Raw genomic sequence first — 266,893 nt, forward strand, 5'->3', positions numbered from 1 at the left:
TTCTCACTAACTCAGTTATTACTTTTTTATTATTTCATTTTATTTTATTTTATTTTATCTTATCTTATTTTTATTTTTATTTTTTTTTTCAACGTTTATTTATTTTTGGGACAGAGAGAGACAGAGCATGAACGGGGGAGGGACAGAGAGAGAGGGAGACACAGAATCGGAAACAGGCTCCAGGCTCTGAGCCATCAGCCCAGAGCCTGACGCGGGGCTCGAACTCACGGACCGCGAGATCGTGACCTGGCTGAAGTCGGACACTTAACCGACTGCGCCACCCAGGCGCCCCTATTTTATCTTATTTTTAGAGAGAGAGAGGAATAGAGCACGAGTGGGAGGGAGAGAGAAAGAATCTCAAGCAGGCTCCATGTTCAGCACAGAGCCCAACACAGGGCTCGATCCCATAACTCTGGGATCATGACCTGAGCCAAAATGAAGAGTCGGATGCTCAACCCACTGAGCCACCCAGGTGCCTCTAGTTATTCCTTTAAAACTAAAAGTATAATAACTGCAAATCCTTCCCTGTGAAGATCAAGATATGTGATTTCTGATCCTGAAATTGCCACCAAATTAAACGTCCTTGGCTAACTCATCAGTTCTCTGATGAGTCGTGCACATTCTTCCTCAGGAAGCACGTCCACAAACTAACCTATAAACTTATATACGCCCAAGGCTGCACGTAAAAAATAAACCAGCTCAGGGCACCAAACAAATACTGTGCATTGTTATAATTATTATCATTAAAATTCCAAGGAACTGCCTCAGGGATGTGGTTGCTGTGGACCCTCAGCATTATTGGCCAAAGCTGGCCATTGTAAATCTCCTGTGCTCCCTTAACTCTGTCAAGTGGGCAAACATTATTCAATAGTTACCAGGAAAAAAAAATAGAATTAAACACAACAAAGCTGAGCTGGAAGAACTATTAGAGACCAATCTGGATAAGGATAGAAAATGAGAGTAAAAGATGTTAAATAGCTTGACCAACACTATAAATTTTTTCAGGTAAATTTATCAGTAAGATAATAGTGATAGTAATAAGAATATCTTATTCAGAAAGGCTTTGCAGTTTTCATAGCACTTTTAGACATATTGTATTTGATCCTCATGGCAACTTGATGAGGCAGGAAAAAAGTAAGTATTATTATCTACATTTTATAGGTAAGGAAACAGGTTAAGAGTGGTTACATGATTTAACCAAAGTAACCTGGCATATACAGAGCACAGCAGAGATCAAAAGTCAGTTTACCTGGATTCCTGTCTCCTGCTTTTATCTATTGTCTTAGACTATAATAGCAAGTCACCAAAAACAACAACAACAACAACAACAACAACAACAACAACAAAAGCTATGTGCTATTATGGTCTGAATGTGTACCCTCAACATTCACATGGCAAAATCCTAACTCCCAAAGATCATTAGGAGGAGGAAATTTTGGGAGATGCTTAGGTCATACAAATGGAGCCCTCATGAATGGGATTGGTGCCTTATAAATGAGGCTCCAGAGAGATCCCTAGCCCCTCCCACCACATGAGGACACAGCAAGAGGGCACTAGCTATGAACCAGGAGGAGGACCTCCAGCAGAACATGATCCTGTTGGTGACATGTTCTTAGACTTCCCAGAACAGTGAGAAATAAATGTGTATTGTTTACAAGCTGCCTGGTCTGTAGTGTTTTGTTACAGCAGCCTGTAAGATTAAGACATTATGTTTCAAGTGTGTGGCTTTACTATTTGCTTTGTGGTAGGAAGAATGCAGAATCTTTCTTATGCATTTTCCTAGTATTGTAGAGACAGAGGGATCTCTGAGACTTTATCTGTTTTATCCTCCTGTATCAAAGCAGGATTTCACATAGGTCATATCTGGCAGACCAGGCATCTATTTGAAGATAGAGTGTTTTCAAAATCCTCAAGGAATGTAATTTCAACCAACTTCATCCACAATATATTTTTTTACAAAATAATTTGACCAAATTGCTAAGTCTTTTATACTTTGCCTAATATTTTATGGAATTTGTAGAAAACGAAGATTTCTTTTGTATTCTCATTCAGAACAATCCAAATATTCTAAAAGTGATAAGTATGTTTAAGCATCAATATATATTTTGTTTTAAAATACCAAAACTAATGGTGGTTTACATACTTATAAAGGGCCCAGATTAACCTATTCCTATTAGCAAGTGACTTGAGCCAATAAATGCCCTTAACTTTTTAGTCATTCTGACACTAAGTGCCTGGTTTAAATGCAGCATATGCAGTGTGTGTGTGTGTGTGTGTGTGTGTGTGTGTGTGTGTGTGTGTGCATGTAGCAGGCAGCAGATGTTGGCCCTTTCATGAGGCAGAGATAATAGAGAGAGGGAGGAGGTCTTTCTCTGGCCACACAGACCACAGACATGTGGCATTACTGTGGCCAGCCTAGCAAGAGATAGTCAATGATACACTGGCAGGATCCAAGGGGATTGGGAATGCATCCCACTGCTCTAAGGAGTCCTCTTCTTCACTTGCCCAGTGGTCCAGTCACATAAAAGACTCAGAAAACCCAAGCCTTGAAATTAAGGCTCCTAGGAGCTAGTGGATCAGGCCACCATGACCTAGAGATAGAAAAACCTATGCCAGTCAGTCATAGCCCTATTGATGCCTAAGGATACCCTGTGCCTTCAGATTGAGCAGCTGTTCCTTTACTGTGATATCCACCATTATTGACAGATTACATTTCAGAGAAGTGCCACCCACCCTAATAGAAAGCTGCCAGCTCCAGCCCCTGTCACACATTAGTCCTTAGCCACCAGAAGGGGAAGTATGGTGCTCAAAGTGTCTGGCTGACTGGTCCTGTGTTAGAGATGAACAGTCACAGTCTGAGGGGCTAATGGCAGGTACAAAGACCAGATTCTAGGCCATTTTGTCAACTTACTGCCTTGTCCTAACCCCTGGCTCCTTTCTTGGGATATCAATAATCTAAGAGACCACTGCCATTAAACTGGGCACGGCCAGAAACTGGTGCTTTCCATTACCTGATGTCTATATTTTCCTTTGTTTCCAGGCTTTTATCAGCCAGAGTCTGATAAAAAAAAAGTCTGCAAACCCAGGATTTCTCTTGATCTCAACTATCTGCCACCATCATTGTCTACCTGTCTTGCTGAGTACTGAATTCCCCTTGCTCTAATATCAACCATTACAAATTCTTAGGTAAGTTCATTTAGCAATAAACCTGAGGAGTTGACCCCATGTTGCAAATATGATTACACATAATGCAGAATTTACATTTTATGTCCTCATCTCTCTCCAAACTCAAGAACAAGATGTTCTACAAGTGTATGGACACCAACTCAGAGAAGGAGGCCATCAAGCTTTTCATTCCCCCTATAGGGGTCCCAGATCTTTCTAAAAAATGGGTACTCTCCTTCTGCCAGGAAACCCCAGTGATCCATGTGAATATTACCTAAGAACATTATCAGTGCCCAATGATCCAGAGGCTCCAAAAAGACAGTCTTTACAAAATGAGATGTCTAGGACACCTACAACCCTATCGATATCTGATGATAAGTAAAAGGTGACCTTTCAACTTTACCACAACCCAGCTTTCACTGAAAAACATCTTAAACATCTTAACCTCCTGAAACTAAGGAGACATGACCTGATGATATGCCAACATGCTCGGTCTAGCTGACATTTCATGATCCAGAGACTTTATCAACTACCCAATGCTACCACCTCCAGGTCAATTCTAAGATATGTGTATTTGAAAACACTGAGGTGGTGTTCTGGAATAAAATCTGTCCACCAGAAGGTTCCCAGAAGGGAGTTCTGCCCCAGAGGTCATTAGGGCAACCAAGACACCGAGCCACTCCAGGTTACACGGGTCTCTGTCTTTGGCCACTTATTCTCTACTGTTTTTGTATATTTTTCTCTAGTAATTTTGTTTTCTGGTGTGGCCCAAAGGCCACTGCTGCATCCCAGGAAAGGAAGACCTTATTTTTCTTTACTCCAAACATCATGCACTCTCCAATATGGCGAGTAGGTCTAGAGAGGTTTAGTACCAGGAGCCTCTATTTCCACTTGAGTTGGTATTCTTCTGGACGTCTGACTCCTGAAAATCTCATATTGCCTCTTAGCTTATCCCATTACAGGCTATTAGACTATAGCAGGTGACATTGTTCTGGAATCCTGGGGTAGGGGGGGATGTCATCATTTTTCAAGCACTTTTCCTTTTCCATTTCACAAGTATCAGGTACGTCAAAATAGTAGATAAAAGCCCTACATTAGAAACAAGAATATGAGAGATTTCATCTCCACCAACCTGTTACTGCCACCCCTGCTTACTGAAGAGATTTCCTGCTTCTGTGGACTGTTGTGCTACAGAAAATTCAACTGCAGCTCCTGGAAGGTCTTGAAACTCATAAGAGAACTGTTTAATATTGTCCAAGTTTTGATTTACCCATCCTAAGGCTAACAATCAATTATTATAAATTGGATCCTTGAAGAATAACTGCCCAGTTCCCACTGCCCAGTTCCCACACATAGCAAACCCAGCCACATCCTTGGCTTATGTAACTCACCACACTCTTCAACCCACAGCACTCCTTTTAACAGCAACTAGAGCTTCCAGCCATATGAACCCTCCCTTTCCTCATATTACATTCAGTAGGAAACAACGTGTCCTTAGAATGACTCTTAGGAAATCCATGGGTAAGCCGAGGAGTGGGATCATCATTTAACAGAAGTTCCTGGATACGCTGTTTCATGGGAGGCAGTCTGGCTTTTCTCTAAACCCATACATACCACTAAGCCCCAGAAAGAAGCTGGGGAGGGATATATGTGGTTTTTCACTAATGCTTTTGGTCTTCCAAGTACAATTTCTTTTTTCCCTGAACATCCTCTTCATATTCTGCTTACCATACTCTACTTAACAAAGGGAGTACTCAGGAAGGAAGCACCAGTGTCTCAGTCCATTCAAGCTGCCGGCACAAAGCTCTATAGACTGGGTGGCTTATAAATGATAGAAATTTCTGTCTCACGGTTCTGGAGGCTGGAAGTCTGAGATCCTGGTGCCAGCATGGTCCAGTTCTAGTGAGAGCCCTCTTCTGGGTCTCAGATGGTATCTTCACACAGCAGACAGCAGAAGGAAGCAAGATTCAGTAATTGTTATAAGGGCACTAATTCCAATCGGGGAGGCTCCACCCTCAAGATTTCATCTAATCCCAATTACCACCCAAAGGCCCCACCTCCAAACACCATCACATAGTGTGTGTGTGTGTGGGGGGGTTGCTCAACATATAAATTTGGGGGGACACAAATATTTAGTCTATAACACCAAGATCCACCGTACACTGAGATGTGTTGGCCAGCTTGAAAACTCGATCATTTGAAAAGTGCACAGCCCAGACTGCTAGACATAGGAGTTTAACTCTACCGTCACATCATTCCTCATCAGGTCTTAACTCTGAGTGTATCAGGAAAACCCCAGCCCATTTATACCTTCAAGCTAGTTCAGTACTCTCAACAACTATAATATTTTACCCCCTATTTGTCCTAAACTTGTCTTATCTTATTTCTGTAACATAGAGAAGATAGTTTCACCTGTTTTCAATGTGTTCCCTAACACTGAAAATGTAGTCTCAATCTCATTTTTAAGATTAATTAACTAGGGTTATGTATTTCATAACTGATAGTATCTAGTTTAAAAGGTAGCTTTCTCTCTATAGAGGACATTTTCTTGATTTGGGTCTTCAATCGGGCTACCCATTATCAGTTCATAAGATCCATGACTATTTTTCCTGAAAGTTTAAGTAGACTCTTAGAGGAGCAGAATGAATATCAGATATTGACACATTAATGATTTAAGGCACTGGCAATGAGAGGTATATAAATCATTGTATTAATATGTGAAAAACAACTTTGAGTGAATCATAAATTCTTTCTATCCTGAAGCCCAGAACAGTCTGGCACTAGGGGGAAAAAATCAGAGATTCCTCTTTCTCTTCTTCCCATAATTTTCTTGCAAATAGCGTATTCACTGAAACGTATTCCAGCATTTCTGGAGAGCTCAGTTACTAAGATTGAATCTTAGAAGGAGAAGTAAGCTATATGATTAAAATATTAATTGATAGTTACCGTAATATTCCTTCCAAGAAATAATCTCTTTCTCATGTTCAAAAATAAAACTAGAAAAGCTTATTATTTCAGCTAACCAAATTCAAATCGTTTCTGGACAGTTAAATATGGCATTTTGTAGGCCATAAAAAGAAGCAACATACTGTTTCTGATCTTAAAAGAACACAAATCTGGTCAGAAAAACAGTAAAAGTATACATATGCTAAAATACAGCAAATTTTTTAAAATACAGGATCACATTCTTTTGAGACCAACAAAAAGGATTTTAAGCTTCATGGCGATGGAAACTTCAAATCAGGTCTTGAGAAATTAGGTAAGATTTCCAGAAGTTGCTCTCTGGAAAGGATTTAAGTAAATCAGGGGGAAATAAGTAAATTCTGTGATTAATTATGTGTCAACAGCTGAACTTAGAGGTTCCAAAATGAGAGAACAATAGATTGTTGCATATAATAAATAAATAAATAAACAAATAAATAAATAAATAGTATATGCACAAGTAATAAGTAATTTTTTTACACAAGTAAAAGTGAAACTTTTTGGCTGTTTCATTCTGGAAGGCTGTTGCCCTCCACAAGAACACTTGATGTTACCCTCTGGCAAGATACAGCTGGAACTCTGAAGTTGAGTGTCAGTGGTTTAAATTAAGAAACAGCTTGTGATATTAAAATTAAGACACTTTTGAATAAGGCAACAAGACATATCACAAACTTCACAGAGATATAGAGCCTTTCATATGGTTCAGCAAATACAGGAACAGGATTCTCTTTATTTATTAATTTGATATGCATTCATTAGGTACCAACTGTCTACCCCATATTGCACTAATTACCAGGAAGATGTAAAAGAAAGCATGGAAATAGTCCTTTCCCAACAGGTTGCCTAATATCTAAGAGGTGAAATAAAATGTGTAAAAATAAAGTGGAAAGAAATTTCTGGACAAAATATGAGGAATTGAGAAATGCAAATGCTACCTACAGTTTTTCTCTCTCCCAGGGGGCTCACAGCACATCATAATTACCTGGCAGAAAGTATCATTCTCATAAGCATTTCGCAATGTGATTGGCAAGGGATGCAGAGAATCTAAGCGATCTGCATAAAAACCTCGTGAGCTGAGTGGGAGAACTAGAAATTAGTTTTCTATATAGTACATTGCAAGGAATACTGGTAGGTCCAGAGTCAGAAGTCCTCAAGGTTATTTTTCCCTGTACTTTTGAGGCATCAGGTGATTCCAGGAAAGTTATTTCACTTCTCTGAAATAAGGTTTCTCCATCTGGGGGTAGATATCCTGGGATATCTACCTTGCCTATCTCACAGGGCTTCTATGTGAATGGAGTGAGTTGGGGGGGGTGGGGGGAGGTGAGAATTTTAAAGAGCTGTGCAATGCACAAAACATTTTTTAAGTATATTGTAGGATATCTTTATGATTGATCGATTGATTGTGAGCCTATGTGCAGTGTCTGTGAAAGGCGTGTTCTCAAAAAACTGATGGTACGGAGGAGAAATCTGCTATTCCAGTTGCTAAACGTTCCAATAGGCACAGTGTTACACTTTGGGTGGCAGAAGAAGTGAGAAGAAGAGCTGAAAAGTAGATTAAAAAAAAAGGCCTCAGGTGCCCAGGCACAAATGCTAGAGGATAATAGAGACAGCTGTGGAAGTGTCTAGATTACAGAGGATCCGGGCAGCCCCGCTACATCTCTCTCAGCTACAAAAAAAGCACTGAAGTCTTTCCAATCCCCCAAGATGGGCTCATAAATTAACTGAAAAAGAGAGAAAGCCAGCTGGCCCAAACATGACTCCCTGGTTGTCACAGAGAAGTACCACAAGAGAAAGCAGCAAAGACCATAACGTCGGGGACAGTATAGAAACACGGGAATCTGGCTGCTTGATGAACACCAGCAAGGGGCGGTGATCATGCCCCAAGACCTGCCCCAGCACAGACAGACACCGCTGAATGGCCCATGAACTTTCAGACAATGCCATACAACTAAGTAATTCCCTAGAAATTTTGATGCCAGGAGAAGTGAGGTGAAAAGTAAAGAAGGGCAAATCACGACCAACTGAGTTTTGATGTGAAATGACTAAGAAAAACACAAAGTGACTGGGGTCATCTAGAACTAACTAGAAGCATTTTCCACCATCAGGAGTATAGAAAACCTGACATGGAAGTTATGGTCTGTATACAAAAACAAAGTTGTATCTTTGGGGACCACTCCATATTGGAGACTGAAAACATCATATCTGCTATAGGATTTTGTTCTGCAGATAATGAAACATTTTAAGGTATAGAAACATTTTAAGCAGAAGAGTGACATAATCAGATCAATCTATCATAAAGAAAGGTGTGGGAGAATGCTGACAGAAAGGAACCGAATGGCGGAAGCAAACTATACAGCCGCCCCTGGTAGTCTAGCTCAGTGATCCTTACATTTTAACGTGCACACAAATCACCTAGGGGGCATGTTAAAATGCAAATTTGGATTTTTCCCGGTGCTGAGGGAGTCACTGCATTCTCAGTTTCTTTTTAAAAATTTTTTTAATGTTTATTTATTTTTGAGAGAGAGAGAGATAGAGTGTGAGCCGGGGAGGGGCAGAGAGAGAGGGAGACACAGAATCCGAAGCAGGCTCCAGGCTCTGAGCTGTCAGCACAGAGCTTGACGTGGGGCTTGAACTCACAAACTGCAAGATCATGACCTGAGCTGAAGTCGGACGCTTAACCGACTGAGCCACCCAGGTGCCCGTGCATTCTCAGTTTCTGACAAAAGCCCAGGTGAGGCTGATGCTCCTGTCCATGGAGCATGTTTTTGGTGGCAAGGTGACCGATGCCTGAACCAGGTAGTGACAGTGGAAAAGCAGAAGAAAAGACATGGCTGAGAAGTGGTCAGGAAGTAAAAATGACAAGACTCAGTGACTGATTAGGGAAAGAGGAAACATTCATGATGACTCCAAGATTTTCAGGCCTGGACAATAGGGTGGATCATAGTGCCATTAACTGAGCCTTTGGTAAATAAAGGTTTATGCAGAAACACCGCAAGACCTTTGTGCATATGTCTTTTATAAATATTTATTTTTACCAAGTTACTGAGAAATACCCCTACTGTGTGAGATTGCTTTTTGAGTAGTTTCAGATTGGGATCCATCTGTCTTTACTTCGTGGGTTTGGGCTGCTTTGTTTTCATTGCACATTGTTAATGGTTTGCCCCAAATAAACTGAAAATATACCATTAGGGAGATCAGCAGACACGGAGCCTAAAAGCACCCTAGTGCAGCATGGTCAGGAGTCATTAGAGGTGCAGCAGAAAGTCTAGAGTGGTCCATGTGGTTGCCAAAAAGCATCCATGGAGATGAACTATTGGAAATGGCCGTGCAATTTTAGCTCTCCTTTCAGATTCTTAGTGAGGCGAGGCCAGATTAGATTCAAGCCCTAGTCTGTGCTCTAGGTGCATGTTTGGAAGGAGGGGGGCACGAAGGAGAGGGGAGAAGTGGGGCGGGAAGGGTAGTATTGTGCTTCTGTGAACTGGTTTCCTTAATGCAAGGAGGTAGCACTTACAGCAGCAGTTCATGGCTTCCCCAGGAAACCATTCTAAGTGGGCCACGTGCCCAATGGTTTCTATCCCAGTTAAGTAAATAAATGAAATATGCTAATTAGCACCCTATTAGCTCACAGCAGGGAGTAATCCATGGCATTTTGATTGGAAAGAATTCTGTCATCCAAAAGACTGGTCTGTAACAGAACGCAAACCGGCCCAATTTCCTCCCTCCCTTCCTGCTTCCTCGTGGCAGTTGTCCAAATGTCTGAGAAGCAGACCTCACAACTGTGTGCAATTCCAAGGGTGTCGCCGCGCTCCGGGAAAGCACCTCCTGGCCTCCACGGAATCTGGCACTGTGCCGGGCTCTGAGAACAGATTTATACGATCCAGAAATGTGGACCAGAGCTCAGAAACATCATGTAGGTTTGGGGGGGTCTTTAGGGGGCAGCTCTTATTTCTTTCATTATGAGAGTAACCCCATTTTTATTCTCTGGCCCTCCCCGACTCCAATCCAGAATGCATTTCCTTAACTCAGGTACACAGGCACGCTGCCACGGAGTGGTTCAGCTGAAGGAGGCCTTCTGATTAAAATGGTAGAGCTGTGGGGTCTTAGTTGGGGAAAGGCAAGCTCAGGTAGGGTCACCTCTTTATATTGTTATTGTTTCAGCTGCAGGGGAATTCCATCTAGCTTCCGTTTTCCTATTCCTATTTAAATGCCTAGATTTACATCTTGCCTATCTCCTACCGCTTTGCCGAAGGAGGGATTTAGGGGCAGGATGGACACTGAAGGAAAAAGCTCAGTGCAAAAAACAGCATGTTTTCCAATTTGCTCTTTTAAAACGTCCACTTTTCCAAGGGCTCTGCGTGTTTAAAGGGATTAGATATTATGACACATCTGTCAGGTTGTCTCAGAATTTATCAGAAATCCCCATCAGAGTGGGATTTAGGCAATGAAGCTTACTTATATCATGGCCAGGCTTCTAATACTTTTCTGTTCTTGATACCAAAAGTTACAGGGATAACCTTGTGTTCACTGATGGCTGCTTAATAAAACGGGTGGGGTGGGGAGATAGGATTTTTAATCATCTGAATGTTACAGAAGTAAGTTGCCAGTGTTTTTTTTTTTTTTTTTTCCCTCAAGTTCGGTCCTTTGTATGATGACCTACAAAAGCCAAATAGAAATTGTATGCCTATGACAAGCCTCAGGAAAACACTCCTCTCTGCCTGCTCTTATGTTTCCTTCCTGGTAAGAAAGTGATTATACTGACTTAAAGTTTAAAATTTTTAATGGAATGTATGTGTTGGCTTCAAGTACATCACTCTTTTTTCTTTCCCCCATACTAGTTTTTCTTGTACCTAGGAAGAGAATCTATTTATCTTGGTAAGATATAAATTCAAATTGAATGCTGAATACCAGCTGTTGTATCAGCCACATTTTGAAATTCAACTTTAAATGAAATCTTGAAGAAAGCAAGTCCAAGAAAAACCTCACAGTAAAATATGTGTCTCAGTCACTACATTACCGCATTGATCGCCATACCTGAAGAAATCGTTAGGCATCATACGACACTAATGTCTATTTAGAATGTTTTTTTTTTTTAATCCTGTATTGGAAAATAAAGCACATTACCTAAATGATTCAAATGGAAAAAAAAAATCATTCTTAAAAGCCATCTGTGAATTAGCATATGGGCTTCTGGAACCCAACATCTTGGTTCTATATGTGAGTCAGAAGAAAAAAAAAAAAAAAAAGAAGAAGAAGAAAGGAAAGAATGAAAGGAAGAAAATGGGATCCTGTCTTTAAATATGAAACATGGAATGATTTTCTCCAATCAAGGGGGCTTCAAAGAGGGAAGGTATTTATGACAATGAAGCAGTCAGCTGGACCTCACAGCAGCTTGCCCCAAGACTGATCCCAAGATCAGTCACAAAACTTTGCATGAGCCAAGACCAGACTCTGCTAATGGAAAAATGTGTTCCTGAACCGGTGCTCTGTAAATCTAAGCAGTTCTGTATGCAACATAGGCTCTGTTGCTTTGGCAGATCTTGAACTGAAAAGCTGTTTAAACAGTGAGGAAGAGAGAACGGATTGGAGTTAAAAACAAAAAGCCTAGCAGTGGTAGCAGCCACTGATAACTAGTAGGAAGTGTCAGCGAGCATTAAAAGACCCCCATCCAAACGGCGCCCTGCCCCGGCGCCCTGCCCCCATCACAGTTGTCAAAATGTAACTTTTCTGCTTGGTAAAGACTGAATGTCCTTTTCTGCATTTATCAGATACTGTGTATCTGGCTTGACTATGTAAGTTGATATAACCTAGCCAAGTCATGCAGATAGAGGGATGAGCCTAAATGCTTTTACATATTTCGGTTTCTGGGGAAAATTTTTCCTTGAAATTCACATGTTCCAAATATCTGTCTTACTTTGAGCCTGAATTCTAAAGGGAGAACTCAGAACCTGGAAGTGAGAACAAAAGACAGAAATAAACTCTCTATTGACACTTTAAATTAGACATGGTTGCAAGGCCTCTCAAGATGACAACTACCCCTTACTGCAGACCCTATTGACAGATAAAAGCAAACACGCCTGCTACCTGGTAATTCTACCTGCTAATTACTTGGAAAGATTCAGATATTCAACAACTGACCTGAATGTTTTTGTGAGTTTGAGGACCAATTAGGGAGGGGTAGGGGGATCACTTTAAAAAGCCACACAGTGAAGTTGACAGTCAGTCAGGAGCTGTTGAAATTTTATCAAAAATATTCTTGCAGTATAATGAAGCTGTGCAGGCAGTCAATCTCCCCAGACTTTTGCCTTTGCCAACAGTTACAACAATAAGGAAAACTTTATTGGTGGTGTGGCAAGTTTGTGTGTGTGCTGACTATAAAAACACCCACTTGAGCTCTTTGCAGGCTCTGCCAAAGGGGCAAGTGCACCGTGAATTTCAGATAAGAGAAGACTTTGGATTCCAGAACTTAAAGTCATACTTGGAAGGTGCATGTGTGTTTCTGCATGGAAGAAAGCAGATGGGTGTGCGTGTGTGCATGTGTGTGTGTGTGTGTGTGTGTGTGTGTTAGGGAAGCAAGAAAGATGAAAAGCAGATGAAGAAATGCTGAGACAAGCTGACACTCCTCCTTTGACTTGTTTTCCTCCTGCTTCTTCTCAGTCATCCAGTGGACAGCATCCAGTGAAGTTCTGGGGCCTCTCCCTGGAGAATGGCAAACGTTAGTGCCATGGCCAGATCTGGCTGTGAAGAGAACTGGCCCCTGAAGGGATTCCTGTTATTGGAGCACTAGTTGGGGCAGAGCTAAGAAATCCAGATGGCGAATGACTTGGCAAAGGTCACACAAGTCACCATTCTAGGTAAGAGTAATTAATTAACTCACTCATGCAATTGTCATTTTCTGAGTGCCCATTCTGTGCTAGGTGGTAGAGATACATGGCCCCTATCTGTAATTGAAGCACAATCATAGCCACTACAGAACTCATTCACTAAAAGGAGGAAAAAAGCACAGTTCCCTGCCTCTAGGTAGCTCATAGGTCTAGAAATAACTATCTTTATATTTTTACTTTGTACTGTGACAAAGCTACTTTATTGTATCTTCGCTATACCCCTTATAAAGTAAGGGTTATTATCCCATAAATTTATCATTGAGAAAAATGAGCCTTGACCTTATTCGAGGTCACACACCTCAGCTAGTAAGCAGCAGCACCAACACTTGAACTCAGGTGTCTTGATTCCTAGGTATCTGGGGCCACCATCCCTGCTGTCTGGACCTTGGCACATTTGTGAGCTTTGATGTAGTATAACTCAACTGAAATTAATACCTGAAATCTCCAGGATCCCACTAGAAGCTGTCCACACTCAGACCACATGCCACACTACTACTACAAAGATTCAAGAGAGACACAAAAAAAGACAAGAAGGATCTCAAATCAACAACCTAACTTTACAACTTAAGGAATTAGAAGAAGAACAAATTAAACACAAAGCTAGTGGAAGGAAGGAAATTATAAAGATTAGCACAGAGATAAATAGAGAATAGAAAACTAATAGAGAAAATCAATAAAACCAAAAGTGGATTCCTCAAAAACATCAATAAAATTGACAAAACTTTAGCTAGATGAACTAAGAGAAAAACGAGAATATTCAAATTATTAAAATCAAAAATGAAAGCGCAGACATTTCTGATTTTACAGAAATGAAAAGGATTATAAGAGAGTACTATAAGCAATTAAATACCAATAAACTGAATAACCTAGATGAAATGGAAAAGTTCCTGGAAACACAAAACCTACCGAGAGTAAACCACAAAAACAAACAAACAAACAAACACACAAGAACAAAACTTAATAGACTTATAGCTAGGAGAGGTTTAATCAGTACTCAAAAATCTCCCAACAGTAACAACAAAACTCCCTGGAGCTGATGACTTCACTGGTGAATTCTACCAACAGTTTTAAAAAGGGCGCCTGGGTGGCTCGGTGGGTTAAGTGTCTGGCTTTTGATTTCAGCCCAGGTCATAATCTCACAGTTCGTGGGTTCGAGCCCCATGAAAAAGCTCTGCATCCAGCCTGCACCAAGCCTGTGTCAAGCCCTGCATCGGACGCCCCACTGTCAGCACAGAGCATGCTTGGGATTCTCTCTCTCCCTCTCTCGGCTCCTGCTCATGCTTTCTCTCTCTCTCTAAAAATAAATAAATAAAACTTCAAAAAAAGCAAAGAACACCAGGTCTTCTCAAATTTTTTTTAAAAATTTGAAGAGGAAGGGCCACTCTGTCATTCATTTTATGAGGCCACCATTACCCTAATACCAAAACCAGACAAAAATACTTCAAGAAAAACAAAAACCAAAGAACTATATAGATCAATATCCCTTATGAACACTGGTACAAATGCTCACCAAAATGTCAGCAAACCAAATTCAGCAGAATATTAAAAAGATTATACACCAAAAGCAAGTGGAATTTATTCCTGTAATACAAGGATTGTTCAGCATAGGAAAATCAATCAATATAATACATCACACTAACAGAATGGAGGAAAAAAAAAAACAACCACACATGGTCATCTCAATTGATACAGAAATTTAACACCCTTTCATTATAAAAGCAATCAAAAAACCAGAAATAGAAGGAAACTACCTCTTGATAATAAGTTGTATATTAGAAAAAAAAACCTAGCAAATATACCTAATGGTATAAGACTAGAAGCTCTTCCTCTAAGATCAGGAACAAAGCAAGATGTCTGCTTTCACCACTTCCATTCAACATAGTACTGGAAGTCCTAGACAGAGCAATTAGGCAAGAAAAAGAAATAAAAAGCATCTAAATTAGAAAAGAACAAATAAATGATTCTCTTCACAGATGATTAATCTCATATATAATTAAAGATTCCACAAAAAATACCCTTTTAGAACTAATTAAATTCAGCAAAGGAGCAGGATACATAGTTGACACAACAATCAGTTGCATTTTTATACACTAACAATTAATCTAGAGAATGAAATTAAGGAAACAATTTTATTTACAATAGCATCAAAAATAATAATACTTAGGAATTAACCAGTAAGGTAAAATACTGTACAATGACAGCAATAAAACATTTCTGAAAGAAATTAAAGAAGACAATTAAATGGAAAGATATCCCATGTTCATGGATTAAGAGACTTAACATTAAGATGTTGATGCTACCCAAAGCAACCTCCAGAAATAATGTAATCCTTATCAAAAATCCCAATGATTTTTTTATAGAAATAGAAAAATTCATCCTAAAATTAATATATTTCATAATCCTAGGGGAAAAAAAGCCGAGAACTCACACTTCCTGATTTCAAAACTTACTGTAAAGCTACAGTAGTCAAAATAGGATGGTACTGGCACAGAGACACACAAGTAGACTAAAGGAATAGAACAGTCCAGAAATGCACCTTCACACATATGGTCAAATGATGTTCAACAAGGGTGCCATAAGCATTCAATGGTGAAAAGATAATCTTTTCAACAAATGGAGCTGGTAAAACTGGCTATCCACATGCAAAAGAATGAAGTTGGAACCTTACATTACACAATATACAAAAATCAACTCAAAATTGGCTGTGACCTAAATGTAAAACCTGAAACTTACAAAATTCTTAGGAGAAAATACAGGGCAAAGGCTTCACGAAACTGGACTTGGTAAATGATTTTTTGGATATGATCAAAGGCACAAGCAACAAAAGAAAAAAATGAACAAATTGGACTTTATGAAAATTAAAAACTTTTACGCATAAAAAGACACTAATAAAAAGTAAAACTACAAATCACACAGTGGTGCATGAGGTCATAGTCAAGCTGTCACCTAACACTGCAGTCATCTGAAAGCTTGCCTGGACTCAAGGATCTGCTTACAAGAAGGATCAATCACATGGCTGATGGTGGGAGGCCTCACTTCCCGGTTGTCTATTGTCAGAAATGTCAATCCCTCACCAAGTGGGCCTCTCCATAGGGCTCCCTGGGTGCCCTTTCAAAATGGCAGCTATCTTCCTCTAGAGGAAAGTATGGTTCAAGAGCAAGAAGGAAGCCACATACTTCCTATGACTGAGGCTTGGAAACCCCACGTTATCACTGCTACCACATTCTGTTTGTTAGAATCAAGGCACTAAGTCCAGCCCTCACTTAAGGGGAGGAATTAGCTTGTATTTTTTGAAAGGAGGAGTATCAAAGAATTTATGGATATATTTTTAAATCACCACAGTAATCATATTATGATTATCAGAGTATTGGTAATTTTTTCTTTATTAATTAATTTTCTGTATTGTATTTATTATATTTTTCAATAAAAAAACTTGAAAAGATAAATTTGCATTTAATTATAAACATTATCTCTATATTTCAATGCATTCAGCAAATCTTTTTTTTTTTTATATTTTTGTTTTTGTTTTTGTTTTTCCAGCAAATTTTTTTTTAAAGGTACGTCTAAAGGTCAAATTCAACTCTGTCAATTACTTCCTGGTCTTTATCACACACTCTGAAAATAATAGCTACAGGACAAACAGTTCATCCTCAAATGACCACCATACTCAGAGAGGAAGGAAGATTTTGGGGAGCAAGCCTAACACACAAGCCTCACATCTACTTCCTGAGGCATTCTTGTGTCTCTCCATCAGTCCAGGTAGACCTCCACAGCAATCTAGCTGCCCTCAGAATTGTCTTAAGTTGCAAAAAAGCCCTGTGCCTTTAGCTTTTCTCGGTTCTTACAAGAAATAGCCATATGAAATCTGTTAGTATAAACTTTGTAAATCTGTTTTCAAGGACACTAAATATTACGCCTCTCAGTGCTGTTTATAGAAGATTTCATATAAGAGATATCTTTTAGAAGGTACTGCCGTGAAAAAATTGCTTCCTTGAAGAATAAGTATGCCTTGTCATCTCTGAGTTATAAAGCTTGACATTTTCTTTCTTTGTTCTGGCTACAAGGAAACTCACAGTACTGTACTGTCTTTTACAATTAAAATAGGTCTTTTCTTTTACATGATGTTGATCTTATAATAATGTAACCCTATTTTAAATCAACCCTTTATTCAAAGCCATGAAAAGTATTTTTTTAGAAAAAAAATCAGGTAGGAACAACAGCTACTGTTTTAGCGCTTATATGTTAATTACTAGCAAGCTTTTTTTTATATGTAGTGAGGTCTCCAGTAAAGGAGGAATTTTTATTTTCTTTTAAGCAACAGAAGTACAATTTGGGAATGGTTTAAAGTTTGCACTTTCTCCAGACAGAGACCTTTGGAACATCCTTTTGGGGGTAGGAGGTTGAAATTAGTATCAGGAAAATGTACTATTACTAATGCAAAGCAAGTTCCTATCAACTTTTTGGGAGAAAAAAACTGGATGTTGCCATAATTTTAATGATGATGAAACTAAGATAGTGAGTGTCCTGTTTATTTCTACAATATAAACTAGATTGAGCTTTAGCTATGCTATATCTTGGCAAATGTCAAAATATGTGTTTCCAAAATATAGATTTAGACTGGATTTTAGAGCTCACGCATAACATTGCTTAAGTTGGAAAAAGCCTACTTTTTGAGCAACATACTCTCAACTTTTGTGATTGTCTTGTCAGGACAATGGAGTTCAGACCATACCTCTGGGGTGGGGTTAGGAGATTCCCTGAAGGAAATGGAAGTTTCCACTGTCAAATAGGAAACAATATGGCTTTAGACAGAGGGAGGGGAGGCTCCCCACTAATCTCATGCTGAGGATGGAGACGGGGTGGGGGTGGGATCTGAAGAGAGAAGCTCCATGAGTGCTCTGGACATTCTCATGGTAAGAGGGGTCTCTCCTTCATGGAAGCCAGTGGAAAGAAAAGCAAAGACCTTCCAACGGGAGTCAGAGCCTATAAACCCTTAAAGTAATTACAATTGACAGTGGTATATATTCTCATTTTTATGTCTTCATTGAACATTTATTGAGGACTTTCTCTTAATTAAATAGTGTGATTTTTATATATGCTTCTAATCCCTTAATGTTACTGGCCACAATAGTGACTCGTATTTGTCGGTCTCTAAAATAATCCCCTCAAAATAAAAAAAATTAGAACATAAGCATTTAATTGGCCATCCAAGATAGTCCACATACTGCCATGTGGATAATACACGAGAGCTGGGGGTGCCAAGGAACGAGGGGGTTGGATGCTGCAGACACTCTCAGAGTGGAGCGCGATCTGTCCTCTTCACTCCTCTGTTGCTTCTCTTCCTGCCATGAATTTTTGGCAAATAGTTTTGACAAATAATAGTGGACAAACGTAAGCAAATAAGGGTTTTAATTTGCCACAAAGAATGAGAACTATACTCAACTGTTCAAATGCAAGTTTTCTGTCCGTCAAGGATACAGTAAGCAAACCAAGAGTACTGGTAGGTCTTTTGACAGTAAGAAGGCCCTCATAAATATCCCTGAAGAATGGAAGGATATGCCAACATTCTTATAAATGGTACCTACATGAAATTAATGGCCAGAGGCCTGTCAGCCTGCCTGCTCCTATATCCCTTAGAATGTTAATTTCTTAACAAGGTTGTTATTTTGCAGATTGGGAAACCAGAAGCCCAGAAAGTTTTGGAAAAAGCTGCCAAATGTTTCCAGCTAAGAATTACTACACAGCCAGTGTTTGGACACAAGCAATCTGATTCTAGAACCCATTTAACTGGATCATCTTAACTGCCTTCAGCTCTCTGTAGCATTATTTTCTTATTCTTCTCTGTATTCAATTAGACTTCATCAAATAAGACAGTGGTTCTGAGCTGAGAGATGGAATAATGGTAATGGAGTGACTGGGTCCATGTTTAGAACAAACTAGAACCGGTAACAAGAAAAGCCTTTTGAGAAATTACGGTTGCCTACCTCCAACATTCATTTTCCCCTCCCCTTAGTAATAGAATCACCATATAAACCATGTGCCCAACTAAAAAGACAACATTTCTCAGTTTCCTTTTCAGACATGTGTGTCATAGGATTAATTTTTGGTCAATAAAATTTATGCAAAATATCCTTATGTATACAGGGTCATGCCCACTCCATTCCCTCCTCCTTCCTGCTACTTAGAACTTGAATAAAATAGTGTGAGTTCCACAGCTATCTTGGACCATTAGATGACCTTGACAATGGAAGCCTCATACTGAGGATGGTGGAACAGAAAAACAGGAACCTAGTGCTCTCATGACACTATGAAAGTGGTCAAATCAGTCCTAGGAGGCCTACTTCATGTACATGAGCAGGACTGTTATTTTATTTAAGCCAGTATTGCTTTGGGATTTCCTGTTACATGTAGCAAGGGATTACCCTGTTTGTCATGGTTGTATTGTTTTTTCATTGTCCAAAAGTATCTGGCTGAATAAGAGGGATGGGGCCTGAAATCCAGCCTGGACCTGCTCAACAAACCATGAATCCTGAGATGGAGCTGAGTCCATTTGGATAGGGAGGACACCATTTTTCTCATTCATCCAAAGGCCTAGTCTTCTCATGGAGTCCATGGCCCTATCTCAAGGGGACATCTTTTGCTGATGCATACAAAAGCCCTATATGGGCTAGCTATGGCTACATTCTAAGTGATTCAGGCACAGAGATGTGAGTTACACAGCGGCATGGGGTTACAGCAGATACCTGAAGCAGAAATCCTTCAGAGAAATAATTTGATTTCTCTGGAAATCAGGATTGATTTGCAGGACTTGTAAGTATTTTCTCCGGTATTCCCAGAAATGACTTGAAGAAAGGGGATCCAGTGGAAAACTGGACCTCCTATAACCACTAAGATAAGGGCTTAGGGTTATTTTATGAAAGGGAATGTGACTTTACTTTTTAATCATGAACGGCTGTGCATTCATCACCTCATTTAATCCTCAAAATTACTTTATAATTGCCACTGTCCCAGTTTTACAGAAGAGAAAACAAACCGAGAGCAAACAAATTGTTCAAGAACACAGCTAATAAAAGGCAAAGCCGGGGTTCTGACCTAGATCTGTCTGGCTCCCAAACCTGTGCTCTTAACCACTACCCCATATTTCAGCCTCGCTCCGCCCAAGTCATCACATGCCCGAACGAGTGAAGTCCTAAATTTGGTCGAGCTCATGGAAACTTAAAAAACATTTATAATGGGCACAGCTGATATGTTAGAATCCCTTCGTTTAGAAAAAGAGGTTGCCTCACTTCTTCACTTATTTCTGTGTGAAGCACAGATGTGTGAAGCAGCCAGGATTCCCACTCAGCATGACACAGCGTGCCCAGCTTCAAGAAGCCAGACCCAGAACTCTCCACAGAAAGGGCAAGTCCTCTTTAATGAAATGTCTCCTCTGGAGGTACAGCTTCTTTCCCTCTGGTTCTCAACTCGAGTTCATCTTGGGATCACCCTACCCTAAGTTATTTTAAGGCAGTATTAATGTTTTATGACTCATTTCCTAGTTTCCTGCTGGGAAAAAAAAAAATCACAGCCTAGGCATTTGGTCTCAGACAGTGCAAAGAGCTGACGTGTAATTTGGAAAAGTGTATTTTATTGTGAATGGGAGGATATGCAAGAACTAGGAAATTATTTCTGTTGGAGTAATATCTGTTCCCTGTCCTCCCTTTATCCTGGTCCCTGCAGCCATGCACACATATACACCTGGGCTCCTGTAGACCTTTGCACTAACATTTCCTTTATGACTGTAAAATTTCCCCTGGAGAGCCAAGTTTTCTTATTGAGCAATTTTTGCCTTGAAAAGTTGATTCAAGATCATTTCAGGGATATGTCCTTGGATTATCTTACATTTTTTAGTCTCTCTGGATCTTCTTCAGCCTCAGGTGTGTGTGTGTGTGTGTGTGTGTGTGTGTGTGTGTGTGTGTGTGTGTGTTTAGCCATTTGAAATAATATATATTTCTTCCTCCAAATAAAAGCTTATAGTAAATAAAAGGAATACTAATGAAATTGCCCTAGTACCTAGGCGAGGTCAGTAATGCGTGCTTTTACATGTGGTTTAAGAGAAGGACATGAACTCTTAGCATCACTCTCTGAGTGACACAAAAGGCCCTGGGCTGAATCCATTCCCAGTGAGCCCTCTCATCTGACCCCGTGCACAGGCAAACCAGCCATCGCTTAGGCCTGCTCCTGGAACTACTTCTCTTACACTATTCAGGAGGGAGAAAAAGGTTTTCTGTGAGCAATTGGTACAAACTGTGCTAAAAATAAAAACAAAATCAAAACCAAAACAAATAAGGGGGAAAAAAAATCAGTGAGAATTGATTAAATTCCCAAATTCTGAAGAGTCACTCGTATCACCCAAAGGTTGAGACCTGAAGGTGCTATGGTCATGGAGGTGACCATAGTCAAAGCTGTAAGTACAAGCATACATTAGAGTCAAAAGGCATTTTATAGAGCAGAAATCTGCCACCATTTTAAATTTGCCTATTGGCAAATCTGTATGAATCTCTACAGATTGTAGAGATTTTAAATATACCCTAAAGAAAGTATTTCTTTGTCTCATGTTAGAGAAGAACATTTTATGGGGAGGGATAAGAACTGACTTTCTTAATCCTCAAATACTTAGTCCCCCTTCGTTTTTAATGTCAACAGTTGTTGAGTGATGACTTTATGTTAATCACAGTATATATTATTTCATTTACTCATGACATAGTATGTAGCTATGATGTTGGTATTGTTTTTCTCCCCATTTAAGGGATAAGGAAGTTGAGGTATAGAAACTAAGTAACCTATTCAAGGTCATATACATTTGAGACAGACTTGTCGCACTCTAGCACTCAAGTTTCAGAACCCAAACTTAGGTTCCCAGATGCTTTGTCTAGATTTGTTTAGCAGGAGATAGGAGGAAGTATGAGGGCAGAGTGTCCAGGCATGTTAGGGAAAGGACTAAGATTGTAAAAGGACTTTATGTGACACGACATTCTTTGTACATCAATAAATGAGAGTGTAATTTTCATGATGCACTATCTTAGTACAGTCGTTTGAAGACTGCACATTTTCCTTGTAATAATCTTACAACAATCTGTTGCAAATTTTTCCACGACAAAAGTGATAAAATTATAAGCTCATAAATGATCACCAACAACTTGTAGATTTCTACTGAGCAAGGCGTCCTAATGCTCAAGAAATTGAAACTATTACATTGTTATTGTGTTTGTTCTTATTGTGGAAACTAGTATCTCCATGTCTTTAGAGCAAAAGCATTTCCACAGCTCTTCTCTCACCAAACCACAGAACACACCAGGGCTAATCCTAAATTAATCTATCTCTTCATTCAATCACCAGTCTTCGAGGCTCTGGAGATACTACTATAGTGAAGGTAATAAAATCCCTCTATATTCTAGAGATCCTACATTCTAGAGGGAAAGACATGTTTTAAACAAACAACAAACGTGTTTTTATGTACAGAAGAGTTAAGCCAATTAAGGGACAGAAAGTAGTAGTGCTAATTAGCTGGCCCTAATATAGACAGAGTAGTCAGGGAAGCCCTCCCTGAAGAAGTGATATTTGGGAAGAGACTGGAATACTGTGGCTATATAGGGGGATGGGTATCCAGGCATAGGGAGCAACAAATGGGAAAGTCCTGATGTGGGACCTTGACTTCTATGAGGTGGGGAAATAGCAAAGAGGCCCATGGGGTTGGGACACAGTGATGAAGGGAGAAAATGAGGAGATGAGATTGCAGAGTAAACAGAGCCTGGTACCTAAGGTGCATCTAGGCCATGAGATGTAAGGCCCTGACTTTGATTCTAGTAAGATGGGAAGCCCCTGGATGGCACTGAGCAGACCAGTATTTATTATCTGACAAATTTAAAGGAAGCACTCCACTCTGGCTGCTGTTTCAAAAACAGACCACAATAACTTATCGGGAGCATAGCATAATGTATAGACTTGTCCAATCACTACGTTGTACACCTGAAACTAATGTAACACTTTGGGCCAAGTAAACTTCAATGAAAAATAATAGATAGATAGATAGATAGATAGACCATAATATCTCATCCTACTAATGATTGGTGACAGCCACTCAGTGGATTGGAGGTAACTGGGGTACTGAATGTCAGCTGCACTGATTGCTAGTATCTCCACCCTCAGCACACACAGAAACTGAGCCAACACAATTCAAACCTGCCCCTAAGGGAAAATGTTACAGTGGGGCTATATGAATTGAGCAGGAATGTGAACTTAAAATATAAATGTAAACTTAAAAAGTACACATGTTTCTATTGAAACCATTATGGTATAAAGTAACAGACTTCTGTCCTGGCAGAAGGCGACCTAGGGCACCTCCAAGAATCCCAAACTCTCATCCCGCCCCCATGAGATGGACAAGGAGACACTGACGGAGAAATGGTCCTGACCACAGGAATAGTCCAACTGTGGAGTACGTTAGTGATCATTTGCCTCAGGTTAGGGACAGGAGAGAAGAACAGGGAAGGATAGGCATGAAACAAGAAAGCCAAGGTGATGGGAAGCAAAGTAGGCCTACAGGAAATTAGGAGAGAATTAACGCTACAGGCCTACTAGGGCCAGGCACTGTACAGATGTGACCTTGGTTTAACTGGAACTACAACCCTGTGAGGAAAATGAGGCTCGGATATGTTCAACAACCAGCCCCATGCAATTGGTGAGTGACAGAGCAGAGATTTAAGCTCAGGCATTTTTTTCTTTTTCCTCAAAGTTTGTACTCTTTTATGCAACATCTAGTTACACTGATGGCATTGTCACAGTGACAGTGAGAAGATTGTCCCAAATAAATGTAAAAATAAATCTTGGGCTATTCACTACCCAAGATTTATAAACAAGCCATCAGCCCTGTGGCAGGACTGTGCCGCACAGAGAAATCTCAGAGCACACATAAGGAAGCATCGTTTAGTTTACGGGGCCCTCACCTGCTGGATGGGAGGGGTGGGGTCTGGAGGAGGAAACATCCCCAAAACTCTTTTGCCTGGAGCTGAAAAAACAAAAAGGGAAACAAAATTCCAGCTAAAGAAAGAAGATCTCTCGTATCGAGCTCTCCCTTTCATTCAGGAAACATTTATTGTTAGTTTCAACCAGTTCTTATTAAATCTCTATTTGCTTTGCAATTCTAAGAAGAACCTAAATTGCAAAAATGTTTTTAAAACATAGTCAGCAGCCTGAGTCCACCTCCATGAATATCATCACCACTGGTTAACACATTCTTTTATGCCTTCATTCAACGAATGGATATTGAGCAACAATTTTGTGCCAGGCACTGGGGCAATTTGGCAAAGGAATGTCTAAATCCTGCTGGTGTTCATTCTGAAGCAACCAGGTCCTCCTGACACATCACTGATTCTTAACAACTACCAAACAAAAAAGATCTCCAGTTAAATTGTATATAAAATCCACTGCCTTTGGAATTTGGAAATTTACACTATATGAGAAAATACGACACACAGTTTATTGCCCTTTATTTTTCAGTAGTCTTGCATCTTGTTCTCATTCTCTTAAGTCTGGTTATTACTAAGTCAAGAGGATTCTCAGCACACCACGGCATATTAATTTCCTTTGGCAAAATGTCAACTGGAATGACTGATTTTTATGTGTGGTTGGCATGTGTGCGTACGGAGGTTGCTCACGTTTCCTCATGAGTTCTGAAACTTAGACAGGCCTGAGTGTGGGGAGATGAGAATCGCTTCGTGGACCAGTGTTGCCCATCTGGCTCGTCACCTTCTGGCTCCACCAATGTCTCCAGAATTAATATTTGGAGCCCCTCCAAGGAAATGTTCTCTGTGGCCAGTACCCAATTGAACCTCGAGTCACGCTGCTGGAATTATTCATGCCAGAAGAGAGTATGGATTTATCTCGAAGGCCATCACTGCGCTATTAGACCTGGGTGTGCTCCCTTCCTGGAGTTCTGTGTGTCAGAGACACTAATCCTCCTGCCTGAGGAGAATTGAATCAGGCCAAGGTGACCAAACTGCCAAATTAGGCAGCACCACGTCAGTCAGAGACCTCCCTGGGATGGCTAGATACAGAGAACTGAGAACTTTGAAACAAAGACCACCACAGAGCTGGTGATGAGCTATAATACATGAAAAAATGGAATCAGAGGGTTGAATTTGAGGGCTGAAAGAGAGCTACAGCAACCTCTCATTTTACAGATGAGGGAAGAGCCATCCAGAGAAAGTAGGTGCTTTCTCTAAAAACATTCCACTTTAAATTGCAAAGCCAGGACTGGCCTCCATCGCCGTAGAACCCCCACCCCAGCTGTGTGCTCAGAGCCATCACGAGCAAATCCCTGAGTTCTGTTCTCAGTGGACTATTCAAGAAGTCCTAGGTTAGCTAATAACATGTTTAGGCACTTCCCTTCCCCAACTTTTTATAAAAATAAACTCAAACTTGTAGAAAAGTTGTGCATATAGTACAAAGAGCCATTTTCCCTAAAGCATTTGAGGATAAATTACTAACATGACAGTCTGGATCCTTATGTCCTTTAGTTTATGTGTCCTATAAACACAGGTAAAGTCTCTTACATTATTTTTAAAAATGACAATGTGTTTCTCTTACAGTGTCAAATACAAACATCAACATCAGGGAACCAACACTAATACATGACCACCATCTAATCCACAGATCCCCCTCAGTTTCCTAAAAACATCCTCTCCAGGACAAGAGTCCGGTCAGAATCAACGAAATACACTTAGTTGTCATTGTCTAATTCAACATGGAATGGTTCCTCAGTATTTTCTTGATTTCTGTGACCTCAATACTTTCAACAATTCCAGGACAGTTTTACAGAATGGATCTCACTTTATCTTTGTCTGGTAAAAGTCACGTTTGTATACCTTTGGCCAAAATATCAGAAAAACGATGCTGTGTGTGTCTCATTGTGTATCATCAGGCTGCATATGACTTTGGGTCTTCCTACTCCTGATGGTATTGGCATTAATTATTTAATTAAAGTAGTTTCTGCCAGGCTTCTCCACTGAAAAGTGCTTTTTTCTTTCTTTTTGTAATTAATTAGCATTTTGTGAGGCATTATCCAGCCTATGTTCCTCATCAAGTTCATCAAGCTTTTAATGTATTTATTCAGTTATGTATACCAGCATGAGTACATAGATTCCTAGTTTATTCAAAAGGTTGTATAGAATCTGTGACCAGTGTTATTCATTTTGATGCTTATATTGTCCCAGGACTGGCCAGCGGGAGCCCTACCAGGCTGGATCCTATGCCCAAAGAATGTTCTCATCATTCTTCGAACTCATTGCTTCCAGAGCAACAACATTTTGGGACTCATCTTGTTCTTCCATTGCCCCCGCTACTGAATCAGCCAAAGATCTGAGTGTTTGGTGTATTCATTGCTATTGGCATGTGACCCTTGGTGTACAAGACTGGGAAATATGTATATACACATACCAAAAACAAACAAAAAACCCAACAATACACACTCTCATATTTGTTCCTGTATCTCTCCACATATTGAAAATCATGAGTTCACACTGAAACCCCCAATTCTAAAACAACACTACAGTGTTCAACCTCATTTTCGCATTTTCATATGTAGAATTCCCGTCTCAGCAGTGGAAAAATCTGCCTCACGTTATACTGAATATATTTACTTATCTGATCCATCTCTACAGCAGCCACCACAAGCTCCTCATGCAGACACCTTCCTCCCGTGCTTGAGCCCTGACTCCACATGGAGACACTTCCTGTGGGCAGCCCTGCTTGCCTCGCTTTGGCTCCAACATCCCAAACTGGGCTGCGACCAGCTGCGTGGATACCTTCCTCCTCCTGGTTGGAAGGACCACAGAGGCTTCCTCTTACCTCCTGAACACAACTGGTAGGCTCGGTCCTCCCTAAAGGCTTTGTGGAGAATTGTTCAGGAGGGAATGCAAAGGGGGGAAATGAAGAAAAAGAAGAAACCCTCTGCCCCCTTTTTTCCCTACATGATCAACTTCCATACTCAGCTCCAGCCTCACACTACTCCTTGGCCTCCAGAATCCCCCATCACTCCTTTCTTATGCATAAAATGGCATGAATCCTGTTGTATGATAACCATTGGTACACATATCTGCCTTTCTCACTGACTCTGACCTACTTGACGTGGGAACTATAGACTACGCATTTTTTATATCCATGATCCGGCATAATCCTTGACATAGAGTAGGGTCACAACATATACTTGTTGAATAAATAAATATTACATAAAAGAATGATGACACTTAAGTTATAACTACCCCTTTACTCTTTAGAAGCATTTTCCTTTTAACTAATGTCTCTTAAAGATTAAATGTTTTCTAGAGCCAAATGAATAAAATAGTGTAGTTTAGTAGGAGTAGATAAGTAGTAAGCATCTGAGTCCATCAGTCCATTTGGGCTGCTATAACAAAAATATCATAAGCTACGTGACTCCTAAACAACAGAAACTTATTTCTCACAATTCTGGAGGTTTGGATATTCAAGACCAAGGTGCTAGCCGAGTGAGTGTCTGCTGAGAATTCTCTTCCCGGTTCACAGACGACTATCATCTCGCTGTGTCTTCACATGGCAGAATGGGCAAAGTTGCTCTCTGGGGTCTCTTTTATAAGGACACTAATTTCACTCGTGAAGGTTCTATCCTCATGATGTAATCTCATCGCAAAGGCCCAACTTTCTAACCATCACAACGGGAGTTAGGATGTCCACATATGAACATGGGGTGAACACAGATGAATATGGATGAATATAGACAGAATACTGTCTACAGCAGTAGGAATATTTTTATACAGGATTGAGGTATTTTGGCTCTTTCAAATCAACTATTTAGCAGGGGCTCTCTCTCTGCTTTGCCATCTTAAGGAGCTAGCCATCTAATGTAACTATTGTGTTTATAGTGCTTGAGGCAGTTAGCAAAAAGGTGCTCTACTTGGTGCTTTACATTTGTTCTTTTCACCTGTCCCCAGTTACTTGACCTTCCAGGCCTAGGTCGCTCTTCATGGCACCCATCCATGAATCTTTTCTCAATGACTGTAATCCATATGAAGTGTTGTCTGCATTTCTATTGTACTTATAGTAGTACCACAAAGCCAGCATTACATTTTTATTAAATTCTCTCTCAAAATAGGCTATAAATCCCTTGGAAGCAGGGGCCCTCCTTTTACTTCCTTGTTATTTCCTATAGTGTCTAAAAAATATTAAATGCCCAATATTTGATTGATTGGTTGGTTGATTGGTTGACATCTGGTAAGTGGCAACAGTGGTTTTAGTAGTCAATATGCTTTCACCTATTGCTTTAATACATACTACTGCTTTGAATAATTTCAGCTGGCCCTAGGACACAGGGGCTGTCCCTGGTTGTCTGGTACTTGGCCCAGAGTGTGAGAGCCTAATAAGTGAGATGACTGGGGATGTGGATTTAATCAGCTGCTCAATAAGGGGAACAGAATGGTCTCTGGCCACAGCCTCAAAACTGGGTCAAGACAGTGTATTTTAGAAATGTATTATGTTAAAACTTATCGTCCTAAAAAGAAATGTGCTATCAAGCCATGAAAAGATATGGAGGAATCTTAAATGCATATTGCTAAATGAAAGAAGCCAATCTAAAAAGTCTACATACTGTATAATTTTATTCTGGAAAAGGCAAAACGATGGAGACAGTGAAAGAATGGATCAGTGGTTGCCAGGGGTGAAGGAGGAGGGAGGCATGACCAGGCAGAGTGCAGAGGAGTTTTAGGACACAGAAACTATTTTGTATGATGTTTTAATGGTGGTTATATGTCCTTATACATTTGTCCAAATTACACAGAATAAATAACATCAAGAGTGAACCCTAATGTAAACTGTGGACTTTGGGTGATAATGGTGGTCAGTGTAGATTCATCGGCTCTAACAAATATACCACTCTGGTGTGGGATGTTGATAGTGGAGAGGTTGTGCATGTCAGGAGTATATGGGAACTCTCTGTACTTTCCATGAAATTTTTCTGTGACCCTAAAACCTTTCTAAGAAATAAAAGCTATTAATTTAAAAAAGAGAGGGAACATATGAAAGTCATCTAGAAACAAAAAAACTAAAGGAGCGTTTTCCTCTAAAAGTCAAGAAAGAATGGTGACAATTAGGACACCATCATGCAATGAAGAGAGTACAAAGTTAGGTGACAAAACCCTGTTATTCAAAGACAATCTAGAAAACAAAACTAGATTCTTAGAATATTTATTGAAGGCATGCTACATGCCAACCACCACAAGAAGCATTCAAATGATGAGCCATTATCTCATGTAATCTCATTTAATCCTTAACTAGAGCTCATGAAAATGTGGTATTAACCCATTTTAAGGTGAGGAAACTGGGGATCAAAGTTGGTAGGTGGCTTGCTCAATTTGATTATTTCAAGAAAACAGGGTTGTCTCCAGTGGACCAAGCAGTGTGCTAAACTGAGAAGATCCCACAGTAAGTAAGAACCATCTTCTGTAGAACTGGCAATTTCAAGAAAAAGTAGCCATCTAACCCACTAACTATATAGCATTCAGGGCATAGGAAATGGAGAAATGCATGGAACAACTGACTTCACTTGGAAGGCATAAGAAGGCTCCATGGGGCGCCTGGGTGGCTCAGTCAGTTAAGCATCTGACTTCAGCTCAGGTTGTGATCTCACGGCTCAGGAGTTCGAGCCCCACATTGGGCTCTGTGCTGACAGGTCGGAGCCTGGAGCCTGCTTCCAGTTCTGTGTCCCTCTCTCACTCTGCTCCTCCTCTGCTCATGCTCTGTCTCCTCTCCCTGCACCTCCCCTGCTCATGCTCTGTCTCTCTCTCTAAGAATAAATAAACACTTTTTAAAATTAAAAAAAAAGTCTCCATAAACAAGACACCATTACAGCTGGGACTTGAAAGATGAATACAATTTCTAATAAGCATGAAATGTGGGGAGAAGTATTTCTGATGGGAATAATGGCATAGATAAAGAGGTATAAAGAGCAGGAGGCCCAGAGTGGATGAAGTGTGGGCCCCAAGGGAGATAGTCACTGGACGCTTTGAGGAGAAAGGTTACACAATTCAATCTATAGTTGTGGAATATTATTTGTGGCAAATATCAAATATCATTTGGAATATCGCTGTGGCAGTGTGGAACTGCCAATTGTAAAGACTCAAGGCTGGGGTTGAGGAGACCAGAAGGAGGCAAGGGTATCACAATAACACCCAAGTCAGACAAGGCAGATCAGGGTCCATGGAAGGGTAAAGCAACAAAGTCAGAAGTACGGAGGTTTTGCTCAGTTAGAAAAAGTATAGTACACTCTTCAAATTGCTTCTGAGTAACTTTTATCTCAAATGTTTGCCTAAATGTCATTTTCTCCATGAGGTCACTTCTAACTCACCCTATTTTTTTTGGACTTTTTTTAAAATTTAAATTCACGTTAGTTAACATTCAGTGTTGTCATGGCTTCAGGAGTAGAACCCAGTGATTAATCTCTTACATATATGACACCCGGTGCTTATCCCAAAAAGTGCCCTTATTAATGTCCATTGCACATTGAACACACACTATTTAAAACTGCAACTTCACCTCAGACTCCCGATCCCTTAATCTGCCTTATGCTTTCTTTTTTTCATAAAACGTATCAGTATAACTGCGAACATTCTATATGATTTACATTTTTGATTGTTTATTTTTTGTAATCTGTCTTCCCTCGTTGAAATATAAGTTGTGAAAAGAAAAACATGTTTAGGGGTGCCTGGGTGGCTCAATGGGTTAAGTGTCTGACTCTTGCTTTTGGCTCTGGTCATGATCTCATGGTTTGTGAATTTGAGCCCCACATCAGGCTCTGCACTGACAGCACAGAGTCTGCTTGGAATTCTCTCTCTCTCTCTCTCTCTCTCTCTCTCTCACTCTCTCAAAATAAATAAACATTTTAAAAAAAAGGAACAACATGTTTATTTGGTTTATTAATTATTCCAAACACCTAGAGCACAGCCTAAGACATAGTAGATATACAACAAATATTGCTGAATGAGTGAATGAATATATGTGTGAATTGGCTCACACCCAGCAGTGCTTTAAGGTAAGCAACTGAGATAGCATAACCTACAGACAATTTCAAGACTGCGAAGAGATAAAATATTCTCTATTAAAACATTTATACATGTACCTGAGGAGAAGTAACTTGAAAACAGATCCAAGGTTAGTAGACAGCATATAATACCAGTCAAGGAGACCACATTTTTTTTCTGTCTTGTTATTTTGTCTTTTTGTTTAGTTATTTTTTAATTTTATTTTTTAAAATTTACACCAAATTAGTTAGCATATAGTGCAACAATGATTTCAGGAGTAGATTCCTTAATTCCCCTTATCCATTTAGCCCATCCCCCCTCCCACAAGCCCTCCAGTAACCCTCTGTTTGTTCTCCATATTTTAAGAGTCTCTTATGTTTTGTCCCCCTCCCTGTTTTCATATTATTTTATATCCCTTCCCTTATGTTCATCTGTTTTGTTTCTTAAAGTCCTCATATGAGTGAAGTTGTATGATATTTGTCTTTCTCTGACTAATTTTGCTTAGCATAATACCCTCCAGTTCCATCCACGTAGTTGCAAATAGCAAGATTTCATTCTTTTTGATGGCCGAGTAATACTCCATTGTATGTATATACATTTTCTTTATCCATTCATCCATCATGGAAATTTGGACTCTTTCCATACTTTGGCTATTGTTGACAGCGCTGCTATAAACATTGGGGTGCATACGTCCTTGCAAAATGGCACACCTGTATCCCTTGGATAAATACCTACTAGTGCAATTGCTGGGTCATAAGGCAGTTCTATTTTTAATTTTTTGAGGAACCTCCACACTGTTTTCCAGAGTGACTGCACAAGCTTGTATTCCCATCAACAATGCAAAAGAGATCCTCTTTCTCTGCATCCTCACCAACATCTGGTGTTGCCTGAGTTGTTCATGTTAGCCATTCTGACAGGTGTAAGGTGATATGTCAGTGTGGTTTTGATTTGTATTTCCCTGATGATGAGTGATATTGAGCATTTTTTCATGTGTCCATTGGCCATCTGGATGTCTTCTTGGAGAAGTGTCTATTCATGTCTTTTGCCCATTTCTTCACTGGATTATTTGTTTTTTGGGTGTTGAGTTTGATAAGTTCTTTCTAGATTTTGGATACTAACCCTTTATCTGATATGTCGTTTGCAAATATCTTCTCCCATTCTGTCGGTTGCCTTTTAGTTTTGCTGATTGTTTTCTTTGCTGGGCAGAAGTTTTTTATTTTGATGAGGTCCCAGTAGTTCATTTTTACTTTTGTTTCCCTTGCCTACGGAGACATGTTGAATAAGAAGTTGCTGCGGCCAAGATCAAAGAGGTTTTTTTTTTTTTTTTTTAATTTTTTTTTTTTCAACGTTTATTTATTTTTGGGACAGAGAGAGACAGAGCATGAACGGGGGAGGGGCAGAGAGAGAGGGAGACACAGAATCGGAAACAGGCTCCAGGCTCTGAGCCACCAGCCCAGAGCCCGCAGCGGGGCTCGAACTCACGGACCGCGAGATCGTGACCTGGCTGAAGTTGGACGCTTAACCGACTGCGCCACCCAGGCGCCCCGATCAAAGAGGTTTTTGCCTGCTTTCTCCTCGAGGATTTTGATGGTTTCCTGTCTTGTCTTTCATCCATTTTGAGTTTATTTTTGTGTATGGTGTAAGAAAGTGGTCCAGGTTCATTCTTCTGCATGTCATTTTTCCCAGCACCACTTGCTGAAGAGACTGTCTTTATTCCATTGGATATTCTTTCCTGCTTTGTCAAAGATTAGTTGGCCATACATTTGTGGGCCCATTTCTGGGTTCTCTATTGTGTTCCATTGATCTGAGTGTCTGTTCTTGTGCCAGTACCATACTGTCTTGATGATTACAGCTTTGCAGTATAGCTTGAAGTCTGGGATTGTATGCCTCCTGCTTTGGTTTTCTTTTTCAAGATTGCTTTGGCTATTCTGGGTCTTTTCTGGTTCCACACAAATTTTAGGATTGTTTGTTCTAGCTCTGTGAATAATGCTGGTGTTATTTTGATAGGGATTGCATTGAATATGTAGATTGCTTTGAGTAGTATGGATATTTTAACAATATTTGTTCTTCCTATCCAGAAGCATGGAATCTTTTTCCATTTTTTTGTGTCTTTTTCAATTTCTTTCATAAGCTTTCTATAGTTTTCAGTGTATAGATTTTTCACCTCTTTGGTTAGATTTATTCCTAGCTTTTTTATGGCTTTTTGGTGCAATTGTAAATGGGATCGATTCCTTGATTTCTCTTTCTGTTGCTTCATTGTTGGTGAATAGGAATGCAACCAATTTCTGTGCATTGATTTTATATCCTACAACTTTGCTGAATTCATGAATCAGTTCTAGCAGTTTTTTTGGTGGAATCTTTTGGGTTTTCCATATAGAGTATCATGTCATCTGCAAAGAATGAAAGTTTGACCTCCTCCTGCCTTTTATCTCTTTGTGTTGTCTGATTGCAGAGGCTAAGACTTTCAATACTATGTTGAATAACAGTGGCAAGAGTGGACATCCCTGTCTTGTTCCTGACCTTAGGGGGAAAGCTCTCAGTTTTTCCCCATTGAGGATGATACTACATTGGGTCTTTCATATATGCCTTTCATGATCTCGAGGTATGATCCTTCTATCCTTATTTTCTTGAGGGTTTTTATCAAGGATAAAAGGATGCTGTATTTTTTCAAATGCTTTCTCTGCATCTATTGAGAGGATCATACGGCTCTTGTCCTTTCTTTTATTGATGTAATGAATCACGTTATTGTTTTGTAGATATTGAACCAGCCCTGCATCCCAGGTATAAATCCCACTTGGTCATGGTGGATAATTTTTTTAATGTACTGTTGGATCCGGTTGGCTAGTATCTTGTTGAGGATTTTTGCATCCATGTTCATCAGGGAAATTGGTCTATAGTTCTCCTTTTTAGTGGGGTCTCTATCTGGTTTTGGAATCAAGATAATGCTGGCCTCATAGGAAGAGTTTGGAAGTTTTCCTTCCATTTCTATTTTTTGGAACAGTTTCAAGAGAATACCTGTTAACTCTTCCTTAAATGTTTGGTAGAATTCCCCTGGAAAGCTGTCAGGCCCTGGACTCTTGTTTTTTGGGAGATTTTTGATTGCTAGTTCAATTTATTTACTGGTTCTGGGGGACTGTTCAAATTTTCTATTTCTTGCTGTTTCAGTTTTGGTAGTGTATATGTTTCTAGGAATTTTTCCATTTCTTCCAGATTGCCCATTTTATTGTCATTTAATTGTTCATAGTATTCTCTTATTATTGTTTTTATTTCTGCTGTGCTGGTTGTGATCTCAAGGAGACCACATTTTTTACATGGACTAAAACCTTCTTTGGTACTAATATTCTTGTAGATTATGGCAATTGATTATAAGGAGGGAAGTTTTAGGTGTGGGGATTGAGTCATGGCAGAAATCCATGACAAGATTTGATAAGCCATATTTATCACTTTGGCCTGCCAGGCATCAGATTTATTTTTTTACATATTTTATCTCAGGCTTTGTAATAGTATGTTATCACACTAAGGTACTGTTATTTCTGTTTAACAGATGAGGAAACTGAGACTCAAACAGGCAAGTGGCTTGCCCAGTGTCATAGTTCAAACAAGTCCATCTGGTTTCAATGTGTGTGTGCTTATCACCATGCCAAGAAAATTGTAACAATAACTAGGAAAAAAGAAAAAAGATTTTATTAAACATTTATTCTGGACCAGACACTGTGCTACTCGCATTACAATAACCCTATAAAATGGTTATCACTAGTTTACCATTTTACTTATGGAAAGCCTAGCACAGAGAGTTGGAAGTAAATTGTTCATGATCGCATGTCTAGAAGGTTCTAGAACTAGGACTCAAACACAGGCCTCATGGACTCTAATGCCTATGCTCATAACCCACTACACTATATTGCCAAGTGGAAAATGATTTTATTGCCAGATGGAACAGACTGAAGTTTTGCTGATTTAGGGGAAAGGGAACCAGTAAAAGATCGGTTTCCACAAGGCAAGTGCAAAGAGATAAACATTTAGCAAATTAATGCAGTAATTTGAAGGGTAGTTTGAGCAGATGCCATGTGGAAGTTACCACAGAAAACATCAGTTCTTTAAGCCAAATGGTATTTTGAGAGTATGAAAAGAATGTAATTATAAGATTTTTTACCATAAAAACAAATCCATATACATAAACACTTAGCTAGAAGGAGAACAGGGCATATTGCTGAGAATATTACATTAAACAAGTCCTTTACTAATTAATAAGATACTGGTCATCATGAAATTACAAGTGCTCAAATGTGGTGATATTGGCATTTGATGTACAATTACTGATGTTAATGTTTGTACAGAAATATGAATCTTCCCACTCACTTCTCCCAGCGGAGGGTCCTGTGAGGCCATGACAGAAGCTGAGAATGTCTCATCCGTGACAGTTCAGGGCCCGCCAACTCAGAGAATGGAGCCAGGAGCTGTGCAAGAAAAAGAAGTCTGAAGGGAGCTGAAATCAGTCCCCCAAAACAAGGATGCCATGGCAGAGACCAGCAACTGCCTACAACAGATGCTGTGCCTTTCACGTGAGCCATCTTGTTTTTATCTGCACATTGGGATGTATGAGATCTAAAGGGCCAGGTGGTAAAGGGAAAGAACTTAAGAGTTTACAAAGAACTCTGACATATATGAATTATCTCACTACACCATGAATAATTCAAAGGCCATAAGTAAAACTAATCCATCTTTGTTACCCCAGCTCCCAGCGTGGGCCTAACAAGTTGCTCAGCAAAAGTCTGTTGACTAAGGAACGACTGGTCTCATTGATCAGCAGATCTGTGATGATTCTTTTACTTGAGGGTGCAGCTTGGACATGCCAAGGGGTAAAAACCAACTATTTACATAATAAAACATCCCTAACTGTCTCTATATATAGATCAGTTCCTTCCTGCTACATTAGGAGACTGTTATAAGAAGCAAAATTCACTAGTCTGACATGAAGATTGGCCTAAGTGAGTAGGGTTTCAGCGTCTAGCGTCAGGTAGTTAGCAGGTATTAAGTGTAGGTTTGCACATGACAATGTGGAAAGAATACGACACATTTGCGCAGACCATTATGGAGGCGAGAAGCACACACAAAGAGAGGAAAACTCTCTAATGAAGAGCCATCTTTGCGTTAAACATTGAGAAACACCCAAGTCTCTTCCCACACAGCCCAGCCTGTTTACTATGCGGAACAGAAAAAAACAACTGCTTTTCTCATTCTATTGTATTTATTTCACCAGCAGTCAACATCTCTGCCATTGCCCTCCTGAAAGCCATGCTCACATGGAAGTCTCTGCCATTTTTGTACTGTGTAAACAAAATGTTTTAAGATACAAGTGGAAATAAGTGACAAACAACGATGGGGCCAAAACAAAATAGCCGAGAAATACTTGACACAGCGGAATCCAACAAACTGATTTGGCAGCTTGTATTTTGCTAGTCATTTGCAAGTCGATCTTAGGAAAGTTAGAAGCCAAAAATACCGTAAACTACCACGTGCATGATGCGTAATTGGTACTCGGTGACTATTTGTTGAATGACTTAATTTCTCCTAGCTTTAGCAGGACGGTGCCAGATGTGATGATTCAACATCATTGTTAAAACATCATCAGCTCTGCTCACCTGGCTTCTGTCACCCCACGCTTTGCTGATTCTCATTTTTCTTCTCACCTGGTCTCCTTCATTGGCATTCTCTTTCTCTGTCTGCTCAAAGAGGCTGTATCCCCCAGAGGACTGAGCTTGCCTTCGTGTTCTCCCTACTGCACACACTCCATGTGTGTGCTTAATGTGGCCTGAACCATGGCCTACATGGTAATGATTCCCAGGTCTCCCTCTCCAGCCTGGACTCTCCCGTGAGCTTCCTGTGTGTGCCGTTCCCTCTGTCCTCCTCCACTGTCCTTCCCCACGTTCTCATCAGCTCTCTTGTGGACTATTAAAGTGTCACTTGTCCCCTCCAGTCTTGCCATCTCAAATCCATCCCACCCAAGCTGCTAAACGCAAACTAAACCATACCAGTCACTCACGTCATTACTTTGAATACCCCACTCCCTCCTACTACCACCGATGATGGCTTGCTTCACCTCTCTAACACGGCAAGGATGTTTCTCTGCTTCCTTTTCTACCCTCATCTCCACTGTTCATCTCACTCTCTAATCACTAGCAATTCAAGCTGCTTGTGGCTCCATGCTGTTTCATGCCTCCCAGCCTTTGTCTTCATCATTTCCCTAAACCCTACACCTTTTCAAAGATTTGGTTCCAGCAGCCCTTCCTCCAGTAAGGCCTTCCTGACCTCCCCCTCCAGCCCCCTGGAGACCGGGGCAGGCACCCCTGATCCCTAGTTACCCTGTATCATACACCGTGCTGTCACTGAGTTTGCCACACTGCATTAAAATAATCTGTGACCTATTCTTGCTCCAACAGAATCCACACTGAGAGAGGAATAAGACCGGATTTTATTCAGCGTTGGGTATTCAGCCCATAATGTTGGTATCTGGTACAGAGGATAAAAACCTCAATAAGTATTTGTTGAATAAAATTGAACTGATGGTTGCAGATGTGTGTATTAATTAGCATCTCAACAATCTCTGAGTGCATAACTACTTAGCGCACAATCAATTATTCCACTTTCTAAACTCTCCTGAGGAAGGAGCTTGCCCCACTCAATGCCATTCAGAGGCACAAATGCTTAACTGATATTGCCAAACTGGGCCTCAAGTAATGAGGAAAGTTCCATTTTCCTCAGCTGTGAAGGCTCTGAGATACACAAAATGATGCTAGCATCCTAGTCACTTGGCCTGCCACTTCTATGATCACAGCTTCTATTGTTATGAGGTGACGCCTAATTAAGCATACTTTGAGTAATAGTGTCACAGGCCAGGAGAACAATTCTGCCACAGGTAGGTTTCCCGTTACCCTTGCTGGAATCCCCATTTCTCTGTCTTTACACTGTGTGCAGAAATAAATTGCCGATTTCGTTGATGCAAGCACATCCTCAAACAACTTGAAACTACTCCAAATACCAACAGCCACGTGAGAGGGGAAAAAGATGAAATGTAGTTTGTGGGGAGTAAATTCTTGATTATGTTGGAATTAAAGGGTATATGCTTTGCTGCACTCTCAAGAGTTACAGATAAGAAGCACAGCAGTGTTTTACTCCTATGTCAAACACAGAGCTGGCAATTTACTGTGCAAAATAAACAGATGGAGAAAAATAGAAAGGTAGTATCTCTGCCTTTTAACTATGTTCCTCAAGGGTCATCACGAAGAGAGAAGTAATAATTATAGCAACAGAGCGGGTGTTCTCTTGCCTCTTAGAAAGCTTTATAGGCCAGTTGTTTACTGCTAACTTTTGGTGAAAGACTAGTTTAAGTATATCAAAGCTTTATAGCCTGAGTGGGAGCCATTACATATGGAAGCTGACCTGACTGTTACTTACAAGGGGGCCACAGACTGATATTCAAAAAATAATAATGTTCCTATTGCAAAGAGAGACGAACATTGTCCTAGGAGATCGTTTTGAGTAATCAAGGCACTAGTTTTCTGCCACCTTGATGTACAGGGACAATATATGCTTTGACCCACTGGAAGAAAGAGAAAAAGGAAAGAACTTCTACCCTGAGAATTGGTGAGTGGGCATATGTTTATAGAGTTTGAAACAAGTCACAGCTAGCATACAGGGCTCACTTTAAGTAGATATGAAATAAAACTCAAAACAGCTGGATCTATACTTAAAAAGTGGCTAGCATTTAGCTATTTGCTAAGCTGTTATGGATATACTAATGGTGGCAAATACTGTGAGGTCCAAGTTTTCTTTTCCTTTTTTTTTTTTTTCAAAGCTTATTTACTTATTTTTGAGAGAGAGAGAGAGAGAGAGAGCGAGCGCAGGGGAAGGACAGAGAGACAGGAAGAGAGAGAATCCCAAGCAGGCTCCACACTGTCCATGCAGAGCCCAACACATGGTTCGAACTCACAAACTGTGAGATCATAACCTGAGCCAAAATCAAGAGTTGGGCACTCAACCAACTGAGCCACCTAGGCTCCCCACGGTCCAAGTTTTCTTAATCCCTTTTGGTCCTTCATTTCTTTTCCCACAGTCAAGAACTTCATCTAAGGCATTATCATTTCAGACCTGTTTAACAAGACTCCCACCTAAAGACTTTTCCAGTTTCTTCATTACAACCTTACCTTGGTTTTCTTTCTAAATACTATTTGGTTGGTGCAAACATCCCTCTGCTTCCATTCTTTTAGGGAACTGTTGGTTCCCGATTCAACCATGTGTTTCAGGCTGAGGGAAAGGTACTGCTAATCATAAATATCCTCTCCTAAACACAGGGGTAAGCACTTCACCTGGGAAGGGCTAATTATGGCACTCCATTCCCTTTGCCACAGCCAAGCTACATGCTCAAAATTTTTACTGGTTAATTATCAGCAAAAGTTGAGACTTCTGCACAGGTACATCTACTATGAAGCTCAAGAGGTTGAATCCTTAGGGCCCATTACTAGACAGTTCCTGAGAGTCTTGGACATGCTGGGAGTTATAGAGTGTCCTGGTGGAGAGGGAGTAAAGGTTGCATTCATGAGCATTTCTATGTATGCATTGCTGGTAACTCACCTAAAAAAAATCTTAGAGAATGGAGATCTGAATCTTCAAGGATCCAATAATTTGGTGAGTTTATTTTTCTCATTCTGAATAATTTCTAATTTATATATGTAAGTTTACATCCACAATTTTCTATTCTTTTTTTTTAAAGAAAGCCCCTCAAATTATATAAACAGTGGGCTACTATTCCAAAGCAGAGATCTATGTGGATCACTCTTGAAATCTCTTCTAAGATATGTCCCCTTCCCAGTCACCATGCTCACAACCCTCCTGAGGATGGATCCTGGGTTCCTTCCTCCCCAGCAACTCATCTCTCCTCCAGGGTCCTGAACTTTCCAGCCTGGAAGTCTACACTCACCCTTTCCACCTGGGAATGCCCTACTAGATCAGTCAAAGACCCATCCTTCAAGCCCTGCTAAAACCCTACCTCTTCCATGAGGTCATCCCAAATTTTACTTTTACAACCAGAGTTTACTTTTAGTGTCCTTCCATGCTCCTTGTAAGAAATGAATAAATATTTGCTCAACAAAATTGGGTTAGATTAGGATACTCTTCGCAATATGCCTTGTGTTAATTACCTGCATATCAAGTGTTTCTTCTTTATGAATTTCCACAGGTCAGGACTCTATTTGCTTCAAGTTTACATCTCTACAGCCCCTACCACTGCTTTGCACCTAATGACAGCCCAACTAATAACTGAACTGAACTGAACAGATGAACTCATTAAATGGTTGCTGATTGACTACAGGGTGAGGATTGCTACTTTGGCATGTATTTCCTGAGTTCAGAGACCACAGAGGCAACTATTTCCAGTTTTCAGATTTTCCTCCTTTAGCACAAGGAAGCACACAGTGGGAAAACAGCCATGGCAGTCTCGTACTATCTGGAGAGAAAATACAAGTCCTGTGTAAAGGATTTCCCTTCCCTTCATGGTCCCAGCCAAAAATTATAACTCATTATGCTCCTCCATGTCCCTGTCTAGGATGGATTATTGGTTTGTAGTATCCCCTTGGCAATCAATATCTTACCTACTTACAACCTTCACTAAACAAATCTTGCTGGAAGGTATTTGCAGAAAGGCATAGCCAGGGAACCTGAGGAGTACACAGGCAAAGCAAAACCACTTTTCCAAAACCTCTGTTTAGGGAATAAAAACCTTTTATATAAATAAATAGCAAAGAACAACCATGTTTCATAGTGGTTAATCTACTTCAACTCTTAGTATGTGAGGTGAAAACAATACAGATTGTAAATTGCACATGGATCTGGATTGCTCGGCTCAGATTTAAGACAGAGCACTTGGGGTTATCTGGGGGTGATTGGTTAACCATCTTCTTAGTTTTTGCTCAAAGAAAAACTGTTCTTCACACCATTTTTAGGTCTAGATCCTTATGTCAGGGCCTTTCCCGGATTGTATGGACTTGTTCCAAGGATGCTGTTTGCACCAGAATGTTTCCTTTCTAAGGTTGGAATTTGAAGCTTGTTCCTTTTGCAAGCTCAGGCTGCCAAGGTGAGGAAGGCATCCTTCTTTCCTACGAGGCTCACTTAGGATGCAGAGAGAGTAGCTCAGACAGTCAGGGGAGTAGCTAGAATCCACAGGCAGAAAGAAAAAAAGGATTCCATTTTGGGCTCGACCTCTGCCTGGTCCAAGAAGATTGAGTTTGCTATCAGTGTCTGAACAAGCTCCCAGGGGTTAGTGAGCTCTCCCATTTGAGACTCCCCTTTGTCACAGGGTAAAGAATTTATTAATGAAAAATTTCAATTTCAGACCTTAAAATTGTCTTGCTTGGCCTCAAGTTCTGTCCATACCATGTATTTATAATACACCTCCTATCACTGTTTGAACATCTTTTTTCACCCTATAATCCTTGCCGTGTTTGTTTATAAAGGGATTTTGTTTTAAAACAGAGGAATTATTGCTTGATTTGAGCGGTTTTATCCAGTGTCCCAAAGGATTCTCGACAGGCTTGCGGTAGTTGTTAATGGACTTAGTGGGGGAAGGATAGCTGCACGTGGGCAGTGCCCACGTGCTGGTCAGTGAGTGGAGCTGCGAGTGCAGTGCGACTGCAGTCCCTCGTGGACAGGGCATATGTGGATCACTACATTCATTTGCTAGGAGTGCCACATAAAAAAGCCACAGACTGGGTGACTTAAAACAAAGAAACTTATCGTCTCACAGTTCTGGAGGCTGGACAACTGAGACCAATGTGTCGGCAGAGTGCCCTCTGACAGTGGTAAGGATGCAGAGATCTGTCCCAGGCCTCTCCTCTCTGTCTTCATCTTCACATGGCATTCTTCCTGTGTGAGTGCCTCTGTGTCCAAATCTCTCCCTTTAATAGTGATGCCAGTTATATTGGATTAAAGCCCACACTAATGGCCTCATCTTAACTAATTACATCTGTAATGGAGCTATTTCCAAGTAAGGCCGCATTCTGAGGTACTCTGGGTTAGGACTTCCCAACATATGGGAAGGAGGGAGGGAGACACAATTCAACCCATAACAATCACAAAGGAGACACCAGGAGGCCCTTGGAAAAATCCCATCCCATGGGTCAAGACTTTATGTCATTTATCAGTGACAATCCTGAGCCAATCAGAAGAGACTAGGATATGCTCTGGTAACAAATTAACTCATGGGTTAACATACTGACGGTTCATTCCTCACTCATGTCAAAGTCTGATGTGGGTCCGGTAGCTATTTTAGGGATACACAGAGAAAATTGTCCTTTAACAGTGACTCAGGGATCCTCCAGACTGCTTTTACCTTGCATCTCCAACATCTCAAACGTCTTCCTTTCCAGCTCTGCAAATGGCCAAGAAAGAGCATGGAGAACTCACCCTCACTCTCAACTGCTTTAGATTCACTTCTAATATGTAGAAGTGCTATGTATCACTTCTAATCCAAGTGAATAGATTAGATTTAGTCACATGACTGCAACTCAACTGCAAATCCAGCTGGAAAATATAGAGAAGCATATGGGTGTTTGGGGAGCACAAATTACCCTTGCTCTATCTTCCTTCACTTAGAACATGAGAACTTTGGGGCGCCTGGGTGGCGCAGTCGGTTAAGCGTCCGACTTCAGCCAGGTCACGATCTCGCGGTCCGGGAGTTCGAGCCCCACGTCAGGCTCTGGGCTGATGGCTCAGAGCCTGGAGCCTGTTTCCGATTCTGTGTCTCCCTCTCTCTCTGCCCCTCCCCCGTTCATGCTCTGTCTCTCTCTGTCCCAAAAATAAATAAACGTTGAAAAAAAAAATTTTTTTTTAAAAAAATAAAAAAAAAAAAAAGAACATGAGAACTTTGATAAGCAATTCTAGGGGGTAGAATAGAAAAGCACCAGTTTAAAATCTGGGCTTTGAAGTGAGACTGGGTTTGAGTGACAGCTACTTAGTAGGGATCCACCACCAAGTGTATTGCCCAATTTACTTCAACACTTCGTCCCTCAATCTCCTCCCTATAAAATGGGGATAAAATACTTCATATCTAGTAACATTGTTCTGAGGACTAAATGTGCTATGAATTTTTAATATCAGTGTTTCTAGCACATGATACCACAAGAATTGAACCGTTTCACTTGCAAAAGATAATTTACAGATCTATAAACAAAAAAGGGGGTGTAGAGAGTCACATATGAAGCATTTTGAAAATTTTATCGATCTCAATCCTGAGTAATTATGTGCCTTGGTGCTTAGTAAAAATTCTATTAAAGAACAGAAGGAATTGGCTCCTTGGTGGCCCAAATGAGAAAGAAAAGTCATAATTGATGTCATTACTATCAATCATTTCACTTACAGGTGTGAGTTAGGTCACTTTGCTCCTATAAAGCTGGGAGCAATTATTCTATAGGACACTATTCACCCCTTACACAGATGAGAGAGCCTCCAAATTTGTGGCAAAATTCCACCAGAAAACTTATGAGAAAGAATGCAAGTCCTAATCTGAATTTTTATTTTTTTTTAATGTTTATTTATTTTTGAGAGAGAGAGATAGGGAGAGCACGCGCCCGCGCGCACGCGAGTGGGGGAGGGACAGAGAGAAGGAGACAGAATCCAAAGCAGGCTCCAGTTGCTGAGCTGCCAGCACAGAGCCCGATGCGGGGTTCAAACTCACACAAGCCACGAGATCATGACCTGAGCCGAAGTCAGACACGTAACCGACTGAGCCACCCAGGCACCCCCTAATCTGATTTTTAATACCATCCTTAGTAGAGAAAAAAAGTGGGACTTCATCGAAAAAGCTTTTTTTATTTTTGTAAATTTTTAAATTGAGGTAAAATTCACATAACATAGAACTGATCATTTTAAGGGGCGCCTGAGTGGTTCAGTCCATTGAGAATCCGTCTCTTGATTTTGGCTCAGCTCATGATCCCAGGGTCATGAAATCGAATCCTGCCTCAGGCTCCATACTGAACGTGGGGCTTAGTTGGGATTCTCTCTCTCTTTTTCTCTCTCTCTTTCCCTTTGCCCCTTCTCCATTCGTGCTTTCTCTCTTTCAACAAAAGTTTAAGAATTAATCATTTTAATATGTACAATTCAGTGGTGTTTGATATATTAAAAATGTTGTGCAACCTACTTCCAAAACGTTTTCACAGTCCTAAAGGAAATTTCATAACTATTAAGCAGTCACTCCCCATCCCCTACTACTCCTGAGCCCTTGAAAATCAACCCCCTATCTTCTGTTCCTCTGGATTAATACATTCTGGATATTTCATATTTAAAAAATCATGTCATATGTGACCTCGGTGCCTGGCTTCTTTTGCTTGATATAATGTTTTCAAGGTTCATCTATGGATCCTTTAAAGAGTAAATAATACTCCATTGTATGGATTTACCACATTTTGTATATCCATTCATTAGTAAATTGACTTTTTTGTTATTTAAATTTTAGTTAGTCAACATACTGTGCAATATCAGTTTCAGAAGTAGAAACCAATTATTCATCACTTACATACAACACCCAGAGCTCATCACAAGTGCCCTCCTTAATACCCATCACCCATCTAGCCCATCTCCCACCCACCTCCCTCCATCAATCCCCAGTTTGTCCTCCATCGTTGAGTCTATAGTAAATGGACTTTTGAATTGTTTCCATCTTATGGCTATTGTGAATGATGCTGTCATGAACATTTATGTATAAGGTTTTTTTTATATCTTTTTTCAATTCACTAAGGTATATATCTAGGAGTGGAATTTCTAGGTCTTACGGTAATTCTATATTTAACTTTTTGAGGACTGCCAAACTGTTTTCCACAATGACTGCCCCATTTTATAATCCCAATAGGAATATGCCACTGTTCAATTTCTCCATATCTTCATCAACACATTATTTTCTGTATTTTTTTTTAATTGTAGCCATCCTAGTGGGTATGAAGAAGTAACACATTATGGTTTTGATTTACATTTCTCTAGTGTTAATGATGTTGGGTGTCTTTTCATGTGCTTGTTGGACATTTGTATATCGTCTTTGGAGAAACATCTATTCAAGTCCTATGCCCATTTTTAATTGGGTTTATGTCTTTTTGTTGTGGGGTTGTAAGAGGTCTTTATGTATTCTGGATACTAAGCCCTTATTATATATGATTTGCAAATATTTTCTTCCATTCTGCAGGTTGTATTTTCACTTTTTGATAGTGTCCTTTGATGAACAGAAATTTTAATTTTGCTAAAATCCAATTTATCTACTTTTTCTTTTTGCATGTGCTTTTGGTCTGTCTGAAAAAGCCTCTTGAAAGATTTTTTTTTTTAAAGTTTGACTTACAAACTAATTGGAAAGAAAAACTAATTTATTAATCAAACCTAGAAAGAGTAAAGCAGTCTTCTGTGATCCTCATCACTTATCTTTGATCAAAAATGTACTAAAATTAGTTTTCAATTTGTAATATATGTCCCCAAAATATGTATGTGTCATTAGTATGTCTTTGTAGTTAAATGTAGAATCAGACAGGTATGAGAGATATGCAGAATACAGTTAGATGTGATTAAAATATCTGTAAGTGCTATGGCCCAAAAAGGCAAGGAGACAGTGAAATGATCCAGAATTTAATCAGGAAATTTAGAAAATAAAGAGCAGTTCGTTATATCCTGGTTGGGGGCGGGGACTGGCACTGAACCAAATTATCTGAGGCAATTTGATAAAAACAGATCCTGAACCCAAAAGATAGGAGCTACTAGACAAACCTCATGTAAAGGGTGTAACTTGAAGTCTTTGTTTTCCTAGCAACTACTAAAAAGGGCTCCAGGTGTCCATATTTAAGATAAAAAGAATAACCCTGAACATACAAAGCCTCAGATTCCATATCTGAGCTGAATAAACTCTTCCCTTCATGAGTGTCTTTCCAAATCCAGGATGGGTTAGTATTAATTATACAGATGATGAAGTATTAATACTTTTGTGTCAAGTTCAGGAATAGGTTTTTAATCATTGGGACAATCTGTCTATATTCAGTATTTAAAGTGTTTGTAATGATTTAGAACTGGCATAATAGAGATTCTGACAGATTAGCCTTGTGATTCCAATTTAAAATATGTAATTGACTTGTGGTTTAAGTTGAAGATGTAAGATTTTTGACGAAGTTTGTAAACAGAATAAGAGTATTTAAGAGAACTAGATTTATAATGTTTATAAGTTTAGTAATTTATTAGACTGAAATGACTTATTTAAATTCTCAAGACAGTTCTGCTCATTAAAGACATAAACTTGTTTGGTCAAGCACCTAAAGTGCTTAAAAAGAAAATGGAATATATTACATTTATAGCTGTAGTTTAAAATGCCCACATTTGCAAATGATACTGATTATTTACAACAGAAATTAGTTTATTAGCTTGACCAAACATATATATCAATTGCTTAAAGTTATGGTTCTTAATTATTTTAAAAAAAATGTACCCTTTTAGCAATAACATTGTTTATAAATTGAACTTGAAAATTTAGGAGAAACTATAGGGTCTTAATTTTAAGAATTCAATACTAACTTAAACTGTAAGTAACCCTGATTATACAATATACTGGATTTTGAAATTCTCCAATTGTGTAAATAATGAGGGTGGTTTCCAGTATATAGAATCTCTAATAATAGACTAATGGATATTATAAAACAGCTTCTCACTGGTCTATTTTTGTTTGGATTGCAGTATTTAGAGGGAACCAGAACCTTCTGGCTAGCAAACTGTAGATATGATAAGCTGAAGATAGTTGTAGCCCTAAGTTACATTTGGTATGAATCATAGGACTTGAGTGCTTTTTGGTCACAGAAAAATCAAACAAAAAATGAAAGAGAAATGGTCACAATCTTTAGATAGGCTTTATATTTGAAGCACCCCCATCCACAACTCATCCTCTAACAGACTGGACTTAATGTGAGGTGTTCTTAGTCATCATGTCCATTCAAATTGTTTAATCACAGACTAGTCCTTCTGGGATAAGAGGAATGAAATTAATGAGCAAAGGTCAATATGAGACAGACTGGGTGTAGGCACTTCCACATAAATTAGGGAAAGGCTTAACTTTTTTTAAGGTCTTCTTCCAAGGCATTAAAAAAAGAAAAAAAAAAAACACCTTTAGAATAAGGTGTTGTTCTCCAAATTCTGCTAATGGAGAAATATAATTGCTGCAACTAATACGTGTCTCTGAAACACTGATGACCAGACTAAATCTCCCAGGAAAAGACAAGGTCTTGACATTCAGGATGGCTGAGCTCAACATCCTTTTAAACTGCTTACATACGACTTTGTAGCTTTAAAATGGAAAACCTTTAAAGACCTGAAGGAGTGAATAACTGATATATCTCTCTAGTGGAAAATGAAGTGACATCAGATGGCTTAAAAGTATGACTTTGGAGTTAGATACCTTGGGTTCAAATCTTAGCTCAGCCACTTATTAAATGAATGACCTTGGACAAATCACTAATCCTGTGGAAGTTCAGTTATTTAATACAGCCATAAGTAGAGAAGGTAATAACTATCTCTTAGGGTCATAAAATATTGTAAAGAGCTTAGCACCATGATCAACACATAAGAACCACTCAATAATTTATACTGCTGCTTTCACTTGCGTTGTTAAATGTAGGAAATTTCTGTAAAAGGACACGAATCCCCCATTTACATGGTTGCAATTTTTTTCTGTCTTCAGCCTCTGGCCAAAAAATATACATTAATGTTTTACATTAAGTTCGTGCTTTTCATACTGCTTAAAGCAGGTTGTCTCTTTAAGAATCAAGAGTGATACACTGTCATCTGTTAAACATTTGAAGAAAGGACATAAAATGCTGAAGGCTTTTATTAAAATGTCTCTAGATATGAAATAACATTATTCTCTTTGAATGGTCATAAATTGAGAAATATGAGGAAAGCCAGTTTGCACAGCTGTGAACATCTACGTTATTGTAAACCAAAAGTTGACTTTTAAAAACTTTATCCGCACACGAAACTACAAAATTATTAAGATTTGTGATAGTTTAGGAATGTTAGACATGATTTTGTTGTTCTCTCTCTTTTTTAATGTTTATTCATTTTTGAGAGAGAGAGAGAGAGAGAGAGAGAGAGAGCAGGGGAGGGGCAGAGAGAGAGGGAACCAGTACCTGAAGCAGGCTCCAGGGTCTGAGCTGTCAGCACAGAGCCTGTCACAGGGCTCAAACCCACGAACCATGAGATCATGACCTGAGCTGAAGTTGGACACTTAACTGACTGAGCCACCCAGGCACCCCTTTATTGTTCTCTTAATTGCTATTTCAATACTTCACTGTTATTTAAATTAATCCTCACACATCAGGATTAGCCAGTTAAAAGCATTAATAAAATGACCAGGGTCACACCCTGTATGTTATTAGGTAAATTTGGGACCCTGTAGGAAACAGTGTCATTTAAGGTCTCTGAGGACCTTCTGGAAAATAAGCCTTCTGAAAAGTACCACATGGTTCACATCCAATTACCTAAGTTTCCAAAAAGACAGTCTTCTTGTAAGAAAACTGCTCAGCTCAATAAATATTTATTACAATGAGACTTGAAACTTTGTTTAGTGGCAAATGACATTTTTCGAAACAGTGTGTTCCCTATGGTTTCAATAAGTAGGAATTTTTACTAAACTTACAAGAAACTGGGGTTTCATTTTTTAATTAATTAAGGAATATCTCAAATAAAGAAACCAGGATTTCATTTTTTAATCATTTTTTATCATGAATAAAGGAATTTTATACAGATATGGACCAGCTGTCCTTTATCTTCCCCAAAAAGGGGAAAATTAAATTAGGAAAGGAAGTCCTCGAATGCACAGGACATTTCAATGATGAGAAAAACTGAAGAAGGTTTTGGAACCTCCACGCTTGGAGGTCTTCCAAAGGACAATCCACAGCCTACCCTGGGTGACTAGGTCCTCCTGGGCCAGATGCCATTGCAAAGCCCCAATTAATCTAAATATTACATTTTTGACAGATATACTCTTGGGGTTTCTATGACAGGAAACTGAAATTTATAGTTAAGGAGTGCATCTATGATTGTTAAGCGCTGAAATTTCTGCCCAAATTAGCCTGACCCGGGATGTGGACTTTGATCTCAAAATGGATGAATCCTGAAGATACTGTCATTGTCTTTAAAAGCCCCAAGAATTGCAGACAGCTTTTTAAGTAGCATAATTAGTGTAGAAGCAAAACCATCCATGGACCTGAGAGACGTCTTCATCTCACCCAGCAACTGGGATGGTCTTTCCTAAGACTGCCATATACCAAATTAAAAAAAAAAAAAAAATCTTAAAATGAACTAAGGCACACTTAAGGGCTCAAAAACTGGAGCACTTAAGAGGATTTATTTAAATCTCCCAAATAACAGCTTGAAAACAAATCCTGTTAAATGCTCCATTTCCCTATATCTGTCAAAATTTTTGCTTGGCCCTTTCCCTTTTATTAAATTCTGTAACTATTCATTATATTACAACATAACGTATATGGTTGTTAGCAATCACCTGTAGCTATTGGCGTTTCTGAAAGCAAAGCCTTTAGATTTGCCAGCATGGTAATGCTGGATTATAAAGATAATGATTTGCTAGAGAAGATAAATGAAGAGAATTTTTTTCGAATGCTATGAACACATCCACTCTTCTTCAGAACTTTTCCCCCATTAGCATCACTGCAAGAATTGTTTGCTCTCTGAGGAGTTGCCAAAATCAGGTTTTAAACTGAATATATACTATCGCAAAATCCAATGGGCTTTGTTTGTCCCAGAGGCTGGTAAGGAAGGTCAGCCAGGTCCTTTTGCAAGAAGACTCAAAGAGTCTGGAAAGCCTTAGAAATACTGAGACTGACACATGACGGCCAGGGCTAAGATCCCTGCACTCTCTAGGAATGAGGTGTCCCACAGGCCACAAGCAGTGCACCTGGATAGACACTGTGAAGGGATAAAGATGATGCTGATGGTCTGATGGGGGAAAGAAGCCATCCTAAAAAGAGAAAGCAGAAGTCCAACACTTAGCCAAAGGACATGATTGAGGCAGGGCGGTGGGTGGTCACAGGAAATAAATGACTTTGAACATCTCTCAGTTTGCTGACACTCATTATCTTCAAAGAAAAATGTTTATAATAAATATTGAATCACATGGAAGAGTCAAGCCATCAGAGATGAGAAAGAAACAAAACAAGAGACAGAAGAGGGTGTTCTCCTGCTTCCACATGGAGACAGCTGGAGCAAGACCAAATAACAACTGGAACTAAGTCACTTAAAAATAGCAAAAGAGAATACCACAGATACCTGGGAGCATCACGGCCATTGCTCAACATCAGAGCAGAAATAACTAGGTGAGACAGGTAGATGTGGGTTGTATCAAAAGACTTGATAAGAGACCACAGGATATTTCTTTCATTGATAGGAAGGATTTGGGGGAACTAGGGTTCCAATGATTTCATAGGGTGGGTGCTAAGCCAGAGATTATCGTTTTCTACCATTATTGTGATCCGGTTGGGGTTGCAGATAAGAATCCCATGGAAAGCAAGTGTAAGTGATATACTGAAAAATCTGAACACTAAAGGGCTCAGTCCTGCTACATACTTTCTTGTAAGGGAGACACTTTCTGTCTTTTTTTTTTTTTTTTGAGTTTACTTACTTATTTTTGGAAGAGAGAGTGTGCATGCATGCACGCACATTCACAAACAGGGGAGGGGCAGAGGGAGAGGGAGAGAGAGAAATCCAAGCAGGCTCCACGCTGTCAGCACAGAGACAGACATGGGGCTTGATCCTGAACCATGAGATCATGACCTGAGCTGAAATCAAGAGTCAGTCCTCAACCAATTAAGCCACCCAGGTGCCCAAGGGAGATACTTCCTGACATGATTTCTTCCAACCTCCTCTCTACCTGAGCCTCCTTGCTGCTGGTGTCCCTTCATCTGGCACTTGATCAGCATCCTGGCCAGATGGTACAAGGCTAGCTAGCTCCTACAAAGGCCTAAAGGTCCAAAAGAAACCCACAGACCCCTACTAGAACAAACAGTAGTGTGACTGTAAGCAGTATCTCTATTCCCTTTCTTCCTGATAATATTTCACTGCCATTTCTCACCAGCTACTTTTCCCTTTATTCAAATCAGCAAATGCACTTTACACGCAGATGTCCACCTGTAGAAAAGAAGCCAGTATCCCCTTTTTTTTAAAGTACCCCTTACAAATTTAAGAGATTCTCTTAGATCTCCCCTCACTCAATCTGGTGTGTGGCAGAGGTAGGTGCTCCAAGAATGTACCACCCACTAAGCTGACAAATTCTCTAATTATTCTACTTGGCTCCTAATTTGTAAAGTGAAGATGATGATAGCACAGGTAGTTTGGCCATTTTGTAAGTAGGTTCTGCAAGGATTTGGGGGAGCCTGTTTCTAGAATGGAAGGCCTACTGCTCTCATTTTTGGGGAGTTAGCTGCATATCCAAGGCACAGAAACAGTTCAATGTGACATCCTGTTATGTCCAGTAGATACCTCAGTAGAGAGATGTCATATGGAACAGCAGAAACACTGCTACTCAAAGGAGCAGTCTCAAAGTCTTTCTTAAGATAATGTCACTGTCATTCTATTGGTACAAAATATGACAGCATGCTTATTTTTTAACCCCATTCTATGGGCAATGAAAGTGGAATTCAAAGGTTAAGAAGCTTGCCCATTTTCACACAACTAATAAGTCAGGGGTGAAGACAAGACTCTCAGTTCTGTTTTGAACTGAACTTTACTATTCGACTTCTTATTTGACATACTGTCACTAGTATCACATACTTTGTCCTCTTTATAGTGAATCTCTTATCTGATTAAATTGGTATCCACAGGCTGACATGCTGAATTATTTGTTACTAGAAACATAGCATCTCAAGTAGATATTATTTGGACATTAGCCTAAACATGTAGCTAGATCCTCTCTATCTAAGGGACCAATCATTTGTAAGTTGATTCTTCATGTTCTAGCTCTAATTGTTTAGAGAAAATGAAGAATTTATTCTCTAGTCATGTGAGGAGGGCCCAGATTCAGTAAGTATGATAGTTACAATAAATATGTAAATATTCTCAACTTGAGACTATCTCATACTGTACATCTTCTAATAAACAGTAGGTCAATTACAGGACAATTAGGTAATGGGGAAAGGCCATTAGTGAAACTAGATCTAGCATATCTGGCTTTCCAGGCAAATACCTCTGCAAAAGACAAAAAAATTAATCTGACCCAGCTTGACCCTAAAGAGACTGCAGTTATATTTAAATTCATTGCATCATGGCCAATACAGCATATCATTCTAAATACTGGTGAATTTAAACATTCTGTCTAGAAATATCCCTAAATAATGACACAGATTTGATAAACTTTGTATAGGGTAGCAAACGTTTCTCTTTTTTTTTTTCAGATTTTTAAAGACATAGGTTTGGTTTTTTTTTTTAAGAGAAGTTTTATGTTCACAAAAAAATTGACAGGAAGGTACAGAAATTTCCCATATACCTCCTACCCCCATATACATAGCCTCCTGCATTATCAACATCACACATCAAAGTGGTACATTTATTACAACTGACAAACCTACACATCATAATCGCCCAAACTTCATAGTTTACATTAGGGTTCACTCTTGGTGTTCTACATCCTGTGGGTTTGGACAAATGTATAATGGCATGTATCCATCATTATAGTATCACACAGAGTAGTTTCAGTGCCCTACAAATCCTCTGTGCTCCACATATTCATCTCTCTCCCCAACACTGGCAAACCACTGAGCTTTTTATTGTCTCCATGGTTTTGTCTTTTCCAGAATGTCACACAGTTGGAATAATACAGTATATAGCCTTTCAGATTGACTTCTTTTTCTCAAGTTTTTATTTAAATTCCAGTTAGTTAACATACAGTGTAATATTAGTTGCAGGGGTAGAATTTAATGATTCATCACTTACATACAACACCCAGTGCTCACTTGGTAATATGCAATTAAGTTTCCTCCATGTTTTTTCATGGCTTCATATCTCATTTCTTTTTAGCCCTGAATAGTATTCCATTATCTGCACGCACCAAAGTTTACTTATCCGTTCACCTATTGGAGGACATCTTGGTTGCTACCAAGTTGGGGCAGTTATTCATAAAGGTGCTATAAATATCTATGTACAGGTTTTTGTGTGGACATAAGTTTTCAAGTCCTCTGGGTGAATACCAAGGAAAGCAATTGTTGGATCATATGGTATGTTTGGTTTTGTAATTAACTCCAAACTGTTCTAGAATGACTGTCCCATTTTGTATTTTCATCAGCAAGGAATGAGAATTCTTGTTGCTCTACATCCTCGTCAGCATTTGGTATTGTCAGTGCTCCAGATTTGTGCTATTTTAATAAGTGTGTAATGGTATCTAGTTTGAATTTGCATTTCCCTGATGACCTAGGATGTGGAGTATCTTTTCATATACTTATTAAAAATTTGAATATCTTCTTTGGTGAGGTTTCTGTTATGGTCTTTGGCTCATTTTTTAATCCAGTTGCTTGCTTCCTAATTGTTGAATTTCAAGAGACCTTTTTATAGTTTGGATAACAGTCCTTTATCAGATGGGTCTTCTGCAAATATCTTCTTCAAGTCTGTGGAATTTCTGCTCATTTTTTGGACAAACCTTTAGTTTTGTCCTGAGTTTTTCTAACATGACTCAGGAGGCCCAAATCTGCTTACCTATGAGACAAAGACCAACTTAAGTTCTTAAGCCTGCGAGGGTGAGGGTCAGGGTCTGAGCCAAAGTGAATTCACAAAGACAAATGCCACCTTATGAGTTTGGGAATTAAGAGGCTTTACAGATAGCCTTGTCCAACTCCATCGCTACCTGCCTCCTCCCATCAATTATTGGTATCTTATTACATATCATATCTGAAAAATATTGTTTGACCTGGTGGTTTCCAAACTTGGTTTTTTGTTTTTGTTTTTGTTTTAAGTTTATCTATTTATTTTAAAGTGGGAGGGGAAGAGAGAGAGAGAGAGAGAAAGAGAGAGAGAGAGAGAGAGAGAGAGAGAGAGAATCCCAAGCAGGCTTCATGCTGCCAGTGCAGAACCCAATGTGGGGCTCAACCTCACCAACTGTGACTTTTGAAATCAAAACTTATATGCTGTTGACTGACTGAGCCACCCATGTACCCTCAAACTTGGTTTTATATCAAAATAATCAAAGAAGCTTAAAAAACAATACAACTCCTAGACTCCCAGTGCCAGAAGGAATTCTGAGGTGGGCGTAGGTATCTATATACTTACACAACCTCTCTAGGTCACTCTGATACATCCCACTCCACCTTCAGACTATTCTGAATATTAGAAAGATCTTCCTTCTATTGACTCAAAATGTCCTAAAACTGTAGATTTATACCCGTTGATATAAATTTTAACTCTTGAGAGTAATGATTCTTCCCTCTTCTCCCCAACAGCTTTCAGATACATAAAGGCAACTACTTTGTCCTTCTATGTCCTTCTGAGAGGAGAGAGTGTGTGCATGAGTGGGGGAGGGGCACAGGGAGAGAGAGAATCTTAAGCACACTTCACACTCAGCAGAGCCCAATGCTGGGCTTGATCCCTGAGATCAACCCTGGGATCATGACCTGAGCTGAAACCAAGAGTCAGATGCTCAACCGACTGAGCCACTCAGGCAACCCAATCTCCATCTCCACTTTCAAACCATCTCTAAGCCAGTCATTTCCAGCTTTGCTAATCTTTCCCCTGATGCAAAGATTTAAGTCCCTTTTTCTTCCAGGCTGCCTTTCTCTGATGCTCTTCAAGTTGATTCTATTAGTTTTAGATTTTTGATCCATTCAGATTATGTACTTTCAATTGTGCAAACAAAGATCACAGTAGCTTATAGGTGGATATATCACACAGGGTCCACTGATGAAGAACCCCAAATCATTTTTAAAAAATTTTTAATAAGTTTATCCATTTATTTTGAGAGAGAGAAAGAGAGTGAGCAGGGGAGGAGCAGAGAGAGAGGGAGACAGAGAATTTCAAACAGACTCAGAACTGTCAGCACAAAACTTAATGCGGGCTCAAACCCACGAACCGTAAAATCACGACCTGAGCCAAAACCTAGTCAGATGCTCAACAGACTGAGCCACCAAGGTGCCCCCAAATCATTTTTTTAAACAGAAGTTGTTGCCAAGATAGTTCCCTACCTCTTTCCCTAACTCTGTATCACTGCAGTTTGTTTAATTTTTATTTAGACTCACAGGGATAAGCTTACAGTTAACTGATAAAAACTTGTCTTTTTAGATTCTGCTTATCCCTTCAGCTTGTCAACATCTTCATCCACACTAGTAATTTTGTCCTCCAAGTCAAAGGGGCTGCAGAATTCTTACACAGGAGAGTCCTTGAGGACAGGAATCTACTTGGAGGTGAGTGCTTAAAGACGTACTTGCTGAATATATTTCACAAAACCAAGAAAACTTCTGATGGAGGCCAATAAAATGTGGAGGACAGGTCTTCCAGTTCATCTCTTGGTGTCTCCATCCATCAAATATTTGATATTCACCTTATCAGAAAATTTGAAAAATCATGCCTTTCCTATTATTAAGCAAACTATTAACAGAATGTTATATAGAACCGGTTCGAAGACAGAATTTTACAAAACTGTTAACAGATTAATATTGATTCACTCATCAGAAATACTTGTATGTAATTGCTCAACTCATTATGAAACTAATTTTATGTCCATACAGTCTTTTTGTCTCCTCAATTTAAATTTATCAGGATACAACTGGAAAAAGTCAAAATAAAATCATACACTTCCACATCTTCCATCAAAACTGTTTTTAAAAAGAAAGAATTGGATTAACATGTTTTGTTTTTAGTAAATCTATCCATCCACGCAATGGCTATTCTAGAATTTTGCCTGGAATTGACATTAATTTCTAGAGTTTATCTTTAAATTTAATATATTGAAAGCTCATGAGAACGGGGCCCATAACTGCCTTGTATCCTGAGAGCCATGCACAGTGCCTAGCATCCAGTAGGCACTCAATAAAAGTTGGTTGGTTGGTTGGTTGGTTGGTGGGTGGGTTGGTTGGCTAAATGAATGAGTCTATGTTTTGGTGAATTTACTCTTTTTCCAGTTTTGAAAAATCAAAATGGCATTTATCTGTTTCTAATTTTCTGATTCCTACATAAATGTCCAAGAAGTTCTCCATTCCAGATGAGCCAGAAATAACCTCCAGTTATAGACAGGATCAGCCTTGAATGAACCCTGAGGTGATAATAGCAAAGTCCTATCCCTCCCAACCAATTAATTGTGTGTGTACAAAATTGTGTCTGTGTGATCCTATAATAAATTTTGTGCCCTGATAGAGGTCTGACCTCCAGCCCTTTATTTAACACTGACCTCATGTATTGGACTATGTGCTAGTATATACCTGACTACTCTTGAATCCAATTTTTACCTGGAACTGAGTTCTATCACTAATTCATAGGCTTAGGGTACTAGACTTTTCTCTTTATTGCCAGCCAGAGACTGGGTTCTGCTTCTGATATTCCTTTTACTGACTTTATACAGCAATATGACTTACCAATTACATATTGTTACCACACCCTATCACCTTAAAAGGCCTCTTAGCATCACCAGAGTCCTGGCTAGAATTAGAATTTGCTAACTTTTCTTATATTTAAAGGCCTTTGATGACGTTCTGGCTTCACCATGGATAAGAATAGCTCTTCTGAAACAAGTGTTGGCAAGGATGCGAATTAAAAGAAACCCTTGTGTACTGTTGATGGAAATACAAACTGGCGTAGCTACTGTGGAAGACAGTATGGAGGCTCTTCAAAAAGTTAAAAATAGAACTACCCTATGATCCAATAATTGTACTACTTGGTATTTACAAAAAAAAAAAAAAAATACAAAGACACTAATCCAAAGGGAAACACGCACCCTTATGTTTATTGTGGTATTATTTACAATAGCCAAGACATGGAAGCAGCCTAAGCATCCATCCATAGATGAATGGATAAAGACATGGTATGTATACACAATGGGATATTATTCAGCCATTAAAAAAAAAGAATGAAATCTTTTTTCATTTGCAACAACATGGATGGAGCTAGAGATTATAAGGCCAAGTGAAATACGTCAGTCAAAAAAGACAAACACCATATGATTTCACTCATATATGGAATTTAAGAAACAAAACAAATGAGCAAAGTAAAGAGAGAGAGAGAGAGAGAAAAAGGGAGGGAGGGAGGAAAGGAGAAATCAAGGAATAGACTCTTCCAAAGCATAAGAGACTCTTAAAAACTGAGAACAAACTGAGGGCTGATGGGGGGTGGGTGATGGGTATTGAAGAGGGCATCTTTTGGGATGAGCAGTGGGTGTTGTATGGAAACCAATTTGACAATAAATTTCATATATTAAAAAAAAAGAAAGAAAGAAATAGACTCTTATCTATAGAGAAGCAGATGGTCACCAGAGGGGAGGTGGGTGGGAGGAACAGATGAAATAGCTGATGGGGATTAAGAATACACTTATGGTGATGAACACTGAGTAATGTATAGAATTGTTGAATCACTATATTGTACACGTGAAACTAATATAACACTGTATGTTAGCTATACTGGAATTAACATAAAAACAATAATTTAAAAAAGAGTAGCTCTTCTATAAGTTCTAATGTATTCTTAGTTTCTTTAACTCCCATTCACCAAATCTCTGGGTTCCTAACATGTTCCAATGTCATGGGAACAATGACATTTAGAGTATAACCTTCTGTGCTAGGAGAATCAACATCATATAGAATATCTTGGTGTTCTTAAAATTTCTTTGTCTCCATGGCTCTAGTTTCTCTATATAATTTCAGCTCTACCACATTTAGTTTCAAGTTTAGTTTCCTTCACAAATAACACAGAAGCAAAAACAATTAAGAGGTTCTGGAGTATTTTTTTTTTCTTTTCTTTCAATATTACACCATCAGTCCTTAACAATTAAATAAATTTTGTGTCAAAAATCAATCAATCAATCAATAAAATTTGTGTTTTAATCTGATTGACACTAATAGTACAAGTCGACTCCATTTTCTTTTAATTGCTGTGATTAAATATCTTTCTTTCAATCATTTATACATGTCCTTTTAATTCACTTATTCCAAAAAATATTCCTGGGAGCCTTATATTTGCCAGATCCTCTTCTTTTTTTTTTTTTTTTTTTTTTTTTTTTTCAACGTTTATTTATTTTTGGGACAGAGAGAGACAGAGCATGAACGGGGGAGGGGCAGAGAGAGAGGGAGACACAGAACCGGAAACAGGCTCCAGGCTCCGAGCCATCAGCCCAGAGCCTGACGCGGGGCTCGAACTCACGGACCGCGAGATCGTGACCTGGCTGAAGTCGGACGCTTAACCGACTGCGCCACCCAGGCGCCCCATGCCAGATCCTCTTCTAAGCTGAATACATTTATGAACAAAACAAGGACAAAGGTCTACTCTTTGGAGCCTCCATTCTAGTCTGAGGAGAAAAAAAAAAAATCAGCAAACAAGTATAAATATAACATCAGGTGGTGACAAGTGCTATAATGAAAAATAAGGCCGTGTAAGAGGGATAATGAATAAGGGTGATGAAGGAAGGCCTCTCCAGGTCACATTTGAGCAGAGTAGAAGTGAGGGAATGAACTGTAAGGATTTATGGGGGTAGAACTTAATAGGCAGAGAAAATAAAAGCAAAGCCTTGAGGTGGGACTGTGTTTGGCTTGTTCACTACAGTGGATAAAGTAGAGTGAGCAAAGTAGGGTGGTGAGTAAAATAAAAGTGGAATGCTGAAAAACAGAAAAGCAATACAGGAAAAACTGAAAAGTAAACAGATGGGACAAATAGAAAACAAATAGCAAGATGGAAGATGTAATCCAACCATATCAATAGTTACATTAACTACATATGGTCTAAACCAATTAAAAATCAGAATTGTCAGTCTGGTTTAAAAAGCAAGACACAACTATATGGTATCTGTAAGAAACAGCTGTGTATAAGAATCTTTAAATATAATGATTCAGTAAGATTGAAAGTAACAGGATGGCAAAAAAAATGTATCACATAATCACTAGCCATAAGAAACCTAGTATGGCTATATTAATATCAAAAAGAGACTTCAGGACAAGAAGCATTATCAGTACAGAGAAGGACATTTCATAATATTAAAAGGGTAAATTCATCAGAAAGACACCACAATCATTTTTTATTGTGATAAAATGTATATAACATAAAATGTACTATTTAACCACTTTAAGGTATACAATTCAGTGGCATTAAGTACATTCACAGTGTTATGCAACCATGACCATCATTCATCTCCAGAACTTTTTCATCTTCCCAAACTAAAACTTTACATTCATTAAACAATAACTTCCAATTTCCCCCCTGCCACTATCTCCTGGCAACCACCATTCTATTTCCTGTCCCTATGATGTTAACTACTCTAGACACCTCATATAAGTGGAATCATACAATATTTTTCCTTTTGTGTCTCACTTATTTCACTTGGGAAAATAACTTCAAATTTCAATCATTTGGTAGCATGTGTCAAAATCTCATTCCTTTTTCAAGTTGAATACCATTCAATTGTATGTATATACTACATCTTGTTTACCTATTTATCTGTCAATAGACATTTGGGTTGTTTCCACTTTTTGGCTATTATAAATAACACTACTATGACCATACGCATACAAATATCTGTTCAATTACCTGCTGTCAAATCTTTTGGGTTTATACCCAGGGGTGGAAATGCTGGATCATGTAGTAATTCTATGTTTAATTCTTTGAGAAATAGCCACACTATTTTCTGCAGTGGCTACACCACTTCACATTTCCACAAGCTATGCACAAGGGTTCCAATTTCTCCTCATCCTCAATAACACTCTTTATTTCTTTTCTAATGTTATTTATTTTTCAGAGAAAGAGCATGAGCACAAGAGGGGAGGGGCAGAGGGAGAGGGAGAGAATCTCAAACAGGTTCTGCACTGTCAGCACAGTACCCAACTTGGGGCTCCATCTCAGGAACCATGAGATCACAACCTGAGCCGAAATCAAGAGTCAGCTGCTTAACCAACTGTGGCACCCAGGTCTCTCTTTTTCCTTTCCTTCCTTCCTTCCTTCTTATCTTCCTTCCTTCCTTCCTCTCTCATTCTCTCTTTCTCTCTCTCTCGTAACAACTGTCCTAATGAAGTAGTATCTCATTGTGGTTTTGATTCACATTTCTCTAAAGCTTAGTGGTGTGGTGTGGTGTTGATCATCTTTTCATATGCTTATTGACTGTCTGTGTCTTCTTTGGAGAAAGGTTTTATTCAGTTCCTCTGCCCGTTTTTTTGGTTGGGTTGTTTGGTTTTTGTTATTGATTTGTAAGTGTTCTTTATATATTCTGTATGTTAATCCCTTATCAGATATATGAATTGGAAACATTTTCTCCCATTCCATTTCAGTCTATTGATCTTGCCCTTCAATACGCATATAACAATCTTACTGAACTTCAAAATACATGAAATGAAATGAAATACATGAAATGTAAACTAACCAAATGAAAGGGATAGACAAATCCATGATAAAAGTTGTTTTTTATTAACATCCTTCTCTTAGGAATTGATGGAATAATTAAACAAAAATATCTGTCAGTATAATCAGGATAATAGAGATTTGAATAACAAAATTGACCTAATTGACATTTACAAAAAATAAAATCAAATAAATAATTAATTAATTAATTAATTAATTAATTAAAAGCTAATAACTGCAGACTAAAATTTTATAGAATATGTTATCTGAGCACAATGGAAGTAAATCAGAAATCAATAACAGAAAAAGATTTACAAAATGCCAAAATATTTCTAAGTAACTCATGAGCCAAAAATAAATCACTGTTTTCATTCAATTGAAATAGATTCTAATCAAATATTTCATTGAATGGCAACAAAAATACAATACATCAAAATGTGTATGATGCAACTAAAGTAGTGCTTATAGGGAAATTTATAAGTTCAAATACATATATTAGAAAGAAAAAGAGTATAACAATAGTGATCTAAGCTTCTACCTTAAGAAGCTAGAAAAGAAAGTGCAAATGAAAACCAAAGCAAACAGAGGGAAGGAAATAATAAACATCAAAGCAGAAATCAATAAAATAGAAAACAAATAATAGAGAACATTAACAAAATCAAAATATGGTTGTTTGAAAAATTAAAATAATTCATAAACTTCTAGTGAACTGAACAAGAAATCAAGACAGAAAAGCAAATCAGTAAGAGGGGCAACTACTCCAGACCCTACAGACATGAAAACCGTATTAGGGCCACTCCACTCCTACTTTATATGTAGAAAGTTGCAAAAGACCAATACTCTAACTTTACCAATCAAGACAAGGCAGATCAGATGAACTACAAAATCACAGTATAAAAAACCAGTTAAAATACTGAAAACAGAAACAACCACAAATGAATTAAAATCCAGAAATTGAGAAGCCATGTTATATAGAAAAGGAAATACACTCAGAAGCTCTCATCCCAGGCAGAAATATGAAGGATAAAGACTCTACCCTATGAAATTAGGATACATAATAACAAATGCAATTATATGTCTATATCTTGGTAGTAAAAAATTGGAAAGAAAGAGTTTTTAGCAGAAGATTGGAAGGTAAGAGTTTACCATTTAAAAAGCACCAAAAATTTATAATGCTTAGCAGTACATTTAACAAACAACAAGTGAGACATTGAAAATTCAAATAATTCTGAGAAATATTAAAGAGATCCTTAACAAATGGATGAATAAACTATGTTTATAGAGTAGAAGACTTATTAATGTCAAGTTGTTAATTGCTTAAATTGATGTGTAAAATCAATGTAATCCCAATCAAAACCCCAGAAGCACTTTATTAAAATTATCTATAAATCTTCACATTTATATTTTAACATAAAGGACTTAAAACAGCCAAACAACATCAAAAAAGAAAGAAAGCAAAATAAAGTTGGATTTCAAGACTTTACTATAAAGTTACTATAAAGTGATATGCATGTGGTATCAGTGTAAAGATAGACCCCAAAAAAATCTATGAAAAAGATATGTTGAGGGTATGTATATTTATGATCAAGAGATTTAAAAAATTGTTTTTCGTGTTTATTTATTTTGAGAGAGAGAGAGAGAGAGAGCACAAGGAGGGGGCACAGGGCTGAGAGAGAGAGAGGGAGAGACAGAGAGAGAATCCCAAGCAGGCTCCATGCTGTCAGCCTGATATGGTTGTCCATCTCACAAACTGTAAGATCATGACCTGAGCTGAAATCAAGAGTCTGATGTTCAACCAACTGAGCGACCCAGGTGCCCCTAGAGATTTTTGACCAAAGTACACAGATGATTCAATAGGGAGAAAAAAAATCTTTTCAACAAATGGTACTGAAACAATAAGACATCTTTATTGAAAAATAAACTTCAGCCTCTATTTCACTCAGTACACAAAAATTAATTTCTGATAGATTATAGACCTAAATGTAAAAGCTAAATCATTGGAGAAGAAAACATAAAAGAACATCTTCATCACCTTGCAGTATGCAAAGGTTTCTTAAATTGAACACAAAAAGCAACACTGACCATAAAAAAAAAATGTTGATAAAATAGAGAGCTTCAATATTAAAGAGTCGTTCTTAAAAATATATACAATTTAATCAGATAAAAAGGCAGGCAATGGACTACAAGAAGTTATTGCAATACAAACATCTAACAAAAGATTGGGAAACAATATCAAAGGAACTACTATAATCAATAATAAAAAGAAAACAACCCCATTTTTAAAAATGGGCTAAAGATTTGAACAATTTACAAAAAGATATGCAAATGGCTACATGAACACATGAAAGGTGCTCATCAGGGAAGCATAAATTTAAACCAAAATGTCCTACCACTTCACACACACTAGAATGGCTAAAATTAACATACTGACATCATCATATGTTGGTGAGAATGTGCAGCAACTGGAACTCTCATACACTTCTGGCATAAAAATACCACATATAAAAATACTACAACCACTTACAAAATTAGCAGTTTCTTACACAGCTAAACAAACATCTACCCAATTACCTAGCAGTTTCTCTCCTAGATGTTTACCCAACAGATATAAAAACATATGTCAACAAAAATATTTGTACAAGAATGTTCATAGTTGCCTTAATTCATAATAGGTAAAAAAATAGAAACCACACAAATATCCATCAACAAAAGGACACAGTAGAAACAAACAAAATGATACAATGATGGTATATCCATACAATGGGTTACTATTGAACAAAAACTAAAAGAATGGATTATTGGTATAAGCAGCAACTGGATGGACCTCAAAAGCATTATGTTGGGCAAAAAACAGCTAAACACACACTTTATTATTCCATTTATACAAAATCCAGAAGCAGGGAGAACAAATCTGGCCATGAAAAATCAGAACACTGACTGACTGCCTAAGCAGTTGGGGATGATTCAGATTTATCTCAATAAGAGACAGAGAGAGTTAGAAAAGGAGAGAGAAGTAGAAAGAGAATAGGAAAAGAGACAGTAGAGATGACAAATAGGGAGAACTCTTTGGGGAGGTTCTGCTCTAAAGAGATTCAGAAAGATGGAGCATGAAGGAAAGGTAGAATCAAGATAAGGCTGTTTTTATAAAGTTGGGTGATATTCTGGAATATTTGTGCCATGTTTTGGAAAAGAGGAAGCATATGAAGATGTAGGGGAAGCGGACACAAATGCAGAAGTGATATGTTTGAGAAGGTGAGAGATGGGAGGATCCAGCGTATGAGCGGAGGCCTTTGAGCAACCATCCTGGTTTCTTTAAACATCCCAAGTTAAGATAGTTCACCTAAAATGTTCACTGTAGTGCACTTAAAATGTTTACTGCGGTTATATTCAGTTGTCAAACAAACATCATTGCTGTTCCTTTTTCTTTCTTTTCTTTTTTTTTTTTGATTACACAGATTACACACCATGGGTGATTTTATAACAACATATCCTTCTCCCAGCATGCAAAGAAAGCAAAGTTTGTTAACTAATGAAAGATGATGGATTTGGGTCAAGGAATTGTGACAAAGGTTTTAGAAACTGATAACTCCAATAGCTTTTCTCAAAAGACAAGCACAGCAATAAGGGGAAATGTAAAAGAACTTCTCGGTCCAAATCAGGTTCAAGAGCAGAATTAAGGTTACAGGAGAACAAGTGCTAATCATCCTTTGCTCATTTTGAACAGATTAAAAGCTCCAACTCTTCCATAAATGCTGAACATATCCTTAACTGCCTGTGATTTCTGCAAGCCTCACTGGTTTAGAATTAATATCAATACTCCATTCTCACCACACACAAAACTCTCTCTCTCTCTCTCTCTCTCTCTCTCTCTCTCTCTCTCTCTCTCTCACACACACACACACACACACACACACACAGCCTGTGCTCAACATTAACAAATACCCACAGCTTGAGATTAATAGTCAGGAATTAGGAGGGCAGGAACCTTCGATAAAAGCCACATGTAAAGGCCAAAGTGGATTTTTAATATTGGGGACAACAAGCATTAACTAATTTTTCCTACTGGAGTGCACTGTCCTTTAGTCTCTATTTTTGCTCCTAATTGTTCCTGCAGGTAGTAGGTTAACACATAACGTACTTAGAGAAGGAAGCAATTGAATATGGCATAGATACTGAAAGAAAGGGCTCAATAAAAGAGCAGCATGTGCTCTAATCTGGCCTTTTACAACATCCACTATCAAAGAGCTTTGGGGGTTTAAGGGGATTAGACACCATAACCCATCTGTCAGGTCATTATGTAAGGAAACACTCCTGCTGTTTTCAAGGGAAGATGCCCTACTGTATATTATTATCATTAAGCATTTAGAGTACTGTAGACTTGCAAAGCTCTTTCAAGGCATTTTTATTTGTTGTTTCTTCCAAAATGCTGTCAACTCTAAGTCTTATTTACAAAGAAGAAACTGAGGTACCAGATGATTATGGCAAACATCTCAGTCACCCAGGGAATAGGAGGAGCAATGAGGGGAGCCTGGATCCTTGAGAAAAGGGAATAACCTACTACATCCTTCCACTAAAAATACGCCAGAGGTTTTTGGGGGTTTGTTTGCTTTTTTTAAGGCCAATATTAATTCTCTCGTGTTTTCCTGCAATGTTATACATTATTCCATAAGAAATACTTATGGGTTATTTTCTGTAGACACAAGACGTATCTTAACAGTTGTACCTCATGATTGACACCGTTCCATATGGGAGGAGAAGCAGGATGCATTCAAGCATAAGCACGTGTAAAGATGGAGTGATATATCGTAGTTATCATTTACAAAACTGGAGATCCCAAATCTAAAGCATAATGAGGCAAAAATGAAATACTACATGTCCATTCATCCATGTTGCTTATAATTTGCTAGAAATAATTTAGCATTCTAGTAAGCCCTAAGCAAGCAACTTAGTATACAGGGGAAAAAATAAAGATGCTTGCTGGAAAATAGCAAACCTATCCAATATGCGCTCCCTGGAGAGCTCTAACACATCACAATAACATGGATGCAGTTACCTGATAACATTTATTTTTCTGAGATTTTCCCTCCTATTTAGAACAGAATTATGGGACTCATTTTTGTGAATTGTAACATGAAAGGATGATAGTTTTCCCCTGAAAGAGAATTAATCCCCACTTATAATAAAGGCATGAATAGCATTGATATATTTAGACCTTAAAGTCAGAAGATATATTCCTCAATTGTGCACAATTATACAAATGTACTGATCAAACTTGAAGACTTCATTAAAAGACTACATTTTACATCTTTTAAAGTTGTTGTACCTCCCCCAGTAACAAGGAAAAAAAAACTCATACCATTCTTTAATCATGAGTTGATAAATACTGATATTTGCTTATTTATTACCTGCTGAGGACCTACTATATGCCAGACATAATTCCTTTCCTAAGGAGTCTACAGCCTAATAGAAGAGATAAGATATATCCATTATAACTTTATTACAAGGTAGAAGGCAATGGTCCCATAAGTAAATTATAGGTAAATTATTCTGGAGTTTGAGGAAAAGTCCAGCGCTGGACAGGATTACCATCTCATCCACTGGGGGAGGCAGGCCAGGGTCATGTGAGGAAGGAGAGATACGGGAAAGCTTTACATGACCGATTTCAGTTGAGGTGGTACTCCAAGGATGTGTAAGGAATTGGACAAGTGGAAAAGGAGGAGACAGATCATTCCAGGAGAAGGTAGTGGCACATGTATAGGGGCAAAAAAGATACTTGTAGGAGAGTACTAATGGTAGTTGGCTGTAATTCATACTTACTACTACAGCCTAAATGATTATGCTGGATCATAGCTACATGTAAAAGAAAACAGAAGAGGAGGCAAAGCCAGACCAATTAGTGCTATGGTTCCAAAGTTTGGTTTAATCACCCACAGGCCATTTGGAAACTCAGCCAATAGCTAGGTGAAGCCTTGGCTGCTTTCGATTGCATCATTCAATTGTCTCCTTAATTCCTACCCACTCCCACAGTCCTACTTCAGACCCTGGTTACCTGTCACCTGGAGTATAATAGCATGCTGTCTCACTCCTCATTATTGCTAGAATCATGTTTTTAAAACGTATGTATGCTCCTCACCAGCCTACTTCAAAACTATGTAGGGCTCCACACTGCCTTTTAAAAATTTTTTTAATGTCTATTTATTTTTGAGACAGAGAGAGACAGAGCACAAGTTGGGGAGGGGAAGAGAAAGAGGGAGACACAGAATCCGAAGCAAACTCCAGGCTCTGAGCTGTCAGCGCAGAACCTGACGCGGGGCTCGAACTCTGTCAACCGCAAGATCTCAACCTGAGCCGAAGTCAGACGCTCAACCCTCAACCGACTGAGCCACCCAGGCACCCCTCCACACTGCCTTTTAAAGAGGACGTGGCACACTAGGTTAGTCAAAAGCTGGTCCAGCCTACCTTTCCTGCTTTATCTGCTCCCAGCACAAATGTGTGTGCATAACACACACACTCCCAATGTCACTAAAGCTCATTCAGTCTCTGTTGGCATGCTCTGTGCTCCCCTTCCTTTCCAGAAAAAATCCCAACAACATTTAGCATTTTGATTCTGGAATTTATTCTAAAGAAATCATCTAAAATATTAAAATGTCTCTTTTTAGCCTCATCTCTTGTCATTTCCCACCTTGCCCCCACCTCCCGGTGCAGGGAACTACTTGCAGTCCTCATCGACTCTCTGCCTTTGTTAGTGGCCTCCCTCTATTTGGTACCTTCTTGCTGGCTGACTTACCCCCACCCTTGCTTTCACTTCTTCGTATCTTATTCTTTTTTTGTTGTTGTTTATTTATTTTGAGAGAGAGAGAGAACAAACAGGGGAGGGTCAGAGAAAGAGAGAGAGAATCCCAAGCAGGCTCTGCACTGTCAGCGTAGAGCCCGATGCAACGCTCAATCTCACAGACCGTGAGATCATGACCTGAGCTGAAATCAAGAATCAACCTCTTAACTGACTGAGCCACCCAGGTGGGCCTGTATTTTAGTCTTAAAGGACCGATTCAAACGTCCCCCTTGACAAACCATCTCCATCCTAAGCAGCTAGCTATTCACTTCACCAGACTTCATAGCACTTTGACCATATCTCCACAAGCACACTCAATTACACTGCATTAGAATGGCATCCAACCCATCTAAACCCATCTAAATCCATCTAAACCCATCTAAACCACGAGCGCCCAGAAAACAAGAAGCAAGCGTTGTGCAGCTGTGAGCTTTATCACTTGCACTGAGCCCACCAACATTTGTAAATAAATTAATAAATGGCTCAGTGAGAATCATTTTTGCAGGGAGATGTGTTTGGAGGGCTGTTGCCGAGATAGATTTGTAGTTAGTCCTCCCGTATCCATGGAGGATACATGAAACGACAGATAGTACCAATATATATACTGTGTTTTCTCCTACATATACATATCTATGATAAAGTTAAACTGACAAATTATGCACAGTAAGAGATTAACAGCAAAAACAAATAATAAAATAGAACAATTATAACAATATACTGTAATAAAAGTTATGTGAATGTGGTCTCTGTCTCTCAAAACATTGTATTACACGTACTCACCCTTCTTGTGATGATGTGAGAAGATAAAATGCTTATGTGATGAGAAGTGAGGTGAACGACATAAGCATTACAGTGACGTAGTGGTCGGGTACTATTGACCTTCAGGTGATTCTTCAGAAAGAGGATCATCTGCTTCAAAACCTTGGGTAACTGAAACCAGAAAACACAAAACCACAGGTAAGGGAGGGCTACCAGGTAGGTTGGTTGCCTGTTAAACATAAGTGGTAAAGCAAAGAGCAGCGTCAAAGGCGAAGTCAAGCTTAGGTGATGGTGAAGATGATCTTGTCAAAGCAAATCAGAAAACATGGGATGAGAAAGAGGTTAAAAGGAAAATGTTGACAAATGCAGCCTGGGACTTGAGGAGGAGGAGAAAGAGAGTTCTGGGTTCCAGGCCCAGACGCACAGACACACGGACCAGCTCATCCATCCGTCTCCATAGGCTGGGAAATTAGAACCTTTCCATGCTCTGCCTATGATTCTCTGTCTTTTAGCTCTCGTGCTATTGAGATGCAGTGTGGGTTGCTATTAGTCACTGTAGAACTACATAAGAATCAATAGATGTGTAACCAGTTTATTGAAAAGGGCTGAACGTAATGAGTACAAACAGGAAGCAGCTGTATTTTCCTCCTACCACTGCCTTTCAATATGTCAGATTCCCCTTTCCCATACCTTAATGACATCGCAGGCAGTTCCAGAGCTTTTTGGTCATTTTCAGCAACAACAACAAAAATTGGCCTCGTGACGGTAATTATGACTCATTTCAAGGTAGTAGAAGGCTCTGTTAAATTTAAGACTTTAATCTCACATCTCATTCAAAGCTGCTCCCCTCCGCCAACAGACTCAGGCCCAACCTGACGCCAGGCTCCTGTAAAGGAGAAGCTGGGCACGGTCTCTTTTCGTCTCCGTCACCTACCTATTTGTAGCTTTGCTAGAGTTGGAGCAAAACAAGGAATGTCTAGAGAAAGGGACAAAACATTTTCACCTAGGTGGTGCTGATTATAGCTCTGTGTTGACTATTCCTGACTATTTATATACCATCTGGATGTTCACATTATCTTTCTTTCAGAGTCCATTTGTGGCTACTACAAGCCCCTTCCGCACTAATGTGGGCCCTCTTCCCCTAACTTTTTACCACACACACACACACACACACACACACACACACACACACACAAGTCTCCTCAAAGCAGCCAGAGCCTGGTACTCTGTGCCTTGCACTACAGAAAATACATATTTGTATGACACCAGATGAATGGGAGCAGAGGCTTCCCTGAATGCTGTCCCCTCTCCCTGCACAGGTGGCTGCATAAGCCCCACAAAATCCTGGTGAACCCATCACTCAATAATGAATAGCCTTCTTTGTCTCTGGGAGATCAGCCTCGTTGTAACAGGAATGAAAAGAGAAAAGAAGCAGTTGATGCTCAGTTTTTAAATTTTAAAGTACATTTGTGAAACCGACGGCAGAGACAAAAGTGTGAAGGCTAAAGTTTTTCCTTGCAAGAACCAGGCTATTTTGCAAAAAAGGAACTATATACTTTTTTTTTTAACTCAGAAAGCATGGTTTGGGGAATTGGGCAAGGAATAAAAAGGCAAAGCACTGAAGAAGCTCAGGACATAAAGTTATGCCATAAACACTAATTAGAAAGACCAAAAGAGAGCCTGGTTACGGCACTCCAGAGGAGATAAGGATTCAGAGGGCCGGAAGAGGAGAATGTGACCAGCAGGAGACACCAATGAGGCCCAGGATGGGGGCCTGAGCCTGGAGGAAAAACACAGTGCACCCAGAAACTGCCCAGCCTTTTCCAGATCTAAAGCCATATTTTACCAGCATCAGAGAGGCATAGAGAAGCGTGTTATTGCCTATGTCTATTCTAAGAGCATCCAATGGACCACTGCACATCACTTATGCTGAGAAATTCCATCAGCAGGTCTTTCCATTACCATCTGGGAACTTACTATGCACTGCAGTCTATTTATCACCTGGTGATCTTGCCTATATGTTCAGCCCCACACTGAATCATCCTTTGTGCCTAATCCACCCCCTCCCCCTGACCCTTCAGCAGCTCAGGACGCTTGAAAGTCCCAACACAGTGTCCCAGAGTCTTCAAGTGATAGTATCCCAGTAAAAGGAGATGCCACCAGCCCTCAACTTCTTCATATGGATTATGTTGAGCGGTTACTTTCACCCAATGCCCCTAGCAGCATCCCATGCCAAAACTCCAAAGCTGTATATTGTTTCTCTTAGGATTAGGTCTAAACACACCTTAAAACAATAAATCACAGTTTACCTAGCAGAAAAGCATAACAACAACAAAAATAAAACCTGCCAATTTGGAAAAAGCAGAATAAGGCAAGATACTCACGTACTACAAGTTATTCACATCAGCTATTACAACCCCTTTCACCAGCTGAACAAGTGGGCAAATGGGCTTTCCTGGGGAGCCAGGCTTCAAGCCAATTTCTCCCTTGGTTTCATATATTAAGAACAGTGTAACAAGAATACTTCAATTCTTTTCTAGAAGCTATGTCAAATATGTTTCTTGCCTTATCAAAAGAAAACCAAGAAGAAGGAAAATATGTAGAAGTGGTATGGCTACGAGGAATTCTGAAGTCAAGCCCACACAGGTATTTAGACACACTATATACTGAATTTGGTAATACTCCATGTTCAAAATTAAATACCTAAAATGTATCAGGTCCTAGAAAACACTGATAGCGCATTCCACATTTCTCTGGATATTCACAAGCATGTATGACATTCAGTCTCAGAGAAATTTTCCATAAGGTCTTTTGAAATGAATTTGTACTGACCATTTCAGAACCTATCAATGCTGACCTCAACAATTCCAAGTCAGAACCCCTATATTCCAATGCCTTCCATATTAACAGGCTGAAGCATAGGTGGAAAACCTTCAACATTCAGTTAATTTCTTATAGTCCCTGGAGAAGTCACTACAGTTTATACAATCTATTCATGCCTGTAGTTGCAAGGTGCTTTGTAGGCTATAAGATAAGATGGTACTCAATTACATTGCTTTCTGTTTTTTCAACAATTTAACAAACATTTACAAAACCCTGTTTTGGTGTGCTAGAAGCTGAGAACACAAAGATAAATGGGAAACAAGCCTTGCCTTTAGGAAGTTCATAATCTCTTTTATTTGGTGTATTTATATGGCGTTCTCTTCTTTTTTCTATGCAATTTATCCAAATAAAGAGAGCATGCATGTGAAACTTTGCATTCATACTTACATCGTTTTGTTTGAGGAGAAATCTTATTCTCCCTCTCTTTGTCTCTTCCATATGATGTCTGAGGCCTATTTCTTTTTCTGATTCTCTCCCTCTCCACCTCAGACTTCTTCGTATTTATTCTCTCTTCCTGAATGAGTTAAGTGAAGGTGCATCTTATTTTTTAGACTTGTTACATTTTTGTGATCTTAAATTTCAATTTTTATACTTAATTTTTCTTTATTATTTATGTAGCCTTTATATGATTTTCACCCTGTACATGTCAGTAGAACTTGACAGAAAAATACACTCCCTATCTTCTGAACTTACAGATTTGAGGTTTTTGTGTGTGTATGTGTGTATATGTGTGTGTGTATGTATATATGCATATGCTTAAATTTTATCCCCAACTGGCCCGTATGAAATACAATGATAATAATAAAAACCCATAAATAATAGAGGGATGATTACATTCATTTCTCATTTCTACTTATTGTCTGATAGGAAAAGTCCTAGTCTATGAGTTTCATTAGGCTTGACCCGATTTCTTTTATCTTCATAATATGTGAGCCAGGATAAAGCGATTCAATTTGAGAGCAATAAGAAATACCCTTAAAAAGAAATCAGGAAATGGATGGATTACGAACAAAAAGAAAAATTCTGTAATACCTGGAAAATAGCATATGAACAAACCTGGCTCAATCACCGTTTTATCTACTTCATGCCCCTGTATAATTAACTCTCCGGTACAAAATGAAATCAAGTTTTACAAGTATATTTGTCACACCCTAGTTTATGAAACCCCAACATTCTAAAATCGGGTTATTCACTTCATTCATTCTTATTTTGGGACTCTTTTTTCTTCTATTTTTTTAAATGTTTGTATTTATTTTTGAGAGAGAGAGAGAGAGAGAGAGAGAAAGAGAGCGCTCGTGAGCGCGGATGGGCGCGCTCGCGCTTGCGCCTGAGAGGGGGAGGGGCAGAGAGAGGGAGACAGAGAATCCAAAGCAGGTTCTGCTCTGTGAACACAAAGCCTTGAGGGGGGGAGGGGGGAGGCTTGATCGCACAAATGCTGAGATCTTGACCTTGACCTTTGACCTGAACCGAAGTCCAAAGTTCAAATGACTGAGTCACCCAGGCGCCCCTGGGTACTCTTTATTATTAAGTCTTAGCTTTAGCTCAAACCACTGAGTGGATATACCATAACTCGTTTCTCCTGGAAATTTTACCTCCAATCTGCTCGTGAACTCCGGCTGTGGATTGAGGCAGCTCTCCGTTTCTCTGAGGCCGCACACAAGTCTGAATTCGCTCTGTGGGGACCTTCCATCCTTTGTTCTGAGAGCTGCCTTCTCTCTGGATCGTGTGATGAGAAGTTTTAAGGCTCTTTTGTCCCCTGTCTGCGTTTGGAGTTAAAACTGAAAGTGGATTTGTGCGCTTGCACGGCTACCTCCAGCCCTGTGAGCTCCCTTCGCTGCTCTCTCCTTCTCCCCACCCTGGGCGGCGCTGACTTCCGGCTGAACTCACACAGCCTGAGGAGTACATACTCAGTGCACACAATCTGATGGGTGTTTAGAGATACAAAATGCAAAGAGAGGAACCTCGTTTTAGTTAATGAGCACACAATTTAATAGAAGGAAAAGTATGTGAATAATCGCAAAAAAAAAATTTTTTTTCATGCAACTTTAGAAAGACCTATCAGCCATAACATAAAGGACTGAGGCAGTTATTCAGGAGGGTGTTAGAGGCAGGTAGATATCTCAACAGGTTTCAGGTAAAGGGAATAAGCATTTTACAAAAGGAAAAGCAAGGAAGTAAACAACAGCTTCTTCCAAGAATTGCATGAAACAAACGTTATGGATTAAAAAAAGAGGCTCAGAGAGGTTATGTAAAAGGCTTAAGATGGCAGAGAACTAATACCCAGGTCTGTCTGGCTCCAGAGTCCATGCTCTCCATACTATTGCCTTAGAACGGAATGTAATTCGCTGTCCACATTACACACCTATGGCAACATGAGATGCCTTCTCAAGGCTGTGCCTGTGCCTGTGTTTCCCAGAGTATGTTCCACCTAATTTCAACAGGCTCCCTTCCCCATCGCTCAGTTGAAACTGTTCTTGTGATGGTCACAAACAGCCCCATGTTTGTTGACCATTCCACTTCTCTCCTCACCTTCCTCCACATCGATGGAGCTTTCTCATCTCCTTGCAATAATCCCTCCTCTGGGTTCCTGTGACCCATTATATTCCTGGTTTTCCTCAGACTCCAGTGGCTGCTCTTTTTCAGTCTCCCTTCTTATCTCCTTGGCCACCTCATATGGAAGAGTACACAGGCACGGTGGTCTGTCTTTCTACTCTCCTAACTTCTTTTCCCAAGTGAGCCCATTCCAACACCAGCGTTTTAAATCTCTCCAACCCAGTGTGCCAAAATGACAGAGGAGTGACTAAAAGTGTAGACTCTGGGTCAGCCAGGCTTCCTGGGTTCTGATCCCAGCTCCACTGACTAAAAACTAAGCTGGCGACCTTGAGCTAACTGCTTAACCTTCCTATACCTCACTTCTCCCTGAAAACGGAGATGGTAATAGTAGCTGTTTTTATATTCAACCATCTTATCCATACTTCCACTTTGCGTATCACATTTAACACGTCCCAGACTGAATTCTATATTCCCTAGCCCTCACAGAACTGTTCCTCCTCATGTCAATAAATGGCACCATCATACACTCAGATGTTCAAATTAAAAAAAAAAAAAAAAAAATCTAAAAACATCCAGGGGCATCTAGATGGCTCCGTTGGTTAAGCGTCCGATTTCAGCTCAGGTCATGATTTCAGTTAGTGAGTTCAAGCCCCGCATCAGGCTGTGTGCTGACAGCTCCGAGCCTGGATCCTGCTTCAGATTGTGTGTCTCCCTCTCTCTCTCTGCCCGTCCCCCAGTTGTGCTCTCTCTCTCTCCTCTCTCAAAAATAAATAAACTTAAAAAAAGTTTTTTAAATCTTAAAACATCCTGTTTCTTTGCCTTTACTAACTCCCAACATGAGCGGGTTTCCTCTGCTCTATGTTCCAAATATATTCCAAAATGTTCCAGTTTTCTTCACCTCTTTCCCACCCTAATCAAAACTACCATCACTTCTTAGTTCATCAACGTTAGTAGCCTTTCAACTGACCTTCTTCTATTCACTCTTGTCACACTACAATCTACTTTCCATATAGGAGTGTGAATTATCGTTCCTTTTTTTTTTTTAACGTTTATTTAGTTTTGAGACAGAGAGAGACACAGCATGAACGGGGGAGGGGCAGAGAGAGAGGGAGGCACAGAATCAGAAGCAGGCTCCAGGCTCTGAGCCATCAGCCCAGAGCCCGACGCAGGGCTCGAACTCACGGACCGCGAGATTGTGACCTGAGCTGAAGATGGCCGCTTAACCGACTGAGCCACCCAGGTGCCCCTGAATTATCTTTCTTAAAAGGCATAGCAGCATATCACTCCTCTGCTTAAAACTTCCAATGGCTTCCCACTGAACTTAAAATCAGAGTCCACACCATGGCCTAGATGGCCCTGTGTGAATAGCCCCTTCCTCTCCATCTTCATCTGTACCACCCTCCTTGACTCATTACAGGCCAGCCACTGGCCTTTCTCTGTTCCTTCAACACACTGTCTTGTACCATTCCAGGACCTTTCAATGGAATGTTCTTTCATTGGCAGAGATATTTTACCACTGGGATGTCTCGTTCTTACAAGACCGCCGGGAACATAGTATGTGATCAGTATATACCTGTTTGATGGCTTGATTGATTGAGCCTTTTTTCAAGTCTGTAAGTCAAGATTTCATTCATCTAATCTATTAGATGAATTGTTCTTTAGATGAAATCTATCATTAAATTCTTTAGGGGAGCATTCTGTGTAAAGGAACTGTGAAGTGAAATTTTTTTGAAGTGAATTTTTTTTAATGTCTAGAACAATTCCTAAATTATAATTATAAAATTACGACTTTGTCAGTTACAGTTATTGTGGTTATCAAATATATATGTATATTGATATATACATGTATTCACTGACTATATATATTTGATATATCAGGATGCTTTAATCTAGGGATCTAGGGATCTTGAAAAGGATCCAGGGATGCTTTAAAAAAAAGTAGGTGGCTCATTGAATACATAAAATTCATTATATTCTGAGGTAACTATGTCAAGTATAGAATTAGACCCAGGGTCTTAGATATAATTACTGTTTTTTCAAAACTAAATATTGAAAGGACAAGAGCAGCATCAGACCTCAAGGGTACAAAGACACAAGGCAACGCCTCCTTGTGGCATTAATATTCCTAACTTATGCCCGTCAATATTCCTGAGAGCAAGCTACAGAAACCAGGCAAATATTTACATGGAATTTTTTAAATCCACAAGCTTCTTCCTATAAAGACTTCTAAAAATAAACCTCTTAAAAATAAATGCCTCAGATGTATTTTAATTTTTAAAAATTTTCTGAATTTAAAATCACATGAAAATAACTTTCTGAAAAGCACAGAATTAATACATTTATTTGTAGCCATGACCTTGTTTTTTTTTTCTTTTTCTGCCCTCACCCTGGTAAATGACCCCCCAGAGGTTGACAAGTATCTAAAGATCCATAAAACATGAATGTAATAAGTATAATAAATCATTTGTCACTGGCATTTTTAAGATTTGGCCTTATCGAGTTTTAACTGATATGTTTTGCAGGTACTCCTGCTGTTATATGGAAGCAATATAAGTTAGATATTTAGTTATTGCAATCTTTTTTTTTTTTTTTTTTTTTTTTAAATTTTTTTTTTTTTTTTCAACGTTTATTTATTTTTGGGACAGAGAGAGACAGAGCATGAACGGGGGAGGGGCAGAGAGAGAGGAAGACACAGAATCGGAAACAGGCTCCAGGCTCTGAGCCATCAGCCCAGAGCCCGACGCGGGGCTCGAACTCACGGACCGCGAGATCGTGACCTGGCTGAAGTCGGACGCTTAACCGACTGCGCCACCCAGGCGCCCCTAGTTATTGCAATCTAAAGACACTGTGTTTTACTGAAGTATGAAAACCTTGAGAGGAAACAGTGTCCTTAAAATACTTAAGGTAAAACTTTAAGGCGCAGAATCTAGCAAAAATTTTAAAGTTAATCACAATTAATGATTTGAAAGTACACACTTTATTGGTGAAATCTTCACACTTTCATTTTTTTTATTCAGAGTTGCAAGTACACTTAATAGTACTAACATTTTCCTAAAGAAAATCTCCAGACATACCAGTTCTCTTAAAGTTAGATATGATGCAGCTTGATCATGTTGAAACAATATAAAAATTAAAAATCCACCACTTACACAATCTAAAACTCTTCCAGTTTTACTTAACTTCATTATACCCGTTGGAGAGAATAGATCCTGTCGAAAACCACTTCTGACAGGAAAAACAATGCCGATATTCAGAAACTCATAAACATGGATAAGTGAAATCATAAAGAAGAAACATGTTGTGCATAGAAAATACCTGGAGATAAAAATATGATCCTTTACAGAATGCATCATCAACTGCCATACTCCTAACTAATCACTGCACTTGGTCTGTCAAGTGCAGAGGCAGGTAAAGTAATAGGTTCCTAAATAAAGCATGGACACGATGCCACCACTTATGGCCGTGGAAATGTATTTTTGTAAAGTGTGCTTATGTTGCTCTCTCTTGGTGAAAAAGTAGTACTGTTCAAATTGAGTGTCACCGATTTTTTAAACTTTCTTAAAGGTTTTCTTGTTAAGGGGAACAGTCTTGTTTTGATGCAGCATTTTCAGTGCCATTTGCACAAATTAAAGTGCTAATTGCTAACCTTAGAACAGTTAGAACCGCTTTAAATAATTCTGAGTTTCTAAATTGACATGAATTAAAAGCCAGTTAGAGCACACACTCAAACGTTTTCATTTATGGACTCACAGGAAATTTCATTTCATAATAAACAAAAGTAGCAAAGGGAATGGATAGGAGGATACTAACTATGAAAGAAACTCAGCACTGAAACCTAATTGACTGGAAGAAGGTAAATATAATTGCAGTCTTGTAAGTGCTCTACCGATTTAACATGTTTGCAGTAACAAACCATAATCCATTTGAAAAGAAAATTTAGTGGAGAGACATAAGTAGTAGCAGAAGGTACAAATGTTTAAAAAACAGAAAAGAAAAAAAACTTGGGTGATCACCAATTTTCAAATCAGAACCAGTGATTTAGTGGAGCCGATTGGTACCAGCTTGCAAGAGCTAACTGTGTTCACAACTTCCGAATTGCATGTTTAGTGACATGGCTTTGATAGTTGAAATCTGTCATGGCGGGAGTGTTTACACTGCAGAAATTGGCAAACACTATAAAATAGGGTTTTGTTTCTGTGTGTGTGTGTGTGTGTGTGTGTGTGTGTGTGTTTGGGGGAGCTTGTAATCAAACAGTTACCAGCATACTACTAGAAATGCCAAAATGTGAAAGAGCATGCCAAAAAAAAAAAAAAACCTTTCCCTTTGATCAATGATAATTGATACATAATTAGCAACTTTTCTGCATTGCAATGAATGAGAAGACTCGAAAAGGATCTCTCAGAAGAAATCATTACATGTTAACCATTGTATAAGTGAAGATACTACCAAATTTAGTGTAGTATCTGAAACAAAAGGGCATCTTTCCCCCTCTCTTTAAACCACTTATAAATCCAACGATTTATGGCATTTTGTTGTCAGAATAGAAACTATTCACCGTGACTATTTCTTCATGTTCTCTCCTCCAAAACAAGATTCTTTTCAGAGACGCACTTCCATCATATGTTTTTTCAAGTTTATTTATTTTGAGAGAGAGAGAGAGAGAGAGAGAGAGAGAACACAAGAGCAGGGGAGGGGCAGAGAGAGAGGGAGAGAGAGTATCCCACTCTGTGGAAGCCAAGCCCCAGGTGGGCGGGCCTCTATCCCATGAACTGTGAGATCTTGACCAGCCTAAATCAAGAGTCAGATGCTTAAAAGACTGAGCCACCTAAGTGCCCCACCAATCATATTTTTAACCAGTTCCCTACAGCAGTCAAATAGAGCTGGGTAAACTTTGGGAATTTTTAATTTCTCAAAATACCACACTCAACCAATATGAGAGAGTGTTCTGCACACTTTTGTTATTTTTAATATGAGACTGAATAAAGAGGATGTTCAATGGCATAAATTAAGGCATATACAATGTAAGACAAAGTTTGTTTGACAAAGACTTGAAAATGATGTTCCATAAGCCAAGCCCTTTTTGTGTGCTCCTTGGGGTACACTCACCTTTGGGAGGCAAGACTCAAGATTCCTCAGTCTTCCTTTCCCTTAAAGACTTACTCGTACATTTAAAGAAATAAACTCAGGAAACCACTGTTGTGCTGTTTAAACCTCAGAGCAGAGCATCCTTTGTACAAGACAAGAAAACGCAGCTTCTAAAGTATCACAGTGTTCTGCAGCTCACGTACGTCAAAGGCACTGAAATGAACTCTTCATGCACAGTCCAACAGCTCGTGTTTGCATTAGGTCCAGTTCACTGTGTGGGGAGGATTCTCAAGGGAAGGTTTATTAGGCCAGTTTTTCCTTCCCCTTGGACCCACTTGAAGATGTTATACCTCAAGGTGACTATTTTATTGAAAAGAATATAATATTAATTAATTAATGATTACATATAAATAATGGCAAGAGACTAATTGAGGGATGGTTCAGTTAAATGGTTCCAACAATGTCACTAACAGTGACAGCACAGCTGAGCAATTGATAAATAGTACCAGACATCGAGGGCAGATATGGTGCCTTTTAAATTAATCTTTCCATGTATTTCTTCATGATGAAAACCAGTAACAAAAGTGTATTTTAGAGACAAAAAAGATGTTAGAGAAAATATAATCGTTAAAGCAGCAAGACTTGTCTCTTTATCATTAAACCCTCGGAATGGAAATATATCTAGTGATGTAAGATTGTTTCTAATATTATTGACAGAAGGACAGGAAGATCATCGTGTCAGTAACATAGAAAGAAAGAGCTATCACTGCGGAGAACAATCAATGGGAGTGCAATTTTCAATGTTACAAATCATTAAGTTGAAGATATATGAGAATCGGTTTTAAATACAACATATAATCAGAATCTATTGTGAAACCATACAATAAAGATAATTTTTAAAAAACTGCACCAAATCACTAAGGTATTTATTTAATAAAATAAAAACCTGACTTCTGGTATAGTTATTCTGAAGGTTCCCTATCATAAAAAATGAACATAAGACTTCATCTCACTGATGTCTTCAGAAATGCACAAATCAATCTTCATAACCACCCTATTTCTACTATCATTATTATCCCCATTTTACAGATTAGGAAAATGAGAAAGAGGGTATTAAGGAACTTACTAAAGAGCAGACTGGTAGGAAGTGACGGGGCTGAGATTCAAATGCTGGCAGTTCACTTCCTGAATCCTGCCTCTTAGCTACCACGGTGCATACTTCTCATCATTTGGATTAAAGATAAAATTGTAGAGTGTCCAGAGTCCTTTCTGAAGAGAAAGTTTATCTTGAGCTGCTTTCGCCTCCTGAGAGTCTACAACATTAAACATCAATTCTGCTTTCTGCATTACTCATTACCCCTGCTGCTGTAAGGGCCATTCCATGTGGGAACCAGAGCTAGGTCCTCACGTTACCTAGAGGTGTTCCGTGCTAACAGCAATAGAACATTTTAGGCAATTCCTTACAAATAATTACCTTTTGTTGTAATTATTTGTTTAGGTGACTTTTTCCTGTACTAGAATTTGAGCTCATGGAAAGTGAGGGCGTTTATCTTATTAATAATAATTTGTTTCTCTGGTATTTAGCATGGTCCCTGACACAGAGCTGATACTCAATACGTGTTTGTCAAAATGAAATTACATGCCATAGCCAAGGTAAGCAGCCTTGAAGGAAACAACCTTTAGCCTGCATATTAAACACACAATCATTTTTTAGACCAAATAAGATTTTTTTTCACAACAACGAAAACATGTTTAGACAATTCCTTGATTGTTCTCCTTCATTCCTCACACAAAATAAATCAAAAAATCTGAGGCATTATTCCTCAGAAACCTCTCTTAAATCTGGATCATCTCCACCCCACTGAAGTTTAAGCCCCTGTCCTAACCTATGTGCCCTGCAGTCACAGTGTCCTACTCTCCTGCCTCCAAGGCCTGTGTTCCTCCCTCGCCGCAAGGCCAACATAGGCAACACCATAACATGCAGATGCCATCTCCTCATTACTTGATATAAAAAATGTCCATTGATTCCATTGTATAAAGGGTAAAACCCAAACTCTGAAGAGTGGCATCTAAGGCTTTCGTGACTTGGCCCCAACCTACCTCTCTTCTTCCATCAACACCCCAACATCACACTAAGCTTCTCTGTTGCCTCAGTCAGTCAGGCCGTCTCACCTCTGACATCCCCTGTGTCTGGAGTCCTTTTTTTTTTTTTTTTTTGGCTCTGTATGTTGAAATCCTGCTCACATATCAAGGCCAACCCAACTCAACCCAACTCAATTGCTCCCTTGTGACACTGACACCAGTTCTCCCACAAAGCATACTCATTACTTCTGCTGTACTCCCACATACCCTCTCGTATCTCCATTGTACTACGTGTCTTCATTAGTATTATATAATAGTGATTATGTATCTCCCCACCAAGAATATGAGTTCTTTTTATCTCAGAGCACAGTTCAGTGGTGTTTGGCAGATAGGAGGCCTAGTTTTGTTTGTGGTGCTCATCAGGCCCTGTTGAACAAAACCAGGAATAGCCAATAAAAATCTTTCATTTATTGATTTTTCTCTACACCTTCTTGTTTCAGAAGAGGCATGTGTGTGATAATTCTATAATGTTTATAACTACCATTTCCTAAGAACAAATATGACTAATTCTTTACCGATTGGTCAATTCGCCCTTCAATTCAGTATTTACTCAGAGATCTCAATGGTTAGAGAAACCTTTTGGGAAATGAACAAGTACCCTGCCCCTTGTCTGAAACTGGCGTACTATAAAAGAAAGAACAAAGCAGAGAGCAAGGCTGGAAAATGTGCAGTGGGAGACCCTGAAGGATGCCCCAGATGCCAGATTGGCTTTAGGAGCCCCCAGTCCTAAAATATATCAACTGAATTGTGTTTCATGTGGAAATAAAAATAACAACAAACATTTATTGGGAGGTCCGTGCCAGGCTAAGAACTCTACATAGAACATTCCAATAATTCCCCACAAAACTGCAGAGAAAGCCCTGCTCTACCATGAAGAAACTGAGGCCCAGAATCATTGAAACCCAGGTCGTCTGGCGTCTGAGGTCACTCTTTTACTCAGCATCTTACTTAATTGGGAATAACAAAATCTAAGGGTTTTGGTTTTGTTTTGTCTAAAATTCTTCGCTGTGTAAATACCTTACTTTGTGATTTTGAAAGTGAATTTAGTGGGTCCGCAAAAGGTTTTTATTGAATGAAGAGGATTACCACCCAGTAACAAGTTTCCTTAGTCCCATTCTTGGAGAACCTGAAGCCCAATGATAGCCCTCCGGATTTAGAATCATAGAGTCTTCAGATCATCAGTGAGACATTTTTTTATATACAATGAGGAATTTACAGTAGTTTGCTACCGACACTAGTGCTTCCTATTTTCCTCACAAGACTCTCATGTAGACAAAGTTGCTATTATTTTTAGGAAATGAACTCTCTCCCACCCAGGAAGTTCACAGCAAAACCAGGGTTGAAACTTATGTCATCTGCTTCCTATTCAGTGTGTTTTCTATTATGTAGGAAAAGTGAATTTAAAATGTAGATGAGAAATAATAAACTACGGAAGACAGTAAAGACTCCAGTCTTTGTAAGGTGCTTAATTTCATTTTCCCAAAGCCCTGGGATTACTTGGCAAGGTGTTATGGTGCTATGGAGTCTTTCAGAAATCTGTAACCCCCATTTAATAATTACGCACCTAGGTCAGATCTGCAAACTGCTGTGGAAATTTTTAGCAAATGCAGGGCGAAGCAAGGTCTAGAAGTGGCCTCTCATGGTTTTTCCAGGGCATATAGTCTCAAGAGGTTCCTAGAAGCCACAGAACTTTACAGAGAAGTTGTGACCATTTATCTGCTATCCAGAGAAATAGGACACTAGGACTGTAAGCCAAGTTGCTAAAAAAAAATATTAATCCAAAGTACAAATAATAATGCAGAAGTGGGATCTGCCTTTACTCTTCCCACACATGTATGATAAGAATTCAATGTTTTAGTTAAAACAACCAAAGTAGGCAAAGATTACCATTCTTCAAGGGAGGGCACCATGGCAATGCATCACATGGGAAACGTGGAACGGAATGAGATGAAATGGAGAAACGTAGACATGGTCAGAAAAAACAAATTCCAAAGCAAATTATAAGTAATCTTTGGCTGAGAAACCTGAGGCTAAAATATAAAATCAAGCTAATTTCTGAGGAATCTACTTATCCTTTATTTGTACTAAATGTTTTATGACAAGTCTATTGCTTCAGTTTGGGAAGAATCAAAAAAATGTAGAACATTTACTGAATAAATACCAATTTGAGCTAAAATGATATTAGGTTTTGATGATCTACCTATTTTTAGCCTAAGGACTAAATGATTTTCTGACTTCACATTTTCATCATTTTAATGAAAATGAAGTTATATGCTGAAATGGTATTTTCTTAGATTGTATTAAGGTTTATATATTCTAGATTTTTCACATATGCTGTGCTATACATTTTTCCCGTAAATCAAATATATTACACACATGTAGATATATTTTTACTCCTAACAGAATACTGCAGGCTTGAAAATGAATTTTATTATGTTCCTTGACCTTTTTAAAGTTATTTATTCTAATGCTAGCAACAGTCTATCTATAATATAACAGAGCTTGGCTAAATTTATATCGCTTTGAGTCATCCTTGCAAGTTTTTGTCATAACAGTGTCAATTTAGTACTTAAAAGGTTTATGTCTACTTGCACCTGTTCTTAGGACAAGATTTGGAATTTGCTTTTTCTTACTGTATGTTTTTATTACTATATCAAATACTGAAGATCCGCTTGCTGTAAAGATATGAAAATGGCATCATTTCCTTACAACAGTCAAGACACTACTTTCTAAGTCAAAATTTCAACATTTTTGATAACTACGTAAGACAGTTCAGTTTAGATCAGTCTTAGTACCACTCAATATACAACTCTGTAGAGTCATAGATTTACTACACTTTTAGGAGGGAGATTAATTTGGCAATATTTCACATGGGACCAAACAGAACTGAATGTGATGAAAATTCTTAAGGCTTCCAAAGTGTCTAACATACTGCTTAAAGAAAACCTAGATATGGGGAAAATTTGGTCCAATAAATCTTGCCTCTCATAAATAATCCAACAAACTTTTAATCAATTCCAGCTTTGAGGGAAATTTGTTGTAAACCAAGAAGCCTTTTTTGTTTGCATAAGAAGATGCTTTCAAATGGCAAGTGCTTCTAGATAGACTGTGTGTTACGTACAAAGCTCTTATCTGCTGATGGGTGACAAGAGAATCTCATTAGAGACAAACTTTTATCATGTTAGACCCAAGAAATCATTAATATCTTTTTCTAAAAGCTCAGACCTCATTCTGACTACATTCTTAAGCATTTTATATCACTTTGCATATCACAATTGTGTTGCAAATGTCTAATACAGCTCAGGTTTACCATTAAGGTAATTTACCTGTGACCATCATTCTTGGATCAAGCCATCCCTGTTGAAACCCTGCTTCAAAGATTCCTCCGGAAATGACCAATTCTTTCTCAACTGACAGGTTCAAGTAAATTCCTGCACTAGATTTATCAGTGTTCATAATTATACCACCAGTGCATATTTGATAAATGATTAAGTAAATACCTTGATTACTTTATTAATAAATGAATGGTTTAGTTTTTTGTTTTCCAAAGTTTGGTCAACAGAAGATTAGTCCTGGGAAATGAATTTCAATGAAAGGTACCATAGTAAAATTAGTTTAGAAACTGATGTACGTTCTAATCTCTTGCTGAAAACTCTCAACATATCTTAAGATACTAAGGACTCAGGTCCTGAAAGTAGAGAAACACAACCCATTTTACACCCAATGTTTTACAAACCTACAGGATCATGATGATAGGCATTGTTGTCACCATATTCTATACATACATGAATAATCATGAAGGGATAACTCTCTCCAAATTAATTTAAAGATTATCTTCCTCTCTGCAAAATAGCTGTGTTATTTTAGTTTTACGGCACTGTATGAAGTTTTCTACACTTGAAATTATTTCAGGATTTATTTTATAACTTAAAAAGATGTCTAGTCATTTAATTGAATTTATACATATATCTTACAAATTATTTGATAAAATAAGGAGATACCAAACTACCCACACTAGCCTCATCTTTACCTGTCACTGAAAAAAAAGTCAAAAAATTAACTTTTAAGGCATTCATGGAATACTTTAACATTATAAAAATAATTTAAAATTTTTAAAACCATTTTTAAGTCAATATTTATACCATGTTATCGTCAATTCCAAAAACGAAGGCATTCATGCATTCAAGTTCCTATCTCGTGACAGGATTTTTAACCGAAGTGCTTCCTTTCTTTAAAGGAAAAATATTCTAAACTTCTTTCTGTATAATCACCTTAAAGAACAATGGTATGAATGGCGATGAGACTAGGATATGCTTCTTACTGAGGCTTAGTATGATGTTTTAACGATGACAAAATGATAAAGTCTTAAGAAAAATAAACTTCATAACTAAGATGCTAATATAATTCTATTCAGATTAGTAATACTTTGTTATAAGGAATGATACTAGAGACATATGAAAATATCATTTCTAAATTTTAGAAAGGTTTGCCTTTCAGCTAACTAGGAAAAGAACTGACACCAATTTTGTTTACTCGACCTGACTTTAATAGAAGGTAAAGTTATCCCCATAGTGCTATTGCTGTCTACACAGCAGAAGAAAATTACTGTGAAAATATATTTCATCACCTGAAAGCTTAATTGACCAGTCTCCTCCACTACTAAAAACACGGTGTGTATGTGTAAAACAGAAATAACCATTTGATGACATGTTGTAGCTTTCTTATGTTAAACATTTTTTATTATAGTAATTGAAATAACTTCACCATACAGATATCACATGCTAAAGCATGACAATGCAATAGTAATTGCACATTGTGTTGACATTTCAAGCATATTTTCTGTAACAACATTTGCATTCATACACAGGTAGTAAAGCACATGGGGGATAATTTGAGTCATGATTCATGGTAGCAAAATGTATTGCTTTCAAGCTATTCTTGAAACCCAGAATCTTCAGCAAATCTATTAATATTCGATATTGTAGCGTGTACAGTATTAATTGGATGAACCAACCAGTTCAGGACCAAGAACTGCCATTGTTAGCCTTTGAAACAGAAATAAGAGCATTATCTGATTACTTTTGTAAGGTAAGCCTTCTTACTTATTTAAAAAATATTAGTCTGTTGAATAATGATTTTACCAACAGTTTTCAAGTTAGTAGGGATGGATAAAATAAAAGTTTTATGTAGCCCTTCTTAGATAATACAGCCCAGTTAATACAAAATGTGTTACCCGAATCATTTTCCTTCAATATACCATACACCCACTTATGACATGGCGAAAAATCACCAAAAAAGGGCAACAATCTCAAAGAGTGCACTAAGTTTTAATATACTACTTTTTGGTTGCAAGGTTATTCTTTGTATCCATACATCTTGGTTCAAATGGTCTAGACAATCCATGCTTTCTAGGCGTAGAAACTTGGTTCTTAAAAATAGCAGATGAATAGAACTTGATCTAAACACATTTTATCTAAGTTTTACTGTTGCCGAGGCAAAAATACACCACCATAAAATACAAGGAAAACCGATATTTAAAAGGCAGCAGATATCTTTTCTTGACCTTCTCCACACAAAGGTCAAAACTTCAAAAGGAGCTTAAAGTGAAGAAGATGAGGAGAAGCAAAGAAAAAAGGAAGAAATAAAAAGCAGTGTAAGAAATACAATTTTCATCATGAATATATTTCCACTTTTTTAATTTATTTGTAAGTACTATTAACCCAAAATATTTAGATAACTAATTCAGAACTTGAAAACATAAATTTCTCAATTTAAAGAGCAAAGCCAATTTTCAAAAATTAAGTCACAGCAACACAACTATTTGAAGTTACACTTTTTATGGCTTAGCCCTTAAAACTAGGTAAGCTAAGATCTGAAATGTAAATTAGCATTACAGAAAAGAAAAGGAAGGTATTTTCTGTCACTCTTCTCGAGGTATTTGCTATTATTTTTAAAGAATACCCTTTTAAAAATGAATCAGTGCTTTATAGAAACCTAGAAATAATAGAGTTTATGCAACTATCAATTTTTGTTACACTGAAAAGGTCAAATAATGTGTATGTTTAGATTTAAAAAGAATTTTACACAATGGCTTTGACATGCTAAAGACAAAAGCACTTGGATTAATTTATATTACAATGTGAAATTTCAAGTTAGATAACTTCCAACTTGAAATTCTATAATCATATGCTTTCCAAATTAAAAAGAGAATTAGAATGAAATCCTTGATGTCTACAAGCCACTATCATCTAGTTGTTTGTAAATACTACATGAAAAGAAAATTGAGTGTTTTTTTGTTTGTTTCTGTCTGAGTTTGGCTCATTTTAGTTTTAGGGAGGAGAAATTAGTAGGCGATTTTTGTGTAGTTAGACCTAATTTAGACATATGGAAAAAATATGTATAAGTCTTTGCATCTGGCAGAGGTTATTTCCATATTTGATCCTGTTATAGCTTCATTTTCATACACACAAGGTAAATGAAATGCTAGTAAAATAAAATTTGTTGCTAATAAAAATAAATAAAAATATGAATCACAATAGTTGGATTACATAAAGCAAATGCTAATTAATTACAATGCTTGATAATTAAAGTGAAAACAAATCTGTAATCTCATACCATATTCATAGATGATGACTTAAAATAAAGATTGCTTTTTATATAATTCTGGAAATCATTGCAATCATATACGGTTCTGGAAAGCATTCTGATCTTAGATTAACAGAATGAGTAGAGATATGTTTTCTCTAACAGAATGAAAATACACTTTCAACTTAAGTAACCCAAATTCCCTATTAAAAACTCCTGTGAATATTGAATAACTTCTGGAGTTTTTCAAATAAAGTTATTTTCTCTCCTGGAAAAGAGAGAGAGAGAGAGAATCAGACCCGTACTATCACTTATATTAATATGTTTTAACCCTACGAATAAAAAATTTATAATAAAAACTAAGGAATATTTTATACCTCTAAAACATTTCCGTGGCCTCTAGAGACTTTCATGGTTTACTAGTGTATCTTCTCTTCTTAGTTTCTCATTAGGGAATAAGCACTATAGCAACCATAGTCCACAGCATACCAGGTAGCATATATAAATAATGAGCACATGGCTTTTATTCACAACTTTATCACATCAAACTAGATCAGTATAAATATGCAAATGTGAGCAATAAAATTCTGGTGTTCAAAAAAAGCCAGCTCTAAGTAGCTAGAGAAGTGAAATTTGTTCATTGGGTAATTTCACACATTTTAACGTATTTTTGGTTTTTAAATTGTGTGTGTGTGTGTGTGTGTGTGTGTGTGTGTGTGTGTGTGTATGTGTATGTATGTATGTGTTTTCTAGGGGGAGAGGGTTCATCCCCATGTTAAACATTCTTCTTTTTTGTTTTAAATAAAAATTTTAGTCTTCTATCACTAAGGACAGAAGTTCCAAAGCACCCACTCTAGCATAAGAAATAACCATTTTGATTTAAATTAATGCAAGTGAGTGACCAACAAACTGAGTTGATATCATATCACTTGATATGATACTTGAAATTATGTCTCATTCATGGAGAAATCATGAATTTAAAAGAAAGATGATTTAAAAAAATACTTCATGAAAAGACCCACTTGCTGATCACTCTTAAAATGATTTTGTAATATCCCAATTTTTACATTATTAATTCTAAAAAATCTGCAATGAATTTAGTAATTCACAAAGTGGAGTCACAAATACTCAGAGTTAAAATGTAACTTCCTTTATCCTGACATCCTCATCCTCTTTTTCCACAAAGATAATAACAAATTCTTCTTTGGGATGCATCTAGCAAGGAAAAGTATCTATTGGAATATGGATGTTAGGTAGTCATAAAGAATCAAGTAGCGATAATTTAAGGAAAAACCTATTTTAGCCTATCACAGCCTCAGAATATGGCTCTAAAAGCAAAATGTATCTAACTTACAACTTCAGGTTGCTAATTATCCAATTTGTAAATTAAAACCGGACAGTTTGCCTCTCTTAAGTTCTCCTGCTTTGGGGCCATTTCTTGATTTACTGAAAACAGTTTCTAGGATAGTAAAAGGTAAAACTTTCCTACATTTTGCCAATAATTAGCATCTGTGAGAAAATAAGACTGTTGGGAGAAGTTTAAACAAACTTCTAAAAGATGAATATCACAATTTCTAAGGACTTCCATGTCAATGATACTGCTGTGTTGATATTTTTATGGAAAACTGAATGCTCACCCATCGTTTTTGAAACTGTAAGCAAGAAAAGGAAGTAAACTGCTAAGAAATTCATGCAGAATAAATTTACACATAAAGAAAACTTCATACTCTATTTTGATTTTTGAAAATTCTCAAGGGTACATCCATGACTAATAATATTTAGTAATCCAAATCTTCCATTTGCAATAATTTAGATTATTTTCTATGGTACAATGTGAAACTCTTTATTAGACTTTGCAATGTTAGTTGGTCTCAACATTGAGAGACTTGTAAGTGTGACACATTACCCTATAACTCCAAAATGAGTTTGAAATGTTAACTCTTCTACTTCTGAAGAACAGAAGAAATTGTATTTAACCATATGTACCCATTGGAGATATACTTTCCAAATAAAAGTGAGTGATATGAGATACAAAAATCAGATGGAAAGAGTTTGTTATTACCATCATTTTCTGTTCCTTTATGTGACTCCCAATGAAACATAAAAAATGAAAGCTAGTTTATGTTTTGTTTACTTTAACCCACTGGATTGTCTTCCATTTTAGATCATTATATGATCTTACTAGATCCTTACTGAAAATGTACATCATCACAAGTAGCTAAATATTCATATGGAGAAATAAAAATGTTGGGAATTTCAGGTTGGGATTTTTATAGTAGTTTGCAGTGTGCTGTAGTAATGATAAACCCGTTTTATATTTAATCCTATCATCAAGCAACACCAGGCTTCTAGCTTTGTTTTTCATTTTAAATGGCTACTATATATAAGAGAATTAATAAGGTATTATACTATTAATGCTTTTTCAAGTCAAAAGATGTGTTGTCTAGAAAATAATTTAACACTGAAATGGGATCTTCAAGATCAATTCTGTTTTATATATTCTGCAGCAAAAATAACATTTCTAGTAGGAACGTATTAATTATAAACCTAGCAAATTCTAGACATTCACATATTTGTGTAAACAATTTTAGCATGGTTTATTACATTTCCAGAAAGGTTAAGTCTTATATCCAGTTTTCTGCTAATTCTTCTTTCATATATTATAATAAATATATATGTATTATTTGAGTGCACATGTGTATATATTTTCACACATATATGTCATATATACATAAAACAGCACTTAATGGTCACTTTCTTTGCATGTTTAAATTGGAGGGAAAAAATGAATTGCTATTATGCATAATCCATGGTGATCTTCCTTTCTGTTTCACAAATGGCCATATCGGGACGTAAACAAAACATTGGAGCGAGTCATTCCAGGTGAACTGTATTTCAAGGTGTAGGTTGGTGTTCTCATGAAGAATTGTGTACTTCCTGGTAATAAATACCTATAAATGACAGTTAAAAAGTTATACTTTCACAAACAAGTTAATATGAACATGTCTCACTAAAGTGTTCTTGGTTAATACTTTATATATCCTACATGAAAAACAATACTATAACAATGCATTCAACATAAAAAATGCCCTTTCCCAGACTGAGGTGGGGAGGTGGGAAGGTGCTCATAAAAGCCTTACCTAAAGAGCTGCCTATAGATGCAATATATGACGATCTCAGTGTCCTAAGACATCCCATATAGGGCCATTATACTCACATGCTAGGAAACTATTTGCATGGCTCATGTTAATTTGGAATTCATTGTTAATCTCTATAAATAATGTGTGAAACTAGTCAAATATTTCTTAAAAGTATGTGATATGAGAATTTGGCTAGCCACATTAGTAATAATTGTTTGTTTCAAGGATGTTGGAACCACTAGTTATAATTTAAAAACATTTCATCAATATATTAGGACTAAGGTAATCTAAGAGAAAAATTAAAGATTAAAATTCATAACTATAAAATTTATATTCCTAGACCACATAGTTCTTATGGTAACAGAACACCAAAAACAATCATGATTACAGGTTACATGCAATCCTTGCAGCCAAACGTATTTGAAAATACGTGAATTATCCAGATTTTAGAACAATATAGTGTATATACTATATATGATATAATATCTCCATGGGGGCTTGGGGCAGCATCTTGAAATCAAATCATTAATATTTCTGTATTTAAATGTATGCATACTTACAATAAACAAGATGAAAACAATAAAAAACTTCATGTCAATTCAGGTCAGGTCAGATTTGCCAATAAAAAGGTTACTCTTCCTTTTTAGTTTTCAGAGATTTGAGAATAAGGAATTGTAAACAAGAATGTGCACCTGTATAATTTGTTTCTCTCTGGAAAAACTTTGATTAGCATTAGGCCACTCCAATCTATATATCTAGAGAAAAATGGAAATCCACAAGGAAATCCACATGAGCAAATGCACATAAACATAGCTATTAAAAGTATAAGTCTTGGTAATGATGAGAAGGACATGGTATAAAGTCAGGACAAAGACATCTTTGAGGAATTTCCAAAACTATAGTCAGCAATAGAAGGAGGTTTGAAATTTTTGAAAAAATAAACAATGGTAGAGCATCAACTCATTTATTTTTTTCACTTGACTTTAGAACAGCAACGGTATCACACTTCCAGAGATACACAAAGAAACTGACAGCCAAGAGTACAATTAGCTACCTATTCTACATTAAATAATGTTGATAATTACTATACCTCTATGTCAACAGAAAATTACACTTATAGCTGTATTATATGAATTTTATAGAAGAATATGAATTCATTATGATAAAGTTGCATACAGCATTCAAATTAAAATGGAAGAATTGTCTATAATATTCATAAACACCACTTTATCATGAATTATCTAATAATATCCTCTAAATCTATTACCTAGTACCACAAACTATAAATAATTGCTCAAATCATTAAGTTAATAGAGCAGTAAAATAATACAACAAACCAAATTAAATCAAAATTGCACAATGGGTGATGAATAATGAAACAATTGATTTCTCACATCACAGATTATATAAATTATTTTCTTAATATCATTTGGGTAATTTATATGGATTAATTATTATGTCAAGAGCTAGTGGAATCATGATGATTAATCTGATGTCTTCTGTCATGAAAAGACTCCCTTCCTATCTAAGGCAGAGGTGCAAAAGAAAATAAGGTGTTTGACCAAAACCCACTAGTTTATATTGGTTGAGAGTTATTCTTCTACTGAAAATTACCATTGATAATTTTCAGAGTAAACAATAACTTCTACCAAATTCCTTTTGAAGAATTTCTGAGCAATAGTTACTACTGACATTACAATAACATCCACATATCTGTTTGAGTTAAAGATCTCCATTCCGCAGATGAAAAAAATAAAATAAAATAAGAACACGAAGTCCAGGGGTAGCTATACTATTTTATTTAACCTATGTAACATTTAGTGTTTTCTGTGTGCTCACCACTATTCCAATTGCTTTGCAAATATTAACTCATTTACTTCTCAGAACAATTCTATACAGTAGATATTATTGTACGCTTCATTTTACACATGAATACACTAAAGCATATGGGGGTCAAATGTCTTGCACACAGTTACACAGCCAGTAAATGGCAGAGCTCAGATTCAAATCCATGTGCACCAACTCCAGAATCAGTGCTCCTAGCTACTGTATTATATGGCCATTTCTCTGTGTGAATTTCAATTTTAAAACCAATGGATACAATGATTATACTCAGTTTTTCAAAACTATGAAGTGTAAAATAACCTAGAAAGTAGAAAAAATATACATCCACAAACCTAAACTTTTTAATAGAGGCAGAAAAAGCTAAAATGAAACTTTTTCTGAGGAAAAAAGTTCAGTGTGAACTAAAAAAAGCATATGAAATTACATTGAAAGAAACACTTTGTTTCCCTAAAGCAAGTGCTGTGGGATATTTTAAAGCATAACAGAGGGGGGCCTGGGTGGCGCAGTCGGTTAAGCGTCCGACTTCAGCCAGGTCACGATCTCGCGGTCTGTGAGTTCGAGCCCCGCATCAGGCTCTGGGCTGATGGCTCAGAGCCTGGAGCCTGTTTCCGATTCTGTGTCTCCCTCTCTCTCTGCCCCTCCCCCGTTCATGCTCTGTCTCTCTCTGTCCCAAAAATAAATAAACGTTGAAAAATAAATTAAAAAAAAAAAAAGCATAACAGGGAAACACAATGGATTATATGCCTTAAAATCTCCATTAATATCTCTTGGGAGATTCCACACTAGCTGAACATCAAAGATTATTTTTGAAATGTTCTTTGCAATGATATTAAATAATACAATTTGATCATTTTTAGCAAGAAGAAGATCTCTGGGAAGTACATTTATAGCCTATATATATCTATCTAAAGATTTTGTGTTAAAGCACCAAAAAAATGTGAAAAGTTTAGTTCTACCTATACTCTAGCTTACTCTTGATGTACAAAAATAGCTAATTTGTAGATACCAAGGAAAAATACCTCACACTTATACTCTCACTTCTCATCTCTGAGGCTAGGTGTGTACAACCTCACATATCCATCACATAGACATAAAACATGTATTTGTCTAATTTCTACTTGACGTAGAATTGGTTGGCCTGTCAATGCCAACTTATTGCTGACCACGGAGGATCTCTGGAATGTGAGCATTACAAGACTGGTAGGGAATTAGCCTTGAAAACTTAAGCTACACCCACCTTCCAAGATTGTTCTAGAGTAAGATCAGGGCCCCTCAGACCCCAAAATAAACTCAGCTTCCTAGTTTGGGGAACAAAGGTAAATGAAGCTCATCATAATATTTTTCCTGTGTTTAATTTTTTTTCTATTGTGGTAAAAGATATATAACATGGAACTTACTAGTTTTATCATTTTTAAGTGTACAAATCAGTGCATTAAATACATTCACAATGGTTGTGTAACCATCACCGTGATATAGTTCCAAATGTTTTCATCCCAAACAGAAACTCCTTGCCCTTAAACACGAAATCCCCATTTCCTCCTCCTCCCATTCCCTGGTAACCTCTATTCTACGGTCTATGAATTTGTCTAGATATTTTCTAGATAACTTATATAAGTGAAATCATACTATACTTGTCCTTTTGTGTCTGGCTTATTTAATTAGCATGCTTTCAAGGTTTGTCCATGTTGTAGCATGAGTCACAATTTTATTCTTTTATATAGACTATTTGAATAATATTCCATTGTATGTATATATCACATGGTGTTATCCATTCATCTGTTGGTGGACACCTAAGTTGTTTCCACCTTTTGGCTATTGTGAATAATGTTGCTATAAATATTGCTGCACAAGCATCTGTTTGTGTACTTGTTTTCAATTCTTTTGGGTTTATACTGAGGAGTGAAATTGCTGGGTCATACAGCAATTCTATATTTAACTTTTTGGTCAATTACCAAATTGTTTTCCATAGCAGCCACATCACTTCACATTCTGAGATAACAATGCATGAGGGTTCCAACTTCTAAATATCCTCACCAACACTTATTATTTTGCATTTTGGGGATAACAGCCATCCTAATGAGTGTGGATTGTCCCATTGTTTTAACTTTGATTTGGGGTACGGGGTGGGGGAAGCTCTAGTCCCACTTCTGCCATTGTTAGCAATGTGGATTTAGATAAGCTATTTAACCTCCAAGAGCTTCAGTTTTCAGTTTTCTCTTCTGAAGAGTCCAATAGATTCTGCCATGCCTGTTTAATAGAGTATAGAGCCAAAGAAATAGTGCACAAAGGTGAAATATTATTTATGTGTTATGAAATCAGCCTCACTAGGCAAGACTACCCCTGTTCTGAGATAGATGTTTCAAGCTATCTTGGCCTAGGGCCATAATGGTACCATGTCTTTAACTCAATTGTATAGTACACATTTGAAAATGTATAAAACATAAACATCTAGCTTAATGAATATTATAAAGTGATTACTTGTAAAACTGATACCCAGGTTAAATAACTGAATATTCCTAACAGTCCAGAACCTTATACTATAGCACCCTCCCTCCTTTTCAGTATCTTCCCCAATTTTTTTATAGACTGTTCTGATTTTTCTTAGAAGTTTGTAAGATTTTTCTAAAAATCTTACACAGGTTATGCAGGCTGCAAATACCTTCTTCCATTCAGTGGCTTGTTTTTTAACCCTCTTAGGATATATTCTAATGAACACATATTCTTAATTTTAATGTAGCAAAATTCGTTTTTTCATTTATGATGTGCACTTTTGGTCCTATTTTTTATAATCTTTGCATACCTCAAAGTCATGAAAATATTTTATTATATTATCTGCGTAATCTTCGGTTTTGCCTTTCACATCTGTATAGTCAATTCACTGGAAATGATTTTTGTACATGGTATCAGTAAGTTCAAGTTTCCTTTTTTTATTACTATTTAGAAACCTAATTGCCTCCACACTATTTTTTAAAACAAATTTCTTTTTTCCCATTTGTCATAAACCAAATGTACCTCCCTTTCTCATAAATCAAGTCTCTATATATGCCTGGGTCTACTTATGACTTTCTGAATGCTTCCATCAGTCTATTTATCTATTTGGCAATATTACACTATTAAATTAAATTACTTTAACTTATTAAAAGTCTTAGTACACTACAGTTAATAAACCCTACCATTTTATTTTTCTATTTCAAGAGTGTCCTAACTATTCTTGGCCCTTTGCTTTTCTATATAAATGTTAGAATAAGCTTTGGTCAAATACTGTGCCCCCCCAAAAAAATAATTTGTTGGAATTTATACTATGATTACACTGAATTTAGAGATGTTCAGATCTATGTGAGATGTGACATTTGATGATATTGATTCCAATGATGAACAAGGCATATCTTTCCAGAGTTTACATTTTCCTACCTAAAAGTCTTACACATTTTTGTTACATTTATTCCTAAGTATTAACTATTCTTTGATGCTACTGAAAATAATATCGTATCTAAAATTTCATATTTGAGCTGTTTATAAAGAAAAAATACAATTGATTTTCTTGACCTTGACTTCATTAAAACTATTAAATTTACTTAATAATTTATCTGTAGATTTATTTAGATTTCTATGAAATAATCATATCCACTAGCATTGAGTTTTACTTTAGTGCCTTTTATTTCTTTTGCTTGCCTCATTGAACCAGCTAGGACCTCTAGTACAGTAATAAATAGAAGTGGTAATAACAGGCAATCTTGTCTTGTTCCTAATCTCATAAGGAAATCCTTCAACATTTCATCATTAGGCATGTTGGTTGTAGGTTTTTTGTAGTTATTCTTCATTAAATTAAAGAATTTCCCTTTTGTTTCTAGTTTGCATTTTTAAAAAAACATGTACCCTGAATTCTATCAAGTGATGTATATGTATCTTTTAAAGTGATCTTTTATCCTATAAAAATTACATTGACCACTTTTTACTGTTATTGCACCCTTAAATTGAAGCAATAAACAGAAGTTGGTCATGATACATTATCCGATTTAAAGTTTCTGGGTTCATTTTGCTAATATTTCATTTAAGACTTTTGCATCTACATTGGAATAAGATTGAGCTGTTACTATCCTTTGCCATAATGTCCTGGTTAGGTTTTAGTATCAAATGTATGGCGGCCTCATAAGACAAGTTGGAGAATGTTCCCTCCTTGTCTGTTCTCTAGATGGGCTTAATAGAATTGGATAGTGAAAACCTATGAATCTAGAGTGACCTTTGAGAGGGTTTTTAATTACTGATTCAATTTCTTCAATAGTCAAGACTATTTGATAATTTCTATATAAGACTTCCTAACAAGAAGTTGTGTCACTTTTGGTAATACATATGTCTTTTTCCAGGAATTTGTTAACCTAATCTCAATTACCAAATTTATTGGCATGAAATTGTTTCTGTTTTCTTACAAAATTTTCAATGTTTGTAGGATCTGTAGTAATGTCTCCATTTTTGTTCTTGATGTTAACTATTTCTGGCTCCTGTATTCTTGATCAGTCTCACAAGTTGTTCATCAATTTTACTAGTCTTTTCAAAAACACATTTTGGCCAAGTTAATCTTTATTGTTTGTTTCATTATTGTTAATTTCTGCTCTCCTTTCTCTGTATTCTTTGGGTTTATCTTAATGTCATTTTGTCATTTTTCAAAATGGTTACTGATATCATTAAATTTGTGCCTTCCTCTTGCCTAATGCCAATTTATATAAATTGTCTATAAATATGCCTATAATAATGATTTTTTATATACTGCAATTTTTATTATAGTATTTTTGTTATAAATTCATTCAAAATATTTTCTTATGACCATTAAGATCTTTGATCTTCTTTGATTCATCAATTACTTAGAAGCATAATTTTTTTATCTTTCCAAAGTATGGATATTCCAATTATAATCTTTGCTATTATTTTCTAGTTTAATGGCATGGGGTCTGAAAAAAAAACTCTGTATGAGTTAAGTCTTGTGAAATTTGTTGAAATATGTTTTGTTATTCCACTATATGATTGATTTTTGTAAAAATTCCTGGTGTGCTTAGTATTTTATATTCTGAGATTATTAGATTCACTTCTGTATATTACAGTTAAGTCATATATATGACAGTTAAGTCTGTTATATTGTTAAGATGTTCTATATCTTTAATTTATATATATAGATAGATAGATAGATAGATCTCCATCTATGGTTGTAGATCTATTTTTCCTTGTAATTCTGTTAACTTCTGCTTTGCAAAACATCTGGATGACTGTTACTCCTAGGAATCTAGGGTGTTTACCAATATCCCCATCTTTGGCAGACCTTGAACTGCTACTTTTTTCCCTTAGGCCCATGAGTCTATCAAAAGTACTACTCAGTACTGGGGCACCTGGATGGCTCAACTGGTTAAGTGTCTGACTTTGGCTCAGGTCATGATCTCACAGTTTGTGAGTTTGAGCCCTGCATCAGGCTCTCTGCTCTCAGCTCAGAGCCTGCTTCAGATCCTCCATCCTCCCACCTCTCTGCCCTTCCCTCACTCTCTCTCTCTCTCTCTCAAAAATAAACATTAAAAAAAAAAAAGTACTACTCAATACTAACAAGCACTCATTATGTACCCAATTAACTCTCCAATGTCTTCAAGCAAAGGTATCGGTATTTTGTCTAGCTTTTCTAGTTCGTATTAAAAGGAAGATTTGTCCAAAAACCTAGTGCCCATTACCGAAGGCAGAAGTTTGAACTCAAAATGTTTTGAACTAAAAATGTTTTCAGCCATGAAACACCTTGTGAAATGAGCTTATATGGAAGCTCAGTATATGAAATATAGAAACACATTTTAATTCTAGTATCCTGGAGATAGAGAGAGAGAGAGAGAGAGAGAGAGAGAAAATATATACATATATATATATATGTGTGTGTGTGTATATATATATAAAATAGATATATACATGAAGAAAATAGAGATAACATATATATATATGTTATCTCTATTATGTTATCTCTATTTTCTTCTCTTTTAATTTTATAGATAAATGAACTAAATTTATATCTCCTCATATAGTATTTAAGTATACCCTATACATTATTTATATTAGGTATATATTAAATTATAAATATTAATTTATACTTTACTAGGTAACTTAATAAATGAAATTTATCTATGCATTAATAAATATAAGTGACTTCTACATATAAAGTAAAATGCTATAGGTTCTTAATTCACAAGGGAAAGAAGATACGGCTAGTTGTCACATGTTTTTAAATTAATGTGACACTGACTTGAGTTTTAATAGCTAGATATTAGGAGGACAAGTTCATTTCTCTTCCCTCCTTGTGGTTTCCAAGTAGAAGAATTTCCACCAAATTTCTGGCCTTTTCCCAGAAGTGAGTTATCTGATTTTCAGGTTTAAAGTTTATTTATTTATTTTGAAAGAGAGAGAGAGAGGGAGGGGTTCAGAGAGGGAGAGACAGAGAATCCCAAGCAGGCTCTGCACTGTCAGCACAAAGCTCGATGTGGGGCTCAATCTCACAAATTGTGAGATCATGACCTGAGTTGAAATCAAAAGTTGGACGCCTAATTGGCTGAGCCACCCAGGGGTCCCCGATTTTCAGGTTTAAAAGAAGGAACCAGGTGTGCTTGGCTTGGCCCCCTTCTCTTGTTGGATTAGTCTATCTGCAGAAAGGGTGCATCCTTATTTGTTCTTTAGCCAACACCAACAGAACTAGACTTTATGGGGTAGTGTGGAAGGTTTGGGTTGATCCAGCTCTGCTTATGACTGGATCAGTACATTTAATTCTCAAAGTCAATTTTAGAGAACTCACTTGGATCAAATCTATACCATGCCCTTTAATGTAGCTTTACTCAGTAACGAAGCCACATTCTGATGATCATCTGTCTGATTCCTACATTTCTCTCTCAAATGGTTCTGAACTTGGGCAGAAATAGAGGGTGTGTGTACTAATATCCATCCCCCAAAATGCTTATAATCACCATACTTGGGTTATAGTGAGCATTTATCAGAAGTCCAGAGCTCAAGGTTCCAGAGTCAAGAATATCTCTTCTGACCACCAAAAGGGGGAGAAAATAAAAAGGCCTGAACCAACTGCAAGGTGTAACTTCTTCCTCCAGAATGACCTCATCCTATTTTTGGCTGTCTACAAAACTTATAAGATCCCTCAACAGAAAATGGGTTACAAAATCTGCAATTGCAAGTGTGACATTAAAGATTTTGAAACCATGCTTCCTAGACTGGAACTTAAGATTTTTCTGATCATCCTTCCAGAGTATCACTCTTTAAAATGAAGCCTCTTCATTTATATATTGTAATATTTCAATGATGACCATCATTCTTTCAAACCATATGAAAATACTAATGAAAGTAATATAAGTTGTAGTTCAATAATTTGCTTCAAACCATTAAACTGTAGAATATTGTTTTGATATTTACATATTTCAAATATTAATGGCTAGCTTTATCCTTACCATTGTTCTAATCAAGCAGCTTCTAAAGGTAATGCAACAGTCAGAATCCAATACAAAGATTAAAAATACATCTTTCAATACTTTTTGTTAAATATATTCCAAGCCATTCTGCTGTTGTAAGTCAGTTTATAGAAAGTTAGCTTTATTATACTCTCTGTGATTTTTATAATAAACAGATTAATTTCTAAGTATTTCAAAAAGAAAATCCAAGCTATGGTGGTTCTATTTTCCTCATTGCCTATTCAACTGTTAGTTGAATACTATCATCTTTTGACTATCACTTAGTTTTTCAAAGTCATGGTTTATTCTCTTCTTTTTTTCTTTTTCTTTCTTTCTTTCTTTCTTTCTTTCTTTCTTTCTTTCTTTCTTTTTAATGTTTTATTTATTTTTGAGACAGGGAGAGACAGAGCATGAACAGGGGAGGGTCAGAGAGAGGGAGACACAGAATCTGAAATAGGCTCCAGGCTCTGAGCTGTCAGCACAGAGCCCGATGCGGGGCTCGAACTCACCGACTGCGAGATCATGACCTGAGCCGAAGTTGGCCGCTTAACCGACTGAGCCACCCAGGCACCCCTGGTTTATTCTCTTCTATCTTGAATAGTACTTCAATGTATATATACAAAAAATGAAGTCGCATATCCATTTTTAATTCTAATGGGAACTATGATTGTACAGAAAAATCCTAAAATGTACTTCTTTTTTACTCTGTGTATTTTTGCAGCTTAAAAACAACATTATTTTTTATGATTTGGAAAACTACCTATTTTAACTGGACAATATTTATTAAAATTCAGTTTTTAAATGGAACTTAACAAAATTCACCTCCCATAGATTTGTTTGGTGATGAAAGGAGTAGTGGAGGCATACTGAACAACAAAAATTAAACTAAAGGCATCTTCCCAACTTATCAGGCTGATGGATAAATCTGAAACATCCTTATTGGAGCAAAAAGTTTATTACCATTTTTTGGATGCTTTTACTTGGCTTTTGAAAGCAAAAGTATATAAACCAAATAATCTCATTTCCATGTAGGTTATTTCTGTCACCTTCAGGTTTGTGGCTGTTGTCCTTGTTTGGTCCTTCAAAGGTAAAGACTGTGCAAATTAAAAGTCTTTTGTAGATAATAGCGGGTATGAATTTTTGGTCTTTAGCTTTTTCTCTAGCTATAAAAATGAAAAGAGACTTTCAATTGCAAACTGCATTGTGGCATTACTTTATATTAAACTCACAGGGTGTAGAAATGTAAACAAGTACCTGGAGTTACTCCAATCAGTACCAGGGCCTGACAGTGATCCTCTTGTGTCAGTTGCATACTTGTAAACCACTAGCAGGCACTGTTTACAAAGCTCAACCAGGCGCTGGCAACATTGGAGCTGCAAAGGAGTCACCACCTCCGGGCTTTTACTGAAAATACTCTCCCAAGAGGATCTGTGGGCATGGAAACAGACATGACCTCATGTGGCTGTTAAAAAAGGCAACCAGCCTTATCACTTACCTAGCAACAAACCAATAAGGAAAAGCAGAAGTGGCCTCAGAACATGTGAAGTGACTGCAGGTGGTTGAAAGGTATAAAATAAATATATATTTGAAAATTAATCTTTATATTAAAAAACACAACATAGAATTCATATGCTATTTGTCTCTGAAGACTTTACTGATACCAACTGTGGGTAGCTATCAGCATGGCTTCCCAACACCTCCTAAAAATTTCCATTACTCTATATTAAAGTATATGTAAAATATCGAGCTTATTTCTCAAAAGTTAGGTATTCTAAAACTTTAAGCTTTCTAAAGTCCTTGTTATCTTTACCTTTATATTAATAATAATCCCAAGATCTGAGGAGTTAAGATGGTGGAATAGTAAGGGGACCCTATACTTGTCTCTTCCCTTGAACATAGTTAGACCAACATCAAACCATTCTGAACACCTAGGAAGTAGATCTGAGGATTAACAGAACAATCTGCATAATTTGAGATACAGAGGAAGGCAGAGGAAGTTACTTGGTGCAGACAGGTGAACTGGGGGAGAGAAAAGCTGCGGTGCTGCAGAGCGGAGGGAGCTATTTTCATGGAGAGGAGAAAGACAGAGGTGGCTGCAGCGAGAGAGCAGCACTTGGGTTTGCATAAGAAAACACTCCCCCTGAAAGCAGCTAGAGAGAAAGAGTGAAAACACACACAGGGGACTGCACAAGAAAATGGTTTCCCAAAACCACTGGAGGGGGGAAGGAGAGGGTTTTCAATACTGCCAGTTTTTTTTATAAACAGCTGAGCACAGAGTCTGAAGTTTCAGAGGTCAGACTCTGGTGTTGTCCGGGCCCCAGGAGAAGGCAACTGGCCTGAGGATCCCCTAGGTCCCATAGGGAGAAATGGTTCCTCTGTTTGGAGTACATTTGGTAGAGGTGATACAACCTCTCTGTGGGTAAAAGACAAGGTGGGCACCATCAAGCTGCCACCGATATAGGAAGAAAGATGCCAGTTGAGGCCAGCAAATCCTGGAGCCAGCTGTGTGTTGTGATTTACCATAAACTCTGAGTACTGCCACTGCACGGTGGCATGACCATTTCCTGGGACAAGCCGGCCACAGGGCAGTGAGATCCTCCCCCATAAGATCACTGAGGGTCTGAACTGTAAAGGTCTCTGAAGTGTGGGGTTTTGAAACACAGCTGTGCCTGAGATAAAACTCTGGAGAGAGGCACTGTTTGATAGGTGGACAGCTCAGACACAGACAGGGGTAAGGCAGGGAGCTGATGGAAGCAGTGGACACAGGAAGGGTGGCTGATCATGCATCTGTGAGGGCACAAACTTCCCTCCCTGGAGACTAGAGAGTGGGGTGAAGCCATTTATCATTATTAGCCCACCAACACTGATCCACCCCAATGAGCTAAACAGTGCCTCCAAGTGGAGAATAGAGCCATTACACAAAGGCCCCCTTGTGCCCTCCAGGCACATCTCCATTAGGACAAGTTGGCCTGAGAATCTGAGCAGCAGACCCCTCTCCCAGAAGCCCAGCACAAATCCTTTCCCTGAGTTTAGCCTACCATAGACTACTGCAAAGTTTCAGCTCTAGGGGAAACCTGATCCAGTTTCATTTGGTTTTTTTGTTTGTTAGTTGGCTCATTTTGTTGTTGGTGCCTCTGTTTTTGTTGTGTTTTTCTTCTCTTTTGTTTCTTGGATACAGAATGGACACTTTATTTATTTATTTTTTTTAATTTTTTTTTTTCAACGTTTATTTATTTTTGGGACAGAGAGAGACAGAGCATGAATGGGGGAGGTGCAGAGAGAGAGGGAGACACAGAATCGGAAACAGGCTCCAGGCTCCGAGCCATCAGCCCAGAGCCCGACGCGGGGCTCGAACTCACGGACCGCGAGATCGTGACCTGGCTGAAGTCGGACGCTTAACCGACTGCGCCACCCAGGCGCCCCATATTTTTTTTTTTTAATTTTTAATTTTTTTCTCTCTTCTTTTTTCTTTTCACTTTTTCCTATCAAGCTTCTCTTAACTAGCAGACCAAAATACACCTAGGATCTAGCTTCCTTTATTTGATTTTTAAAAATTTTTAAACTTTTATTCCATTCTATTATTATTGTTGTTGTTGTTTTCTTCCTCCAAAATGACAAGATGGAGAAAGTCACCTCAAAAGAAAGAACAGAAGGAAATGATGGCCAGGGATTTAATCAATGCAGATATAAGTAAGATGTCTGAACTAGAATTTAAAACAATGATTATAAGGATACTAGCTGAGCTTGAAAAAAGCATTGAAGACACCAGAGAATCTCTTTCTGCAGAGACAAAAGAACTAAATTCTAGTCAGGCTGAAATTAAAAATGTTATCACTGAGATGCCAACCCAGTGGAAGACATAAAAACGAGGATGGATAAGGCAGAGAAGCAAATAAGCGATAAAGAAGATAAAAATTATGGAAAATAATGAAGCTGAAAAGAAGAGGGAAACAAAGGCTAGGGATCACAAAGGCAGACTTAGGAAACTCAACAATTTATTAAAACATAATAACATTTGTATCATAGGAGTCCCAGAAGATGAAGAGAAAGAAAAAGGGAAAGAAGGTTTATTTGAGCAAATTATAGCTGAAAAGTTCCCTAATCTGGGAAAGGACACAGACATCAAAATCCAAGAAGCACAGAGAACTCCCATTAAATTGAAAAAAAGTTAGCCATCACCAAGCTATATAGTCAAATTCACAAAATAAACAGACAAGGAAAGAATCCTGAAAGCAGCAAGGGAAAAAAAGTCCTTGACCTACAAGTCCTTAACCTGAAAACAGATCAGGTTAACAGCAGATCTGTCCATAGAAACCTGGCAGGCCAGAAAGAAGTGGCAAGATATATCCAATGTGCCAAATGGAAAAAATATACACTAAAGAATACACTATCCAGCAAGGCTGTCATCCAAAACAGAAGGAGAGATAAAGAGTTTTCTAGACAAACAAAAACTAAAGGAGTTTGTGACCATTAAACCAGCCCTACGAGAAATTTTAAGAGGGACTCTGAGGGGGAGTGAGGGGAAGACCAAAAGCACAGAGATTAGAAAGGACCAGAGAGCGTCACCAGGTAACACAATGGCACTCAATTCATATCTTTCAACTAACACTCTGAATATAAATGAACTAAATGCTCTAATCCAAACACATAAGGTATCAGAATGGATAAAAAATGAGATCCACCTATATGCTGCATACAAGAGCATTTTAGAGCTAAAGACACATGCAGATTGAAAGTGAGGGGATGAAGAACCATCTATCATGCTCCTGGATGTCCAAAGAAAGGCAAAATAGCCATACTTAATCAGACAAGCTCGATTTTAAAACAAAGACTGTAATAAGAAATGAAGAAGGGCATTATATCATAATGGCCCTATCCATCAAGGAGATCTGACAATTGTAAATATTTATGCCCCCGACTTGGAAGAACCAAATATATAAATCAGTTAATGATGAAAATAAGGAAAGTCATTGATAACATACCATAATTATAAGAGACTTTAATACCCCACTTACAACAATGGACAGATCACCTCACCAAAGCAGAAAATCGACAAGGAAACAATGGCTTTGAATGACACAATGGACCAGATGGACTTACCAGATACATTCAGAACATTTCATACTAAAGCAGCAGAATACACATTCTTCTCCAGTGCACATGAAACACTGTCCAGAATAGATCACATAGTGGGTCACAAATCAGCCCTCAACAGATACAAAAAGACGGAGATCATACCATGCATATTTTCAGATCACAATGCTATGAAACTTGAAATCAACCACAAGAAAAAATTTGGAAAGCCCTCAAATACATGGAAGTTAAAGAACATTCTAAAAAGAATGAATGGGTTAACCAGGAAATTAAAGAAGAAATATAAAAATACAAATGAAAATGAAAACATGGCAGTCCAAATCTTTTGGGATACAGCAAAGACAGTCTTAAGAGAAGAGTACACTGTAATTCAGGCCTATCTAAGAAGCAAGAAAGGTCCCAAATACACAACCTAACCTTACACCTAAAGGAGCTAGAAAAAGAACAGCAAATAAAGCCTAAAGCCAGCAGAAGAAGGGATATTTAATAAAGATTAGAGCAGAAATAAATGATATAGAAACAAACAAAAACAGTAGAACAAATCAATGAAACTAAAAGCTAGTTTTTTTAAAGAGTAAACAAAATTGATAAACCCCTAGTCAGACTTATCAAAAACTAAAGAGAGAGGAACCAAATAGATAAAATCATGAATGCAAGAGGAACCAATGCCACAGAAATACAAACAATTGTAAGAGAATATTATGAAAAATTATATGTAAACAAACTGGGCAATCTGGAAGAAATGGACAAATTCCTAGAAACACACTACCAAAACTGAAACAGGAAGAAACAGAAAATTTGAACAGGTCCATAACTGGCAAATAATTTGAATCAGTAAATCAACAAGAGGGGCGCCTGGGTGGCTCTAGTCAGTTGAGTGTCCGACTTTGGCTCAGGCCATGATCTCGCACTCCATGAGTTCAGGCCCCTCATCGGGCTCTGTGCTGACAACTCAGAGCCTGGAGCCTGCTTTGAATTCTGGGTCTCCCTCTCTCTCTACCCCTCCCCCACTCATGCTCTCTCTCTCTCTCTCTCTCTCTCACTCTCTCTCTCTATCAAAAATAAATAAACATTAAAAAGAATTTTTTTTTTTTTTTTTAAATCTCCCAACGAGAGTCCTGGGGGAGGACTGGGGAATTCTACCAGACATTTAATGAAGAGGAAATATATGTTCTTCTCAAACTTTTCCAAAAAATAGAAATGGAAAGAAATCTTCCAAACTCATTCTACAAAGCTAGCATTATCTTGAATGCAAAATCAGACAAAGACCCCACTAAAAAGGGGAATTACCGGCCAATATCCCTGAAGAACATGGATGCAAAAATTCCCAACAAAATATTAGCAAATCAAATTCAATAGTACATTAAAAGAATTATTCACCATGATCAAGGGGGATTTATTCATGGGCTGTATGGCTGGTTCAATATTCACAAATCAATCAATGTGATATACCACATTAATAAAAGAAATGATAAGAACCACACGATCCTGTCAATAGATGCAGAAAAAGCATTTGACAAAATACAGCATCCATTCTTGATAAAAACCCTCAATAAATTAGGGATAGATGGAACATAATTCAACATCATAAAGGCCATATACAAAAGAACCACCGCTAATATCATTGTCAACGGGGAAAAACTGAGAGTCTTTTCCCTATGGTCAGGAACAAGTATGTCCACTCTCATCGTTACTATTTAACACAGTACTGGCATCACACAACAAAAAGAAATAAAAGCAACCAAATAAGCAAGGAAGAAGTCAAACTTTCACTATTTGCAGACAACATGATACTCTATGCAGAAAACCTGAAAGTTCAACTGCAGAAAAAAGTGCTGGAACGAAAACAAGAATTCAGTAAAGTTGCAGGATATAAAATCAACGTGAATAAATCTGTTACATTTTTATACACCAATAACAAAGCAGCAGAAAAAGAAATCAAGGAATTGATCCCATTTGTAATTGCACCAAAAACAATAGATACCTAGGAATATATCTAACTAAAGAGATAAAAGATCTATACTCTGAAAACCACAGAACACACATAAAAGAAATTGAAGAAGACACAAAAAAATGGAAAAGCATTCCATAGTCATGGATTGGAAGAACAAATATTGTTAAAATGTCTATACTACCCAAAGCAATCTACCCATTAAAAAATTTTTTTTTTTTTAGTGTTTATTTGTCATTGGGAGACAGAGAGAGACAGAGCATGAGCATGAAAGGGGCAGAGAGAGGGCGAGACACAGAATCCAAAGCAGGCTCCAGGCTCTGAGCTGTCAGCACAGAGCCCGACATGGAGCTCGAACCCATAAACCCCGAGATCATAACCTGAGCCTAAGTCAGATGCTTAACCGACTGAGCCACCCAGGCACCCATCAATCTACCCATTTAATGCAATCCCTATCAGAATACCACCAGCATTTTTCACTGAGTTGGAACAAACAGTCCTAAAATTTGTATGGAACCAGAAAAGACCCCAAATAACCAAATGTTGAAAACAACCAAAAAACAAAAAACTTGAGGAATCACAATTCTGAATTTCAAGCTATATTACAAAGCTGCAGTCATCAAGACAATATGGTACTGGTACAAAAACAGACACATAGATCAATGGAACAGAACAGAAACTATATGGTCAACTAATCTTTGACAAAGTTGGACAGAATATCCAATGGAAAAAAAGACGGTCTTTTCAACAAATGGTGTCGGGAAAACTGGACGACAACATGCAGAAGAATGAAACTGTACCACTTTCTCACACCATACACAAAAATAAATTCAAAATGGAAGAAAGACCTAAATGTGAGTCAGGAAACCATCAAAGTCCTAGAGGAGAAAACAGGCAACAACCTCTTTGACCTCGGCTGCAGCAACTTCTTACTAGACAGGTTGCTGAAGGCAAGGGAAACAACAACAAACACAAACTACTTGAGTCTTCAAGGTAAAAAGCTTTTGCACAGTGAAAGAAACAATCAACAAAATTAAAAGACAGCCCAAAGAATGGGGGAAGATATTTGCAAACAAAATATCTGATAAAGGGTTAGTATCCAAAATCTATAAAGAACTTATCAAACTCAACACCCAAAAAACAAATAACCCAGTTAAGAAATGGGCAGAAGACATGAATAGACACTTTCTCAAAGAAGACATCCAGATGACTAACAGACACATGAAAAGATACTCAAGATCACTCATCATCAGGGAAACACAAATCAAAACCATGATGATATACCACCTCACATCTGTTAGAATGGCTAAAATTAACAACACAAGAAACTACAGGTGTGGGAAAGGATGCAGAGAAAGGGGAATCCTCTTGCAGTGCTGGTGGGAATGCAAACTTGTGCAGCCACTCTGGAGAGTAGTATGGAGATTCTTCAAGAAACTAAAAATAGAACTACCTTAGGATCCAGCAATTGCACTATTAGGTACTTTCCCAGAGGATACAAAAATACATATTTAAAGGGGTACATGCACTCCAATGTTGATAGCAGCATGATCAACAATAGCCAAACTATGGAGAGTCCAAATGTCCATCAATTGATGAACTGAGGAATGGATAAAGAAGATGTGATATATATATATATATATATACATATATATATATATATATATACACATACATATATGTATATGGAATATTACATATACATACATATATATAATGGAATATTACTCAGATATCAAAATGAAAGAAATCTTGCTATTGGCAATGACATGGATAGAGCTAGAATGTATTATGCTAAGTGAAATAAGTCAATCAGAGAAAGACAAATTTCATTCATATGTGGAATTTAAGAGACAAAACAGATGAACATATGAGAAGGGGAGGTGGGGAAGAGAAGAGAGGGAAACAAACCACAAGAGATTTTTAATGACAGAGAACAAACTATGTGTTGATGGGGGGAAGTGGGTGGGGCATGGGCTAGAAAGGTGATGGGTACTAAGGAGAGCACTTGTGATGAGCACTGGGTGTTGTATGTAAGTGATGAATCACTGAATTCTACTCCTGAAACCAATATTGCACTGTATGCTAACTAAAATTTATTTTTTTTTAAAAAGGGGGAAAAAATAAAAGATGAAAAAATAGAAAAAAATAATGATCCCACAAAAGAATTTAAAATTTGCTGTGATTTCATTTGTGGTCTCTGTGCTAGGAACATGTAAATTAACCCTTTGACTATGACCACTCCTTTCAAAACCCTTTCAGATGTAATTATATATGATAGAAATATCATTATTTCTGAAATATCAATTTCTGAAATATCAATTATATATGATAGAAATATATATTTCTAGAGCACAGTTTCTCTATTCTAGAAGTAATGGTATCTCAATGAATACTGCCTGACTGAAATCTGAAACATAGTGTTCTTCCTCCTTTCATGCACTCAACTTATCCCAAAGCAGGTAGTAGTACACACTTTCTTGGTAAACTTAATGTGTGTGTGTGTGTGTGTGTGTGTGTGTGTGTGTGTGTCTATGCACACGCAGGTACACAAATATATATAAATATACTTACAATTCTAAATTTACCATGATGATCCCAATCAGGAAACACCTCATCACCCACCCCACCACCACAGAGAGAGAGACACACAGAGAGAGAGAAAGAGATTTATTTCCTTAGTGTAAATGAAACTCTTTTTAAGCCTCAAGGGGAAAGTTTTATTTGAGACTTGGTAATGGTTCAGGTCTCGTTTTACATAAACCAACTCGCTTAACCCTCAGAGAAAGAAAACAGTAGATTTTCAGAAAGAAAAAAATATTAAGGAAAATATTTTTCTGAAGAAATTTACTTCCCAGTGGGAAATTCAAAGACTCCATTTTCAATTTTCTGTGGATATTTGATATCTTCGGAATTTTCAAAAATGCTTTAAAAACTCAGAAAGGCATTTTTTTAGCAGAAAGGCTACTTTTTATTTTTTGGGGAGAAATGTGGTCCTAAAAAGATAGCATGTCATCAGTGAATGACAGGTTTTCTTAAAAGGAATGAGATTCAAATGAATAGACTGAAAGGAATAAATTTTCTTCCATATTCTGAGATGTTCAGGACTAAATATAATACTGTTTTTATTATTTTAAGAAAGTTATTGCATTCAAGAAGCAGTAATGTGCTAGCTAAATTAACTTTTAAAATAAGTTTTAATTTATTACTAAATATAAGAAAAACTAGATATAACACATACATGTTTGTATATACCCATATATACCTGTGTGTGTGTGTGTGTGTGTGCAATTGACTTAACCTAATTTGATCAAGAAAAATATTGGAGAATACCAATTAATTAGAGAATGTGTTTATAATTAATATGTCTTAATTTCAAAGTCCTACATGTTTAGGCCCAGATAAATAAAATTTCATATAAATACAAATACATTCAGGAAAACATCCTGTGTTACGACTGTCTGCTTAGGACTTTTCTCTCCACTGAAATTCTGAGTATTGCTACATCCTCTTCTCTTAATTTGGATATATTTTTATTTTGATCCTTTGGAGCCATTTGATTAGATCCACTATCAAGTTACACACATCATGGCAATTTTTCTTTTCCTGATTTGGAGTATAGAGAGGTAAGAAAAGAACAAATAAAATGGAAGCAAGGTAAAAAGAGCTTTTTCTATAACACTCGAATTTGATGGAACAGTCTGAATATTATATAAGTTATAATATCACCAGCTCTGGCTTCTCAATCTCTCATTCTTCCTTAAATATTTAAAATAAATATGTGGATCAAAGTCTTTTACCAATTTTTGTTGTGTATGTTCACCACCACAGGCCAAAGACCACATTCTACTCTATTAATTCATATTTAAGTGTCAGCGCACCAGTGTTCATAAAGAAAAAAAGAAAATGGGTAGGAATTGCTTCATTTGGTACTAGGCTAACTTTCTCTGCACAAAGGAAACCTATCTTTCAAACCGAGTATGTTAGAACTATGTCCCCCACCTTCTATCCACTACACCTGGCATATAGAGGCATATAGAAATAAGAAGGTGAAAGGATGTAAAAATAAGTTATAATACCAGTTCCTTTTTAAAGAACCCAAGGTCTTATCTGCCTTTTTTCTGTATCTAACTTCCGAAAAACAGAAGAGCCAAAATCCATAAATTGAGAAAGAAAAATTAACTGGTTAAAAATTTGTTTGGTACTCCCTAATGCTCAGAGATACATAACAGGAAACAACTTTAAACAACCATTTTTAGTAATATAACAATAAGATACAGAATACTGAATACTTCTGGCAATAAAGGGGAGGTATTAATGAAATCCAGAGACTTGAAAAGCCTCTAATTATCCAGCAATCCAATATTTTTCACCAACTTTCTCATCAAAATATTTAATAAAGTAGTTATCTAAAAAGTAAAACTGATTCATCTTTTTTCTCCTTCTCTAATAGAAGTCGGAATGGATGACTGAGTGGACCAAAGTTAAGTAGCAGAAAGGAGAAAGGAAAATAAAAACAAAACAAAACAAAAACTGGCCTATACCAACGGAATAAACAGCAACAATTGAGCTGAAAAGTACTAACAACAACACATTCAATTGAAAGTGATATGAGAACAGGAAGATTCATGTCATTTTTAGTCTATATGTTATGCATATATTTTTAAGTAGGCATATAATTCAGCCTGAAAGCAGACTGCTTAGAATACTCCTTATCATTTCTTCTTGCCTGAAGATTCTAAGAGAAAAAGCTTTTCCATGAAAAACTTCCACTAGAAAATGCCTTTGGCTAACAGGTCCAAACAGATTCTCTTTCTTTGGGGTATACAGATCATAGTTTTGAGTGGAGAAAAGGCTTTTCCAAACAATACATTTCTTCTCCCATACCTCCCCCTGCCTCCTCTTTTTTGTTTTACCTGGAAAACTATTCTTCCTCTTCCTACAAGTCTCAGCTGAAATGTTACATCCTTTGGCTACCTTTCATGAGCTCTCAGACCTGAGTTTGAGTCCACAGTACCAAGACTTCCTCTATCCCAGCAAAACATGGCAGATAATTTTATTCATGAAAATTCTAAGAGCTATTCCCCTACAGAGAACACATTCAGAATGTGGGGCATCATGTGATAACAAGAGAAGGTTCCATGTAACAACAAGGGTCACTGAGCATGGGCTTTAGCAGCCTGGAAAAGTAAGAAAGAGGGATAAGGGTGTTTTCTATTTGGTGCATCAGTAAAACTTCTGGGCCAACTCTAGGGAAACCTGCCACAAAGGTTCCTACGATATTCTTTGATGTGTCTGGATGTGGACAGGGAGTGGTTTATTTATTTTGCTTTGTTATTGGGGTGTTGATGGGCAGAGGAAAGAATCAAGGTGGCCCAGACTTATTTGAATTATATTTTTCCAAGATTTTACACCTAACTGTGAATGACAGTTGTGCTTTTATTAAAATCATTCTCTTAGAACTGAGTTTAGAGTAGATTTTTGCCTTGACTATTGGGCTGTTAGGCCAAACGTTAAAGGAGTATGCATTGACTAAACATGACTCAAAGGATTACTAACACTACTCTGGGTCTAACCTGTGAATCAAACACAATGCTGTGTGACTTCATGAAATTGAGGAAGCCTAAGAAACCCATTGGTAAGGCTGCAAAATAAAACCCAGTGTTAAACTCACCTCTACAAACCGCCAAAATTTTAAAGAAATGGATGGAGTATGGAGGTCAAATTGGGCTCAAAGCTACTCCTGCTCTATTTGCCCAGATGTGGTGGGGCTGGGGATCTGACTAAGGCTATGGGACTTGCAATCAAGCAAGTCTGGCAACCACTGGGAATGCTGCTTTGAAGGGAATCAGTGAAAAACACAGCTAGGAGCTTGGGCTCTTGTCTCAGACAACCTGGGTTTAAATCCATGCTCACCTAGTTACTATAAGAACCTGGATAAACTACATGCTCTCTCTATGCGTTAATTTCCTCATCTATACAATGAGAATAACAATAATAATTTACTCAAAACACTAAAGTGGCAACTATAAGACTATTTAATATGTAAAACAACGTCAGGCTTTTAGTAAGTCTTCAATAAATGTTGTTAACTCTCATCATCAATACCAATAATAATAGATACCACCAGAGAAATTTAAGGGGAGTATTGTGCAAAACACAAGAGAAAAAGATTCTGAATCAATTAATATTTTACCAAACTAGTTCAGGGAAGAGGAGCCCTAGAGGCAAAGAAGAACCACTTGATGGGCATCTTTAGGGTCTGGAGTTGGAGATTATCTCATGAACTCAAAGCTACCAGCACTAGTTTCAGTAGCAGACTGTCTGACTGTTTTCCCTGGTGAAAAATAGCTGGGATTCATATGTAGCATTCCAACCAATGGATCAACAAACAGAAAAAAAACAAAAACAAAAACATTCCAACTGTGAGTCTAGATTGAGAGAACTTCTACAAAGAGGCAACAACTAACAGGCCATAGAGCATAGTTCAAATATTCCCCTTAACTCTCTGAGGAAATAATTTATAGCCAAGATTACTCTCAGGTTTTACCCAAACCCAGAGCACCTTAGAAAGTCTTCCTGTTGTGAATGGCTACTGAGGAGATAGTAGTGAGAGTAAGTCTGCAAATGATATGAATGAATCAGTACTAGATGACCAGAATATTTAAATGGAGGACATTCAGACATCATTTCAGACTACAATAGGCTGTTATGATTTTACCAAAAAGGAAGTACAGGCTGGGTCTTTACATGGAATTTAAATAATGCAAAGGGAATTGGAGGGATAGGGTTGTGGAAAGCAGCCCGGTCAGACACTTAAGGACACCAAAAGCTCCGATGAAGAAAAGAAAACATTTTAAAGGTATTTGAAAATAACGAGCTTGTTTTTCTGGCACAAGCTTTAAGTGGAAAAGTAATGACAAAGAGGACTAGAGAAATAAGAAAGAATCAGCATATTAGAGAGTGTTGTGTCTCTAGATAAAAACTCTAGACTTTAATGATAAATGAGGGAACTCACTACAGATTTTAGGAAATGACCCCTGACAGTAGGATGGATATGGGAAACAAAAAACTAGAGGCAAAAATGTCTAGAAATCTACTAATCTTACCTAGCGTTTCTATAAATGGCTAGAACACTTTATGTCTCTTTTATAATCATTACTTTTTTATATCTCTTCTTTTGTCTACTAGAGGCAACAAAGCTTATTGGTTAAGACCATAAATTCTTGGGCCAGGTTCCTTGAGGCCAAATCCCAGTTGCACTAGGTCCTTAGCACCTATCTGTGCCTCAGTTTCCTTGTCTATAAAATGGTGATAAATCATAGAACCTGTTATGAGGATTAAATCACTCATTATACATAAAGTGTTTAGAACAATGCCTGGCATACAGTAAGTAGTATAGCTTTAGCTATTATCATTTTTAAGAGTCTTGCGGGGATCTGTGGGGAATTCAACTCTGTATCTCCAAAAGTATTCAACACGGTAATAAGTACTTAACAATAGCTAAGAACAATGAAAAAGAAAGTAGCCCCATGGGAATGTGACAGAAAAACTAACAGGATTTAGTAAACAATGGAAGATGCAGAAGCCCCTAAAATATCAAACCTGCATAACAAAGGGATTAAGGGAAGGCCAGAAAGGTAGCCCTTTCTAATTGAAAAAGAGGTAGGGAATGTTTGATTTTAAATTATCTTAAGGCTAAAGAAACAATGAATCACAATAGCTTTGGCAGGACTGAAATTTTGGAGAGGGACGGTAGCCATATTTTGGAAGTCTGTTGTACGAAGGAAAGAGCAGAAGAACATTAAGAATATTGATTCGTAATTGAGATTTTTCATTAAGACTACTTTCTTTCCATTGAATTCAATTTAGTTAGGTGTTATGTTCATATTCATTATCTCATCTAAATCAGTTCAACTGCTATAAACTACAGCTGAGTACAAAAAAAATTATATGCAGTAAAAAATATCCATATTTTAAGAGATCATTATGGAAATTCAACCATTTTATTGGCCTTCCTCTAACCAAATAATAAAATGTTAAAAGTAACAATAATAAAAGATAATTTAGAACTTACCCTGAATCACAGAAACAGTTCCACAGTCCTTGACCATGACTCCAGAGTAAGCGATTAAAAACCCTATTGAAAATCCGATATAAATTTACTTCCTCGACATCAGGTACCTTCCAGATGCGTGGAAGAATTGTACGGATACTTGTTTTTACTATGTCCAAAACCTAGTGGAAAAACCAAAGTTATTTCAAAATCTAAGTGTGTAAGTGTGTGTCTAAAATTCTAAGATGAATATATGTAATTCAAGCATAAATACACACACACACACACACACACACACACACACACTAATTCATTAAACAACAGCATAGAGTAAAAATCCCATGCATTTATGTAAGTTTGGTGTATGCCACAGGTGGCAAATCAGACCATTGGAGTAAGAAGAGATTAAGTTTGAAGTTAAAATTTAAGTTAAATGCAAATTAAATCAATAAATGGAGATTGAAAAATAGTAAGCTTTACTTAAAAAATAAAGCTGAATCCTCATTCACTCGATTTAAGAAATCAGCTCTAGAGGGATTAGAGTCTTAAGTTTAAAAAATAAACCATTACGAAAGAATTAAATCATGTCATCTGTAGCAACATGGCTGGAACTGGAAGGTATTATACCGAGTGAAATAAGTCAGTCAGAGAAGGACAGATATCATATGTTTTCACTCATTTGTGGATCTTGAGAAACTTAACAGAAGACCATGGGGGAAGGGAAGGGGAAAATATAGTTACAAACAGAGAGGGAGGGAGGCAAACCATAATAAACTCTTAAATACAGAGAACAACCTGAGGGTGGAAGGGGGTGGGAGAGAGGGGGGAAAATGGGTGATGGGCATTGAGGAGGGCACTTTTTGGGATGAGCACTAGGTGTTGTATGTAGGCGATGAACCAGGGAATCTATCCCAAAAAACAAGAGCATATTTTACACACTGTATGTTAGCCAATTTGACAATAAATTATATTAAAAATAAAATAAAATAAAATAAATTTAAAAAATAAAAATAAAATAAAAATAAACCACTAAATATCTTAGTGAAAAGCATTGGTGAATATCTTTTAGTCCTTAGGTTAAAAAAAGATTACTTTAACTCACAAAAAAGTGTGGGTCATAAAAGGATAATAGATTGATTATATTAAAATTAAGAACTTCTGGCCATCAAAAAATACATTCAAGAAAATAAAGGATCAAGTTACAAACTGGGAAAATAGATTTAAAATATATACCTCCAACAAAAGATTAATATCAGAAATACATAATGAATGCCTAACAAATTGTTAACATAAACACCACCAACTTAGAAAAAAATGCACAAAAATACATGGACTGGAATTTCACAAAAGAGGGAATAAATTTGCCCAATAAACATAAGAAACAAAAATTAAAACCATAAGATATCTCTTCATGTCCATTTAACTGACAAAAATTCAAAGTCTGACAATACCAAGTGCTGGAGAAACAGGGACGTGCAGGGTCTCTTAGACACTTTTGGTGGGAGTAGCAATTGGTGCTGTCACTCAAAAATGGCTTGGCATTATCTCCTAAAGTTAAAAATTCATATACCCTATAACCCAGCAACGTTGGTCCTAAGAGAAATCCTCTCAGAGGTTAAAAACAAGAGGCATGTACAAGAATGTTCTAACAGCTGTTCACAATTGCAAACAGCTGGGAACATCCTAATTGTCCTTCAATGGGAGACTGAACAAATAAACTGATACCCTCATTCCAGTGAACTATTATACAATAATCAAAATGAGTGAAATACAACAACACGCAAAACACTGAGCATCCTAGTAATATAATAGTACATTTTTAAAAATGCAAACCTGGGATTATAATATACAGTATGAAACCCCTTTAATAGAAGTAAAAACAACTAATATTAAAAATACTTATGGGGAATAAAGATAGACAAATAAGAATTTATAAAGAAAGAAAGTAAAGAAGTAATAAATCATGAATTCAAGAAAATGGCTCCCTGAGATATGGGGAGGATGTCCAGGGGAATGGAGTAGAGTCATGTGATTGAATAACAGGTCACTGCCAGGAACATAAGTTTTGTTTTAGATGTGGGGGTCACAAACGGGACAGTGACCTTACAAACACTAAATAAAAGCAGGTCATATACAGACCATTAATGAGAGAGTATCATGAAATAGGAACTATGATTAATCTAATTCTGGACAACTGAAATCCTAGAGGTTCTAAAAAAATTTGTAAACCCAAAAATTGACTTTGCCCAGTTCACATCTATTTAATAATTACACAATGAAGTATTTCCAATGAAAAGTCTTAAAAAAAAATAGGAAGCACCAACAAATACAGTTATTCAAACAGTTATTCAAGACTTTTACTTTTTATTTTATTTATCTAATTGAAGGAACTGCCTGGAAGTATGTGAGTGAGTGGTGAGAAGAGAAAGAAGCTTGCAAACATCAAGGCTGAAGGAAGACAGATTTCCCTCAATTGGCACAAATGTAGAGAGAACTGGAGGCAGATAGAGGAAGAATTTAATTTGCCTGTCTTTAAAACAACCATATTTAAAGAAGTGATGCTAGTTCTCTCTGAGAAGGCAAATGTAGAATAAATATCTGTTTAAAATCAATTTAGTAAAAAACTTTCAAAACACTTTAGAGAAGAAGGTCGACTCCAACTTCTCATGATGAATTGTGTGAGCCTCATGCCTTCCCTTCCTGTTCATCATGAAGTGGAAACAGTATTTGCAACTCCCACTGCAGGTTAAGGGTATGTCAAATGAAGGGGCAGCGAATAAGGAGAGAGAATGCAATCTGTAATAAAGTCGCCTGGGGAATAAATTGTCCTGGAAAAGCTCGTTATTACAGATAACAAATGCTTAATAATTAAGAAGTATTTTTTTAAAATTTTAATATGAATTATTCACAATAATACTGATATGTGTGTTGATTAATACCTTTTATTTTTTACAATTTTCATTTAAGCTATTAGTTTCACTCATATGTATATTTTTTAATGTTATTTATTTTTGAGAGAGCAAGCAGGGGAGGAGCAGAAAGAGGAGACAGAGAATCTGAAGTGGACTCCACACTGACAGCAGAGAGACCGTTGTGAGCTCAAACTCACGAACACAAGATCACGACCGGAGCTGAAGTCAGACACTTAACCAACTGAGCCACCCAGGCACCCCAAACTCTATATTTTTTTAATGTAGAAAGCAGTACTCATGACTGATGTGATGGAAGAATCCACACTAGCAGTAAATGATAAATTTCAGTAAATTTTCCTTTCTACTTTCTATGTATTAGTGAGTAATAACAGGCCAAAAGTCATAACACAGGACAAATTTAAAAAGCAGCCATGCTAACGTTAATTTCATATTCTATTAATAAATAGCTATTCAACTTTAAAGCATTTGAGATTATAAGTTATTTGTTTATTTCTTTTTTAATACATTTTATGGTAAAATGCACACAACGCATAGGAACCAAAGAGAAGAGCCTGCCTGCTCTATACTAAGCACTATACTAGGTGCATTATTTAGTGGAGACCCTCTTGGCCACTGCTCTGTACATGTTTTAGTCTTAGTTTAGAGGGAATTTTAAAACCATGATCATCTAATATCCTAGCCCACACATGACTGAAGGCAACTTCAGAAAGCAGCTAGGGAATTAGGGGTGGTGAATGCTTGTGCTCTACTCCTAATGTTTCCTCCAAAATGGAGAGATGAATACATTTGCTAGGCCTCTTGCACCCCATCAAGTATCTCTGCCTGAATGATTTCCCAGAATCATGAGACTAGCATGGTCTAGGCAACCCAGGAACTTGCTCCTTCTTTTCCTGAGCAGCCCACTGGGAACATACATTCTACTGTGCTTCTCTTTGCCCTATTTTTATTTTATTTTATTTTATTTTATTTTATTTTATTTTATTTTATTTTATCTTATTTTATTTTAATGTTTATTTACTTATTTTGGGAGAGAGATAAAGGGCGAGTGGGGGAGGGGCAGAGAGAGAGAGAAACAGAGAATCCCAAACAGGCTCTGCGATGTCAGTGCAGAGCCTGATGCGGGGCTCAAACCCACGACCCGTGGGATCATGACCTGAGCTGAAATCAAGAATCGACTGAGCCACCCAGGTGTCCCTGCCCTCAATTTTAAAGGAGGCAAGCTCTCTGCTCTTGGAGAAAGGAGGGGGTTAGGGAGACTTGTAATTTGGAGGGCACGAGGGCATGTAAACCGAGGGGACAAGTACCTGAATCCCTTCATCTTCCCTCTGAGCCTTCATATGCACTCTTTCCTCAGCTTGGAACAGTCTTCCTTATCTATTCACCTGGCGAACCTACTCAGGGACAACTTTACCTGCCATTAAACTATGATCCCTTAATCCCTGGTTCCTCCTCTATTAATAACTACCTTGCTTTATTTTAATTTCCTGTTCCATTAATACAGACTGTTAATCCATATAAAGGGAGGCATTATGCCCATCTTGGTAAAAAACGTATCATGTCCTCAAGACTGAAGATAGGTCTAGCACTCAATAGGTGTTTATCTTAGTGAAACTGTTCCTTGCATCAAAGTGAAACCTATGCAGACATGGTAAAAATCAGAGCTCACACTTTTTGAGAGCTTCCTATAGACCTCACTGTGAACCAGGGACTGTTCTAAACACTTTTACATAGAACAATTCACTTAATCCTCAGAACAAAAACATAAAGTAGGTACAAATTGATCCACAATCCTTTTCCAAAAAATCACGAGGCTAGATTCCATAATCATAAATATTTCTATTTCTGCAGGAAAATATATGAATATTCAAACCAAGACATGAGACAAAAATAACACATACCTTCCTGTCAAGTCATTGTCATCAAATGAATTCAAGTAGGTTAAGTTTTGCTGCCTAACGGTTATGAAAATTTTTCATTTATTTTTTTGTTTATTTATTTTGAGAGGGGGTGCCAGTGGGGAAGGGGCAGAGAGAGGGAGAAAGAGAATCCCAAGTGGGCTCCTCTCAGTGTGGAGCCGGATGCGGGGTTCAGTCTCAACAATTGCAAGACCATGACCTGAGCCAGTATCAAAAGTTGGAGCCTAACTGACTGAGCCACCCAGGCACCCTGGACATTTTTTTGTTCTGAGAACACTTCTGGATCTCATTTTATGGATGAGAAAACTCTGGCATGGAGCAGGTAAATAACTTCACCAAGATTACACAGCTAGTAAATGGACAGTTCTGTAGCCAGAACTTCTGGGGAAGCACTACCCAACACTGCCTCACAACTAATTTGATCTGCCCAGGTGTGAACAGCAAACTCTACAAGAGAATCAAATTGTTACTTCTTAGATTCAGATTTGCCTCTAATCAAGTGATACTTGGGAAAATGGGTTGGGTTACTGTACATAAAGAAGGCTGCCCAGGCACGCCCTCTATCAGGGCCATGGTGAAGGGTCTAGTCTGCTTAAGAGGCTCACAGATGGCAAGACAGTGACTGCACCTTTAGCAAAACATCCACTGAATAATCTTAGGAAGGCAGAGGGCAGACAGGCAAGAAATCAGACTGGAAAGAAGTAAATTAGTGCCAGTTCTATCTGCAATGCTATTTTGGATATCTGGGTGTTTTGGTGTTAGAACAAAATGGTAGATGAATGATTTGTGAAACACAAAAACAAATGGTCAGCAAGTTGCCCTTTGTGTTTATCTGTGGACTCAAGTGAGGCTAAGTTATAGAATACAGGTATGCATTTCCTGACATTGTGACTTTTAAAAGCACCCCGATCTAACATTAAGCTCTCCAAGGGAAAAAATAAATAGGAGATTCAGTCAATGAAAACATTAATAAAATGAAAAGATTTGTCTTTTCCATATGAAATATAGCACATTGAAGGCATAGAGCACACAAATTCATATTTTGCAAGAACATACAGATGTTGAATGACAAACTGCTCCATATGGCTGAACAGTTGGTTCTAAATTAAAATAATGGCATGAGGTGAGGGAGGTTTAGAAATAACATTAAAATCACTACATGCCGTACTAATGATGCATGCAGCAGCCATGGCTATGGGGGAAAGGCACTTTTGCTGATGCAACACGAACAGCTCCGTGCAGCATCTATGTCGGCTCAAATGAAAAAGAGATGGGAAATAATAACATCAAAATGCACAAAGCAGCAGCTACAGTAGGTATTAAAAAGAAATTGCTATGTAGAGAAGAAATACTTGACAAACAAGGATCTCAGAACCCCCAAATAAATGCAAATATGGTCTAACCTTAATATCACTACTTATTTCTCTTCATCCTCCAATCTTAGGTTTATGCCTAGGTATCACGTCAGAGAATAAGCTTCTCAGCAAATCTGGCATTCTTCACAGCCCGCCAGCACTGCAGTATTTTCATACTTCTCATATATTCCTTACAAATTATAGAAAGCAGCTGCATTCTTGGCAGAAAGCTGTATTATGCAAGTGTGGAGTTACCACAACATGATATTAAATAAGATTAGCTGTTTCCATTTTCACCTGGTGAGGATTCTGTTCAGTATTTAATTCCCTCATTCTTGACCTTTAACGCTTACATCCAATAAGGAAAATTTGAAATAAGGCACGTGAAAGAGTTTGTGTATGAGGATTCTAATCTTACAGTTTTATAACATTTTAATGAGCAACCAGCAAATGCTTTGATCCTGGAACAGAAAAAGTGAGATACACATTTCAACAACGGTCTATAAATAGAATTAAGAGCTTTAAATTATGCATTCCACAGCGAATACAGTGCTTGGGACATGATAGTCCCTCAATTAACATTGTTGAATGCATGTTAGAATGAGCAAGTAACTAAATGAATGAATGAACAACTCTCAAAATCCCCAGTAGTGCCTAGCACAGTAATCGTACAAAATGGCAACCAATAAATGTTTGTCAAATTAAATTGCATGACATGCAGCCTTTGTGGCAGCCATGGAGACGTGCCATTTGGGTCAAGTTGCTTCCAAGAGTGAGTTAGCCTCCCCATTCAGGATCCACTGCATCATTCAAGCTTATGCTCTCCTCTGACTGTCCCCAACCAAATGGTTGGGCATGGCTGGGACACCTGAGAGGCGTCATTTCTGCCTAGCAGGCAGTGCTTGTTCTGCCTCCCCACCAGTGCTACAAGGCTTTCTGAGAACTTCACTAGTCTCAGGTTCTTCCTCCCAACCCTCTTGCCTTCCATTCACAGCTGTCAGACCTATACTGCAGTCTGAAGGCCCGTCCTATCTACTTGAACTTTCTTACCCTTTTATCTTTCTTGTGAGTTTTCTCTTATGAATCTCTTTCACTTCTAACTCTGTCTTATGTCTGCTCCCCAGGAGACTGAAAGGACACAGCCTTCCAATGATCACTATCATCCCAGCCCAAAGAAGCACAGAGCTGATTACTCCACATCTAGATGTAAATTAGTTAAGTGCATGACCTTATGAATAAGTAACGTTTTATAATATCTAATTCTACGTTCAACAGCTGACCCACATTCTAGGTTTCTTTTTGTTTTCTTGGATGCAGTTTTTGGCTTTGAAAAGCAATAGCACAGGTTTCAAACAGATGGTCAAATAAATGGGTAATATATTACAACCCAACAGACAATTTTTTATACCTCATTTCCACATACTCTACATAAAATAATTCTACATCTGAAGAACTGAACTCTTAGTAGTCTCGCTGTATCTGCAGTTCCACCTTCCACAGTTTCAGTTACCCGAGGCCAATCACTGTCCGGAAGCAAATGATACTCCTTCGGACGTAGTCTCAGAAGGTCAATGGTAGCCTAACGTTGCGTCACGATAACTACGGCATTCACCTCACTTTATCTCATCATGTTGGCATTTTATCATCTCACGTCATCACAAGAAGAAGGGTGAGTACAGTATAATATGATATTTTGAGAGAGAGAGAAACCATATTTATACAACTTTTATTATAACATATTGTTATAATTATTCTATTTCATTATTAGTTATTGTTGTTAATCCCCTACTGTGCCTAGTTTATAAATTCAACTTTACCAGTGGTATGTATATATGTATGAGAAACAACAGAATATCTACAGGATACAGTACTATCCCCATTTTCAGGCATCCACTAGGGGACTCGGAATCCCCCGCGAATAAGGGGGAAGCACTGTTAAATAAAACACATTGGAGAAACAGCCTGGTATGACGATCCTTAGTAGGAAAACAAAATCAGCCTGCATTTTATACCTCCTAAGGCAGAACACCCTCTCGCATGATGTCTCATTTCTTCACAAAAACCCTCCAAATCTTAAGGTTAAAAATCTCAGAAATTCTGAAAAGTTACCTGCCCCAAGTAAAGGACAGAGGCAGTATTTAACTCAAATCCACATGACTACAAGTCCAGTACCTCTTTCCACTATCTAATATTGCCCCTTATCAACATATAAAGCTTATTTTTTTTTCAATGTACCTTTCAACTCATTATTATACTGGCTTTCTTGTTGCAAGAAAAAAAATATTTCAGTCATTCTCTTATCTCACTTTACCTCTTGATTTCATTTGAAACAAAACAAGATTGGGAAGAGGTAGAGACAAAGTATTTATATATTATAATATATACATATACATATATACAACTAGAGCAGACAAACATATTTAAGTTTGTCCCAATGATTATTTTATAATATATCTCTGTACTTATCCTATCTGGGCTAAATTTTAAGTACTTCACTTCATTCATTCTAATGCTATTGATTAAATGAACAAAACATAAAAACAACAACAAAAAAAATCCCAATTAAAAACTCTGTATTTATGTCTCTTAGAGCTCAAGACCTCCACCGTTGGCTGGCCTTAAGATTTGCATTCATGGTATGTGTATTTTTTATGCTTATTTTGTGGGCATGGGTGAAAGAACACATACATTTGGCAGGGTACATTTTACAAAAAGGAGAAATTTTACAAAAATTCATTTCCTTATTATCCCAATAATTCCTCATGGGTGACAGCTCCTCAGTGGCCCTGGCAGTGAGGGGGAGAGTGTCATCACATGACAAATGCTGCTGAGAGCTGCCTTCTGTTTCTTTTCCCAGGAGCACTTCACCTTTCATGATGTATCTGAGAAATTAGAGTTTGTTTTGGAAAAACAGTGTGTTAAAAAAAAGGGTTGAGGGAAGAGAAAGAAACGCAGTGATCATGACATTACCACGAAAAATTGTTGCAAACAAGTTGTAGATGTGTAAATTCTGGCCTTTTCCTTTCCATCATAGCCTAGGCCTACTATTCCTGAGCCATCTTTCAGGGCCTCCTTGAAAGCAGGCCACGTGGCAGGATAAACTTGCTCTAGCTAAGATCAGCCCTTTCTGTTCTCTTAGAGTCAATATTCAGCTACAGATTCTTCTGCCAAAAACACAAGTATTAAATTACCTTCTGCAGAACTTCTGTAACTGCTTGGGTAGTGTAAGCTATGGGACTGTAACACGTTGTGCATTGAAGATGGGACGTCTTACTACTTTTTACAAGCATAGAGGACACAGAGTACCTTTGGTTTATGCCAGAATGGAAGAAGCCACCAAAGGGCTCAAAGAAAGGATACCTAGGTATGTTAAGTTGTATTAAAAAATTCTGTCCCCTCACACTGGCGCTTCCACTCCTGTAACATGACAGTGTATGACAAACATGGACATGTGGCTACACATCTGGGAAATGAAGGAAAGGGCTACACAAACACAACTCACTCCAAATATTCTTAGAGGACATCAGTACAGGAGAAGTAGATGTACTGGCAAAAGTACTTGCAAGTAAATTTACAAGCAATTGTTTAATTTTACTCAAAATTTATAAACCAAATTGAACATAACAATCCTAAAACGTGAAATAGTTTTCTTCCAGTTCACAAAAGTCATTACTATTCACACACATCCTCTGATCATCCTCTACAATGTTTATCAGACCTTCTCAAATCACACGTGAAAAAACAGAATGGCGTCCTCATTTGTAGCTGCTGTTCAAATAAACACACATCGGGGCGCCTGGGTGGCTCAGTCGGTTGAGCGTCCGACTTCGGTTCAGGTCATGATCTCGCGGTCCGTGGGTTCAAGCCCCGCGTCGGGCTCTGTGCTGACAGCTCAGAGCCTGGAGCCTGTTTTGGATTCTGTGTCTCCCTCTCTCTCTGACCCTCCCCCATTCATGCTCTGTCTCTCTCTGTCTCAAAAATAAATAAATGTTAAAAAATTTTTCAAATAAACACACATCACTAGTGAAGAAAGGAGGAGGCAGAGAGAAGCGAGCTTGCCATTGACAGAGTTCATAAAAGAACCTAGAATTGAATCAACTTACTAAGTGGTTACAGAAAGCTTCCTACAGGTAACTACAAAGTAAGACAAGCACCTGGCTTTTAGAGAAGTGGGGAAAAATTAATAGAAAAATCTCTCAAGGCAGATCATAAATACAACTGAGTACAAAGTGCCATGAAGATTTAGAATAGGGAAACATAACACGTGATTGTAGGGGAATCCAGACAGGCTTCACAGGAATGCCTGTGTCTCCCTGTCATTCTGCCACTTTTGAAAAGATTATTTTAACTTGAAAAAAGTATAGAAATCTACAAAAAAGGTAAGAATGACAGCAAATGTCACCTCTTTCCTTCCTATGGCTCAATAAGTCTACCCTCTAGAAATATATCCTCTCAACAATTTGGTACCTAGTTTTTAAAAATTTTTTATGCTAGATATATATTTTTAAAATAGTATACACACATAAGTCACTTAAAATGGGACAACACATATTATTGTACGACATGACACGTTTGTTTAATTTACTATCCTGATATCCTTTTGGATGGCATATAGAAGGGAACAAGTTGACAGAGGTGCTCCTTCTTCGAGATGCCCAAGGCGATCACGACCTTACTGGACACTCTTGCAAACCCTTTAATGGAATTTCTCAGCAGGAAGATAACTGAGAAAGTTCTTATCTAAGAACATATTAGAAAGCTACCCTGATCTGTCTAGATCCACCCTGTCAACTACAGTAGCCACTAGACACATTTGGCTATTTAAATTTAAATTTAAATTAAAAGTTTAGTTCCTCAGTCACAATAGCCACATTCTAAATGCTCACTCAATGGCCATACGTGTCTGTGACCACTCCTTTGGATATCACAAATATAGCATATATTACCATCTTTGCAGAAAGTTCTATCGGACAACATTCATAGTAAATCAATCTTTTTATTTCAGCTGACTGGAGAACAGAAGTTAGTCACAAAGACTACATGGGTGACTAATGGAGAAGAAAAATGAAGGCCACCCACATATGGAAGGCTCCCTCCGTACGCAGGTGAACCACACGTACTTGGCACTGATCACTCTGAAGCCAGAATGCCTCTGGACGTGTGAAAAGGGATGCCTGATAGCGGATGGACTCATGGCCTTCGGGTGACACCTTACTGATTGTATCCTTTCACTCATGATTAGTTACCACTGGCTGATTTTACTAATGTATGTTTGTTTCGTATGTTACTAGCCATAATCTGATGCTATCTCTCAGGTTAAGACCTATGATTCCAGAATAGTATTCAATTTAATGAAAATGAATAGTGTGGATGCACTATGTTTAACCATAAACTTATTGATAAGATATTTAGGCTGCTTCAAATGTTTTGCTTTCACACATACCACTGCAATGAATGCTCACACATGTAAATCTTTCATATACACAGACAATTATTTTGTTGGATAGAATGCTGTAATGGTTTTGCTGCATCAAGGTTATGAACATTTGTAATTTTAATAGAGACTGCAAATCACCTGTCTATGGAGTTGTATCAATGTATCCTCCCTCTAATGATATAGCAAAGGCCCTTTATCCATACTATTTCCATCACTGGATATTATCTGTCTGATTAATTTTTGCTAATACGATGGCTTTTACTTGCTTTTCCTTCATCATTAGTGAGGCCAAGGATCTATTTACATGTTAATTGGCTATTTGAAGATTCATAAATTGTCTTTTCATGGCCTTTTTATGTACTTTGCCATTTTATTTATTAATATTTATAGGATAGTTTGTCTTTTGATGGTTGATTTGTAGAAAGTTTTGGTTTATTGGTATTACTTTGTGTTTTATGTGTTACAAATATCTGTCTTCCTCCACACCCCTCCTCCCATGCCCCTCACAGCTTCTGCCTTTTAATTTGGTTTAAATTTTCATGTAATCAAATCTGTCAGTATTTTCCTTAAGATTTCTGGGTCTAAAGTCTTTCTTAAGAAGTGGTTCCCCCATTCTAAGGTTATAAGCATATCCTTTTCCTTAAAACTTTTAATATTTTCCTTTTTTTACATATAAACTGCAGTCTATCTGCAATTTATTTTTGCATATGGTGAGAGATAAGACTCTGACTTAATTTTCTTACAAAGAGGTAGCCAATTGCTTCAGTATCATTTTGGGGGGAAAATGTCATTTCTTCAAGTCTTTAAAATGTCACATTTATCATGTATTATAAGTATATTGTATAAACACTTTATAAGTATTTATAAATAAGTATTTATTTATAGGTATCTTATAAATACTTTAATCTGCTTCTGGCCTATTTCATTTTAATTATCAACTTACCCACAGTTTTCCATCTTCTAGATTACAAAAAGTACATGGACTGTATACCTCTTCTGCTCAAAATTTTCAGTGGCTTCCCCTTACTTGGAATAAAATCCAAAGTCTTTAGACAGCCCATGAAGTTGTGATCTGACCCTTGCCCATATACCCAACTTTAGCGTTCACCACCCCTCACTCACTGTTGACCAACACAAGCCAATGATCCTGTAAATAAGGGAATAAAATGGTCTTTCTATGCTTCAGGGACACCTTAAGCTAACATCCACCTCAGGCCCTCTGTATCTGCTCTTCCCTCTGCCTGATTGATACATTGTAACTGCAGTTATCTGCATAGTAGCATTTCATTAAGGTCTCTGCTCCCATGTTACCTTCTTTCTTTTTTCACTCTGATTTATTTTTCTTCAGGTACTTACCCTACTTCAGGTACTTACCCAGTAGAATTGCCCTTCATTCTATTATATATTGTTTACTATCAAACACCTGAACTAAAATATAAGCTCTATGAGACCATGGGGCTTGTTTTAAATTCACTTTTTTTATCCTCAGAACCTAGAACAGTGCCCGAAACACAGTAGGTGTGCAACAAATATTTGTGGAAGAAATGAGTAAACAAATGAAGATGTATATAGCTTGATTATGGATATGGATGAATGATCTTAATACATAATCCCAAAGGGCAAAACTATTTTTGGAATTACTCACTTTTCGTTGTTTTACAGAGTCCAATTTTATGAGCCAATATGAAGCCACTTTTGTTTTATGATACCTCCAGTTATCAATGATCTGTTTTGGGAGAGAAAGATTAAGAAACTTAATCTAAAATTTTCCTTAAAAGTAACAAAAGAGAAATAAATGGGGTGAAACCAATATTATTAATTTGTGAAATGGAAGCACCGTAATATTACTTGCAACAAAGAATGTTTACTTTCATAAAGACATGCCATCTGAATCCAAAGTTTTTCTCTTTTTTGCTGTTAAAAGCACACAGTCTAAAACTGGTGCAGCCGCTCTGGAAAGCAGTGTGGAGGTTCCTCAGAAAATTAAAAATAGACCTACCCTATGACCCAGCAATAGCACTGCTAGGAATTTATCCAAGGGATACAGGAGTACTGATGCATAGGGGCACTTGTACCCCAATGTTCATAGCAGCACTCTCAACAATAGCCAAATTATGGAAAGAGCCTAAATCTCCATCAACTGATGAATGGATAAAGAAATTGTGGTTTATATACACAATGGAATACTACGTGGCAATGAGAAAAAATGAAATATGGCCTTTTGTAGCAACATGGATGGAACTGAAGAGTGTGATGCTAAGTGAAATAAGCCATACAGAGAAAGACAGATACCATATGTTTTCACTCTTATGTGGATCCTGAGAAACTTAACAGAAACCCATGGGGGAGGGGAAGGAAAAGAAAAAAAAAAAAGAGGTTAGAGTGGGAGAGAGCCAAAGCATAAGAGACTCTTAAAAACTGAGAACAAACTGAGGGTTGATGGGGGGTGGGAGGGAGGAGAGGGTGGGTGATAGGTATTGAGGAGGGCACCTTTTGGGATGAGCACTGGGTGTTGTATGGAAACCAATTTGACAATAAATTTCATAAAAAAAAAAAAAAAGCACACAGTCTCTAATAAATGAAAGTCAAATGTCTTGAGGTACATAAGATTTGGGAAGAAGCCCAAAACACAGATTTTCCATTTTAATTTTAAGAGCTCTATTTACACAGCACCCATAGTAACAGAATATAGAACAACACATTAAAAGATAGCCCATATAATCTATTATCCCTTTGATTTGTTTATTGGGTTTTTATTGGTACAAAGCTTCAAAATTTCTAAATATATATTCCAGTAATATATACTGTAGCAAACAGATTAAAATATTTGCTGCGTATGGTGAACATATAGTAAACAGTCTAATGTCTTATAGAATTATTCGTTACATTTTATTTATACTCTCTATTTTTTGTTTTCTTGGTTTTTTGTTTGTTGTTTTGATAGTGCATGTGCACGGGGGAAGGGCAGAGGGAGAGGGAAAGACAGAATCTTAAGCAGACTCCATTCCCAGCATGGAGCTGGAAGTGGGGCTCGATCGCACAGCTGCAAGATCATGACCTGAGCCAAAATCAAGAGTTGGATGTTTAAACAACTGAGCCACCCAGGTGTCCCTATAAGCCCATATATATTCTTTATAAAATAATCACATCAGCCACAAATATTAGTTCTACTCTCTAATTTTTCTTCTACCTAATTCAAAAGGGTGGTATGTAGCTAATATCTCTAAGTAAAATTTATGTATAAAAACTTTGTTTTTACCCAGAACTTGATTGAATAAGATTAATATGTAAATAAAAACAAATGTACATAAAGCTTTATAGTTAATGTTCATTTTTCCTCCTTTTTCCTCAATGTAACAAATATCTTTGTAAGCAAGATATCATTTTCACTTTTTAAAATATATATATAACAATACAATGAATAATACTTGGGGGGTTTTGCTTATAACTATGTCATGATTACAAAATAGAAATTGCCACTATTAATTTTTTAGCTAAGAAAGCTAAATTTTTATTATTATTTTGTTTGTTTCTAGACAGTTCCTTTAGATAAGTCTAAAGTAATGCTAAAACATGAAAAAGGCCAAGTGCATTGTTGTGGTTCTTATCCTACAACTGGCCACTAGATGGTGTCTTCTTCTCTGGAACAACAACAACAGCAACAACAACAACAAAAAACCCAAAAAACAAAAACCCACCAAAACCAAAACCAAACCAAACAGAACAGGGAAACCAGAAAACAGCCTTCTGTTACTGGGGGACTATCTAAGCATGTCAATTTGAAATAGATGTTTAAATGAAATTAATCTGTGACTGAAGAAATGCTCTTTCACCAGAAATATCTAAAAGTTGGACATTCTTTCTAAAATAGAAGTAAGTAAAAGCCCTTGACTTTAATATGAATTTTAGGACTGTGTCATTTTAGAATGTTCCACTGGGTGGTGCAAATGTGTTTATAACAAGAAAAGCCCCAACATAAGCCATTTCAAAATCTGACCAAAACCAAAACCATTCAAGGAGCCACATTCAAATATTCTTGATATTTTATACTGAGGGCCCTACTTTTTTCATTACAATTCCTTCCATGTTAGATCCTTCTAAATCTTTACAGAAGGAGGCTTAACTTGGTATTTTTTTCATCATTACGAACAGTAATTATTTAACACTAATTATTCTCACTTATGAGGCAATTTCATCATTTTAATATTAAAACAGGACTATACGCTAAAAGATATTCTGCTTTATTGATATGGTGATCTCACTGCTCATAAATCATAAAAATTAAAATAACCCCTGTATTTTCTAAAGCTTGTGGAGGTTGAAAAGAACATTAAGTTTACCATGATATTCAGAATGATGCTATCAGGAAATAAATTTTAATATTTTAAGAAGAACAATAAAAAGGTGCAACCACCTTGGAATTTCATACGTTAAATACTCACATCTTCTATCAGAAGTAATGATTCTGCATCTGATTTTCCTGGAAACCGGATCTTCATGTCCTTGAGGACAAATAAGGTCTGACTTGTTAGATGGTCTTCTTGTTCCTTTGTTCTCGGTTGCCGCAAAGACTCACTCTTAAATTTGAAAGAATACAGATATTTGGAGGGGGTCTTATTTCATTGTGCCACTATAATCTGAAAGATATTTCTAGGTAAAAATGATGCACTTTTAATTTAAAAAAATAACACAAAGAAAAATTTTTTTTTACATTTATTCTTAGGATTAAATGGATATGATTTTCCAAGAATGTCTTTCACACTTCCACACAGTTGTAGTTTATTTAGCACAAAACACTAAAATAAAATGTAAGTGTTTAAAAAAGACTTCCTGGTCAGTTCCATTTGTTCCATATACCTTATGCAATTCTTGATTAGAAAAAATAATTATTGATAGTTACCAAATGAAATTCATCCATTTATACTTTCTAGACTTTTCTCTTTAGGAACATAATCCACATTAAATAAACAAATAAATCCCTGGCCTATGTGTAGGTGCCTCAAGATATCTATTTGAGCACCTACAACTACGCCTGGTTGCAAAATAAGTTCACTGACCTCCTTAACACTGAATCTCTGGGATTCGTGCTAAGGAGGGAACATGCTGTATGTTAACATGAAGAAAACATTATGAACTATGTTATACTTCAGTAGCCTAAGGATAAGTTATCAATGGTTTGTTTTTTTTTTAACCTATTAATCAATCATCCCATTAAGGAAATTTACTATCCAACAAATTCCCCCAAATTTACATATATACTGCACAATACACTGCCAGGTGATACATTTACTCAGATGATTTTCAACAAAATTACCCTAGACCATCAGCAAATGGACATAAAACATTATTCTCAGTGTCCATCCTCAAGTTCTACGATATAGTAGAGTCTGCTTTTGAAGAACTCATACTAAGTTATAGGCTAAGTTGGATGAATAACTCAAATTCCAGAAGACCATGAGTTGAATTATAGAAAGGATCTGAGGTTCAACCTGTCCTCCTCCCCAATGATCCCTTTACCACCTAAATCCTGAGGGTAGTGCTTCCTGTAATCTCGGAGTGAAATAGATGACTTACCATCTGAGAGTTAGTAGAGCTGGCTTCATTAGTGTGAGGCAGATGCCTCATGTAGGAGGAAGCACGGTTTAAGGAATGCGACCGAGACCCTGAAGCCGGCCGGGATGCCGATATCATTTGTTGAGCAGAAAACGGCCGGTTGTCTGCACTGGAAGGTGATTGAGAAGAGATGGACCGAGGGCAACTGACTGAACGCCTAATAGAGCCTATTATGATGGAGAAGAGGGATGATAGTACAGTAGCCAGTTAGAAGTTTCCCACTTCATTGGGTTTATTTAAACTAACAATTAGACCACATGGTAGCAGGATGGCCATAAATGTAAAAAACATAGACATCATCATGAGAATGAGTTTGAAGTTAATTCTTCAATATAAACAGTAAATTTGGTGCAGAACCCCTGTCATGTATGAAGAATGGCAACCATGAGAACAATTCTTAAACAGTTCTGTTCTTGAAATGTGACATAAAAGAACCAGAAGGAAGGAAAACTAACATTTATGGAGCATCTTCTATAAGCCAGGCATCTTGCCTGGTGATACACTTTTATCTTAATCCTCACAGAAACCCTCTGAAGTAGGAATTTCCATCCCCTGGAGGTTCAGAGGAAGAACTTTCTCAAGGCCACATGATGAGAAAATGGCAAAGCTCAGGTTTAAGTCCTAACCTACATAACATCAGTGTCCTCCCTCTTTCTAAAGCATTATGCCATCTACTATCTTTGGATTAGACTGACAATTTATTAGAATAATCTGTGTATAGGTTAAAAATAGAATACTTTATAGCAAGATTCATAGGGAGGGATGCAAAGGAGTCTAGAGAGTGGCCAGGATAAATGGATGTTATATTTCAGAAACCATGAAAAAAATAAATAAATAAAACAGAAGAAAAACATAAAGATTATCCTAATGGAGTTTAAGTATATAATTGGTTATTACAAGAGTGGGACTAGACAGATAGTCTTTTTATTCACAGGACAGAAAAAAAAAATAGGTTTAAATTCCCATAGTAAATATTTAAGTCAAGAAAAAAAATGTCTGGATCTAGAGGATTATCAGAACAAACTAGGGAAAACCATAGAATATCTTCCCCAATGCATATTGAGACCATTTATGAAAGAGAACCAACTGTTCCAGGTAAATTTTGATTCCTTGCACAAGGAAATAGAATATTACTCAATAGTATACATTTATATCCTTTTTAGTTCATATATTCTTTATACCCTCTGTTCTATATTTTCTCTCTGCTTGGGGAATATATCAGTCTTCACTAATTAAATAATTTAATAAAACTCACATGAAGGCAGGTTGAATACCCAAATAATTCTCTTCATTAGCTGTTGAAAAAAATTTAAACCTTTATAAAGGCAATGGACATAAACCTTATATTTAGGGATGTATTTCTAATGGATATTTTGAGTACACGATAAGCATAAAACCATGTGGTTCTGGAAAGTACAAGAAAGTATACTCATTAAAGCTTATTACAAAAGGTGTTTAAAAAAAAAACTTCCATTTTTTCTAACTATTAACTTTCTTCTGAACTTGAAAGTTGTATCTTTTTTTGGAAAGGACTATGCTTCTAGAAAAGGGCTGTGTGGAAAACACACCACTGCTCAACCTTCTACCAAGAAAACACACAAAAGTGTGTGCTACTCCTACGCCTTGGTCCTGCTCTCTTTGAGGGCTTAAGGTGACAGTTTGGACCTGTATAACCTGATCACAGGTGCAGAAGGAAGAATATCCTTTCTCTTGAATCACCACAGATTCCCATTTTTCCCCTGCACACACTGGAAATTCAGACAGAATAATTAAATCACTAGACATGCCTATAAGTAGATAAACAAAAAATGGTTATAACTTGCATACACAAATTATGTGAGAAAACATTTCATATCGTTTTTCATTTATGAACATCTTATATCAACCCAAAATATATCTCTGAAACTATAGCAAGTTTGAATTTCCTAAGTTAACAAATGTTACACATAACCTGGATTTTGTCCTCCGTCATTAGCATTACTTTGGAGAGAAGCCTCAAGGAGCGTTTGTGGCTATTCCCTAGTGTAATATTAAAGACAGAATATAAAACAAATTTAAACCTTTGAGGTAATTCCTAATGACTATAAAAATAAAATATAACTAATAAAGAAAAAGATATGTAACTGAATTAAGCTATGTTTAAAATGTGAATTCAGGGGCGCCTGGGTGGCGCAGTCGGTTAAGCGTCCGACTTCAGCCAGGTCACGATCTCGCGGTCCGGGAGTTCGAGCCCCGCGTCAGGCTCTGGGCTGATGGCTCAGAGCCTGGAGCCTGTTTCCGATTCTGTGTCTCCCTCTCTCTGCCCCTACCCCGTTCATGCTCTGTCTCTCTCTGTCCCAAAAATAAATAAACATTGAAAAAAAAAAAAAAATTAAAAAAAAAAATGTGAATTCACACTTAAAAACATTTTTAATACACTATTTTTCTGATCTCAATTTATTAGCCTGTTGGTCTGAGAACAAAGAACACTCTCAGAGCTATAGAAATCCTAGCAACATATTCTCTACACTATCCTCTGTCGACTCATGCTCTTAGGAATGCACACCTTAAGCAACTGAAGAGGGCTTTAAAAAAAAACTGATGAAATCTAGGCAGGACAATGTCAGCTTCCAAAAGAGAAACAGAGCCCTCCTTACGTATAGACATATTGAAAGTACTTAAGGCGTCTTTAAGAAAAAAAGGAAGTAATTGATAAAATAGCTTGCAAACTCTAGAACAAGTGCTCAATAAACATCTTAAATGAGTAATTAAATAAATGAAATGGAACATAATGCATTATGTTCCCTCCAAACACATAAACTCTCAAAGACAGGACATATATTAGCATGTATATTTATGGAGTAATTCAGTAAAAGGAAAAAGAAAAGAAACACCATTAAAAATCTTCATGGTAATTTGGTAAAAGAATAATTAAACATTTAATTATTTATTATTATTTAATTAAACTTAATAATTAAAACATTAAGCTTAAGGTGTGCATTCCTAAGAGCATGAGTCGACAGAGGATAGCGTAGAGAATATGTTGCTAGGATTTCTATAGCTCTGAGGAATACATGTGCTGTATTCCTTATGTTATGTGCCAAAGTATGGAAGGCCAGGTTTAAAATCCACTCGATACCAGGGAAATAACATATTAAACAAACCATTGCTGGAGATCAACAGAGGCTCACAGTTGTGTTTACTGCATGACTGAACTGGTCCCTTTAGTAGAGCCCTGGGACAACAGAGAACAAGGGAGAGACAGCAGAGATGGGAGTTAAGAAAAGCCCTGCACTGGAGTATCCAATGAGCCTGGGAAAAGAGCAATACCACACTGGACATTTGGGGATGAAAGAAGAATTGTGAACACCTCTGAAATCAAGGAAGGAATGAACGACAGAATGGAGGAGAGAGAAACTGTAAAAAGAAATAAAAGAAGAAAGAGAAAAGAAGAAACCAGAAAGAAGACAACACAGCAGCTGGTCGGCTACTCTCCTGAATACTTGCTGCATCCCAAAAGCCCTCACATAAGTGTTTAGCCCTGATGGAAATGAGGGAACAAATAACTATTTCACAATTCTGTGGGCTCACAGAATTGATGATCAAGTCAAATGCCTAGAGAGATACACATTTTTATAGGTGAGAATTTAAACTAAAATGGGTGACCAGGAGGAAGGGAAAATGGGGAATGGAATGAGAGAACATACTGTCTTAAAAGAGTATGAATTAAAAGAGAATTCTCTCTTAAAAGAGAATGAATTAGCAGATTAGCAGCCATGAGGCACGTTTTATAAAATCCATGCAAAAATCTAGCACTTAACAAAAACTATGAAATATAAGACAATGGACTGTAAGAGATCCTTGACTCAAACCTTTTGTTTTCTATCTACAGAGCCTGAAAGGGATTGTGGGTTGTGCCCAGGTCCGGTTAGGGAAGGAAGCGGGATAGAATCCAGGTCTCCTCACACACGACAAGGGTTCATTTGGCCCAAGGTCTTTTATTGAGTTCAGTAATTTCAGTTCCATAATTCTTCATAGAACAACTAAATTAGAAGAAATTAACTTACTGGATTGTTGAATTAACTTGTAGTGGTTGGACTGTTTCAGGTCATACGTAACTTGTTTTTCTCTTTTCTTATTTTGGTATTCTTCCTTTTCATTGTCATCTGATTCCGAAGAGCTGCTGCTGCTGTCATAACTGCTGTCACTGCTATAGTATTTCTGTCTTCTCATTACCTCAGAGCTCTCAGGCATGGAGGACAGAGGCTAAAATAGAGGGAAATGTGTTATTCTGTTAGAATTCAAAAAATTAACAACTATTAGCATGATTAGCTACTATTTTTAATTTCCTGTTTATGCCTGCTGCTTTTCACAAAAGCCTGATAATCCCCCAAGTATGACTGCTACAGTGCTATTCACTAATTGTTCGTTTCTGCAAAATATTCCTTCTTTAATGATACAGTTCAGTCATAACGAGGAGAATGCTGTTTCTGCATGATTTGAATAAATGACCAGAGTATTCACACAGAATAACAAAATAAAAGAAAATATTTGATATGAAAATATAAAAATCAGAAACATAATCATTCTGCATAACCACTTTTCTTCATTCCATACAAAGAGATTACTTAGTACTCATCAAAACACGAAGATGTACTTTTATTGTACCACTGATGTTCAGAGTCACTCAATAATTGTGTGTGTGTGAATGTATGTTGCTTCTGAGAGAGAGAGAAAGAGAGAAGGAGAGAGGCAAGGGGAAGAGAGGCAAAAAAGGGTAAGAAAGCAGCAGCCAGTTAAACCACTATAAGTAAAGTAACATAAATCACTGTAAGTCGAGTAAGGTCACATCATAAAACAGAGTCTATGAGCCTATCCACTCAGATAACGTGTAACAAGAAGCAAGGTATTCCTCACATGTCTAATTTGCTGTGGATATTTTCACAAATAAAAATTTTTAGTTAATTATCTACTTTCCATATTGGTCATGAACAATTCCTGTCTTTTCTCATTTCTAACTATGACATATAGGTCTGGCCATAATGGAGTAACACTGCTTTTCATTGCCCATGCTACATAAAAAAAAATAATAATAATATAATGTAAAAATCAATATGGCATGCATTTTTGGAGGACAGGTGCCAAGAAGAAGGGAAAATCTGTAATGATTCAAAATGGTATTATGTTCCAAAATCTCCATTAGAATTACTTGTCTCCCAACCTCCCAATCAATATGTCTCCAATGATGCCAGCTGAAGGAATAAAAGGAAAGTGGGACAGCTTCACTTCAGAAAGAATGTGCACAACCAAGAACAAGACATTTTTCTGACTTAGTCATTTTAGGAGGCTATTTATTATACAAACCATATGCCTCTTACTCCTGCTGGGAAAGGTGCCTGTAGTTGTATACTAGATTCTTGTTCTCTGTTAAACAAAAATGCTTTGATGTTAGCATACACCATAATGAAATCCTTGGTTACCGTGGGATTTCACTGAAATATCAAGGTATATCTTCTTGTGCATCAGTGTAGGATGAAAGATAAAGAGAGAAATAGCATTTCATGAAGTGCCTGGAATACACAGTGAGCCAAAGCATGATCCTCTTAAAGTTACTGGCTTTCCACAGGATGAAAAATAACAAAAGCAGGAAAGTAATTTCATACGCTAAGGTACCAACCTGTATTTCAAAGTATGCTTTCCTTTTGATAGTCTAATATTTACTGAGCACTGGCAATGTTCAAAGAGATATATATGCAAACACTGACTAGTACACAATCATCAAACATTCTGACAGTCCTGGGGAATATGGATTCTACAGGAAACATGTTTCTTCAGAAGTCTCACAGAACCAGAAGAAACACTGGCACGACCGGGCTTGCTAGTAATGCCCTCTTTCATGTAGGCAAACAGCTTTAACGTTTCTTAAAGAGCTGACTACGTAATGAGTTATTTGATCCTATAAAGAATCACAAGGGGAAGCAGACAGCTGAACCTTTGTGTCATATGTGCACTTGGGACTTTTTGACCAACACACTGTTCAAGCAATAATTCATAAGAAGTCATAGCAGCATAAAGTTTGAACAGTGCCTTAATTACAAAATGGAATCTGTAAAGTGGCATTGACTTAGGACTCAAACCATACTACTTATTTTTATGTCCAATTTTATTATGAATTGGGCCAGACATAAAAATATATAAATAGCAGAAAGATTAGTAAAACAAATATTTGTGTCCCTACCACTCAGCTGGAAAAAAAAAAAAAAGAACAATGCTAATAGCTAATACTTTATGTGGTATTTATTATTTATATCGTTAATTAATATTTCTTAGTTTCTCAAAGAAGGGAAAATTATTATTTCTCCTAGTACGCATTTCATTTAACCTGCACTATCTTCAATTATTCTTCTACTATAAACACACTGGAAATTAATGTGTAGCATGTGATATCATCCCTTTAAAAAAATTTTTTTTAACGTTTTTTTATTATTGAAAGACAGAGAGAGTCAGAGTGTGAGCAGGGGAGGGGCAGAGGGAGACACAGAATCCGAAGCAGGCTCCAGGCTCTGAGCTGTCAGCACAGAGCCCGACGTGGGGCTCGAACTCACAAACCGCGAGATCATGACCTGAGCCCAAGTTGGAGGCTTAACCGACTGAGCCACCCAGGCGTCCCTGTGATGTCATCCCTCTAAAAAGGAAAGCCTGCTTTGAAGTTTGGCTCAGCCCAGACCCTCAGTGTACATAAAGTTAAAAGTTATAAAAATGCTTTTACTTCAGACCGATTATGCAGCTTTCAACCACTTGGAAATATTACTGACATTAATAACTACAGAAACCAACCAATTCATTTCATTTCAACAAATACAGGTAGTTTCCACCACTTGCCTAGAAATAAGAGGGGTTGAAAAAAATACATCATATGAATTCTGCCCTCCAGGAGCTTATATTTTTATTTGAATGAGAAGCCTTATTTGATGACACAAAGAAAAATATGACAGTAGAAGGCTGTCTCAGGGCCTTTGCATTTGTCGTTCTAACATAAATATTGTGTCCCCGAGTTGTCTCATAACTGGTTTGCTGAATTGCAATAATTAATACATAAAGTTTAAAAACTATTCACTTTTACAGATAGTCTAAAATATATCTGTTCAAAAGGCATTATCAACAACATCTTCCACAATTCTTCAGTATAAAGTACATATTTCAGAAGAATGGTGCCTAAGATCCAAGGTCTCTGCTGTCCACCAGATACATATTTTTTACCAGATTCATCTTGCACTGTTTTACTCCTCAGGAATCTTCCATTTGAGTCATTCCAAATTCTTTCTTTTCTTTCCAATACTCTATGCAATGTCACACCTCCATGTCCTTGCCTTAAATATTTCCTCTACCCTGAACATCCTTCTCCTGCTCTTTTTTTTTTTTAATGTTTATTTTATTTTTGAGAGAGAGAGCGAGAGAGATAGAGATAGCACAAGCAGGGGAGGGGCAGAGAGAGAGAGGGGGACAGAAGATCCAAAGCAGACTCTGTGCTCATAGCACAGAGCCTGACATGGGGCTTGAACTCACGAACCGTGAAATCATGACCAGAGCCAGTCAGATGGTTAACCGACGGAGTGAGCCACCCAGGTGCCCCTCCTTCTCCTGCTTTTAAAAGATTAAAGCATTACTCATTTTTCAAGACCCAGTTTAAATGGCATTTCCTTTACGAGGACATTCATAGTCTACCAATCCTTTTCTTCTCTACGTTAGTGTCGCCCTTTCCTCTCCCTTTATTACACCACTTGCCACAATATACCTGGGTTTGGGTGCACCTATTTTTTCTTCCACCAGCCAATAAGGTTTTGGTGGACACATTCAACAAATTTAACTAATGGTTTTTGACAACCTTCTAAGTGCCAGAAACTGTACTAGGTGCTAGAGGTATAAAAATGACAACACGCTTCCTACCCTCAAAGAACTTACAAATTCATACTAAAGCAAATATGCACACAACTGTTACAGTTGCTCTACGAAGTGTTACTTGTGGCACAGCAGAAGAAGCAGAAGAAGGAAGTCTAACTAGGGGAGTGAGGGAAGATTACACAGAGGCAGCAAGGGGTCAGCTAGATTAGAAGGGGATCTCTAATCAGTCAAGTAATGAATGATTTTTTTTAAATAGGAAGGCATTCCAGAGGCATGAAAAAAGCAGGACAGAGCATGCTGATGTGTGTAAGGACATAGAGATAGCTTTGTATTGCAGAAATATAAACTAAAAACAAACAAACAGAAAACATAGTTTAAAAAAACAATAAAAAATGTTTCCAAGATTTTACAAACTCAATATTTTCCTACTCTACTAGCAAGGACTTTGACATATGAAAAAAAAAAATATCATGTAGCTATCATCACTAAAGAGCAGATGAAGGTAAAGCAACCGCCTGCTCATTTCTGCCTGCATGACAGCTTCCTGTTTATTCCTAGAAACCATACCTATTTTAATGAACACAATTTCAATGTTGCTGGGTCAACGATAAGTGGGGCTTCCCATGAGGGTCTCCAGAGTCATGATTTGCCTTACCTGTAATGCTACACATCTCTGATCATTGTAAGTCTAGGATATGAGAAAAATGTAATACAGAATATAGAATAAAGGTACTAGTTCTAAGTCCTTCTTGGCCCTAACTTATAGGGTTTTCACTAGCATTAGGGAAAGAATAAAAAAAATGAGGGAAACTATTAAAAAAAAATGAGGGGGGGCGCCTGGGTGGCTCAGTCGGTTAAGCAGCCGACTTCAGCTCAGGTCACGATCTCGCGGTCCGTGAGTTCGAGCCCCGCGTGGGGCTCTGGGCTGATGGCTCAGAGCCTGGAGCCTGCTTCCGATTCTGTGTCTCCCTCTCTCTCTGCCCCTCCCCCGTTCATGTTCTGTCTCTCTCTGTCTCAAAAATAAATAAAGGTTAAAAAAAAATAAAAATAAAAATAAATAAATAAATAAAAATGAGGGAAACTAACAAGAATGTAGAGGTACTGTACCTTTGGTCCTCGAGGCTTGACAGTCTTGCCCATCAATTTTTCATCGTCAATTTCACATTGTTCCAGAAGATCTAAAATATCTTCCTCCTTAAAGACAAATTAAAATTGTGGTCACTAATGAACTCTAGAATTTTTCCAAGTTCATTAATCTCCATAAAATAGTGTACAACAAAGAGTCCTAGAACTATTAAGTGAAAATTGCTCAGATCAAAGGAGAAATAAAGGGTCATGGAAAAAATCTCTTGAAGAAAACTTCACTAAAATCTGGCAATATAAAAAATACATACCTGAAATCTATAATGTATTAATATCATAAATAAATGTATCCTTAGGTTCTAGTACACTACTAAAATCTTAGAGTACAATACTTCAATAAATTAGCCTATTGAACATTTTAAAATTTCTAAAAGTACATTCTAGTTTCCAAAGCACAATTTCTTCAATTATTTCTATTTAATTAGTGCAAAATAATATTACAACTTCAGGCAGAAAACTGATGACTGGCCTAATAATTTCATTTAGAACAATCTAATGTTAGTATTTGGTTAATGGGCACAATTTAATGAAAATTCTTTCAAAATTTTAACTATTTTAACTATTTAACTATTTTAACTATTGCTCAAGAGTATCTTTATGAAAGAGTATCTTTATCAAAAGTTTTCATTCTATGGGCTAGTATCTTCTCTTACGCTCTTCTAGAGTCATTTTAAAGTCAAAGGGAAAAGTTATAAAACCATATACTGAAGTAGATGTTAGAGCAAACCAGAGAAATATGATATAATACCTACACTGAAAGAGGTATAATTTATGGTTTCTTTGAGTTATTTATTCAACCTATAAATATATCATATCTTCACTTATGTATTATGACATATTTCAGTGTCCCTTAAAAAAAGGTTTTTGAAAATATAGAAATCTCATGGTACAATGGAAATTTGTAAAATAAGTTACTCTTCATCCCAATCCAATAAAGTTTAGCTATTAAAATACCAAAATACCTTTGTTATAGTGTTTTGATTAAATAATAATACTACAATGAATTCCAATGACAGCAACACAAGATAATGAAAAAGAAACTCAAAGAGTTCTATTTCTGCTTAAGAGAAAAAAGGTCATAATAGGTAATACTTTCATTATAGCAGCTAGAAAAAGACAGATAAATTAAACAATCACATTTTTTTAAAGACATCAGAAAGCTGTGGTTTAAAAGGAATGTAAAAAAAACTGAATACCAGAGGGGGGAAAATTCTTGTAGGTATGCAGACATGAGCAGCCACTTTCTACTTTGGGATCATTTTTATAGTCTGCACACAGAAGGGCAGAGACCATGTCTATAATAGACAGAGAGATTCTAGTGGGATAAAGAGAATCCAACAGTTTTCGATGGTCATGTGGGCTAGTGTAACATCTAGAGGAGCCCCACAGAGCTGGGTCTCTCTGACAGCAATTTTAGTGAATATGTAGTGGAGTAGGAGGATAGAGGTATGTAAAAGTCAGTGCTACTCCTCTGCAACCTTACAGATTTTAGATACTGATAGAGAATGAGGTCTATAACAATCAATAAGTGATGTCTATCCTTGACGCATTTGAAACAAGAAGCTAATAAAACTACTACAACCCAGCCTGGACCTAGTTCAACTTTTATTTTATTTATTTTATTTTACTTTACTTTACTTTACTTTACTTTACTTTACTTTACTTTACTTTACTTCATTTTATAGAAACAAATTTGGCATACAACATTGTGTAAAGACACATTTACATATTTAATATGAGCCTAGAGCCCAATTCACTCTGTGAGCCTAGAGCCCAATTCACTCTGTGTCTCCCTCTCACTGCCCCTCCCCAACTCACGTGCGCACTCTCTCCCTCCCTCTCCACTTCAAAAATAAACACTAAAAAAATATTTTAAAAAATTATAAGACATTAAAAATAACAGGAAAAAGTGACACATGGACACATCAAAGTAAAAATGTTGAGTGAGAAAAAAAAAAAAGCAGCTGGGGAAAAAAGATGTATTACATCCAGAAGGAAAACAAGAATAATGATGGTTGATTTCTGAATAGAAACAATAGAAACCAGAAGACATCTATAAAAGTGCTGAAAGAAAAAAAAGCCTGCCAAGATAGAATTCTATACCCAAACAACCATTTAAGAAAGAAGGCAAAATGAAAGACAATTTCAGACCAAAAAAAAAAGGAGAAAATTAATCACCACCACACTTATGCTACATATGTATCCATGTAGTTTTCTTTATATGAATTCTCCTTGTAATTTTCTCAATTTCCTGAAGCTCTGGATTAATGTATCCTATTGGTTTTGGAGAATTTTCTTCCATTATTTCTTCAGATATTTCTGCTTCATTATTTTGTATTTGTCTTTTTATGGGACTCTAATTACATGTATATTAGATCATTGGACAGCATTCCATCTATCTTTGAAACTCTGTTCTGTTTTTCCTTTTTTAATCTTTTTGTGTGCTTCAGTTTGGATAATTTCCACTGATATATCTTTGCTCTGCCCAGTCTGCCATAAGCCTATCTGGTCGTTTCTTAATTTTTTATTGTATTTTTCAGCTCAGTATTTGATTGTATTTTGAAAAAATATTTTCAATTGTTTTTGAAATTTCATTTCTCTGTTGAAATTCTGCATCTTCCATTCATTTTATTCATTTTTAATCAATTTTATTTATATTTACTTTAATATGTGTGTAGTATTTATTTTAAAATCCTTGTATGTTAATTTTAACATGGCGATCATTTATAGACCTGCTTTTTAAAGTGTTTTTTCCTTTTTATTATGGGTCACTTTTTCCTGTTATTTTTAATGTCTTATAATTTTTTTAAATGTTTTTTTAATGTCTATTTTTGAAGGGGAGAGAGAAAGAGCACGTGCACACCCGCAAGTGGGGGAGGGGCAGTGAGAGAGGGAGACAGAGTCTGAATTGGGCTCTAGGCTCATATTAAATATGTAAATGTGTCTTTACACAATGTTGTATGCCAAATTTTCTTCTATTAAAAAAATAAAATAAAAGGAATATGAAGGAATATGAAGTACTAAAGTAAGTTTCTTCAAACTGAAGACAGATAACCCTTGTTAGAGGCATGGATCTGCATGAAAAAATGAAGAATACAAGAAAGGGTATAAATGTGAATAAATAGGAAAAGCTAGTTAGAAAACTATTAAAGACCACCAATTGCTTAGACAACACTAACAACAACGTATTTTGAGGTTTATAACATATGTAAAAGTAAAATATATGTTAACAGCACAAAGTCAGAGGGAGTCACTAAATGAAATGAAATTGTTATGGTCCTTAATTCAAGGTTGATTATTATAATGAAAGGATGTATGTTGTAATTTCTTTTATAAACATTATGCTAAAAATATAACAAAAAGCCAAAAGAGAAGATAAAATAACATAACAAAAAATAATTGATTTTTCCAAAAGAATAAAGGGAACATCAAAGGAATAATGAACAGATGGGATACAGAACAAAGGTAAGAGAGAAAACAAAGCCAGTAATACCAGTAAATGTGTGAAATGATCAAGACACAGATAGTGTCAGACTGAATTTTAAAGCAAATATGGCCCAACTACATGCTATTTACCAGAGACATCTTAAATATAAGAACACAGATGAGTTGATAAATAGATGGAGAAGATATGTCATTCCAACAGTAACCATAAGAAAGAAACTAGTGCGGCTACATTAGTCACAGAAAGTAAATTTTAAGACACAGAATATGACAAGAGAAAGATGAGCACTTTATAACAAAGAAATTTTAAAAAATGAATTAGAGAAACACCTTCATAACTTCAAAGTATATGAACCAAAAATTGACAAAACGAAATCCATAATCACAGTTGGAAGTTTTAACAATCTCTCAGTAACTGCTAGAACAAGTAGGCCAAAAAAATTAGGAAAGATATAGAATATCTGAACAACGCTAATAGTCAAACTTACTTAAATGACATGTATAAAACTCTATAGCCAATACCTGTAGCAGCACATTATTTTCAAGTACACTTGGAACATTCACTAAAATAAGTAGTCTATGAGTGAAAGCAAGTATCAATTCATTTTATAATATTGAAATCAGAATGTTTTCTTACACTAATGAAATCAACTAGAAATTTTTAACAAAAATAAAACTAGAAATTTTTAATGTATGAAAATTAAGCAACAAACTTCCAAATATATAATATATATTCCAAATATATAAATAATAGATATATAAATAAAGAACCAAATTAAAACCAGAAATTAATTTGAGGTGGCTGTTAATAAAAATACAATATTTAAAAATTACTAGATATAAGGACAACATACAAAAATAATCATATGTTTACATCCTGGAAGCAAATTTAAAAATGAAAAAAATTGAAAACTGTATTATTGACAATAGTGGCAAAAACATCAAATACTTAAGAATAAATTTAATTAGGGGCAACTGGGTGACTCAGTTGGTTAAGTGTCTGACCCTTGATTTCAGCTCGGTCTTGATCTCAAGGTTTGTGACATCAAGCCCCATGTCAGGTTCTGCACTGACAGCATAGAGCCTGCTTTGGATTCTCTCTCTCCCTCTCTCTCTGCCCCTCCCTTGTTCACACACTCTTTCTCTCTCAAACTAAACATTTAAAAAAATATTTAGTTCAGCATATGCGAAAATTATATACCAAAAGTTATAAGCACAGATGAGTAATTAAAGACTCAAGTAAATGGAGAAATATACCATACTAATGGATCAGAAGACTCAGTGATGTTAATTCCCCAGTAATTATTTTACAGATTCCTCATAGTCCCAATTAAAATCCCAGCAACCACTTTGTAATATAAAAATTAATCAAAATCTAGAATCAAGTGGATTCTAAAATTTATATGGAAGCATAAAGGACCTAGAAAAGTCAAAAGCAACAGTACTACAGATAGTATGATATTTGTATAAGAAGAGGTTCACAAATCAATGGAATACGACAGGCAGAGTGGTGACATTTAAACTAGATTTTGGAGAATCCAAAGAATACAGGAATTAAGATTTGAAGCCTATTTATTATGTGCCAAGTACTTTACGCAGACTAATTAACTTCAATTTTATTTTAACAACTAACCTGTCAAGTATAGTTTTAACAATACTATATTAGTGATGAGGAAACTAGTGATCAAATAGTTTAGTCTAAGGTTACAAAATTATTGCATGGGCAACTAGAATTTGAATGTAGGTCTATCTGGCTCCAAAATCCCTAGGCTTTCTAGCAGAAAAAGTGGGGCTGTGGAACAGAGTAATGACAAGATGAAACAGACACTGTGTCCACAGGAGAGACAAATAACAGTGCAGAACAGGTGAAGGAAAATGAACAAAGTCTCCCACGTCTTGATCAAGAAAAGCAAATGGGCCACAGAATATAATTCTAATGGTGGAAACATCTGCGTATGTCAAAAGAAACACTTTTAAAGGAAAAGAACATTGCAGTAGACATTATTCCTTATGCTTCTGTCTTTTAGGTGTAGCCAGATTGAAAGTGGCTTTATATCCTTCTGTCGCAGAATTTGAGTGAAAAGCCCATAGCAAAATCTATCTATAATAAACTTTATCATGACTTTTGAATCACTCAATATAACAGTGTATCCAAGCAATGGAGGTTATCACTGTAATGAAATGACAGTAATATAAAGTACTAACAGTTTTAATAGGTCCACATAAACTTACTTATCCAATGGGACATTCGCAAGCACAATGCAAGCAGTGGCTTGATTAGCACTTGCACACTGGGTTTATCCTCTTGAAATGTTTCCTTTTAGAACTCCAAGCTACCATATTATGGGATCTGGGTACCCTGCTAAGAGGCCATGTAGAGAGAAAGAAACATCCAGCCAGCTCCCCAGATGTTCCACCTATCTTAACTGAGGCAGCAGACATAGGAGTGAAACCCTCCTGCATTTCCAGCCCAGGTAAGCTTCCAGATAAAAGCAACTATATGATTCACTCCAAGTAAGCCAAAACAAAGAGCCACTCAACTGACACTAGCCAAGAGTACAGAATATGAGCAAATAAATGGTTTATTATGCTACAAAAGAAAACCGATAGACATTTTGGTAAACAGATTACTCTGTGTGTATGCGTGTGTGTGTTTTAATTACTTCCCATATGCCAGGTCTATGAAGTATATCAGGGAAAAATACTGTATAATGTTAGTTACAATCCAAATAACAAGAGCATCACAAACCACTAGGTTAATTCAATGGATTTTTTATTCAGTTATATACACACGCCTCTGTGAGAAGGCATGTTGTAATAGATGTGATAATATCAACATTCTCTGCTACATAATTTGTCCTGTTAGACGTCTAATTTATTGAATCACTTGGTTGGTTATGAAATGCTACCAACGGTTAAAATAGAAGGGAAATGCCTCTTAAAACTAAAATGTTTTTATATGTGGGACTAAGGTGGGTTGTTTTTAAAAACATATTGTTTGGCTTCATTCATTTTTCTCTTTATAAACATTCATTCCTTTACCTTCATCCTTTTCAAAGGATTATTCAGCTCTCGCTGCAATGAAGCTGCTCTTCCTGACAGGAAGGTCTGAAAGGCAACAGCCAACAAATTTTCATACTTTTCAAGCAGAGTTTTATCTTCAGGAGGATAAATTCGTCTACAATAAATCAGACAAACCAACGTGTTTAAAAGAAGCTATCGTAGTACAAGAGTTAAGGTCAATTACATAGATACTCTTTGACCACTTACTCTGCCAGTCATTTTACTAGTTGCGAGAAATAACGATGAACGCAGGTATAAGAAATTCACAAATTGTCATTGTTTACCTACGCAAATTAAAGTTTATCTAGAGAACGGTCATTAAACAATGAAGTTCCCGAAGGCATAGCATAAGGGTTTTTGTGGGGAAGTGGTTGGATAAAAATTACAACTGGGCATATTGAAGGAATACAGATCTTCATGAGAGTGAGCAGGTAATGAGCGATAATCTGGAAGTTGTGCATGTATAGTGTGGCTACTGACATACAAGAATGCAGGCATTAATCCTGAGGTTCTCTTTTGGGGTGGTGGAATTTGCCTCTCTGACGGAGAGAACAGAGTAAAAGGTAGAATGAGAGGAATGTGTTGTCATTGTTGCTGTTGAGGATGTTAAGGCAGGAAAGAATGTTTTACTAAGAGTGTGAGAAGCTCTGTGGCCCCAAATCCTCCTAATTCTGTTAATGGTTGGGAGGTGGGGCAGTCTTTCCAGGGACACAAGGAATTTAAAAAGGGGGGGGGGGGATCCTCTTTTATCCTGTCAAAGGATATTCTGGAAGGGTTCCAGTTCAACACAGTCCACACTCCTCTGGATCGTCTCACACCTGCCTCCTTCAAACATTTTCACTATTTGCCTGGTTCCTGACACATCTAAGTTTAACCAAAGTAGAGCAATCACTCTGAACTGACAGAAAGAAAACTAGGAGACCTGAAACCTGACTTTCTCAAAATACTTCATTATAAGCAAATAAGGCCACAGGATAGTATCAGGTTTAAAAGACCTCATATAAACATCCAGGAAGCTAGCTAGCAAGAATGAAACAAACAGTGCTCAAAATAAGTCTAAAAGGTTAAAAAATGTAGAACAGTTGTTTTGACACTTTACTTCTTCCATCTATAAGAAAATGGAAACACAGTTACCTATAATTCCCCATATGTCGATTTTCATGTTCTTCTTTTAAGATCTGTTTTCGTACTTGAGCGAGTCTCTCTTTCTAAAAATGAAGAAATTTTACAAATAAAATCTGACCAATGAATTATGCAATTCAAATTGTGGGTATGTTGTTAAAATTTTCATACCAACTCTTCTTTCCGCCTCTCTAACTGATGTCTCTGCTGTTCCCAGTCTGAGGAACCTGGTAAGAGCCTTTTTATTGAATTTTGGCCATAAAGCCTTCTTTGAGCCTCAGCTTTTTGTTTGGCCAAGTTTCTCCTTTTATCACTGGTCCTAAAATATAAAACATAGGAATTCAAATAAGCCCTGATCTTATTCCTATGAGGAGAATTAGCAAAAGAAGAGACAACGTGGGAATATGAATCAATGTTTATTATATTCAGGGGCACCTGGGTAGCTCAGTCATTTGAGCATCCAACTCTTGATTTTGGCTCAGGTCATAATCCCAGGGTCATGGGATCAAGCCCTGCATCAGGTTCCACGCTGAGCATGGAGCCTGCTTAAGATTCTCTTTCTCTACCCCTCTGTCCCTCTCCCCTGCTTGCATTCTCTGTCTCTCCAAAATTAAATATATATATACACACACACACATATATATATATTCATATACATCATATTCATCTAATCATCCATTGAATAATGGTCTCCCTGTAGTTGAGGTTCTGTACTCCCAGGGTTTGTGATAGAATACTCTGAACAATCTACATTCTTCTGGATTTCCTTGAGATTAAAAGAATAGTCTCACAAAATGAACTTTGGGGTGTATGTGAAGCCATACTGTAAGTAAAACATTGTATTAAGAAGTGCACAGATTTGAAATACAAGTCTAACACATTTACATGTCCATGGAGCACTCCATCTGGATGGAAGAAAAGGCACATGTGCAACGTAAGCTTCAGTAGCACATGCTGTAAATGCTAAGAATTATACTAAATTCTCTTTGTGGAACAAGACAAAGAAAAATAAGGAAAATTAATTCCAACTCTCCTTTATTTTTAAGTCTAGAAATTTCTCACTGTTTGAACTGTATATATCTCACTTTTAAAAAGACCAAAACACCCATAGGTTATGTCCTAAATTGGTAACATCACTGACAATGACATACAAAAAACAAAAACAAAAACCATTAGGCCTACTTATACGATAACAGTAAATGTTAAAACCATGTATGGGCATACTACTTGTGTAAGTTAAATAAACAAAAATTTCACCTTCTACATCTCTTCTATTCATTTCTTTTAGGGTAATTGAAATATCAGTTAAATTTAGGCAAATCATTTTTTATCAAGCAAAAGAAGGGGCCATATGAAAATTTCTAAACAAATTTATGTATCAGTCTCTTCTTTCAATAATGCTTTCCATATAAAGCTACTTCTCGTGCAGGCATCTGCTAACTGCTTGAAAACACTTAAAATAAATAAATTGCTTGGAAGCATCCCACAACTCATTTAGAGTTCTTTAAATGACAGTGGGAATCAACTGAATTCATAAAATCCCTGGGCTCAAATAACCTCAGAGGTCCTTTAATCCAACACCCTAAACACTGTTTGAACACTTATAAAAGCAGACGTGACTCACTACTTCATTAAGCACTTCAACTAAACTTCTAACAAATTTGTTGCATAATGAGCCAAAAGCTTTCCCACAAAATAGCAATTCCAATATTTGAGATCCATGATCATGTACACTGCAACCAGCTAATAATAACACTAATCATAATATTAGTGCAGCAATCCCACTTCTGAGTATATATCCAAAGGAGTTGAAATCAGGATGCAAAGAGATGTCTGCACTCGCACATTCACTGTAGCATGATTCACGATAACCAAGACATGGAAGCAACCTAAATGTTCATCAACAGATGAATGATGAAGATGATGTAGTATACACATACAATGGAATGTTATCCAGCCTTAAAAAATAAATAAATAAATAAATAAACAAACAAACAAACAAATAAATAGGAAATCCTGCCTATGATTTTCAATGGCAAGGTTAACCCTGTCTTAATAACCATCTCATTTCTGTTTACCCAGGCAGCATGATATAGTGGGAAGACTTCTGAACAGAAAGGTAGGAAATCCATGTGTTTGAGGGTTGTTGTTGTTGTTTACTTCTTGAATGCTGAATGACCTCTGCTTTAGTTTCTTCTTGCAAGGTGAGGAAGATAATATAGAGTTTTCCTCAGGTAGTCTCCAATTCAACTTTATACTCTATACTGAATAATTATACCAACACTGTAATTTAACCATATTTACTATAGATTCAGAGCATGATACAGGGAGAAGGAAAAGCAGTATGTAGAGGAGAGGAAATGATATTTAAAAAGAAAACACTAAATGGGTTTGAAGAATGAATCAAGAAATTTAAAACACAAAATATGAAAAAGTTACAAGCCAACCCCATGTACAAGTGATTGTTCCAGGCCAAATGTGCTGGAAACCTTCCAAACAATGAAGGAAAGACTTTACCTGATGTTTAGCAGTTTCAATGCATTTAGCAGCACTCCCCTTTTTACATCATAGTCTATTTTCTGATCCGTTCCAAAGCTTGGAGCTCGATTAATCTGAAATTTACAAAGGAAACAATGAGAATGGCCAAATGTTGGTAGGTTGGTAAATAGTCAATTCCTATTTTTTAAATTAATGCAAGATCTCCAACCAGTAGAAAAACTCTACAATAAATCTCAAAGCTCCACATACTAGATGGCCCAGTTACCACTGTCACACCTCCCTTCTCGCCACCCTAAGTCAAGGAGTTGCGAGGAACTGACTGCTCTCATGGCCCTCTTCCCCCTGCTGCCTTAGCTCAGGATCTTCAGTCAGCCTATGTGCCCTCCCCCTCCTCCCCGCCCTTTTTCAGCCCAACACCCCATGCTCTAGGTTTTAAGTTCAGGGAAGTTAAAAGTGACTCATTCTGACATGAGATTAGAAGACCAGTATTAACAATAATAATGATGATGTAACAAAAAAGATATGCATGCTACCAATATAGCAATACTCATGCATTTATTTAGCATACGGAAACTATCAGTACCCTCTTTTCACTACTTCAGATCTTCTGGATGAATTCGTCTATTGCTGTCTAAAAAATAAACTATTTTTTTTCTACCTGGATCAAACAATAATTTATCATTTTTCATTTCCAAAAACTGCATAACTCAGTTTATGCGTAACTCAGAAGATACCATTAAAGGTAGTTGCAGACTAAACTCTATGAGTTTCTCTAACTATATAAGGATTCTGGGCATAAGTGAGTTATTTGTGAGTGTTCTTTCCAACATCGTTTCCAGGATTTCATTAAGATAAAAAATAAAGAGAGACTGAGGGGTGGCTCAGTCAGTCAAGCGTCCGACTTTGGCTCAGGTCATGATCTCACAGCTCATGAGTTCAAGCTCCGTGTTGGGTTCTTTGCAGACAGCTCAGAACCTGGAGCCTGCTTCTGATTCTTTGTCTCCCTGTCTCTCTCTGCTCCGCTTCTGCTCATGCTCTTTCTCTCTCTCAAAAATAAATAAACATCTAAAAAAAAAAGATGAAAAATAAGAAGTAACAGTAACTATATGTACCCTGAAACCCATGATACAATATGCTACCACCCCAAGAGCTGGAGCTCCTGTCTTTGTCTTTGCTGCTATTGGGTTTGTTGTTGCTGTTGTTATAAAAATGTAACTGGAATAGCAAGTGTTTAAGAAAATTACTTAATTAACTCAGTTGGTTAGAATGCGCGGAGTTCTAAACTATAGCTCAGCTTTCATGACCACCACCTAACACCACAGACGATCTAAAAAAATATGCTACTAGTCCTGAAAGAGGATTGTCTTTTACAAATCCATTCCATTAGAGACAAAAAACTTGATAGTATGCATTTTACAACTCTGGCAATTGTTGGAAGTATAAGTATATAAAGAGAAGCTAAACAAACAACAGAAAAATCACCTGTAATCCCACCACCTAGCATACTGTCATCTATTTGATAGTGTATTGCTCACCATTTGATAAAGTGTAAGTATCTGCCATGCATGCATATTTATAATTTTCACTTTACTTTCTAAATACATGCCTATACTAACAATACTATTTTATAGTCCAAGTTTTTCCCTTATCAATATATCATGAAAATCTTTCATGCCATCATTTTGATGCATGGTATTCCATTTATAGAGATATGCCAAACTACATTATGCTTTTGCTGATTTCTGATTTAGAAGGTGACGGACATATTTCTGCCTATGTGATGTGGTCCCAAGGAGAAAGGAATAGCTTAGTAACTACAAGAACCTCCATTTATTCCAGGCAAATTTAAGAAAGGGAGTCTACCGGGGCACCTGGGTGACTCAGTCGGTCAAGCATCCGACTTCGGCTCAGGTCATGATCTTGCAGTTCGTGGGTTTGTGCCCCATGTCAGGCTCTGTGCTGACAGCTCGGAGCCTGGAGTTTGCTTTGGATTCTAGGTCTCCCGCTCTCTCTGCCCTTCCCCCACTTGCTCTCGGTCTCTCTCTCTCTCTCTCAAAAATAAATAAAATATTTTTAAAAAAATTTTTTTAAAGAAAGGAAGTTTATTAATCCACGACTTCAAAACTCTTTAAGTATTTCCTCTTACAAGTGCAAAGAAAGGGCAATGTATTTTATGTGAAAAAAACAAGTTAACCATTCCATACTGATTCAAATCTCTGGAATTTGTAATACAATTAATGACAGTTCAGCTGCTACCTGTAACAGGATTATAAAATAAACCAGACATTTAGGAAACAATGATTAAGTGGTTCACTGAAATGTAATCTATCTTTATAGAATTCCTTGGGTGTTCCATTCCAAAACTGTCATCTGGAACTCTGCCAGACATACCCCTCCCCCAGGATGGTTGTGACCTCAGGTCCTCTCTTACCTATGTCAGAATCTTCCCTCTAGTACCATAAAAAAGAAATTGGTCTACGGACAAATGTACTCACACAAGATCAAGTAATACATGAAAACGTAGAAAAACTTTTTGCAATTAACATTTTGGATTTCTCAAAAGTTTTATGAGAAAGGTAAAGTAAAAACTAAAGACAGATGAAACTCTGAAAATTAGGGTTTCATTCAGTCAAAATTCTACTCTGTGATGTTGACAGCTTCTTTGGCTCTCATTCCTACCCCAATTCTAGAACAGACAAAACTCTGCAGATGTTAGGGTCTTAACGTTCAGCAGTGTGTAAATGCACACAAAAATGAAAACTATCAGAAAGCAGACTAAATTGATAAATACTATTTATTAACCAACCAAATGATAGTTTTACTATCAAAACAAGCACAATAATTTCATGCACATAACAAAGTATACGTAACAGATTTTGTGCTCACAAATTAATGCTATTCCCTCTGCCCAGTAACTTCTCCTCATCCCACCCCCATCTCTCCCAACTTCCAGTCCCCACCGTACTTTCTACAGCCTTAAATACTCTGCTCAGGAGTTCCTCCTCTGCAAAGATTTTTTTTAACTGTCAAATACGCACTTGTACATAGAGAGATTAATCACTCTATTGTTTGTGCTGGTACCCTGTTCCCTACTTATACCTGTAAATATTACCATAAGACATATATCTGAGTCCCCACTAAACCAGGGCAAGTATTCTGTCTTCTTTTATTTCCACCCCCTGACACAATGACTTGTTGAAATAATTCAAGGGTAATTAAAGTATTAGCAGTATATTCATACGCTGCCCAGTTTTCATACTTTTCCCTAACAATGTTTCTGTGCTTGAAAATTTCTGCAATTTTGTCACTATGAATCATTACCTGCAATTATTCCAGTTAACTAAAAGTTATCATATCCTCAGATGCACCGTCTATCTTATTCCACTTGATGGTGCCAAAAGGTTTTTAACAACATATGTTAGAACCACTACAATTGCAGCTGGGAGAAAACACAAAGAAGCAAGATCTAAATAAGATTACTTTAACTGTTTTAATACAATAAATGTTCATTATCCATAGTGATTGATTACTATAAAGTCTTTGTAATGGTTCTGACTGATCTGGAAATGATGAAGAAATGAATTGAAAATGAAAATAGGCTAATGCAAACAGTGCTAGTTAGCTGTTGAGTATTGTGGAGTTTTTTAATGGTTATTCATCTGGACATGATAAAGGAGAGAACAAAGTATGAAGAAACACTAATGCCAACAATGGTGTTTTGAGCCTTTGAAAAAATATAGAATTCAACCATTCAGTCAATTCTGCTTTACCAAGCTCATACAAAGCACCAGTTAGACAAATGCTTTTAAAAACAGGTAACTAAATCATCTATAGTCATTACTCCCTACTATACTTTGAGTGCCACTTCATGCATGTGCCTTCACTTTTTCTCCACCCCGTCAAGGATAAAAGACAAGTAGCAGGAGCAGGGGGGAAATACAGTTAAGAGCAAGGAAGAATAATTGCAGACAAAGTAAGAAACCTAGGGAAGAAAATGTCAGGCCTAGTAAGGCGCAGAGTCAAATGCTTTCATGTTCAAGTGATGAAGGACACAAAAAGAGAGCAAAATCTTATTTCCAGGACCCAAGCAGGAACAAAATTTGAACATCTGACATCTGTATTTGATTGGAAATATAACATGCTGGAACAGAGCAGATTGAACACACACACACACACACACACACACACACACACACACACACCCATTAGCCCTCTAATTGGAAAAGTGCTCCTTCCTAAAAATATATTTTGAATGTCTTGATTATCTATCACTCATTCAATTTGCTTTTGCATGTTACAGACAGAACTTCCACCTTCGAAATCATTAACAAAAAAAGAGAGATAATCAGCATAAAATGAAAGGTACTTGTTGATTATACCTTCTATAGCAATATGTTCCAAAATGTAACTAATCTAGTAAACACTGCTTAGGTATGTGCTATTTTCCCGATAAAGTTTCCTAAACACAGTGTTCTGTGCCCATGCACTCTATGACTCCAGATCAAGGGCCTGAGAGGAAACTGCTGAATGGGATAGAAAACTTCTAAGTTTTCTTCTGGATGTAGTATAAGTATGACTGGAAGGAAAGGTACACAAATCTTAAGAAGAGACTATTTTTATTTCTCCTTTATATCATTTCATATTTTCCTAATATTAAGTGATCTTTTATAACAAGAGAAAAATAACAACGACTCCGACCATACCAGGGACTGGCAGCAAACCCAAAGGCACACAGTTAACAGACTGGACATGGGGGAAGTCCCAGGCATATAATATGGCCTTCAGGGAGAAGCCATGCCAGCTGGGGTATGAGGTACTGAATACTGATTAATGAACCAATCAGAGTCTCTCTCTTCTTGGAGAGTTTGAATAGGAAACCAATGAAGACAAGGAGGCCATCGTCCTCAAGCCCAGGCACCCACACAGAGGAAAGACAACATCCAGAGGTCATGGAGTAATGAAGTAATGAAGGACGTGAGACTGAGGAAATAGTGGAGAAAGTAGACAAATCAGTAGAAGCAGATCCACACATACATTCAAAATTCCTGGCCCAGAAATGCACTCAAATTAACTTGGGAAAAGTAATATCAAACACATACTGGTCCGTTCTTGGAACTGTTCTATTCTCTGAATTTTTGTTCTCTTCCTCCCACATGTTCCATTCAGGCCTCTTTCTGCTCGGTTAATGAGACAACAGTGCCAACTACTCATTTAAAAAACATTTGTTTTAATGCACAAGAACAGTAGTAACTTCTCTTTCTTCTTATAGAAATGCCTTACCTCCAGAAGCCATGGCTTTAGTTTTCTGTCCAACAAAATATCAAATCCCAGAACTTCAAAACAGACGCTTTCACTTCCTGGAGGCTGACCGGGTCTGCACATTCGATATGCATGCAGGACATGAGGTTCTGCTACAATCAAAGTCTTTACAACCAATTCCTGCAAATAAGAGTGATTAAAAAAAAAATGTGAAAATGCGTTACTTTTTTGCATCTTATTTACATATGTGGAAATAAGGCCTAAACTTACAGAGCAGCACACTGGCCAAGTTCACAAAGCTCTATGACACGCGGCCCCTGCCGCTACTCTGATTCCATTTCATGCAACTCTTGTCCTACTCATTACACTCCAGCCACGCTTGCCTGCTTAGGGTCTCTGGCAGTAACTGTTCCCTCTTTCTGGAACACTCTGCCCAATATTCCCATGTCTGGCTCCTTGATATTCAGAAAGGCCTTCCCTGACCCTGGAGTCAAAAGTAGTCATGGCTATCCTTTACTGTACCATCTTACACAGCATAGAATCAGCTGATATTTTTCTTTTTTAATTACAGCCGTGTCCTTGTGCCTACACTAGTGCCTGCCATTTAGTAGATGCTCAAATATATTTGTGAACAATTAAGTAAAATAAAAGTGGATATGGGGCGCCTGGGTGGCTCAGTTAGTTAAGCATCCAACTCTTGATTTCAGCTCAGGTCATGATCTCATGGTCTTGAGTTGGAGCCCCATATTGGGCTCTGCACCGAGCATGGAGCCTGCTTAAGATTCTCTCCCTCTCTCCCTCTGCTCCTTCCCTACTCATGCTGTCTATCTCTCTCTCAAGAAAAACAAAAACAAAAATCAAGTTGACAAATGTGGTTTCTATCTGGTAAATAAATAAGGGTAGGAGCACATGCTAGACTTCTCAGAAACCATACAGGAGGGTTTAGGAGTGGCAGCGAAGAAAAGTTACAGCGAGGGTCAACTACTTCACAAACAACATTATAGAACCTCCACTGAGACAATGGCTGAAAGGATGGGACAGAATCTAGGAAAGGTGGGCTTCTTTGTGTGGTGATGATTTTGCAGTTCATAAGGTTTACTGGAGACAAGAGGACACACAATACTGCTAGAATGAGTTACTAATGCTAATAAAACAAAAGGTTGGTTTACTGAAGTTTAAGAACAAAGTATGGATTGTGGAAAAGTGGTTTTGCTGTATTTTTGCCTTAGAATATATTGTCTTTTTAAGTCCCTCTCTACAGGCATAGGCAATATAACATGGCAGTTAAGAACTTGGCTCTAACATCAGACTTTCTGGGTTTATTCCTGGCTTTGTTCCTTGCACTAGCAAGCAACTGAGCAAACCTCAGTTATGTTGCTTAAGCTTTCTGAATCTCACTTTCCCAAAGGGAAAGGGGAAATAGTAATAATACCTACTGCAAAAGACTGAAGTAAGTGCAAAATGAGACTCCATGTAAAACTCTTGGCATAGTGCCTAGAACAGAGTAAACCTTCAGTAAGTGTTAACTACTACTATTGTTACAATTATTCTGCCATTCCTCACTCCTCTTCGTATTTCAGGTCAGAAACAAACATTCCATTACCTGGTGGGAGCAATATTCATTATATTGGAGAAAAAATGGGAGACAGATTAATCTTGCTGTTATCCAGAATCCCAACCCAGATCATATTTGGGGTAAGTATCAGAGATGTTATGAGAGGTTACTCTCAGAAAAATTTTACTCAAAGTAAAAAACTGAACACCAAAAACACTGAAGTATATAAAGATAAAAGACAAAAAAAAAAAATCACTTAATATAAATCTTTGGATGTATTAGTGAAGATACTGGAAAATAGGGGAAAAAAAAGTTAAAACCTTGGCTAATAAATGTCTGCATGAAACAACTCAGACGGGGGCCGGGGGGAGGAGATCGAATATTAATTGACCCTGAAGAATTACAAATCTGTGCTTTTTCTGCATAAAACACCACATTTTTTGGAATGCAAAGGTAAGACTACAGGTATATGTGAAAATCAAGAGTGATATAACCGAACACAAATCAAACTCCACTGATGTTTTTTGAGAATTTCCAACATACTGTCATTGCTCTGAAATATGATTTGTAGATCTGTATCTACAGTGTATAAAAAGAATTCAGAGACAACGGGGTTTATGAGTAACTTCCATGGCTTGATTTTCTATTGATTTCTTACTCATTCTTTTTTTTTATATATATTTTTTAATGTTTATTTTTGAGACAGAGAGAGACAAGCATGAACGAGGGAGGGGCAGAGAGAGAGGGAGACACAAAAACCCAAGCAGCTCCAGGCTCTGAGCTGTCAGCACACAGCCCAATGCGGGTTCGAACTCACAGACCACGAGATCATGACCTGAGCCGAAGCTGGAAGCTCAACCAACTGAGCCACCCAGGAGCCCCATTTTCTCACTCATTCTTGACCAGCACAAAAGCACACATCTCCATGCTACACAGGAGGTATTGAACGTCAGTTTTCATATACAGACAGTTACTTTTTAGAGAAATTGCCTCCCAAAAACGAGGTCATTGAAATAAAAAGTCCAAAGTTAAATTCATGAAATTTGTAAACTATGACACAAAGATAAAAACTTACTGATTGACTGCCTTCTCTATCTCCTTTTTTTATAATATATTATTTCATTAACTCATCTTAAACAGATATCTTTATATGCAATTCTTTTTTTTTTTTTATAATTTTTTTTTTCAACGTTTATTTATTTTTGGGACAGAGAGAGACAGAGCATGAACGGGGGAGGGGCAGAGAGAGAGGGAGACACAGAATCGGAAACAGGCTCCAGGCTCTGAGCCATCAGCCCAGAGCCCGACGCGGGGCTCGAACTCACGGATCGCGAGATCGTGACCTGGCTGAAGTCGGACGCTTAACCGACTGCACCACCCAGGCGCCCCTATATGCAATTCTTAATAAAGGTAAATATAATTAAAAGATATACACTTGATGGGCGCCTGGGTGGCGCAGTCGGTTAAGCGTCTGACTTTGGCTCAGGTCATGATCTCGCAGTTTGTGTGTTCAAGCCGCGCGTCGGGCTCACAGCCCTGTGCTGACAGCCCAGAGCCTGGAGCCTGCTTCAGATTCTGTGTCTCCCTCTCTCTCTGCCTCTCTCTCTCTCTCTCAAAAATAAAGATTAAAAATAATTTTTTTTAAGATATATACTTGGAAAAGTTAGTAATTTACTAATATTAACTAATTGCTTATTTGTAGATTATAACACATTATAAGTAATGTAAGCAAGAATGATGCAGAATTTACCCCTTTATAGAAGATATCACAAATGTGTCAGAGCTTAATAGGCACACACTGGCCATGTTCAAGTTATATACGAATGTTATATTTTAGGCTCTCACAGAAAAGTCCGTTTCCATACCCTCTTATTAATATTAGTCTCACTTCTATACCTTCTCCTAATTAATTATGTACGGGAAGTACCACTTAAAACGAATGGATATAAAGCTAATGACACTCGTTTTTCTCTCTGATTCTTTCTACACATTCTTCACCAAGGCAGTCCAAGAAGTTCCACCTTTTCATACCCCCTTCTCCAAAGAAGTAAAACCCACATGGAAGTGACAAATTTGGTAAAAACAACAACAACAAAAAAGGAGCATCACAGGGCATAGAAACCTTCTTGGTCTCGTTGAGCTATTCATCAAATGATCCATTCATTAAATTATCCAGGTATCAACATGTATGATCTTCCATTTGTTATTCGTGCAATAACAAATTTCACATCTCTGATGCATCTGACATAATAAACCATCATTATTAAAATATTTTTTGAATTTCTGCAAAATTGGCCTTGATAGAATAAATAAGTAGATAAATAAACACAGAATTATCATCATCCAATTTCTTGTTTGGATGTATTTAGGCCACCAGGAAGATAGGATAGAAAGTTAACAAGCTGGTGGGCCTCCAACAAAATCCAGTTGATACACATTTTTGGTGGAGCCCCTACATTTTCAAAAAGTTTTAAATGTGGTGTCAACATTTTAATAAATCAGGAGACTTAGAGCTTCTATTGTCAAATTAGAAGAATGAACCACACTGGGCCCACAATACCATGTGGCAACAAAAGGCTAGTGCTGAGTAGTGTCCACCCCCTTCAGACTTCTCATACACTTCAAGTTACCATAGTTTCCCGCATACTCTATTTACTTCTATCCAGACCATTTCACTCCTTTTACTTATCTGACACCAAAGGACCTCTGGATTTACATTCTGTGATATAGAAAATAAGGTATAAAAAATTCAACCAACAAAACAAGAAAAGGATAAGTATAATGACGCTGATTTTTCTAATTATCTCAAGAGAACTAAATTCAACTAACTATACTTTCATGTGCATTTTCCGTGATAGATTTATTTAAATTATACAGTATCCACTCCCAAAGAAAAGCTAAATCATATTGCATAATCCTATCATATTAAGTACTTCCAAGAGACACACTCTTCTAATTTTGAATACCATTGTGATGATACTTCTGCTAGGATTTATAAAGGGGCAGTTTCACCCAGGTTATCTTCTCAGATTTGCTTCTTTTCCCTCTTTACCCTTATTTGCAGTGTCACCCACTGCCATGGCTTTAATTATCAATTACGCTTCAAACATGCACTTTTAACTACCTGCTTAATCTTTCTACCTGAGAAAACGTTTCAAGTACAATAAATCTCTAGACCTCATTATCATAGTCTCATGAACTTTTACAAACTTAGTTCGGGTGCCAATGCCTCTTGGGAGTCCTTCTCCTACCCCTTCCCATGGAAAGTTACTATATGTGGTCTTCCTCTACATTCCCACAGAATCCAACACATGCCTCTGTTGTACGTGCTATGGTATATTTTATTAACAATTTGTATGTGGGTCTTTCCTACAAAACTCTTACATTTCTTGAGGACTGGAGCTGTATCTTCTAAATCTTCAAATTATCAGTCAGAAACAAGGTTATGGGTTCAATAAATGTTTACTGAGTGACTGAAAGAATGAATGGAATGAATAAATGAATAGAACTCTTTTCCCTCACTTGCAAAACTAAGCTCTACATCTTTTCAAAATTAATTCCTCTGGGGCGCCTGGGTGGCGCAGTCGGTTAAGCGTCCGACTTCAGCCAGGTCACGATCTCGCGGTCCGTGAGTTCGAGCCCCGCGTCGGGCTCTGGGCTGATGGCTCACAGCCTGGAGCCTGTTTCCGATTCTGTGTCTCCCTCTCTCTCTGCCCCTCCCCCGTTCATGCTCTGTCTCTCTCTGTCCCAAAAATAAATAAACGTTGAAAAAAAAAAATTAATTCCTCTCTACTCTACTTCAGATAAAGCCAACCCATGCTCCCTATAACTCCTCCTTAAAACTGCAGAGGAATCTCTGAATACTTCTCCCCGATTTTGGACATTCAGTTAACCTCAATGTTTACTTCGTTGTCACCTCTTCTACTCTGAGCTGGTTCACCTCAGGCCACTCTTTTCACTTAAACTACAACCCGGTGCCCTCCTTTACCTACTCTTAGTCTTTACTCTAACCCGTCCCACACCCATCTTCAGATTTATCTTTTAAATTCAGGGTCTTTGGCCTTATTTCTCTTCTCCCTTAAAATCTGGAAAGATTGAATCCTTACTGCCTACCAAGTTAACCATTGATTTTCAGACCTAAAATTTTGCCTCCACATATCTTTTCAGCCATAAATCCCCACAAAATTCCTACAAATACCATATGTGCTGACCTGGGCCACTTTTCCCTATTCCCCTACATCTATGCTTCTGCTTATACCTAGTACCCCTCTCTCCCATCCCTAGCAGTAGAAACACTGCTCATCAAGGTCTGTCATAATTCCTACCTCCTTCATGACAATACTTCATTTGTCCAACCTAATGTAATCTGTTCTTTATTTAAAATGCTGATGATCCTTTAAATTAATCTGAGGAAAGACACTTATAATTGTGAAATGGTATAATCTTACTGAAATATCACTCCAAAACTTAGCAACATCATGTTGATTTGCTTGTAGGAATTCTGTAAACCACTTGATGGAACGTTTGCTGCCTTTGTTTTCAGTCTCATCCCTTTCAAAACGCTCATTGTGCTTGTTCACAGAGTAGTTTGTTAGATGCATGTATAACTGCGTCTGTAACAAGTAAGAACCAAAGTTATCACCTATGAGACTCTAGAACTGTGAGCTTTCACAGAACACAAAGCATCCAAAGATGAAAGACATTTTTAAAATTTAAAACATACAAATTGACAATTTCACAATGACTTAGATAGTTTTCAAATTAAGCGAAACGGCAAATTTCCAATAAAAGGATTACAAGTATAGTCATCTACAAAGTTACTTTATATATTATTCAAAATGTATCTACCATAAAAAGTATTGGCTTAGTTGGCTATGTGTCTGACTCTTGATCTCGGCTCAGGTCATGATCTCATGGTTCATCAGATTGAGCACGTATTGGGCTCTGCTCAGCGCAGAGCCTGCTTGGGATTCTCTCTCTCCCTCTCTGTCTGCCCCTTCCCCACTTGGACACTCTCTCTCTCTCTCAAAATAAATAAATAAGCATTTTTTAAAGTATTAAAATAATATGAATATACAAAGTAATTACACGAAAGCATGAAATTCTACATTGCTAAGCAGGAAAAATGCTATTTGTTTTCATATTTATTTTTAACATCTTTAGTCACTTACAGTTTTCACCCAAATTTGTTTGGGGAAGGGCATTTTCTGACAGAGCATTCTATATCTTTTAAAAGAAAAATAAAAAATGAAAGTTCAAGTAAGTAGCATAAACCAAAAGGCAGGACTACCAAACACAACCTCTGCCCTCCCACGCTGACCAGGAGGCCACTTGAACTCATTCGCGAGACAGAGTGCACTTACAGCCAGCAAACAGAGGCACCACACAATGCTGTACAGAGTCCAAATGATTAACAGTATAAATTTATAGTGCTCTTTATTGGAGCTGCCGTGCCTTGGTCTCTTTATAGTCTTACATTTGTTGATACTGTTATCCTCAAATAAACCGGAAAAGTAATCCAAAATTTAAAACCTCTCATAACTGTCAACTAAGACACATCTAATGGTTCCCTACCAATCTATCATAGACATTCGTCAAATCTATAAATTCTGCCCTCATGATCCTATTCTCAGAAATTACTTTAAATAGCAGGGTGCTTCACAATGAACAAATACTTCATATACATGGTTATTATTTAGGCTTGTTAATAGCAAAGTATATTTGCATCATATTTTATTTCCATTGCAGTTACTTCCATCTACAGTATTCACATCTTCGATGCAAATGTGCAGAACTTATCATCTCAGCTACATGCTGTTTACTAACCCATGCGCCATTGCTAATTAAGAATTTATTTTTTCATCATTAAACAATATTTAAGGAGTGACTACTTACTATCTGCAAGAACTTGTACTGGGCACTGAGGATACAAAGATGAACAAGACAGACACAGTCCCTGCCCTAATGAAACTTAGAAAAAGCTTTAAACTAAGTGATATTTGAAAGAAAGAGCATAAGTCTTACACTTGTCTAATTTTAACTGCTTGATTTGAAGAAAAAGGAAATTAATCAAACCACAGCACTTCCTAGTTTCCAAAATAGAAATCACTTTTAAATTTAAAAAAATTGGGGGCGCCTGGGTGGCGCAGTCGGTTAAGCGTCCGACTTCAGCCAGGTCACGATCTCACGGTCCGTGAGTTCGAGCCCCGCATCAGGCTCTGGGCTGATGGCTCATGATGGCTCAGAGCCTGGAGCCTGTTTCCGATTCTGTGTCTCCCTCTCTCTCTCTCTGCCCCTCCCCCGTTCATGCTCTGTCTCTCTCTGTCCCAAAAATAAATAAACGTTGAAAAAAAAAATTTAAATTTAAAAAAATTGGAAAATAATTTTTGAGGGGGTTCTGTATTTGGCAAGAATTTTTTAAGATAAATAATATTAGCAGTAATAAAAACTCTAGCTATCCTAATGAAAAAAGTGAGTAAGAAATGGAACTTTGCCTTTTTCTTAAAACAGTAGCTTTGTAAGTAGGATTAGAAATTCCAATTTCACATCTACCTTGACAAAAATCCCCTTCTAAGCATTTTATTGCCAGTTGGACATTAGCCATAAGCAGTGAAAACAGCTATAAATCAAATAGCAACCTGCAAGGTATGAATAGGATATAAATATTCTCCACCCTATTTTTTAGCATATAAGCTCAATACAATGAATTGGGATACACAAAACTTTTCAAGAACCTGCCAACTGCTACATTGGTAGCAAAAAATAAATGTTTACTATATTTCAATGTTTGAAATTCTGTCTTATGATCTCCTTATATGTAGTTTACCAATATTTACTTCTTATAAACACACACAGCTCTTTATAAAATATATGCTCACTATTTTAAAAATTGGAAATAGGAAAAAGAAACAAACATGCAGCATTATGCCATCCAAAAACCACCAATGAGAGCATTTTGGTTTATTTTTTCCAGCATTTTTTCTTAAGCTTACCTTTTACATAACTGTGATCTCACTTTAGATAAAATTTTGTACTTCTCTCTCTTTTTTTTTTTTTTTTTTTTTACTTTTTCATATCTTAATCTAGGAACTTGATCGTGAAGTCGAAAAAGGTGAACTTTTGAATTTTAAAGATATGTAAGGAACATTGACATTTATCTAGGAGATCATTCTTTGTACATGTGACCCAGAGCCACAGAGTACATGATTCAAAAGCACTTGGCAAAATGAGATACATTTGCTGACTCATGGTCTTTCCTTATGATTTCCTAACTCAGCATACTTAAGTAAATCATATACATATAATTTAAAATATTAGAATAAATATTTGTCACCTAAATGAGCTTCCATATCTCACCCTTTCCTATGTCTTCCCTTATTCTTTTCTCTTAAAACATGACTACCTGCCTCACATGTATTATAACCCATTCTTCCCCACACCAATTATTTTAATTATAATCTAAGAGCTGACAAGTCTCAAATTAGGCCTATAGCTCAGTCCTCTTGTCTCAACTCCAGACCTATACTATATATCCAAATGCTTATAGCATAGATCCATTTGGAGGCCCTTGCAGGCACGTTGAACCAAACACACACCAGCTTGCAAGACCTTTAATAGCCCTATATTACCTATCATGGTGAATAACACCCCATCTACCCGACTGCCCATGCCAAAAATCTTGAGTTTTTATCCTTACTTTCTCTCTCCTTTTCCTTTGTTCTACAAATGCAACCTTGCAGCATATTATTATATCAATGCTATCCATGTTATCATAAATGTATCTTAGATCTATGTTCTTATTCTTTGGCTAGCCCTACTACTGTTACTTCAAATAAGGCCATCTTTTCTCTCACGTGTGGTTAGTATAAACAACAGCTTTTTCCTTACCCTCACCTCCCCCATCCATCCACACCCCCATCTCACATTCCCCACAATACAGACCAGGTGAACTTTTGAAGACAAAAATCTCATTCCTCCTTTCCTTCTTTAAAATCTTTTAATGTTCCCTTTCTTCCTAGGTTAAATCCCCAAATCCTAGACATGGCCTAAAAAGCTCTGAAAGATCTGTGCTCTAGGATCTTCATACTCATTTCTGAACACCCACCCCTTCATAGTCTATATAGAGCAGTACTGAACATGTCTGCTTTCTCCAGATATACCGTATCTCTGGGCCATTTTTCTCTCTGGAGTTCCATCCCACCCCACCCCCAGCCTGGCTGACCCTTCATTGTTTGTATTTCACTTTACAAGCTCCTTTTCTAACCTTTATCTCCAACTGGGTTAGATGCTCTTGCTATGCACTGCCATAGCACCCTCAGTTTCTTAGACCATTACACTTACCATTAGGTATTATAACTGCTTATTTTATTTTCTGCCTCCCCACTAGACTGTTGCTTTTGAGAGGTCAAGCACTGTATCTGTCTTGGTCACTGTTTTTCCAAAACCAGCACAATGCCTGGAACGCAGTAGAGTTCAAATATTACTTGGTGATTGGATATATTCACACCTTATGACCTTTAAAGAGACGGTTCTTTCTTTTATCTTCCTTTCCAGTGGAAACAGTTCCCTTATTTGACAGTTCCCTTATTCTTCCTTTGCCAGGTTTACATTTCTCAGTTAATTGAACATAGCAACATTTATGATCAGTCATTATGTAATTTTTAAAATATGACCACTCTTAATGCAATTAATTCCGTGTATAACATTGGAAGAGAACAATAACCAGGCCTTTGATAAAATGGGCAACAATACTTAATTACTTGTTACTTTTACTATAATTAGCAGATCCAAAAACAGGGTAGAGGTTAACTGAACTTTTAAGTATAGATAATAAATTACAGTTTACTATAAATTAAAGTTTGTTATTTGCATGAAAAATTGTCATAACGAATTACAGCTTGACCTTCATAAATTATAAACCACAATTGTATGTTATGACGGCACAAAAGAAATCTTAATGGAAAAATAACTACAGAAAGTTCCATTTAATAGATTTTAAAATGCACCCAGAAACTGCCAGTTTATGTCTCTACTTCACATTTGGTGAATGTAAATTTACCATCTTTTCATTTGTGCAAACAAAACTTAACAGCTCTACTTTCTGATAACTTTTGCTTCCTCTGTTTCATACACTTTCTCCCACATCCTACATGTTAAACTGTACCTTTTATGTAAAGCTTTCTCAAAGCTTTCTCCATGAGGAGCTAAACGCAAACTATCCCTAAACTCAACCCCATGACACTTTGTCTGTACTTCTCAATGAGATATTATTTCTACATATAGCTCTAAATAAGTCATTTCTATCCAAAGTATACACATATGTGCTTTGAAATCCATTTTTATGTAGGGTCACTGTATACACATGTGTATATGTCATTTCTACACAAGCCCATTACATACACGTGTGTGCTTTGAAATCCATCCTTATGCTCACAGCACCCAGAGGGAGTGCCTTCTCCTAATTAGCCTGCTGGAGGAGACATCATTTTTTCTAATTTTCACAAAGCTGTCTATAAATTAGAAGCAGTCTTGTTTATGCGCACAATTCTTGACTATAAAAACTGGGGAAAAGGGACTTGGATTCATATAATCATTATATACAATGGGTACTTTAAAAAGTACATGTTGAACAAATGAATAAAAGCATCGATTCTAGCTGGTGTCACTTACCAAATTAGACTCATTAGGTGGGATGTATTTCTCTGTCCCCATTCGCACAAGTCCATCATGGTAGAGAAATATTTTCAGTGGATCACATGATGTTACCAGAATATAAATTCGTAAATCAAACTTGTAACCTTCCATTAGGAAAGGCTTTTCAATGTATTCTTGAACAATCAAATGATCCTGAGATGGAAGTTTGTCACCATTTCTTATCAAAGAAATCCTAAGTTAAAAAAAAAAAGAATTAAAAGGATAATTTGATATGGTACCAAGATGTTTAAAAAGCTACAGATAATACTAAGGAGAAAAATGGTAGAGTAGGGAATTCCAAAGTCTGTCCCCCTACAAAAGCAAAAACAGCCAAAAAATTGTCAGAATCAACTTTCTTTGGAACTCTGGAAACTGACCAAAAGCTTGTGACAACCAGGGAACACTTAAACAAAAAAACAGCTGAATCCATGTAAAACAGCTTTGTGGCATTTTAACTCACTCTGGTCCCATCCCTCAACCTCGGCTCAGCAGTGGCCTTGAAGAATAATTCATGTTCCTAGTACAAGTACTGGTTCTAGAGTGCAGAATAGACTTTATTCTTGTGGTAGTTTTTTGTTTGTTTTGCTTGTTTGTTTGTTTTTCATCTGTGTGGTCATTTCCTGAAGGAACTCAAAGGACTTGATTATATTTTGTCTAAATGGGAATTCTCCCAGTGTTGAGGCAGCTACATGGAGGTGGGGAGAGGGAGTGCATTATTGAAAACCTTTAAAGACAAATGCATTATAGTTCCTGCTGCCTATGGCAACCAATAAAGGTTGGGGAAACCAATATACTAACTAAAAAGATTGGGAAAAAGAGTAAAGTATGAGAATCTTGGGGGAATAAAAGCTTTGAAAAACTCAGACATTTCTGAGAATTTAGAAGACCATGTGTATGCCCAGGGCTAAGTGATTGCTCAGGAAAGATTTGAGAGACCCAAAGCTCTCTTGAGAGGTCCATCAGGTTCTGGTTGTTAATGAAGGAGCAGGAAATGAGAATAAGGCAGAGTTGTAGACTGTCTAGTTAAGTGTTGAAGACATGTCCCAATATACATACACACACACACACACACACACACACACACACACACACACACACCATCTGCAAAGATTGGGAGTGTTTGGTTTGGGGGAGGTTTTCTTGGGTTTTTGTTTCTTTGTTTTTTGGCTGCAAGTGTTTGAGGAAAGCTCTGTTCACTTACTAGGTGAGTACTGACCTAAAAGAACAGGAACTTCAATGCCACACACAACACGATATCCAGACTTCACAAAATTATTTCAGAAAGATCACTAAACAAATAAAGAACAACCATAATAAGCAGCAAGAAAAGCCTTGTAAAGGAGGAAGAATTTGATCTCCAGAGTTGCTACATTATTAACATTCTAAATGTCCAGTTTTCAAAAAAAAATTCACAAGTCATGCAAAGAAAAAAGAAAGTATGGCTCATAGGCATGAAAATTACCAATTAATAGAAAGCCAGACATTGGGCTTACTAGGCCATCAACTATTTAGATCAACTGTTTTAAATCAAACAGTTGAAGGAAACAATGTACAGAGAACTGAAGGAGATCATGAGAATGATATCTCACGAAATAGAGAATGTCCATAGAGATAGAAGTTATTTCAGGATCCAAACTGAAGTTCTGGAGTTAAAAAAAAATTCATGGAACAAAAAATTCATTAGAGAGATTAAACAGAAGATTTAAGAAGTAAAAAAAAAATCAGTGAATTTAAAGTTTAGGTCAATTGAGACTAACTAGTCTGAGAAACAGGAAAAAAAAAAAAAAAAAAGAATGAAAAAAATGAACAGAGCTTCAAAAGGGAATCCCAAAAGGAGAGGAGAGAAAAATATTTGATGAAAAATATTGGGGCGCCTGGGTGGCGCAGTCGGTTAAGCGTCCGACTTCAGCCAGGTCACGATCTCGTGGTCCGTGAGTTCGAGCCCCGCGTCGGGCTCTGGGCTGATGGCTCACAGCCTGGAGCCTGTTTCCGATTCTGTGTCTCCCTCTCTCTCTGCCCCTCCCCCGTTCATGCTGTGTCTCTCTCTGTCCCAAAAATAAATAAACGTTGAAAAAAAAAATTTAAAAAAAAATATTAACTTACACATCCAAAGACCTCAATGATCTCCAAGTAGGATAAAATTCAAAGACATCCACACTAGAACATATTATAATAAAACTGTCCAAAGCCAAGACAAAGAGAACCTTGAAAGTAGCAAGACTAAGCTACTTATCAAACCCTAGTGATCCTCAATAGATAAACAGTTGATTTTTCATCAGAAACAATGGAGACCAGAGGCAGTGAGATGACCTATTATTCAAAGTGTTGACAGAAAGGGGTGGGGGGCTGGGGGGGTTGGTGGAACTGCTAACCAACAATTCTTTATCTTGTAGAAATATTCAAAATTGAAGGAGAAATTAAGACATTTCCAGATAAAAACTGGTAAGAGTTTGCTACTAGTATATGTGGCCTATAAGAAATGCTAAAGTGAATCCTTCTGGCTGAAATAAAGGACACAAGATAGTAACTCAAATCCACACAAAGAAATAAAAAACACCTGGTAAAGGTGACTACATAAGTAAATATAAAAGTCACTATTAATGTAGTTTAGGTTTGAAACTATTTTTTCCTTATATTATTTAAAATACAATTGCATTAAACTATAATTATAAATCTATGTTGATGGGCACACAATATATGCAAATATAATTCATGACCAAAACAACATAAAGAAGGACAGAGCTATATAGAAGCAAAGCCAAGCCTTGGCAGAATGTATTTAAAAAAAATAAATAAATAAAAAATAAAAACAAACAAACAAAAAAACATAGGCCAACCACACATTGTCTATAAGAGATTCACTTTAGATTCAAAGAGAATGAACAAATGGAAAAGATATCCTATGCCAACAGTAACCAAAAGAGAGCTGGAGTAGTTACACTAGTATCAAACAAAATAGACTTTAAGACAAAAATTATTACAAGAGTCAAAGAAGGACAATATATAATAATAAAAAATACAACGTATCAATAAGACATAGTAATTATAAACATATATGCACCTAACAACAGAGCTCCAAAACATATATAGCAAAAACCAATAGAATTGAAAAAAGAAACAGTTCAACGGTATCAGTTACAGTCTTCAATACTCTACTTTCAATAATGGACAGAACAACTAAACAGAAGACCAGCAAGGACACCACAGAGAGAGGTGTCCCTTACTATGTACAGCTACATTACATGAGATAAACTCTGGCAGCACAGAATGTATACAGTATGCTTTTTCAGCTATTTTTATACTGTCATCAAACCAAATTGTTACTTATTTATAATGTTTTGACATTAAATATTAGCACATATAAATATAAACATGATTAACATTAAAATTTAGAAAAATGTGAACATCTACTAAGCCCCGCCCAAAAAATTTTCCTTTGATACAAGCATTTAGCAAGCCAACTTTAAACAATTAATATACAATTCCCACTAATACTACATAAGCCACAGTTAAAATAATTTCTGATTAAATTATTAAATTATGATTAAAAATTACAAGGAAATTTGTTGAACAATAATTTACCTGGCAGTTACATTTCCAAACATCTTTTTTCACCACAGCATTTTAAAAATCAAACAACTGGGGCACTTGGGTGGCTCAGTCGTTAAGCATCTGACTTTGGCTCAGGTCATGATCTCAAAGTTTGTGAGTTCAAGCCCCACGCTGGGCTCTATGCTGGCAGTTCAGAGCCTGGAGCCTGCTTCAGATTCTGTGTCTCCCTGTCTCTCTGCCCCTAGCCAGCTTGCTCTCTGTCTCTCTGTCTCTCTCTCTCTCAAAAATAAACATTAAAAAAATTTTTTTTTAATCAAACAATTAAAATAACTCATGTGTTTTTATTAAAAGGAACCTCAGCCACATTTTTTTGAAACAAACAAACAAACAAACAAACAAACAAACATTGCAGTAAACTAACATTAGAAAGCAAAAGGAAACAGGAATATTAAATTGTAAAATCTATGCTCAGCTAACATGTCTAGTTCTTAAACATGTCTTAGCTTAAAATGTGATTTATTCAATTTCAATTCAATTACCATGGTACCTAAAGAAAAAAACTTATTTGTAAAGCGAAGAGGATACATATTTTGCTTTAAAGTTTCTAGGTATTGAAAGAGTAAATCCCTTGCCATTTTTTTCTTTGAGTCAATTTAGGTCTACCGCATCAACTGAATTTTACCCTCCAAGTTTACTCTTAAATTATTATAAATGCAAAATTCTATGTTTAAGAAAAAATTAGAAGACATCTTTTTATTGTCTCCTATTAAAGTCTCACAACCTGTTGATTTAATTTTTAAAATGAATTACTGAAGCCTGTGGGACAGGGTAAAATGGCTCATTAAATATTTATATTTAGTCCCAAAAAAGCAACAAAGACCCATTTTATTATTTTTTTCATATTCAACCATGAATGAAGGTTCACATTTATTCTTTTTCCCCAAGTTTTCAAAACCTTTTATATGTTCTGGGTGATAAATACCTACCCATGACCCATTGCACCATTAGCTGGTTTTACTATAAAAGTTTTCTGCTTTCTCTTTTTCTTCAATTCTTTCATATAGTTCTGGAATTGTGTATATTCAGCAGGGAAGATCCATGTTCGAGGAACAAAGGTATAATCCAGAGGCCGGGACTTGATCATTCTGTAAATTAGAGATACTATGAAAAGTAATTTCCATTCAAACTTGTCTAAATTTTCTTTCTCTGTGCTACTGACATTTATTACAAGGATTTAAATTCCCTCCATTTCTTTTCATTTATTGATTCATTCAACACATGTCTGTAAAGCACCTACTATGTGCTAGGCATTATTCTAGACACTGGAAGGATACATCAGTGAAAAAAAATAGACAAGAACCTCTGTCCTATGTACTAATTTATATATTGGTAGATTATTTAAGTATATACTTTATGCTAGGCACTGGGGATATTAGGATAATTTAATATGGTCTTAACTCTAAAGAATTCACATATAGGCTATTAAATACAATGTGATAGATACAATAAAGACATACATGGCAAGGTAATATGTGGAAATAGTAATTAACTCTGCATCTGGGATGACAGGACGGGTACAGGAAATGGTGTGCCATTCATATTGCTTCTTTAAAGATGATTTTGAGTCCTCAAGGAGTGGCTTTGATCATCTTTTACTCCAGTGTTTTTTGAAGTTTAACTACCTTTCTGAGAAAACCATGTGAAGCCTAAGTATACTAGAAGTTTGTGTTTCTTTGTTCATATGAACTACATATGCCTATACATGTGGTTTTATGGCTACAACGTATGTCCTGATATTTTTATATTTGCTAAAAACCAGGCTGCCTATTTGAAACATAAGGATAAAACTAGCTATAAAATGTTTACTTTTGATTAATCTCAGTTGTTAACTGTTTTGTGCATATTGATTCCCACTAAAAATGAAGATATTTTAAAATATAATCAAAGAAAATCTGATTGTATCAAGGAAGTTCTTTTTAATAAATGTACATAAGTCTTTTATAGATGAGATGATACTGTCTTCAAATGAGATTAGTCAAAACTAAAATGGAAGCACCATATATGGTATGCACAGAGGTAGGGTCTAAATTCTAAAAGGAGGGTGTGGAATGCATGAGCCACTTGGCCTCCACAACTGTAGGCTCCTATGGTTATATTTCAAGTGCTCTTTCAAAAGAACTCTGTAAAAAACTTATATTTCCATTATAATAAGGGAAGTAATTACCAACTCCATCTATCAAATCCAGAATAAGCCAACAAGCTAATTAATTTCAGTACAATATAGGCTAACATTGACTGGTTTGGAAAACACACACACACATATATCTAAAGGAAGCACAGTAACAGTGCTAATGTCCATGTTTTTGTTTCCAATACCTTTAAGTGTATTTATTATATTTTTAACAATGATATGAAATTAGATCAATTTAAAGTTTTCATTAAAATAATCTATTTTAAACTAATCATATAGTATTTATGAGTGATACCATTCTTTCACACATATATTTGGAAAAAATCCAAGCACACATATATTGAAGAGAAACACTTTATTCCATTTAGCAATCTAGCACAAATCATTTGATGTAAAAATGGATAGCTTCAAAAGAGACATGCAGTCTCTTTTGGAAATTTGGAATTTGGAAATATGGAATAATTTCTGCTCATAGCTGTCATGGATTTACTAAATGATATTAAACATGTAATTTAGTTAATTCTCAAATAGGTCATAACTTTCAATCTAATAGAAGATTATTTTTTCCTTAAGGAGAATTCCAAAGATTCTATAAAAATAAGAAATTGCCTATTTTTAATAGCCTACTAATGGGTCTACATTCAACTTTCTTGACTCTCCTGACCATACAGACTTCTGTTCTCTACAAAACAAATAGAATGATCTTTTCGAAATGCAAATCTCATCATATTACCAATTTCATCTCCCCCTCCTCTCCTGTGGAATTAGGGTAAGGACTATAATCCTAAACATCACGCTTCAACTAATCTCTCCTGGTCCCCATCTATGTCTCTGTGCTCTAGCTACACTTGGCCTTATTTCAGTATCCTGACTATTCCTGCTTTCTTGCACAAACATGACCTTAGCCCATACTATTCTTCCTGCCCAGAAAGCTGTTATATACCATTTTACCAATAACTCTTACTCAGGATTCAGATTTAGGTTTCCACATCACTTCCTTGGGGAAAGTCTCCAATGCCTCCCTAAGCCAGAAGTCCTTCACTATGCACTGACTTACAACTGTGTGCCTTTATTTCATAGCACTTATCACAGTTGCAACCCAATGTTGTAAAAGCCTCAAGTCTGCTTTTGATCACCTCATGAGCCCAGAGGCCAGCACAGTGGCTCACATATAAAAATTATATTTAATAAGTATGTGTTAGATGAAAGTAAATGACTTCAGTGAAACACATGTCCCAAACTTTACAGAGGTAATTCCCGTTCCTCTGATGTCCGTTCTTCCTATAATCCCTATGTTACTAAAGTGTTGTACCTTCATGATCTCCTAAACCAGAAGGCTACCTACCAGTCATCTTGAACATTTCTCTACTCCCCTTGGATTCTCACATCACAGCAGCTTTCCAGTCCTGTCAATTCTATCTCTTTCGTATTTTCCAGATGTATTTTCTCGTCCCCATTACCACTATCTCTCCTTTAGTGTAATAGATGTTGACAATCACCTACTCCAGGGCTTTCTCCTCCTTTCTACATTCTTTGAGTCCATTATCTATAGTCCCACCAAGATTATCTAAAACATATCATTTCTCTGCTTAAATCCATTAAAAAAAAGTCTCACTTCTCTCAGGATAAACAGAAATGTTTGCTGAGTAGTTAAATAGATTAAAGAATCAATAATTAAATAATTGAACAAAATATAGTTACATGGCATCCGCAGCCTGGCCTTTGCATTTATCTCCAGCATCATCTCAGGCTAAGCCTCCTGACACCCTATAAAACCACAGAAACTGCTTAAAAGTTCCCCAAACACATCATTTGCTTTAAGCCTCCATAAAGTTTCTACCACTGTTGTTTTTGCCTACAGACTCCTTGACTTCTTTTCAAAGAATAAACTCTTATATACTTTTCAATATCCATTTTGATTTTCATTTCTCCAGAAAGCCTTCCCTGCTCTCCTAGAAATGACCTCTGTCATCATCTTTGTCACCGCCATACACTGACTCTGCCCCTCATGTGGCACCATCAAACTGTATTATATGTATCACTCTTTCTCCCTTATTAAAATTTGAGTTCTAGGCAGGGACTAGGCTTTATTTGTCTTCTTTACCTCAAAGTTAGCAGTCTCTAGTCTACAGTAGATATGCAAAAAATATTTGTTGAGGGAATGGATGTATAAACTGTCACATGATACATATAAATATCTAATTACACATCAAGGTTACTAACCTTTCTCTGAGTTTTCTTTCTAAAAATGTTCTCAAATTATCACTTAACTTCCTTAAACTAAAAACAATGTAATCAATATAAATATACATCACATTAAAAATTCTGCAGTTCATTTGGTATAGCACTTGAGAACTTGTGAACAGTGTTTCCTATGAAAGCAGACTGTTTACTCCAAACACTGGTCTCAGACAAATTTATGTATATCCCTGGGTAGGCACATACACATGTGTCTATATGTATGAATGCGTACAAATTCACCTACTACAGTGTCTTGCACATGTTAGATGCTCAACAACCAGTATATGAATACACACACACACACACACACACACACACACACACACACACACACGCAGTGTATTATGTTGCCAAACTGCAGTAAAAAGAAGCCTAAGATTCTGGAGACTAGGATTCTGCTCCAGGTTTGCTATTAACTATTTGTTTGACTTGTGCAAGATATTCATTTTTGTGACACTCAGTTACCTCCTCTGTAAAGTGAAGGAAGAACCAGGGAACTTCTAACCCCTGCTAACTCTACAGTTCTCTCTTTCATCAAAGTATCATTTCAAATCAATGTAACCTGGTGAAAGATACACTATAATATTGAAAATGCAAATTTCAAAAATTATAAGAAATTCTCTATTATAAGTAAATGAAGATTACTTGGTCATATTTCTTGCTAAGAAATCCTTTCTACAGATCTCCCCCATTCCTGGAAAATGGTTGATCCTCTGGAAAATAAAAAGGTAAACATTAATGTTCTCATTGACTTAATGAATATATTCATTTATACTATAATAGAGTTACATCCATCTTCTGAGTTAAATATTTTTTTAAAGCTATTAACGTAAAACATTTAAAATTAAATGACCTACAAGGAATCTGTAGAATTCAAGAATCTACAATAAGCAAAGAATGAAATTGTAAATTTTTTCAGAAATCAGAAAAGGGTATTTACACAGGTATCAGAGTTACAATTTTCTGTGTCAAATAACTAGTAATTCTATGTCCAAATTATTTCTATTATCCTCAATTTTCTATATTCATACAGATAAGCATTGTATAAATATTGGTGAAAATGGCCTTGTTTGTTCCCTATGGTCAATTTTGTATTTCCCACCACACTAACAAAGAACTACACAAAATGTCAGTTGTCTAAAGTTCTGTGTATTTGGCTTTTTAGTTTGATGTCTATTTTTTTAATATGCTTGCATTACATTCTAAAAATCAAAGAATGAAGCCAGACTGCACATAGCAGACATGGTAAGGTACTTCTAGTTCCTGATCTGTCTGTGCAAGCTACTCCACATCACCCATCTTTAAGCATAACACAAAGCAGCAGTGTAGGAAGACTTTTCTCCTATTCATTCTTCCTTAAAGATGGAAAGAGGTTATGAGGCACCTGGGTGGCTCAGTCGGTTAAGCGTCTGACTCTTGGCTTTGGCTCAGGTCATGATCTCATGGTACGTTAAAAGTTCGATTTGAAAGAATTCAGGCCTTATGTGACGAGTCAGTACAACCGGACAGCAACAAAACAGGTTGTTTGGGTAAGTTAGAACTGAAATTTAATATGTCAACACATTAAGAACCAACCCTATCTAAGTAAAATTATAATGGAATTCATATAACTTTCCTGATAACCAATAATTGGTCATGATTAATTCCCCACCTGGTAATTTTGCAGCTCGGCAATCTTCTCCTGCTGAACTGCAGAATCACACCATATAAGGTTGCTTGTTTCATCCTCATCTGGAGTTTTCATAAATCCCATTTCATCTATTACTAAACGAACTGCAAGTAAACGGTTACGTTAAATGAAAATTAAAATACTTCTGAAGTATATTCGTTGTGGAAACATTTTCTGATAGGCGCAAATTTTATCTCACAGTATTTCACTTGCAAAATATCCATTAGTTATAGCATAACCTTGTTTTTAGTTACAACAATTTATCTAGGGCCAAATTATACTCACAGTAACTGAGAACTGTTTTTAGGTTGCACTCAAAATCCCTGGTTTCAGCCCTCCGAGATTTAGCGGGAACACAACACTGCTAAAGAGTTCAGGGATTATTCATGGCACAGTGAAAACATACACACAGCTGAGACAACACCTCTACTAAGGAAAATGTACTTCAGGGCTTTTTTGTGACCTTGGGCTAGGTACAAAAGGGAAAAGGTAATAATAGTCCCTGATCATTAGACCTATCCTTTACTTTCCACCTCCCCAGTTCAAATTATTTTTAGCAGTTAAAACCAAGTCAGCTGTGTTGACCCAGGATATGAAATAATGAAGCAGAATTCACAGCAGAGATCTAGAAACTGGCCCTCCTATCTGCTCCTAACCCTTTAATCCTATTGAAAGAATTTATACTCAGAGGAAAGCTTGTTTTTTAGTACAAACTATTTATATGCCCCTCTCTGACTTGGATAAGACAATTAATATCCAACAAATTTCAAGTTCAGAATAAAGACAAGCACAGGTGCCTGGGTGGCTCAGTCGGTTGGGCTCAGGTCATGATCTCACGGTTCATGGGTTTGAGCCCCGCTTCAGGCTCTGTGCTGACAGCTCAGAGCCTGGAGCCTGCTTTAGATTCTGTGTCTCCCTCTCTCTGCCCTTCCCCCGCACGTGCGCTGTCTCTGTCTCAAAAATAAATAAATATTTTTAAAAACTAAACAAAAATTCTGAGTCTTCATAGAATGGTGTAACTGTATAGATGGACTTCAACATTTTATTTTTAAATGTTTTTAAACATACTGGTACCCTTCGTAAAGGGAGAAATGGTAATTGGGGGTCAGTTGTCTGAATCTACCTGGCTCAGGCATAAAACTGATGAACAGACACCTGTTGGTCTCAAGTCCTAGAGACTCTGATTGCTTATTTGGCTGAGGAGAAGGAAAGGGCTTTTTATGCACTGGTTCTGAGAACCCAGACATAAAAGGAGGGAACAGTGATTGGTGGTGAGTGAAGTTGGGGCTGGGGGAGGAATGTGGAGCTGGAGCGGTAGTTTTCCATGAGAGGCTTGGGAACCTTTGGGGCTGTTCTGAAGGCCCAGGTAAAAATGTACAAAGCAAGAGTTTGGAAAAGGGCTGTTCTTTTCTGGTCTGCCCCAGACCACCATGCAACGTTGGTGAGCTGAGGCCTCAGGACCTGCCGTGCCGCGTAGGGCTCCCAGGAAGGGCAAGGGCAATAGCCACACAGTCTGGGAAACTCCTTTAACTGACTCATAAGCAGAAAAAAATAATGAGGCCAGAGCATCAGCCCAAGAGTAGACCTGCTCCTGAGTATAGGAGAGACACTCTCTGGGGCTGCTCAGAAATCACTGAGAAGACCTTAAAGAGAGGACTGGAGCGGGTGGCAATTAGAGGGAGGAGGTATAATGAGCTACTCAAACGTGGTCATAAATGTATACATGAACCAGTGAGGCTGAGGACATTCAGGTTACATAGCCAAAGTGGCAAAGATCTACTCTTTCCTTAGATTCACAAAATCAAATATGTAAGGTCAGTCATATATAAGTCTCTTTTATTATGAAGTTCAAAGCTTGGAGAGCTGACAAAGTCGAACTTGAAAATACAATGTCGGGAGTTAAAATGTCACTTTTTTCTCCAGTAAGTTTAATTTATTTAATCAAATTTTTGTTTGAATTGAAATTTTAGAAATCAGTTGGAATCTTTTAAGGATATCATCCTCCACTACATGGAAAAGAAACCCCTTCAAGGTGTCGGTTCAAAATAGAAAGTTGTTGACACCTAAAGCCTAACTCTATGCCTATAAGGCTGATGTGTTAGGAGCTCTCTTTTAAAAAGGAGGTGAAACAGTTGCCTCCATATTGAACTTCTACCAAGCCAAACACCCTACTGGAACAACAGAGATAACCATATGAACCACTTTCTCACGTTTCCCTTTGCATATCACATACCCGCTTCTCAGATCTTTTTTGTCCCCATTTAATAAAAATTACCAAAAATACATTCCTCACAATTTGTCCCATGATTTTCTTCCCTAGACCCATAGAGCTTTCAGAGGCTAAGCAGAAGTTATAAAAATAGGAATCCATGCAACTATCTAAATTTTAGATACAGAAGATACATTTGTTTCTCATTTTAAATTTCAATTCTTACTTTACTTGGGCAGCATGATATAGTAAAAAGAAAACTGAATCTGGAATGAAATGAATTCAGGTTCAAGTTCCACTTTCGGCATCTGTATGAACTTGGGTAAGTTGCTAACTCTCACTGGGCTTGTTTCTTCAACTCTGCTATAAAGGACATATTAAGAAAATCATGTGAAACGTCATAATGTATTAATTATAGAACTGTGGGAATGCACTTCACTATTCCACAATGTGTCTTCATAAGGAACTATAAGAAAAATTTCTCTCAAGACACAGGAACACAGAAGTCCTATATCCGTTGAATAACCAGTATGATTTTATCTCCTGCTGTGCATTCTAGAGTGGATTGTGTTTTAATATTTGCTTCGGTTGAGGCTCCGAGTCAAATCCATCTCTAACTATAGAGGGTCTCAAGGAATGTATTTTGTATTCTTATCAGCCACAAGATTCATCCTATTTTCCTGTTTTTATTTTTCCATGCATATTTTCTTATGGCTATTAGCCACTTCAAATTCACTATTAGAGTGAGGGAAGACAGGGGGAAAGGGAGCAAGGGAGTAACGCAGCCTATATGCAGGGTTATTTGGAAGATTAAGTGAAATAATACACGTGGAAATGTTTGGCCAATGGTTATAAAAAATTGCTATTAAAACTATAGCAGGTTTTCTGCCTGAGGAAATAGGCAACACCAGGGCAAAAACACAGGTGTGCTGACTTACGGCTTAAGTGTATTTCCATTATATAAGTCAACTGTCAAGGAAGCAGTAATTAAATTGTAAGAAGTATGCTGTTGCATTCACTAGCTTAAATAAGGGAAAAGCAAGGTAGCATTTTCTCCTAGGCACATGGTCCATTCTCTCTTTCCCTCCCCTATACTTAGCTCTGTATTCTCTCAACGGTCCCCGATCCAAGGCCCTACAGGAATTTTGTTAAACACAAATGAGCAGGCTCAGCAAGGAGGTAGGAATCATTATAAGGAATGCTAAGGCAACTTCAGCCCCGGGAAGACTTCCTGGGAAAGTGACGGGGAAGTGCACTGAAACACTCTCCTATAGATCAAGGCTCCTTATGAACCCCGCCAGGACCGTAAAAGCAAGAGGGTAAGTTAACACCACCCATCAATCACTTTAACAACAGTCGCCTTACTCTTGTTCCTAGAAAACATGCTGCAGATAAACCCTGAATCTTTCATATTTCACCCTCCCATGCTAACTTGCTTCAAGTCCCTTCCTCTGAGGACCACTTGTTGGAACAGAGTATCAGGGAACCTCAATTCCATTGAAGTATTCCACTGATTGCTCAAGAACTTTGGTGAATTACTGCAAATGAAATGAGATTCCCAAAGATTAAAAAGGGTAAGAATAATTAACATCCTTGAGGTTCACGTGATTTTCCTTAACTTTTAGTGCAAAATGGTTGAGAGGAAGATTATTTGAGTACTTACGGTATTTGTTAAGAGTTTTGTTTGCAATGCTGGACAAATGTATCTTAATTTAAAACTATTATTCTTCTTATCTATTCTCTATACTACAGATACTATTTACACATAAGAACTGCAATTTCATTAATAAAAAGCAACAGCATCATCAAAAGAATTTTTTAAAACACAGAGAGAAATATATTTTTACTCCTTAAGCCAGGTTCTCATTGTTTAATAAAAATCTCAAATTTTGTGTTTTTTTATTTTGCATCTAACATTTTAATCTGTTTCATGTTGATTTGATACTTGATTTAAAAACTCAGTATTAATCAAAATCACATCTATTGAATACTATCCCATTAATAGCTAAAGCTTTTAGCAATGTTTACATTGATGTTCTTTCTGATTATTAACATGTTAAATGTCTCATAAAATAGAAAATTTTATAGAATACATTTAAAAATCAATTACAGGGGCACCTGGGTGCTCAGTTGGTTAAGCATCTGACTCTTGATTTCGGCTCACATCATGATATCGTGGTTGGTGGGTTTGAGCCCTGCATCAGGCTCTGCACTGCCAGCACAGAGCTTTCTTGGGATTCTCTCTCGCCCTCTCTCACCGCCCCCTCCCCCACTCATGCTCGCCCTCTCTCTCTCAAAATAAATAAATAAGCATAAAAAAATAAATTACACAAAAGATTATTATCTCCCGAATTTCTACATTGTTTTCAACATCAAACCAGTTTCCCCAACAATTATGATTCTGAGGAGACCTACCAATTTCAAACTTTGTCCCAGCAACATTTGCTGTAATGATTCCCTTCTTTTTCTTCTTTCTGACTTTCCTTTTCATTGTGCTTTGATAAGGCAATTCTGTATTCAGATCCAGGGGAGAGGGTCCCTGAATAACTTTAAAAGAAATGTAAACGAGCCAAATATCACTGAAATAACAAAAATTCCATAGCAGAGAACACAAATGCCCCCCCACCAAAAAAAAAAAGTAAAATTATAAATTCTACTTAAAAGTCCTCAATTAATTTTTAATTCTTAAAAAAAAAATTCAGTGATGATCTATAATATATCCACATTTTGTAGTGTGATTAAGCCAATCTGCTTACCTCTTTCTTGAGGCAGAGATGGCATTATTGTCTGTGCCTGTGACAGTGTGTGTTGCTGGACCAAGCTCTCAGGAAATCTGGAAGGCCTGCATGAGTCTAAGTAGGATATAGCTCCAAATCACTGAAAGTTCCTATCATATTATCTTGGTGGAATCCTCAGATTTCAGGACACCGAAGTTATGGGATGAGAAGGTACCTGTAGGGATTTTAAAACAAAGTCATTTTAGAAAACAACTCTGACGAAATTTTTCTATTGTCTTTAAAAGTCAAGTGAAGGTGAAAGTTACTGTACTCAATCGACAAATGTTTGTTAATTTATAAAACCTTACGCAAAATGCCAAGTGATAGTTCCCTGTCCTAAAAAGTGTAGTCTAGAGGAGGAGGTTTTATTTAAGTTATATATCACATTTACACACAATAAATAGCATGCCATACACAAATGACGATAACCACACTCGCTATCATCTACTGAACACTGACTATCGTAGGCCACTTAAGCCATTTAATCTTGCAGCAAAACCATGAGGTGGAAGCTTTTATCCCTATTTTACAGTTAAGTAAATTGATCTCAGAAAGGGCAAATCTTTACACAAAAGTGACAATGTGGAGATTAAAGTGAACAACTCTCTGGTGTCAAAGTCAGTGCCTTAACTAGGACCCCACACAACCTTCAACCCAACACCTGAAAGTTAGATGCAGCATCACTTTTAATATGACACAGCAAAGTGACTGCCAAGGCAGAGATCGCCTACAACGAAATACAGAGAAAAGCGATTCCTAGTGAAGGGTTGGCGGGGGTGAGGGGGTGCTTGTTGGTAGGGAGGGAGTTGATGACTTCATAAAGTAGACCACATTTGAATTGTGCCTTAAAAAATGAACACAATTTTGAAAGGCAGAAAATGAGAAGAGTCATCATTATGCTGATCTTATTTGGGCACACAGAGGAATGCAATAAACATTTTTTAACGAGCTCATTTGATTCGGCTACACCTCAGCATGGCCTATATTACAGTCCACTTATTTTCACTGTGTATGTATGAACCTAGGTATTTATGCCCTGACTATACTATATTGCCCAGTCTATACTGTCAACTTTCTAATTTCTCCCTTCATGTTGTAAGAATCTTTAAGTTCTTGTAAAACGTCTCTAAGCACAATGAAAAACTATAAAGCCTATCATGATAAACAAAGGTATGGTATCAATACCTTTATCAGGAGGTTATCAGGTTTATCAGAAATTCAGCTATATAAAATGTGACTCTTAATACATCACCCTCAATAGTCATTATTAATAATAGGATTCATTATTAAAGAAAATTTAGAACTTAGTTTTTGGGTGTCATTTTTACTAGAATAATTATCTAGAATAATTCAATATGAAAACGAGTTAACTATTACTTATTACAGAACAATTGTGGACAGGCACTGCTAAGAATCTAAAATATCTTACCTAATTAACACACCTGGAATTGAGATACCACTTCTGCAATTTTCTAGACATGGAAATCAAGGCTAAATAAGTTAAATATATCAAGGTAACACAGTTTATAAATAGAAACCTAGGCTTTGAACCCAATTCTGACTGATTGTTCATACTGTTCACAGAGCCCGACTATTTTCAGACACCGTGCTAATATGCTATATAGATGTAAAAAAAACCAAAACAAACAAACAAAAAAAAAACCACAAAAACTTGGTAACCCAGTTGCAGTGCAAACTGCCAGATATGGGTGTATTGTGGGAGATCACAATACTTCAAAATCAAACAGTGAAGTCACAGTAAACATCCCCAGCCTGACCTCAGCTCCCAATTCCAAGCTGGAAATAGACTAGATTACTTTTCAGAATAAAAGAAAGGAGTGGTCTAAAGTTCAGTGTGATTTCTTTCTGGAAGCTCTTTGATACCTCAGGGAGGTAACTATTTGGGTTTACAAGTCCTTGTCCAACATCTTGTTACTGGAGTAAACAAAGGTTCTCTTATGGTAACAGAGTACGTATTACATCGAAAGTAGGTGACAAAGTCAAGAAGAGTTTGAGACAACATCTGCCAAACTACGTTGACAATAAGTTAGTAATTGTTATCAGCTCTAAAAACAGATTTGTTAATTTCTGACTTAAATAATGAGCCAAACAGCTTTGATTAGGATAGAACTCAAAACAGGAACTGTTACCCCTTCACTCACCACACAGGAATTTAAAGGCCTTAAATTTAGTCTATCTTTATATGCTTTACTTAGTTGCATTTATATTTTGGTGAATAACAGTAGGAGTGCTTTAACAAACTCAAGAACTTCATCCTACCATCTCAATTCTAATCATTTCATTGTATCCCTAGTGAAAGATGTGAGATGGCAAGATTGATCACATCACTTAAATGAGCCATGGTTACCTACTTTCCAGAAGCACACAGCATGTTTCAGTTACCTCCGAAATACTTCAAGCCAAGGGTTTCTTAAGCTTGGCTGCAAAGTAGAATCACCTGAGAAACTTTTGAAACTCCTAGCGCCAAGGCCACACCCCAGACCCAAGTGGGGCCCAGGCATCAGCATTTTTTTAGCTCTCCATATAATTGTGTCATGCAGCCAAATTCGACAATGTCTGCTGCGAGCACATAATGACACTGAAGCCAATAATAGTTAGTTATAACATACACAGACAAGAAAAAAGTAAAACAAAGAAGAAAACTTTGGAACCTGTATTTAAAAAGGCCAAATAGGTAAAAAAAAAAAAAAAAAAAAAAAAGGAAAAAAAAGAAAGGAAAAAAAAAGAAAAGAAAAGAAAAAAGAAAAGAAAAGAAAGAAAGAAAAAATCATCCATTAAAATCTTCATCTCTAGTTGAAGTAAACAAATTGGGGAAAAAAAAATTAGAAGATCAGCAGAAATTGATTTCTAAGACAAATAAGCAATTTTGTTCTGCAAATAAGCCATTTCCAGAAGGACTCAGTTCTCAAAAATGTCAAGCAAATGGGCACCTTGAATGTAGAAGTTCAAGGGCTACCATGCAAAACAATAGATACGTAAGACTAAAACACAAAAAGCTGTAATTCCAATACATTTGTGTTGGAGTGCTCTTTCTTCCCAGTCCTTTCTGTTGAATTACAACCCATCACTTAAAGTCCAGATACAAATTTCCACTCTTTCCTTAGAGCTTCCTCTGATTATGTTTGAAGGAATTCATTACTCCCTCTTCTGGTCTATCACAGAGACCATTATTTGTACCCCTATCATATCACCAACCACAAACTAAGAAGGTAAGCTCTGTGAAGACAAGTGGTTCTGGTTTTTTTCTCTCTTCTTCAATCTTCCACTTCCAGAGCCTAGAATATTGCCTCACACAATGCCAAGAAAGTACTTGTTCATGATGCCACCTGGCAGGAACCAGAGGTAGTCATGGGGCTCTGAGAAACAAACACATATCATTTACAATATATTACTTTCACATTTTTAAGTGAAAAAGGAAAAGTACCTAGAAGTTTACATCTGGGTAAAATAACAGAAGAGCATGTGAGAAATATGCATCGAGTGGTGGCAGCCTGTTGTGGCAGGTGCACAGCTAAAGGAGACACCCTTTCGTGTACACCCATTAGTATCCCGCGCTATTACCTTTTGAAAAGTAAGATACATGTGATAAAAGTTTGTTTCATCATTACAATGTTAATAACAAACCCACCAAACTTTGCGTGTCATTTAGATCAAAATACAATATGATAGAAAGAGCACTGAACAAGAGGTCAGTTTCGATTCTTATCCTTTATTCTGCCACTTAACAGATACATGACTTAATTTCTTACTGTGCAAAAGGAAGAAATTGACTTTTTCCAGCCTTAGAGTCAAAAATACCAACCAATGAGGATAGCATTGGTTGGTATTTTTGATAATAAGATGAACACCAAACACCTTTTGTGGAAATTATGAGAGAAACTCAGATGTTCCCAACATCCCCAGGAATCTGTGCCCAGTGAATGCTATATAGAATGGGTTCTTCAAACATATTGGCAGAATTTTAATTACCATAGATTACTAAATTTTAGTAATCTTAACCAAAGGTCAGTGGGAACCAAAGTTAGGGTTAAGTTGAAATTATGTAAAATTATATTAAATAAAAATTTAATAAAAGCTGTTTTTATGATGAGAAGGAAGGAGAAAGAAACAAATATAAACCAGTACCTCCTGTGTACTAAGCATTTTTCACATAACTTCATGTGTATTTAGTCCACCTAATAAATGCCCTGGTATGTTTTATTCCCATTTTATATATAGGAAAATTTAGATTTCATGGCTAAGTGACTTGCCCAAAGTCACACCTAATAGGTGACAATGAAGTGGCTTGTCTTTAAAGCCCATGACATTTCCCACTTTGTATGCTACCTTCAAAACTCAGTCTTTAAACATGACACATTGAAGATTTCACAAAGAAGCTTAATTCTGCTTGACTGGAGCTGTTTTAAAAGCTAGAGAATCAAGCTGTGGTTTAAAATGTAGTTGAGATCACAAAGTTGCATCAGATTTAATCTGTCTTCTTAGAACCCCAAGGCAGCTATCCATATCCAGACTGTCTTCCTGTTTTTTTCCTTCATGAAGGTACTACAATTCAACAAATACTCTTATGTAGCAGCCACTGTTCTTAGTGAACAAAATAGGTAAAAAAAAATTTTTCTTTGTGGTGTTTACACTCTAGTTGGGGAGAGGCTAACAATAACAGCAAACATATTAAATAAGTAAACGTCAAAAAATGCTAAGTACTGGGGGGGTGGGGAACACAACTGATTAGGAGACCAGGAACGTGGGGGGAAAGTAAGGAGAAGAGTTACAATTTCATTTTATTTTTATTTAACAAAGAGCCTTTTATTTTTATTTTTTATTTTTTATTTTTCAAAGTTGATTTATTTAGAGAGAGAGAGAGAGCACGAACAGGGGAGGGGCAGAGAGAGAGGGAGAGAGAGAATCCCAAGCAGGCTCTGTACTGCCAGCGAAGAGCCTGATGCGGAGCTCAGACCCACAAACCATGAGATCATGACCCGAGCCGAAATCAAGAGTCAGATGCTTAACCGACTGAGCCACTCAGGTACCCCAAGAGTTGCAATTTGAAATTTGAATCCAGATGGATTGAATCCAAATGGAGTTGATAAAAATCTGATGGGTATGTGCACATATGTGCCTGTAAGCATATGAGGACATGAACATGTGCGAAGGGGAAGGAATGGAGAAGACATACCATTTCTGTGGTACTGAACAATGTCTAAGCCCTCCAATATGGTTCTTATTCCTAAATCCTGGTTTTCCTATGTATTTATTTTCTACATTGGTTTTAAAATTACTATTTTCACACTGACAAGGAGAACAAACATGTTTCACAGTGTATATAACCAGTTTTATGTACTTTTGATAGGGTATCAATTTTCTGATGGAGAAGGAGAGAAGAGGGGCAGGGAGATCCCAACCCCTCTCTCCACCTTGTGTCCCCAGGACAGACATTAGATTTGCACACACTGCTGATGACCCTCTTGGGTTCTTGTCTCCTAGCATCATAGTTTTTGGCATCTAAGTTACTCCTGTCCCCCTTCCATACTTGCTATCCTACTAATAATATGACTTTTCAGATCTCAAAACAACAATCTGTATTAGGAGAGTCTACATTTTGCTGCAATAATAAATATCCCCCATATCTCAGGAGCTTAAAACAGCTAAGGTCTATCTCTTAATCATGCTACATATCAACCAAAGACTGGTAGGGCTGCTCTGCATTTCACAGTCACACAGGAAGCCAAGCTGTTAGAGCAGCCATCATCCTAAAACCAGTCACTGTACCAGAGGGTAAGAGTTTTGGAGGCTCTTATATAGGCAACTAATGACACACAAAATTTCTACTCACATGTCAATGGCCTGAATAAGTCACATGACCCCAGCCAACAAGAGTTAGGAAGTACAATCTTATCATATGACCAGTAACACTAACAACCATCACAAACTCCCTATTTGAACCTTGCTACCTCCCCCTAGGCACTATTTTCTAGTTCTCCATACCTCCACTTTATAGTATTCTCCTCTGCTGGAGAAAAAAAAAAAAAAAAAAAAAAGATAGCGAGACTCTGTACTGGGCCCAGTATACCCCTTAATTTTATACAATGGATAATTAAATTTCTCTATCCTTCGCCTGCTCTGGACTGTAACAACACTGATGAGGAAGAGGAAGAACACAAGAAAAGGGAAGGGATCGGGTGATTTCAGTCATTTAATGTTAAGCATACTATGTGCCAGGCACTCGTCTAGGTTTTTACATCTAAAACTCTGATCTTCACAACCTAAAAGGTGCCGTTATTATTATCCCTGTAGACAGCTGTTTGAAGAAAAGAGGTACTCGGGCGCCTGGGTGGCTCAGTCGGCTGAGCGTCCAACTTCGGCCCAGGTCATGATCTCACGGTTCCTGAGTTCGAGCCCCGCGTCGGGCTCTGTGCTGACAGCTCAGAGCCTGGAGCCTGTTTCAGATTCTGTGTCTCCCTCTCTTTCTGACCCTCCCCCATTCATGCTCTGTCTCTCTCTGTCTCAAAAGTAAATAAACGTTAAAAAAAAAATTAAAAAAAAGAAAAGAAAAGAGGTACGATGAACAATGATATTGAAACACAAGGTATAAGAACATTTTTAAATGATAATTCTGCAAATTTGCCTCAAAATAATCCTCTCCGGATTTCTAAACTGTAACTATCTCATGAAAGATGTTTCTAGTACTACTTCAAAATAATTGAAAAATAATGTTACAAAAATCATATCCAATCAGGCTTTTACTTAGGGGAAAAAAACACTCTCCACACACATAACGTATTATTGCAGAGAGGTTACTACAAGTAGCAGTCAGAAATCTATTACTTCATGAAAATTATCAAATGAGACAGCTGATTTTTTTTTAATGTTTATTTGAGAGGGAAAGAGAGAACGAGAGAGGAAGAAGCAGAGAAAAAAGAGTGAATTCCAAGCAGGCTCCACACTGTCAGCTCAGAGCCTGACGCGGGCTCAAACCCACGAACCCTGAGATCATAACTTGAGCTAAAATCAAGAGTCAGACGTTTAACCAACTGGGCCATACAGGCACACTGAGGCAATTGATTTTTTTGTGTGGGAAAAGAAATATTTCCAGACATCAGGTCATGAATACATTCATCTATTTTTGTGCTGTAACACATCACTAAATTTTAGCACTTGGTCCCCAAACCAAATTTGATATATTATTTTTATTTGCAAAGAGATACTGCTTTTCTTTTTTTATTTTCTGTTTTTTTTTTTTTTTAATTTTATTTTAGAGAGACAGAGTGTGAGTGGGGGAGCGGCACAGAGAGAGGGAGACACAGAATCCGAAGCAGGCTCCAGTCTCTGAGCTGTCAGCACAGAGCATGACGTGGGGCTCAAACTCATGAACAGAGAGGCGATGACCCCAGCCGAAGTCGGACGCTTAACCGACTGAGCCACCCAGGCGCCCTGAGATCCTGCTTTTCTTAAGTGACAGTAAGAAAATGAAAGTAAGTGATATATGCGCCAATTTTTAAACATTAAAATTTGAAATGTTTCTTATTTGTTTTGATATTATCAGGATTGGATTTAATGTGAGCTCTAGACCAGTGGCTTCTTAAGCTTTCATGTGCATACCAATCATCTGAGAATACTATATAACTACGATGTTGAAGTCCAGATTCTGATCCATTAGTTCTGGGGTGGGGCCTCAGAGTCTGCATTTCTAACAAGTCCCAGGTATGCTGCTCCACAGACCACACTTTGAGTAGCAAGGCTCTAGGGGACCACAATGTTTAATACTAAGCTGACACTTTTTTTTTAAGCTTAAAGTCCTTCTTTATAACATGTAAAAATTACAAAATTATATAGTGATTTTAAAATTCACGTAAGTGATATGAAATTACGTATTAATGTTAAAGGGCTCCACGAGTCAAGAAAATAAAATAAAGATTAGGAAATGTTGGCCTAGAGCAGTGATTCTCGAAGTGTGGTTCCAGGAACAGTAGTATCAGCATCACCTGCACTTATTAGAAAAGCATTTTCTTGGGTTCAAGCCCGGAATTTTCAAATCACATTCCAGGGGTGAGTGAGGCTCAACAACTGACAAGCTCTCCAGGTGATTCTGATGTAGGCTAAAGTTTGAGAACTACTGGACTACGGGCCAACAGCTGGTGGCAGGGGCAAACTCCAGGAAAGTGGAGGACACCACTGCTGGAGTCTACTCCTTCCCCACTGGTCTTTTTAAGCAGAAACATGTGCATGACTTAGAAAGAAAGCATTTGCCAAGCAGGACTCTGAACAGCTGGAAAGGAAGACACTTACTACAAAGGATCTCTCCTTACTACAAAGGATTTACTACTGGAGACAGCTAAGTGAGGTGAGGTTTTATTAATCTACAAAGGCAACTGATACCCCTGTTTGAGCCCAAATCAGCCACCAATGGTGACCAACCAAGATATTCGTTTTAAAGATAAGCAGTCTACTAAAAATCATTACACATATGAGGATTAACAGTAACCACAAAGATTAATAATATACCCTCTGCTCTCAAGCACCGGGCCAGGAGCATGGTAACTTGATCTGAAACGGTCATGAATAGCTGAGAAATGGGGGAGAGGGGTTGCAGATGAACATCAACATTGTGGTACATTGCTGCACGCATGCAACGAAAGTATTATGCGTCAGTAAAAATAAACAAACTAGAATTACATGATGAATCACACAAATAACGCAGATGAAAAAAAATTGAGGAATACATATAGTAGTATATTATTTATACAAGGATTAAAAGTACATAAATAACATATAGTATATATTGAGAGAGAGAGGGAGAGAGAGAACTTAGGAATGAACATATAATGAAATAAAAGTGTCAAGAACTACATGGGGAAGATAAGAAAGGAGGAGGAGGAGGCAACAGACAGTCCTGTTCTACAGAGGATGAGCATCGAATATGTCATTCCTAACATAAAGAATGAATGCACCCTTATCATGGTTTAGCCTTCTGAAACAATAGGGAAAGTAAAATGGCCAAGATACTTTCGTTGGAACCATCACATGTCTCCTTAGAATAGAATTATGTTCTAAGTCGGAAATTTAGGTCTGATCCTAACTCATAAGAAATGTGGAGTCACTGAAGGACTTTAAGAGGAGTAACACAATCTAAATATTTTCTTAATGTTTATTTCTGAGAAAGAGAGACCGCATGAGAGATGGGAGGACAGAGGATCCCAAGCAGGCTCTGTGCTGACAGCAGTGAGATCAATGTGAGGCTCAAACTCACGAACCAGGAGATCATGACCTGCACTGAAATCAAGACTCAGATGCTTAACTGACTGGGCCACCCAGGCGTCCCCTAAATTTCTTTTTAATCGATTACACTGGCAGTAATCACGGGAGCTGGATAGGACGGGGCAAGAATGGAGACCCAGTCCTGAGAGGATGTTACAAAGACATCCTTCTCCAGAAGAGAGATGGTACGAGCTTGATCACAGATAAAAGCAACAGACACAGGGCAAAGGGATACTGCTACTACAGTTGGTGATCAAGAAAGGAAAGGTGATATCAGATGACTTGGAGATTTCTGGTTTAGAGGATATGGGTAGAAGCGGGCACCAGTCATCAAGAGAATGCCTGCAGAAGGAAGAGTCATTGTGTAGGGTAAGATGATTTCAGTTTTATATTTTCAGAAAAGGACAGATAGAAAAAAAATAGAAAATAACACAACAGAATGAGTGATTGACTGTAGATAAGGAAAACCTCTACTTTCATAAATAAAATGATTTTAATTAAACATAGAAAGATCCATTCCAAAGCTGACTGCTCCCATTTCTGTGCTCTCTGCCAAGAAATTACAATAGATTTTCAAAACACCCAGCTGCCTGACTGGTGAACAAATGACATCACCCAAACAACCATCCTAACAATAGTACATTGGCACCCCTCATTGTGTGTATAAATTAAAAAGGTTTTCAGAGAAGCTACTTACTTCCTGAACACAGAAACTTTTGTGTCCGTTTCTCAGACTGGGTATATTCCCAAAAGCTAGCTCTGTAGTGTTTTAGACCTGAAAAAAACATTTGATCAACCACTTCTAAAAACCTGAAAGAAAGCCAAGTGTGACATTATATAAGAATAAACAGAAGAACTATTTATTCATTCTAGTAACAATTAATATTGACTTTGAGCAACAGTAGCTCTCACTAATGTACTGCTTATTTGTTTTCCAAATCGCCTTACCCTGTTTAGTATTGGTTCAATGTTTTTGGTTAAATTACAGCATCCATACAAAATGTCCACTAGGCTCTGTGGAATGTCTTGTCTTTAAGTTTAGCCTAGTATGACATGAAAACAATAGAAACTGATAAATAGGAAATGATAACACAGCATACCTTGCAGGCATTTTCCCCTTATTAATAGTTGTTTTATTTTCAGTACTTAGAATAATGAAAAAAGGCAAAAAGCCTGCTCAGTAAATGTTGAACTAAATAAAGTTCAAAGAAGTAACATCCATAATTCAGTCAACAAAGTGACAAAAGACAAGGTGACTTGATAATGTAACCATCAAGGGCTTAAGTAGAGTCAAAATCCTCTTTGGGTACATTTCCTTTAGAATGTAATACTGCAGTTCTATAAAATTCTCCAGTAGCCTAAAAAAAGTCTCATTTGCTCCTTAGGAATAACATGTGATGTTATCAGTTAGTTTTTGCATATATCACTCACTCTTGTGAATCCATTTGCCTCCTCCCATTCCCTCGCCCTGCAAAGAACAGTACCAAATCTAAGACAGCTGAACCTCATATCCTCAAAACACCCAACCTATGCTTGACGACACAAAGACTTCTCTTGTTCTAAGCTACGAAGTTGGAACTGTGGTCCTTTGGACCTAGCTCTCCCTAACTTTCAGTAACCTAGATCACAAGGTGAAACAGAGGGACTGGGGGAAATGGAGCATTTCTAAAATATCCAGTTCTCTGTTCTCTGCCAGAAAATGCACAATAGATATCAAAATGTGCAGCTGCTTAGCTGGTGACCAAATGACATCACCCGAATGTCATCTGATACCAACATTTATAGTTTTAAATGTCCAAAACTTAACTCTTTAACTTCCACTGAAAACCTGGCACTCCTCTTATGTTCCTTATCTTGACAGAGGACCTCACTATAGCCAAACAGAGACAGATAAATTGGAATCATATTTTACTCTTCCTCTGACCTTATTTGATACTGATTCAATGCACACCTTGTTGCCAATTTTAGGGTATGATTATTTTTACTGTTTATATTTTTATCTATTTCTAAAACAAGTTTTAAATCTTAAATATATAAAATTCATTGGGTTTTTAAACAAGCCTCCTATGTCATCCATATCGGTTAATAAGTTAACACATGTTGAAAGACTACCAGCTGCCTGCCTGATAGCCATTCACTCGTTCTTCCTTACTAACAAAATATTGGCTGGGTTATTAAGGTGGCATTGTACCAATCTACATAACCACATTTCCCAGACTTCCTTACAAGTGTACATGGCCATATGACCAAGTTCCAGCCAATGAGATATAAGTGGGAGTTATTAAACAGGAACGTAGACAACTGGTAGACACTCATTTTATTTGCTTTTTTTTTTTTTTTCTTCCATCCTGGAATGCAAATGCAATTGCAGGGGCTGCAGCAATTCAAAGAAAATTGGTTTTGTCATGGAAATACTTTATCAGTCTTGGACTGACTATGTCCAGAGAAAATAAACCTCCATCTTGTTAAGCTATTGTTATTTTACGTTTCTGTTACCACCGTCTAAACGAACCTTGTATTGGACATGCTATTCCAATAGAATTATTATTTTGGTTTCTGAACAAGATATAGCAGCCTAAATGCAAAGTCACTAGCACACTGCCCTTGGACATTTATCATTTGCCACAGCCTACACTTACCCATTTTCTGTGAACAGTAATCTGAATTTCCTCTGATAAAGCACGACTCCGCCTTGATCCATGTGCTTTGAATGGGGTGGATGCTGATCTCAGCCCCAACACTGGGCAAATGACTTACATCTAAAATTACTGAGGAATCCCATCTCCTTGACCATGGGATTGGTTCAGAGATGAACACAGGATCCAACTAAGACCAGCCAAGACTCAAGCCAAGAACTCATTTTCAGATTCTTTAAGAATATAGGTTCTCTCTTGAGCTGGATTTGAATCTGAGAACATACGTACCTGCACTGGTGGTCCCCATCTCACCCCTACACAGAACCTGAGGATGAAGTTATATAAAGGAGGCAGAAAGATAGATAACACATTCCTGAACTTTTCAGTCACATAAACTAACAAATTTCTTTTTTGCTTAAACCAGGTGCCTGACCAATACAAATATTAATGAACTTAGGTTCCATTTTTGTTTTTTAAATAAAGAGAATTACTTCAAAATATCCTTGCATAAAATGCCACAATTCAAGTGAAATAAGAGGAGGCTACATTGTATGCTTCCTCTGTGAGACAATTGGCTCCCAGGCAGCAGCTTTAAAAATGTCTTTGAATTTACATATTCTTCAATCTCAGACACAGAGCCTTAAGTTACCACATCAGAGGGATACAATTTGTTGGGAGGTTTTGAACTTTAAGTAAGAAATTTTCAATTTTGTTAACTTCTGGTATCATGTATATTTGTCATAGTTTTCAGACCCCTGTAAATTAAATTAAAGCCCAGTAAAATTATGCCATGGTCTGAGACTCATGCAGTCAAAGTTTAGAAAATCAATACAGGAAAAGGAAAATGTACAGGCTGAGTTCATATAATGCGCTGCATACCTCCATCAGCTAAAATAAGATGTGTATAACCATTAGACCCAAGGAGGAAAAGAATAACTAGGCTATTTTGTTTCTAGATCACTAAGCTAGGTGCAAATTGATTTATAAAATCAATCTTTGGAAAGAAATAAAATACTACTAGCCTTTATGACAGGCCCACTATGAAGAAAAATAATTAAATTTAACTATATTTTAATAAACTTGGCCTATTTTAAAGTAAGAATCTTTCAGGGCACCTGGCTGGCTCAAAAAAGCATGAGACTATTGATCTCAGGGGTGTGAGTCCGAGCCCCAAGTTGGGTGTAGAGAATACTAAAAACAAAACAAAAAAAACTTAAAAAAAAAAGTAAGACTCTTTACCAAAAGTCATTCCAGGCATTTAAAAACACTGTATCTGGGGCGCCTGGGTGGCGCAGTCGGTTGGGCGTCCGACTTCAGCCAGGTCACGATCTCGCGGTCCGTGAGTTCGAGCCCCGCGTCAGGCTCTGGGCTGACGGCTCAGAGCCTGGAGCCTGTTTCCGATTCTGTGTCTCCCTCTCTCTCTGCCCCTCCCCCGTTCGTGCTCTCTCTCTGTCCCAAAAATAAATAAACGTTGAAAAAAAAAAAAAAAAAAAAAAAAACAAAAACACTGTATCTATCTGGCACCATGAACTTTGATGAGAAACTAGTCCTTTTATGGAAATTCAAAGGAAAAGAACTATTTTGGTCCTTTATTCTAGCAAACACTAATGGAATCCAGAAATGGTGCCTGAAATTAACCAGAACACAGTGACATAATATCCACAGATGCTATACTCTCAAATAGTACAAACTTGTCTAATTGTTCTTTCTCAGCCTCGACTTCTCCTTCTTACATGGAGTACGTGAATACTATAAAGGTGTATCACCAATCTGTTTAAAAGTTTACTTATCCCTTCATTATTTCATTACATTTCTAATTAAGGCAATAAACATTTTTTAATACCATCATTTTAGTAGGTGCTCTAGTGAGAAAAAACGTGCCTGGCCTTCAATACATACATTTGCTTTTAGAGAAATTACTTAGCAAATTCCAAACCAATCAAAAGACAAGAAGTCATCGAAAACCTATATGACATACAATAATATCAACATAAATACACTCAAGAATGAAAGTTGACCCTAACTAAGTATCTGTAAAATTATGCATGTAACCATATATCCAAAACATTCATCTCAGTGTTATAAGTTAAGGATTATACTAAATCAACAAAGCTGATTTTCAGTTGTGCCTCATAGGCACATGGGTATACTATTTTTTAATCTTACCTAGTATTCAAAATTATCCATATATAAGCCTGTCTATAAAAAAATGTGCATTCTCTACAGCAATTTTATAATCATTGTACTGCAGAATTATCATCTATTTCTGTTTTGAACTGGCTTTGATGACTATGTTACATTGTTGGAACTTATACCAACAGATTTTTTTTTAATTTCATTTATATTTTCCCAATCTATTAAACAGTTTTCTTTTCATTAAAAATATTAAAAAAAGATGAATTTACAATAGCAATATATACTTGACATGCAATTTTAAATACTATCTCTACCTACATTATTTTCCTTTGCTGTTATTTGATTCACTTGAAGGTCTTCTTTGAACAACTACAATATAAGCTTCTTGTGTAGTGTATATATTCTGCACTCTCAATAGCACTTCACATCTTCAAAATGTGGGTGGGCCTCGTCCAATCAATGGAGGGCCTTCAGAGTAAGCAGACTGAAGTCCCCCAAGAAGGGAAAGTCAGCCTCGGACTGCCTTTGGACTTGAGCTGCAACGTCAACTCTTCCTTAGGTCCACAGCTTGCCAAACTACTCTGCAGAGTTTGAACTTGTCAGCCCCCACAGTCACATAACCCAATTCATACTCATTCATTCTTTCTTTCCCTCTCCCCACTTCCATCCCTCTCAACCTCTCTTCATATATATATATATTATTGGTTCTGCTTCTCCAGAGAACCCTGACTACTACATTCATTATTCCATAGGGTCAGCTACATTTCATGAGACTAAAAATCCATTTGAAGATACTCCTTCAGACAAGAAGTTTCTGGAAGAAAATATAGACCAACTTAAAGATAGCAGATTATCATACAGAGAATGAATGGGACACTGTATAAAGAACAAACTATGGGACCTATGTCTAGAATAGAAGTGAGGAAGTGAGTAGATAACACAGAGTACTCCATAATTACAACCATATTTCTCTGATTCTAAACCATACTGTTTTTTTTAACACTTAACAACATCTAAAATTGCGATGATCTTACAAGGTGGCAATCCTGACACAATTATCATATGCCTGCACATACACATCAAAATCTGCAGAATCCATGCCAGAAGTGGAGAGAAAACCCCAAACATAATAATGGAACACTCTTTTAAGAAATGTTGCATTGCCCTTTAAAAAAAGGTGGGGTGCCTGGGTGGCTCAGTCAGTTAAGCATCTGACTCTTGATTTTCAGCTCACGTCATGATCCCACGGTTCATGAGTTTGAGCCCTATGTCAGGCTCCATGCTGACATGTGATTTGCTTGTGATTCTCTCTCCCCCCACCTAACCCTCTCCCACTCCTTCTCCCTCCATCTCTCTCTCTCTTTTAAAAAGAAAAAAAAAGAAAAGGAAAAGGAAAAGAAAAAAAAAGAAATGTTGCATCACCAACTCTTCATGACACAGAGCATGAGGTTGTTCAGAAAAACATGGACAGTGAATAAAGAAGAGATTCAAGTGTTTGTCTTTGAAAATGAAGTTTAAGGAATACCTTGATCAATTTATTTTACTTATATTTTCCTTTTTTGTACGCATAAAGTAATGAATGCTATTTTTAAAATTACCTTTCAAAGGCTCTTCCAACATGCATAAAGTTATACTAAGTAAGCATTGTTCCATAATTGAAATTGCAGAGGGTTTTTTTCCCAAGTAAATAAAACAACGTGTCTTACAACGAACATGGTCTTAACTGTGATGAAAAATAATGGTATATTGGCCAAAAGACTTTGTACAGTTGTAATGACAACTGCAACAACGTTTCAGGCCTTTACTATATGCCAGCAGTTCTCAAAATTAAATATGCACCAGAATCTCCTGGAGAGTCTGAATAAGATTGCTAGGCCCCAATCTGGTTCAAGGGAGCCCAACTCATAGAAGACCTCACTCTCCAGCAGGGCTGAGAATCTTCATGTACTCTCTGAACTGGGCACGATTGCCTCAGGGGCAAAGAGTTAAGCCTGCAGAGAAAGGACAACAGTACCTGCTCCTGTACAGGGCAAGGGGAAGTAATGAGTAAGTGATCCATGTCCAAATCCAATTCGGACACCAACAACCTGTGTGGTAACTGCATAAGGCACTGATATTTCCAGTTATTAATCTGAACAAAGAGAAAATGAAATTAAGAGCTCTTAGCTCTAAAATTCTAATATCTTTGGCCTCAAAAAAATGAAAGAAAAGAAAAGAAGAAAAGAAAAAGAATAAAGAAGGATAATTCAGGGCATTTGTGAGCTGGATAGGTTTACTACTCGGGCCTCGCTCCCAATAGAACTTCCAACATTCCCATTAAAATTGGACCATGAATGCGAAACTTCCTATTTTGGGGTGGGGTGAGGCGTTCAGCAATTCTCCTCTCCCACAACAATGATAAAACTGCACAGAATTGTCAGAAAACCTCTTCAGGATCCTGCAAAATGTCCAACGGCATATAAGAAAGTTTTATTCAGCAAAAACTACTGATACTGAGCTCTGGGTAAGAGCGGTGGAAGTGGCATTTGCGCCTGGAGCCTTCCCCATACACCACCACCCTCCACGCCCATCAGTGCAGCAGTTTCACCAGGGCTGAGAAGAGCATGAAAGGCACCAGTTCTGATGCATAGGGAACTGACCTGATTTGGAGCAAAGTGGGGGAAAGCACCATGCCCACAGGTATTGTCAAAAAGAACGGCAAGCTCCATGGCAAATAATCAGAGACGACCAATATTACAGCTGTCGTGGTTGCGAACCTGCCTAACATTACTGGGCCAGAAAAATACTAGAATCACGAGTACCTACCCTCCATCGCACCTAATCCCCAAATAAAGTTGCCTGCCCTTTCTTCTCTGCCCTCCTTACTCATCTCACCCACCCACTAAGAAGATAAGAATTTTAATATGAGATCCAAAGGCAAACAGATTATATCTGAATTCATGTTTTCCATGAAGACATTACTCACTTTGGCTATGCGGAAGCCAATTTTATCTACTAAGAAGTAGAACTAACAACGGGGTTCTAGTTAGGGGAGACTGTGAAGCAGCTGAGTTCCAAGAAGAGGTTTACAAGCACTAATAGAAGTCAGCTAGGATACTGGCCTAGAAAATTATCATTTCTTTGGCCTCTTGTGACACTGAGGCTAGGGAACAGAGGTATTTTTCTCAACTCAGGCTTCCTCATGATTACCCCCCAACCCCCCCAGAAGTCCCAGCTGATGCTGTCAAAGAAAAACAAGAACACTGACTCCATAATCTCAATCTGTAACACCGTCAAATGGAAGTTTCCTTCACCCAAAGAGACAGTAAGCTGTAGTGAGAAATATTAATAATGAACTTTAAAGTTGTATAGTTAATTATAATAATTATACTTTATTTTTATATAATTTATCCTTCTTACTGACAAGAATGAGTTAAAGATAAGCAGATGTTTATTTTAATATGAAATCTATATTCTCAGAACACCTGGGTTGCTCAGTCAGTTAAGTGTCCCACTCTTGATTTTAGCTAAGGTCATGATCTCACAATGGTGAGGCTGAACCCCCCCACCCTGCATTGGGCTCCTTGCTGGGCATGGACCATGGACCATGCTTACGATTCTCTCTCTCTCTCTCTCTCTCTCTCTCTCTCTCTCTCTGCCTCCCCTACTTGCGCACACGTGTGCTCTTTCAAAAAAAAAAAATCAGCAAAAAATAAAAAAATCTATATTCTCAAAATAAGAATATTCTTATCCACATAATGCAAAATAAGAAAAACTTACACAAAAGAGTACTTTTCCCTTGAATACAGAAACACCTTCTGAGCATTGTAGACACTCCATAAATAAATACGTCTTGAATTAAATTCATCACTTTAAATAATTATTGCAAAAAATTTCTATTCAATTTTATTGTTTACAATTATGACCTAAAAGTAAACATGGATATTCTTAGAAATTTATCAAAAACATCCATTTAATCATACTCAGTGTCAGTACTTTCCTGGTTACATTACTCAGGTTTACTGTCAGTAAAATGACCATGAGGTAATAAAGTAATCTGGTATATAAAATATTTAGGTTTCTAGCAAGGATGCAAATACACTAGAACAAGCTAGTCTGACAGACACTGGTTAAATTTCACAATTTACTCTCTAGGTAATACTGACTCCAATCAATGTTATTGATTTTTATATCAATAAATTTGAGGTGCTATTTACAAGTAATAGCTCAGATAATACAAAATTAAACATATCACTTTTGTGGACATAAATTATCACGTTAAGAACAACCAATTGACTTTAGTACTGTTAACATTAGAAAACTTAGCAAAATAAATTAAAATCCCAACAACTGAAATCAAACTCAAAACAGTAAGTTTACTTATTTTAAATAGCCTATATTTTTTTTTCAGTCACTAAGCAAAGTACTCTAGAAAGCAACTAAAAAGCGCAGCAAAAACCTGAAATATGTAATGCATTTATGCTCTTACTAATTCCACGTCCAGGAATCTATCCTAATAAAATCACCCAAAATATTGATGGATTGTTCAGGAATCCATAATTAATATGTTGAGGAATACTAGTGAACAGGGATGTATATCAAGACATTATTTATACCTGTAACTGAAACCAACCTAAATGTATCCAACAGAGAAATTTAGTAAATTATGATTTGGCCAACAATGGGTTATTACATGGTCACTAAAATTGACTATGATGAACTTTTACTCATGTGGCAGGCACATTATTTGAGAAAGAATATGGATGATTCACAATAACTTAAATAATGTCATTTACTTTATCATGCATGAATGATACAATTGTAGAAGATCAACTTTAGTTTACTAAACCTAAACAAATAAACCTCAACTGGGATATTATATTCACCATCTATCTACCTTCCATGTCACATCACATCGCATTTGTTTTATGAAAGTTCAGGATATTTTAAAGCAAAGGTATGGAAATTATCAATCAGGAATCCTATGCCAAGATGAATTTTTCTAAATAATAATAAAAACCTCTTAAAAGAAATCTATAAAATTGACTAATTCCAAAAGAGACTGATTCCTAAGTAGTACACAAGCATTGTGAGCGTGGATTACAATATTTTACATTTATTTTGGTATTTGGAATATTTGCTAAACTACCTCTGAAGTTAACACCTCTGGAGTAAATCAAAATGTAAACTAACTGACCCCAGATCCCAGGAATTCAAGCCAAGACTCAGATCGTCAAGTAAAAATAGCTAGCAGTGAAGTTACAGTACAGGTTATATTTGTTTGAAGTGCTATTCACACCCCGAATCAGAGAAAATTAGGAACACGTAGTACATACCGAATTCATTAATTTTTTTTTCCTTTTAGAGACAAATCAAAAGAAGGTAAAATCCTAGGACTCTTCTCCTAATCAAAGCAGGAGCATTGTGTTTTTTAAGTACTGATTTCAGTTTGGCCATGTCAGGTTTGAGGCCATCAACAGCATGTCCACAACATAGAAACTCCAGGACACAGTCAGAAATTAAAATAATTGCTAATCAAAGTAATAATAATAATAATGACATGTAGTTCTTCCCTTTCCTGCCTTTTACGGTGGGTATTATCCAAAAAATCTGTCTCAGTTTTGAGTTCCCCGGAAACTAACTCTGGAATGAGGATTACATAAAAGTAGTTTATTTAGAGAAGTGAAGGAAATACTGATGGAGCAGAGAAATGAGACAGGGAAAGGAAGGCAGCCAATAAAGGTTGTGTTACAAAGCCAGCTACATTGTGGGTGGCTGGAGTGTAATCCCCTAGGGAACTCTGAGAAGCAGGGTAAAATACAACCATTTCAAAGTTAACCCAATCATTTGTTGAGGGCTGCTATAGGGGTGGAGTGGGTATTAATTTCTTGGTACTTCCAGTCCTCCTGGAGGAGTGAGAGTGAGAGTTGGGGGAAGGCAGCCTGTACAGGCAAGGGGCCCCTAGTCCCATGGCTTCTAGAAAAGTCCTCAAAAGCCCTAGGAAAAGAAATGTAGATATTGGCAGACAACTGGAAGCAGGAAGAGCATAATGAAGTGGTAAGGTGCCAGGGATATGGGCAAGGCACTGAGAGCTTCTACTCAAACAACTATCCCTAAATTACATTATTTGTGCCCAAGACTTCAATTATCACTTACTTGAGGATGGATCCACACATGCCCTTTAAATTCAACCAATAGATCATCTACTATGGCCCACCTATCATATAAAAACAAGTTAAAACATTAGCACTGGTTCTCAGCAAGGTCTGGGATCCAGTTTTATGTGGAGGATTTGAGAATGACAATCTGGTTTTGGTGGGTGGTACTAGATTTGGTAGTGCACAGCAAGTATACTTTAATTGTTTATATTGTTTATTTGCATAGCAGGTATTCTACATTTACTTAGATTGGGTGTCTGTAGTGTGTGTGTGTGTGTGTGTGTGTGTGTGTGTGTGTGCGCATGCGTGTGTTTGATGGAGTTGATGGAGAATGGTCACATACGGTTCACACCCACAGGATACCTCTCGGTGGCCCACAGCTGGAACCTTAATTGGCTGTCAACTCTACTGCATTCCCTGGAGAGTGCCACACTCTTGGCTCTGTACCCTATCCCTGAATGCATCTTGTGGACCCTACAGTTCTACAGCCCACTCAGTCCTATCTTCTAGCTCTTCTAGTTCTAAGGTTTTGATGCCTCTGCCCCTCCAGTAAGAAACTCCCCATTCTAGTCCCCTGCAAAACCCATCAACAGTCCTAGACATCCTAAAATTAGAAGGTAAGAGAAAGACAAAAGAAGAGATGGGATGAATGGATTTAGACCAGTTAGACCTCTAGTTCCTAACTCTCCATAGAACTCCAGATCCTATTGTCAAAGCTCTTCCCTCAGACATTTCATACTTACTGTCATTTTCTATCTCAAAATGAAAACAATCCCAACAAGGGCATTTGTCTACCAAAAGACCTAGACGAGAATGTTCACAGCAGCTTTAGTAATAATAGCCTAATACCAGAAACAAGCCAAATATCAATGTAAAAGGAATACATAAATCGTGGTATATTTATATGATGGAACTGCACAATACAAAAGAATTAACTACAGCTAATCACAACATGAATTTAACACAGCATAATGATGAGTGAAGAAAGCCGGGTACAAAAGGGTGTGTCCATATATTCTGTATGATTTCATTTCCATGAGGTTCAAAAATGGGAAAAACTAAAACTGGACCACTTTCTTATACCATACACAAAAATAAATTCAAAATGGAATAAAGACCTAAATGTGAAACCTGAAACCATAAAAATCCTAGAAGAGGGGTGTCTGGTTAGCTCAGTAGGTTGAGTGTCCGACTTCAGCTCAGGTCATGATCTCACAGTCCATGAGTTTGAGCCCCGCATCAGACTCTGGGCTGACAGCTCAGAGCCTGGAGCCTGCTTCGGATTCTGTGTCTCCCTCTCTCTCTGTCCCTCTCCTGCTCATGCTCTGTCTCAAAAATAAATAAAAACATTTAAAAATTTTCAAAAAAAAAAATCCTAGAAGAGAACACAGGCAGTAATTTCTCTCACATTGGCCATAGCAATACTTTTCTAGATATGTCTCCTGAGCCAAGGGAAATAAAAGCAAAAATAAACTATTGAGACTACATCAAAATAAAAAGCTTCTGCACAGCAAAGGAAACAATCAACAAAACTAAAAGGCCACTTACAGAATGGGAAAAGATATTTGCAAATGATAAAGGGTTAGCATCCAAAGTATATGAAGAACTTATACAAATCAATACCCCAAAAACAAATAATCCAATTTAAAAATGGGCAGAAGACATGAACAGACATTTCTCCACAGAACACATCCAGATGGTCAACACACACATGAAAAGATGTTCAATATCACTTATTATCAGGGAAATGCAAATTAAAACTACAATGAGATATCACCTCATACCTGTCAGAATGGAAAAAACAAAACAAAACAAAACAAAACAAGAAACAGTAAGTGTCAGTGAGGATGTGGAGAAAAAGGAACTGTTTTGAACTGTTGGTGGGAATGCAAACTGATGCAGCCACTGGGGAAAACAGTATGAAGTTTCCTCAAAAAGTTAAAAATAGGGGCACCTGGGCAGCTCAGCTGGTTAAGCATCAGGCTCTTGATTTCAGCTCAGGTCATGATCTCATGGTTGGTGGGATCAAGCCCCACATTGAGCTCTGCACTGACAGTGTGGAGTTTGCTTGGGATTCTCTCTCTCTGCCCCTCCCCCACTCATGTTCACGCTCTCTCGCTCTCTCTCTCAAACATTTTTTAAAAGTTAAAAATAGAACTACCCTACAATCCAGTAATTGCACTACTGGGTATTTATCCAAAAAACACAAAAACACTAATTCAAAGGGATACATGCACCCCTATGTTTATTGTAGCATTATTTACAATAACCAAGTTATGGAAGCAGCCCAAGTATCCATCAATAGATGAATGGATAAAAAAGATGTGGGGTGTGTGTGTGTGTGTGTGTGTGTGTGTGTGTGTGTGTGTGTATAATGGGTGGAATGTTATTCGGCCATAAAAAAGAATGAAATATTACCATTTGCAGCAACACAGATGGAGCCAGACAGTATAACAATACGTGAATAAGCCAGCCAAAGAGAGACAAATATCATATAATTTCACCTATATGTGGAATGTAAGAAACAAAATAAATGAGCAAAGGGAAAAAAGAGAAAGAGATAAGCTAAGAAACAGACTCAACTATAGAGGACAAACTGATGGTTACCAAAAGGCAGGGGCTGGAAGGATGGGTGAAATAGGTAATGGGGATTAAGGAATGCACCTGTCATGATGAGTACTGGGTGATGTACAGAATTGTTAAATCACTGTATTATGCACTTGAGATTAATATAACACTGTATGTTAACATACTGGAATTAAAGGGGAAAAAAAGAACAGTAAAAACTAAGTCTAAAGTGATAGAAGTCAGAATAAAGGCCAAGTCTAGGCAGGATTCGGGATCACTGATTGAGAATAGTCATGAGGGAACATTCTGGGATGCTAGAAATGTTCCATATCTTGACCTGGGTGATGTTTACTAAATGTATACATACTTAAAATTCCATCAAGCTGTACCCTTAGAATCTGCGAAGTTTATATATGTTACATACATTTTTGTGTGTCTGTGACCTCAAGTTTTAGAAAGGTAGCAGTACATAATCATCAGAAATCGGAGGATGAAGAGATTCCAGGGTCACAGAATTCAAAAGAGAACAAGACTTGCAAAAAGATACAGTATAGGCAACCATATGAGCACTACAGAAGGAAAGATCCAAAAAGAAAAAGGTCAAGAAGTAGTCATTTATTAGGAAAGTGGAGCTCATGAGTATTTTGAGGATAGCATCAGAAAAAGTCAGATTACCATGGGTTTACTAGACAGGAGGAGGAGATGACCTTCAAAAAGTAGTAACGGGGAAAAAAAGATGGTGTGTAGTTTAACAGAAAGAAGGTCTACAGGTAAGTTTTAGGTTTTCTTGGTTTTTGGTTTTTGTTTTAGTGGGGAGAAAAAAACTCAAATATGTTTGAGAGCCAGTGAGTTAAAAATAATTTCCTAGACATGAGTTTCAGGTTAGTTCACCAAAAAAGCAATCTGCATGCAATTTTGAAGGCAGAAGTAAAGCAACAGCCACTATGCTCTAAAAGTCAGTGTAAGGCCCCACGCACTGCCGGAGCTTGTGCGTGTCGACACTGACGTGCTTGCTCCCCTTGTGGACGGAGGAAAGCATCTGAGCCTGCAGCTCCTCCAGCTCCTGCCGGATCTTCTTCAGTTTCCTGAATCCTGGCACATCTAGCCTCCTGCGCCAGGCACATGTGAGGCTCCATATCAAAGAACACCAGCTCTTCCTGGAGATCACCCCCACCGTCAAGACTGGAGGGGGCAGGAATCAGCTACAGGCTCTAGTCTGTGCTTATGGGCTCCAATTTATCCTAGAGGGTTCTAGTTCACGTCCAGTTGTTCTTTCTGATTGCCAGCTCTGCTGACCTACCACCAGATACAAGATACAAGCCCTCTGTAAACTTCCTATCTCTATCATAAATGTCTTATTCCATATCCCTTTTAGTGATTCTGCTTCCCTGATGGGAGGAACCCTTAACAGATACAAGTGCCTACCAGCCTGCCTATCTTTCCAGCCTGATTCTCAGCCACTCTCAGTGTCGCAACCACCTGCTGCATATTCCCACTACATAGACTTTATACATGCTATTCTTTTTGACTGGACTCCACTCCCATCTGTTCCTGGCCTTTGCCTCGTGACAGCACAACTTCCCTGACGTTATCCTCACAGCATTAGGTACCTTTCCTTCATAGCACCTATTGTAGTAATTATACATTATTTTTCAAGTTTATTTATTTGAGAGAGACAGAGAAAGCGGGGAAGGGGCAGAGAGAGAGAGAGAGAGAATCCCAAACAGGCTCTGCACTGTCAGCGCGGAGCCCAACGCAGGGCTTAACACCGGGGCTCGAACTCACAAGCCGTGAGGTCATGACCTGAGCTGACATCAAGAGTCAGACACTTACCCGACTGAGCCACCCAGGCACCCCAATTATACATTATTTTTAATTAATCTAATCAGCCTATAAACTTGCAAAGAACAGGGGTTTTGTTTGACTCTGCTCACAGGTGTATTCCAAGAACCTAAAAAAGCACCTGGGACAAGGTAAACACTCAGTAAATATTTGTTGAATAAGTGAATGAAGCTCTGTGCCAAGCACTATGCTAAATACATTATGTAGGTCACCCTTGTATAATTACATGATACAAAAACACATTGAGACTAGTACTATTATCATTCCCATTTTGCATATGAATAGATGAAGTTACATTGCCACAAGTGGTAAGACTCCTGTCCTTCCATTTATGTGCAGAGAACAGTTTTACTCAGGCATGCACACTCTTAATCCCTTTGCCCTTCACAACACCATAAGACCGGTTTAATAGGATTGTTTATTTTTTCATTTGACAAATGAAGAAACTGATATTTAAGAAGTTAGTCAACTTGCTTAAGGCCATGCAAAATACCAGTTACAACTAGAACACAGATCCAGCACCAAGTTCATTGCTTTTTTAACATTTTTTCTAATGTTTAATTATTTTTGAGAGAGAGAGAGACAGACAGACAGACAGACATAGTGCGAGTGGGGGAAGAACACAGAGAGAGGGAGACACAGGATGTGAAGCAGTCTCCAGGCTCCAAGCTGTGAGCACAGAGCCAGACACGGGGCTCAAACTCACGAACCTGGATATCACGACCTGAGCCAAAGTCTGACGCCCACCTGAGCCACCAAGGCACCCCTCATTGCTTTTTTAAAACCTTGATCCCTCTACTTCCCTGCAACCAGGCCCCAAATTTATCCCTCTACTGCTATCCACATTCAGATTCACCAAATCTCTCCTTTCATGATGGACTTGCACAGTAAACTCTCAATCAGCACTACCTTCATTTTAGAAATCAATAAAGTTGAGGACAGACACGGCAGAGCACCTTAAACAACACATAGTTGTATGCTAATGACCAACAAAGCCATGGTTTATTTTTTATTACCATCATTTTAACGCATCTCAAGCTCGTGATAAAAGGGAACGGGGGAATATGGATGCAGTTAATTTTTCCGAAAGGGAAATGAAGGAAGGAAGAAGAAAAAGAGTAAGGGAGGAAAGAGGAAAGAAGAAGGTGGGAGGGAAGGGTGGAAAGTTAAATTTTTCTTCCTAGCAAAATCAAGCCAGCTTTTTCAGCCACATAGGAAATATGATTTCATTACCCTCTACAAAACATGCTTAGTCATTAATCCTAAGTAAATCTCATGGCCTCTGACATAAAACCTATCTGTGTGACACATTCTATATTTCAATTTTCAATCACAAGAGGTTCTTATAGTTCCACAATGTCAGAGGAGATAATTTGAGAATGATGACAGCAGAATAAGACGACAAGGCAGATAATCACATTGACGACACATGCCAGTCTTCATAAAATTCAACTCCATGGTTTAGATACTTCTCACAAACTCTAGAATCCAATCCAAGGGAATTATCCCTAGCTTGGTTCTTATCATATTGGAATGCTCTGGAAGAAAATAATCCTTCATTCAAAACCTACACTCAGAAAATGTTCCTCCATTCTCTGATATTTTACCTCCAAACTGTTCTATTGCTTTTGAGTGAATTTAATCTTGTGTCTTACAAAGGCTAACAAAAGCATAGGATCAAACATTTCTTTAGGGCTTAAAATTCTTTAATTTTCTTAATATCCTTAATAGCAAAGTTTTTTAAGCTAAATTATCTGTAAAACCTCAAAAACCTAATTTCTCCTTCTACATACAATCAGACACTTCAACTTTAAATATCTAATTTCAACTTTGAATACACGATGCCTGTTGGTTTTTTAAGCATCTCATTTTTAGGTGCACTAACAAGCAGAAATACAAATGTTTATTCTCAGTCACAAAACTTAAAGTTCTCATTTGGTTGTTTGTTTTTATTTATTTTGAGAGAGAGAGAAAGCACAAGTTGGAAAAGGTCAGAGAGAGAGAACAGAGAGAGAATCCCAAGCAAGGCTCTGCACTGCCAGCACAGACCCCAAAGGGCTCAAACTCAGGAGCTGTGAGATCGTGACCTGAGCCGAAGTCAGAGGCTCAACCAACTAAGCCACCCAGACGCCCCAAAACTTAAGTCCTTAACTTCCTTTGCAAATATCTGATTCTACCATAGCACATTTTTGCATTATGCATTTTTGTAAGTCACTAGCACTAGACAATGAGTAACATGTACTAAATGCTTAATAAGCACCAGATACTATTCTAATAACATAACATCTATTAACTCATTTAAATTATAGTAGAACTATAGGTATCCTACAAATGATTTAATAATTAATAGGTTGAAAGAAAATACACAAAGGAAAAGGTAAAATAAGCTTGCATTTCATCTAAGCAAAGCTGATGTAGCAATTTACAAATCTATTTACTGGACAGAAGAAATAGTTTGTTGTTGTTATCTGAAAATATATTAAATGTAAAGAACATATACATCCATGAAAAAAGAATGGTTTCTTTTTTTTCCCCCTTGATTTTACAAATACAGGTTTTAAAAGAATGCCTTCTCAGCCACCATTATAGAAGCTGTTATTGAAAAACAGCTGGCTCAGTTGGGGGACTATGTGACCCTTGATCTCAGGGTTGTGAGTTCGTGCCCCACATTGGGTGTAGAGATTACTTAAAAAATAAAATCTTAGGGGTGCCTGGGTGGCGCAGTCAGTTAAGCGTCCGACTTCAGCCAGGTCACGATCTCGCGGTCCGTGAGTTGGAGCCCTGCGTCAGGCTCTGGGCTGATGGCTCAGAGCCTGGAGCCTGTTTCCGATTCTGTGTCTCCCTTTCTCTCTGCCCCTCCCCCGTTCATGCTCTGTCTCTCTCTGTCCCAAAAATAAATAAACGTTGAAAAAAAAATTTTTTTAAATAAATAAAATAAAATCTTAAAAAAAAAAGCAAACTAAAGATTACAATAAGAATGAGTTAATTTTTATTTAGATGAAAAAAATGAATAAGTTATATATTTGAAATAAATAATTAACATGTTCTTTTTAAAGCAGTTACTATAGAAAAATAATATTGTAAAATAAATAAGCTTTCTAAGACCAAAATCAAAACAAACAATAGAAAATTACTAAATATACCTACTTCATACAATGGAAAATATAGTTCTTGCTAATAAACACATAAAAAAATGTTCTTGTCATCATGACATTAAGCCTAACAGATTTGGGTGTCAAGTGTATAATAACATAGCAGAAGCATTTGTAGGTAATACTCACTTCTTTGTACAATCTAGAAAATATATACCAGATACAATACACTATGTAATGTCAATATACTTCTGCTAAAATTAGGATTGTTACATATTTGAGGTATTATTTATCTGTAACAAATTAATTTGTTCTATCTGCCCTGTAAATCACTCTGTAAAGTTTAAACTTTAATCTAAAATGATTTTAAAGTATTCAATCTATATTATTGAGGCTGTTCAATGAAAGCTAACTCCATAACTCATTGAAATAATTATGTGGGTAACTAAGCTCCTGATAAAAGTAGCCATTACCTCTCTAATAAGCAGTGCTCTCCCTTTTTGTGTCAGCCATATGGTAATCTATTATTTGGCAGAACAGTAACAAAAACAAAACACAGTGTTTTCTACATGATATGAAATGTGTTTGTTAGCACATTGCCTAAAACATAGTAGGCACCACAAAAAAAGTCAGCTATTCATAATTGTTGATATTATTCACCAAGGAAACCAGACATGATCCAAATGCTTTCTGTGTTCCACACATTGCATTATATAGCCTTCACAGTGAGGCATTTCAACATAGGCTGCACCAGAGGAGTTTTAAAAAATATCAATGCCTGTAAAATATTCAGGAATAAACTGAGATGTGAAAGACCAAAAACTACAAAACGTTGAGGAAAGAAATTAAAGAAGACACAAACAAGTGGAAAGAATCCCATGTTTATACACTGGAAGAATTAATACAGCTAAAATGTCCATACAACCCAAAATTATTTACAGATTCAGTGCAATCCCTATCAAAATCCCAAAGGCACCTTTTTTTCAGAATTAGAAAAATCAATCCTAAAATGCATATGAAATTATAAAGGACCCCAAAAAACCAAAACAATTTTGAGAAAGAACAAGAAACCTGAAGACACCACACCTCCTGACTTCAAAAGACATTACAAACTTAATAGTAATTAAAACAGTATGATATTGGCATAAAGATGGACATATAGACCAATGAAACAATAGAAAATCCAGAAACAAAGCCATGTAAATACAGCAAACTTATCTTCAACAAGAGTTCCAAGAATAAACGATGGGAAGGGATAGTCTCTTCAACAAATAGTGTTGGGAAAACTAGATAGCCACGTGTCAAAGAATGAAATTGGACGCTTATCTTACACAATACATTAAAAATCAACTCAAGATGGGTTAAAGACTTAAATGTAAGACCTGAAACTGTAAAATTCCTAAAAGAAAACAGAGGGGAAATTCTTCATGACAGCGGTCTTGGCAATAATTTCTTGGATATGACACCAACAGCACAGGCAACCAAAGCAAAGATAGACAAGTGGGACTCCATCAAAGTAAAAAGCAAATGAAACAATCAAAAAAAAAAGTGAAAAGACAACCTACTGGATAAGAGAAAATATTTGCAAACCATGTATCTAATAAGGGTTTATTATCCAAATATATAAGAAACTCCTTCAACTCAAAAGCAACAAACAAACAAACAAACAATTTAAAAATGAGCAAAGGAGTTGAATAGGCATTTCTCCAAAGAATGTGCAAATGGCCAACAGGTATATGAAAAGTTGCTCAACATTACTAATTATCAGAGAAATGCAAATGAAAGCCACAAAGAAATATCATCTCACACGCATCAGAATGACTACTATCAAAAAAAGAAAAACCAAAGGATAGCCAATGTTGATGAGGATGAGAAGCTGGAATTCTTGCACGCTGTTAGGGGCATATAAAATGGTATAGCCACTGGGAAAAACAGTAGGCAGTTTCCTCAAAAAGTTAAAAAAAGAACTACCCCATGATCCAGCAATCCCACTTCTGGGTATTTATCTAAAATAATTTAAATCAGAGTTATATAACATTATACTATACGTTAATTAACTGGAATTAAAATTTTAAAAATTAAAATAAATCAAGGTTACAAAGAGATACATGCACTCCCATGTTCATTGCAGCATGATTCACAACAGCCAAGATGTGGAAACAACCTATATGTCCATCAGTGGATGAGCAGACAGAAAGAATGTGGTACATACATACAATGGAATATTATTCAGCTTTAAAAAAGATAAAAATCCTGCCATATATGTCAATACGAATGAACTTTGAGGACATCATGTTACATGAAATAATCCAGTCACAGAAGTAAAAATATTGCACAGTACCATTTTTATGAAGCATCTAAAAAAGTCAGACAAGTAGAAACACAAAATAAAATGGTAGCTGCCAAGACCCGGAGGGAGGGTATTTGGAAAGCTGCTATTTAAAGAGCATTAAGTTTCAAAAGAGAAAAACAAATACTGATGCCTGGGTCCCAGCCCCAAACGTTCAATTTAATTGGTTTAGGATGCAACCTGGGCATAGAAATTTGTTAAATCTCCCATGTGATTTAAATGTACAGCCAAATTTGACAACTGCTGTTATTACTGTTTATTTATTTTTGAGAGAGAGACACACAGACTATGAGCAGGGGAAGGGCAGAGAGAGAGGGAGACACAGAATCTGAAGCAGGCTCCAGGCTCCGAGCTGTCAGCACAGAGCCCAACGCAGGGCTTGAACTCACAAACCACGAGATTATGACCTGAGCCAAAGTCAAACACTTAACCGATTGAGCCACCCAGGCACTCCAACTGCTGTTTTAAGAGATACGTTATTTCATTTAGTCCTTATGGATTACTTTATTAATTCCATTTTATAGAACAGAAAACTGAGACTCAGAGAGATACAGTCAGTAACTTGCCAAAGACTTGGAGAGAACTGTTCAACTCTCAAAACCTTTCTTTGCACAATACCATGTTGCCTTCTGAACTTCAAATATCCCAAAGCCATCAGTCTGTTTCTTAGAATTTTCAAACTCTGCTGAGAAAAAAGTCAAATAGTTCCTTTGCAAATCTGCATATTGGTATTGAAAGGGCCTCCCATGAATTCTGAGCTTTGGTATTTGTTTTTATTTTGCTTTCAAAAATGAACCTTGACTCACAGAGGCTCATGAAATCAATTTAGTGACATTCAGTAAGCAGTTTTTAAAATTTTTTTTAATGTTTATCTATTTTACAGGGAGAGAGAGAGAGAGAGAGAGAGAGAAAACAAAGCATGAGCAGGGGAGGGGCAGAGAGAGATGAAGACACAGAATCTGAAGCAGGCTCCAGACTCCAAGCTGTCAGCACAGAGCCCAACGCGGGACTTGAACTCATGAGCTGTCAGATCATGACCTGAGCTGAAGTCGGATGCTAAACCGACTGAGCCACGCAGGTGCCCCTCAGTAAGCATTTTTAAATGAAATAACAGAAGAGATAAAAATATAACAGTGCCAGATTGCATTGCATGCAATAGTATTAACTGTAAGTACTGAGTCTAGAAACTTATTTCTATCTGTGTGTGTGTGTGTGTGTGTGTGTGTGTGTGTGTGTATGCTATGGCAAGTAGTAAACGGTATTTCTTACCATGAGTTGCAGCCAAATATGTTTGAAAGTTATTGTAGGTAGGGATAAAATTACAGGATAAAAATACAATCCTGAAATAGTTATTCATTTTCTGATTTGCGTCCATTTACTTATGTTGTTCTTTAATCCTAGAACATCTTCCTTCACTACCCAGCATTCAAATACAGCTTAGAAAAAAAAAAAAAAAAAAAAAAAAAACAAATACAGCTTAGTTATCCCTCTTTGCCTTCTATCTCCTAAATGGAATTAATGGTTCTTTGGCGCATCACCACCATTACAACATCTACCACACTGTATCATATTTTTAAAGTATTTGATTTAAAGTTCTTTGTTGGAAAGGGCAGTGTCTCTCATTCTCAGAAATATGAACACAGAGCCTGATACATAGTGAAGCTTAATACTTTTTACAGTTAGGGACAGCAGCTATCTATTATTTTACTCGTGAAATTTTGGAGATACAGAACTAAGAATGAATCTTAATTTTCTTTCTGAATAATCACAAATTAGCATCAGAGGTACTTTAATATCTGGTTTATCCACACCTGGTCTAGATGATATTCTTGTCTGCCAAAGCCTACATCAAAAAAGAAGGAGGACAAACTCTGAAACTGACTCTAATGGATTAGCTTACATGGTTTATACCAGTCTACTCTCTTACCTATTTTAATATTAAATCGCCTTCTCTAATTCCTGTTTCTATACTTGCAATAAAATGAAATGATATGAAAATAGATTTGTTGAACACTCACCAAATAAAATACCCTAAATAAGTTGTGGTTCGTTTCCATTTTATGAATGGTAATAGGGAAAAAACATTTTTACTCAAATGCCAATCTAAAGGAAACAAAAAACCATTTACTCTCTCTTGATCTTAACTTCTGAACTCCATCGTAGTCTTTTTATCACCTATGTTCATCTAAATAAAGGCATTTTCTCAGGTCTTTCCCATTTCTTTATTGAAATATTGGAACCATGTAATTATTCAAAAAAGTATTTTAAAAATATATATAATATGTAAAATATGTAAATATATGTATACAAATTCACAAAAATATGGTTTTAATATTTTATATTCCTGACCCGCCAAAAGTCGAATATTATCACAGTAATCTGAATAATCAAGACGTTTAACAGATACCATTCGCTAGATCTAGTAAGTACCAGGTAGTATGGAAACAACATATAAATTTAAATAAACTAGAACTAAAGTTTATTTAGCATTAGAAAAAAGTAATTTAAAATGATAATAAGATAGAAATGAAAATTAAAATTGGAAGAATGCCAGAGAGCATGCTCCATAAAAATCTATTTCAGGAATCCATTTAAAAAATTCTGCCAGTCTTTCTGCAAAGTTAGCCTTCAATTTTTGTAGTTATAAATTTATGCAATCTTAAAATGTGAAAAAGAAAACCACATACCATTTCTTTGTTTCAAATTTTTGGCCCAAATCAAGTGGCTCAGCGATCTTCTACATTATGCATCTTCATGTATCATTATGGGCCCAACTATTAGAGTCAAAAGCCAGCCACGGCTGGAGCTGACTGCCAGACAGCATCGCTGATTCATCTCAGGAAGAAAAGGCTGCAGCATCCACAGTTCTGATGATGTCCAAAGAGGGTAAAGAATTGGTCATAAGCCAAGAATTTCCTCTTGGAGCATAAACAGAAGGACTGTAAGTAGACATAGCTTACAGCTTGCTACATTTGAATCTTAATTCAAATGTGGTGCTTTGGAGGCCAAAAAAAAAAAAAAAAAGGCGTGGGGGGCGGTACAGAGTAATAATTTCCAAAGCCATACTGTGACCCTAAGATTGGACAGCTTAGGTGTGTTTTTAGGATACAACGATGTTTTCCTTATTCATTTAATTCCACTAACAAGAGTTATGTGACTATTTCACCTATTCTACACTAAATATTTAAGTTTGTACTTTTTAAAAAATTTTTCTTTAATGTTATTTATTTTTGAGAGAGAGAGAGACACAGAGAGAGAGAGCATGAGCAGGGGAGGGGAAGAGAGAGAGGGAGACACGGAATCTGAAGCAGGCTCCAGGCTCTGAACTGTCAGCACAGAGCCCAATGTGGGGCTTGAACTCATGAACCAAGAGATGATGACCCCAGACGAAATCAGACGCTTAACCGACTGGGCCACCCAGGGGCCCCTAGGTTTGTACTTTAAATATAACTCCCTCTAGGAAGCCTATAACAAAATAATTTCTTATTTCTTCATTTTAGTGCATTAGATTTCATATAATATTTATCTCACCCACCAAATATATACTTAAACATCATAGGGTTAAAATAATAACCCTTCATCTATTATGGAATATGAGGCAAACTGCATAAGCAGACCATCAGGATAAAAATGATGTGAACACTAGTCAGAAAGGGAGATTGAGTTACAAATGTGCTGGTGGGAAGAGGGGGGGAGGGTGCTATATGAACCAAAGAAGCTTTCTTTCTCAGCTTCCCAGTCCATTTGGCTGGCTCCTCAGAGAAATTAAAGGATGCAACCTAACAAAGGGACCCTAAACCAGAACCACATCCAAAACTCAAATGAGACACATAAATTATAGTCACAAAGAAAGGGAGGGAGGAAGGAAGGAAGGGACAGAGGGAGCGAGGGAGGGAGGTAAAGAAAGGGAGAGAGAAGAAGAAGGAAGGAAGGAAGGAAGGAAGGAAGGAAGGAAGGAAGGAAGGAAGGAAAGAAGGAAGGAAGGAGAGAAGGAAGGAAGGTAGGTGTCCCTCTTGGTTGTCCCTCTTAATCACCCTCTAAAATGGTATATTGGAGATTTTACATATTATAGAGAAGAAATGCTCTTTGCCAAAAATCAAGCACTCATCTAGCTTTCCTATGAGACACTACAAATATGATGATGAAAGCAAGATTAATAAATAATTAGCACAAATCTAATCTTTCAATCTTGCAAAACTTCTTTGCAATTGACTTTTGTAATTCATTTTATAACCCATTTTTTGAGGACTTTAAATTTTTTTTTAACATTTATTTATTTTTGAGAAACAGAGAGAGACAGGGCATGGGACGGGCAGAGAGAGACGGAGACACAGAATCTGAAGCAGGCTCCAGGCTCTGAGCTGTCAGCACAGAGCCTGATGCGGAACTCAACTCATGAAACGTGAGGTCATGATCTGAGCCGAAGTCGGATGTTTAATCGACTGAGCCACCCAGGCGCCCCTTAAGGATCAGTTTAAATCAAGAGTATACCAGAAGGCATTCCAATAAAGCAAGAGCTGTTTTCATATTTGCAGAAGTAGTGAGAATTAAAATTTATTGTATTATAATATATAACAGTATATATTAGTAATTAGTTGTTAATAATTAATAATTACATAATTAGTAAGACTACATTATATTATTTATATTATAAATAAATGATTATTCATTTAAACCCAGAAATTCTAATCTGGCAATGATGAAAATGGAAATTTCTAATATGAAAGACATTTAGCTATGTTATTATCAAATTAGTTGCTTATAATTTCAAAACAGTTATGGGGCCTAGGATATAAACTTGATTCTAAATTCATTTGTTAGTTCAACACATATTAAAAGTACCTAATTGGCTCTGAACTTAAGACCATGACTTTCCTACTAAATTAGTTTTGACAAGAAAGATCTGGGCCCTTCAATCTTGTAAGCCCCAGGAAGCAGAGAGGAGAACGTGCTGTACCCTCAGCAGCCTGCAGACATGGCAGTGAATCTGAGTTAGTCCTCTGTGGGTAGCCCCAAAAGGCTTTTAATGATGTGGAAAATATATACAGACTGTAGACTTAAGGCATTCTCAGGGGATTACTACTGACAGAAAATTCTACTCTAGCAAAGATTCAGATGATTTTAAAAAATCAAACACCTATTATGTTGTTCTGAGAGTTGCCTTTAAAAGACCACTAAGGAAGCAAACTAACCTTCTGGAATGCCTGCACACTTACTACAAACTAATTCTACTGCTCTGTTCATAAAGTCTAGGGCCTAATTCAACTTCTACTAACTGAGAATTTACCAAACCCCAACCATTTGGTTTCAGCCTCCCTCAATAGAGATTTGACTGGTGGTTTAAAAAACACTCTAGACAAAATATTTTGGTCTGAGGGAAAAAAAAAATTAACATTTCTCTGTAAGAGAGGTGGAAGTGGTAGTTGAACCTCTTTTATGTGTACAGAAGGCTGTGCTTACACGGGCATTTGGAGCCAAATTCCATGTCACAAGTTTGCAACTTCCATCACCCACTTGTGTCTGTTGGAACAAATGTCAAATTAACTTTGGAGGAAGTTTTAAAACTAGTCTAGAGTCATTCCTTTCATCTACTTCAGTGCAGGGCTGCATGGCCTTCTGTTTAGGTACCATATATTAGGTAAACTCCCATCACTCAGCCCAGCAGGCTCCCAAATCATGGCATTCTTTGGCCAAAAACAAATAATTTGAGGGAATAAAACGTCACATGCATTACCCCTCAAAATCTCAGCTAAGAAAAATGGTATGTATGAAGGAATTCTGAAAAGATATGAAGAACCTTCATTCTTTGAGCCACCGTAATGGCCATTCCCTAGATTAAGCCAGATTGTCAGAGTTGTGTGCCTGGCCACACCACACTGCTGGTCACAGCCACCCTAACAGAACTTCTTTAGGAAGTTCATTGAGCACATACAATCTTTACCTACATCACAATGCTCTCAAGGTAGATGTTATTCTCATATTAGAGAAGAAAATAATCAGATCTTGCAAGGTTATTTCTCCCAGAGACACAGAGCCACACAATGGGCCTAGATGAAGGACGTAATAGTCCAAAGAATCCTGCTGACTTTCAGTGTAAGGCTGTTGAGGACATTTTGCATTATGCTATACTGAATCCACTTTAAAAAAAAAAAAAAAAAAATATATATATATATATATATATATAGCAGAAACTTTATTCTGGATTCTAGGCAGGAAAAACTTTGCTCCTCTTAGGCAATTGGTCTGCTCCTCTCATAAATGAGCTTCTCAATCATTAAATCTTTCATGTTTTCCTCTTTGCCTGGAAGTTAGAAATTTTGGAATTAAATGTGTGCCCAGTTCTAATAAACATACCGGATTTCAGGATTTTGTGAGCTAATGTTTCCCCTAGCTCATTTCATCTCACTTTTTTCTTCACCGATATTCTCAGATTCTTTTTCATCTCATCTTACATGTATATCCTATTACAAACTATGTACCTTCAAATGGCATTTACCAAAATCTTGCAAAAATTCACCAAGTTGTACATTTTACTATATATAAATTATACTTTAAAAAGTAGTGAAGTACAAAAGAAAAGCCGTTTATAATAATCAAAATCAAAGGACAGCAGTTGAAATGTTTCTTATAACGTCTTTGAGTCAGTTCTTGACAAAACATTCCAAATTACTTCATCCTTGCATAAGCAATCACTGAAGTAATACTGTTATTCTATTTTACTATAATTTATAACTTAAAATATAGTTACATAAACATATGTGGATTTATTAATGTTAGAGTGGGGATAATTTTAAGGGATTTCATTTTGTAAAGACTGTATTGTAGGGTTCTCTTGGCCTTTTTACCATATTTATTCTAAGAGAGAGGAGTACATATTGGTGAGAAGGTGTGGAGGAAAAAGCGTCTTTTGTGAAATGAAAGTATTAGTGGAGAAAAAAGGAAAACGCACACATGGAACAAGTTGGTTAACCCCGTGCCGAGTGTGAGACGCACACACCCACACTTCTGGCTTCACTTTTCTCCTTGCCTTGGTTGTCTTAGTACTGATCCTCAATTTTTTTTTGGTGTTGGAACCCTTTACAGTTTTTAATTTTGTTGACTTTGATTTTGGTTATACCTATTAATATTGACCCTATAAGAAACTAAAATTGATAGATGTTTAAAACCATTATGGGTTAACAAAAACAGATCTTACTTTAAAATAACTGTAATTTTTTCAAAAAAGGAAATGAGTGGTGTTTTGTACTTTTTAAAATCTTTGTAATATCCTCTTCACAGAGCTGAGATTCTCACATCTGCTTCTGCATTCATTATGAGAGTCTGTTTTGGTTGAAGTATATGGCCTCACAGAGATATGTAGTAGGAGAAAGAAGTATTTTATTTTTTTTTTAATTTTTTTTTTCAACGTTTATTTATTTTTGGGACAGAGAGAGACACAGCATGAACGAGGGAGGGGCAGAGAGAGAGGGAGACACAGAATCGGAAACAGGCTCCAGGCTCTGAGCCATCAGCCCAGAGCCTGATGCGGGGCTCGAACTCACGGACCGCGAGATCGTGACCTGGCTGAAGTCGGACACTTAACCGACTGCGCCACCCAGGCGCCCCGAGAAAGAAGTATTTTAATAGTCTCCTCAGTTAATTATGGATATTTGAATTTGATACAACATCGAAACTCAGCAAACTGTAGTTTCTTAGTGCCACATAAGGGTAGTAGTATTCTAACAACCAGAACCAAATAAAGAAAGCACAACAAAAGGGAAACTATAAACCAACATCTCTCATGAAGTTAAATGCAAAAATCTTTAATAAAATTTTAGCAAATTGTATGCAACAATGTGTGTGTGTGTGTATGTGTGTGTGTCATGTGTATATATGACCCAACAGGATTTCTTCCATGTATGCAAGGCTCATTCACTATTTAAAAATTAATCAATGTAATCTACCATACCAATAGGCTAAGGAAAAAAATCATATGTGCATATCAATTAATGCAGAAAAAACATTGGATGTAATTCAATATCCAATATCAGGATAAAAAGTTTCAGCACACTAGAAACAAAAGGGAAACTTTCTCAACCTAATAAAATACATCTACAAAAAACCTATAGCTAGCATCATACTTAATAGTACAAGACTGAGTAATTTTCCTTTAATATTGGGAACAAGGCAAGAATGTCTACTCTCAACATTCTTATTTGGCACAATACGAGAAGTTCTAGCTCTTGAAATAAGGCAAAAAAAAAAAAATTAAAGATTTATTTTAACCTTAACATATTGGAAAGAAAGAAAGAAAACTGTCGTGGTTTGCAGATGATAAAATAAACAAATAAATAACTCTCAAAGGACCTAAAATCCTAGATCCAAAATGTGAGTTCAGTAAAATTTCAGGATACAAGATCAACCCACAAAAACCAACTACATTTCTAGATATTGACAACAAAGTAATGAGAACACATTTTAAATGAATATCATTTACAGACACTCCAAATAAAATGATGTAATTAGGTATAAGTCTAACAAAACATTGGTAATATCTATATAATGAAAATTATAAATTGTTAATAAACCAATGAAAACCTAAATTGTGAAGATATTCCATGTTTACAGACTGGAAAAATCAACACGGTAAAGATGTTAATTCTCCCTAAATTGATACATAAGTTTAAGACAATTCCTATTAACACATGGTAAATTATAGCAAATAAATACTACACTGGATATTTTTAAAAGGGACTCCTATCAAAATTCGGTTTTATTTGTTAAATAATTACACTAGTCATTATCACATAAGGTCTCAAAAATAATCATGTGGACTTTAAAGAATAAGGTGGAAAAGAATTAATAAACAGCAACTTGAAATAATTCTGTCAATATACTTTATTTTAAGTTCATGTATTTATTTTGAGAGATAGAGAATGGGAGAGAGAGTGTGCGCACGCACATGGGGGCAGAGAATCCCAAGCAGCCTCCGCACTATAACCATAGAGCCCTACGCAGGGCTTGATCCCACAAACTGTAAGATCATGACCTGAGCCGAAATTAAGTCATTTAACTGACTGAACCACCCAGGCACCCCTGTCAATGCACTTTTAAACTGCTCAAAGTAATCAATGCTATATAAAAAACAAAAGCAAAAATAGACAAATGGGACTACATTAAACAAAAATCTTCTGTAAATCAAAGGACACAATTAATATGGTGAAGACAACCTATGGAGTAGGAGAAAATCATGTACCCAATAAGGGGTTAATATCCAGAATATGTAAAGAATTCCAACAATTCAAAAACAAAAAAAATCACATAACCCATTAAAAAATGGGCCAAGGACCTAAATAGACATTTCTCCAAAGATGATGTACGGACAGACAACAGGCACATGAAAAGACGTCAACAGCACTAACCACCAGAGAAATGCAAGTCAAAACCACAATGAGATATCACTTCATACCTACTAGGATGGCTACAATGGATCAAGTAATCAATCAATCAATAACTGGTGTCGGTGAGGGTGTGGAGAAATTAGAACCCTTACACACTATTGGGAATGTAAAATAGTGCAACTACTATGGAAAACAGATGAAAGTTTCCCCCAAAATTAAAAAGAGAACTACCATGTGATCCAGCAATAGCACTTCTGGGTACGTATCTAAAATAATTGAAAGCAGGGTCTCAGAGAGATATTTGCACAGCTATGTTATTTTCAGTAGTGAAGAAGTGAAAGCAACCCAAATGTCCATTCACAGGTGAATGGATAAACAAAATGTGGTTTACATATACAACAGAATATTATTAGGCTTTAAAAAGGAGGGTGATCCTCACATATGCTACAAAATGAATGAAGCTTTAGGACATTAAGTGAAAGAAATAAATCACAAAAAGACAAATACTCTATGATTCCATTTATATAAGGTATCTAAAGTAGTAAAATTCATAGAAATAGAAAATAAAAGGGTGGCTACCAAGGGCTTGGAGAGGGGGGAAAGGGAATTGTTATTTAATTAGTTCAGAATTTCAGATTTGTGAGATGAGAAATTTCTGAAGATCTGTTTCACAACAACGTAAATATATTTAACACTACCAACTGTATGCTTAAAAATGGTTAACATGGGGGGCGCCTGGGTGGCGCAGTCGGTTGAGCGTCCGACTTCAGCCAGGTCACGATCTCGCGGTCCGTGAGTTCGAGCCCCGCGTCGGGCTCTGGGCTGATGGCTCAGAGCCTGGAGCCTGTTTCCGATTCTGTGTCTCCCTCTCTCTCTGCCCCTCCCCCGTTCATGCTCTGTCTCTCTCTGTCCCAAAAATAAATAAACGTTGAAAAAAAAAAATTAAAAAAAAAAAAAAAAAAAAAAAAAAAAATGGTTAACATGGTAAATTTTGTCATGAATTTTTAATCACAATAAAAAATTATATAAAAATAATACCAAATATTAAGTGGAAGGAAAAGTTGCATTTGTGGAATACTTACAAAATGTTAGAAATAACCCAAATAATTATATAAATCACAATATTTTCATACTGCTCTGAAAGAAAAAGTTATTACTTTTTTCTTCTAGAAAACATGATAATCACTCTCATACCACCATAATATGTACAGTCATATTAAAGACAGGAAAACTCTTGGACCATTAGGTAATTTTATTTGGACATCTAAATATATATATTCATAGATATTGCTAAGTATATTTGCTTAATTTTATTCCCAGTAGAAGCTAACTTTAGGAACCTTACTTCATATTTATAGTTATTCTGGTTCCTTATGGATACTAAAAACAAAATTCACAAACACACTCTCAAGCATGTTATTGAAGTAAGTATGCCCTACTATAACTAATGAAGAACATTTAACTTTTAATTCCTTAGTTAAGGAAGAAAATAGCTCTCACATATTCTATACCCAAGATAAATTTTAAAAGATAAAATGCCTTCTATTCTGAAATGACAGCCCCCTCACATATGGAGCAGTAAACTTTTCTTTCTTCCCAAAATACTCATTTGGCACTGAGTTTTGACAAGTGAAAAAGCTTTCTACATGCATACAGTTCATTTGATTTTAAGCACTGATCCCCCTCGCCTGCACATCAAGCTTTCCTTAATATTTAAGACATCTAGTATCCTTTTGTAGCAAGTTCCAGAAAGAACTTGTTTCAACTTACCAAAAATGGATGCTGATATGGAGTAAATGTAGATGTCAGAGATTTTAAAAAGTATTCAATGAATTTGACAAGCTATTTTTTTCCTCAAATACCGTAAAAGTAAAACCATTAAAACTATCCATTAAATGAATAAAGATTATCCTTTTATTTACATATAATAGTAAATGCTAGCATCTATTGTCAAAATCAGTATCTAAAGGGGCAGCTGTAGACCAATTTTAATGAATGTGCATGCAAATTATGCCCGTTTTTTTTTCTCTCACTTGATTTTTTATATTGTTGAAATGGAGGAAAGAATATTTAATATTCTAGATTGAGACATGCCAAGTACCTAAATACCATATTGTCATCTTGCATGTGATCAAATCTAAAAGCTAAATGAAAATGCCCCCATTTGGTTTCATGTAAACTAAGCTGAATATAGAAAGTGTCCAATTTCTATCGTTCCTCTCCAGAGTAGCTAGCACATATTTGTTGGGTAACTGCAGACTGACTGATTCTAAATATAAACTGAGATGTGTGCTAAAATTATTGTCCTGATTTTTTAGCAATCACTATGAGAATCACACATGGTTACAAATTTTATTTATTAAGTACCTTGAAAAAACTAGCTTAAATAATAACGACAAAATTACACATGAAAATTTTCCCATCGAATGCAATGATGTAAATTAAATCCACGTTTTCCTACCAATACTCCACACATATAACCATTCATAACACAAAATCAGTCAAACCTAGTACTAGGACCACATCAATTAAAGCAGATTTTACACAAATAAGTTTTAAGTGGGTTCACTCCTCTTACAAAAGAAAGATAGTGCTACCTTAAAAGAGAGATATACCTAAGCAGCTCTAAAATTCTAATCCAACAAAAAAACCTCAAAATAATCTTGAACCTGCTGCCTGGATTACTGCTGATCCATCTTCCAAATCTACAAATGCTGAATTTACTTTAAGAAGTCCATTTCACAGAAATACACTAGTGGAGGAAAAGGAGAATTCATGTAAAAATAAGCTAATTCCATCTGGCTGAATTAGACCTGACATAGGTCAGGCTTTGCAAAGTAGTGAGTAAAAGAGATGGAAATGTTCAAAAGAATCCTTTGTCAAAAATAATGTTCCATTTCACATGGCTAAGCAGAGGAACAAAAATAATATGGAAGTTTGGAAGCTCAGGAGCCACAACACAATTTTAAAAAACCAAACAATGTGGACAGTTCAGCACACCCAGCGGACCAAGAATATCATCAATTTCAAAGGAAGGAGTTCTCACAGAGCTTTCAGTCAGCCTTAGAGAAGACCCAGTGATCACCTGACCACCTAACTCTAAACTTTCAAAGGAGTCAAAGGAACATAGGCCAACCAGTCACTTGCAAGTACAGAGTGAAGGAAAAAAGAGTAAAACAGATTTATCACTCACCTTCTCAGAGCCTAAACAATCTCAACACCTTGGCTTTCTTAACTACTATGTGTACTATGGGCAGGAGTGTGTTAACAAATAAACGTCAAATGGGAATTAACAGAAATAAGGGTAGTGGAGAATAAATAGGCAAGCCTATTTAAATTTAAGTTTTTTAACTTTGAGTTAACCCTAGGGAAACGGCTGGCTATGCCCAGTTCAACTTTGACAGATAATGCCTGAGAGGAATGGAAATAAATTTACCACTTTCTGAAAGTTTAAGGAAATTGTTTTAAATAATAGTTCTCAACTAAGCACAGGGCAAATTCTTCCCAAAATACTGTGTACCTCAATGCCCGGCTTCCACCAGAAATCATCTGTCAGGTCCTAAAAAGGAGAAGAGGGTGCCTATTTTGGATTTGTAAAGTTGATGGTTCAGTTTTCATTGTTTCCTTTCAGATCTCCCAAAACTGATGACATGTTACATACTTGTGCAGGTTCCCTACTTGTGCCCTCAAAGCATATTCACATCCCAGTGACTCCCCTTCCATTGGTCCTCAGAGAAACTTAATGACGTCCCCACCTCAATGGCTTCCGGTATTCCAAGTAGGTGGAGGTGGGACTCAGAGGAAGCAAAGGTGAGAGACTGGGGGAATAAGAGATGGCCAAAGCAGAGGAGGTAATGTCACTGCATCCCTACAACTGCTGCGGTTAGGGGTTAGGGGTTAGTCTCTCTCCTTGAGGGAGATTTCCTTCAGTGGAGAGTTACAACAAGGGAAGGGAAGTGTCTGAATCCCAAAGGGAAATGCTGGGAATGTTCTCTGTGTGTCTCATTGGACACTGATCTCAAAGGCCGTCTCTAGCAGTGTACATGGGGAAGGGGCAGAAATCATCAATGTTCACTACACTCTCTTGTACCTTATACCCAGGGCTTCTGCTGAGAACCTGAAGGAGATCTGAAATTCCCTCCCTCACCTATGTGGATTCTCTAAATTAGAGTACAAGAGTGTGTTCATATGCCTCGCATTACCAGGATACTGAAGTTGGAGACCTGGAAACCTGATACAGGCGGACAGAAGAAGGTGAAGTTTCAAAGAGATAAGAGTGGGGTAGATGCCGGAGGGGAGGCTAAAGGGGAGGGAGTCGAGATCCACAAACACAGTGCTAAAACCAGAAAGTCATGTATTCCCTTCTCTGACTATCAACTCCGTCTGGCTGGCTCTCACCAAACATGTTCTCCAACCTATTGCCATCTCTCCACAGTGGCCCCTATGCCTGCCTTTCTCACTACCCAAGATTTTTTTTTTTTTTTTTAACTGAAGTATAGTTGACATACAATATTACATTAGTTTCAGGTGTACAACACAGTGATTCAACAATGCTATACATTAGGCAATGCTCACCACTACACCAAATAAGTGTAGTTATCATCTGTCACCATTCAATATTATTATAATATTATTGACTATATTCTCTATGACTACATTCAGTTGTTTCTTCTCATCCCTATGACTTCTTTATTTTATAACTAGAAGCTTATACCTCTTAATCCTCTTCACCTATTTTGCCCAGTACCAATAATTTAAGTAGTTTCTCCAATCAAAAGAAGAGGTTGCCTGAAAAAGTATAATCTGAGGAACCACAGACAGGAGTGACTGTTATTAATTAATAATATGCCAATATCTTATATTTAATTTGTAATGTCCAAAGAGAACATGATGAATCCAATAGAGCTTCAAAACTTGCATAAAGTAGCCAAACTACACATCACAAGAAAAGAAGCTGTGACTGGGTGGTGACAGATATTAACTAGACTTAGTGTGGTGATCAATCGTAATATATGTAAATATCAAATGATATCAAATCATTATGGTGTACACTTGAAACTAATATGTTATATGTCAATTATATCTCAATTTTTAAAAAAAAATTTAAACTAAGAATTCATACTTTTTAACCTAGAATTTCATTTCTGAGACTCTATCCTAAGAAACCAGTTTCTAAAATATACAAAAGAGCTTACGAACAAAGATGTTCATCACAGCATTACTTATTATCGTCAATAATATAGCAACATTGAGGAATGGTTAAGAAATTATGGTACATCTACCTAATGGAATGTTATGTAGATATTTTAGAAGTTGACTGTCTAGTTGTAATTAAGTGAAAATTAATGTTATAAAATGTAAAGTGAAAATATTTTAAAAAGGAATATATATATCATGATTAAAACTATGCACAGAAAAAAGAGGGGAAGGAAACATCAGAATCACATCAAAATATTAATACTGCTTATCTTTGTTAGTACAAGCATGGTGATTTTTTTGCCTTTTCATATTCTTATAGCTTCCAAATTGTTCATAAATCTATAATGGAAAGGGAAAGCTTTTTGAAAGGCAAGCTTCTCTGAAAGAGGAAAAATGTTACTTGAATAGAAAACTCCTGGGTTGAGTTGACAACTGATCTTTTTAATATCAGAACCCAGGAAATACAGTATTTTCTGGAAGAGCACTTGGAGCAAGGAATATGGAGAATGTGAGCAAGACTAGCCAAAGAGAAACCTAGCGAGCTTAGTAACCTACATTAGTTCCCTATGATTACCAGATGAGGAGTGGATTTCCCTGCCTGATATGTAAGGTTCTTCACAATTTGTCACTGGGTAGCCAAATAGTCTATGAGCACTTAGCTGAACCTCCTTGTCTGGCTTTCTCTTTACCTATCCAAACCCTTCCCATCTTGCAGAGTGACTGAATTCACTTCCATCCATGAAGAGTTTCCTGATCCTCTTATGAACCCCCATCTCTATGGTTTCTCCTTCTTAAGGTGTTGATATAGCATTCATAGCACCACCTTTTTCTGGTCCTAGACCAGTTCTAATTATTTTGTTAATTACTCCTGTGTAAGTAAATATCTCCCCAGTTAGACTTTAAGGTCCTTGAAGTCAAGAATTTGAATGGTTTGCAGACCATAGTCATTTGACAAAACATTCTGACATACAGGAAGAGAGAGAGGAGAGAGAAAAGATGAAGTGCTAAAGCCAGGTTGGTATTATACTCATACTCGGTGATGTTATCTAAATAAAATGTGTTGCCTCGGTTTTAAAAGGTTCCCGCTGACCCTTCACCACTAGGACACGTACTTTCTTTTGCTTTTTTTTTAATAGCAGTGGGATCATAGTTTCGCTTATTTATTCCTACCAAGTCTGCTGTCCTCCTGGGAATTAAACAGATTGGACTGCAAGATGCCTCACCAAGGTTCAGGATATAGTCTACAGCCATATAAAGAACAAAAAGAAATGACTTCCTAGGAATCAAATTTAAGACTAATCACAAGATCCTACTTCTCTTAAGGTCTTGGGTGAACAACAAATACAAATTTGTGTCTCCATTTTATGGCCTTATTTAGGCAGTGGGCTTTAGTCTATCAATATCCTCATTAATAATTCTCCAATGTAAGTAGTTCAATACTCTATACATGATGGACTAAGATGATTATGTTCCTATCTGCCATCAAATATTATTCCAGTACTAAGAGATTAATGAGCATTTGCACTATAGCAACCTGCCCCCAGAGACATCAACAAGAGTTTCATATCTTAAGAGAGAATACATAAATCGTAAGTGAAAGCAAACCAAATGGCCAAGCAATAGACAAAGCAAAACCCAGCGTCCATTATTTTTTTCAGAAAGAGCACACAGGTCAATTATAACCGTTGACTCTGAAGGGCAGGGCAAAAATAAATCAATGCAGTTTCCCACTATACAGAACTACATTTTGCTACAACACTTATTTTGCTAAGTCAATGCTTGTCCAGATTCCACCACTCACTAGCTATATGATCTTGAGTCTTCTCTGTATTTCAGTTCCTAGTCTGTAAAATGGAGTTATCACCTACTATGCCAAATCACAGCTGTAATGAATCAAATAACATTATCAGTCTGAGTTTATCTGTCACCCTATCATGGGATGACACACCCACAAAAATAGTTCAGTCACACATCCCACGAACTAAATACCTGTTCTCATTGCAAATGTTTTCTCTAAAGTTTAAGAAGAAAAAAAATATTTCCCGTTTTTTTTTTAACTTTCCTAATTGGTTTTTCCAACATTTGAGCAGCCACCATTTATCACTGCCAAAAATGTGTTAAACATCTCCTGCTACAACCTAGCTCTTCTATGCAGTGTTGTCCAGATATTATTTTTTGGCATATGGTTTCTAAGAAAATAGGTTTTTTTCCATGCAATTCAATTGTTCTTTTCATACTAAAAGAACAATTCCATACACAGTTAGTTTACAGGTTGTTGCTATTGTTTGAGATTACTCACATGAAAATTAATTTTATGTTGAACATCTAACAGACCATATATAGGTACACTTACACTGGGACACACAACTCCTTGTTACCGTGAAAGATCCATGGGCTTTGGAGTCACGGAGACTTGCATTCAAATTCCTGTTCTGTGACCTTGAGGAGGTAATTTAACTTCCAGGCTCCTCACTTTCCACCTTTGGTTCTAGGTTGTTGTGATGATTTAATGAAATAATATTATCTAAAAGTAAGTGTCCAGGCTCTGCAAGTATTATTTCCTGCCTCCCTTAAATCTTTTCCTCCTGTACCAAGACCAATCAAACCCACTGTGAACACAAGACAACTTGCACACAGCATCTATTTCATACATTAGCGGGGAAACGCTAGGCGAAGAAAAACTGAGTGGACGAAGGCGTGAATTAGGCATCTAATGGAGCAAGAAGTAAAGAAACTGACAAGGGCCCCCTGCTTCACTCGCAAGTGCGAAAAACACACTAATGTGACACACTTTGAAGACTGCACCGCACACTCACAGAGGTTCGTACCACGCTGTGGGAAAAGGACAAAATACAGCACAAGCCAGCAGGGAGCTTTCTGGTTCACCCCACCCGACCCTGCCCGCCCAGTGGCACCTCTGAAGCCGAGAAACTGAGGTGAGAGCACAGCAACTGACCCCGTCCCCCTGCCCTCCCCCATTCTGCCCAAATCTCTCTCGGGGCACGAATGCTGCTGAATCATTAGCCCTAACAGTACGAGCTCCCGGCTCGGCTGCTCCCACGGGAGCCAGTGTCCCTAGAGCTGTGACCGTCCCCGGTGGGGGGCCGAGACCTCGGGGTGGGGTGGGGCAGTGAAAGGGGGTCTGGGAGGATCGGAGCAGCAGGTACTCACCCGGGTGAGGAAAGCCCAGCCCCGGTCCTCGCCTCCGCGCTGCAGGCGGTCCGTCTGCGGCTCCCCCGCGTCCCGGATCCCCGCGGGCGGTCGCCCCCGGACCCCGCAGCCAGAGCTGGTAGTCCGCTGCTCCCCTCCGCGGGCCCGCCACCCTAAGCAGCCACGGCTCGGGGCTGGGGCGCTCCACCCGGAGCAGCTGGAGCAGCTGTCGCTGCCGAAGGGGGTGGCGGCTACCGACGGGCCAGACCATTAGTGGGCTGCGACCGGGGGTGCGCGACGTGCGGAGAGGGGCGGACGCGGAGGGCGCCCAGGCCCGGCGACGGTTGGGAGAAACCAAGGCCGAGGGGATTCCGCCGCCGCCCAGCAGCGCCGGGAGGGCTTAGGGGGTGGGGGGCAGAAGGTACCAACCCAGGAGCCCCTGCTCTCCCTGGCTGTGGACTGAACACAATCCTTTAGATTTTCCGGGCACCACCCCCCCTCCCGGTTTGCCTTGGTCCCGCTCAGGGCTCCTTTCGAACGCGGCAAACAGTGGACCTAGCGACGGGTGTGCCTGGGCGGTGTCCCCTCCTGGGGGGATGCGAAAGGGCGCTGGCCTGAGCCCTGCCTTCGTGCCGCCCTCTGCTCCGCGGTGGGGCCCGGTGGCGCCAGTTCCTGGTGCAGATCTTACTCCAGACGTCTTAGCACAAATCAGAGGGGGCATCTGAGTCCTTGAAGGGGTTCCTCAGACCTTTTACCCAAGCATCTTTGTGGAGCAAAGAATTAAAAGGTATCCACGCCCAGCCTGAAAGTTAGAAAATAAAATCAAGTGGGCCCCATCCGATAGGTGATTTGTAGATCCAGGAAAATAAGGGACAGTTTTGAATCGTTTACAGTCGTTCCACAAATGTTGAACCACGGCAGTTGGAAAAAAAATGTGGATTTAGGAAGCCCCTTTAACAGCTCTATAAAAGATTATTAAAGAAAGTTAAAAATATGTCAGGCTCATTGTTCACCATTTTAAGGATTAGTGTCTTGGGAATGGGGAGGAGATAGTATTCTAATATGAAATGAACTTCATAGAGCTGGGAAGAGAAGTTCCCACCAGGACATGTCTTAGACTGCTGTGAAAGCCCGTTTGTGGTCCCTTGGTCCCTGCCCAGGTCACAACCAGGCTTAAGCAGACTCATTTCAGACCATGGTAAAATTTAAGACAAGTGTATAGTTTTCTTTATCAAAACAAACAAACAAAACAAAAAACAAAAACAGAGTTGGCAACTACCTTTAAAATGTAATTTAATGGGGTAAAAAAAAAAAAAAAAAAGACCCTCAAAATACATCCCCCCCCCCCCATAGAAATTCCACAGTTAAAAGAAGCCATTTTCTCTGGATTAAGATTTGTCCTTTTTTGAGTTAACATAATCTTTTAACATAAACTGAGCACATACTATGGACCAAACACTGTACTGAGACTGTTTCCAGTTTTATTCATTTATTCTTCTTTGTTTTCAATGTTTATTTTATTTTTTAATTTTTAATTTTATTTATTTATTTATTTTACTTTACATCCAAATTAGTTAGCATATAGTGCAACAATGATTTCAGGAGTAGATTCCTTGATGCCCCTTACCCATTTAGCCCATCCCCCCTCCCACACCCCCTCCTGTAACCCTGTTTGTTCTCCATATTTATGAGTCTCTTATGTTTTTGTCCCCCTCCCTGTTTTTATATTTTTGTTTCCCGTCCCTTATGTTCATCTGTTTTGTCTCTTAAAGTCCTCATGAGTGAAGTCATATGATATTAGTCTTTCTCTGACCAATTTCACTTAGCATAATACCCTCCAGTTCCATCCACGTAGTTGCAAAATTTCATTCTTTTTGATTGCTGAGTAATACTCCAGCGTGTGTGTGTGTGTGTGTGTGTGTGTGTGTGTGTGTGTACCACATCTTCTTTATCCATTCATCCATCGATGGACATTTGGGCCCTTTGCTTACTTTAGCTATTGTTGATGGTGCTGCTATAAACATTGGGGTGCATGTGCCCCTTCGAAACAGCATACCTGTATCCCTTGGATAAATACCTAGTAGTGCAATTGCTGGGTCGTAGGGTAGTTCTATTTTTAGTTTTTTGAGGAACCTCCATACTGTTTTCCAGTGGCTGCACTAGCTTACATTCCTACATTTATTCTTCTAAAAACTCCTGTAAAATTGGTGATATTGTTGATAGGGTTTTTTTTTTTTTAATGTTTACTTATTTTTGAGAGAGAGAGTGCAAGCAGGGGAGGGCAAAGAGAGGGAGACACATAATCTGAAGCAGGCTCCAGGCTCTGAGCTGTCAGTACAGAGGTAGACATGGGGCTTTAACTCAGGAACCATGAGATCGTGACCTAAGCCGAATTTGGACACTTAACCGACTGAGCCACACAGGTGCCCCAATATCATTGCTAGTTTTTAAACAGACTAGGCTCAGAAAGTTTGTCATGCTGGGTTCACATCTCATAGATAAAGAGCAGCAGAGGAAGCATTGCAATCAGACTAGTGCCTTTCCACTAGAATGCCTCAGGGAAACATATACTAAGCTTTATCATAACCATGATTGGTCCTTGAATGTGAGTTTACTTATCCTTTCTTTATGAAAACTGCGGATACTTAAGTATCTAAGGTGGATGTCACCCTGAGGTTAGGAGTAGGAATCAGAAAGAAGAGGCTGTACTTCCCCCAGAACTAACGTGAAAACATCAATTTCAAAACAAACAAAAAATGCATGATTTGGGTCATGTGAAGTTGAGGAGAAATTCTCCACTGCCTTTTTGTTAATCATTTTTACATCATCATTTACACTGTATTGTGCTTTACACTACCCTTAAACTATTGTTCAATATTATACTTTGCACTATTGTTCTTCCCAGAAAAGAACAAGAGTTTTTAAATGGACTTAATGTCATGGGTCCTCATATACTTTAGCAGAACTTAAAGTAATAGGGCATTAGTAACTGTCACATCATGTTAAGGAAGCTTTTTGAAAAATAAGGAATAAAATTAAATCCTTACCTATGTTGTGTCATTGTTCTTATGTTGACTGTTATTGTAAGTGTTCACGCATCAGCCCCAGCAAAACAGAAACCCCCAGAGCTCCATGTTGCTGAGGAGCCCGTGTCTAGATCCCTAGTGAGGCCAGGCAGCTGTGACTCGGGGTGGGGATGGCTTCAGCCTCCGAAATGTGTGACTCTTCTCTCCACATGCAGTTGTTTCACTTTCAAAGGGGACACAAAAGGAGACAAGTAGCCAAGATGCCTTTGGAATTAGTATTCTCTGTCTGATTGACAGGGATATAAGAAAGAAGGATAAGGTCTCAGGTGGTTTACCTGAGACCACGCTGGGATTTAGAACCTGGTTATTAGTGACATCTCCAGCCATCCGTTTGTATAAGTTGAACTTTGTGGAGTGTATATTTCTAAATGAAGAAGGAAGGGGACATGCTGTGCCTGTGACCTTGAGAAACTGGGAAAAGGAAAGGAGGGAATGGTGTGATGCCTGCATTCCTTACTCTCCCACAGAGTCTGCAAATGCTTTTGAGCATGTTGGGGAAAGAAGTTAGGGCCAGAAACTGAGGAATTATTTTCACAAATGACTTTGTGGGATTTCGAGTGTAAGATGTATTACTATGGGCCCTAGTGACACAGAGCCAGGGAGAGGGCCATTCTCTCACCCAGTCTGCCACAGACCGTTGTGCAACCTTGCCACCAATAAGGAATGGCTCCACCAGTGAAGGCATATTCTCATAAAGGGCATTGGTGGCCAATATACAGTCAAATGTCTTGACTAGGAACCCAGAGCCGTAGAGCATGAGTGGAATTATTCTGGAGCACCTGGAAGACCCAGCTGAGTATTTCCTGTCCTAAATGAGGGAGCTTGGGGGGCGGGGGAGGGGGGATGATTATTAAACTTACGGTGATTATTAAATCTTATTTAGGCAGCAATAGTAGGGTGAATTTATTTGTATTCACAAAATCAGCATGACATGGGGACATTCAAATAATATCACTTTTAAAATGATATTAATAAGAGAGCCAAAGAGAAAGAAAATACTTAGTACTTTTGATAAAACTACAGTGGTGAGCCACACCATGTTGAACTTTTTGATTCAATAATAACTAAGTAACTCCTTTACAACCGGGCCCTTCAGAATGGCTCCCCCAAGGAAGGGTGACAGAAGGGCCATTCTGCTCCCAGCAAAGTAGTGACCAGAGAATACACCATCAACCTCCACAAGTGCAACGATGGAGTGGGTTTCAAGAAATGTACTCCTCGGGCACTCCAAGAGATCTGGGAACTTACCACAAAAGAAAGGGGAACGACAGATACGTGCATTGACACCAGGCTCAACAACGCTGTCTGGGCCAAAGGAATAAGGGATGTTCCATTCCATATCCATGTGCAGTTACCTAGAAAACATAACAAGGACGAGGATTCACCAAACAAGCTCTATACATTGGTTACCTGTGTGCCTGTCACCACTTTCAAAAATCTACAGAAAGTTCAGGTGGATAAGAACTAATCGCTGATTGTCAAATAAAGGAAATGTCTGGGAGTCCTGAGGCATCTTCCCAGTGCTGGTGTCTGCAAAACTTGAGTCCCGCTCCGGAGAAAGACCTGAAGCTGGCAGCTCCTTCCCACATTTGGGGAAGCGGTTTTCAGAGCTGACACTTCCCTGCCCCACTTCCCAGATCTGCAGCAGCAGAGTGGTTACTGTGCAATGGCCTGATACAAATCATTTTCTTCTGGATCTTCATGGAATATACTGTTCACAGTCTTACAGAACTGGATAAATTCTCTCTGGAATTAAAAAATACATATATAGCAGCATAACCAGAAAAAAATATTAATACAAACTATGTGTTGGCCAACACACTAAGGTGTGTGATGATGTTAACATCCCAAGTTACTCTTATTGAGAATATTTAATAGTGTCATTTCTGTTTGCTTTTAGCTATCACTTTTTTTTTTAATGTTTATTTATTTATTTTTGAAAGAGAGAGCAAGAGCCTGAGCAGGGGAGGGGCAGACAGAATCCCAAGCAGGGTCTGTGCTGTCAGCACAGAGCCCAATGAAGGGTCACAACATGTGATCCATGAGATCACAACCAGAACCGAAATCAAGGATTGGACGCTTAACCAACTGAGCCACCCAGGCGCCCCTAGTTATCACCTTTTAAGTCATAGTGTTTTTGAGGTAAGTATTATTATTATGTGAAGTACCATTTTCAGCCTCATTTAATAGATGAAGAAACTGAGAATTACAACAATTAATTCGTCAAAGGTAACACAGCTAGAAAGTGGCAAAGCCGGGTTTCAAACCCAAACCAATGCATGACATCACTCTCCACATACTTTTACTGCCTCCTGCTACATAGAAAGCAAGCTGTACATTGCAGTTTCCTCTACAATAGAAAATCTATTTTGTATGTGTTTTAAAATCTATTTTCAACTCTCATTCTTCAAAGGAAATGAGTCATTTCTTAAAGAGGATTTAAATGAGAGTCCTCCCAGTGGAAACTTTGGGTACCCTTTCCTAGGTTTCTGTGCTCAGAAAAGAAATGCTGAAACAAGAAACGACCATTGCAGCATAGAGTTAGCCAGTGTTTCCAAATTCTTGCTAAAAATTCTCATTTTAGGAACTCTTGGGTGAGACCTTGGAATCTGTATTCTTATTAAGCACCATAAGTGATTCTAATGCACAATCATTTGACCAGTGTGACCACACCATACAGGACAAGAACAACATGTGGCTCACAAACGTCCAGTCTGCTACACTTAACCCTTTAACCCCACCCACCACTTGTTGAAAAGGGAATGGGAGACCAGTATTTAAAACCCACTATACAGGGAGCATGGGTGGCTGAAGTCAGTTAAATGTTTGACTCTTGATTTTGGCTAAGGTCCTGATCTCACAGTTCATGAGTTCAAGCCCCACATCAAGCTTTGCGCTGACAGTGTGGAGCCTGCTTGGGATTCTCTCTCTCTCCCTCTATCTCTCTCTGCAACCCCCCACCCCCACCCCGTTCTCTCTCTCTTTCAAAATAAATAAATAAAAACTTTAAAAAGATAAATGAAACCCACTATACATAATTACACTTATTATACAAAAATGTATTTATTAAGTTGTTACTGCCAGGGTGCCTGGGTGACTCAGCTGGTTAAGCATCCAACTCTTGGTTTCAGCTCAGGTCATGCATGATCTCAGGGTTTTCTGAGTTCGAGCCTTGCTTTGGGCTCTGTACTGACAATGGGGAGCCTGCTTGGGCATTTCTCTCTCTCCCTCTCTCTCTGCACTTCCCCTATTCACTCTCTCTCTCTCTCCCTCTCTCTTAAAATAAACTTAAAAATTAAAAAAAAAATTTAATTGTTAACTGCCTTTTTCAGTATTACTTTGATCACTTTGAAAATTCTTCAAAAATTCTCAAGTTAAAGATTATACTCATTCACAATTACTATTATATGTAGATACCTGGAACTCTTTTCAATTATTACATGGTATTTTACATAAGAGAAAAAAGATACAAATTAAAACAACATTAAATTAACTTACTAATTTTTGGAGAATTAACATGTTTGTAACAGTAAGTTATTCCATCTAACATAAATAGGCTTCTTCATTTGTTTATATTTTATCTTGCATTTCCCAAGAACATTTTTCTACTTTTTAAGATTTTATTTGTAAATTATCTCTACACCCAATGTGGGGCTCGAATCCACAACCCCAAACCCACCCACCCAAGAATATTTTTATAGTTTTGTTCATATACGTTCTGCACCTTTCTTACCAAATTATTTTTTTAGCATTTGTTCTGAATGAAATATTCTTCCCATTTCCTCTTCTATGAGATTTTGACCTGAATAGAGAGAGAGATTGGTTATTTCTATAATTTATTTTTTATTAATCCAACACACCAAAGTCTCTTATTACTTGTTTTCTTCAGGAGAACCTTTGGGTTTTCTAAGAAGACAGGCATATCATCAGTATCTGGAACTTTATCTCTTTTTCCATTACTTACATCCATTATTTTATTTACATTTACTGGAATCACCAATACAAGTGATTATAGCGATGCCTGTCTCATTCCTGATTTGATTTTATTTTTTTCTAAATGTTTATTTATTTTTGAGACAGAGAGAGACAGAGCATGAACGGGGGAGGGTCAGAGAGAGAGGGAGACACAGAGTCCGAAGCAGGCTCCAGGCTGTGAGCTGTCAGTACAGAGCCCGACAAAGGGCTTGAACTCACGGACCGTGAGATCATGACTTGAGCTGAAGTCGGACGCTTAACCGACGGAGCCACCCAGGCGCCCCTCTTTCCTGATTTTAAGTGAAAGATTTAATTTTTGCCATTTAAGATGTTATTGGGCTTTTCTTCATTACTTGAAGTAATTTGCTTCCGTTTCTGTTTTGCTTCAAGTTTCCCTTGGCATCAGTTGCTTGACCTTTGTCTGATGTCTTCCCACCACCTATGGATAATGGTTGGGTTTTTCTCCTTTAATTTTTAATGGAATCAATATGTAGATCGACTTCCTGGAATTGAACTGTCTTTTCATTCCTTTTATAAAGACTGTTTTGTCATGGTGGATTAGTCTTTTGATTCATTCCACCATTCTGTTCTCTAATATATTATTTAAACATGTGGCTTTTGTAGCTAGAGGTGAAGCTGGCCTGCACTTTGTCATTGTTGCTATTGTTGCATTCTCTCTTTGGCTTTGGTATTTAAGACAGTCTGGGTTCATAAAATTAACTGGAGAACTTTCAATATTTCTCCAAGTCCCACAATAGTTTAAATAATATAGGAATCATCTATTCTTCAATGGTCAGATTAAAAATTCAGCTGTGAATCCATCTGCCTGCTGCCTTTTTCAATAGGAGACCATTAATCACTTCTTCCATGTCTTCTATAATAATTGGTCTACTTAAGTTTTCACCTCTTTTATGTCATTAGCGATAATGTACATTTTCCTAGGTAAGTATTCTTTTCTAGTTTTTTCTTTTTTTTAATGTACTGCTCCAGAGTCACCTTTAGTGTTTACCTAAAATTCTTTTCATCTCTTTCCTAATTTCACATGGTTAATCTTGCTTAATTTTTATTTCATTCTCTTCTCTTTATCATACTCACATGGTATTGATCTATTTTATTAATCTCTTTAATGAGTCCATCTTTGAATTTATTATTCTTTTCTATTTTATTTATTTTAATAATTTCAGCCTTTATCAATATTAATTCCCTCTTCAAAGTTTTTTTGTTTTTGTTTTTGTTGTTTTTGTTCTTACTTGAATTCATTAAGTACTTAAATCCTTCCTTCTTTGTTCACCTTTCTGCTTCCATAATTAAGGGCAACACATTTTCTTCTGAATTCAGTTTTGCTGTTCCCATTGTTTTAGTACAGTGTTTATTTTTCCAATGCTTTCGAGCATTTCCATATTTCTCCTTGCTGTGATCTAAATGTTACGCACCCATCAAATTTGTATCTTCAAATCCTAACCTCCAAAGACAATGGTATTAGGAGGTGGGGCCTTTGGAAGCTACGTAAATTATGAGGATGGAGCTTTCATGAATGGGATTAGAGCCTGGATAAAAGAAGCTCCAGAAATATCCCTAGGACCCTCCACCATGTAAGGATACAATGAGAGGTGCCTGCTATGAACCAGGAAGAGGACCCTCACCAGAAGGCAACCATACTGACATCTTGATCTTGGATTTCCAGCCTCCAGAACTATGAGAAATAAATTTTGTTATTTAAAATTACCCAGTCTAGGGCAACTGGGTGGCTCAGACAGTTGAGCTTCCGACTTCGGTTCAGGTCATGATTTCAAGGTTTGTGAATTAGAGCCCCCCCACGTTGTGGAGGAGCTCCCACCCTTACTGTTCCACTCTACTGCCTTACCAAGAAAGAGAAGCTAGTATATTCCATCCCATTTGTGGATCCAAGTATCCCAGACATATGACATTTTGTCACCAGGCTAATTCCTTAGGAAAACCCGTTCCATTTGCCAAGCAAATAATACAAAATTAAACTTGCAAACCTTTTGGCTCACCCCCACATTCCAAGAAGAGTAATTTCCTTAGAAGTATAAGGAATGAAAATCTGACTCACAACAAATAATTCTATCAAATATAGTTCTGTACTGCCTCTGACTTTGCCTTTCAGCTTAAATCACTGCCAAGACTAATAGATCCCATAATACTTTCAGGATATAGAGAATAATTAGTGAAATTCATCTCATGGTACAAAATTTTAAAAAGTATTTTTGGGGTGCCTGGGTAGCTCAGTCAGTTAAGTGTCCAACTTCGGTTCAGGTCATGATCTCACAGTTCATGAGTTCAAGCCCCGTGTTGGGCTCTGTGCTGACAGCTCAGAGCCTGGAGCCTGCTTCGGATTCTGTTTCTCTCTCTCTCTCTGCCCCTTCGCTGCTTGTGTTCTGTCTCTCAAAAATGAATAAATGTTAAAAAACAATTTAAGTATTTTTGAAACTAGGGAACATTTATCTTCCAAGGCTATTCTCTTTTCCTTAAAGTATCATATAATAATCCACATGATAGTTTTGCAATATAGGTTCCCTAATATTGTTGCCGATTCTTCTCTTATAACTCACTGCCAAAACAAAATAGATTAGCATTTCACATTTTCATTATTATCTAAATATTCAAAACTAAAACCAGGAATATGGAAGGACATAAACAAAAACAGAATACATCCAAAAATGGATAATTTGATACATAAAACCTTTCTTATTTTGTGGTCATTTGCCTATAATTCCAAAAAGAACATTGTCTTGCATATAACAAATACCCAATAAATATTTGTTGAACAAACAAATGAAATCTTGATTGTAACAGATTAAAATCAGCAAATCAGCAATATTCATAAGCATAGTAGAAAATTATTTTTCTTGCCTGCCTCAAACATATTCATCCTATACCAGTGATATGACACCTATTTTGGTGCATTTCTATCTACCATTTGTATAAACATGGTGTCTTCTTAAAACCAAAAGATAAACACGAGGACAAAACTAACAAAGCAGAGATTCTCCAGGACTTTGAATCTAGAGAATAGTTGGAATTCATTCCTCCCAGTAAAGGTAACTTAGCAAGATAATTAAGTAGTCCTTGTTGTCTGGACACTTTGAATTATTCTAGTTCTTGTATAATTTAAGCTTGATTCTTTAACTTACCCATGGATTTTATTGATTCCCCAGTATCAACATGTTAAAGATGTCTTTTCTGCTTAAATTATCCAGAAGCAATTTCTATAACTTAAAAATGAAGAATAGGCGGGGCCTGGGTGGCTCAGTCAGTTAAGTGTCTGACTCTTGGTTTTGGCTCAGGTCATGGTCTCACAGTTCATGGATTCAAACCCCACGTCAGGCTCTGTACAGGCAATGTGGGTCCTGCCTGGGATTCTCTCCTTCTCTCTCTGCCCCTTCCTCGCTTCAGTTCTCCCTCTCTTTCTCTCTCTCTCTCTCTCTCTCAAAATAAATAAACTTAAAAAAAAGGAAAAGAACATAATTTAGCTTCCACTTAGGATGTACAAAGTTGTAAGGACTATCACACTAAAGCTAAAAACTAAAAGGAAAAAGTGTAGTTAATCTACAAAAGCATAACTTTCCTTGAGCTTCAAAGAATTGAGATCACAAGGCAACTGAGTAATCTGAGTTGCAATGAGGCACGAGTTCCTTCAAGGAGAGAAGGAACACGTGAACCTTTTGACCTTTGGCAGAGTAGGGGAAAAACTGGCTGCCACCAGGCAAGTGAGTAAGAAAAAGAATAGCTTTTTTTTTTTTTAAATTAAAGACACATGTGGGCTGATGCATCAGTTTGGGATAGCTGAACATCCCAGAAACAAAGGGAGATTGCATTCATCCTCAAGTTTTCCCATAGACCTCTATAGGGTGCTCACAAAAAGACTGGGAGCAGGGAGGGAGATTTGAGAGAGCCATATGCAGGTATGAAGAAGTAATGGGTGACTGTTCGGAAATGAGCACAAGGCCTTATTTGCTTCCCTGTTTTCTTCTCTCCTGTGAACCAAAAACTTTAAATCGCTAGGAGGAGGGGCAGCAAACCCTCTTACCTGCAGGTTTTAGACAAAACCTCATTGCATCTAAGGAAGGAACAGCAGCAAAATTCACCTGCTTCTGGAGGAGAGGCAAAAAACCACCTTGGATCTTGAATGTTACCAAAGTTCCGCTGCCACTGGAGGAGAGACAAGAAACTCCTGCACAAGAGCAACCCCAGATCCAAGGCAGAGTTTGGTTGCCACAGGTAGGATGTGCGGACATACTGAGAAAGCTCAACCTCCAAGGACCAGCTGCCAGAGAATGAGGCTACAACAGGACAACAGAGAATCCCTCCTGCAACAGCATTCTACCATTGGGGAAGCGGCAAAAGTGTGAGTAGAGACTGAAAGTTAAAAGTGGAGCAGAACCAATTAGAGAAACCCTCCCGCACTCTGTCTCCCATCCCAAGCACAAAGGAGTACTAGCTCCATTGCTGAATTTTAAGCCCGTGTTACACTGAAGACAAAAAAAGCAAAAACAATACCCAAACCTAATTCAGCTTCTGACCTTATCAACTCAAACCCACATTAATGGTCTGACAGAAGAAGAGGTATTCCCCTATCCAGGAGTAAATACTATTTACCTTGTCTCTGCTGTCCTACGCATAATGTCTCGCAGGTCAATAAGAAAATTACACGACTTTTATTTTCATTTATTTTTTTTTAATTTAAACAAAATTTTTTAATTTATTTTTTATCTATTTTTGAGAGAGAAAGACAGAATGCAAGCAGGGGAGGGGCAGAGAGAGAGGGAGATACAGATCTGAAGCAGGCTCCGGGCTGTCAGCACAGAGCCCGACGAAGGGCTCAAATTCACAAACCATGAGATCATGACCTTAGCCAAAATTGGACGTTTAACCAACTGAGCCACCCAGGCACCGAACAAGACTTTTAAAAAGCAAGAAAAAACAACCTACTGAGAGGAGATAGAACAATAAACAATAAACACAAATGTCACAACTATCAGACAGAATCTTTAAAATAATCATAGTTAATAAAGGATCAAATGTAGAAGTTAATAGAACACAAAAATCAATGAAGAAATTCAGCAGAGAAAGAGATCAAGAGCCTCCTAATTTCTGGTGAAATTCTATTATCAAAGAGACTATGAATGCTGATTGAAACAACACTTAACTGTTTGAGATTTAAAATAAACTTCAGGTTCCCAAGCTTGCACCAGCTAAAAAAAAAAAAAAAAAAAAAAAAAAAAAAAAAAAAAAAAAGCTGTGAAAGCTGGGCAGGTCTGTCTAGAAGGATTTGCTTATGGATTGGATGTGGGATATGAGAGAAAAAGACGGGTTTAGAAGGTCCTATTCATTCTAATTGGAAATATGGACACACATTAACTGAGGTTTGGTGGTGGGTGGGGCAGGGGTTGGTGGGGAGACAAGAGGGAGTTCCATTTTAGACATGTTAAGTTTGAGACATTTACTAGACATTCAAGTGAAGCACTCAAGTAGAAAGTTGGATGTATGAGTTTGGAATTTGGGAGGGATATCTGGGCTTGAGAAATAAAATTGGGAGTTAAAAACACATAGATGGGATTTAAAGTCATAAGTCTAGCCAAAAGTACTGAGAAAATGTATATTCATAGAAAAGACCCCAAAACTAAGCCCTAAGGCATTCCGAACTTAAAAGATCAAGAAGAGGACCCAACAAAGGAGACTGGTCCATTATCCCAGAGATACCTGATTGTATGAGGGGTTGTATAATCCTGACGCTGACAGTTATCACTGAGCCATATTTGACTGGTCACTTTAAAGGTCTGGAAATATGATTGATTTAAATAAGCAGTCACAATATTCTTACCTGTACTAGATTTTTGAGGTACTTATTTATTTTGCCAAAGTTAAATAATTTAGTATGAAAAAATGGTATTTGCTTTTCTTACAGTATTTTTTTAGAAAGGTACAGAGTGGTTAGTTTTGCAACAATTTGCATTTAGTCAAATGTCATACCATTTATATAAATCTGTGAATGTAACAAATGAGATATGGCTTTTACATATTGATGAGAACTTCAAAATTTTTCAGTTTTCTATATTTTTAATATGAATTGTGGCTGTATTTTTTTCAGAGTCAGTTATGAAGTATGACATATTTCTGTGCAATAATGATGCTGCCTAGCTTCTGTACTGATGCGTTGCCATCTGGGGCCTTGCTGAACCTGGAAGGACTACCACTCATAGGAAAAGCTAAATCCTGGAGATAGCAAGCTGCTGGCCTGTCTTTCATATGCGAACTACCAATTAAGAGCCCACACAATCAACCACTTCCTCTAATGGGCTCTCAAACTCAGGGCCACTTTTACTCTGCCCTAATAACCAGGCAGGGCCAGGTGCCAGAAAACTAGCCCATATCTCCCACAGACTGCTGAAATTATTCACACTAGCAAATCCTAAACCTGCTTACCTCACCTCTCCTGTTCCTTACCTCAGAAACCATAGTAAGGTTCTTGCCCACATTTTCCCCTCCTGCTTTTGCCTCCAGACGGACCGTGATAATTCCCTATGTGGCCCTGCAGAGTGTGCTGGGCCTTCTGGCTCTAGGGATCTGTGACTACAAACTTTCTTCATAACAGCCATTTCTGTTTGCATCCTACCGTGTGTAATTAAGACAAATCCCAGGTAGACAGGATGCCTGGGTGGCTCAGTTGGTTAAGCGACCAACTCTTGATTTCAGCTCAGGTCATGATCTCACATTCCTGGGACTAACCCCCAGGTCCAGCTCTGTGCTGACAGCATGGAGCCTGTTTGGGATTCTCTTTCTCTCTCCCTCTCTCTCTGCCCCTCCCCTGCTTGCTCTTTCCCTTTCTCCGCCCCCCTCCTCAAATATATAAATGAACTTAAAAAAAAAAAAAATCCCAGGTTACAAATTAAAACATTCTGCATTTCACCTCACAGTAGGAGCTTTACTTTAACAATACCAATAGCCAAAAAACTAGCTCAGAAAAGGCAAAAATCCTTTCAATTCTAGTTTTTCTTAATGTCTGGCTGGCTTTTTACTTTGAGAAACAAATGATATGTTGTCATCTCTGGTTTACTGCAGGGAGTGTTAAGTAGGAAAATAAAGCTTTCCATTGTCACCATGTAGCATAATTGAAGACTTCAAGGTATAAGGTTTTCAGCTGAAAGAAGCTTCTGTCATTTTTCCCTTTCTCTTTGAGCTATTTTCTTAATTCATCTTTGAAATGATTCAAATCTTACTCCAGTTCTACCTTATTTTCCAGTTTTCTTTTCTGATAATTCTCTGCAGCCACTTTATTTTTACCTCTCTTATATTTATCTCAAATGAATACAAGTTGAGTCTTACTGAATTGCTCCTTTGACATCTTGTATTAAAGTCATTAACGCAGAAATTAATGATATTTTAATAGGAAGAAAGGGATGTGGAGAGCTTTTGCCCTTAGGTCATCACTCGTGAGATTGAATGCTTATCTTTTGTGAGAGGAGATGACCTATGTCCCCAAAGGATTGGACTGACTGTGTCTAAGGAGCACTTTGGTGTCCTTCCAGGGCCTCTCTCAGTCTTCCATTTGAGAATCACTGAAGCCTTGGGGCGCCTGGGTGGCGCAGTCGGTTGAGCGTCCGACTTCAGCCAGGTCACGATCTTGCGGTCCGTGAGTTCGAGCCCCGCATCGGGCTCTGGGCTGATGGCTCAGAGCCTGGAGCCTGTTTCCGATTCTGTGTCTCCCTCTCTCTCTGCCCCTCCCCCGTTCATGCTCTGTCTCTCTCTGTCCCAAAAATAAATAAACGTTGAGAATCACTGAAGCCATGTGGTGTCCATAAATGGAGGTTTCCTCTGAATGTTCCTGCCATACCATACCATGTTCTGACTTGAGTTCAAAGAAATGCCAGAAGTCAGAATCATCAAGGTGTGATGGTCTTCAGGGTGGTTTAGGCCAAAAGTTTTATAAAGTGATAGATTAGAAATAGCAATGTTAATAATGATATTAATGTCAGTATCATTTAGAAGTTCAGAAAGAGATTGGCTGAAAATACCCAAGGAGAGGATACCTAATTGTTCATATTGGGCTGAATGCAAAATAAAATTCATCACCTCATTAGTTTTTACTTTATTATTGGGTTGTATAATAAATTCAAATTTATTATTATTTTCTCTGTCAAGTGGTTGGGGTCTCTGTGGGGAGAATTCTACCAAAGAAATCCTCAAAACATTGAGAAAAGTTAAATTACAGTTATCTACTTCTTTGAAGTAAAAAGAAATGAAAAAATTAATGTATATAAATTATAACTATTGTCAATTTCTAGTAAGTTCAGATTCCGGATTAGGTGCTGAGGTGAGTGTCAACCACCTTGTTATTTTAAATGTTAATATACTAATTCTGGAGTGGATCACAGCTCTCCCCAAACTAACTGTGTTCTTTTGTACAGTATTATCATATCATATTGTATCATATTATAGTGTATCATATTATGCTGTATTAACCATGGCTGATAGAAAGATAGAAGTTTCAGGCAACCGAAGCTGCTTTGGAATACTGAAGACTAAGCTGTCAAGGAAGCTCGAATGGTCCAGTAGAAGGGATGAAAATATATCTGCATACACCTCATTGTCTCACAAACTGGAAAGTCTGCCTGCAGAAACATGGGAGCAGCTAGGAGATATGCTGCTGGTTGACTTGGATGGAATACAACCTTCTCTTATGTGGCTACAATTGAGATAAAAAAAAACCTTTCTCTTGCCTCTCATAGCATTGTTTTTGTCATTCTTTTTTATGTTTGTTCTGTTTTGCCAATTCATGTTCTTTTGATCACTATCTGAAATTAAACAGGTCATGACTTACCATAGGTTTATATCTTGCAAACAAAGTCAAATCCACATCTCACTGGGATGGCAATTGGGTCCACTGTGTTAGGCTCTGGGACATATGCTGGGCTCCCTGAGAGGTCTTGCTCCTTGCTCCTTCCCCATTCCTTTCCTGCTTCCCTTCTCTGCCTCCCATCTTGGGGCAAGGGTGGGGGCAAGAGTCCAGGAAAGTTTTATGAAGCCTTGTCTCACACACACTACAGATTGCTTGCAAATTTGCAACTTAAAAATTTTCTAAAAAAATAAAATTTCTAGTCCAACTATGGACTATGTCACCAATTGTAGGACTCCTGAGGACAGCTGAAAGACCAAAATCAATGCTAGATGAGAGCCAAAGACACAATACTATTCATTAACAGCAATTATAACATTAGCTGGTGTAATTATTGTGTTAGATACAGCACTATTTCATCCAATCCTGCTAAGAATCTTATAAGGTAGGTACTATTACCATCCCCATTTTACAGTTACGAAAAGTGGTTTAGAGAGGTTACCCAAGATGACAGAGTGTGTAGCAGAGCTGGAATTCAAACCCAGGTCTACCCAACCTCTAAACTCGACGTCTGCACAAAGGAAATGCTCATTTATTCCCTAAAAGTCATTCTCCAAACTTACCTCTCTCTCTTTTTGCCAACACTGTCTCCTACACAGACTATCCTAAGTCCCCTAATTTATACAGCCAAAGCTTACTCTACTTCTCATCATGCATGTTGTTATTTCTTTTGACATCTGTCTTCCCTGAGCTCTGCGGGGGACAGAACCAAGTCTGCCTTATACTTAGCAGTTACTCAATACAAGTTTTTTGAATGTTTTTTTAAGTCTCATAATTTTGGAATTTCCACTTTAAAATACATTAAAACATATGATGCATACACCCTTGGCAACAAATTCTTTTCTTTTTAAAAAAACTTTAACATTTATTCATTTTTTTTTTAATTTTTTTTTTTCAACGTTTATTTATTTTTGGGACAGAGAGAGACAGAGCATGAACGGGGGAGGGGCAGAGAGAGAGGGAGACACAGAATCGGAAACAGGCTCCAGGCTCTGAGCCATCAGCCCAGAGCCCGAGGCGGGGCTCGAACTCCCGGACCGCGAGATCGTGACCTGGCTGAAGTCGGACGCTTAACCGACTGCGCCACCCAGGCGCCCCTAACATTTATTCATTTTTGAGAGACAGAGACAGAGTGTGAGTGGGGGAGGGGCAGAGAAAGAGGGAGACACAGAATCCGAAACAGGCTCCAGGCTCTGAGCTGTCAGCACAGAGCCTGACGTGGGGCTGGAACTCACAAACCATGAGATCATGACCTAAGCTGAAGTTGGATGCCTAACTGACTGAGCCACCCAGGCACCCCACAAATTCTTTTCCGTATGTAGTATTCATGAAATGAATATGCTAAAACAAAGAATTTGATTCCCTCTGGATAAAATTCTTCTTATAACACCCATATTTATAGAATAAAAGAATATGGCTATTAGGAAATGATCAATTCTGTCATTTAAAAATTAGGACCCATAGGACACCTGGGTGGCTCAGTTGGTTAAGCATTCAACTTCGGCTCAGGTCATGATCTTGCGGTTTGTGAGTTTGAGCCCGGCATCAGGCTTGTGCTGACAGCTCAGAGCCTAGAGCCTGCTTCAGATTCTGTGTCTCCCTTTCTCTCTCTGCCTCTCTCTCTCTCAAAAATAAATAAACAACAACAACAAAAAAGGTTCTGTGTCTCCCTCTTTCTCCACCCCTCCCCTGCTCGCACTATCTCTCTCAAAAATAAATCAACATTGGGGCGCCTGGGTGGCACAATGGGTTAAGCGTCCAACTTCAGCCAGGTCACGATCTCGCGGTCCGGGAGTTCGAGCCCCGCGTCAGGCTCTGGGCTGATGGCTCAGAGCCTGGAGCCTGTTTCCGAGTCTGTGTCTCCCTCTGTCTCTGACCCTCCCCCGTTCATGCTCTGTCTCTCTCTGTCCCAAAAATAAATAAACGTTGAAAAAAAAATTAAAAAAAAAAATAAATCAACATTAAAAATAAATAAATAAATAAAAATAAAAATTAGGGACCAGACCAAAGTCACATAGTAATGCATAGCAGAACTGGAACCAGGAGCCTGACTTCTAGGTTACTGATCTTTTGAAGTCCACCTATCATTTAATTCAGTTGGCAGCTTTCTATTTATGGAAATATAAGTTCAGGGGTGTAATTGTAGGGGGAAACAATCTGATCAGGGGAGTTTCAGGGGACCTGGTATCATGTGTACATTTAGAGAACCTGGGAGATGAAAAAAGTACCGGAATATGTATTCAATACATTTGGGTGGAAGCTTTGGTCGTCAGGCAGCAAAAGAAACATGGCCTCTTTGTGAACATAAAAATGCTTTTTCTCTTTTTGTTTGCATTTATCTTCCCTGCTTCTCTAGCATTGTGACCATCGCTGCATTATGTTATACAGATTGAAACCTTTTGTACACATCCAGTATACTTATTGTGGGAGCAGATTCCCTGCCTTGTCTGGCAGATAAATAGAGCTCTGTTGGTGCTGGTACCAAGACAAGTACTTCGCGGTACAATTTCTGAGGGTCAACTGAGCCATAACACTCATAAGGCATGATGTCTTTAAAAACATACTTGAGAGGGGCGCCTGGGTGGCTCAGTCGGTTGAGCGGCCGACTTTGGCTCAGGTCATGATTTCGCGGTCCGTGGGTTTGAGCCCCATGTCGGGCTCTGTGCTGACAACTCAGAGCCTGGAGCCTGTTTCAGATTCTGTGTCTCCCTCTCTCTCTGACCCTCCCCCGTTCATGCTCTGTCTTTCTCTCTCTCTCTGTCTCAAAAATAAACGTTAAAAAAAATTTTTTTTTAAATAAATAAAAACATACCTGAGAATCCCCTACTTTCACTCACAATGTATTCCTCCAAAAGTCAAATAAATTTGATGTGTGAAATTCAAACAATAGACATGCATGTTATAGCAGTGTGATGATTTCTGTACCAAGGGAATAAAAGCTTAATTACAATCAAATTTTTAGACAGCACCTTTAAATGATACATTTTATCATTTCTATGTCTTTTAAAAATGTGGGAGTTTTTTACAGGTGATTGACATTGTACCGGGTATCTTATTTCATGTATTAGGCTTACTTGCTATAAATAATGAAGAGACAAAAATACAATGGCTAAAACAAAATAGAAACTAATGATCTCCATGTAACAGTCTGCTGGTAGATGGGCTCTAAGTGGCTTTGCTCCACAAGGTCATTCAGGTCCTTGGGGGTTCTTCTATCTTTTTTGGCCTTATTTACAGGACTGACACTCACTGCAATTCCCATGAGAAAAGGAACAAAGAAGTGAGGACAAACAAGCAGCTTCCTCGCAAAGATGATCTTGCCTCTTGCCTGCTTAAAAAGCCTCTTTGTTAGCTCTCGATAGCCTCCAAAGTAAGTCCAGATTCTTAGTTTGATATAAAAGATCCTTAGAAATCTTTCCTCTTCTTACCTCTTTCATTTGGATCCAATTCTACCACCAGCTCCTCTACCCCGCTGTGCAGTCCCCATGTGAACAGGGTCATGTAGCCATCATCCAAACAGTTCTGGTCATGGACTTACAGAGAAGCCTCTATCTCTATGATTAGTTATTCAAAGTTTTATTTAAAAAATTTTTTAATGTATATTTATTTTTGAGAAAGAGAGAAGAGACAGAGTGTGAGCAGGGGAGAAGCAGAGAGAGAGGGAGACACAGAATCTGAAGCAGGCTCCAGGCTCTGGGCTGTCAGCAAACTCACGAACCGTGAGATCATGACCCGAGCCGAAGTCGGATACTCAACCAACTGAGCCACCCAGGCTCCTCTCAAAATTGTATTTTTAAAGCACAAAGGCTTTATTAACTATATTAAGTAGCCATGGATATTTATATTTCTGTAAGTTTCTTCACAGACAATGATGAAATGTAAGGAGATGCCTTTTTCCTGCAAATATCCCTGCTCTAGATGTCTGGGAATTCCATTTTCTCTTTCTGCAGTGAAGTGGGTAGTAGGTGTTTAGGTTACTCTATTTTTTGGTGGGGAAAAAACACTTCCAAAATAAATGCTATATATAAAAAAGTTTTTCTTACTCCCTAGAATCATTTATGTCACTGGGGGAATGGTGAAATGTCAAACCATTACTGCATGATTTCATGTAGTATGTTGAAGTGTAGTCAAGATATTTCCTCTTTCAAGGCCACCCTTCCAGCCATACATGGTAGGCTTAGCCATATATCTTGCTGTGACCAACGAAATGGAGTGGAAATGGTGATACTTAATAAGCAGAAGTATTAAGGGCCTTCATGTGGTTCCATAATTCCAGCAATGTTTCGGTACAGGCTTCTTTTTTCAGTCTGGCCTATAAGATCAGATGATGTGGTCCAGAGTTTACTTAGTCTTCAGCTAACATGTAATGAGAGTAAGAAAGAAATCTTTTTTACAGTAAGCCATCAAGATTTTGGGACTGTTTGTAACTGCCACACCTAGCAAAAATGGACTGGTATAATTGAGGCTTTGATATTTTCCTGCTTCATATTTAACCATGTGGATTATGCAGATTATTTACACATACTCATCCTTAATCATTGAAGCATCTTTGGTTGGCTTCCATATGCACCATAGAGAGCTCTTAGCATATATCTTCAAAATTCAAAGGGGGGAGGACATTTACTGGCAAAAGTATCAGGCTTGAAAAGGGAACTTAATGTCCTTTGGCTCAATTCCCTATACAGTATTTGAATATTTTATATGGTATCAGTTTAAACAATTCTAGTGATGAGAAATTCACTCTTTCCTGAGGCAACCTACATCATTTGAGAGAGCTTTCTGTGCTAGAAAATTCCTCCTTAAATTTAGTGGAATTTAGTTTGACCTTAACTTCATATAGCCAGTGGTTCTAATTCTACTCTCTTTGGCCATATGTGTCTCTCTTTTCTCTTCATCCAGTCTCCTCTAGGTGAATTATTTCTGGATAATTCCAATGTTCATCATAGATCATAATTTAAGGGTGCCTGCGTGGCTCAGTCAGTTAAGCATCTGACTTTGGATCAGGTCATGATCTCATGGTCTGTGGGTTCGAGCCCCACATTGGGCTCTGCGCTGATGGCCCAGAGCCTGGAGCCTATTTCAGATTCTGTGTCTCCCTCTCTCTCTCTGCCCCTCCCCTGCTTGCACTTTGTCTCTCTCTCTCTCTCTCTCTCTCAAAAATAAATAAACATTAAAAGTAATAATAATAAATAAATGTCTATAGCCATCAGTCAGCTTCTTTCCCCACTCACCCCTGCATCATCCAATGGGCTTATGAACAACGTGGCCATGATGACAGAGATGAAGGTTATGAATGGGTTCGGCAACATAGATTTCCACTCACTAAGGCTTACCTGACTGTAACCACTGCTGAGTATACAGTCTACCAGCAGCAGAAACTAACACTGAGCCCTCAAATGACACCATTCCCCAGGGTGATCAGTCAGCTACCTGGTGGCAGATTGATTACCTTGGACTGCTTCCCTCATTTTGTTCTTTCTGGCTTAGACACTAGTCTGGATACAGATTTGCCTTCCTTGTATTTAACACTTCTGATAAAACTACCATCTGTAGACTTACAGAATGCCTTATCCACACATATATCTTATCTTAACTTATTCAGTTAAGATAACAGCAAAAAGAAGTATGGCAATGGGCCCATCCTCATGGAATTCACTGGTTTTATCATGATCCCCCACCATCAGGAAGCTGCTGCTTTGAAAGAACACTGGAATGGCCTTTTCAAAACTGGGTTATGACATCAGCTAGGTGGAAATATCTTGCAGGGCTGGAGCAAGGTTTGGGCTTTGCAACCACTTTGGACTCCTTCATGCTCCTGAATCAAAAAATGAAGAAGGGAATTACTGTGCTGGCTGAGTGATTGATCCTGACTACCAAGGCGAAATCGGACTACTACCCCACAGTGGAGGTAAGGACCAGTATGTCTGAAATACAAGAAATCCCTCAGGACATCTTTTAGTATTACCACGTTCTGTGACTTATGGTCAATAGAAAACTACAATAATCCAATCCAGATAGGACTACTAATGGCCCAGATCCTTCAGGAATGAAGATTTTGGTCATTCCACCAGGTAAGAACCAAGACCAGCTTAGGTGCTTTCTGAAGGGACTACAGAATGTGTAGTGGAAGAAGGTAGTTATAAATACCAGCTACGACCATGTTACCAGTTAAAGAAATGTGCAATTAATTGTAATGAGTATTCCTCCTTATTTTGTTATAAACATGTTTGTGTATACATGTGTATACACACATACATACTTGGAGATTAAGTATGCTTTAAGAAGATGCATATGGCTGCCAAGTTGACAAAGGGTGGACTTGTAATGGTTAATTTTATGGGTAAATTTCTGGTAGTTAATTTCATGTGTCAACTTGCCTGGACCAAGGGATGCTCAGAGAGTTGTTACTACATTATTTCTTGGTAGGCATGTAAGGATGTTTCTAGATGAGATTAACATTTAAATTGGTAGACTGACATATTCCCAGGGTCATGGGATCAAGCCCTTTGTTGGGTTCTGCACAGAGCATGGAGCCTGCTTAACATTCTCTCTCTCTCCCTCTATCCCTCCCCTGCGTGTATGCTCTCTCTCTAAAATAAAATAAAATAAATAAAATAAAAATTTAAATAAATAAATAAATAAATAAATAATAAATAAATAGATAGATAGACTGAGTAAAGCAGATTTCCCTCCCCAATGTTGGCAAGGCTCATATAATGTGCTGATGGCCTGAAGAGAAAAAAGACAAGGTATCAGAGAATTTGCTCTCTATACCAGACTGTGTGAGCTGGAACATTGGTATTCTGCTTTTGAACTGGGATTTACATCATTGTTATCCCGGTTTTCAGGCCTTTGGTCTCAGATTGGAGCTACACCACTAATTTTCTTGTGTTTCTAATTTGCAGATAAAGATCATGGAAATTTTCCGTAATTGTGTGAGCTAATTCCTTATAATGAATACCTTAATTAATTAATTAATTAGTGTGTGTATGTGTGTGCACGTGCACACGCATGTTCTCTGTTTCTCTGGAAAAAATTGGCTATTGTGAGCAATTTTCTTCAGGATATAAGTTATTTTCAACTTCAAACCCCTATCTAGCTTTTCATCCTGAAATTCAAGCATTATCTCATTTTTTTTCCTTCGTAGTGTCTGGAAACAAAGGAAATAAAATCCTGAATCTATCAAATTCTAGCAATATAACCTTAAATTTTCTGTATTTCATTGCCTCATCTTTTTTTTTTTTCAAGTTTTTTTTTTTTTTATTTTAGAGAGGGATAGAGCATGTGAGAGCAGGAGAGGGGACAGAGGGAGAGAGAGAGAGAGAGAGAATTCCAAACAGGCTCTACACTTAGCGCACAGCCTGACACAGGTCTTGACCCCACAACCCTGGGAACAATGACTTGAGCTGAAATCACAAGTCAGATGCTCAACTGACTGAGCCACCCAGGAGCCCCATTGTCTCATCTTTAAAATAGAGATAATAACACTACCAATCTCATAGGTTGTTAGAATTAAATTAGAATCAACATATGTATGCTTAGAACAAGTACTAGCTCATAGTAAATGCTCAGTAAATGTTAGACATTATCATTATAGTGGAAGAGGAGCTTCTGGTTCCCTTGATGCCCTTTTATCCTTACTTGCCTCTCCTGCTGATGATCTGATGTCTGGGAGTAAGACTAGATTAAATTACCCCAGGCATCACTGGTTCTCACAGGCTTGCTGATTCTTTGAGACTCAGTTGTATCCTCATCTAGTCTCCCCATTTTGGGTGGTCTACCTGTAACTTTTGATTACAGGGTTCTCTGGCCTCCTGCTATAGTGACTCCCTTATAGATATACTGACTTTTTGATTGTCAATTATTTTCTGTGCTTCTGAGGAGCTGATGTCTATTCTGCATTTTGCTTTATTCAACATTTATCTTTTATAATATCTATTCTCTAGTCCTACAGGCTTTGGCTTTGATGATCCAAACTAAATCTTTTTAGAAACCAAAACAAACAACTTTCCTCTGAATTCCTAGCCCTTGAGAATCAAAAGCTCTTTGGTTTCAGGCTGTAATGCCTGCTGAGTGTTTTAACAATTCCACTTAACATTTCTATAAACTTCTTTGTTGTAGAACTTTATCTACTTTGCCCTGAAGCAGTGAATATTAAAGCCAGTAGGTGGAGAATTTAGGAGCAGAGAAAATAATTTCAAGGAAAGAAAAGAAAATCCCAAATGATAGAAATGTGGTAGATATGATGGATTGACCAAACATGGAAGACACACCATGTACCTGTGTTAAACACAACACTGCATAAAATACAAAATATGTTTTCAACTTATTGGTGAACTCAAAATTAAGGAAAGGAAAATCCAAAGTGCCAGAAATGAGCAGAAATTCAAAAGTTAGAAGGATGAGCAATAACTTATAAGGTTATCAGGACTGAATATAGTCCTGAAAAACAGAGAGCTGGGATTTTAACATTTGTGTAAGGAGGTAAACCCATGGAATGGGTGCCATGCAGGGGTGACAACAGAGTTGAGGTAGTTACATATTGCTGGGGATGGGAGTGCCTGGCTGGCTTAGTCATTAGAGCATGCCGCCCTTGATCTCGGGGTTGTCAGTTCAGTCCCCACGTTGGATGTAGAGATTACTTAAAAATATTTCTTAAAAAAAAAAAAAAATAAAGCTAGGGAAGACTTTATGCCACCTTCTCCATGGACTTCCCCAATGGCTCAGGGGACAACAAAACATACATACATATGGAACTAAATGAAAAACTCAGAAGTAGATGCATGAATATATGGAATCTTGGTATGTGGCAAGAATAGAATAAGAAATGATTGTGGAAGGATGAAACATTCAATAGATGCTGCTAAAAAATTGCAACTCACATAAAAAAATTATATGAAAAAATGTACTTACCCATGTACAAAAAATACACTCAAAATAGAGTAAATTCAGTAAATAAAGGGGAAAAAAATCTTTAAAACTCTTAAAACAAAATGAGAAAAAAACACAAGGTGTTTCTTGTACGTAAGGCTACGGATTTTAGATTTTGTCCTATAGGTTGAGGGAGATATTGGAGTGTTTCAAGCATAGACATGACCCATGCAGAAGATAAATGTGTCTTGGAGAAGAGAATGACAGCAGAATAAGGTATACTTGATCAGATGTTAACATCAGTTGCAGTACCTCTTTCACATGAAGTGTAGTTGCTCGTGAAAATCAACACATCCCTGAGCCTTGTATGTAAGTCGTTGATCCAGCTTATGCTTTTATTCTCTAAACCTATTAGGAAAACTAGCATAAACAGTTTATTTTCAGCTATTAGGACCAATATATTTTCATGCTCCTACCTCGTTACAGCAACTCTTCATCCCATACCAACATCTAGTCTTTAGGACATTAATGGCTTCTACGTTCCATAGGCCTATACTATGCTATATTTCACTGATGATATCCTGATGATTTACCTGGTCTGCAGAAAGTAGAAACTCTTCTAGACATTTTGGTAAGATGCATGAATGTCAGGTGGTAATAAATAAATTCACAAAAATTCAGAGGCCTGACACCTCAGTGAGTTTTAGGGTTCTAATTTCTCATTTCTAGGAACATGTTAAGTTATCCCATCCAAAGTGAAAGACAAGTTGCTGTATCTGGCCTCCTTACTACTAAGAAAAGAGCTTAACAATTAGTGTGCTTCTTTGGACTTTGGAGATAATATATAATAATCATTTGGTTGTGCTATTCTGACCTATTTACTATGTAATTAGAAAAGCTGCCAATTTTGAATGGGATTTGGAAGAAATAAAGGTTCTTGAATAGGCCAAGCTGCCATGCAAGCTGCTCTTCCACTTGGGTCATATAACCCAGCAATGTAATGGTGCTGAAAGTATATCTAGTAAACGAGGATGCTACATGGAGCTTTTGACAGGTATGTATAAATGAACTACGGTGCAGACATGAAAGATTTTGGAACAAAGTGATGCCACTCTCAAAATATAACTACACCTCTTTCAAGAAATGGCGTCTGGTTTGTTACTGGGCCCTAGTAGAAAGGGAATATTGACTTACCATGGACCATAAAGTAACATGTATCCAGAGCTGTCCATCATGACCTGAGTGTTGTCTAATCCACCAAGTCATAAATGTTGGTGTGCACAATAGCACTCTGTCATAAAAATAAAAGTTATATGTATGAGACTGTGGTCTTGAGAAGGTCCTGAAGATACAAGTAGTTTTCATGAGCAAATAGCCCAGGTACCACGGCTTCTATTCCTGCTAAAATTTTCCTTCCTCTCATGGGATGTTCCCTATGGCCAGTTGACTTAGGGGAAAAAAATGTTTAATTTTACATATTATTCTGCATGATATGCTGACACTACACAAAAGTGGAGTGTGGACTACTACAGCACTATAGCCCCACTCTAGAGAGGCCTTAAAAGGAAATCCTTCCAGTGGGTAGAACTTTACCCAGTATATCTGGTTGCTCATTTTTCTGGCATACCAGAGGTAGAAGTCTACTCTAAGTCATGAACACTGCCTAATGATTTGACTAGATGGTCAGAGAATTGGTAGCAACACAACTGGGAAACTAGTGACAGGAGCTACTATATGTAGATTGATGTTTTTGGAAATGATGATATTTGTGTTGCAGGTAAATGCTCACCAAAGAACAAGCTCATCAGAAAAGGCTTTCAATAATCAGGTGGACATGATGACCGATTCTGTGGCCATCAGTCAAACTCTTTCCCTAGCCACCTCATCCTTGTCTAGTACAATCATGACAAATTGTTCAAGGCAGCAGGAATAAAGGTTATATATTTGCTTAGCAACACAGACTTCTAGTCACCAAGCCTGAGCTGGCTAATTAATCTACCAACCATATGGGGCCATTCCCCAGGGGAATCAAAGAAGCTCCTGACTGATTGTATTGCCTATTTACATCTTGAAAGACAGAGCACTTTGTTCTTACTGTAATAGATACTCAAGATGTGGATTTGTCTTCCCTGACTACAACATTTCTGCCAAAGCCATCTATGAACTTAGAGAATGCCTTATTCACCATCTGTATATTCCACACACTGCTTCTCATCAAGAGGTTCATTTTATAGTGAATGAAGTATGGCAACAAAAACATGGAATTCACTGGTCTGATTAAGTACTCCACTACTCTGAAGTGGAAGAGCCTTTTGAAGTTTCAGTTAAAAGCATCAGCTAGGGGGCGCCTGGGTGGCTCAGTCCATTAAAGTGTCTGACTGGGTTGCAGCTCAGGTCAGGATCTCATGGTTTCTGAGATAGAGCCCTGCATCTGGCTTTGTGCTGACAGCATGCAGCCTGCTTGGGATTCTCTCTCTGCACCTCTCTCTCTCTTTCTTTCTCTCTCTCTTCCAAAATAAATAAATAAACTGAAAAAAATTTAAAAAATAAAACATGTTTTCAAAAGAGCATCAGCTAGAGGACAACACTTTACAAGGCTGGGGTAATGTCGCATAGGATACAGTGTGTGTTCTAAATCAGTGACCAATATATGATGCTCTCCCATTTGCAAAAGTTTATAGGCCTGGGAATCAATTGGCTGAAATGGGAATGTTTCTCCTCAATATTACCTCAGGGCCAGAATTAGGATGAAATGAATGAAGCACTCAACTACAGTACAAAATTTGAGTGTCAAAAAACTTAATAATAAATACTAATATTTTAATGCAACATTTTAAAATAAAAACTAACACAAAAATAATGATAAATAATACACAAAAATTTTAAATAATATCTTTGTTTGCCTTATAACTCTATGTTATTGTGCAAAGAGAACAGTCATTTTCTATCAGCTCAGAATTCCTGGGCCCAAATGGATATCACACCCCCACCCTTTGTGATCCTCTATGAAAATTTTTGCTTACTGTGTCTATGACTGGGCTGCTGATCTAGACTTTGGGCTTTGCTAATCTAGAGTTTGGGCTTTGCTGGTTAAGAATTCTTAGTTCCCAAGTGTGGCCCATTTCCACCAGGAGACACAGCAACAGTTCCATTAAATTAGAAGTTGAGATGGCTACCTGCCTGCTTGGGGTTTGTTATGTCTGTGAATCACCAAGAAAGAGAGTTAAATATATTACTGAGGTGATTGATTCTGACTATCAAGAAAACATCCTGTTGCTACTATACAATGAAATAAGGAAGAGTATGTCTGGAATGCAAGAGATCACTGGTAGCAACTGAAAATACTTTCATGTTCTGTGATATAACTCAAAAGAAAAAACTACCGACACGTACTACAACATGGATGACCCTCAGAAACATTATGCTACTTGAAAGAAGCCAAATGCAAAAGATCACATATTATATGATTTCATTTATATAACATTTCCAGAAAGGGCAAATCCACAGAGTCAGAAAGTAGGTTTGTTGTTTCCTGGCTCTGAGGGTGGAAATAGGGAATTATTTCCAAAGGGACGAGAGGGATCTTGTTGGGACGATGGAGATGTTCTGAAACTGAATTTTGATGATGGTTACACAACTCAGTAAATTTACCAAAAATCATTGAGTTGTACACAAAAAATAGTAAAATTTATCGCATGTAAATTATACTTCAACAAAGCTGTTTTAAATAAGTCAATGGAAAACTACAACAACCCAATATATGCAGGACGCTTAAAGAACCAGACCCTGCAGAAATGAAAGTTTTAGTCACCCATCAAAGAAGGAACAATGACCTACCAAGGTATGTGCTGAGGGCAAACAGGTAGCACAAGGTAGTGATTATAGATACCAGCTACAACTATATGACAAGTTGCAGAAGTAAACAAATTATCTAACATAGATGTGTTAATAATAGTTAGCCAAGTATCTCAGAATTTAAGTTAGAGGTTATCAAAAGTGTTTCTGATCCATCTAGAAAAAAAAATGGACATGATCCAATGTACAAGGAAATTTTTATCTCCTTTAGAGAAAGAGTTTGCATGATTTGGGTTGTATAAGAAATATTGGCAACATGTTAGATGGAAGCTTGATTTTGCTGTCATCTTTACTTGATTGTTAAGTCTAGTTTCAAGAAGTGTGTACAAATGTTAAGTTGACAGGAGGTGAACTGTGGTGGCTTTTTACTGTTTCAGCTTATCCAGGCTGTATCTGTTTCCTGTAATCCCCTTTCCTATGTAGTCTCAGGCTACGGTTGGCCACAAGAGAAATTTCCTCAAATCTGTTCAGTGGAAAAAATTTTAAAGTTGCCATTTTTGTGTTCTAAAGTTTGGTATAGGGCACCATCAGCACGGCTGCTCAGACTTGTTATTGCTGATCTTATAGTTAACCTTGGTCTGGGAAACAATCAGGGTATACAGCTTTTCCAGTTCTCCTCAGATCTCTTCTAGTGTCCTGGGGCCAGGTATGAGTGAAACTCCAGAGTAAAGAACACCAGATTCTCCCAAAGGTCCCTCACACCATGGAGGTTCCAGTTGCCCTCATGGAATCCAGTTTATTCCCATGGGTTCTAGCCATCATTGTAAGATCTAGATTGTTCTTGCTCTCCCCCCAGTTCTCACCCAGCTCCCTTCAACTGCCAGCTCAGCTAACCTATAGTGACGTTAGGCCCACCACCAGGTGCAAAGGCCACACAGTCTGACATAGACTTCTTGATGAGCTTCTACATTTGTGTAAAGTTTACCCCATATCATAAATCCCTTATCCTATATAGCTCAGCGTTGTATTTCTTCTCTGAACGAACCTGGCTGATACAGAAGTTGTGGCAACAATGCTGGCAAGAAGTGATCAACGTTTTTATTTAGCATTTAGTTTGTATCATATGCTATGTTAAGAATTTTGCATGACTTATTCCATTTTAATCTTTACAGCAACATCATAAAGTAGACACTAGTTTCTCTCATTTTGTTGATGAGGGAAATAAGGGTTAGAAAGTCGATAGAATAAAAATATAAAGCATCTGATCCCAGCACAAGCACTGATCTTGAAAGCAGCGTTTGTTATCTTTGTCTCCAGAGTTCCAGCTCTGTACCTATGCTCTACTCAATTGCACATTTTTTTCTCCTCATGTTCTCCTTTCAGTAGACTGGAATTACTTCTGAAATTTCCAGAACCAGACATGGCCCATGATTGTGCACTTTTTTTTTAAATTTTTTTTTTAATGTTTATTTATTTTTGAGATAGAGAGAGACAGAGCATGAACCGGGGAGGGGCAGAGAGAGAGGGAGACACAGAATCTGAAACAGGCTCCAAGCTCTGAGCTGTCAGCAGAGAGCCCGACGCGGGGCTCGAACTCACGGACCGTGAGATCATGACCTGAGCCGAAGTCGGACGCTTAACAGACCAAGCCACCCAGGCGCCCCTATTGTGCACTTTTAAAGATCTACTTTTATAGAATACTTAATCTAGCCTTCCAGATACTATCAAGTTTCTCTAGGTCATGGCCCATGTTTTATCCCATGGCCATCTGTCCATTATCCTAGAAATGTAGTTGTAGTAAAATACCCTCTTTTTAAAAAAAATTTTTTTTTAACATTTATTTATTTTTGAGACAGAGGGAGACAGAGCATGAACGGGGGAGGGTCAGAGAGAGGGAGACACAGAACCTGAAACAGGCTCCAGGCTCTGAGCTGTCAGCACAGCGCCCGATGTGGGGCTCGAACTCACGGACCGTGAGATCGTGACCTGAGCCGAAGTCGGGCTGCTTAACGGACTGAGCCACCCAGGCGCCCCTAAAATACCCTCTTAAGAGAATACCTGAAGTAAAAATGCATGAATCAGATCTCATTCTCTTTATTTCGTAAATATTTTTATACAGTCACTGATTCTGTATTGGAAAATTATGCATAATGCCCCCTTTTAAAGATGCCCTTTCTAAAGGCAGAATGCTTTCCTTTAATTGAATTAGAATATTCTAGATATGTTGGTATAGTCACATTTTTTCTTGCTTTGATATTTCAGGAGAAAAATCATGAATTTTAGATTTATTCAGATCCTCTTATTTAAAGCCTAGAAATTATTTTCCTTTTTTCCCCCAATTATTTGGGCCACTTTTATTTTCTAAAGATAAAAATGGAATATTTTGGTATTTTTAGAAGAACAAGATAAATGATATAAGTTACTTGCTCTGTCAATTTATTTTTCTGAAACCGGAAAAAAAAAATAGCTTAGATTTCAGAAATTAGACCTAGCATCTCAAGGGAATCACAGAACTCTCCCTCTGGATCTTTTTTCTTATAAATATTGTATGTCTTTAATTGAAGAGCTTGTTAAGCCCAAGGAATATAGAAATTTAATTTCCATTCAGAAACTATATTTCATCATCATATCAAAGCCTTTGAGAATATGCAAGTTGTCAGAAATTAGCCAGTGTAACACTGCAGAGAGATCTTAAACTGCATTTTGTCCTAGTTAGTTTTACCTAGTATCTAGGCTAACCAAAGTAAAAAAAACCCAAACACTTTCTTGAACTTGTAATTGTCTTCAAAATCTAGTAACATACACACACTCACACACACACACACACACACACACACACACACACACACACACCCTGAGGATGAAAAATGGATCTTTATTCTTATTTTTAAGCTTCAAAGGAAATGTTGTTTAAAAAGGGGCATGGGTCCAGGAAAGACATACTGATTGTTCACTACCATATTCTGTGTGTTCCTTCACTGAGACTATATATGAGGCTTCTTATTTTCATCGGAACTACAATATTAATCAGAAGAGATAGATAAATACAATTAAATCAACTACAAATGTTTCTTGGTGTTCTGATTTACTTTGCTGTATTGGAAGTCTCAAAAACACAGTATACTCTCTGGGCCAACCTAACTTGAAAATTACAATATGAGTCATATTCCTAAAGGAAAAATTGTACTATCATATTCTCCTCTTCAGATGCTATAAAATGGTCTCCAAATGCCAGTCCAATCCAATTAAAATTTCTAATGAAAGCCTTATAGGCCCTCTAGAATTTAAACCCACACAACTTACTTTCTTCTATATTCTAGCCCATGTTTTGCACTCCAGTCCCAGATAGGTCTGCTTATGAATGCTTATGAATGCTTACCCACTGAAAGTACCCTCCTTCTTTTAAGTTGATTTTGCTGAGTGACCTATAAGCTTCATGAGCTTGGATATTCAAATCTCTTCCCACATCTGGGAAGTTCTCAGCCATTATTTCTTTAAATAAGCTTTTCCCCCCTTCTCTTCTCCTTCTGGAACTTCAGTGATTTGCAAACTGGTCCTTTTGATGGTACCCTGAAGATTAGGTAGACTTTCTTCACTCTATCTCATTCTTTTTTCTTTGTTCTCCTCTGGATAATTTCAAACTTCTTGTCTTCAATTTCGCTGATTCTTTCTTCTGCTTGATAAAGTCAGCTATTGGTGCTCTCTATTGCATTTTTCATTTCATTCATTGAATGCTGCAGTTCCAGAATTTCTGTTTGTTTTTTTTTTTATGATTTATAACTACTTGTTAAACTTCTAATTTTGTTCATGTATTGTTTTCCTGATTTCATTGAAGAATTTTTCTGTGTTTTCTTGTAGCTCATTGAGTTTCCTTTAAAAAGCTAATTTGAATTCTTTATTGGGTAAATCATGGATCTGCATGTCTTTGGGTTTATTTACTGGAAGATTATTGTGATCCTTCAGCGGTGTCATGTTTTCTGAATTTTTTTATGTTCTTTGGATTTTTGTGTTGCTGTCTTCTCATTTTAAGCAGCATCAGTTCCTCCAGTCTATAGTAAATGCCTTTGGGTGAGAAGTACCTTCCATCAGACCCGCTAGAGATTCTGAGTTTTTCTCTGACCTTCCATGAATACATCTGCTCCATGCATCTTACTCCCTCTTGTGGCAGAATTCTTAAGCTACTATGGCTTCTCTCAATCCTGCAGCACACCAAGCCCAATGCTGACAGCCTCTTTTGTTTTCCCAAAAGTGGTGCCACAGCTCAAGTTTTGGTCTCTAGCCGGCCGGCAGATTTGGGCCTGCTTTCTGCTTTGCATGCTCACTAGACATCCTCTAAAGCTTGCTGTTGCCCACCATCTTCAAAAGCTTGCACAGGGTGTTGGCCACAGAGTGGGGAAGCTATGTAGGTGACGCACACAGGTGCTAGGGTTGCCCATGGGTCAATTGGGGGTATTCACAGATGCGGCTTTCTCAGCACTTTGTGGACAGACTTCCTGATGGAGTTCATAATGCAGTAAATAGGCCTCACTGTCCCTTAAATGCCCTCTGAGTCATGTGTCACTTCCCCAGACTTTTCCCGCCCTCCAGTGATGGAGCTCAGCATTTAGTTCTCTAAATGGGGTGGGAGAGGAATGAGCTTCTTTGGTAGCATCCACACAGCTGTGGAAGCTGGGTACTCACTCATACCTCTCTCCCTTTGCCCTACAGGAGAAATCATGGGCCCAGGAAGAGCTCTCTTAGCCCTAAACTGTGCCACCTTGGGGGAGGAGTTATTTGGGTAAAATCAAACTGTTCCTCTTACTCCAATGGATCTAAACTCAAATTTCACATTATTTTTCTCTAACAGAGTGCTAGATCTTCTCCTCTAGAAACCTAGACTTCAACAACGGCTCTCTCATCCATAGGTGATTGTCTAAATCAGTGTTCTCCAGGGGCTCCTGGACTGGGTTCAAGAGGGGTTGGAGCTAGTTAATGCATCACTTCAATGTCTCTAGCCAAGATCAAGGTCCATCTGCCTATATTACCTGATGCGTGGGTGGGTGAGACTCCTCCTGATGCCCTTGGCCCAGAGCTGTGGTGCTGGATCACACAGCTCCCACAAAGTCCCTTTCATTCATGGATAGGTTCTACGTATTTGTTTTTGGGGAGGGGAAAATAACACATTAAATTCATAGCCAATAGTACTATAACTCATGCCTGAATGAAGCTTAATTTGTAAGGTGCATCACTGCTTCCTTGTACTTAGGAAAACATTTTTCCCCCAAAAGCTGAAGAGACTCCCCCCTCCCTACTTCTTAACAGCATTACAGGGGGAAGGGTATCAGGCTCCCAGAAGATTTCCCTGTCTTCATTGTATCCCCTACCCCATGGGGTCAAGTATGACCCAAGCAGAGCCTCAGAAGAAGTCACCAGCTCTGAAGTCTCATATAATAACAACTTCAAATCTACCAATTTCACTCTCCAATCCAACACCCTTTCCAAATGCAGGGACTGGAAGATGGAATATCAGGAAACCTCATTAAGAGAGGTAAAGGAGAAAATGATTTTAAGTGGTATCAACATTCTGTAAAGCTCAAATTACACCGCCTCCCTCAAACTGACAAATTAAATAACCCAAGCAAATGGCAATGATGCAGGTCAAAGGGAACAGATGCTGTTCCCTTCATTGTGAGGAGGACAGAAACAACCATGGTGGTCTTATGTCACTATGATGCTGATGTAACTTCTTTACCTTGGCTTTAAAATATATTGTAACATCTGATAAATAAAGCTAGTTCTCTCTTTGCTTTTTGTTTTTAGAATTTTGCTGGCTATTCTCTCTTTTTTTGTGGCAGGCTGGGATTGGGATAGGTGAAGGTGAAAAATAAAGCACTGGATTACAGGAGAGCTATGGCATTTGGCAAGTATGGGAACAACGGTAATTATAAGAACTGTGGAGTTGCTGTAGGCTTTTGTTAACTCTTTTAGAAGCCTTGAAGACAAAAAAGACAAGCTCAGGTCATCCAACTATTAATTCATATATTTGTGACTTAATTAGTATTGTTTAAGGTGATCCTTATCTTCTGCAAGCTCTATGAAAATTACACTCAAGATCTGTTTGTAAAGTATCAGTGCTATGACAAATATGGAATGCTCAGCCTTTCCAGGTTTCCAATGTCAAGCCATGGCCCTGATAGGAAAAGGATGGGATCCTAAAACTCATAGGCAAGCCTGAAACTAATACCCATCAGAATTACTCCAAAGAGCAGAACAGACCCCTGTCCCTTGTTAGAAGAGAGCAATCTCCCCTTAGCTAAAAATCTTGCAAAAACCTCATCTGAGACATCTTTGTCTCAAAGATAACGTTTGTCATTATTAAGATCTACCTTCTCCACTCCTCGTTGCCTTGAACAGATAGATGTAGTTTCTGCTTGAGGAGAAAGTACAATCATGATTATTCATGGACTCTATATTTGTGAATTTGCCTACCAATTAAAATTTATTTGTAACCCCAAATCAGTACTCACAGCACTTTCATGGTCATTTGTCATCATGCACATAGCTGCAAAAAATTTGAGCTGCTTGTTGCACACATACAAGCTGAAGTCAAACAAGACCATGCTCTACCTTCTTGTTTCAGTTCTCCTACTATAAACAAGCGTCCTTTTTCTGGTCTGTTTAGTGTCATGTTTTCACATTTTTGTGTTTCTTGATGGTGACTTTTCTGTTTAAAATAGCCCCCAGGGGCGTCTAGGTGGCTTAGTCAGTTAAGCATTCAACTCTTGGTTTCAGCTCAGGTCATGACCTCACGGTTTGTGAGTTCGAGCCACGCGTTGGACTCCGCACTTACAGTAGAGCCTGCTTAGGATTTTCTCTCTCCCTCTTTCTCTGCCCCTCCTCGCTTGCTCTCTCTGTCTCTCTCTCAAAAATAAATGAAAAAACTTGAAAAAATTAAAGATAAAATAAAATAAAATAGCCCTTAAAGGTAGTTTTGAAATGCTATCTAGTGTTACTAAGTGAAAGAAAGGTGTGATGTCTTACAGAGTAAATGTATATGTTAGATTAGCTTCATTCAGTCATGAGTTATGGTGCTACTGGCTGTGAGTTCAAGGTTAATGAATAAATAATACATATTAAATAAGGTATTTTAAAACAGAAACATACATAAATCAAGGTGTGTATTGATTAGTTGAGGAAAGTGTTGTGATTCCAGACTAGTAGAAATCTAACTACGTATTTATCCTACAAGTAATGGCTCAATGACTTTATAGAAAATAACTACCTCAAACACTGAGAGTTGACTGCACCTTATACACAAAAGGAATTTCAAGTTATGGCTAAGAAGTATGTATAGGAACTAGAGGAACACCTGTGGGAATAGACTGATGGTAGTGAACGTATGGAAATATAAAGACTGGATAGGGAAAATTTTATTGACACAGGGAACATCTTCTCATGTCTTGCGATTCAACATTCTGGCAAGGATGCCTGGAGCCAGTCCTAATATGGTTTGAGACAACATTTTGAAGCTTGAACATGATGATGCCTACATAAATGAGGTGGAGATATTAGAAATGCTTTGGAACAGTATTAAAGAAAGACTCAGAAAGCTCCAGATGTTAGAATTTTGAATAGATATTTAATGTGAGACTGGAGAACCCACCATCTGACTTCGTTTTGTAGAAGAGCCCAGAGGACACATTCTTCACTGAGACAATGAGGAATCCACAAATGAGGAAGCTCAATAACTCAGAGTTGACAGTAGGACATGCTGCCATGGAACAGGTTTTCCTACTTATTACTGGAAGAGTTCTTTTCATGCAGACTTGTAGCATGTAAAAAATTTGACCATTTAACTGGC

The 266,893-nt window shown here is 37.5% G+C and overlaps 1 protein-coding gene across 5 annotated transcripts; it reads right to left on the reverse strand.

Moving 5' to 3' along the window:
* Positions 1–85,667: 85,667 nt before the first annotated feature.
* On the reverse strand, positions 85,668–230,763 carry TTLL7 (tubulin tyrosine ligase like 7). 5 transcript variants are annotated; one of them, XR_006712414.1, is made up of 22 exons: positions 230,431–230,763; positions 182,626–182,821; positions 182,285–182,416; positions 177,643–177,764; positions 176,637–176,704; positions 172,546–172,704; positions 167,984–168,200; positions 162,763–162,927; positions 156,781–156,939; positions 151,519–151,613; positions 149,173–149,320; positions 149,014–149,087; positions 147,859–147,994; positions 141,337–141,423; positions 136,395–136,593; positions 132,310–132,515; positions 131,178–131,312; positions 128,381–128,461; positions 115,116–115,276; positions 101,248–101,421; positions 91,240–91,434; positions 90,283–90,490 (listed from the first exon to the last, which is right to left on the reverse strand). XR_006712414.1 is itself a non-coding variant. In XM_045478035.1 (21 exons), the coding sequence occupies exons 2-21, from the start codon at positions 182,648–182,650 to the stop codon at positions 90,370–90,372; spliced, it is 2,664 nt and encodes an 887-aa protein (XP_045333991.1). In that variant the 5' UTR covers positions 182,651–182,821; positions 230,431–230,741; the 3' UTR covers positions 85,668–90,369. The 5 variants fall into 5 exon arrangements, 3 of the variants coding, with proteins under 3 accessions (XP_045333991.1, XP_045333994.1, XP_045333992.1); XR_006712415.1 differs by lacking the exon at positions 91,240–91,434 and adding an exon at positions 100,954–101,156 and having other exon boundaries at positions 230,431–230,757; XM_045478035.1 differs by lacking the exon at positions 91,240–91,434 and having other exon boundaries at positions 85,668–90,490; positions 230,431–230,741.
* Positions 230,764–266,893: the final 36,130 nt, after the last annotated feature.

Source organism: Leopardus geoffroyi, chromosome C1, assembly GCF_018350155.1.
Source record: "Leopardus geoffroyi isolate Oge1 chromosome C1, O.geoffroyi_Oge1_pat1.0, whole genome shotgun sequence".
Classification (NCBI taxonomy): Eukaryota; Metazoa; Chordata; class Mammalia; order Carnivora; family Felidae; genus Leopardus; species Leopardus geoffroyi.

What these genes read in the sequence shown, in the direction of transcription:
- TTLL7 (XM_045478035.1), bottom strand. Translation starts at nt 182,650, where the DNA reads ATGCCATCTCTGCCTCAAGAAAGAG. An exon ending in TTGAAACTGCTAAACATCAG is followed by an intron (nt 149,321 to 151,518) that starts GTAAAGTCTTTC and finishes TTTATATTTTAG; the next exon opens with GACCAGTGATAAAAGGAGAA. An exon ending in AGAGGCGGAAAGAAGAGTTG is followed by an intron (nt 149,088 to 149,172) that starts GTATGAAAATTT and finishes CTTCATTTTTAG; the next exon opens with AAAGAGAGACTCGCTCAAGT.